At 29.0% G+C, this 288358-nt stretch overlaps 9 protein-coding genes across 15 annotated transcripts; 7 read left to right on the forward strand and 2 right to left on the reverse strand.

Annotated features, from left to right (window-relative positions):
* The first annotated feature begins 504 nt into the window (after positions 1 to 504).
* LOC113557437 (protein singed) lies at positions 505 to 11359 on the forward strand. The gene is made up of 7 exons (XM_026962961.2): positions 505 to 831; positions 3461 to 3960; positions 4072 to 4489; positions 10391 to 10547; positions 10666 to 10827; positions 10921 to 11057; positions 11113 to 11359. The coding sequence occupies exons 2-7, from the start codon at positions 3475 to 3477 to the stop codon at positions 11313 to 11315; spliced, it is 1563 nt and encodes a 520-aa protein (XP_026818762.1). The 5' UTR covers positions 505 to 831; positions 3461 to 3474; the 3' UTR covers positions 11316 to 11359.
* Positions 11360 to 14321: 2962 nt separating this feature from the next.
* On the reverse strand, positions 14322 to 21240 carry LOC113555742 (alpha-mannosidase 2). The gene is made up of 20 exons (XM_026960264.2): positions 21033 to 21240; positions 20819 to 20956; positions 20615 to 20680; positions 19531 to 19850; positions 19319 to 19459; positions 19052 to 19212; positions 18798 to 18993; positions 18539 to 18719; positions 18278 to 18462; positions 17887 to 18075; positions 17750 to 17822; positions 16988 to 17185; positions 16545 to 16714; positions 16252 to 16455; positions 16005 to 16189; positions 15494 to 15621; positions 15274 to 15426; positions 15065 to 15187; positions 14728 to 15001; positions 14322 to 14663 (listed from the first exon to the last, which is right to left on the reverse strand). Exons 1-20 carry the CDS (start codon positions 21129 to 21131, stop codon positions 14653 to 14655), a joined length of 3195 nt encoding a protein of 1064 aa, XP_026816065.1. The 5' UTR covers positions 21132 to 21240; the 3' UTR covers positions 14322 to 14652.
* A 2149-nt stretch (positions 21241 to 23389) lies between these two features.
* Positions 23390 to 27656, reverse strand: LOC113559007 (RNA-binding protein 42-like). Of its 2 annotated transcripts, XM_026964596.1 has the most exons (6): positions 27510 to 27640; positions 26242 to 26307; positions 25390 to 25566; positions 25079 to 25257; positions 24103 to 24300; positions 23390 to 23519 (listed from the first exon to the last, which is right to left on the reverse strand). In XM_026964596.1, exons 2-6 carry the CDS (start codon positions 26289 to 26291, stop codon positions 23446 to 23448), a joined length of 678 nt encoding a protein of 225 aa, XP_026820397.1. In that variant the 5' UTR covers positions 26292 to 26307; positions 27510 to 27640; the 3' UTR covers positions 23390 to 23445. The 2 variants fall into 2 exon arrangements, with proteins under 2 accessions (XP_026820397.1, XP_026820396.1); XM_026964595.1 differs by lacking the exon at positions 26242 to 26307 and having other exon boundaries at positions 27510 to 27656.
* A 1059-nt stretch (positions 27657 to 28715) lies between these two features.
* On the forward strand, positions 28716 to 32512 carry LOC113558408. Its single transcript, XM_026963856.2, has 3 exons — positions 28716 to 28910; positions 29924 to 30734; positions 31967 to 32512. Exons 1-3 carry the CDS (start codon positions 28893 to 28895, stop codon positions 32233 to 32235), a joined length of 1098 nt encoding a protein of 365 aa, XP_026819657.1. The 5' UTR covers positions 28716 to 28892; the 3' UTR covers positions 32236 to 32512.
* Positions 32513 to 36322: 3810 nt separating this feature from the next.
* On the forward strand, positions 36323 to 41177 carry LOC113556282 (dopamine N-acetyltransferase-like). Of its 3 annotated transcripts, none has more exons than XM_026961135.1 (4): positions 36323 to 36457; positions 38625 to 38832; positions 39635 to 39917; positions 40440 to 41177. In XM_026961135.1, exons 2-4 carry the CDS (start codon positions 38640 to 38642, stop codon positions 40636 to 40638), a joined length of 675 nt encoding a protein of 224 aa, XP_026816936.1. In that variant the 5' UTR covers positions 36323 to 36457; positions 38625 to 38639; the 3' UTR covers positions 40639 to 41177. The 3 variants fall into 3 exon arrangements, with proteins under 3 accessions (XP_026816936.1, XP_026816937.1, XP_026816934.1); XM_026961136.1 differs by lacking the exon at positions 36323 to 36457 and adding an exon at positions 38425 to 38539; XM_026961133.1 differs by lacking the exon at positions 36323 to 36457 and having other exon boundaries at positions 38459 to 38832.
* Positions 41178 to 45002: 3825 nt separating this feature from the next.
* LOC113556834 (dopamine N-acetyltransferase-like) lies at positions 45003 to 48332 on the forward strand. 2 transcript variants are annotated; one of them, XM_026962005.1, is made up of 5 exons: positions 45003 to 45136; positions 46348 to 46561; positions 47234 to 47308; positions 47384 to 47516; positions 48040 to 48332. In XM_026962005.1, exons 2-5 carry the CDS (start codon positions 46363 to 46365, stop codon positions 48236 to 48238), a joined length of 606 nt encoding a protein of 201 aa, XP_026817806.1. In that variant the 5' UTR covers positions 45003 to 45136; positions 46348 to 46362; the 3' UTR covers positions 48239 to 48332. The 2 variants fall into 2 exon arrangements, with proteins under 2 accessions (XP_026817806.1, XP_026817805.1); XM_026962004.1 differs by having other exon boundaries at positions 47234 to 47516.
* A 2429-nt stretch (positions 48333 to 50761) lies between these two features.
* LOC113555518 (40S ribosomal protein S18) lies at positions 50762 to 54196 on the forward strand. The gene is made up of 5 exons (XM_026959879.1): positions 50762 to 50852; positions 51043 to 51228; positions 53094 to 53195; positions 53297 to 53388; positions 54091 to 54196. Exons 1-5 carry the CDS (start codon positions 50850 to 50852, stop codon positions 54164 to 54166), a joined length of 459 nt encoding a protein of 152 aa, XP_026815680.1. The 5' UTR covers positions 50762 to 50849; the 3' UTR covers positions 54167 to 54196.
* Positions 54197 to 68344: 14148 nt separating this feature from the next.
* Positions 68345 to 69427, forward strand: LOC113559256. The gene is made up of 4 exons (XM_026964911.1): positions 68345 to 68385; positions 68446 to 68594; positions 68677 to 68786; positions 69257 to 69427. Exons 1-4 carry the CDS (start codon positions 68345 to 68347, stop codon positions 69425 to 69427), a joined length of 471 nt encoding a protein of 156 aa, XP_026820712.1.
* Positions 69428 to 78588: 9161 nt separating this feature from the next.
* On the forward strand, positions 78589 to 224319 carry LOC113556714. Of its 3 annotated transcripts, none has more exons than XM_026961827.2 (10): positions 78589 to 79213; positions 147944 to 148097; positions 182247 to 182404; positions 205418 to 205490; positions 205579 to 205743; positions 210501 to 210699; positions 215312 to 215520; positions 216379 to 216487; positions 220046 to 220294; positions 223166 to 224319. In XM_026961827.2, exons 1-10 carry the CDS (start codon positions 79149 to 79151, stop codon positions 223279 to 223281), a joined length of 1497 nt encoding a protein of 498 aa, XP_026817628.1. In that variant the 5' UTR covers positions 78589 to 79148; the 3' UTR covers positions 223282 to 224319. The 3 variants fall into 3 exon arrangements, with proteins under 3 accessions (XP_026817628.1, XP_026817630.1, XP_026817631.1); XM_026961829.2 differs by having other exon boundaries at positions 215321 to 215520; XM_026961830.2 differs by lacking the exon at positions 78589 to 79213 and adding an exon at positions 135103 to 135471.
* Positions 224320 to 288358: the final 64039 nt, after the last annotated feature.

A 288358-nucleotide genomic window follows, 5' to 3' on the forward strand; every position in this document is an offset into this window, starting at 1 on the left:
GTAGGCAATGCGCTGTGAATTGTGATCTGCTGGTATAGATTCCTAATATATGTAATCTGATATGTATAGATATTTATAATATACAAATAGTATGAGACAGGTACGTGTTGTCCAGCGAGCAAAATCATATTACGCTCGGCGAATAGCAATACCAAATAATATTAATATATAAAAGGATGGATAATGAACTGAAGGAGCAAAACGGAGATGACGAAAAAAAATCGCCAGTTAGAACGGAAGAAGAGTCCGAACTGCCGACTTGTGACGGTCAACGTTGTTCAAGTGTCGAGTTCAAGGTAGGGCGTCACACGCGTGCGCATTGGGACCACGGTATGCAGTGGTAATAGTGGTAGCGGACATGGTATCTCGCGGCAGCGTCAGCGGCGGTGGTACTGTGGTGGTAGTTTACTCACTGCTCACTGCTGCAGTCGGAGCGTCTTCGATATATGCCGTCCGCAACGCGCACCACCATTGCACTACGATTGCTTCGCCTGTACATCATTATATAGTGGTAATAGTAGTACGGCACATCTGTCGCTCCAATCCGATAGGTGTCGCGGGGCAATACGTTCCTCGCCGGCTCACCGCTGCTCGACCGGCAACCCCTTCCCTTTCTCTGCCATCGATGTTATAAACAAATAACAACATTACATCGTACGGAATCGTAGTAATCGTAGTCGACCGGCAGTCCCGTTGTTGCACTCTGCGTGTGTGCTTGTGTTAAGCGTACCTCTTTCGTTGTTTGCCGTTTTACGCGCACACCATCGTCTCCACGTCCCCTGAAAAGGCTCGTCGTCGTCGTATAAAATAAACAGTACCCAGACGCAATCGGTATGTATACACAAGCGACATCAATTATTAAAATAATAACACGGGTACCTATTTTACACACGTCGTGATATATTATTATCATGCCATGATGTCCGATTAAAAAAAACTAATAAAGGATTGACTCGATTTTAATATGATCGCTGTGGCGATTATATTGTCAGGTAATTTGAAATTTTAATAAATGAAGGCGCGTTCATCGTCCGAGTGACTATTATGGCGTACAGTTTTTCCTGATGTTGGACCGCTCGGCGGCGTTTTTGTCGCGTCGAAAATCGATTTTCCGCCTCGCGGATATCATTTTGTGTACACGATCGTATTAAATTTTTAGGAAGCTCATGATACATCACCACCGTCGTCTCTACCAGCCACTGTACAGTTGTTTACTTTTGAATAATTATTTCAGTGCACGTACAAACGCTATATATTTAATATTATTATGAAAATATACTACGACCCTCTCCGTCACCACCCCAATAAAGGGCTCTCGTCTTGGTGGTAGGTATGAATTGTACTATAAAATCGTGTGTGGTGTGTTCGCGGGGGTGGCCGCCCTCTCACTGACTGTGACCAACCCCAAACCATTACTGGGTGCGCGCCTAGTCCTCGCTGGTCGTCTACTGACGTCTCCTCGATACATTTCGATAGACTTGTATTTAAACATGTTTTAGTATAAGAGATTCATATCATAATAATAATTGTATATTACTATTATATTACATAAATAGAACGTATGATATAGTGAGCGGTACAATTATAATCTATTTAGCTGAGGGAGTATTCTGTAATTGTTAGACAGTTAATTTCGCGGAATTTTCACGCATCCGCGCACAGATAATTTAAAAGTTTATAGTCTACAAAAGTACAAACTGGATTTCTATACTAGTGCGCGAGACGTCAATGCTTGACGTACTCGTCTGTGCGTTGACGGTCGTGTAGTAGCATTAATTACTGCCGTAACTGTAATTAATCATTGGTAGTAGGTATTCAAAGAATATAAATTTAAAAATGTTGCGGTTATATTGCGCGAGAATCCTAATAGGTAATCTTATTTTTGTCACAATATTATGATGAACTTTTAAGCATTGATTTTTTTGGTTTTGGTATGTTTAATTACTATTGTAGAACGCATTACGGTACTTCACCGACTGAATGTTTATATATAATATATATTTATACTCGTGATTTTCCAGAACAAAATGCCACGAGGTTTATATTTAAAACTTTAAAGGTCAATAATTTGTTTTTATGTATGTTCAGCAGAATAACATCAAAATTGAAATTGGTCCATTATTATCGGTATTCAGTTCTAATGGTTCAATATAATTCCTACTTTATAAGTTAAAACCTCCATATTAACTATTATTATTATTTCTATTGATTAATCCAACGTATACAACGTTTGTCGTTGCAGACATTCCATATTATATAAAAATGTTCTAATTTTATAAATTTATAGTATTACATTATTCCGTTTACGTATTGTTTAATCGTTTATTCGTTTACATTGAAATTGAATATTAGTATACAAATATTGTACAATTGTTCCTATTTTTTACAATGAAACATTTCAATACTCTCAAAGAACTTTTATCACCTAAATATTAAAATGTTCAATATTTCTAATTAACTAAAAATGTCTTGTTTTTAATTTTAAACGAGTACTTACTGTGCAACTATTTATATTACAATAATATGTGTAGGACGTAGGTATATCATATTTTGGAATTTACTTACATAAGCATATTTTAAAACATATCAAACAACAATAATATCGTTAACAACCTAAAGTTTATATGAATTAGTCATATTAGGTTAATTTATAAATTATAAATTATTACCAATACTTTGTACGTTTTATTATATTAGATTGAAGTTGAAATTTTAGGTTATCGAAAAATAATTAAGTTATTCATTATGCGTATCTATAAACATAGGATTCACATTGTGCGTTATGTATGTATATGTTAATATATTAAAGTCCCATAGGTATAAGGTACTTATTGATAATTATTAATTTAAATTATAAAATGTTTATTCTACTTATTTTATGTACTTTTATCTAATGCGCGTATTATACTATAAAAAATTTAGTACTAAATTATTTTTTAATGGTACATGGTTATGGTGTACTCGTTATCCATAATAAAATTAGAATAATTACATAAACATATATTGAATAGATTATAGACTGCATGAAGGCTTCATTATGTGGCAGAAAGTAATGAAATTGATGTGCTTATTAAGAGTGATACGGTTAGTGTGGTATTGTTGAATACAAGCGAGAATACAAGGTTGAACACAATCAATTTGATTTTTAGATTTGGTACCTATCCACTGTAAAAGAAAAAAAAGTGTGTTAAGACATAAATAGTTTGGAAAAAATAATTGTATTTAATTAAAGTAATATTTAATGAAATATGCCTATAAATAGTAATAAACTAATAAAGCAATAAGCTATTAATATTATTACAATAGTTTTATATATTTTGCATTAAATACATGTATAAAAAATCTATTTAATGATAATATTAATTTATGTGTTTGTTTGTTATTTTTATGAAACATTAAACTTGGTACAATTAAATCTATTATGACTTTCATAAACTTAGATAATTTTTATTATTTTTAGATTAATATTCAGTCATGAACGGATTCAATAATCATGAAATCAACGAAGGAGGTCATAAGCATTCAGTTGCACCATGTAGTTGCTGGACAATTGGTTTGGTCAATGTTGATTCTAAACGTTATTTAACAGCTGAAACATTTGGGTTCAAAATCAATGCTAATGGTGCATCGTTAAAAAAAAAACAATTATGGACTTTGGAACCAAGCACTAATAATTCATTATTAAGTGATGGTCCTACTACCACAATTCGACTGCGATCACATTTAGATAAATATTTAGCAGTAGATACTTTTGGAAATGTGACTTGTGATGGTGATGATCCTACTGATCCTGGAACTGTATTTCAAGTTTCTGTAACTGATGGGAACTCTGGTAGCTGGGCATTGAAAAATGTTGTACGAGGTTACTACTTAGGTGCTTCCTCAGATAATCTCAAATGCACAGCGAAAGCAGCAGGATCCAGTGAACTATGGCTAGTTCATTTAGCTGCAAGGCCGCAAGTAAGTAGATTTGTTATAATTAATTTATATATATATATATTAATATAGTATATATTTATGTAATTTATATTAAAAGTTAAAACACTATTTAATCTAAATATATTATTTAAGGTGAACCTGAGATCAGTTGGACGAAAACGTTTTGCTCACTTGTCTGAAAACTTAGATGAAATTCATGTTGATGCAAATATACCTTGGGGTGAAGATACACTTTTTACCCTCGAACTGCGACCTGATGATGACTTCAAATATGCCATACACACGTGTAACAATAAATATTTATCTAGAGATGGAAAATTAGTTGACACATGTACATCCAATTGTTTGTTTTCACTTGAGTACCACTCGGCTGGTTCTTTAGCTTTGAGAGACAAAGTTGGTGGTTATTTATCTCCAATTGGTTCTAAAGCACTACTTAAAACACGATCACAGACAGTTACCAAAGATGAATTGTTTACTCTTGAAGATTCTTTACCACAAGCAAGTTTTATTGCTGCTCTCAATTCAAAATATGTGTCAGTTAAACAAGGTTAGTAGCTTATTAAAATTATATTAAGTAATATATGGATTGGAAAATAAACAATTTAGTGTCCAATTTCTCTGTGTACTTGCAATAGTCTGCTAAGCTGATAGTAAGGGTTGACTTCACAGGTTTCACATATTGATAGATCTTATCATCAGAAAACTATGCATTATAATGGTGTTTTTGAGTCTTAATTTATTCATAATTTCTTTTTTCTTTTTTAATTTAGGAAGAAACTTATTATTTTTCTCAAAAATTCCATTATTTCCATTTGTTGTAAATTTATTTTAACACCATATTATTTTCAATCTTAACTGTAAACTATAATTTTTTGTTTTATTTTTTATTCTTAGAATTAATGTAAAATGTTCAGTGTTGAGTGGATTATTTTTATAGTGATTAAGTTACTTAACTCGTTTCTTATTATATACTAAATTAATGAAGTTACTTTACTTATTACTTACTCAAATAAAATAATCATGAAATTACTTTATTTTTCAATCAGAAAGTTAATTGTGTTATTTTAGAGTTACGTGTTAAAAAAAAAAATTCATTGGTATTTATTTAATTTTTTAACATTCAATAAACAAAAAAAGTAGTAAATACTTTATAAATGTAAACATTTTTTTTTTTTTTTAATGAACTATTAAAAATGTTTTGTAATTAGCAATACTTGAAATTGTAACAGTGATAACACATTATATTATTGATATTACTTATCAAAATTAATTTCAATTATATTTTCGTTACTTAGAGACAATTTAAAAAAAAATATTCAATGTGTTAAAAGTTAAAATAAAGTTGGTAATGTCATTAAAATAATGTAATACTTCAGTTACGTTACTGCTAAGCACTTCATATAAATAGAATAAATTATAATTTAAATTAATCAAAGTAATTTTCAGTTCAATGTATATTATTTTAACTTATACCCTGGAAGTAAAATATTATATTTTAAATTATACTATACATCTATACATAATATACAATTATTTCATTACGATTTTATTACGAATTATATATAATTATTATACATTTATACCCAACGTGGCAACGTCCTACCTACAAATGTATTATTAAAAACATTTAATACAATCCAACTAAAAATTTGTAAACAAATAACTTACAATACTCGGAAAATTTTAAAAATAGTTTTAAATAAGTACATGTGTTTTACATTTCTGTGTGTGATGAACATTTTGTGAATAATGTTTGTGTCCTAAATTACAGCACCTAGTAATTTGTGTGGAATTCAACTCTACATCACTAAAACCTGTTTGCTTTCCTGTAACATTTTCTTACGCAAATAATATAATTGACCCCTTTTATTCAAAATATATTTTATTGAAATGAAGTTTTAAAATATAATTTGTCATGTTAATTAATACAATTATACATGGATTAGAGGTAATATTGCATATAATGATTTTATTTACTCATTAATTTTAATTACCTATACACTTTTTATTTTATAATTATAATAACATTGAATTTTGGAATTATATGTAATAGCTTTTTTATTTTTTTATTTTTAACGATTTATACTTAACTCTACATATAAAGTTTTATTAATTAATATAAAATAATAAGTATGACCATTCATTGTGTATTAAAAGACTATGACTATACGTATAGGTGCTTAATTTTGAAAATTCATTGAGTAGAAATTCGATATGGCTCTTTAGTAACTAACTATAGTCTATTTTATGTTATGTTTTTGTATAGTAGCAATTATATCCACTAAAATACTTAAGAAGGTATATTTATTTACGAGTTTTTTTTCGTACATCCTAAAATCATACTTTCTTCTAACTATGTTGTTACAACTGTTTTAAAAATAATAATATTGTGGTACTCAAAGGAAGTTAACATTGGATTATTACATGAATAGAATAATAAAACACAATGGATGCTATGAATCAATAATGCGTCATTCGTGTTAGTTTAGTTTTGTTTTAATAAATTCGTTAAACAATATTTTTTACAAAATGTCTTTAGCTAAGAATATTATTTATAAAAGTCAAATATAATATTATGTAAAAAATAATATGCAAATTACAAGCATAAGTTGCGAAAAATCACTATAAGAACTCCACTATATAGGTTGGTACATTTTAGTGATTTATATTATTATATAATATGCTCTAGTTAATAATTTTTTTCATTATATTTTAACGTCGACAACTCGTCTTGACGTCTTGTTAAACACCACAGTACGAGGATTAAACCAATTATAACACAGGTGAATAAACCTCGTTTTTCTTCTTTATAATTGTTGTTTTAATTTGACACGGTCTGACGAAGACGCATTTTCATAACTCTTAAAAATACATGATTGTTGTATCTTTAATTTTACTTAGGTATCGTGCGTATCTTCGGATATTCTGTTCGCATACAAATAATGTATATAACGACGTCATTACGTCAGTCATTTTTGTTTGCATTTCAATTTGATTATTAAAATTATTCTTCTTTTATAATATAGTATTGTCATTATTTTTTTGAATTTATTATTACACAGATACGTCTTTGTTATTTAATCTGAACTTAAACAACACTATTTGCATATTATACGACATAGGCGTTACACGTATCAACACATAATATGTATTAAAAATAATTACCATTTCAGAATTCTTTTCAGCCATTAAAAATAAATTATTGACAAGAGCTCTTGGTGGTGTGTTCTTACCTCTTTGTTAAAATTATCTATAAATAACTTGTACACGTATTGGCCGTAATATTGTATCTCGATTTTTATTTTTTCAAATGTAGGGTAAGCATCGCCCGTAAGCCGTAAGGATACATGTGATAACTACATTGTACACATGGTCATGTCTCATGGATTGTCTTAGAGCTATAATAGGGTAGATAGTGAGACACACCCTTATTTTATCTTAAAGCTGTACCCAAATAGTATAATGTTTTAACAGCTGCGTGCAGTAGTTATAACCAAAAGTATAATTTTTAAAGTAAATGAGTAATGCTTTTTTTACTATGTATATTGTTTGACGAGGAAATGTATTCGTTTGTTTTTAACTATATTAAACGATAAAGAGGAAACATCATAATCAATATTATTATCAAGCTTAAGGATAATTACATTTTTTAATTTATTTTAGCCGTAAATCGTTTTGATTATCCATGTATAGCTCGTTCTTATTTAATTTATACATTTTTAGATTTGTATGTACTTGATTTTCATTTATATCACACACATTGTTGTTGCAATTACTTACTAATTTACTTAAAATTTATAATTTTCATTTTTATTTTATAGCCTTTCCCGTAAGTGGGCATTGATAATTATTAATTATAATATACATTATTGGCATATTGCGAATTGAGTTCGATAACTAAATTTGATAATAACACATTAACTATATTACGATACCCTTCGTTTAATATATTGTTTTTGTTAAAATTATTAATCATCATCAGTTGTAGATAATGATTAATGAATACTGGCTAATAAAAAATAATGAATAATGATATGTGTATTTTAATTAACTGCGTTATCAAAATGATTATTTTTAGATTGAGTCGAGTCCTTAAATATAACATAGAAATGTATATAAGGCATAATTTAAAATAATACTATATTAATTTAATTAAGTGTTTGATGTTAAAAGTAATTTTTTTAAATTTAATATTTATTGATATAATAGCTTTATCTAAAATAGTATAATATACTACTATAATACAATAGATATGTGCATAGAACTAATAAATCGTGTTGTTGTAACTAGTAAACAATATTTAGAGATATTGAAGTTTGATCAAAGTACTTTTAAATTATGTACCTACTAATATATTTATTTATTTTAAATGTTAGTTATTATAAAAATTAATAAATTTTAACTATTTATTAAATATTATGAATTTGTAATAAGTAATGTATTAAATAATATATATTATACAAGGTTATAATTTTTAAGTAGATATACGTAAACTCAATACTCATTCAAAATAATTTTTATTAATTGTATATACATTAGAATGTTTGGATAGCTATTAATTAACTATCATATTTTCTCCTAACGTTTTTTTAAAGGATTAAACGAGTAAAAATTATATAGGTTAAATGGTTGTCGTAAATATTACACAAATGTAAACAGTTTTAATTTATATTTTATAGAATATGAATTTATTGTCATATATTTATAATACCTATTGATATTATTTTTCGTTTATGAAATGAAACACTGACAAAACTCATTATAAAAATATCATATTTTAAATTGTAATGTAAAATAATTATTGCATTATAGCAGATTTTAAATTATATAAAATATAGGTGTTATGTATATCCTAAAGTAACTTTCCAGAATATTTTATTCGTGAATAACATGCACATGTTTATGGAATTCAAACTAGGTATTTATTAGAACGGTTGAAATGTTTAGATGGTTAACTGTGCTAGAACTTACTAAATTCTTTCTCTATTGTTAATGAAGCTAATTATAGTTAAATCACAGTCTACTGAACACATTGAAATAGTAACATGTTGTTTTAAGAATTGGAAATTTTGTATTACCCACGTTTCTTATGCATGTAACAATTATCATAACAGCAGGGAATATTTATGGATATTCTTTATAGGTATACATTTAAAATAAATGGTCTGCTTGAAACAATTAATTTAATTGTGTTTGTAATCAGTCTGATCCTGATGGTAAGATATAAATTAACGTGTACCTAGCCACCTAGATGTGTGATATACTGATGTATCTACTAGAATTAGTCATAAAACATTAACTTTATATTTAATTTGATTTCAAATAAATTAAATGAAACATCAGGTATATTTTACCGTTCTCGGCTTCTCACTTCGCTTAAAACTAAATTATTTTATATTAGGTTATTATAAAAAAATTCTGTTTACAAGTTCTTTTCTTGTCTTTAAAATCACACTTTAAAATATACGTGATATTTTGGTGTCTGTTACTATTATTTATACTATGCGAGTGATTAGTATATTTACGTTTATCTTCGTTGGTTTTAATATTAGATACAGTGAATTGATCTATTAGTTATTATCTACTGAGTACTGACTATAAAATTGAGAGGTATCAATATTAATTGTACTTAGTTGGTGGGATTTTTTCTGTATCTGAAATTTGAAACGAGTTTAAGAATTTTTAAAATGTATTATTTTTTACTCACCCATCTTTTTTTTTAAATTATAAATTATAATAATAAATAAAGTAAACTAAACACAGCAAAAACTCTTAATAAAACAGACAATATCGTTAGGTAACAATTAACAAATATGGGTAATTTTGTGCTCTGTTAAGTCTTAAATCTGTTTAAAAAAGTATTCCAGTGTTATAATAGCATGGATGACGAATCTATAGAACACTTGCCAAAAATTTAACGATATTCGAATATATTATTATTTTATTATCTTAATATTTAATGAATAAAAAAATATAAAAAATTGAAACTCGGCTTCCAAATATAATGTTTTTTATTTATACAAAGTGGCTCTTTTCAAATAACTTTAATATTCTTGTCTACTTACCTAAATACGTGAAAGTTTATTTTTCACATTGAATTATTTCAAATAAAAACAAAGTAATAATACATTGTTGAATAAAGTTCACGCTGTAGTTTTTGTTTTATTAAAATATTCAAGTAATAAGGGCAAAAGTCTAACAGAATACACAACTGATACTAAAAAATTACATTGGAATTTTTTATAACCTCGATTAGGTACTCTAAGAATAAATTGTATATACAATAACATATATTGTACATATGATTTATATATGTACATATATTGTACTTATTCTCGCTTTTTTTGTTATTAAAATCAATGAAATATCCTGTAATTTAGTATAGGCATCAATTTTAATGGCTTCTTATAGAATAACATTTTTTTTTATTAATATAATCCGATTGTAGGGGTGGACGTAACAGCTAACCAAGACGAAATATCCGATCACGAGACTTTCCAACTGGAATTCGATCCTTCCACTAAAAGATGGTACATACGCACAATGCAGGACAGGTATTGGACTCTCGAAACTGGAGGTGGAATACAAGCTGTTGCTGATAAGAAGTATGAAAATTGTTTGTCTTTTATTTTTTATAGATTCAAAATTTAAACAACTTAATATAATATTCATTAATATTTGATTATTGAATAATGATACTATTGTTAAAAAAAAAATAAATAGATCATCGAATGCTCTATTTGAGTTGGCATGGCAAGGGGATGGGTCAGTTTGCTTCCGTGCGAACAATGGTAAATATGTCTCTACAAAGCGGTCTGGTCATCTGTATGCAAATGTTGATGCAATTGATGACGCTTGCAAATATTTCTTTTACCTCATAAACAGGTATATACTTGCATAAAATATTTGATACGTTTTTGATTTACAAATTGAAAATACCAAATTATATTAAATATTTGTATCGATTTATTTTTTTAGGCCAATATTGGTATTAAAATGCGACCAAGGATTTGTTGGATATAAATCATCATCAAGCTTACGCCTTGAATGTAACAAAGCATCGTATGAAACTATACAAGTTGAACGGTCAGATAAAGGAATTGTATTCTTTAAAGGTATTATTAGGTTTTGATTAAAGTATTTATTTATTTATTTCTTCTTTTTGTTTAGGACAAACTAACAAATATTGGCATGCAAATGATGAAGGCGTTTCTGTGGAATCTGATGTACCGGAAGGATTTTTTATTGAATTAAGAGAACCAACAAGGATATGCATTAAAAGTGTTACGGGTTATTATCTTTCTGCTGGTAAAAATGGAATGTTTAAACTTGGTGATGGAGATTATAACAATGCTACAAAGTGGGAATATTAATGTGGGAATTTAATATTCTTTGAACACGTGTCCATTACTAAATGGAAAAAATAAAAATTATTAGCTCTGCTTATAAATATGGGATTTTTTAAATATAAATATATAAATACATATATTTAACAATAAACTATAATATGTTTTATGATACATAGGTACTTAAGTTTATTTTATTTATAAATAATTATAAATTTCAGACAAATCTTAATTCAACTTATAAACATAACTATTATACAAAATATACATAAATATAATTTGAATAAATTGAAATATTAAAATAACAATTAATTACATATAGGTAATTGTTTAAATTTAAGTTGAAGTATCATACCTTGTATTTTAATTTTTTCACATTAAGTGTCAAATTTTTGTTGGTAAAGTTTGATTTACTTTCCATCCACTTTTGTCAATTTTCAAACATATTTACTGGTTTATAGTTAGTATAATATAAATTGAATTAAACTAATACTGAGTTTTGTCATCATTGTGGACAAATAATGGTCCAGCAAATATCCAATGACAAATTCTTTTTTAGTAAAACCATTCAATATCGATTCTATTTTATTTTATATTTGAATTATTTTCTTTGTTATTGAAATATGTTTAAATTACAAATTAAACTTTAACTTAATTTGTAGTTAACATGGTTTTAATAATAACTTTATGTATCATTTACAGATATACAAAAATATATAATATGATCATTAGTTCATAGTTTATGGTTGTTATACATATATGAATAAAAAACAAGCATTTGTATTCAAAACACTTAAGCTAAACAATAATAAAATATTTTTATGGCCTGGCTTTAATTTACTTAAAAATATATATATTAATATAACAAATCAATAATATATATCTAAAATTGTATTGTTATACAAATAAAAGTTACTCAGATGTATACAAATAAAATTGGGTTTTTTAAACAGATTTATATTGCTCAATATTGGTATAATCTTGTTTAAAACAACTATATTTATAAACATACAACATTTTTTACTATACATTTTACACTTTTTATACAAAATAATATTATCATTAGACTTAAGTCATATTACATAATATTATGTATTAGTCACATAATAATTGAATTTATAATATGCTCTCAATATTTTAATTAAAAATAAAAAAACAAAACACAACCTCAATATTTTCCTATTGTGTTTAGTTTAATGTGATTTAATGAAAAAAATATAATATAGAATTATTTTTGTGTAAATAATGAAGATATTTACAATTTTTAAAATAAATAATAAATACTAATACTTTTTTTTAATTAAAAATATTAAAAATGAAATGTGCAATACCGGAAATGTAAAAAAAAAAAATCAAGTCATAAAATAACGGGTTATAAAAATAACTTGTTTTATGTTGCTTACATTATATTATTAATTTATAATAATATATATGTAGCTCAACTGCTTAAGTACATTTAGTAGATGAATATTGAATGAGAGGTATGAGTAATGATCCTAAAATTCAGTTTATAATTTATTTTCATTGGTTACTAGTCTTCCAAAGAAATAGAATACTCATTTAACCTAATATTTATTAACTTTTATACATTTTTTACTCATTTATGGAGACTGTTTGGTATTTATTATAATATGTTTTATGAAACTATTTTTGTGTTAAAATTACATTTGCAATTTTATACTTGTAATTTTATTTTATATTTATTTTATATATATATTTTAATTTTTTTTTTGTTAAAAATATGTATACTTTATATTTATAATTATAATTTGACTATACTCCGTAAATGTTTATTTATATAAATATTAGCGCTTGACATTTTTTTTATATTGAACAATTTTTACTTACAATATAATATATATTATGATAAAAAAACAAAATTATTTTTTGTAATGAACTACAATTTTTAATTCCATTTTGCTGAATGATATAAATGTTACGGTCCATTCTTATCAATTCTAATAATAGTTAATTTATAAATGTTCCAGAAAAAGAAAATAGTCATTACAGGCACATAATTTTTAATGCCTATCTATTTATTGTCCATTTAAATAACAAAAAAAAAAAAAAAATGATTTTTTTATTAATTTTATATCTATGAATATTGATTTATAAATTTTAATTATGATTTAATACGTTGACTTAACTTTAATTTTGTAACACAATCAAATTGTATAACTTAGTCAGAGAAATTTAAAATAAGTCTTCATTTTTGAATTGTAAAATTTATGATTGAAATTAAGCAATTCCTGCAGGGAATCTGAATTATATGTTAAGTATAATTTAAATTATAGTTAATTTTTCATGTTCTCTAATAAATAATACGATTATATCTTAAAGTATTTAAATTTACATGTTCAATCATTTTATTTATCTTCATGTAGTTAATTTTGTAGAAATGTGTGCTGCATTGTTTTATTTTGTATTTATAGTTATAGTCACTTCAAATAGAAATATTTTATGTATAATATTCCATAAACAATAATGGTATAAATATTTAGTATTATTGTTTCACTATATTTTTTTTTCAAGTGGGTATAATAATACTAAACAATTTTTTTTATTTATACATATTTATAAAAACTATTATAAATTGGTAAAATAGAGGTACATTATCAACAAATATCAATTTATTATATTGTGTCAGTCATACGTCAGTCCTACATACGTCTGCACCTACCATATTGTATATCATCATATATAATAATCTTGTAACTTTTAACAATACAACAATGTGCAATACTCTGTTTAATAAAAAGCCATTTGTAATTTACTAGTAAAATCGCAATAAAAGAAGAATTCAAAAATATTATAAATGAACAAAAATGCAATCTTGGAGTTTATGTTTTCCTTAAAATAATTTGATGCTTATAAATAAAAAGTACAGTATTTCCATGTTACAAAGCTGAAAATGCAAAAGATGTTTTAAATAAAATAAATTTGGTTCTAATTTGATTATGGTTCTCAAAAATATGTTGTTAGAAGGAAGTTTGTTATGTGGAAATTTTACTTTATATTAAAATAATAATAATATTGATAATATTCACAAAATATATTTTGACAAATAACAATAAACACTAAATATCACATTATTATTAATTAATTTGGATAATATTAACTTAAGAGATTTATGCATTAAATTTCACATAGCCTTCTAGTTATAATAGCTGTAGAGAACCATTGCCTTCAGATAAAATTGTATGAGATTGCTTGAAATGGTTTTTACTTCTTTATCACATATCCTTTTAGTTCCATTGGTTCCATTAATTGTGGTTTTAGGACATTTACTTTTGGTCCAATGTGCACAAAAGAGAGTGAAGATTCATAAATAGTTATGTTTTCAATCGTCGAAGATGCAAGTGCTTTAAGGTCGATCTACAAGTTACCAATGATATTATACAATATTTTTAAAATAAAATAAATAAAAACAATTACTTACTGCATTTGGACCGTCCATTCGGATTAGCTTCCTTAAAACCATAACATTGAGTTGTCTGGGTTCTATGAAAAACCAAACCAACAGCCGGTTCTGCATGCTGAATAATCATCGAAGCAGTAACTAAGTGAACGTCTTTTGGTAATAATGTCAACTTGTTATTAACATATGTATCTTCGAGGTGATCAAATCTCGATGTATCAATTAACTGCACGAGAGGATACAACATTGTCGACATTGATGTCATACCGAGTGCTGTCAGTTGTGGTACATCCATCTAGATTGTATATATAAATAGTATAATTGAACACCTTTGACATTTATAAGAAATTATATTTACTTGACAGTTGCCAATGTTTTCTTCAACGATTAATCTGAACAATGTCAAAGTGGGCACATTATCCAAAACTCCTTGGCCCAATCCACGATTGTCGTCTTGTCGCAATCTACGATCCTGTATGACCTATCAAACGTATTACAATTAAATACAATTTTTTTTTTTTTTAATTTAATTAAAATCTATTTAAAATATGATATTAGTGATATTACCTCCATTATACCATTATATAATGAAGATGCACCCAAAGGTTGGACTGATAATAATGATACTCTAGTAGTGTCATCTTCTATATACATTGCACTAGACATTGGATAAAAGTTTCCTTGAATTGGTAGTTTGCTATAATGTTTTCTCCTGGTCATCTAATAATGAAAACATTATAATAAATCAACAGTAAAAGTAAATTTATCTTAAATCTATTGTTATTACTTGGAATCCGTTTAAGTCTGTGTAAAATACATTATCATTATTTACCCCTGTGGTAACTCTCATTGAAAGTTCATAATTCATTTGTTGTCTAATATCAACTAAATTTCGTATTTCAACATCATAAGCATCTAATATAAAAATTATTAGTTAAAATATATTATTCTTCAACAATATATACTATATTATGGTAGTGATCTGGTCATATTTATTTATATTATTTTAAAATATGCAATAGCCATGCAAATATTGTATTCTATAAAAGCCAAATTAAATTCTTATGGCCATTGCGAGTTCAGCAGATTCCTTTCCATGGATAGTGAACGTGAATCATTTGAAGTAATCAATAATCCATGGCATAGTCTCAAACACAATTTATTTCTATGAGTTATTCAGTTTGAAATATATAGTGTTGAATTTATGATTACCTATCTCATATAAGTTAAAGATATTGACTTTTATTTTGTTATTACTTTGGTAGTAAAAAAATCAAGAATATACAATGAGAAATTACCTTTTGTATGACGAAGAATTATCGAGTGTTTTACATTACTAAACTGAATTACCACTTGTGACAAAATATGTCCTTTAATCACATAAATTGTAGGTTCATTCTCTGTGACATGGGCATCAACAGCATCCCCTGATGGCATGAATAAATAAGCACCACTCATGTCTTGACCATAAGCTGCATTGTATCTGAAAACAATGATGTGGCATTTCAAACAAATTCAATGACATGTCAATGTAAATGTACTTACTGCACAAATTTTAATGAAACTGGATATTGTTTTCCAGAAGACTTAAGGGTAATATTTTGTAACATACCATTTTGACCAAATGATGCAACAATATTTTGATTTTCAATTGAAAATTCTTCAATATTACTAGTTTTAATATATATCCTAGGATCCAAAACGTCATTGATTTTTGGGTTGTAAACACTGATCAGTGACATATACTTTCTATTGAAAATTTATAAAAAAATATAATATCAATATTCAATACCTCAAACAAAAAAATTCTTAAAATGAAGAGTTGATATCTAATTTACTTGGTACTAATGTCTGTGGGCAGGTTGATGATAGTATATTTTTTGATTTCCAAAGGACCAAATTCAGCAATAAAATGTAATTGAAAACATGGTGTCATTAACTGTGTATCTAGAAGATTACAGGTAGAATCAACTTGAAATGGAATATCCACACCTTCTGAATTAACTACCTGTATTGTTGTAAAATATAAAATCAAATTAAATTACCATACAATATTTGAATGATATATCCCTCTAATGCTTGATAAGTAATTAAATTCAAATTATTTCTTTCACATACATGCATATTATTATACTGTCAAGTTGTTTATATATATAATCAACAGCTTGCTGAGACCATATCAAATGATGCAAGTTGTAATGAAACAATATTAAATTATGAACATTTATGTTTATTTTGAACATTTGTCATTGCAAAAATAGACTTATTTCCCAAGACTAACCTTTAAATTTTCACTTGCCACAACTAAAGTGATAATTTCATTTCTGATGACTGATGTCAAAGGGTTGAACACAATAACACTCTGTGAATCTTGATTATTAGCAAACTGTACAACACGATATTGTGCAATACTGTTTGTATAGACTCTTGAACGATCTATATCAAAGTATTTAATATTTGTATCAAATACATATTGTTCCTAAAGCAAAATAAATATTTTATGTTTTTAAAAAAAATAACAACTAACAAACTCATCAGTGTACATAATATGCGTCAGAACCGGACATAGGTAAGAATCATGAGAGCAGTAAGCTTCAAATATTAAGTTGATTGCTGAACCTCAACATTTTCAAATATAAAACGTTTTTAATTGAACCTATCTATAAATGTATTTAAAAAAATAACTAGGATTGACATAATCAAAGTAAAATCATAAGTAAAATAAATACTTATTTATTATTTATCTGAATAATACAATTTTGTAAATGGTTACTCTGACATTTATTGAGAATAATTATACACTAATAAGATTCTCTATAATTGTAATGGAATTTTCATCATAAACTTATTAAACTTATTACCTAATTGAATAAAATAAATTTTGATACTAGCTATTTTATCAAAGATTTTCTTGATATTAAATTAAGCCAAGTAAAATTATTTTAGTTTTAGAAGGATCTCTTCATATACTTGTTTAGAACATTGAAGAAGTTTAAATCCGGTCCTGATAAGTATGTTTGTTTATATACATAAAAAGAAAAACCTTTTCTTGATTTAACAGAAAATATATACAGTGTTGAATGATATGATTTAGATTAGTTAATGAATCCAACATCCTGAAATCATGATAATTGTGTTTTATATTTATGTGTATGGTATAAACAAATAATATTAGTTTACTTTCGTGCATAGTCATTTACTACAGCATCTTTTGCTGTTCCCGTGATTCCATCGTGATGCTGAAACAAACTATGAGCGTTTCTGGCAGCTTGTAAATAATTATACAACTCAGAATCTGGTTTCCATAACCAGGAAGTCAAATTTGAAGGTGCACTAAGCCATACTAAAGAATATAGAATTTCCGTTGCTCTAAAAAAATAAACATAAATATTAGACAAAATTAATGACACTTAAGTTCTATTTTCATGGCACTATTTTAGATCTATAGATTAATGATACATATTATTATACTATGTGTATTACAATGATCTAACATATTCAAATATAATTTTAATGTAAGATTGTCATATCTCTATGATACATTGTGCATTTTTATATATTATAAACATACCTTAATCTAGCAACAAGTTCTCGATCCATACATTTGTAAAAAGGTCTGGAAGTGAAATACCCACTCCAGTAATCTTTATCTTTATCCGCATAAGTAAAAAAATCACCAGTCAATGTTGGAAAATTCTTATAATTAGATGAATCTTGTACAGCTTTGAAATAATCGCTTAATGTACCAAATGATGCCTAATAATTAAAAAAAAAATTAACTAATAGAATAAAAAAAAAAAAATACTAAACTGTATTTATTTATAATAGTAACCTCTGCATATAATGAGTCACTATTGCTATTGATATAATCAAATAGTTTTTGATAATTGTTCATTTGAAAATCCCATTCTCTGGCTGATGTATATCTAAAGTCATCCCCCAAAGGAACAAGTAATACATTTGTTTTATACAACTCTGCTTTTTTTTTATATTGGTCCAATAACATTAACGCTCTATTAATAAATAATTGTATATTATCTTAATTAAAAAAAATGTTAAAGCAAATTTTTATTTAAAATTTAATGTTTAACCTTTTGTTGACATTTGATGAAGTAATTGGCACTGGAAATACTTTCCAAGGACACGTTAATCCAAAAATTGAAAATCTTTTAAAATCAAATTGACAACAAACACTTGGATCTGGACCACAGGTATGAGGAATGTCATAATTGTAAAATGGCATCATGTGGGTAAACAGCTCATTTTTGTCACTATTACATTCTGTGTCTAAATTAAAATAAGAACAAATCATTATGCTATCTATAGATAATGTAAGTCTATTCACCCCAATGTTGTCTCCATCGAAATTCCAATTGTTTTTGTTTAGCTAAATATTTTTTAATAGAATAATGAGTTCGCTGAATGACCAAACTTGAAAATTTCATTCTATTCAAAATATAAGGCATAGTCGGAGAAACACCAAAGGGATCAATACACCAGCTATAACTGTAGAAATAATAATAATCACTTAAAATAATCTTTTTATCAATATTTTAGAGCAATTTAAAATGTTATTAAATTATTAATAGCTTCTGAAAATATTAAATCTTACTTGGCAGTAATATTTAAATTTTTCAATAACCACTGGTGTCCATTTGTAAGTTGAGTGATCATTGATGAATAATGGGAGTTTGCTTCATCTGTCATTACCCAACCACCAGTGACTATTTCCAATTGCCCATTTTCAATCAATCTATACATATATAGCACATATTTTATAAAGAAAAGTATTTAAAATATTTAGTTAAAAATGTTAATTTATACTTCTTCACTTTAGTTTTTGTACTTTCATCAATATCATTCCACCACAATGACAAATATGACATCTCTGCCCATATGAACTTGCGTCTACGGTCTTCTGATAATTTAGTCACCATATTGTCTAATATATTCTTTGTATCAATACGATAGTACTCTTCAAAGGTTCGTTTCCATCCAGGATCATTATGCGAATGAGGCACAACAAATACCCTTAACTTATTATTTGCATTCCATCGTCCTTCAGATATCTGGACATCCCAACCTTGTTTCCATGCACCACCATCTATATTATCGAATTGTAGTTTGTCATACAAATCCCACATCTAAAAATCAAATTTCATAATTAGTTTAAATTTTTAATTTAACACTCAAAATTTAAACTTCTTAAATTCATATAGGAAAATTAATTATAATTTATACTAAAAAAATATAAAAGTAAACATTTATTTTAAAATAATTTCATGCTTATTTTAACTAAGTAAAACACTCCTCAACTATTATTAGTGATATAGTATAATGCTATTACTGTTTGTAACTATAATCAACAGCGATGATGTATTTAAATTTTGATTATAAATATGTTATTAAATATCAAATAAAAGATTGTAATGATAAAAAGTCCTAAATGCATTAAAATATTTATTGCATTACAAATTTACAAAAGGGCTTCTTTAAGTATTTTAAATAATAATATTTTAAATAGCTTGAATAATGTATCCTTTAGTATCCTTTAGTTCTTTATGTATCTAGTATTTACCTTAAATAATTGAATGATGTTAAAACTGCATAAATTAAAAAATATATTAAATATTTTACATTAATTCTTTAAATTAGTGTTCAAGAGAAACTTGACTTTACAATCATGTCAATATTTTAAATCAAAAAATCACTAATTTTACAAATTTAACCCTAAGGTTACACAGCTTACTTTAATAAGTATATTGTTTGTGAATGGTAACTAAGTTTTGAGAACCAATACATTTTGTATTGCTATTTCATGGCCTAAATATTATTTACAAAATCTAATTTGTAACATATTGAATTTATCATGTACTAAGTAAGCCTAAAATTAATAAAAATAACTTACATTAATATTTGGATCACATACTCCACTTGATAAATATGTGTCTTCAAAGTTATTTTGTAATGTTGACTGAAAACATAAAATTAAATGTTAAGATATTATTGGAAAATATAATTAAAGCAATAGTGTAATATCTAAAATGGTATGCTACAATATTTAATAGATGCTTTAATATAATTTTATAGGTCTGTAATAATTAAACTTTACTATGGCTAAACTAGGTGTTTCTGCAGGCTCATCATTTTTATCGATGTTTTCCAAATTATTTGTATTTTGTCTATTGAATTTATTTGATTGCAATTGTAATTTTTCTACATAAGAAACAGGTGTATTTACTGTTTCAAACTGCTAAAATATAACATATAAAAATTAAATTTAACAAATATACAATAAAACAATTTATCAACTATTTGAAACTTACTGAGTAAATGTTTTGATTCTCCAGAAAAGAATACAAAATGAAGCATATAATTAAGACTATAAATAGAAGTAACAAAATAAACCTTTTTTTAAAGTTCATTTTTATTTTTAAGCGTTCTTTAAATCATGGTATGTAACTACTTTTCAACAATATTTTAAATAAACATTTTAATAGGTGGTGCTACAATGTAAAATAAAACCTATGTAAATAATAAAAAAAAACTAGTTTCAGAAAACAATTGTTACAGTAATAAATAACAATTCATGAAATTTATACGTTTTTTATATTACATTATATAATGTGGCTAATTATTTGTTAAATGAAAATCAAAAACGAATTTATACTTTTCAATCGCTATTCACAAATTCACCGCTTATGTCTTATCATATTATTTACTTGTTATATCACTTTTCTTATCATATTCAATATCGTGACGTGAATTTTGATGAAAACGTTGAATAATAAATAATAATCCATATTTTTATTTTATTAATTTTATTCATTTATTATTTATAGTTAGGTAGTATAAGTTAGTCGATCATTTAATATTTTGATAGGTATACTATGTTACTATCGCTGAGTAATATTAATTATTATTTATTATTGCAGAGTATCACTGACATTGAGAGTTATTGTATTTTGATTATTATATTGTTAATTGTTATTGTTGTTATGATTTATGAAATGTTAGTATTTTACTTTTACTATGGATATTCAATTAAGATCTATAAAGTTCTACCTGTATAAATGTTGTATATTGTATTTTATTTTTTATGTACGTATTTTACAAAGTCACAAATATTTACTGTAGACACCCTTGTATACTTAGTTTTTTTTTCTACACCACGTACGGCTTAATCCACCTAGGTACCTACTTGATAACTTGAAATTAAATAGGTAGATACTTATAAAAAGCTAAACAGATAATTGAAACAGGATTAAACACACTATTTATTAGTCATTGGCCATCAATATCGTCACGAACATTTTATTCATAGGGACAATTAATATTGAAGCTACCCACCTACCCAAACATAAAATTAAAGCCTGCCGATGTATATATGTATCTTTTTTTAATTATAATATAGTTCCCCTTTTATATATATAATAACAATGCAGTATTAGTGTATTACAGAATACTACGTTTTGTTAGTTTGTTACCCATGTGCTGATAGGCGACAGCTAACTCCTAGAATAAAATTTAATATCTATTAGCATGATAAACTATAACATTATACTCCAACTATTGTCTATTGGCATGCCTATTGCCTATTATATGATACATTCACGCTAATTTATCACACTGGTTTAAATTCAACATGTTATTTATTCAATAATGATAGTTAAATATGAAGATATTTACACAACCTAACAACTTATTTCCTAGCTAGGGAGAATTGCCCCCAAAAAATAAGGTCGTGACGCCACTGTTGACGGTTATAGTACCTAACTATATTATAGTAGGTACATATTTTTCATTTATATTTATAATTTTATGTCTAATTATCTTCGATCCTAAATCCTAATTATAATAATGTTTTTCAAATTTTATAGCATTACTTAATAATTACTTTAATATGAGTATTTTTATAGATTTATAATTTGCTTTATAAAAAGACTAGGTGTTAACAAAGATATTAATAGCACAAGATTAAAAAATATCTAGTACAGTGTAATTTTTATTTTTAAATAACCGTCAGGAGTTAATATATATATATACCTATATAATATAATCAATAAATAAATATACTGTTCTTCTATCTACTTATCTCTATAATCTCTGTAGTAAATATTCTGCGCATTGGTATTATTTGTCCTGGACCTGAAGTGTTAACAACGTGACGATTTTCCCACCCACGTCTCTTGAGTCCTTCCTTTATCAATATCACATTTACTTATTGTACATACTTCATAAATACATAATGTATTTATTTAATATAAATTGTAAGATTAATGTATTTTATATAAATTAAAAAGAAAGGTACTGATTAAGTATTTTTACTTTTTAGGAAGGGTTTAACTTTTATATAAATATAGATATATTAAACTTTTAATTAGACGTAACCAGGGACGTACGCAGAAAAAAGTTTTTTTTTTTTTTTTTGGGGGGGGGGTCCCTGGACGTAACCGTATAACATAGTACTTATACCTAATACTATAGGTAGCAACTAGCAGAGTATACCTATGCAGTATGATGTATTGTGCTAATATATGACTATTCGAGTAGTTATACAATAAAATTAAATGATTGATAATGCAGTACATTAATAATTTTATATATTAAATGTATACTGTATACACTATACATAGACACATAGTGAAAATTGATACATTAATATAATAATACATAAATGACAGTTTTTGTAGATATTGAAATCATGAAAAAAACTAATACTTTTGTAGCTATTTTAAGTTATTCAATGTCAGTATTTCTTTTTTTCCAATTACTTTTTTCGATTTTCATTGGGCGACTTCCGACATATTTTCCTGAAATTTTAACCGTTTTTTTAATTATCTATATTTTTTACGTAACTTCTCTTATTCTTAACAATGACTTAAATTTAATATAATTATTAACTGTATATTTATATAATTGATTTAGACGTTTGTAATAATTAGTATTTAGTAGGTAGGTATACCTAATAATATACAGAAAAAAAGTCAGTGGCGTAAAAAGACTCACTATAGCGTACCTGACAAAAGATCCTTTTACCAATAAAAAATTGATATGTTGATATTATTTTAACCTTTAATCAATATTTTTACTAATTTTTTTTGAGTATACAATTTGTATTTACTATTTATTGTTACAGTATAAATTTTAAACTTTGAAAATTAGCTTTTCTTGCTTTAAAGGTGGCAAATTTATCGATAGTATTTCGTTTTGAAAGTAGAATAAATATAGAATTAATACCACTTTTGAAGCAAAATTTTCACCCCTTTTCAGTTTGCGCACCTGGCGTATAGGCACAGTTCACAAAACTCTTGTTTACACCACTGAATAGTTTATAATTATAATATTATATCATAGATATTATAGTTATTTTATTTTTCTATTTTTATACATTACCATGTAATTCTTTGATAGCTCGTAAATAATCCACAGAATTTGCAAACGATACGAATCCATAGCAACCACGCGACATGCTTGTCTCTCGATTTTTCACTACATAAGCTTTAATGAATGAAGGATATTGCATAAATGGCATACTCAACATACGATCATTAACTTCTCTTCCCAAATTTCCCACAAATAGACGAAAATCATCTGTGTGATAACTTTATATTATATCCTACTTAGCAGTTATTATCGTAAGCGTAAACAAATATTTTACTAGTATTTACTACCTAATAATAAGGTATATAGTGATTTATTTATTATTTTCGATTATATAAATACAAGTGGGCAGGATGGGCCGATCTAGGATTTTTTTTATGGTGGGTGCTATTTTTTTAATAATAATAGTCCTAAAGTACTTATTATGTACAATTAAGCAATATAAAAATTATAAACATTTAACATATAATACTTTTTTTAAATTGGTGATTTATTAGTGATTTTTAATATAAATACGCGGAACGAAGAGTGCTTCAGCTCCCAAGCATCCCCCTAAATCCGTCACAGCAAGTGGGTACAAACATAAACATAATATTTGCTTATGTATTTGATGATGACCAATGTCCAATGAGTCATGGATAATGGATATATAGCCTTAAAATAATAGTAATGAACTAAAGAATATCAAATGAAAGTTTAAGTTTTAAGTAAGTATTTGTATATTCATAAAAAGTGTGATTCTCATAAATATATTAACTATTTAGAATTTGAGAATTGAAACTAGTTTTGTTTTGAGCCCAATAAAAAATAGTGACCAGAAATTTTTACATTTATTACCTAATTATAATTTTATTATTTAATATTAATTATTATACATAATGCACGTAAGTATTTTCTTAACGCACCTATAGTAGCTATCAGTTAAATAATAATGATTGTTATTAATTTAATATTTTAATATACGAATAGTAATACTAGCTGTTCTTACCATTTGACCACTGTGCCAAAGTTGGATCGTACCAAACCTTTCCAGCGGCTTTACGATAGAATTTTTTTTGTTTTTTACTGTATACTTTAGAGGACGATGATGCACATCCAGCAGCTGCAATTGCTATGTGCGCTTTGCTATTTAATTCACTTTTACTTATTGAAGACTTATTTTTTGTCCTAAACAGAATTATAATCTATTTAGTAAAAATGTACTTACAAAAATTGACAACCAATTATGAATGTTTACTGTTTACATTCGCTTAAAAATTTAACATATATTATAGGAAATAAGTAATTATATTGTCTTACTTAGAACTTAAAGTAGACACGCATTGATTTTGTAACAGTGAATTGATTTCTTTATACAAAGCAACATCCAAGGGAAATTGTTGAGAATTGTGACAATGAATTTTTTTTTTTTTTAAACAATTTTTAGTTTTATTATTATCATCGACATTATTGCTTATACCAATTTCTTTCTCAAATCTAGATAAACATTTAAAATATAATATAGATAAATATGTATAGGTATACTTAGTACGTACTACGTAGTAATTAATGTGATTGTTAATTACGTTACGTGCATACAGGGAGAGGATTATAGAGGAAGCCCCTTGTAGTAGGTATTTCCAGGTGAATTAACATTTTTAAACTGCCCCTCTCCTTGATTGAGCTTTAGATACATCATTGATTTAAGACATACAATTTTATAAAAAATATGTTTTCATGATCATCTCATAAATAAAACTTAATTAAAATCTAAATAAGTACTTATAAGTAGAAACTAGAAAGTGTTAATTACATACATAGTTATTGTTTATTATAAATTATAATTAGTATTACTGGATCAAAATGAATAAAGTGTAAAAAAGTGTTTTGATAATTAATATCCAAGTATATGTATATGTGTATTCCTATTTAAATTATAATATATTTTATACAAATATCTATCTACAATACGAGTAAGTAAATCATTGCCGTTTATATAGTTATTAGTTAATTGCTTATTAATTATTATACTCGTATATATTTCATACTCTGTATTGCTGCAAATTTTGTTTTTAAAAATAACCCAATCACTCTCTAAAACTCTATAAGCAAGTTTGAAAAATAAAAATATTTAACCATATGTCCGTATACATATCTAAGAATGGAAATTACTTGTTCATTTCTTCTTCTATTAGTTTCATTTTCTTAAAATGATTAGCCATGATTTGCTATGTTTGTCTAAAAAAAATAAAACCACAAATTGTATGTGAATAAGTAGTAAACAAATTTTTAGACAATTAAAATGTCTCTAGAAATTCACCATTCAGTGAAAACGTAACACGATGATATTATTAATAACTGTTTTACATAGATGCAGTTAAATTGTATAATTGTTATTATATCCATGGCCCTAATTAGGTACCTACCTATTTACTAGTTACCACAACGGAAAATAACCATAACCATGGTAATCAAGACATTCATTTTGATTTTATTAATCTGTATCACGATTTAAGATATACTATTATATCTTAAGCCGTGATCTGTAAAGAATATTATGTCCTAATGTCCCATTAAGTTATTATTTCGACTGTTTATGAAAACGGATAACAATGATAACACTAGTTGTAGCATTGAACATATTTAAATAGAACATATTATTCTATAGTTGTAGGTATCTAACAATAAAGGAAATAGGCGAATGAAACACAATGGCGAATACAGTGGTCCTAAACGGGGGAGGGGGGGCAATTCGATAGTTATTAACTAAAAAAAAGGTCATAATCTATTAAAAAAAAAAAAAAACTGTTGAAATGTATGATACTTTTTTTATGAACGGGGGGGGCAATTTCCCCCATTGCCTCCCACTTGTATCTGCCCTTGATGAAACAGACACTTGTGCAACTCGGTATAAGAAGTAGACATGTAGACATGGGTATTATAAGTATATAATAAATATTAGGTATACTTTTATCATGGTATAGTATTTTATCTCATTTTTCCAAAAAAGTTTATTTTTCAATCGCAAAGTTATTAATTTAGATAGTAAAATATTGGTAACTTACACACATGTCACACGGTCACAGCTATAATATCAATTATAATTTTAGCATAACATAAATGTTGATTACTATGTTTAGGTAGTTACTATAAAGAACTAGTTATGTCTAATAAAAAACAAATTATGCACAAACTAAAAACTTTCATATTATATAATTTAATAAAATTAAGAATAAAATGAAATTGTTAGAAAATAGTTGAAGTCATCCTCTCATCGTGGTGTCTTCTGGATAATGTTAAAATAATATAATAATAATTTTAAACAACCTGGCAGGACCCTTCAGTTTATATGTTTATCTAAAAATCCCATATATATATATATATATATATATATATTTATATAAACTAAAAATTTGAGATCTATTTGATATGAAACTTACTTTAGGTACCTTAAAAAATAGCTTTCTGATTTGTAACAGTAAAAAAGTAAATGATTGTCCATCGTTTCGTCGGCAGACTATCCGTTAAGATTTTGCAAGGATCCACAGCATAGTTTCCGGATAAGCCGACACTCAAAAACGCTTGGACACGCCGTTACAAATGTTCATGACGTTCATCTATAGCAAACAACGTAAAAACGTTACATAACGTGTGTTGTTAGGTGACGACTGACGATTCGACGTGAAAATATATATGCACATGCAATGGTCGAGTGGTGGAATCAGAGATTGATTTCTATAGTTAATAGAAATCAAAGGTTACCACTAGTTAAGAGGTAATAGCAAAAAATGCACCAATAAAGTCACTAATATTTAAATTTTACAGAACTTAATTGTACATTGTGTGACGACAGAGTCGGGTAATTAATTATTCAGTTGTGGAAGACGTTTGCGGCATAATCCTTTTTGCACGAGACGCACATAATATTTTTTCTTACGCCACTAATTACGTAAAGCTCAAAGGTAAGAACATTATCTAACTTTCTTTGTGGATTTTTTACGACTTTATATTTTTTCAGCAAGTTTTGATTGAGTAAAATATTATAGTTTAAACAGTTTCATAATTCACTTAAAAATTAAAATTTTGTGAAAACTCCTTGAGGAAACACAGATAATGATCTAAATACTGATCTAATTGCTGAAGGTTAGTGTAATACTGCGTCGAAACTGCTGAATACAAATTTGCTACCTATCTATATTATATGTTTATAAGTCACGGACACAGTATCTGCAGATGCTATTAAAAATTTAAAATACAATATATTTTCTAATTTGTTAGAGAAACTAATAGAGGTGTCTAAGTCGTTATTGTTTCCGGTTTTATGCTGAACACGTGCGATATAAGATATTAAAATTGAAGATACGAGTACGAATTCGCTAATTTGCTCATTATAGACGAACCGAAGTAAATAATCGAATTAATAATATATATTATCGGTTACCATTCTCAGAGATAACGTAGTTTATCGGCAACAAACGGTTTTAGATATTTTGTCGACCGTTTGGTAATACCCTATACAGCGTGGATACGTCGTACGCGTCTGTAATTCGATGTAGACCTGTAGTGGGATCGATGAATCGATTACTGGCAATAATATTACTATGGCATTGTATAATATAAATCTTATCACGTGTCGTCACTACGGCGGTGCTGGGTACAGTCACGGTGGAACGCGAAATTTAATTACATGAGTCTAATCATAACCTACAGTACACACTACATCGCGAAACATCAGGATATCGATCAATCGAGCGAATTATTGTAATATATCAAATCGTCCGTGAAGCATAGGTTTATTATTATTCAATTGGTTTTGGTAAAGCATGGATCGAGTGTTCGATGTAAGTACAAAATTAAAAATATTTGGTTTAAGCTAGTAGATAGTCGATAGGTATATAAATTACCAACAGGCAATATTGTGCATAACACGATGTATACCTACTACACGCTGTTAAATAATTAATTAAAAAGTAGCGTGTAAAACGATTTGATTAAATTTTTATTCACAGAAAATTGTTTTCATCTACGCTAATAATTTAAAGTTTACATATATACATCATGCCTCTTCAAAATAACGAGTAATTTTTGGTTTTTTTTTTTAAGAATTATGATTTTATACTATACCTATCTAGCAATCTAGCTATTATTTTAGCTCGAATCGATGATATCAACAAATATTATTAATGGGGTGGATGGTTTTCGGTAACATTTTTTTAGCTAAAACCCGGTGTCACTATCAATATTTTATCTATAGTATTGATAACTAAAATTTAAAATCTATTACTTTTAATTAAGTACATAATGGTTTATGGTATGATTTATTTATCGGGGGAAATGGATATACATAATAAATTTATTATATTTATTCATAATATGCATACAAAGCTATAGGAACTATTAACAGTATTCGTACAAATATCTTTAGACTTGAAAAACCTGAGAATAATAAAAAATAAGTTAAAATGCTGTTTCATGTATAATTTTTATTCAAGATTATATAGATAAGTATACTCGAGTCTCAAAATGATATAAACAGAAATTAAATAAATTCCATGACAAATACGATGTATCTACCAGTTTGTAATACATTTATTTTATAATTAAGTTTTAAAGTGTAATAAAATCGGTTAAGTTAGGTGTTTTTGTAATTGTAAGTATTCGTCTGAATCCAATGTGATGTCATTCAACGTTATAGAACTCGAATAAAAATAATAATTTTGATAAGTTAATTTTTTTTGTGTTGAGGAAAGGGTTGATTTAAAAATTTCTAAGTTACTTATTACACCCTATTATAAATTAAATATAAATAATAATATTGTTTATTTACGATGGTCGACGTTGTTTGTGTTCAAAGCATTTGCGGTACGTTCGGTGTCCGACGTGTTCCCGCGTTTTTTGTTGCACCAAACACCGGGTGCAGCATGAGAGGCGCGTGCATGTCGCGGTTCCTGGGGGGCCGGTGATCAGACGCCGCTTCCGGTCGCAGGTGCTGCAGCAACCGGGAAAACAGAAGACGGTTCATCTTGGCGGCCACTCTCCCACCAATAGTCGGAAGAGGTTGCACGTGGACATCGCCCAGACCGCGACGCAGTCCATCAGCAGCGGCTTGCGAATTATGGAACTGCGCCATCACCGCCGCGTCGAAGAGTTGCGCCGGACTGAAGAGATGCGCAGTACCGAAGAACGGCGCCGGACTGAGGAACAGCGCTGGACCATGGAACAGCGTGCGATGATGATAGAGGCGTGCGCCCGGAACACACTCAAGGCCCGTCGATCCAGCCTCACGACCATCAGACACCTGCGGCCGGTGGCCGAAAGCAGTCCCGCGGTCCCAGTGCCGCCGCCGTGCACGCCGCACACCACGACCACGGGCGCAACCGAGTCTGCGGTCACGCCTGCCGAGTGGTCGGTAGTCGTCTCGTCGGTGGGTAGCCCGCCGAGCTTTTATCAGACGCCGATGCAGACGCCGACGCAAAAGTTTCCCGACACACCGTCGCTACAAAAGCTCCCAGACACGCCGTTACAAACGCTTTCGGACACGCCGTTACAAACGGTCCCGGACACGCCGTTGCAAACGCTTTCGGACACGCCTGTTAACGGCAAAACACCGTGCAATGGCGGAAGTGTTAAGCGCGTGTCGTTAGACGACGGTTCAACGCAAAAAGGTATGTATATATCATTATCCGTTTTATGATGTCATTTTTTCTAAAGTTACAAAAACAAAATTAAATCGTTTGTGTTTTCTATCGTATTATTTCATAATCCGTATAGTTAATATTGATATTCACCAACCTTTTTATGATTTAAAAATAAACAATGGTTCATCCATTCCTATAGTCAATGAAATCATGATATTTTTTTTAATATAACCGAAACAGTTACTGTATGCTAGGATGAACTGAATGGGTTAACTTTTTTTGCGTTAGTCAATTTAAAGTTACAAAAACGTGAATTTGTGATTTCCGATAATTTACTTGAAATGAAAGATATTAAATTATTATATTGGCGTTTGATAGTTAAAAATTAAAATCCATAACGTTTAAAACTTGCCACAGGATTTTTCTGGTCGAACGTGGCTCGTCGTTTCCGGCTAGCGCTGCGGCCGGCAAACCCAATTAATCCGTTACCAAGAGAACAAACAAAACAATATTTAAATACCTATAAAATTAGCTCAATCACTTGTGGCCTGTACTGGCGTGGTCGATATGTGTTGACTAAATAAGCTCACCGAAAGCTAAGCCCTCTGAAGCCAACTGTAGTAAGAGGGGCAAGTGCCGCTGGAGAGTTAAATTAGAAATACATATCTCTTTTTCACATATAAATATCTTCAGAACGTTTCTTAGAAATATAATGATTATTTAATACATTTTTTGTCAACTTAATCGATTTTAATCAACAAGTAATTAAACGTTCATGGTTCGATCCCCGTAAGATAAAAAATATTTTTTTTTATTTTTTTACGGTCGTTATTGCTAAATTAACATTATTTTTCAATAATATTATTGATGTATTATTAAAGTCTTTTATTGGGAAGCTTCTTAATTTAGTGTTACATGTAATTTCCTTTTCTTTATTTTATCACATTCGTTTGTTGTTTTAGTAATTTGAACTTAATGTATAATACAAAATATTTATACCAAATTACTACGACGAGGACATCTATTTTAGAAGTATCCAATAATTGTCCTGCGGAGTAATAAAATTACGAGCAATTGTTAACCAATGTATTTATCCGATTAATCGCATTTTTTTCATTTTTCGAATGCAAAGATTTATCATCAATATAGAATATAATATCACATCACTATTTCTCGACTAAACGGAAAAGATATTATATAATCCACCCCAGTAGACATAGTTGAAAATTAAAATCCATAACGTTTAAAACTTGCCACAGGATTTTTCTGGTCGAACATGGCTCGTCGTTTCCGGCTAGCGCTGCGGCCGGCTAAACCCAAAATCGTCGAGAACAACAACTGTCCATCGCCGTCTGCATCACCGAACGTGGATTGCGTGGTCAATCCGTACGGCAACATCCAACCAAGAAGGCCAATCTGTAACAACGACACGTTGATGACACCCGTCCATCCCAGACCGTCGCTCGAGGCCATCCGGAAGGCCCACGAAGAAGCAAGCAAAGCCTTTAACAGATTTATGACTGATTAAAATATGTTTTCTGGTAAGCGCAACAGACACACTTCATTTGGTGACAGGTAATTTTTTTATATACATTAATATTATTATGTTATTTATCTACTGATTTTTTATATATTTTATTTTTAGCTTTAGACTTGGGGAGGGGGGTTAATTGAATATTTTATTTATAAATCGATCATGTTACAATTTGTGGACTTATTGTGTTTTTTCTCGCTTCTGTATTTTTTATCTATAATGTACTAAGTATAATAATAATTTTGTTTATTTATTATAAAAACAAGTTTTAAAAATTTGAAAATTGTCTATACGCGTTTCTCGTTAATTATATCGTATTATTGAGCGTTCTCAGTGTGATTTTTAAATAAAGATGAATAAATATAATATTGTACATTTTATTCTGTTGATTTAATTTCTGTTTCTACTCTTGAATACACGTTATGAGTTATGGCAAATAATATTTGTATTATTAATAAATAATAAGGTATATATTTAAAAATATTTGTTATAGTGTTTGAATTTTAAACAAATATCATAAAAAATGTATTAATTTAAAAATAAAATTTGATTACTTCAGTTTCTCTCCTTTTATTATACAATAAAAAATAAGCATAAGTCATATAAGGTTTACCATACAAACAATTATTACTATTATTAGAAATTTGAAATTTACACCAAAAATATTATAGACTGTTAATAATATATTATACTTTTATAGTCTATGTAATATTATGATAAAAATATTAAAAAATGTTGACCACTATAGAAATGTATAAAAAAATTACTTTGCTTTGAAATGTAAAATAATAATTTAACTGCATTATATCCACTTTTATATTTGTTTTTTCCAAAGAAATTATAACCCTCGGGTTGTATGGTTATTAGAAATAGTTAAATAGGTGTACATACCTACCTAGTATTATTTTACATGTAATCATGTACACATTTTCGGACAAAGAACTTTTAGTTATAAATTGTATTCTATTTAATACTTTTAAAATGTAAACTTTTTGATATTCCAATAAATTGAATTACATTTTAAAGAGAATATAACATTGTAAAATAGGTATTTATTATGTACTAACGCTTATTTACTACAGTTATGGAAATGTTTACTGTTGCGATGTTCAAGGTCACTGTCACCCGACCCAATCAAACCGCAGTGTCGTAGACTTCTAAAACAGCATTGTTAGTAACTACTATAGCTATTTACCTTGTTCTTTACAAAGGAGAAACTTAAAACTTTTTGTAAAGAGAAACACCTATTAAGTATTAACGTATTTACGTAAATTTACCAGGTAAGTTCTGTTAATGGACGGGGTTTTTGGACTTACGCAAGTCATAAAACATTATTATTTTAATAATGAAAATGACCTTAAAATCTCTAAAAACGAGTATAAATATGTACGAAAAATATCAAAGTAAGTATGTCCTTATAACAATGAAATAGGACGTGAAATGCATTAAAAATTGTACTATTTAATATTTATTCAAAATACACTATACTTGATAGTTGACTGATTGATTATTAATAGGAACTAAACGTTTCATATTCGTACGTTTGCGTGGGTTGTGACACTTTGTGACACTATATATTATATGTACTTATATAAAAGTAAATATTTACGGGGGTATGTCTGTAAAACCATGTATGACACTTTTGTGTTGTGGTAACTATTGGTTTTATCGATTTATAAGAACGTTTAATTCTGCAATATTTCTGAAGTATAATGTATGATCGAAAAACTAAAACTAATAAACACTTTTCAAATACTTAAAATATTAATATAAACATAGTAGATATTCATTTTTTTTTATAACTCTCTTCGTGAAAAAATTCTTCGGCTGGTGTTGCGTACGTGATAAATTTAATGTTAATGTATTTATTTTTATTTATGATAAAAAAAAATACATTTGATTTAAATTGCATTTTAATGTAAAAAGAAAAAAAAATAATAAATAATAAATATTTAAACATAATTTCTTTCGTTACTAACTAATATTTAAGAAAAATATTGTCTACACCGTACACAATTTTTAAAAGATTATTTATAATAAATAAAATTATCATAAAAATATTAAAAAACAAATTAATGGATTTAATACAACTAGTAATTTAATATAGATAACTGCAGATTCTATAACATACCGAATGGTTCTGCTATATGTTGGTCTGCTATATGCGCCCGACTAAATTATGTAGATGCTCGTGTAGAAGACAATAGTTATAAATATTCTTACACTATTAATATTGTAATAGAGTATACAATATTTACACATTGTCGTTTATTATAAATAGGTATTAGTAATTATATACAAAATACGTAACATAATAATATTATGCAAAGACGTTAATGTACCTTCAGTAGCCTACTTAACGCCGCACGATCCTAGTTTAACAATTTAATTAAGAGGGCACACACCTGCATCTGTTGCTCCGTCTTACAAGTGTGCAACATACAAACCTAGCAAATTTACACTCAGCAGATTACGTTTAGCTCCGTTAGTTTAAAAATAAGAGTGAATCAACTTTAGTTTTTTAACTAACGGAGCTAAACGTGATCTACTGAGCGTACATTTATTATCATTGGGTAAGATTATTATTACTATATTACAATATAGTAATTTGAATCCGATAATGTGTTTACATTTTACAAAATGATAATATAGTATTGTATGTACTACTCGTTCGTATTACTGACGTTCTGTTATCATTAATCAGTAATCACACATCGCGTCGTGTTAAATTCGAAAGTTGCATTGAAGGTTATGACGAAAGTCAAGAATTACCAACTAAATGCACTTTACGTTTCGGACATTTTGGCGTTCATTTTGCAAATTACAAAGGTTGCCCGACATAATAAAAATAATCTAAAAAACTTCTAAAGAAGGATAACCTTAAAGTTATTATACAAAATAATGTTACCTCAAAAATGTCTGAAGATATTCAATGACTCCTAAACCTTCATTCGGTCGTATAGATACTATCGCAATTCGAGAAAAATAATCAAACGTAGGAGGAAAAAAACAAATAGGTACTTAAATTTGTCTCTGTGTATTTATAATCTTTACTATAGTTATTTTCATACTTGAATTCTATCATTAGTCTGCTAATTTACTTCCTACGAACGTCTCAAGTATGTGTCTAGACTTTTTTTAAAAACTCTTCTTCATTCATAATAGTGTTCTCAAAGTATCGATATAATTTTTATGTTGATGTTTTAATCTCGGTAAATAGTTCAGTGATCGACAGACTGCATAAACTGTTCGGTCATTACCCATGTAGTCATGTGCAAAAATTAACTTTTTTTTTTGTCTTAACTGCTTTGCTGAATAAATACAAATTTTTATTGTTCTATATATTATATAGATATACTGATTTATTGCATACGACGTAATTGCTTGGGCATAGTAAAAATTAATATCTAGGCCTACTGAGAAATTATTACACATTGATATATTATAGTAGAATTGTAGGTAGTCTGGTACTCTGGTGATACCCATAGTATTACTAATATGGAATATTTCATAACAATAACTATGTCTAAATTAAAAAATCAAGAAACTAGTAGTAAGTTATAATAATATTGTTTGTTAAATTCATTCACGAACTTGATTGATTTTTTCAGCTTTTTAATACGAATGTTATGTTTATGTTCGCTTATAAACGTTAATAAAATACACACTGTTACTAAGCAGTTAACTGGTGTCAAAATATAGTGCGCGGTCATTTCTTATTCTATTGAAAACTTTTTTTCGCGAAGGTTAGTATAAAATATAATATTGTTTTATATGGAGTATTATCAGTACAGAATTACCTGTATTATTAGACTGATGTGGTCGTGTGGGTGGTAGAAAAGTAGCACGATTTTTTTTTTCATATGTGTGATTATATTTGTTTTTACGATTTAAAAATTTCTTCGAGAGATTGTAACCAGGTAATTAAATATTTTAAAAATAGACAAATTATCAGACGATAAATGTAGTCCGGAAATGCATATTAAATAATAACTCCAAAATTAAGATTGGCTCGTGCTATTATTATACTATCCGTGTTGATAAAAATTATAAATACCTCAAAAATCGCATATATGATTTATTTTTATCTGTTTTTCTTATTCCGTGTTTCTAGATCACAGTTTTTAACATAATTCATTTATTATATTAAATATCATTTAACAATTGCTCGTTGAATCGATACATTGGTTATGTTGATGCGAACTTATATGTGAAAGTAAGTATTATTTTATATTACAACGATTATTGGCTAAACAAATGTTTAATTTTTCTATAAAATGTATATGTTACATATACATATTGATTTATCAACAATTTTTAATAATAATTTTTTTTTAAACAAGTATGATTATTGATTACTATCTGAATAGGTCATATTATATACTTATTTATTTAATTCGTATGGTTGACTAAAAATATGAAATTTAGGAACGATATAGAGGTATTTATAGTTTATGTTTTACATAAATTTAAATTTAAATCAAAATTCAGTTACTTAGAATATAGTTTTATTTAGTGTTTGAAAATTTCATGAAATATTTCAGTACTTTAACAAAATTTGTTTTATTAAATACATTTTTTTTACAAAAAGCTCATGAGGAATTATGTATGATTAAAGCTACAACTATATAAATTAATATATAATTATCATCAATATTTGTATTAAAAAAACTAAATGTTTCACTTTTTTGTGAAATATTTCACCCTATAGTGAAATATTTAATTTAACATTATATATATTATATTATTATTATATATTTCTCATGAATTATTTTAGACTTCAAACATAAGTTTTATTATTTTTATATTTTTTAGTTGTAAAAGTATTTCATAAATCATAATGCAATTTATTTGTTTAAAAATATTGACAATATTTTATTTTAACATTCAGAAAATTGAATAAGATATTTAACATATTGTCAATAATACTACCAATATTATGATTCTTTATTGTCACCTAAGAATTTATTTTTTTAAATTTAAATTTATTAACATTTTTGATTAATATTGATATTAATTGTTTTTTGATTAATGTGATTTTTTAAAAAATAGTTTTATTTATTACTGTATTGGAAATTTTGATTTGTGGATTAATGATGGACTTGAGGTAGTTTATTAAAGATTACATCTAAGTAGAAATATTATCGGAATGACGTTAAACAGGTATTCAATATTAATTTATAGATAAATTATTTTTTTGTGTAATTAAAGTGTGATGGATTAGTGGTTTTTATTTATTTATAAAATTGAATCATGGCTTGTTACTTATTTGAGTATTTTGGCTTAGTTTTATTCTGTAAAAAAAATTGATTTTTTCATAGTTGAATATTTTTTAAAACTGAGAAACAAAAATATTTTGTATTTCCTGGGTGGTTTCCAAGGTAGAGGATGTATTTTGCTAGTTGTTTGCGAGATTTTGTACAGGAAACTGAAATCCGTAGATTGCTATACAATCTATGCAGCTTATGAATATCACGAGAGGAAATAAATTACTTGTATATAGGTATAGCAAAGTGAATTTACTTTAAAGATTTTACTGTTATTTCGAATTAAACCAAACGGCAGTTGACAAAAAATAGAGATACCAGGATTTATTTAGTTAGGTACGGCAATGTTTCTAGTAAAAAATTATTTGGCCTAGTTCTTCTTTTTTGAACTTAATTGGTGTTGAACATTATATATAACGAATGACGATGCCATAAAGTTTCATCGCTTTCAAGTTTTAGGTATTTTTCTACTTTAGAAATTTTATAACATACAAAAATAAATTTGATTTAAGCAGTTTTAATTTTACGAAATTCTTATTTTCATAAGACAATTTGGTTTTCAGCTTCATTTTACTCTTAATATTTTCATAAAAAATAAAATAGTTTTTAATTTTTGATTTGGCAAAAATAGACAGTATTTTTTTTCTTCAATAATACCAGTAAGTATATTTTGCTTTCATGTTACATAATTTAACATAATATTAAGAATTATTACTATACATCGTAGGTATATACAAAAGTGTATTGAAATGCTCGGCAATCGTTACCATTATGGAGTGTCAAGGCCTAAGGGCCATGTTTTGATTGATATTTATTATCGTGTTAGTTGAATTTCTACTATAAATTAGAAGGACATATTCATTGAGCAATACAAATTCATAGATGAATTTTTTTTAAATAGCATAAAGCGTTTTACAGAGGGGCCACCCTCGTTAGTTAAAATCGTTTTAGATTTAAAATGAACAGCATTTGAAGCCTTTCCGTGATGGAAGAAGAGTTATCTAGAAAGTGACGTTGGAATTGCTTTTAAAGTGTGATTTATTAATGTGTAGAGAAATATTTTAGTTTTAAGAGTGGCCGGGAGTTATAGTGTAAACACAGTATTATTATTTTCAGACATTAAGAAATAATATGGAGACAATCAAAAATACCAAAGTTTCTTTTAAAATAGTGCCCATAACTGACAATGATAAGGAAGTTGTAATTAATTTCATAAAACAGAATTTTTTCCGCGATGAACCTTTATGTGCAAGCCTAGGGTTAATAGAAGAAAAAGAATCAGTAATTCAACTTGAAAAATTTTGCGTTGATGCATTACAAAACGGTGAGTTAATAGCAAACGATACATATTTAACTGGTATACGTAGTTATTATCAAATATAGTACAAAATATAAGATACTATAATATTATGTTATATTTAATATGGGAAATTATTGTATGTAGTTAGATACCTGTCTGGCTGTCTACAATAATATTATATTTTATTATAATGTGTTTATGTGTTTCACATTGAGCGATAAAAAGGTTAAAATACTTTATCTAATTAATGTAATTTTAACATTTTTAGCTTAAATTATCCGTCGCTAGAAAATTTATAGTATCTTATCGGACCTGGTTTTTTTTTTTACAACGATTTTTGTTGTTACAATTTTTTATCGAAGTTATAAAAAAATTGATAGTGTTATAAATCCATAAAATCTTGAGTGGGGGCTCTTTCATATCAATGATATATATTTAAATTGTTAAAAATATAAAATTTAAAAATATAATAAGGCACGTGATGTTTATTAAGTTAAGAAGATTATATTTTATGTACAATATTATAAAAAACTGATTACAGAAAAATGTAGGTAGTAGGTACCTATTATTATGACATCGAACATGTCTTATAATATATCACTTGTGTTAAATTTTTAATCAGTAACATATTTAACTTAATCATTGACAATCGTTTAAAATATAAAAGAACTAAGTAGGTTAAAAGTTAAGTTAAAAAAAAAAATTGGGACAAAAGTGACAAAGTAATAAAATATTTAGAAAAGAAAATGTTCTTTAGGAATTGTATGTATATATTGTAAACGCAACATGTATTAATATAAAAAATAACAAGATTTTTATTATTCAGGAATATCATTTATGGCTGTATCTACAGAAACAGGTGAAATGATAGGTGTATCGTTGGATAACACAATGTGTAGGGGTAACGAAATTAATGAAATCGTTGAAGAAAACAATGATAAAAGTTCAAAATTTAATGATATCATGGTTCTCTTAGACAAAGCTAAACGAGATACTGATATATTTGGAAAATATCCAAATATTGATCGTATAATGGATTTAAAGATTATTACAGTAAATGAAGCATATAGAGGACAAGGGGTTTGCAAAGCCCTCATCGACAAGTCTAAGTATATTAAACATAATTTTTTTATAATCATAACATTAATTGCTAGAAAATTGCTACTTGATACTAAAAATACCAAAGATACCTAAAATTGTTGACTGGCTATTCATTTTTTATCTATAGATACTCTTCTTGTAATCTATATTTCTAGTCAATATGAGTAAAGCCAGACAAATAATTCTAATAGTGTCAGTTTCCAACACCTTATTAGTGCAGTTATATAATTTTTTTAAATCCTTCAAATCGTGATTCAAAAACGTTTTCCACTCATACATTTAAGTATTGAAATTTATTCCGATTTGTTATTAAAATTAGTTATGAATGACAATAACCCCTCCACTATAAAAAAGTATTTTTATGTCACCATAGTCCACAATGAACTAAAATTCCAAAAACCAACTTAAAAATAAAAATCAGTTTCTTCATTTAAAAAAAAAATACTATTTTTCATAAACTATACATGATAATATATTATACTATTGGTAATACTTTATTAAAATTAATTAAATAATATCTTAATTTCTAGAGAGTTGGCATTGGAGTTAAGATATCAAATGATTTACGTGGAGTGTACCAGTCATTTTACTGCAATGGCTGTTGAAAGATTTGGATTTCAATGTATATATTCGTTATCTTATACAGATTACGTGAACAAGCAAAACGAAGTAGTTTTCAAGACACAACCTCCTCATAAATACTTCAAAGTCTATGTATTACTTCTCTAAAATATTTTATATTTATTTAGATACCCAATTATACCGGCAACCTATTCAACCCAAAAAAGTAGTATGTTAAGATTATATAGTTTTAAATGTTACAATAATTGTACTCCCATAGAAGTAAAATTATATATTTAAAAATAAATAATTTTAGGTTTTGGTTTAAAAGATCAAAATTTGATAGATTTACCGTCAAACATAAATGTGTATAATAAAGACAATATATAAAATAATATAATATAGTTTTAATCTTCAAAGACAATAATTTGAGCCATACATTTTGATTCTGATTTATGATTTATGAATAAAGTGTGAGTAGTCATGTATATAATAAAAGACACATTTATAAATTAAAGTTTCTAAAATTTACCTATACAAAATATTATATTATAAGTAGTCAATAATAAATTAGTAAAATAATTTACCTATACTCTATAGTCTATAGTAATAGTAAGTACTGTTTCGATAGCAGTCGTAATAATGTACAATGGTGGTAACACATATCGACATTTATACTGGTTTACAGTTTTACATACATCAAATAATAATTTTTTTATTGTTTTTCATTTAGACATTTTATAGTTTTATGATTTTCACTATTAAACTAAATATAGGATAAGTATCTAAATAGTATATTCAAACATTAAAAACTAGTTTTTATATAATATACTAGTAGTGAATCTATATTATTAAATGTTTAATTTTATCAGATTTCTGCACAGTTAACCTAATTATGAAATGAGAATATTACTTAACTATAGGTTAGGTTGTTAGGATACGGACATAAGTGCAGTAAACAAACATTACAAAATAATTTAATAACTAAAATGGCATAAAAATAAACTAAAGAAAAAAAGAAATATAATAATAACAATAATAATAATAATAATAATAATCACAATATGTAAAAGAATATACTCAGTCAATACTAATAGAATAACCATCATTTAATAAAATAGTACCCATAGGTATTTAGCTAGAATAGCACATGTAGGCCTACATGAGATATGAGGATTATAAAATAAACAGGATCTCTATTATTATGACAATTCATTTTTAAGTTAATAAAATAAATGTGAATCATTTATTCCACATTTTATTTTATTTTCTAAAAATAAATATAATATCTTCTCGGGATATAAAACAAATATTTTAAAAACATAAATGTTATTATTTGTAACAAAATATATGTATTAAATGTTTAAATGTATAAATTATATATTATCATCATAATATTATCAACTATTACATTTCCAATACTTAAAAAATAACTGTATTTATAGACAATAGTTTCATAAGTCAATCTATTACATTACATACCTAGCCTATAATTAATTAATCCCAAAGACTAACATATTAATAAACAATAAATACTTGTACTCCTGAAACTTAATATTATATAAAACGGCACACCACTATTAATAATTATAATTATACTTATATATATATTTATTAATTATATCTGTATCAAATAACATGTTTTTATGACACAAAAATATACAATAATAACTTATAATGGAACAACAAGTCAAAAGGTTAATACTATAAGTAGAGCCTCCATTTTGACTCTCAGGTGAGTCTGCTTCCATCCAACAGCCAGTTCATTGCAACAGATACATCGCGCGTCTTGCTGGGATCGGACATTTCAGCGCGGACGTTTTGGAATGAGGATAATTCAGCGTGATCGTTTCGGTACGGGGATATCTTGGTTATTAATATACAATTTTTAGAATTATACAATTTTAAAAATACAAAATAAATAATATTATATTAATATCCTATTATTATTAAAGTATACAACAATAAAGTTTTATAAATATGTTTAATAATACATAACTACATGGTTAATTATTATTAAAAAAAAAAAAATACAATAAGTAAAATGTAGGTATTAGGTAAAATTAATTTTAAAAAAATGAATGAATACTATTTAAATAAAATGTTAATAAATAATATAAAATTTAAATTTATTTTAAAGAAATATTATGTACGACTAGATGTTGTATCTAGGTTAATATATTATTATAAGGTAAAATTTCATCAATATATACGGCCAAGCTTATTCTTGATTCATTACAATATATATATAATTGTAATACTAATTATATAATATATTATTATAATGACTAACATGAGTCTCATTTTTTTTAACAATTTATTGGTAAAATTTTATAAAAATATCAGATATATTAAAGATTAAAAAAAAGAAAAAATTAGGTATTCTATAATCATTAAAAAAAATAATAAATAAATATATAATAAATAATAAAAACATAAATAAAATATTGATAATAGTTATTTATAAAATTAAACAAAAAAAAAAAAAATACTTTATTTCCGATTGGACGGTTACACGGGTAAAGGAGAATAATAAATGTATCAATTTAATAATTTTACTATTATTGTGATTTTTTGTAAAATAATTTGTTTTACGTATATTTTATTTTTAAGAAAAATCCATACTCGTAGGTATCTGTTGCCTCCATTATACAAGCATACAAACTGTAAGAATGTTATGTTTTCAGCATTACGAGAGTGAAATTCAAAAAATTTATATAAATATCAAATTAAAATATCAGAATTGTAGTAATTAATAATGATAACCTCCAATACTTGTATTGATATTTTTATATTAGAGTGACTTATAACTATGTAAATTATTATAATTTTAAAATGGCCATAACTAACTTTAATACTTATTTACCAATAAAAATCTAAACAATTGTATACATAATATTTTTATTTTATTATTAGGTGCTAGCCATTAGGTCAATTGATTCTAATATTTAAGCTAAAAACTGGAACTTTTTAAATGAACGATCAAAAAGACTGATTGCTGATGGCTAAGTTGTGTATGATAAATAATTTACGTTACTGTCAATTGATAACCATTAACAGTTGCACGATCAATTTGATATTTGATGCAATGAATTGACAGTACACCACACTATACATAACTTACATACTACAGCATTAACTTATTGTGTAACCATCAATAATATTATTATAATATTGCAGTAATAAGTAAAAACAGATCTTATGTATCAATATTGCATACACTATACGCCGCGTTACATTCAAAATGAGTGTCAAACATAATAATAGGTATGCTAAATAATGATTTTATCAACTTTATTAATCACAAGATTATATAATAATATATAGTATAGTATTTTTTTTATTGAATGAATTATTATTATAATTTTATTAATCAAAGGCGACTGTTAAAGCGATGAGATATTGTCTTGATGCATTTAAAATAAATGTCCAACACTATTAGCTGAGACTAGTTTAGCGTACAACATTTTATAGTTTAATATTATACAAGCTCACGTCTATTTATTTTTTTTTTAACCATAGGTTTATGTATAAATTGTATACTTCAAAACGTCTTAAAGTTACGTTTTTGATCTGAGTAAAGTTATATATATTTATTTTACAATGACATATGTTTTATTATTTCTTTTTTGTGCATGCGTCCAAAATTTTCAACTATGAGACGAGTTTCAGAAAAAAGATTAGATAAAGTTGGTGTTTGCGATATTAAAAGATAGTGCAATAACACTATAGACTGCAGTTGATGATAATAAAATGAAATTTATAGTATAAATAAATGAATATACTAATAATTACCACATCCAGGTATGGCTTAAAAATGCAATAAAAAATCTTTAAATTCATAAAAATATAAAGATCAAGATAAATAACACACTTCTTAATAAGTTTTATTTATTGTTTATTTATTTAATTTTAATTTCATATAATGAAATACTGGGCCCCACTGAAAATACTCTTTTAAGTTATATAAATTAAAGTTTACATTAAATATTAGAAATTTAAAATATAATACAATGAATAGTAAAATATCGTTTTTATGGAAAAGTTATTAATTATATATTTTAATATAAAAATATGAATATAAAATAAAATTATAATTTTATTGCAAAATTTATAAAATTTATATAGGTAAAACCTAAAAATTATAGCTACAAATTTATTTATACAGGATGCATAATACTATGTAGTATGTATTTTAAAATGTAATTAATTATTATTTGATTGAATAAACGATTACTATTTTTATTTTATTAACGTCGAAGAAGATTACATTAGTATATAGATAATAGCATAGACCGAAAAGTACTAAATAGTTATTTTACTGTTCTCTTCAGACGATTACCATAAACAACGAATGTTAAATATTTTGAGAGAGGTTGACCAGCTCTATATAATTATGTTTGTGATTCAACTACATATGTCATAGTAAATACTAATCACTTTGGAGTACATAAGTATATACGATAACGATAACGAGATATCCGCCACTGGCTCATATCGGCTGCCGGAGTTCGATAACTAAAAAGTAAGTACTTTAAGTACCTACCTTAATTTTTAGTAACTATTTACTATTGTATGAAATATAAGTGAACAATTGTTCGATGAAATTATACACCAGTCACGCATTAATGCGAAATATCATTAACTGAATGGAAATAGTGTTGAAGTAAGTATTATTTTTATACATGTATGCAAACAATTTAATTGGCTAAAAAATGTTTAATTTTATTTAAAAGCTTATATAGAATAGCTACATATAATATACATATTTATTTATTGATATTTTTTCAATAATTAGTATTTTTAATTTAATTAATACAGGTATGTTTCAATGTTTGGTCATAAGTTAATTATAAGAATTTATTAGGTATACATAAAAAATATTTAAAAACTATAAATAGGTTTCAATTTATTATGTTTTTATAAATACGATATATATATATAGGTGTACTCGAAATATAAATCAAAATTCTTTTGCTTAGTAAATAATTTTGTTATTTTCATATATTTCTATTTCAATTTGGTTTGGCAATTTAATCAGCAGTCATTTAAATTATTATATGAACAGTTAATGGATTTAGTGGTTTACGACCTTAAGAGAATGTTACAGATGAGATGAAGTCTATTTAAATATGAGAGGATGCGATTTTCGATATTTAATAGAGTAGAAATAGTAGTAAAATAAAATGCACAATCACGTAGTAGGAACCGAAAATGACGTTACACACACTGGTAATTCGAATTTTTGCAAACATATTCATATTAATCACTTAATATCTAGGATTTAAATTGAATTCCACTTCTAGAGATACATAAACTATATAATAATTATGTTGTTTTTGAAATAATATGTACAATATACCTATATAAATTACATTTTATCAATTAAAATTGAATAATCCCTAAAATTAACATGGTATTAAAAATTATTATTATCCATCATCATATAAACAGGTGTATTGAAATATTTAAAAGTTATATTATGGCCCACTATTGAGGAAAATCAAGGTACAGTAAGCGCCTCGTTTCGATGGCTATACTATAGTTGATTATTAATCAGTAATATATATATGGTAGAAATTAAAATGATATATATTCAAGAAGGAATACTAATTCAGAATTCATAGATACATTTTTTTAAATAGCACAAAATGTTTTACAAATATAATATTATAAGGCTTAAATGGTTGAAAAACGTTGTTGAGTGGGCAACATTAGAGCCTCTCCGTGAAAGAAAAAACAAATATCTGTGAAGTGATATTGTAAGTGCTTTTATTGTATGAATTATTAATTTTATGAGATATATTTTAATGTTTTAGTAGTTATAATTTTTAAAGTGGTTGGGAATTTTAGTATAAACATATTACTTTTTTTCAGACATTGAGAAACAATATGGATGCAACTGAAATAAAAAACAACAAAGTTTCTTTTAACGTAGTGCCCATCACAGATAATGATAAAGAAACTTTGAAGAATTTCTTAAGACAGTATTTTTTTCGTGACGAACCTTTATCCGCGAGCTTAAACTTGATAGAAGAAGAAGAATCAGTAATACAATTTGAAAACTTTTGCATTGATTTATTACAATTTGGTGAGTTGATATGATTATTGTTTACATTTATACATACATATGTACTGAGTGTGATAAGATTACTTTAGTATATAGGTGTAGATAGAATTTCAATCAGTGGGGGGGGAGTAATGGCGTAGCCAATTTTAAATAATTAAAACTCAATTTATGAGGTGTAAGAAATTAAATTTAGTTTGAAGTGCAAGGGGAGAGCACTTGCCCCCCCCCTGCCCCACCATCGCTACGCCCATGCTTTAGTATAAGAAATAGGATATTATAGAGTCTAATTAAACAATTCTATCAGTTATACCTTATACCAACAGTATAATGTGTTAATGTGTTTGGAAATGGAAAAAGGTTAAAATAATTTATCTAATAACTATCATTTTGGTTGCATATAAGTTATTTCTCCGATACAAAATTGTGTATTTGTGTCCAGTAGATATTTTAGTATTTAGTACTTGTGACATCGAACATGTTTATGAATTTGATTTATATAATTTGAATAACACTGATGTAGTGTAATATATTTTTATTTAGTATATTATAATTTATTTATTATTGCCATTTGTTTAAAATATTAATTAACTAAGTTAGGTAAATAAAAGGTTAAAGGTAAATTGTCTTTAAGGAATTTTAAAATTAAGTACCGTGCACTGAAATAAGAAATAATACTATTTATTTTTATTTTAGGAGTATCGTTTATGGCAGTATCTGCAGAAACAGGTGATATAATAGGTGCCGTGTTGAATAGTACAGTGTGCAGAGGTGACAAAATAAAACATTACAGTGACAAGAATAATGATAAAAGTTTAAAATATAATGAAATCATGATTATCTTAGAAAAGGCTGAACGAGATATTGATTTTTTTGGCCAGTATCCAAATATAGAACGTTTAATGAAGTTAGAGATTATTACAGTAAATGAAGCATACAGAGGACAAGGGATTTGCAAAGCCCTCGTTAAAAAATCTAAGTATATTAAATACAATTTATTTATAAACTTATCAATAATTGAAATTTGCAAAACTATTGATACTATATGATTATAGATATTCATAATTGTCGACTAAGTCTCTATTTCTCATCCGTAGATAGTTACTCTCCTTATTATAAATGGTTTTATTCTTGTTAGTTATAGAAATATACAATTCTAAATTCTTTATTTATATTTTCCAGGTTTTTAACCTATAAAAGTTAAAACCATAATTTTTATTGGCATTTAAAAAAAAATAATCTATAATTCCATACATCTTTAGGTATTGCAAATTCTATTTCGTAATTTAAATTACTTGTGTATTATAAATATCACTCACTCCTCTATTAAAAAAATGTCATGTCTTGTTTATGTAATCACAGTGAATAAAACAAATTTAAAATGCCAAAAAAAAAAACAAAAATCTGTTTCTTTATTTAAAAAAAAATTTTTTACGCATATATTATATATATACTACCTATTTGTAATACTTAATTAACATTAATAATATTTTAATTTCTAGAGAGTTGGCATTGAAGTTAGGATATCAAATGATTAGTGTGGAGTGCAGCAGTAAATTCACTAAAATGGCTGTTGAAAGATTTGGATTTCAATGTATATATTCGATATCTTATTCAGATTACGTGAACAAGCAAGGCGAGGTGGTGTTCAAGACACAGCCTCCTCATAAATACTTTAAAGTCCATGCATTACTTCTTTAAAATATTTTTAATACCTTATTATACACCGGTTAAACCCGAAAAGTAGTGTATCCATAACAATATACAGATTATAGATTAAACGTTAAAATAATTATATTGTATACAATATTATTTTAACCTATTGGTACTATAAAAGTGAAAATTTTAGCAATATAGCCATGTAGGTAGAACTTCGCTATCAGGCTGTTATAATATAAGATTATAACTTATTATAACATATTGTTATGATAGTAATCACTAATTATTAATTTATAATTTTATACTTATAATATAATATTATAAAGAGATAAAGCTTGTAAGTTTGTGCAAATACTGCAAATATTTATACATATTTGCCTAATACATACTATCAGCCAACAAAAATTAAATAAATCATAAGCATTCAGTTTTAAGAACCACACAAAATAATTTCATCACAAGTAAAAATGTTTGACGCCCTGCGAAGCGGGCACGGGTCGGCTAGCTGTCGCTGCGTACTTCGTTAACAGAACAAAATGCATTTGTGTTAAATTCGATTGCCTAATGCTAAAATTTAACTTAACAAGCGTGGGTAAATCATATTTTTGATTTTCTAATTTGGTGTTTATTTAAATTAAAAAAATATTTTTTGATTGGTTAGATGGTGGTGTTGGACTAAATATTTTTTTTTGTATAATATATTAAATGGTGATATTTATTGTCTTGAATTATTACAACAATACAGCAAATCGGTTTTAAGGTACCTCCATTCAATTTCAGTTAGCTAGATTTCATACATATTTTGTTATAACATAAGTAACTAATTCAAAAAATAATATATTTACTAATAGTCCAGTGTGTTTCATGTCGATAATGCCGATAATTTAATTAATAAACGAAAGAGAGGTTTTTATGGAAATAGTTTTTAATATTAGTTTTTATTATCTTATAGCCAATTCCTTGTTTGTGCTTCTTGTACAGACTAAGGTGGTCGGTAACCTGTTAGAGTAGTAATATTCAGTAATAGCATAAGTTAAAAATTAAAAATATTAAAAATATACATATACTAGTATATTTAATGTATGGTAATAGTAAACAACTAACAACAAACAATAATCAGTGATTTAAAATGTTATTTATACAATAATAGAACTTGGAGTTAGGAGTCAGGAGTTAGGACATCAAGGTGGATTCGTCTTGGTAGTTACGATAACTTCCAGATGATAAACACGTCGTTGCGGAGGCAATGCGAAAGAAATTCCCGCGGCGTTATTGGTCATAAACCACAGCTATATAAGTAATAATTATTATAGTATCTACTATATATAGCCATGGTTGTAAACTGAAAAAAATAAAGATGGCAAACATATAAATAAATAAATCACGGACTTAGATATCTAATATAAATATATTAGCGAATGTAAGTTCCTACACAAGAGTAGCAGGTACAAAAAAATACATACATTAGTTCTTACACGATAGAAAAAGGTACATATTATGTTTACTCGAATTTTCAGAAATAAATATATGATGATTAAAAAATATAATAAAAATCGCATAGCGCATATTTGAATGTATATTAGTTAGCTTAGCTATACCTACCAACGTATGAAGTTTCAATAACAAATTGAAATTATTATATATTTATTTATTATATTGATAGCGCCTATTGGTGCTGTGGCACTTCAATGTATTTTAGTACAGAATGTCTCAATAAGTTCGAATTACGGTTTTTTCTTATTATTATATTATATTTATTTGTGTTATTACGCTATGCGATTTTTATTATATTTTTTAATCATTATTTATTTATTTTCGAAAATTTGTTTATACATATTTAATTTTTTCCGCTGTGTAGGAACTAACATACGTACCTGGTTTTTACCGTGTAGGAACTTACTATTCCCTATATTTATCGAGTATGATATGTTCTCAATGCATTCCGATTCCGAAACTACTCAACCGATTTTGATGAAATTATAACCAATGTGTGTAATTTTATCTCCGTCATAAGATAGGATAGTTTATATTCCGGTTAATGAACTCAATATATTACCTTTTTATTAATATGCTTAGGGCTGTGCGATTATTTGATCGATTATTCGAATAATAGATTATTTTTAACGAACGATTCATAATCGGTTAATCGATTGAAAAAATGCAAATCTAGGCGGGAATTCGCGGGATAATTATGTAAAATTGATATGTCAGAGATAATAACATCTATACACCAAATCAGAAAACCAGAAAAAGTTTTTATTCTTATGCTAAATGTTTAATGTTAGTGTTGTTAGCGTTGTTAGCGTTGTTAGCGTTGTTAGCATTATGGGCAACCGAACTTAACACGGGTGCATTTGGTACTGGCGACGAAGTGCACGTGGACAGCTATTATATATACGTATATCTTGTAGTCTGTGAAATAAATAATAGTTATTATGGCGGGCTATGAAAATGTGATAGTTTTTATCTCGTATAAAATTCGTTGGCAACACTGTAAACTCTAACAGTGGTATAATTTGTTTGGTCGCCGGGACTGAATGATCCGATAACCCCCTCCTTAAACTCGGTACGTTTTGTTGCGTTACATGTTCTTGACTGAAGACTGTGGTTATAATCTTTTTCGCCCGTGCTTGTTGACGACAACGTTACCAAAATGGTGAGTACCGTATTTTATTTTCGATTTTTTATCCGTTCTGATCGTAACGGGATCCGAATGGAACGTCAAACTGTTGGATGCGATCTGCGCGAAACGCGTCCGTCCACGGGAATCTGGCGGCACCTTTTCCGTTGAAGTACCTTTTACAATTTGTTTCTCTAGTCGTTGATTGTTGATTGGTGTTTTTCAGTCTTTGGTCATCCCAGAAAAGTTCCAGCACATCTTGCGTATCCTCAGTACCAACATCGATGGCAAACGTAAAGTTATGTTCGCCATGACCGCCATCAAAGGTATTGGTAGACGGTTTTCCAACATTGTGTTGAAAAAGGCCGATGTCGACCTGAACAAAAGGGCTGGAGAATGTACCGATGAAGAGGTTTGTATGATTTGCTATTCGATTACCTTTGTCAGAACAAATTGCCTGTGTGTTAAATAGTGTGTTTTCCGTTCAACATAATTGCAAACGTCTTTGAGAATATTGCGTCAATTATTTCACGTAGTACTATTATATGTTTGCTATAGCAAATGCCTTGCAATTACCAAGGGCTTTTGGTGGACCTTTACTAAATGGCCCATGCATGTGAAGGAATAAATTCAATATTTCACTGATGAATATGATTTTTGATAGTTGTATAAAATGTTAAAATAGTCGAGTCTTCTTACATATTTTATTGGAATTCATTTGTTGTAATATTTATTCTTCACGCTGTTCTTGATATCTATATTGTTGGCAAATGATTCTCATTAAAGAACTATTGTTGCACAAATTGAGAAATTTTGCTTGCTAATATTTGTAATGCTAAATGGTTGAATTGTGCAAAATTAAATAGCACTGTTTGTTTTAGAGTTATTTATTCATATTTAATTCTTACATTTGTGTTTACAATGTTTTTATATTTTTAGGTATTAAATAAAAACATTAGATAGGTAGGAAAGTAATATATAATTTTATTTTTGGGAATTAATAGCACAGTTAATTATAAACAATGCATTTATTTAATTTTTAAGTAAATGTTGCAGATTTTGTGCTATAAAAATGATCTTCATTAGGATAATATAAATGCAATTTATTCATTTGATATTCTATCGGTGAAGAGACATAAAATTATTATAATATTTTACCAGGAATGTAAATACTTCGTACAATGTGTCACAAATAAGCATAATCAACGGTTCATTATATTTATATATAATGAAATTGGTAAATTATGCAAAATTAACCATTTATATATAAATCTATTTAGTAAATTCTATTTGATTGAAATTTATTAAGATTTATTTTAAGTACATAACTATAAATTATCAGTTGAATATTATGTTCAACAGCATAATGATTTGGTACCATTTTCTCTTCTATGTACTTAAAAAAAAAATTGTTTATACATTTGAATTAATACATAGTATATAATCAGAAATGTTATTATAATTGTTTTAATTTTTCATGCACCGTTTTTAAATAATTGTACATTTATTTTTTATTAAATGTCAGAAATCTGTGCTAAAACAATAATCTACATTAGGATAATATAAATGTAACATATTCATTTGATATTCTATCGGTGGAGAGACAATAAAAAGTCATTATATATATATGTTTTATAAGTATTTATAATTAAAATAAAAACAAATAGGTAATTTAGTCGATAAAAATATGGAAAAATATTCAGTAAAAATAATGTCTATAAAACAACACTTGCTAAAAATGATGAGATTTATTTTAAATTGTATAAAACAATTGGAGTGTTTGTATTAATGAATATGCATTTTCAACGGTTCATTATATTTGTATATAATGAAATTGGTAAATTATGCAAAACTAATGCTTATGTATAGATCTATTTAGTAACTTATTAATTATTACATTTTGCTGAGATTTATTTTAAATACAGTATTTACAATTATAGTTTTAAATATAAACTTATTATGTCATGTTAAGCTTATATTGTATTTAAAAAGTGCAAAGCATAATCAACGGTACATAATGTTTATACATTATGGAATTGGTAAATTATGCTAAATTGATTATTATGTGTAGAGCTTTATTGACTAATATCTTATGGTTTTTGTCTAGTTTCTGTTTAATTACATTTTTTTTTTATGAAAAATAAAATATTTAATCCTTTTGTAATTTAATTGAGTCATTTATATTTATTATCTATTTTATTAATTTGTTTATGTTTTTGTACTTATAATTGATGATTATGAATGGATTTTGAATAATTTTTTCTATATTTTATTTAGGTTGAAAAAATTATCACAATTATGCAAAATCCTCGTCAATACAAAATTCCAGACTGGTTTTTGAACAGACAAAAGGACGTTGTTGATGGAAAATTCTCTCAAGTATGTAAATTTGAATTAATTTGTAGTGTGTTTAAAATCTAATATATTTATACATATATATCATTATTGGCAAAATTAACTTATATTTTTTTAATTTATAGCTTACCTCTAGTACCCTTGACAGCAAATTGCGTGAAGATTTGGAAAGGTTGAAGAAAATTAAGGCTCACCGTGGTCTACGTCATTATTGGGGGTTTGTATATTTTATTATATCAACTAAGAATAATAAGTTATGATTAATTAATTGAAGATACTACCAATATTTTTAAAATAGTTTAGGCTAGAAGTTAAATTTAAATCTGTTCAGCCCTTAGGCTAGTATGCCCATATCAAATATAATTTTTATTTAATGTTATGCATTTTATGCATTATACAATAGTTGTATTTAAAAGTTAAACTTAATGTAGAAATTTATTTAAAAAATAGAATTCTAACTACATTTGCAAATATATAAATTAGCGAACCAAATAATTGGTTTGAAATTTCATATTTTTTTATTAAAAAAATGCATATTTATGATTTACTTGTCTTTTGTATTAACTGTTTGGTTCCTTGATACATTTTTGTAGTTTGGTTAAAAGTTGTTAAATTATAATTACTTAGTATACTAAATTCAAAGTAAATCTCAATAACTGAAATATTAGTACTTCACTTGTATCTCATTTTTATGTCTATTTTGATATTTTTTTTCCATAGTGCATTAAAATATAACATTTATGTTTTATTAATATTATGCTATAATGACGGTTTACTTTTGTTATCAGAATTTTCGTTGAAATCTAAAGTTCAATAAGAAATAAAGAATAACTTATTAGTTCAAAACTATTTTTTTGTTTTCTTATATCTAATTCTGTATAATTTATTGTAAATTATAAACGAGTATTTTATTTTTTAGTTTGAGAGTACGTGGTCAACATACCAAAACTACTGGACGTAGAGGAAGAACTGTTGGTGTATCTAAGAAGAAATAAGTTAATAAAAGCGATTATTTTTATTCAAATTTTTCATTGTTTTTTTTTTTACCTATTATAACTTTAATTTTCCATTCTATCCTTTTAAATTTAAATGGATCAATAGTGGATGAATATATCGGTTTTACATATGATATAATATGTGTTTATTTTATTATATCTGAAATCATCTTTTGAAACAGTAAAAATGTTTTTAATAGCAAATTAATCTAGTTGATACTGAAGTATGAGGTTGAGGGGGTTCAAAAGAACCTGCTTATAAATATTATTAAGAAAATCTGACAAAAAAGTAAATATTTTTGTCATACTAGTCTTTGACATTTTATTTTTTTTTTCTAATATATAATTCTAAATTAATATTAGATGACTTATTTCAACACAATACAACAATATTTTGACTCATAGTTGATAGACATTGGACATTTCAAGTTTTTTTCAATTCTTACTGATAATATTTTTGTTTCCAAACATGAACATTTAATTCAAGGTTTGCTCATGAGTTGCGTATTTAGACTAGATTATTTTAATTTTTTTATCTAAAGCTTGAAATTGTAATACAAATTTCCTTCTATTTATTATATTGTTATATTTATATTATTTTTAATTGTAATAGTTAATCATACATTTATGACTGTTGGTAAAATTATATAAATTGATTGAAAGTGGATCACTGCTCTGCAGTATGTGTATTGCACATCTCTAATGATGGCTAAGTCACTGTAATATATGTTGAATTTTAATTCAACAATACATCATAATATGAGCAAAGAATGTATGTGTATGGTATTAAAGATTTAATTTAGTTATTAGTAATACAGGTAGGTCCTATTAATTTGTACTGTGTTTGTCAAAATGTGTATAATATTATATATATATTTAAAATACTCGCGACTAAAGTTAATATGAAATGTTTAAAAACTGTATTACATCAAAATAAGAAAATCTGTTAGTGTTGATGGATATTTTTATTTCTATCGAAGTTTTAAATTCAGACACATAAAAAATATTTGTAGAAATATGCTTAACTTAATTTTTTAATTCCATTGTTAAGTAATTGCACGTTATGAGGAATATTGTTGTTTCAAATTTTTAAGTCTTAGATATTATGGATCTTTAACTAATTAAGGATTACAATGAATTTTGTCAATTTTAGAAAATGTTAATGTATAAATATTTGGTGGACATTTTCTATCATCCATGGTTATTTGGTTTTGAGTTACAAGTTATATGCTGGAAACTATCAATTTTATCAAAAACTAGTGATATATAAAAATTTACCATTTACCAATTATCCAACTCGAAGGTAAGAATATTATTATCTTGGGCATCTTTTTGGCTTATATTAATATTTTAATTTGTACCTACCTATGTGAGCTATGCCTATGAAATATATTATAATATATGTAAAACATTTAAACTTTAAAATACAAATATTAATAAAATATTTTGTTGATGCCCTAGATAATATTTTTACGTGTAAGTTTGAGAATATTTTACATTATACATTAATATTAAAACTAACACTAACAGTATACAATGGATTCGGTTGAATACAAATTTGCTATATGATGTACAATACTACATTAGTAAAACTGAGCCATAAAATATACGCGGGTATGGCGTCCTCTTAATTGTACTTCTTATTTCGTTAATACTATACTACAGATAGATTCAAACAAAAAAAGAATAATAATATCATTATAAAATCAATACTTATATTCATTGCTCTGCTTAAAATATCGTTTTTTTTTTTAGTTTTTTTATTATTAAATTCAGATTTAACGTACTGATAAAAGTTGTGGTAATATTGTATTAATGTATAATATTATGTATTATATAATTGATACCTATCTTTATAATGTATTACTATTAACACTATGATTCGATGATGCAAACCTGACTCATCCGCCCATATTATTACAGTATGTTAAATAATATTAGGTATTTTAAGGCCACCGAAACCGAAGTGAGTTTAAAATGCTGATGCACTATATATTATTATTATTGAACTGCATATGATTATAGTATTACGATTACGTACGTGGCACGTACACTCATTGCAGTAATATTGTAGGTCGGTATACACCAATAGCCAATAATATAGGTATCTATATGAGTACATGACTATATAAGGTTTAAGATGTAAGAATCAAATAATGTATAACGACCACGTGTGTATAGATAATATGTACCTATTTACTTAATTATTAAAGGTACGTCACGAGTGTATATTATAAAATATAAATCCGTAAAAACAAAGAAACAAATAAAACGACTGTTATTTCCACAAAATGCTTGTTAGGATTAGTTAATGATTCGTTCTCTTTAGACATGGGCCATTCATCAAGTATGAAATCTATGAGATAGGTATTTTTTCCATATTCGATGTGTGCCACCAGTGTCTGTTCTAATTTTTTTGTCCAGATTCTCCTATTTATATTTTATGTTAAGTACCTATTATATACCGGTTTCGTAGATGAATCCTCTCTCCCCCCCCCCGAAATATATAGAAAATGTAAAAATTATTTTAATTTTTAATCTATGAAAATTGCAACAAAAATCTTAAATTGTATTCTACAAAAATTGATATTTACTGTTTATGATAATTGCCGTAAATTGTAATTTTTTAATAACATTTTTCAATCTACCTACTCTACATTAAAGGAATTAGCCAAGTCCAAGAAGTATCTATGGGTGGCGAACTGGCGAATCTCCACCCATTATTTGTGCCATAAAAACTGCCAACATAATTGAATCAATTGTTTTATTTTTTAGATATTCAAATAATTAATTAGATTTACCACATATCCAGACTAGGATCATCCTTAGATACTCTCCATTTTGTTTGTTTTTAATACATATCACTCCCTTCAAGCCACCTTAATCTGGTGTTTTCAAGATTTTTTATTGGCGGATGATGGGGGGGGGGTATATAAATTAATTGCAAAGCGGGTCCTATTACAAAAAAAAAAAATAATATAATAATAGGTAAGTCAAATATTAGGTACTATTGTTATATGGCACTAAAAAAAGTCAATGAGGGGGCTCTATCCCGCTCATATCAGTCATATCCCTCCGCGCGAGAACGCTCACAGAGCTACCACTGTAGTGGTTTGATGCTAAATATTACTTAATATATATCTGACAAGTATATTATTATATTATTATAATTAGCCATCCATGATCTATCATATAATATCTTAAATATCTTAAGAAACAGCCATTTTTAGACATATAGTAATAGGACAATACCGTTAACGTAGTTATTAATTATTACTGAGGTATAAATATAATAGCTGGTATACTTTAAACCTAGCAATAGTATTCTACTATTTTATTATATAAATTGTTTACTTCTGGAACTTATTATAATCAGATTAGATTAGCTATGATTATAATCTTAGTTCAACAACTTATAATTATAGTGTTTTTTTAATTAAAAAGTAGTGAAATCTGAATTTAAGAAAATATGTTTAAATTTACTATAATTTTGAGTTTTATTAGTTTTTTTTTCAAGGCATTTATATACATAAATATACAGTGTCCCGTGAAGATTTACCCATTACAATATCTCCTGAAATAATAGAGATATAAGAAATCTGTTTTTTTTTTTTTAATAAAATTCACAGAGACAAGAATTACGAATATTTCATGTTTTAATTTATTTTAAGGTTTTGGTAAAAAAGTTAATAAATATATTTTTTTAATTAATTATTTTCAAAAAAATTGAAGAGCCATTTTTTAGAGTTAATTTTTCTGAAAATATTAATGTTTCAACATTTTAATTTCATTAATCTCCTGATTTTTAATATTTTTTCTAGTTTCGAGAAAAACACTGAAAGCTTTTGCTTGCCATATGAGCACGCGGGCCACATGTTTGATATAATGATAACACTATTGAATTAATAATGATTCGCAGTTTTTTTACGAAACTAGAAAAAATATTAAAAATCAGGAGATTAATGAAATTAAAATGTTGAAACATCAATATTTTCAGAAAAATTAACTCTAAAGAATGGCTTTCCAATTTTTTTGAAAATAATTAATTAAAAAAATATATTTATTAACTTTTTTACCAAAACCTTAAAATAAATTAAAACATGAAATATTTGTAGTTCTTGTCTCTGAAAATTGTATTAAAAAACCAGATTTATGATATATTATCCATTATTTCAGGAGATATTGCAATGGGTAAATCCTCATGGGGCACTTTGTATATTAGTATTTTATACAGGGTGCAAAGGTGCAAGAGCTATTTTGACATGAGATGGTGGAGAAAAATGTCATTGTATGATTAATAATGATGCGAAATATGATTATATAACGTTAATTATATAATACTAATAAATTACAATTTTTTGTTGTTGTTATTTTTTTTTGTTATAATTGTAATTATTAATTACATAAATCGTTTACATATTTTTTTTATCCAAAATCGTTCTCATTTCAGTTTATTCTCAACTTATAAAGGTAATAATATATTTTTCATTAATATTTCGGTATAATATGGGCAAATATTCCAGTTTTTTAATTATCTTTAGTAGATTAAGTTACTTTTCTATCTATATATAAAAAAAATACTATCACGATTTTTACGGTTGATATCCTATACATTCATAATCATATTTTTTCTGATTTTATATTAAGAATGTAGATACCTATTTAGACGTATTTACCGTGTAAATCTTAACATTAAATAGTTACCTATTTTCAATTTAATGTTTTAAATATTGAAATAATTTTAAATAGTATATTGAAAAGCATGAAGTATTATGTATTGTAGTTATTCGAAACCTCATATATTACAATGAAAATAATCTTTCCAATACCTTCCTACATTTTTTTTATATAGTTAATAATACCCGAAGTTAATTCCATACTGTAATTTTGTGGATTTAGTTACGTGTACATGTAGTCGTGATGTTAAGTAACGTAAAACGATTTTTACGGAAATTTATATTTTTCTATTACGAATAGTGGGACTTATAATAATAAATGTTCAAATAATTTTCATTGTCAGAAACACTTTTATTTATTAACATGATTCTGCAAGTATCAAAAACATTATTACCTAATATGTCGTTAACAGATTATTATAAGGAAGTGGCCATTTCAGAGTCCAACCAGTATCTATTTTTGCGTTATATGCTGTGAGTGGTACAAAATGTGGAGAACAGCTATTTTGATTGACCCCCTCCCCCTATTAAAGGTTTATTATAAAATGTCGTCACTGTAACATGTAAATATGCACAACAATATTTTGTATTTAGAATTTCACCTAAAATGTTTTGAATCAAATTTGAGGGTATTTATCTATTCAAGACAAAATCCATCGATGCTTATTCAAAATTATTAATTTTAGAGACTTCACAGTTTATTAGAGCTTACTATAGAGCGCAGATACAGCATCTACCATAACGTATTTTGTATTTAGTAAAATTGATTCACTGTTGTGCATCTAAATTGTTATATAAATATTTTTTATTATTATTATTATTATACGTACATTAAATAGTAACTGTGAAATAATTTTGAACAAAACATTTTGAAAAGTGTCTACTGTAAAACGCGATGTATTATTGCGTGTTGTTTATTGTTATAGTTTTAATGCTTTCGAATGTGTTTATAAGTATTTATATTATTATTTTGCGTGGCACTCTTGTTTTAAAATTAAAATGGTCGTATATTTTACTAATTTAAATCATTATAATTTATCTTAACAATTTGCTGTTACGGACTTGATACATTTCCATTTTTATATTGCATAATACATACACTTTCACGAAATTATATATCAATCCGTTTTATAAGCATGTAAAATTGCTGTTTTAACTATAATAAGGAAGAGTCGAAGAGGTGTTACTATATACACATTATATATCTATAAATATAACTACTTTCTTGTAATGTATGATATTTTGATGTAATGACATTTTTAGGTAGGTAAAAATTGGATTTTCTATTTAATCTAAAACATTATAATATTATACGTAAGTACAAATTGTTAATAATTAAAAAATGGAAAAGATTACTTTTTTATTGAGTAAAAATTATAATATATAAAATATATATTTTATTAGACGGTTGCTTAGTTCACAAGCAAAGACAAACTATTTTTATTGGTAGGTATAAAACTACATCTTCTTCTTGTTTTTTTTTTTTTTATTTCAAACAAATAAAAAAATACAATTAATAATAAATGATTATCTAAAAATAATTTGAACGAAAAATGTTTTTTTAAGTTTTATCACTGATTTTCTAATGTCATTTAAGTCAGTTTTTTATGTATATAAAATTTTATAAGAATTCAATTTTTGATTAGCGTTCAATTAAATGATACGTGATTAAGACTATTAAATTAAAATTATATATGTTTTTATATTTTATTTGGTATACATAGTCGAATACAGAAGTATAATTACTTGTTAGATATTGTGGTAACAAAATATAAATCTGTTTTGTAGTAAACCAGGGATTATATTATATAGGCACATGCCTACCTTTTACTATCTATTCGTTTATATTTTTATAATTTATAGATAATTAAACATTTTCAAGACATTGATATTTTAATATTTAATATCATTAATTTATTTTAGTTTGGTTTTTCTATACAATTAATATGATATTCCGTTACAATTAAATTAATTGGGTAAACGAATATCCTCTTTTAAAAGGTTGTTGTTAAATATTATATAGATTATAGCTCAAGACATTTGAAATTCTGAAAAAGTTGTGTATTTTACATTTTATAAATGTATTTAATTACTCGATCTGTTTCTATGTATTATCTATTTATATTATGTTGGTTAGGATTTTATTTAAAAAAAATCTTTTTGTTCACGATATTATTAGGAAGTTGCTATTATATTTCATAAACTTGCATAATGCTTAAGGACGGTCATCGCCGTGTTACGTAATTTCCAGTGAGTCTTTGCACGATCACGAGGATTAAAAAAATACCGTTTATATGGTGGTCACTGTGACAGTGAATCATTTGAAGGTCCTTGCGTATGTTGTATATAGGTTTATGTAGTTATGTGTATGCAGTCCCGTAATTTTGTGGAGAAATCTGATGAATAGTTTCCTCTTAACCCTGCATTCATCATCGCGCAGGGAATGTGAGTTTCACGGAGGAAACATAATATTATTGGAGTATATTACAATATACCTATTACATTTTAATATGTGACACGTGCAGTATACACATAGATCGATCGATATATCAATCGGAGGAAATGTAAGAAAAAAAAATTAAAATTAAAAGACCATTACTCTTACATATGATACAGGAAATGAAAATATGAATATTTATTTCGTACATGTATATTCTTTATCATTCGAATAAGAATATAAAACGACAGAATGGAGTGAAAATATTCATAATCTACATAGCTATTGAAAACTACGAGAAAATTGTAAAGATTATAAAATAAAAACGTTTTAATGCTATAATATTGTTATGATAATATGAACATCACGATTTTGTTATTCAAAATGTTGTTACATTAAAATGAAAAATCAAGTGAATAAAATACCTATTCAACAATATTGTTTTAAAAAAAATATAATAAAGTACCTATTTGCCTATATAATGTCAATTTTATAAAATGTTGAAGATTCCTATATGATTTGTAGTTGATATTACTATATCAACTACAAATCATACTATATCTTTACTATATTAAAATTTCTATTAGTCCATTAAATTTCAATTATCAAATTAATTGAATAAATATAAAATATTGAAGCACAATATTCTCTGACTCAGTTGCACTACTAAAAAGGTTTAATACCAATTGGTATTAAGCGTATTATACCAAATTGGCCAAATCATCGAAAAACGTAGTATTAACAACTTTTAGCATTTATATCGATCTAATAAGTGATAATATGGTATTGATCATTTTATTTTAATTCATCGAGGTCGTAGTTTGTCATTATTTTGATGAATTTAAATACTTGATTCTTGAAAAAACTATTAATTCAAATGTTAACCCTTCACGCGCTAATTTCTATAATATAGGTAATAGATCATCATCATTTTAACTTCATAGTAGTTGGAACATTCTACTCTGACTAGTTACATAATAGTTATCAACGATTATGTTGATGGTGCATGCATACATATATTATAATATACGGTTATATATGATAAATAGATACGGTAATTTTAACATAAAATATATAAATAATCTAATTGTGTACCTATACAAAATACTTTCGCTCATGAATAAGATTTATTTTTGTTGTTATTATAGTTATAAAAGTCACGCTGGTAACTAAAGTTGCATAAAAAAACAAATCAATTATTTGTCTAATATGCAAAATTAATTTTAAAGTCGTGAAATTTTTAACGTAATCTATACAGCATATTAGTATATATATACACCTCTTATTAAAAATTAGAAATTGTTCAATGGCTGATATTGCAATCTCTATTGTTTTATTAATCATTGAATTTTAATCTTAAAATTATATCAACAATTGATTAAATATTTAAATACCTAGTTATCAATGTGTCGTGTCTAGTTGAGGTAAATTTTATAGAACTACGAGTATCAGGTAGGTACGTGAAACAATCGATCCTAATATAATATAATATTAATTACTATTAATTATTAAAATAAATAATCTTTATATCTTAATGTATCATATTTTATAAATGGCGTTACACCTTTAGGTATACAGTATGTCGACTTAATGGTGTAGGTTGTAATATCCATTCTTAATAGAAATATAATAATAAAATGTTTATTTTTCAGTGTAAGTAATACTTACCACATAAGTATTATTATAGTTGTTATATGTTGATATTTAATAAATAAATGATGATCAAACAATGCTAGTCGATGGTTTAGTTAATTAAAAATAATTATATAAAAAGTAAATGTGCATTATCTACTGGCTATATATATATTATATACGTATACAAATTAATATAAAATAATGTGTTTAATAAATCTACAAAAAATTGAACATAATATCCTATGTGTATTTATATACATCTTCAAGACGTCTGTCATATTTATTTCGTTATTCTAATAATTCCAAATGAAATTTAATACAAAAAAAATCAAATCCAATAGTGTAAATAATTGTTATTTCAACACCCGCGCGTTTGTAAAGTACCCACTACACGGCGGCGTATATGTGTAGTAGTCACTAGTAGATCGGATAAGACACGAGTCTTCTGATTTATATTACCACAGGGCACGTTATCGTGAGGATATTTCCTAGAAAAGCATACGATTGTCACAACAGACTCAGAAACTTGTCCACGTGAGTTGATCTTTTCAAAGCGAAGCCGATTATCGCAAATCGCTTTGCCGATTGTTGTAACCGCGCTCATATAGTTAGTTAGTTTTCTATGCTTTTAATCTTGATGTATTGCACATCTAAATACCTATTTATATTTGTGACGTGGATCGTGTGTGGTGTGATAATTTTCGAGTTCTAATTAAGCTTGTATGCTCTCGAGTATCATCCTTGAAGTTGGCACGCCGCCTTTATCTGATCGATTCGAAAATTATGCCAATATTTTGAAAATAATTGTAAATTGAGTTTTATAATATTTTGTTAATAAGTTATTAAAATATTACCAGATAAAAATTATTATGTTTAAAAATATATTAATATTTTGAAAATTAATTTTTAGAATTTGCAAATCAAAATTTTTTTTTTTGCAAATTTTATGTTTTTTCCAGCCCTCTAATACTTTGTTCAATAAATTTAAAAGAATATTTATTTACAAAGCAACTTCTAAAAACTAACTTTAAATTATTTTCAATAATTAACTTGCAAATATTAGCATATTTTTTGAATTGATCGGAAAAAGTATTGTGTTCCTAGTTTCAAAGATCAAAGCTAATTTGTTTTTAAATATTTTCCGACAAAACGATTAAAACGTATTTCTGTTTTAACTTTCAATCTATATTATTAACACTGATTAATTACACACTTTAATGGAATTGTGTCATTTATAATAATAGTGTAACTAATACCTGAATGTTTACTATCACATTGCATTCATGTTATACACATTGTACTTACATAATATTATCTGTTTGTACTAATTGACTGTTAAATTGGACACTTAATCGGGTTTTAATTATTATGGTTAAGGCGAATGATCTCACATCTTTAATAGTTAGCGTTATTAAATATTATTATTTTGATTATTATAGGTATACCTACCTATAAATTTGATAAGTGTTTGTTATAACTTGTAATTATTGTCAAGTCTATACCGATTACCAAAAAATATGACCATCTATGTGTGTTAAATTAATATTGTCAGTGTTATTTATAAAAATAAAGATTAATATTAAATCAAAATTTACGATTTTAAGAGCTTAAGGTAACACATTGAAGGTTTTTTCATGAATATAAAATACTTAACTTGTATGTTATTATACCTACCCATTATTATTCAATTTTTTTTTGTAAATAAAACATAATTGTAATATACTAATTATTATCAACCGAAGTTGAATTATTATAACTCTATTTAAATCGTCAGTCAAAAATATTTTCAAGTAAGTACTTAACAAGTTGTTCACAACTATTGGAAAAACTGGAATGATAATATAATATGTATATAAAATGTTTTAAACGTTTGAATAATTTTGGACATGTAGGTTCGTAGAATACATAGAAACTATTGTCTATTTGTCTATTATTATATTGTGTTACCTATTGTAAAGTTTTAATAGGTAGGTTTTAAACAATTTCAAAAAGTATAATAGTTGTAGTTAAAAATAATTATATCAATACTATTTTTTTAAATTTAAATGTAAATTTGTTTTTTTATCCTGATTATTTCGAATGGTGGCTGATTTGTAGGTATTGTAACAAACCAATATGTAAATTGTTTTAAATTTATTATTTACATAAATACACTTTACTATTTATTTTATACTTGGCTGTCAAGTTTTATTTTAAATTAATTTTAATATACAAACTTGATATCATGTAAACTTTTATGTTAACCATGTTTATGTTAATTAAGTGATCACATACAAAGTTTAAAATGTCAACACATATTATTATATACATTATACATGCAGTAGAATCTCCGCTCTACTTAGAATTTAAAGCTTTTATTTTATTTATCGCAAAGACTTAACATATCTATCTACATTCTATACATATCATGTAGGTACTAGTACCTAGTAGCTATAGTCACTAAAACGCATATCTGTCTTTGTTTTAATTATATGGTACATTTTTTTTAGTACAAATTTAAATTTAACATTTTATTAACTTTGATTATAAATCTATGTTTATTCATATATAGTTATCCAATGTATTATCGTGACGTGAAATATTATATTCCATTTGCATAATACTTGAGCCCATCAATAAAAAAAGAACTAAAGGAATTGGAATGTAAAAATGGCAATTGTATGCACTCGTAAAATAATTCATTACCATTATTTGCATGTTGCTGATAAACAGTGGGTGTCTCAAGTCCCGAGGCATAACATATATTATGTTAAATGTTCATCTATATACATATTATGTATAGACGTATATATATATATATAATACATTTAATTTCGTTCAAATATTCAATCTACATGTTATCAGTATTATAATACTTCAGTATACCATGACATAGGTATTCCATAAATTTTATTTTTCCAAAATGTTTGCTTAGTATCTAATCTTACAGCTGTATACTTAATAAAAACTAACAAATATGTAATTAAACAGAGATATAATTATGTATAGCCGTATAGGAGAAAATATATTTTTAAAATAAAACATCTCATTTAAAAACGTAAAAATCTAAAAAAGCTTAAAAGTACGGTGCTGATGATAATGTTTTGTTTAACGAGTGGCAGACCAGTGTGGTTGCTTTCGAATTAAGTAGATACTATAGCAAATCCTATTAAACAAATATTAATTATACTTCATAGAGACTCATAGTTTTTGTACATTTGTTAAACCCTAGCGGTTCTTACGTTTTAGAATAATTCTGTTGTATAAATATTAATGATTTCAAATAAATTGATATTTGATAATTCTGATTTAAAATATATTATACGTCATATAATGTATATATTATGTAGATATTCTTTTAAATTAATTTTACAATAATTAATTTCCATATCATAATATTCGTATTCAATTTAATGTTAATGTAATGTTCAATAACTCGGGAACACTTCTGTAATTAATGTTCGTAAATAGCAATCCGATTTATTTCTTAATCATTTTGTTGCTCAAGTGGTATACGCCCTTTATTTATTAAAAATTCTTGCATTTAAGGGGCGGACATCACATTCGTGATAACTTTTTAAAATTAAAATTTTAAAAATATAATCCAATGTAATTTTGTATTCATATCAATTTTTAAATTAATATTAACAATTTAAAATTTAATAATATTATGGTCTAAAGTTATGGTTGTTTTGAACTATTTTTTTTTTTGTATGTTTTAGTCAGAAAGCTGGGTATTTAGTTTATTATATGTATAAGTTAATATTAAAATATAACTGAATTGTAATTAACAGTTGAATTGTACCAAAAAGTTTCATGTTGGTGTAATATCAATGTAATTACTTTTGTCAGCATTCGGGAGACATGTACATTAACGTATTATGACAGCAATTACATAACGAATGATTAAAAATCAACATGTTTTTCTCATTGTGTAGGCGAAACTTAAATTGATAGTGGCTTCATTTTTGGTACTTACCTATGCATTAAAGAGTAAAAGTAAAACATTATAAAATATTGTATAATGTCAAAATTATTGTGTTTTATGATATTCTGTTACATTCGGGCCAGTGATAAAACAACCAAAACAATTTTGATTGATATTATTTTTATCATTTTTTAATGCTTTCAGATTTGTACATATCGATTATTTATTTTAAATCATGTCACTCTTACTGCCAAACATATTTATAATATGTACAATTCAGTATCATCGCATTACTAGTGGCGTAATTTCAAAATTTGTGCAACATTTTCAACATCCCCTCTATCTAAGTAAATATCCTAGGGATCTAAATTTTTAAAATATTATTATATGTCTTATTAAATACATTGTCTTGTAATGATTGACCGCTGACGAGTAGACAGTAATACCTATATATCAATATACTATATAGTATCTTAATTGAAACCATCTCAGAACTCACGAGTGGCATCATTGACACATTATTTAATGCTTTCAAGATTTTACTAAAAAAATTTGATTTTTCAGTAATCATAGAAAAATCAACAGTTAAAAATAATAATATATATATTATATATCACGAATATGAATAACATATTATAATATTTACACTCGTACAGACTACAACACAATAAGTTCAAAACTTCAAAATTAAATTCAAGTATGTTTTAAATTATTAAAAACAATTTAAGTAGGTAATAATATATAGTATAATATTATTAAAAGAATCGTTGTGCATTTCGGGCCGCCTAGTGTTTGGGCCTAACTTAACCGCATTTTCTGATCGCTCTTATAGTTCCACCACTGATAATTTACTTATGTAATATGTATGTATTATACTATAATAGTAGATATATATATTGTATACGATGTGTATAGTTCTAGAATTAGTTTTACGTAATAAAATATTTTTTTACAATTGTCAAATTGTATTTGAAAAAACAATTCCCCAGATTTGTTATTATTATTTTTTACCATGCGAATAATTATTTTTAATAATGTTAAGTATATATTTATTTTTATGGTTTTGTATTCATATTATCTTTCTATACTTAGTACCTATACTTAAAAAAAATAATAATTCAAGTTTGTTATATTATTGAAGATTTATCATTTATTAAAGTTGATTAATTAATTGTATAGTTAATGCAACTTTTTTGGATCACATTTTATAATCAAATAATGATATTAAGTAAGACAAGTATACTTTTATTAATTATAATTTATAATATTTAATATAATTTCTTAGTTTTTTCCTATACATTATTTTAATATTATGGGTTTATTTAATAAATAAATAAATAATTAATTTATAAATTAAAAACAGATTTTATTGATAAAAATATTCACGAGATATTTTCGTTAGCAACGCGTTTGTGCTTTATAATTTTTGATAAAATATCAGAAAACTTATCAATATTTAATACAATTTTTTAAACAAACTTGCGCTTCATAAAAAAAATATTATACCTAATACCTATACATAAATGGTAAACAAAACCAAAATCCCTCAACCATACATCGATTAGTAAGCACGTGTAATTTTAAATAAATCTTGTTTTGTTTAAAAAATGTTATCGTTTTTAAGTATACAGAGCGAGTTGGAGATAGCTTGTGTGGAAATCTATGACGGACATGTTTGGAAGGATTTAAATATATCATCTAGAATCCTTAAAACGTGTTCAATTTGTGGTGTACGGAACGTATGGCCATGGATAACTACAATCAAGTGTAAGGGTGAGTCCATGACCATATTCTTTGCATACTTTATGTCTATATTTAAATATCTACGTTGTAATTCATTATTGTTTGTTAATAGAATGTAAGATGGTTTGTCATCGGCAATGTTTGGCCGAAATCGATGAGAAAATATGTCCTTTAATCGTTAACCATTACGGTGAAAATGTATCGACGATCTCAAAGTCAAATGTCTGTTGAGTTTAGAAAATACTAATTATAATTATATAGTCGTATAGAATACAAAATATGTATGTCCATGAAGTAGCCAAATTTTAATCGCTATTAATAAGTAATTAATGTGTAAGCTATAACGCGGGGGAATTATAAAATAATTTTACCACTTATGGAATTTTTTATATTCACCATCATAGCTCACATATTATGCATTTTATACTTACCACTTCAGTTACAGTATAGTACTGTACTCTGCTGTATTCATGATTTTTTTTATATCTATGAACTTTGAGTAAAATAAAATATATTCAGATAATATAGTGATTTATGTACAAGATTTTTATTCGATTGTAATTTTAAGCATATGAGTATTCATGACTATTTATTCCAACAGCAAAATCAGAATTTGGTAGATTTCATAGACATATTTAATATATGGGTGTATATTTATAACACACTTCTATGCATGTACAATGTAATATCAGAACGAACCGTCTTCCACTGTCCTGATCACGGGAGAGATCAACGACGACGTCCAAATGGCTATGTACGACTACGAAAACGGCGTTTGTCATGCTAAAAAATCGGCGTCGACCTCAAACGAAGCGTTCTGTCCGCTCGTCGAAAGCAAGAGATCGTCTTCCGAACCTAGCTAAACACGAATCTCTATTTCTTTTAAAAGTATATATTTATGTATAAAATTACCTACATGCCAGGGGTGATTGTTTTAGTTATGAACTGTGATAAACTGTAATCATTAATCATTTTAATTTTCGAAAAGTATTGATAGTTTATATTTTTTTTTTTGAAAATTTTAATCACGTATAGTTCCACTATTTTCTACTGCTTTTATATTTCAAATATTTGTTCTGGTGAAACTTTACTGCAGAAGTTTTTTTTTTTAAGCAAACATATGTGCTATAAAAATGGTATAATTTCAACTGTTTAAAGTGATCTTTAATACTGATAATACTATCAGTATAGTTAGGGTGTCCCATAAAGTGCGCAACTTTAAAAAATTAATAACATAGTTATGTATCAATCAAAATGTATTTATTTTCATATATTTACATTCAATATTTAAATTAAATCGGAGTAATAGTAGATACTAGAAACGATAAAAACAGGGCTGCAGACAAAATATTTAAAAAATGGCGGCAGATTCAAAAGTTGCGTACTTTATGGGACACCCTATGTATATATATATATATACGTAGATTATTGTTTGTAGATTATTATTTATTTTTAATAAATAGGTTTTTAGAATATAGTTTATGTAATTAGAATGATATTTGTGTTCCTAGTTTAGATAAAATAAAGATTTGAATTGAGCTGTAGAAATAAAAATAAACGAGTTTGTGTGTACTTTAGGAAATGGGGTTCATCATACTCGTATATTTTTAAATATAATCTTAAATTTATTACTTTATCATTCCGTTACACTCTTTCACTTTTATTATCATTTGAATGTTTTGATACTTTCTTTGTGAAATATTTATTTATTTTTCTTTGTTTAAACAATTACTTTAATAAGCAGCTAGATATACACTTATAATATATAGGTACATGTTTTTTCTTTATACCAACAGTGTTATTTTTTAAAATCATTTTTCATACATGAGATTGCACATTAATTTCCTAATATTTAAAATGTATACTCATGCAGCGTGCTATAATATATTTAACTACATAACGCATAATACAAACATATAATCATAATCCAATTAATTAACATGTACCTACTAGTCAACAGCGCTACTAGTCAAAATTAAATTAATCAAACTTCTAAATTAATTACTAAGAAAATATAAGTATACCACCTATACATATATCTAGCAAAATTTACCATGTTTTACATAATATAATTGATAACAGCATACACAACACACATAAAAAGTGAAAAGTGTAATGTACACTTACATATAGACTATGCAAATTAATGAAATATATTTGATCACTGTAACTATAAATTAGGCTTTTTTAAACATAGTAATCCCATTTATAATCTGTAAAATATATTTACTCATTTTATTTTTAATTTTATATTTTATCATCTAATAACGGCAATAAAAAATACGATAAATTCTTCCATATTGTATAAGCATATGATATGTTTACATTAAATATTGGAGAATTAGCAAATACTACATAATGTGTCTTTTGCAGGATGAAGGTTGATAATGCATCTACATTATTGCTTTTGAATAATTCATATCATGTACTTAAAGAAATATGACGTTATTTATTGCAATTATTGAGTATATTTAAAATCTAAATAGCAAGATAAACTGGTCAACAGGATTGATGTAAAACAAAATTATGTCAAGTTCAATTATTACATAAATAAATGCTCTGTAATAATATACCTTCTCCTTCGAACTAATTTATTAAAATTAATCTAATACAAATTTATTATGTGTCTTATGAGGTTAATTATCTTGTATTGACTGTAGCTAAATTTGTTATGAGATTGTTGTGTTTCAAAATAGGAAACTCACGTTGTAAGCAGTGTAAGCAATAGAGCCTAAATATTAATTTTAAATATTTTTAATGATATTATACAGGTAAATATAGTATACTAGAATATGATATAGTATAATATTATATACCTACGTATAGTGTGATAATATTTTTCAATTACATACTACATACGATTATTTTCGTTTCCCTTCAATTTTGATGCTTATTTATTATTTATTTATACTCAATTAGCTAAACTCTTGTATAAAATTATGTACCTACTAGTGGAAACATATTTTATAGCTTAATACAAATTAAATATATTACAGACATTTTAATTTTGGTATATAATAATATGGTTATATGGTATTTTTAGTATTTCAGGGGACTATAATTTTAATTTTATACAGACGTATAAGAAAAATGATCAACAATATTTATTTGTTTAGGTAAAAAAAGTAATATATACTATGAGAAAATATCTTCCAGAAAATTTTTTTATTATGATTTTGATTTGTGTCGAGGTTAAATCAACTAAACTGTAAATATCTATCAATTACAGCCCACTTGAATAAGTATAAAATTATTTGGTATTTTGTAATATTATGTATAAATCGTTTACTTAACGATAAAATATTTATGCATGTGAGAAAACAGGTTTTCTAGGTCATGTTTAAGGTTTAATTGAAAATAGAAAGTTTGCGACCAAGTTCGTCCCATTATGATGATTACAAATCTAGTATAATCCCTAATTATTATATCTATTTTTCTTAAATAACATTAGTCTGCAACTATAAAGAATTAAGTAAACAAATTTAACATCTTTGTTAATGTGTAATTTTTGTTTACATTTTAACAATTTAAAATTTTCAACAGAAAGGAATTGGTATAATATTTTGATCATTTTTCTTACATATGTATATGTTTTTGAGTTTGACCTTATTGCATTTAACTTGAATTTTAAAATCATTAAGCGTGTAATATTTATAATATATTTTTCATTATTTTATATTTATATATATTATCTAATATTTTATCATGAAATAATACCGCCTATCATAGGTTCTGTAGAGCATGTCTTATAAAAAAATTGCTTTTGTTTCGTTAATATTAATATAAAAACTATAACGCCATTGTTTAAAAAAAAAAAATACATACATATATTAATATTTTAATATTTGATGATATTATAGACTATACCTAATAGAATATAATAAATTAATAATTGTTTAATTGTTGTAGACATTTATTATGTATACACTATACAGATTTTTATATGAGAATTCATTTAAATAATTTATATTGATGCATGTATAATGTGTATACAACGACAATATTAATAAATATATTATATTATAACATTAATAACATAATGGTTTTTATACAAATGATAAATATTTAATTTTGTTTAAATGGGATGATAATAATATAGCGTGTTAATTGAAAAAACTTTCCTAATAAAACTTTTTTATATATTCTTATGGATATTTATCTCTTTATAGTTAAATAAAAGCTTTAAAAATTTATTAATCAATCAATTAGATTGTAAATTACTACAAAAACAGGTTTATTATCATAAGTCTGTATTTCCTTAAACATTTTTTTACTGATTTAATATTATTGTATAAATCATTTAAGTACTATAAGTGTTTAACGTATATGGATTTTTAAAATTACATATAAATAATTTCACTTTATATGCAACTTTATTTAAACATTAACCTTATTGAAACATGATTTTATATAATTTTTTTATGTCAATACATTATACTCTTACATACTTTTAGTCTTTATTAATTTAGTACTTTAATGCAATTCTGGTTTCAACGAATACTAAACATTGTGTAAAGATTTTATTGAGAAATCAAAATGTACAGGTATTTTAGCGTTTTCAAAATACATAATAATTATTATACAACTACCTGTATAGCCTGACTTCTAAATGAATTTATACAAAACACGGCAGTACGGAACTATGTTGGTGTATCTTAAAATTAGTGTATCTCAGTTAACGGTTAAATCGGTGACAGCGTATCTCACATAGTAAACTAATTCGACCGGGATGGGAAACTGTTTGTCGTTGATTGGAATATTGGCATAATATAATACCTATATTTATATAGCACTTGGTATGTTTTCGAATAGTCTAACGTGGTTCAAATTACAATATATAAACTCGCAAAGTCTCAAGGAATATGATATATATATATATATATAGCCATATAATGTATATTATGTGTAAAATTTGGTGCCAATTGGTTCAGTTATGCCTAAATGTATAAACCCTATTAATTAAAATTTTTATATAAGTATTTATATAGATATATAGATAGATAGAAAGATATAAAAAATTAAGGATTAAAAAATCTTAAACAATAATATCCAGTTTATATTTGTTTGAATTTGAAAGTTATTTCAGATTTTATAGTTAGAACTCGCATTATTATTGTATTTCAATTTTACGCTTATATACATTATACAAAACTAGAGCGGATTTTAATTTAGCACAAAATCAAAAATATTTAAATATGTATTTGTTTATTACTTCATAAATATTTATTTATAATACTGAAATATTTAAATTTAAAATAAGAGAATTGACTATAATTTATAAATAATACATAAGACAAATAAAAATATTTATTCTGAATCATCCAAATAGTCTTCTTGGGGGAAACAATTAGAAACGACATATAATTTGAGATTTTCAAGTTTAAAATTACGGCGATTCGATCTTAGTATTGCTTTATAACAGCTGAATGACCTCTCCATATCAACAGAAGTAATGTTATTGTGATGCATATTTTAAACACGTTAATTCTTTTGAATTGTATTCTATTTCTAAATTTTTTTTTAACTTATGATTAATAACAGAGTATATCCCTTATCGACATTAAGGCGTTAAATCCTGCGTTTTATTTCAATATGTTTTATAATTTAGAATTGGTTAAAATTCTAATTTCTCCAGGAAATTCTAAAATAATATAGATTACGTATATTTATTTGTAAAATATTTAATTATTATTTATTTATTTGTAAAATATTTGAAAATATTTAAAATAAAATTAGCATCAGCTTATTCAAAATTAAATGAAATGTACACATAATATGTCAAAAAGTTTTCTATATTAAAACCATATAAAAATATTTATTTAAATTGAAATCCGTTCCTTATACATAACATTATAATTTATAATATAATATAGGAACTATATTTTTAATTTGTAATCATTAAATTAATAAAAGTTTGTAGGTATATTGTAATTTGTTATGATATAAAATATAAAATTTATATCATATTAATATAAAATTGTGTTTATATACAATTTAATTGATTTTTTTTTCGTGTTTATTGTTGATATCATTTTATATGTTTGTGTCAAAAAATTATAATAAAAATATAATATTTGACAGGATAATATTATTTATGAAATTATACAGAAAGTATTGTAGATACAAACTACAATTTAAACACTAAACTGAAATAATTTATATAACATTTTTATTATGCAATAACTATTTAAATATTGGAATAGTGCCCAAACATTTTTTATTATACTTATATGTTTATTGCCAGTATTTAGTAATCTAATAGATATATGAATTTTAAATGAAGGCTTAACTTTCGATGTTTTGATAAAAATTCAAAAACTTTCTCAGTATACAAATCTAAGTATAATATTAGGTATATACATATATATTTGTATGTTATACAGGTACTGGTTGATCTATTTAACTTAATAGCATTTAGAATAAAACTTGGGAATAGTTTTAACTGTGATATTTATTTTAATATTAATCTTTGGCTTAAGTAGGAGCAATGTTGGCTTTCGAGTATGAGAATTATTGTTTGTATTTGGGTATTTCTATGTTGCTAAACAAATACTAGCACCTATATTAAATACATTTATTTTGAAAAACAGAAACGAAAAAATAGCTTAATTTTTATTAATTACTTAGATATTTCATAAACTAACAAATGTTATCTTATAAAAGAATTGGGACTCTAAATAAATATATTTTTAAACTAATGTTAATATTGGTGTGAATACGTTTTATTAACTGTTAATGTATTTTATTACTTAAATAAGTTTGAATATATCTTCTGTAAAATGGTAATTTCTTTACTACCATTTAATATCAATAGATTATCCATTAAAATGCTATAATACTTGTTATTGATATTACCATAATTTACCATTACACATTAATGTAATCATAATGCTCTTATGATTAGGTACTAAATAACGCGTAAACAATAAACATATAATTATTTACAAAAAATTAGTGGTTTTATACTTTATAACTAGATTTTTTCACAAATTTGTAAGTTTGTTGTATTTCAAAATAAGTAATAAATTATTATAGAATTTTCACTAACTGTTATACCATTTTATTATTTTCGTTGTTATATACGTAAATGGTAGTATTGTCAAATTTTTACTGTTAATTGAAATATGAAATTTTTGATTTTTTTTCTATGTATACAAAAATATGCATGGTCAAAAAGCTTGAAAGTGTAAAGCAAGATTTCTCATAAGTTTCAAATATTGGAATAAAAATACATTTAATCAAAAGCCTATAATAATTTTTTATATAAGTTTTAAGTTAACATTTTTACCTAATTCCGTCAAATCACTCAAATCACAAAAATTTGCAAATTATTTTGAAGCTAAAATCTTTTAAAAGATTTAATTATTATTGATTAAAAATGTAATACAATTTCTTATAAGTTTATATATACTGAATTACTGAAACCAAAAAATTTAAATCCCGTATTTTGTGTTATTATTATAATATTACTTATCTACTTATATTATTTTTCGTCATCATTGTCAATAATGATAATGTTAGGATTAGGATGTGTAAATGTTTTTGCTGTTTGTGGTATAATTCATTTAATCTATTATATTATTAATAATATTTTGTGTATAATAATATACAATACCCTAGAATGATGAATCGTCTGCAGATCGTCTTCGATCAGAATCGTTTTTCGTATATAAAATGATATATCATTAAATTCAAATATAACACATCGATTACAGTGACCCACTTAAAACCTATTATACTATAGCACTGTTCGTCAGAGGTGATACCCATCACTCGCCCGAACGACTTTTTAATAATAATTTTTATGTGACGATAAAAGATTATATTCGTTATATAAACATCTTGATGGTTGGGGGGGGGGGTAATTCCTCAAATTACTCCTAATATGCCCAATAGTTAATATAATATTATTTACCTATTTCGTTGAAATCCTAATATAGTGATGTAATGATAACTTAAGGTGATTTCGAGTTTTGGCGCAAATTCATGGATGCGCGGGTGCGACGAGTATGTCAGCGACTACCAATGAATACTTCGTAATCGCGGTCCATTTTGTAAACCACGGTACTCGGTGAACGGATAACCGCGATATTTTCTTTTCCATTGGTTAGTTTTATAAAAAAGTTCGTCGACCGTCGTGGCTCTAACTTTACTCTTTAGCGTTTGTCGGTCGAACCGTTTTCTTGTCACTGTCCTATTCTCGACAAAGCTGTAGTTTTCGTCGTGCCGACCGAATATTAACATTTTTCGATCAAATCGTTTATTTGCGTTGTCATCCGCGAGTGGGTGTGTGCGATAATTTAATGGTGTATAGTGCGACGAAATCCCGGCAAACGAATCTTATTAGTCATCAGTCTTCATCACCTATATATCCGGACCGACGAAACTGTTTCCCGAGGTTTATTATGTGACGGGCACTATGTCAAGGTAAGACGCTCATAATAAGTCACCTATATTATTCACAGTTTCCTAGTAGGGATAGACAATATTTCTTGCGGCTGTTATTAAGAATGTATATTATTTTATAGATTTCTAAAATTCAGGTAAACCTTTGGTAAGATATAGTCACGTAACGCGATTGCACCGAATGATGATTTTTAGTGTAATATATAATAGCGTTATAATTGCAGTTTAGCTACCACGCGAACTAACTACTTACATATATTTATAAGATTTATAGTATTGTATGATGTGTTATTTTTGCTGTGTACAATTAATTAATTAATTTGCTCATTTTTTTTTTGAAAATTCTAATGCATCTAAATAAAAATTTGAAGGAATGGTTTCGGAGTTATTAAACTTTATGCACTTAACTATTAAAAACAACAAGCATGAATAATATAGTTTTATATCAAGTATAACTACAATAGATAAAATATTTAGTCTACTATGTACATTATTATACATAATCCTTGAATACTCGAATAATTTTTACAACATAGAATTCTATTCTATTAATATTTAATATTATAATTTTTAAATCATTATTTAGCTAAATATGGCCATATCTTTGAACCTATTATTATGAACTTGGACTTTTTATTTACAATCTACATTAAGTTATACAATAAGTAAATTTGACCAGAAAAAAGTATCTGATTAAATATATATATATATATATATATACAGTTAAAAATCCCAAAAATTAGATTTTGAGTGAATGTGTTATTGATGGAAAAATGCAAGTAAGTATACTTGTTAAATTAATTAAATTTAAACTATAAAAACATACCCATCAGATCACTTTTACTATAGGTACCTTTTTATGGTTTGTACCATGATAAACTATGGTGATCATATGCGTTACGTTTCAAACAATTATGCCTATTTATTTATTAATATAATAATTTTTCTTAATTATGGGAATGTAGGAAGACATTTTCTCCCCTTAAGTCCTAACCTAACCATTTATCGTGGCATCGTGCTCTCAAAGTTTTTGGCACTGGTTACTATATTCTATCCCTATATAATCGCACTTTAAATGATACGCCTAATATCTACCGGATCTCAATAAACCTAAAACAAACATTCTATTATATAAGAATATAAAATATTCGGGAATGAGTGTAAACGTAGTTAAAAATCTTGAAGTCTTGTTTCTCCAATAAAATTCGGCAATACAATAAAAAATAGAATAAAATAGAATTAACGATTGTAAAATGATACTTTATTATTCTCATCTAGCTAATAAGGAAATTGCTGAAAAAAAATATTTACATCGATAACAAATAGTTAAAATATAAAAATTAAAAAATATACGCTGACTACCGCACTGGGCCACCATAACCTCGCGAGAATTGACACATATTACAGTAATAATCATAAAAAAATAACACCTAATAAACATATCGTAATAGATACCACCGGTTACAAATCATGACGATGACGACCATTGGGGAGGTGGTCGGCGAGGACGACGACATCCTCTCGCAGACGGCGGTGGATAAGACGATCGCGTGTCGGCGGAGAGGGGCGGAGCGGGTGCGAGCACGCGAAAGAGAAAACGCGATCGTGTCGCGCGACTAGTATACTAGTGGTGATAATTAACGTCGGACCGTCCGCCGCTGACGACGACGACGACGACGACGACGACAACGACATTCGATACCACCCGCGCAATCGATCTTTCAAAACAATCATTACGTATCATTCATCAGCGTATACGAGCACGTGCATCTTTTCAACCGTTTAGTTATTCGTCGGATTACGTCGAACACTGAGTGTCCTATATATTATACCATTTACGTCCAATACGGTCGTCGCGATTATTCTTTAAAGTGTGTAATAAATATTCACGTGTTTACGTGGTGCGCGTGTGCGGTATTGGTATTACTTGTTACCGTAGTTAAGCATCATATTATAGCCGCCTAAATAATATAGTATATAGCTAATAGGTACGCCCATATCGTGCGAAAGGGAAAGGACTCGGCAGCAACAACAGTCTGCTTGACGGACGGATCGTGGAATCTTTTGCTTCTCGATTATCATTATTATCGTTTTCGCCACCGGTCGGTATAACGCGTACATTATTGTTATTATACTCACCCGCAACGCTGTAAAGTGCGACGCCCGGGCCGTGACAACATGATGTCACTGTACAGGACCATCAGGGGCACGAACGGCACCCAAAAACGCGTTAGGGACAGGAGGTGAGTCGTTTTGAATTTTTTTTTAATACCATCATGCCTCTAACTGTTAATTATATGGTGATTTTAATAACTATTATTCCGCAAGTTATAATAATATAATATATATATATATATATATATATACGTGTTTACAGCACGATAATATTAAATATACGAATAGATTATGATATACAGTATATACGCATGTATTGAACTTCAGGTCTTCAATGTAAATGCTGGTATAGGACATTTATGTCGTTATACATTTTTCTTATAGATGCTTCAAACTTATACTCGGGTGTCCGTATACGTATTTCACGATTTTTTCGATAACATTTGTTATTATCAAATGCATGTTTTTGAAGTTTTGGAAACTATATTTTTATAATAAATTATGGTAGGAATATCTAATATTTTGAAACACAATTTTTTTTTATCGACTTATATATCCAACTTCATAACAACATTAGAATTATACAATCAACATTCAAAATTAATTTTAAAATTATAATTTCTGTATTATCTACCAGATGAAAATATATATAACGTTCAGGTATAACCTAAGATAGTTGTTGTTTCATTTTGAAAAAAAAAAAATTGAACATGACATATTTTTTTATTGCATTCAGAATCTCGTAGTAGTCAGTAAGCAATATTATTGTGCAGTTGGGCAATTTATTTTCCTTGCGTATGAATGTGAGATCTATAAACATTTATTCCATACATAGATAGGAATTCTGCAAATTCTGGGTAACTTTTTTTGTACATATAAACAACCACGTACAGTTAATTTTTTATTCTTATAAAGTTATAAGAGTCATTTATATGAACTCCATTCGTTACAGAGTTTGTGTTATAATATCGTGTGCGTGTTGCTGCTATCCACTTTTAGTATAAGTGAGATTTATTGAGGTCGACACGCTTTTCGTATAAAATACTTGAAGGAAAATTCGAAAATCGCTACAAAAGACTGAAACACCGATATCTGATTTTCATAAAAATTAATAGTATTGATACAATGTTTAAGGTTTAAGAAATGTCTTATGGCAGGATTTCGAAAAAAAGAATATATGCATATGTTTATATCGGTTAAATGTATTAAAACGGAAAATCATCGAGTATTGACGAAAGACTAATATATTTTATGGTGATCCTATAAAATATTGTCCTATCTATAACCCATATTTTGTTTTAGAACAGCAACAAATCGTGTACGTGAAATATTATATAATTACCAAGTTCGCGTTTCACATTATACTGTTGCATTTAAGTCATGTGTTTTCAATCAAAAGTATCATTTATATTATGTACAAGAGTTAGAAATTAAAATATTTATTAATTATCGATTAATAAATTTATGTTGAACTGCCAAAATATTTATATTATACTTACTGTAGGGTGATTAAACATAATATAGTCACTAAAATTGAACGCGATACAGGTATACTTATAACCATATCAATAAAAAAAAAAAATAAAAAAAAAAAATCCTAGACGTTTAACCAAATATCTATAATGTGTAGAACATGTTTATAGATTTTTTTTTACGACTGTAATATTATGGTATAGTTTAGTGTACAAAAACAAAGCACATTGAATGTTTTCTCATTCAATTGTTGTTCGAATGTAAGCAACAAAATATATACCTATTATAGATGAATTTGATTTTTTTTTCTGTGTCAAACAAACCGACGACGATAAAAAAAAAGTATTAAATAGGTACATCGAATGTTCAATGCGCCACGACAATGTACGCGTCAATGTTTATATAGTTTCGGACGTTTCGAGTTTTTCTAAATATAATAATATCATCATTACTGTCCGACGTTTCGTGCAATGTTTTTGGGAAGTGGGCGCCTGCTGCTGCACGTGTACACCAACACCACAGATGTTCCGGTCCGCGGGAGTGTAAAGAGACTAGAAATGGTTTTTTTCTTTAATTACCCCGAATTACGCACACTACGCAAACACGCGTAGGCGGACTTATTGTTATCATTATCATCATCGTTACCACGATAATTAAAAACCGTTTGCTTTCTATTCGTGGCAACAGCAGAAATATAATAATATGCAAGATTTTCACTACGTTTTTAATTACTATATATACAACGAACACGTCAAAAGAAAAAAAAAAACGTTTAGCCGAGCATTTTTTCTGTTTCTTTATTTCATGTTTTACTATATTATTATATTTTTTCCGACAAGGAAACACAATATATTATTACTATTATTTATAAGTGTAACGTTTCTTTCCGCGACTATACGGTCCAGATTAAAGGCGCGTGACGAGTGACTTGCACAATGTTACGCCGGACAAAAATAAATCTAGCAAATAGAACAAGTCGTAATATTATATTATATATTATATGATATTTATTTAATTTTTTTTTTAAAAAATACATTTTTGTAAGGCTCGTGTAAGACTAATCGATAACATTTTTGACACTCAGTCGGAATTAGTATATAATATAAACTGTTTAAAAATCGATTAATCAGCAGCAAACTATATGGTGTAGCTGCCAATGGCTATCACGTACGGCGTGACATTTTCACTGTTATTGTTATAGACATTTTCTTCTGCACCATGTTTTGCAAGGAATGTGTGTGATTATTGCACAGATCTTATTTTTTTCGTTGGTAGTGTATTGATTATAAAGATCCTACCTAGTGCATTAAATATAGTCGAATATAAAAAAAAAAAACATTTAAGAATAACATGCAATTATAATTTTATAAATGACATTAACTATCTTCCCTTTGAACTTGTACTCTCAGATGACTGATTCATTTGTCAAATTGTGTTCGCTTTTAATACTTTGAAAACTTTTTTGTATCGTATTTTCAACAGAACCTGGACATGTATATTGTAATTTGTGCTACGCTAATTATGTATACCATTATTGAGATTAGTGTTCACTGTCCACTAGTTTAATAACCAAAAAAGTACTTGTAGTCTACAAGTTGTGGGTATATATAATATATAAATTAAATTATTTAATTTAATTTTATGACTATTATACATTAGTACATTATTTCTATATAATTTAATATGATATTCATTAGAATTAATTTTAGAACAGTATATAATATATTATATTTGATTTCAGAGTGCTTTAAAAATAAGCAGTACTCAAAATATATAAAATTTAAATGACTTAAAGTTTAAATTTCTAACAATATAGACTATAGTAGTAATTAGTAGAAATAGTTATAGTTTATAATTTTGGTACAATACATGTATACAGTAGAATGACTGTAATATACACAATCCTTTTAATCTAAAAAATGATTAGTTATAATAATTTTGTATATTTTTGTTTCATTTCAATATTGGATTATTGTAATCCAACCAATAAGCAAAAACCATACTGTATTTTCGAAAAATTATATTCGCGTGTTCGTTACACGAATTACAATCAGATACAATATTAATTGTAGGAATTCAATTTAAATATTTCGGATCGTCTTTAGCCATTAGCAGCTAATCTTCATTGCTCAATTGAATCTCGACGGTCACGATAATAAATTATGGAAACCAACAATAGGTATGCTTTATACTACCGACGTTTTTTGTTTGTGCCATCGCATTTTGAATGCGATTCAATCATCTATTGTCGTTGAAAAACTACCATCGGCCATCGCGACGTTTTTGGTAGGTCGTAATATAGTTTAATTTTCTTTTTATTCTTTCTCTCTACCCTATAATATATCTAATATTTTTCCACTTTACACGGCTCAGTAGAATTTAACGCATCGTTAGTTTCCTAATAAAATTTTTTTTAAATAATTTATATTTATTTCTTCGTTTTTATTAACCGTCGACCAATTAGTGTACATAAGCTTTTCCATGTGAATAATTATTTTTGCAATCAAGCGTCTGTTTTCTTTAAAAGATTATTTTTTTTTTATTTATTAATTTATTTTTTAAGTAAATATGTAACATGAATATGGAGTACACTAGGGATTTGGTTTGTCATTACTTATGGCAAGATTAGATATAAATGTAATAATGTACGTGAATTTTTCGAAAAATGTATGTAATGTAGGAGTGACTAAAGTATGTGCTGTATCGAGATTTGATATATTTTTTAGATTCAATTTAAAAATATATATATAATATAATCCATTTTTGAATTATCAGAGGAATGAATTTTTTTTAAAATAAATATCGTAAAATTATTCTTACTAAGACTATATTTTTGACTTGTGTATTTGTAAAACATAACATTTTATAAAGATATCTAGTTAAAATTAAGAACTTATAATTGTATTGCGCTAACAGTGATCTTGCTGTTGATAAGACAGTTTAATTAGTTTTCCGGCTATTGTATCTCGTATGTGTAATGTGTACATAAGAAATGCGTCTTTTATATTGCTCTACGATATCGAAAAAATTTCCCAATAATGTAAACATCATAATAAGCGAGGAAACAGTTATCAGGAAACTGGTGGTACACATTTAGTGCATTCTTATATAAAATGAATGTACAATATAAAATATAATATTATATATTATACAGTGGCCAATGTCGTTTGTATAGGAAATAACGTTATAAGTTATAAGTTATAACAGCACTTTTTTCATCATTATTTTACCTATAAAATATATTATACTGGGATTGCGAAACCCGTTTCGACTAGTGTTTCGGGATTTCCATCCATCTGCTATGGTATAACAATAATATTAGTCACCGGATCGTGTAGGTCACGCGTACTGGACCTGACGTCGCGTCGGTCAAACTTTCCTCAGAAATCGCAATGATATTTGATAATAATATAGTCTATAAAATTGTCACAACATTTTGCAACAGAAATGTTTCTTTTTAATCAATACATATTTCTCGGCTTGTCCGCAAAGTATGCAGTAGACTAGAATATATTTGATAATAAAACAATATTATCTTAAAATATTATGTTATAAGATAATAAATAATCCTACACTATATTAAGTATATAATGTACGCAAACACATACATACACATATATAATAATATATGATATGATACTAGATGTATAAATTCGAAATAATATTAAATTATTTTTATATTATGTTGAAATAATTTAAGGAAAATATCTAAGAAAAACCAAATTATAATTATCATATCAAGGTAAGTTTTGTTCATACTATTAGAAATGATAATTATTATATTTAAATATAATACATTATATTATAATATCATTTTAAATCGATCTATAGTACACGGATTTCATTATATTTATAACAAACATGTTACTAAATATTTTTTATTAAATATACCAACTTTCGATTAAATATTGGCAAAATATCATTCTTAATTGAATTATAAAATCAAAATTGATATTTGAAGAAAATGTGGAATATTTTATTAAAATTATTATAAAATTCCAATGATGAAATAAAATATTATGAATACTAGGGGTAATAATATAGACAATTTAAATACAACACGGTTTTTTTAGTGTGCGTATTTTAAATATTATATATTAATTTAATTATAAAATAATATAATCTTGACTAAAACAATTTCATTGAAATTCGCCATTATAATAGTGAATAAAAAAATATAAACGAATGCTTTATATTTTTAATTCATGGTAATTTATAATTTGTATTTTATTCTTTCGGATTTATATATTATGCATTTATGCCTATCATGGTAAAATTGTAAATAAAGTTGTTATTATTGTACATAGAAAATACATGTAAGCGTTATGATTCTTTTTTATTGTTGTTCGTTAAAGAGTAATATATTCAATATTTTACGTGTGCCAATAATGTATTCTCATTTCAATCTAAATCACGTAAGCCAAACATCGAATGGTTAACCGTTGAGAATTATTCAACAGTATTTTCATGGACATTGGAATCCAATTAAGAAGTAACAAAAAGAGGCATGGCCGATGGGTAAGCGGAGATCGTAATAATAATTCTTTAGCCAGTAACGTTCATTATAGTTTTGACTATAAATTGCTCAAATAGTGGAAAATATCTGTCGTGAATTAATGTATTTCGAATCGACACGGTATAATATAACGAAAATATCTAGTCAACAGATCTGAAAAATAAATATAATTTAATACCTAACGCAATTACACTGCCGAAGTAATATAGTACATTAATGAGTAATTATCCTATATAATAGCGTGTTGTTAGTAAAAATGTTTTAAGTATCTTCTATTGCGATTTCGTCCGATTACAAAATATAAACTGAAATACTGCCCCGCGTCTATATAATAATATATCATATATTATAAAATACCGCGGCGCGATATAATGACATTATTAGAAACCGGTGAATCGTCACAACGACCTTGGGTTACTCGTTGCAGGTTTTCGGGTTTCTTTTTTTTTTCCCATATAGTCCGGTTATTGGGCGAACCTCCTGTCCGGTATCTTTAGCTGTATACAATATATTACGCGACGAGCAGGAGATTTTTTTTTACATTATTATGACATCCGCGTACTCTACGCGCGACGGGTCGCGCACCGACGATGCGTTCCTCCTCGGACCGGTCTCCGCCTGTTGCCTGCAATGTGACCCTTGGAGTGCGGCCAACGGACAGCGCGCATGTGTACGTATATGATTGTACGAGTGTGCGTGTGCGGCGTGTGCGCGTAATATTAAGAACGATTCACGGACCGTACGTGAGATAACCGTTGACATTATGCAACTCCTTTCGGGATATTCGCCATAATATATAAATCATCCGCCAGGCCTAAGTCCTTATCAATGTGTCGCGTTACTTTACGAACGAGGGTCGAGTCCAACCGGCAAAACGATATGTGTGTCGTCGACGAAATATGGAAGGAATATATAAATATAATATATATTATTATGTATATTTTTTCACCGATTCCCGTTGTCAGATAAGACGTTCTGCGCGAGACGTGCAGCGTTGAATATACATATTATTATACTTAATACTTATATATAATATCCAATAGGACTTAGTAGTAAGTACAACGACGGGTATTATAAACGAGACGGCGCAGTTACTCTCATAGTATGCGTGTATCGTGCATAGTTAACTAACTGCTTCCCAGTCGCGTCATTGCGCATTTTTTTCGACGTCAACCGACCCGAAATGAACGGTTTTCTCGTTTTCCTCATCCACGTCATGTTTTAGTGAAATGTATCAGAAGTCCCGAACTATTGAAAGGTCATTCGCCGCCGAGATGGTCAACGATGACTAATATTTTAATTTCAGTAAAACTAGTTCAAAAATCTCATTTGATCAATCAAGCCACTACAACTAGATACGACGATGTCTTCAACCTCACCATCAAATGTGTAGGTTATTCATGGTTTACCGATGTCATTTAATTTTCTCAGTGTATATACAGTAGGTAGGTACTGACTAATACGTTGAATATTATAAGAATTTTCGGTTTTAATCTCCGTTATTATTTTTAAATAATTTTATCATCAAAAAGAAAAACCGTGTAATCGTTGTTTTTAGTCGGTATAAAATACTATATGCTCTAAATCTGTACATCCTTAGTAGTATTTGTAATTTAATTAAAACATCACTTGAAATATTAGTATGATAATATACTGTATATGCGTATGTCAGTAAATACTACTATATATATTATACATATAAACTTCTAAGTTATTACTTATTTATATGTTAATGAATAGTCATATTTATTTTACATTTTGTTTTGAATATAAAGATTTAAATAAAATATATTGTTATATTAATATACTACAGTGGAAAATTTCTAAATGATTTTAATGATTCTATTTAATATTGAATGGTAAATTGTACATAATATATACAAGTGCGTTCATCTATAGAAATTTAGGAGGTTGACCAATCTGCAGCACTTTATAAGAAACATCGCAAAATATATCCATGGGTATAATATAACACCGTAGGTATGTATATTGTAAAATATGCATATATGTATATTATATACATATTATACATATATAATATATAGAAAATAGACGACAGAAGCGCTATTTTTGTATATATATTTTTTAATAATCATTGTTGAGTGTCTGTGAATTTACATAATAATTGAACGTTTTCCAATAGGAATTAACGATTTTTATATTATTTCTCCATCATAAGTCCATAAAAAAAATCGTATTTTACACTTTTTGGATATTATTCATTGTATTTGTAATATAATTGGTATGTATACATCCCACACAGATTGAATACTTTAATGTATAAACAACGATATATATAATAATTGAATTTAGGAAAAATTAGGATTTCTTGACGCTCTACCCTATAATATGTACAGATGAACGACGCCAGAACAACGTATACTATTAAACACATTATAATAATATATAATATTGATTGCACTTATGACAGATTTGACATATTTTGTCGGGTATATAGTATATATAAAAATATATATAGGTATTAGATACACTTTCGACATTTGGTTTTTTTCGGCTTCTATATTTTTTTTGTTACAAGAAAAATAATTTTTTTCTTTCCCTTCTCATATTTCTTTATTTTCTCCGCGTTTGTCCTTGCACTGTATATTGAATATATATAGGTATACTTCTGTGCTTAGTGCACCAACTACATATAACATAATTTTAAAAATTATTCACGGTGAGATAATAATATCAATATATAATAATGTTTATTTCATTAAAATCGGTTTGTAGATACACTGCAGGTATATATATATATATGTCATTCAGTCATTGGCGCAATGATGTAAGCGATATGCTTTAATTTGTTATATAACTGCAATAGTATCAATAATAGTGTTTACAATTATTAATATTATTTGTGTAGAATACGGTCATCCAGGGATGTGCAGTGCCAGTAGTTACATTGTCTTTAACAGTTTTTTTGCGAATATTCTATTAGGTATCTACTGCAAATAAACAAAACTTTTACCTTGTGAAATCGATAGTTTCCGAAACAATATTTCATTTTTAGGTACCGATTATTAATAGTGTGTCTAAAAATTGACATATTTTTTTGCGTGTTAGGGTAATAATTATTAACTGAGCATTATTGATAAAAAAATAATAATGATTTTTCAATAAGAAGTACTATAAACTCACATAAAACATTCTTGTTATTTTCTTAGAAGTTATAAGCTCGCTAATATGACATATGTCATGCAAATGGAAGAAGATAATATTATGTTATAGCTTATCGCCTGTTTCAATGACGTTTCATTGTTATATTAAGGCGTGAAATAAACGTATATGTATTAACTGTATATTAGTAGGTATATTACATTACAATTTATAATATAGATTTTTTTGGTGAAGACAAGAAGCAATTATATCATGTTAATGGAATTTTCATCCAATTTTGATTCGAAAATTATATTATTTATAGGAGTGGTTTCAAATACAAATTGAGTATATTAAGTGAGATTGCTTCAAAGATGGGTAGGACGTGCTTCTCGTCATGACGGTCGATGCCTTAATAATATAGACAAACCCAATGTTTACGTATATATATTGTATATACATTAAATTTTCAAATAGAAAATAATATTCTAACTGTAAATAAGCGTGCATTATAATGATATATATGTATATAAGCGTATACGAAAAACATGAATTTTGAAAGCTTATTCAGTTGTATTATACTGTACCAACTCTATTATTCGGGGTATATATGTATAGACTATATATTTAAATTATTGTGTTAAATTTAAATGTTTTAAAATATCATATTTAATATAATATTTGAAAAGAATATGTTATTTACACGTCAAAGTTATAACCTTTTATGTTCCGCGAAACTATAATATTATATATAATTATAGACCACAATATTTTTTTTTATAAATTATTTATTGCATTATTGTATTCGAAAAATTGATATGTATTTCAGTAAAATATACTCGTAATATATGATGTAATGTAAAGAAAAGCAGGATAACTCGAAATTAAACGAAATAAAACCTGCAGTTGTTCGTATAGGGTATTATAGATGACTAGTAGTATAGATAATAGCGCTAGACCAGTAGGTATGTTGTTAGTAGGGTAGCTGAAATAATGCGGTAACCACACGATAGTATGCAATATATTCTTTTATGGATACGAGGAGTCAAACTACGGAGACTATTCGTAGCTAATCGAGAACTGCAATAATCGTAAGTGCATTTCAATAACAATATGTCTGTGCCATCATTATATTGGCATATGTATGAATTTTCTCCCTTAAAAATTCAAATATATTTCTATACACATAAATGTTATATGGATTTAAACGGTTGCCAATTAATACACTCATATGTAATATAGGTACCTATACCATGTTTTGATGTGACCTTCGTAGATCACCAATAGCCAGCCCCTCCGTTAGTCGCGGATATCAATCGGAATTTTAATTAATTTTTTTTGTCGCTCTCGTTGATTAATTTTCCACACACATACACCTCTGCCACGGACCACGGTATATGTACATACGACTCCATAACGTATTACGCAGAAAACAAAATAAATGAGAAAATCACTGTGGTTATAAGGACACATGTGGGCAACGACAGTAACACAATTTATACAACCGTGCACACGAGACCCTCGTCGATTCGTTTTACGTCTGGTCCTCGGTTTGGAGTTACAGCGTGTAGCACATATTATTTTAATATTGTAATTATATGGGGTTTGTGCTGTTAGTAGCTTTGTAGTTTTTGCGTAGATATTGTACCTAACAGGTATTATACCCGTTACCCATATTTATCAGACAAAACAACGCGCCTAAACATAATAGGTTCGCAGCACATTAAACACATACCGTTACGCTGCCGTAATAATAACACAGTAACGTTATGTCGCAATATACCTACACCCGAACGTCTAGCTGGCGACCTATGGTACAATAGTAGGTATAATAGTTTAACAGGTATAATAGTTTAACAGGTATATACAGTTGAAATAGCATAACAGTAATAAGTAATAAGTAATAATAATGATAGTATTAGTAGTAGTAATATTCGATGTACCTATGTATAATAATAATATAACCCTCTCTCACGCTCTTTCTGCTCTTCTCTTTGCGTCTAATCACAAATACGCATGCAATTATTATTATTATATCATATAGAAACATACACATTAATACACCGTTCGAGACGATGACAAAGGCGACTACTATGAGGTCCTTCTTCTGTTTATATATTATAGTACATAGATATAATATGATACATCCTATATCATGATGTATCTATTGTACGTACCCGCTTTATGATAATACTCTATTATACACACGTGTACACATATATATATACATATTATTGTCTATTTCGGTTTCTACATTTAAATAACAAACGCCGCTACACCCGTTTTTTATTCAGGAAATTACTTCAAGCGCCCATATAGGTGGATACGATATACCTAGGTACACCATACAACCGCCTAGTACAGCAATTTCTTCTTTGACAAACGTTGTGGCGGTGTAGATGTCAACGGCGCACACGGCTTACGGTTAAACATGCAGTCTGACGTGCGTTGGGTCCGATAAGAGACGACGATGACCGCGATGAAGTAAAAACGGAAATTGTTTTGATCGTCTCTCATTGTTACTTAACTCGCGCGAGTATATAACTTACAAAGTATATAAACGGACGATGGACATAAATAAACCAGAACGTAAATCGTGTACGAGCAGTAAGTTATCCGTGGCGGTCTCGGCGAAAGCCGAAAAAGAGTTCTTTATTTTGTATTGAATTTTACATGTACAAAATTCGACTGATATTTCGTTACACGTGAATTGTATTATGTCATAAAAAAATACCAAGTGGTGTCTGAAAACTATCAAACGTACCTACTTGTTGATATTGTAATTCACAATATATATTTTGATTATTACTCGCCATTTTCCACGACTTAACCTAATCTATAATACGTACAATACATATACATATGCATATACAATATATAATATATATAAATAGTTATTAGTTTCTCTATTTATAGACAAAATATTTAATTTTCTTATCCCATGCTAGTAAAAATTGATTAATTTGACAGTAGATATTCCTGTATTTTTGCATTTGTACTAGTTTCATTGTAAGTAATATGTATCTGCGGTATCTAATAAATACTAAATAGTAATAATAGCGATAATACTAATTATATGTACTCAAGATTACACAATCACTATAATTATACTATTTAGTATTTTGGTCCAAGGCTGTATAGATTACGTTAAAAATTAGACTTATCGATAAATATTTATCAATAAGACATGTCATTATTTTTTTGTTGAGTGTTTTTTAAAGTTACAAACTTTCTTAGTGGGCATTCTCAATAATCTTTATAGAAAAGTATAAGGTATTTAGATATTATAATGTTAATTAAAATAATATTTTTTGGGATTATTTCGTTCAACGTGTTAATAAAAAAAAAACAATTAATATTTTTGTTAACATCATATATGTGTTATAATAAAAAGTATAACCGTGATTAACCGGCTTATAGTATAGCTTTTAATTATCAACATTATAGTTTGTATGTACTAGCTGTTTAAGACATGTCATATAATACTAAAATATACTATAAAAACTTTGTCGTGGACCCGAAAATCTGGCATATTAAATACTTCGAATTGGACGAAATGTTTGAATGTAACTTATGTGTATAATGTATAAAGTAATTGTTGGTACTATGTTTCATTGTTTATATTCGACTGTACCGCAAGTCTCACGCGATAATGGTGACAATGTGGATAATGACTACCTTCTAATCATGATGACAATAAAAATAATAGTTCACACGCGATGTATACCTACTGTAGTACTGTCTCAAAACATTTTAGAGTCGTGCACGCAACTGTTATATTTTTTTAACTTTTTCCCCGTTTCGCCACCGATCAGGCAATATAGGCATGTTACACTGCTGTCGACCACGCACGTCGTTTCCCACGATCTGACAACTTTTCATGAAATTATTTCGTCGAAATTCCACACGTGTATAAGTATATACGCACAGTTACCCTCATATTAATATTTCCAATCGTGGTTGTTCTTTTTGTCGTGTTTTCCTGACTCTGTTGTAAATATTGCTGTAGTTGATGCTTGTCCTTGGTGGTGTTGTTGCAGCCCATTATATTGCCATCTTGTATTATTATTGATATATTATATACATCGTATAGTACTATAGTATATAGATCTAAGTATATGTTTTCATTGATTCCGGATTTCTATACGAGATGACGTTTATATTATTATATACGGGTTGCTATGGCCTGGAGGCGGTTGAGAAGCAGACGACCGAGAGATTGTCGTCGATGTCGTCGTTCTCATTATATAGTATAGTATAGTTTAGGTACTCACGTCGCCTTTCAAACACGGTGTAATAACATAAGAATCGAATATTCGTTACTATAGCAGAGATTATGATTTATTTACACTCTCAGTGATTCAATAGGTAAACAAGAATAAAAAATTTAGGTGTTACATAAAATATTTGCTAGACTCTAATAGTGATTCCCAAACATTTTTGGTTCACGCATCCCTAAAAATAAATAATCACGCCTCCCATGAATCAATAAATTACAATTCCAGATTATTTAAATATTCAAATATTTTTAATTTTATGACAAAAATCCAGATATACGTAACAGAAATTAAGTATAACAAAAATTATTAAAAAAAAAAATGTTGATGTATAATGGAAAATTTAATGTGAACGATGGGCTTGTTTCCCATTTATTAAGTCTTCAAAATTAGGCATCAACGTTGTTACTGTCACTCGCATTTCGTTTTCAATATTAAGTTTGGATTGATACTTAGATTTTAATACCGCAACTGCCGAAAATCGTTGATCTAAAAATTTCAATATTTACCTTACGCCTCCCAATGAAGACACGCCTCAAAGTTTGGAAACCGCTATGCTAGAGAGATGATCAAGATATGATCACAAACCAACATATTTGTTGATAAAATTCGCTTTATTTGATTGTTAGTTTTATTTTTCCGCAGAAACAATCTGCTCACGTGTTTTTTGTATATATATATTGCGAGGTATATTGTATACTATTATATAAATATATAATGCATTGTGAATATAAGTATATTATAATAGTTGCGATGGATACAAAATATTATATTGTCATCAAGTGTGTTTTAATTTCGATTACTCAGTCGTATCATGTTCTCGTGTTTCTAAAATCCTATTTCTCAAAATATAATATGATATAATATTAAATCATTACCTATTAATAGGACCGTAAACTCGTAACAGTTCTGATTAACCAATATTACACAAACACAATAGACACGAAGTAGATACAGAATATGTAGGTATTAAAATGTATGCTGAGAAAAAAAGTTATAAAATAAAACGCTCAAAACGATATGTTTTTTTCGTTTCTTTAGTTTGATAAATTATATCACAGAAATGACAGAATGACACTTATGGCAAAAAATAGATTTTGTAATAGAGAAAATTACTGTGAGCAATAAAATGTATGTTAGTATGTTACTATAATAAGTAAAACACTAAAAAGTCCTCAGACTAGAAGACACTCTCATACACTTCTTAAAATATTGTAAGTTTTATTAAAACCTTAAATATATTAGATACATAATGCTTATAACTACGTAATTATTAATGCCTACAATAATAATAAGACAATTCATCCTATATAAGAAAGGTTCAAAATAAAATCAGCAAGTTTTAGAAATAATAATAATAATTATTTTCATAATTTCGTTTCATTATTTGCCGATGCTTTAGTTACTGACGTGCTGCTATTAGTGTCCCTAAGCTCCAACATGAGACTGTGCTTTCTCCTATGACTATGATATACTCGAATATAAGTGGTTCAACAACGGTGTTTTTATGTATACATATATTTAAAATCAGTTTTGGAAACTATATCAATTATAGATAGGCACATACGATACATAAGATATATTAATTAATAAAAAAAAATCCTAAAGTAGCATACTGACTACTGTAAACACTTTTACTTCGATTAGAGAATAATTATATGAGTACACTTATATAATATACTAATTTAATTGAGTACTGTGTAAACATTTCATTGTGGATATTAATTAGGAATAAAAACGCATGTCGAATCAATTACCTAATTTTTTTATATCTTTAGATAATAATTATGTGATTCGTTATTTCTATGACTAACCATATAAATCCTGCATTAGTGCCAGACGAGACCATCCGTCAAAATTTAGAGTGGTTGCTCTAAAAAAAAACACAACATTTTCTTATAATTCTAGAAATATATTTCAGTTAGTCATATATTATGATTAAGTAACGTGTTTTTGGATTCTAAAATTTGACTAAGATTACTTAATAAAAGTACCCTGTTAGTTGTTAATCCGACATTGAAAATTTTGATGACGTGAGCTTAGGATATAGGTAATATGCTATACATAATATAATATGTTGTTCGACTTATAGATCTATTTTAGTAGTATTAGTCTATGCATCCGCATCTACTAAACCGCAGAGGTAGATAGCATGTAAATTAACGCGTGATTTTACCCACGATAATAATAATATAATCAACAGGAATCGGGCAAATTTAACTTTGGATCTCGGCACGTACAAGAAGAAGATCGAACATGCATAAACATTTAACGTTGTTACGAAAAAAACCGATACGATGTGATGAACGGTCGAATCGATAATTATTATTTCTTATTATTTTCGGTATTTTTTCCAACGTAACTTGAATATGTTCACTATTGAAGCTGATAAAACCTTAACACAATTTATTGTTACCCGATGACGACAAAAATAGTTATACAGGGAGTGTATACCAACCTATATAAAGGTACGAATATCAATCTCGTCGGCTAAATTGTACCGAAAATGGTATACGATAATGAATAGACCTAGTGTTGATATATAGTTCAAGGGTAAATATAGATAATGTTAGGTACGGTTGTAGTACGAGTTATTCGGTCTATATATGATGTACTGTTTTATTAACAATTTTAGACAATTTCTCCGACTGAATTTTCTGTTTACAAAACTATTATATAAGGTCACAATTATTATTATTATCATTATTTTATTCACAATATGTAAAACGATCGCCTTCTACACTATATAATCCATAATAAAAAATGATATATCATAAATCATAATTCAAATAATATTTAATGGCACTGTATTAGTGTATTATTTTAAATGATGATAAATATATTTTAGCTTGTGCTTTAAATAAAAAAATATTTTACTATTTATATGAAATATAACAAAATTATGATCGAAGGCTACGGAACACCAAAGTTAATTGCACTTTTATTAATACACTCCAAAAAAAGCAACATTAAAAAAGTAACTAAAATACAGGTATTATTATACCGTCAAGGATAATTGATTTAAATGTATATTTTTTTTAATATTTTTGCTTCCAAAACCGGATTAAACTCTTCTTAGCATTAGATAATAATATGTAGTATACGTAATAAATATGTAATGTTAAATAGAAATACTGCACAACGTATACAAAAATAAAGTCTTATAGATTTTGAATCACTTCAATACTTAAAAACTAACTGGTATGGAACTGTATTAGCATATGTCTATATAATTTGATTTAGGTGTTCTGTCTAATATGGTATTCTATAGAATACAAGTATACCAATAAACATAACAAAAGGTACTATAGGTATTCAATAACGTTCACGAGGGAATTGGAGTGTTGAAATTTCTTAAATTAATATAAGTTTACTTAAACTTTCCCCGACACACACTTTTAGGTTATCTATATATTTTAGAGGTGTATATGATCACGTGTCGTGGTGTGCCATAAAAATGAAAACAAAAGCAGCAATATTTGACAATGGACGTTTGGACCCTAAAAAAACATTTTTTAATGATCGAAACACTAATTAATACAAGTAAAGCAGTAAGTATATAAATTAGGAGCACAGAGGTTAAATTTAAAATTGGACTTAGCGAATTTTATGAAATTTACAAAAATATCATCATGAAATCAGCAAATAGAATGCATAGGTGTATTTATTAATAATATAATTTATAAGGGCTTGGTAGAAAAAAAGAAAAACGATAAGAATAGTATATACTATATTTAATAAATCAATAACTTTTTATATATTTCAATTTAATTCTGCAGTTTAACACTTAATTAATTAATATAATTTATAAATTTTACTATTGCTCTGTACATTTTGTTAAATAATTATACTTACTTCGTTAAATATAACATTTATTTTCTGAACGTTAGGACCCACGGGGACGATTTTTTTCTTGAACATTACAAGACAATTATAACTATCATAATATAGGTACACGTACAATGTATTGTGAACCACTTAACTATTTACATTGGCACGTACGCATATACACGTGTTTCAAAATTGTTTTTTAATTTATAGCATTGTAAATAAATTTATTATACGGTACCTTCAATATATATTTACCTAAACTGTACGTGTTACAAGCAATATAATGTCGTGTAGGTTAATCGTATACTTGCGTTATTTTTGTTAGATTAACAAGCGTTCTTGGGAGTTAATGGTGTGGTGCAAATGTACGCAATACTATATGCTTAAATACATAATAAATATGTATATATTATAGTAGTCGTTGATTCTGTGGGCTCTTACGAATTTCGTATTTAATTTACGTTTAAAAACTATTCGTTGCGTTTTGCGCCTCTATATAATATAGTATTATTGTATTAACGACATTATAATTGATCAAAAATGAAGTACCAACCCGAGGTACATGTTATTTGTACTTACTTCGTGTATTGAAATCAACAGTTTTCAAGAGCGTTGCTTCAAATATACCTCTATATGCCACGATTATACGATGTTATAAACTATAAATCATCGTAATAATAATAAAGAATAAACCCATTGTCGTCATGTGTTATTATGGAGTGAAAAATGATATTGTACTCAGCGTGTTTCCGCTAAAACTCGCTCATAGAGTTAATTCATTAAACTTCAAAGAAGAAAAAATATAAGAAAAGAGTATAATATAATATGTTTACATTTGAAATCAATTAACTATATGTATCTATTACAATTCAGACGATTGGTAACTGTACTTTGTTGATCAAAACTAAAGTTTAAACTAATAATAAATATATTTTGTTTAAACTGCTATCAGTACGGAATTTATATTATAAATATTACACACTTGAATCTATACAAAAAAATAATAAATTCGCTAAAACAGTGAAAAATATTATTATTATTATTATTTATAAATTCTTTGCTTGTATATGTAAAAACGCAGCTAAATATTTATAGTATATCAAATAATATTTGTTATATTTCATTCTAAGTTCTAATGTACTAATTGACCAAAATAACAATGGTTTTTTACGTTAAATAAAACTGATCACACCTTGAAAATTAACACACTTGTGTGTGTCTTAACCGATTAGATGTATAGGAGAAGAAGAAGACTCCGCACGAGCGTATATTATGCATGAATGTATATTTATTTCGCAACAATGCGGCTGCGGTGTCGTCGACGAAATAATATATAATAACATGGTATTTTCAATACAGCGTGTATACAACAACCGTAAGCGCACATTTAGGTACCATAATAATATAACGACGTATTCTCGAAAACACAGCGTTTTAGTCATAATAATACGTGCTACAATCGGAGAGTGAATTTTTATTTTTATTTTTCGTTTGACGTGATATACCCACACACGTATATAATATAATGTATTAAATAATAATATTATGCGCGCGTGTGCAGTGCTCTTGGTCTTCGCAGTCAATCTCCTCTCTCGAGATTGATAGCCGAAGTGGGCCAAGTTCATATAGAAACAAGTTTTAAACTATCGCTTTTATACAATAAATACATATAGAAAACGTCCGGTGGAGGCATAGATATTGGTATAATATACGCGTATATATATCTTGCATCGCGTCACACTTGCACAACGTCGTTTTATTGGGGTAATTTATCTCAGCCAGTTCTCGGACGTCTAAATTAAATGCGTAATAAATTATACTGTACATACAAATATGTTATTATTATTATTTGTATACCTATCTATATTTCTAGTGTGAACATATATAGACATAGGTATAATAATACTAATTGTGCGTGATATATAAAATTGGTTTTTACTTTATAATTTCTCGCCTTGTTAATCCTGTTGTCGTCATCGTTTCAGCGAGGGCAGTTGCCTCCAGAAAACTCCTTAAGAATTTTAGTTAGGTAGCGTTCTTGTATAAAAAAACAAAATATATATTTATATACTGGACTGTATTATATTATTTTGATATTAGCCATTACAAGCGTGCGTAGACGATAATCTCATGGTATGTGGCTTATAAAATGTGCTCTCTATAGCCATAAATATAAATGACCCTAAAAAAATATGTTTATACTATTATCTAAAAAATATTTATGAAAACCATTTTTACTATTCACTGATTAATTTTATTACCGAGAACATAATAAGTTTTTTAACCTTTTTTTTTATGTTGAAAAATAAAAACATATTTTCATAAATACTTGTTAATTGAAAATGATGTAATTTTATAACTCTTGTCACATAATTAGGCAGTGAACATAGATCCTACATTTTTTTTTTAAGTACCTATTAGATCCGGGGATTGTTCATATTATGGTCTATAATAAGAAGAGTCCGCCCCTAACTTACAGGGTATGTAAGAGCTATACCTTGTATACGTACACATGCCTATATGTTAGTCATAATCGACATATTACCGTTATTTATACGTCTAAAACTTTTTTTCCATTTTCCATTATAGCTTCTCTAACACATGCAACAATAATATGTCATGTTCGAGTGTCATAATTTTTGACACTGGTATACATGCAGATATTATTATAATATATAAAATATTAATAATTTACGATCGACGTGATTACATTCCCCAAGGAAAAGTCGAACGACTGTCACACGCCTACATATCTATGGATGGTCTAGACATAAATCGGACGCGCGCCAATGATATATATTCCTGATTTTCGTTTATGACGCGATCGCTGCAGCGTCGACTATGACAAATCACCGTAAAACGATCGCTTGATTTTTACGCTCGTAAAACCGAGACATTCGTGGTCGCCGTTGTCATCTCGAATTCGTTATTATTATTATTATTATTATTATATTTTAATGTATAATATACAAAAATATATTTATGTTGAACATCAATCATTCTATTGAATTATACACCCGCGTATAACCAATACAATCATAATAGTTATTATTTTTATTATAAACCTGTAAAAGTCGCCGGACAGTGATTTGGTAATAATAATATATTATATTAAAGTGTACGTTGCGAACGCATGTCACCACTCAACCCAAGAAATTTGAACAATTTTTTTTATGACCGTCGCTTTTGTTCAATTTCTAAACGATCGAATTGTCCGTCGATTATAATATATAACAAACAATCTCTTGTGCCCGTCCAAGTTATAAACGCTGTTAAATCGACTATTTCACGGTCGATCAATATTATGGTATAAATTTGTGTCCGGTATTTATGTTACAATATATTATTATGATACCGTAGCTATTTATTATAAACACTGTTTCGGTGACTTAGAGAATTATTAAAACACGTATAATATAATATAATGTTTACTGTTTTGAATATGTGCCAAGAACGCAAATTTTTTTAATCATACGTTTGTCGATCGAGTCGACCAACGTTATAATTATTTAAATATCTATACATTCTACATCTATAAAACTGTATTTGATCAAATTTACAAATATTATTAATCAATAATCATAATTCATAAATGAAAATTAAATATTTTTGGAATGAAAATAACATCTAGCTATGATTTATTAACTATTATTTACATTATAATATACATACACGGATATGTAATAATGTGTTATTGCGAGGTTATTTATATTACTTACTGGTTTTCTTATCTATCGCCACAGCTATTTACTTCCATAGACTGTTCAGTGTTCACTCCTGCAGTCCTACATGTTAAAAACACAAGTTTGATTTTTTATTTTCTTATGTCAACATGTTCAAATCTTGTCTATTGCTGTCTATAAGTGGATACACATATAATACAGTCTTTTTTTTTAACTTTTTATAGTTTCTCAGAATGATCTTTTTTTATTAAGCTATGCTGCTTTTGTCTTTCTAATGATTTATCATTCATTATAGTCATTTGATACAAAACAAAGAGGCATATTCTAGGAGCATCTCAAATAGAAATTTGATAGATAAATTTAAAAAAAAAGAATAAAAAAGAATTTGGAAGAATGTACTCAAGATAGAAAATTGTTGTACTTCTCGTATCAAACAATGCCTCTTAGCCATATAACAAAGAATAAAAAGAGAAACAATTATAGCACTCATTAGATTATCAGAAATTTGCATATTGCAGGAAATAATGTACTGAATTCATATGTTTTATTGTAATCTATATATATATATATACATATATAGATGTAGACCGTAGTTTTGATCGATTTTCAACATAACAAGATGGTAATAGTTTCACAAATGGTTGTAACATCAGCTGATAGGTGTATGGTAGGTTGTATATAGAAAAGTCACGTCACATCGTTGTAACTTAAACTCGTATTATATAATTATAATATAAATTGTAGTTTTGTTAGTTAAATTTAAATTTAAAAATTTAATCGGCTAGAGTGATTTTTATCCATTTTAGAGCTGAAGTTCATTAGTTGTATGCCGATATTGATCTTTTTTACGAAAATGATGATTGCTTTTTATTTATTAATATTGTGTAAGTTCAAAAAGGATTATGAAATCAATTTATTGATATTATTTTAACAACATAAAATACTATTTTGTATATTATAACCACTGTGGATAATTTTAAGATTTAACTAAATTAAATGTATACAACTATAATACAAGTACATATATAATACACATATTGTTACAATAGAGTTATATAGTGCCTCTAGCAATAACATAGATTAAATCTTAACTTTATGATATAAATTATAAAATATATTATAATACCAGCAAAGAAGATAATAATAAACAATTATTACTTAAACTATTTTCTAAATGCGCCATTAAATTATAATTCGTGATCGTTTACAATTATATAAATCACGCCGAAACGAAAACCGTGCCAATTAACGCACGTGCGCAAAGGAAGATTTTATATTAAGTAGTAAACAACGACCTTGCAGAGTGAAAATTCTAAATTATTCTATATTTATTTGTTTTGCATGTACTGACTTATATTTTTACCTAGGTATATATATATTTTTAGATGTTATATGTATATTAGATACTTTTTTGTTTTTATTCTTGCCCCTCCTACCATAGTTGCTAGAAGATCGTTTCTTCCCTTGGTTGCTAAACAACTTTTCCTTAAGAGCCTTTTTGCTACTACATTACGACCACACCTTCTTGTTGCTGAGCAAAAATCGTAATATAACTCTATTTATACTGTAATATCTTTTATAATCACAAAAGGAAAATAAAAACAGGTTTTTTCAATTGTTGACTTGGCCAGTTGACCAACAATTAGAAAAACGACAAAATCGCCAAATTTATTGGAGTTCATAATTTATTTAAAAATCATTTTTAAAAATTCTCAGAGCTAGTTTTATTTAGATCCGATTAAAATCCTTTGGTGCGTTGGAGATCGTGGCTGCGCTGGTCTTCGTGTGTCCGTCCTTGAACCCTAAATAAAAAATAAAAATAAAAGTGGTACGCGGTGGAGGCGGCTGAATTGTGTACTCATTTTATACGGGGCTATATATCATAATTGGTTTCCGTCGATCTACGACAATGGTACATTATATTATTGTTATTAAGATTTACATAAAAGTATGAAAAAATCTTTATGAAATATATTCCCAAAAAAATTATTTTTTCAATACAGATTATTTATTACTTTAATTAAGGACACCGTGACAAATATTAGAATAACAAAATAAATTACGAAAGTAATTTTTATTTATTTATTTATTTTAAAATTTTAAATTGTAAAAATTACTCTAAAATGTAATTCAGTTGAGTTGAGCTTTAAAAAAAAACTGTAAAGTATATTTTAAAAATATACATATACAAGTTTATTAATTTTTTTACATAATATAAAAACTTAATCCTCAACCTATTTCTGCAGAAAGAATTTATATATTCTAAATTAAGAAAATTAAAACTAAATTTCAAAATAAATGTTTAATAATGATAAATAAAACTAAGATAGTAAAGCTTAATATTATTATAGTTTTAGGTTTTTTACAAGGAGGTAAAGTTTTGTGATTTTTCCGCATAATATACTTTAAACTGTATTGTATTAATATCAGCTATAATTTTTTGATCTTTCAATCTCATTTTTCTATATTACAAAAATGTAATTTTATTTTTCTCTTTATTATTATAATTTAAAAAAAGTATATTCAATATCGTGTGTTCATTCAAATTTGTATCTGATATATTTTATTTTTTGTTTTTTGTCATTTTTCAAACGAACAAAAATATTTTTTATTTTGAGATATTGTTTATTCACGAATTTATTAATTTTCAGTATTTTTTTAAATGTTCCATGATAATATCATTTCAGTTATTAGTCGTTAACCGATTGATTTTTGTGCACATTTTGTTATTTTTATTTCAAATGTATACGTCTAAAATCCTTTCCCGCAGATTGTTACTATATTACCAAATATAATTATTGCTGTTACATTGTATTTTTTAAAGAATACTATTATAACACAACCTACATTAATGACTAACGAGTAAAAGTAAAATATTGTTCGAAAGTAAACTCAAGACTCAAGACAATAATCATATTATTACAGTAATAGTTGTTTTGTGGATTGTGGAGCACAAGCGCTATCTCTTTGAACAGATATGAATTTAATGGTTTTTACAAGAACGGATAGAATGCGTATGCGCACTTGTGTTCTAAGTCTACAACAGCATATTTATTTATAATATATTAATATCTATATATAAAAAAAATAAGTCACATTTAATTTAGGTACCAATTATCGAGGTTTCCAATTTCCCACATATACACATATATGTTGCTGCTGCTGTGTTCAAATACAAATTTTTATTTCAATATTCGTTATCTAAATCTATGGGTTGTATATTTAAAAATAAGATTCACTAGACACACATTTTGTTGCTGATACTTGCCCTACACTATTTTCTACTAATAATTGTTTCGAGTATAAAGTGTATATAATTTTTGAAAAATCAACATGAGGCTATCTTACGGCGATAGCTCGATTAAGAATATTGTTTTTCAATCTATATGATTTATTATTTGTCACAGTCCACAGAACACTTACACTATCTGGCATGGCGCAAAGCAAATCGAGTTGACTGCCCATAACTACACCAGTATTTTTTTTTTTATTATTGTTTTTCTACGCTTGTTAACCTCCTATTGAACAAAAAAAATTTACTCATTTATTGCCGACAAACAAAACGCCACTCTACTGCTCGAGTAAATTTATATATTACGAGTTTATAGGTATAGTTCATCTGTGAACTTATGCGTACATAAAAAATAATTATCACGAAACAGACGTACTTGATGTCTCGGATACTGGTTCGATAGTATAGCAATATATTCAATTAATGCGATCAAATAGCACATAAATCATATACACGCACTTATTGATCGATGTCGTTTTTGAATGTGTGGTATGTGTAATTGGCATTGCGATTAATTTGTCTTTTGCCGTGTATAATTCACCAATATATATCGGATTATAAAACTTGTTCGGTCTCATTCTCGATCATTTTTTATTTATTCTTATATTAGCTAGGTACTTTTCTATAATATTACATTTCGTACATCATTTTATTCTTCTTTTCTTACGCCATATATCGATCATCATCATAATACATTATGTATTTTATCATTAAGTACTTGAATAATGCCTGATTTTTGTAATTCCATACAATACTATAATACATCATTTACATTGCAGTAATTATTCGCGTTTAACAGTTGTAATTAATATCTGTAAAGAGCTGTTAAAAATGAGTAAAAAAAATAACAAAAACAGACAGCGTACAAATCGTCGTATAATATGCTCGATAAAGACTTAATAAATAACGTAAAAAAAAATGAATAAATACATCATTACATCTTTGTGATGTACATATATTTTGTATATTTTGTTTATATTATTAGGTTTTATATACTTGCACTGCAAAATATAAAAAAAAACACACAAGTTTTGTATATGCTTGCACGCGTATATTATACAGTGCCGGATCGTGACGTGACCGCCCCAGTCTGTTGTCAATCGGCGGCGACGACGGTGCGACCGATGACCTGCCAAGGACGCGCGGCTACCGGCGGCTGCTGCGCGTAGTATATTATAGTAACATCTAGTGGTTATTTTTTTTAATCTTCTTCTGCGTATTTACCTCATCGCTTTAAACTTTTATTTTTACGCGCTTTTTTGTGGTGGAAAACCCGATCGGAAATTCTGGTAGCGGTGACGCATTGGCTGGCGAGTGACCACCGACCAGTTCGCTACACGTATACATTATATATATATAATATATATGTACAATATGCATTGATAGTATTATTTTTTTTTTATTTATTCCCAACAATGATTTTTTTTTCTGATTAGTATTGAATAAAATGAAAATTATTTAATGAAGAAATTGAGTTATTGATTTCTATATATTATAAGGAGGTAGAATTATTCAAATAGTTGTGTAAGTTTATACATTATACTATTAATTTAATCAACAACAATAAAATTGTAATACATTTTATTATAAAAACTGACTATGAAACTGCATAGGGTAAACAAAAATAGACAGCTAAAATTTCGCTCTGATTCATATTTGCACTGTTTAAAAAGCTCGTTTTCCATTTTCCATGAGTAGTATCACGGTTGAATTATCATGAAGGGGAGAGGTGGGTTGATCGCACACACCCTTCTGTGTTACAAAACGTTATACGATCTTTTTATAATTAATTTTTTTAAAGTAAGTTATTACCCCTATCGCGTAATCAATGTATAACACGTTTCGCTTTATCGCCGTATTTATACATAATATTACGTCGACGATTTCGCATATTTTTTTTTTGTTTTCTTAACGGTCTTGGCTAAATATAATATAATTATAACACCAATATAGAACCTACAAAATACGGCACGAACGTTCAACGAGCATTTAAATACGGTGACGTTTATATTATGTTATAGCTTATATATATAGGTACGCTATGTTGGCTTATAACTGTAGTTTCTAACCGTTTAGAAGATCAACGAACCACAATGAAAACAAATCGATTCGAAATAGTACAAGCACGCGATTATTATTATTATTATTATTCAAATCATATAAGCGCCCTGTGCATATAATATCAACAACAAGCGTATCGTTTTTTGAATACTAAAACGTCTAAAACCATACAAAAAGTGGGTCGATCAAATTTGCGCACTCGCATAATATATTATGTTATTCGATTATTTATTTATTTATTGCATATTTTATTACTTAAAGTCTAAAACAATAGATGACAATATAATATGACGTAGTACTATTTAAAAAAATGTTAACTGTTTCTATATTATGTGAATTTTTTAAATATTTTCTGCGTAAATTATTTTTGTTGACGCAGAGGTAAAATATTGCTATTCCGAATAGGAACTGGTTTTAAAAAAATATATTTTTGTAATCTATAATAGATTATTAGATTAGTTATTATATTGGATAGTCACTTGTACATATATAATATTAATAACTATTTAATATTTATATTGTAAAATAACGATGAAAAATGACTTTTTGTTATTAATATAATATATATATATATTGAAAATTCAAAAACCTAAAAAATCGTTTCGATTATCCATACAATTATTCATTTGTAATTAAAATAACTCTCACAGTAAAAGCAAAAAGATACATACTACGTATTAATGTATTATAGTTGAAAACTATATCTAATACATTTATTTTAATTCACCAAAAATATTAACTTAGGCTAAATCTTTATACCTATCTATACAATGTTAAAAATATATTAGAGTATGCTAATACTTTATTTCGTTATACAATAACGTCTTAATGTCATAAATGTCTCGGTTGATCTTGGTTTGACAGATATGCATATTATTGTGTATAGTTTTATATAATCTACACCTCTCCACTGTCTTCGACAACCCCGGTGCATAGGATATTACGATTGAAAACGACCAGTTCCTAACCGGATGTCGATAATCCAAGCGGTGGACCAGAACCGCGTGTTTTGTGATTTGGCCACTATCTAAATAATCATATATACTGCTGCTGAGAGACTTGCATGGGAACCCTTTGGAAACGCTATTGCCACCGTATCAGAGACAATAGAGAAAATCGCCATCAAGGACGCAGCGTCGGCGGGGTTTGCTCACGTTGGTCCCCGCCCCGCCACTGTCGGTAGTACATAGGTTCTTCCTATACCTATACCTATGTACAATAATAATTATCCACCCCGTTTGACGTTCTATTTTTTTCAATTCTTATTGTTTTTCATCATTTGGACGCGTATAATACTGCAGTAAGTACATACTTGTCAACCGTGTACGAGACAAAGTCGAAAAAAAGATCGAGAAGAAAAATACTCACCTGTCTCGTTAGAGTACTATATTATTATAACTACGCGCGCGCACACATACACACTCTCACACAGCGTGTATAGCGATGGTGAATCGGAAAAACGAGTTTGGCGTTTTGTGTGACGCAAGGTCGTCCGACAAGTCCGGTACACACAAAAGTAGCTTCTCGAGCACTCGCACATATGGTTACCTACCTATAATACACTATACATATTATTATATGATTATAAGATATTACATGTACTTATGCTATAGCTGTTTAGTTCTAGATACATGTATAGTAGGGCGTCGTCGTCGTCGTCGTTGAAGTTTACCTATGATATAACGTTGTTGTATGCGCAGGTGAATTTTGTTTTTCTTATTCATTAGGCGTGTATCTATATAATGTTAAAAAACCAATATTGCAAACTCAAGGTCGTTTAACGCTTGGTTTGCGACTGTCCGTCGAAATACCGTCGCAGCCGCTGCTACACATATAAATCACGATAAATCTGATCACGGTTTCCACGTGTCTCTTGTCAACTGCAGGGTTGATGTGTGAAGAGCTTTAATCTCGTAGACTTCGGTCTTTTTCTCAGTAAGAGATTTATTGACTATACATTTTTAATATTCTTAAACATTTAAAATAAATTGGTTATTGTTGCTACAACTATTTTATTTTTGAATAGATAACCGATGTGTGGATACGTTATACTTCACTATAGTACTTTACATATGACGATAAGAGAGAGAGGGCTACTTATGTATAATTTGATGAGAATAATAATATTATAATGTATAGAAACCATTCGTTATGCATATACTATATTTACTCTATTTACATAATAATTTAACTTATTTTATCAAAAAATCATTTAACATCTTGGCTAAATATGATAATTCGATGACTATTTTGGCTATTTTTGTTATCAATTTTCAAAGAAATAATAAATATCCTAATATCAACAAAATTATTGGTCATATTAATTATTTTCTCATTTGAGTATTAGATTTAGTATGTGATTATTCTTTTGTATAGATAAATATAATACTTTAGTTTGAAACAGTACTGGATATGTATCTATGTAGAACTATATTAAAATATTAATTAGTATTATTTTATTATTAATATTAGTTTCATTTCAAATTTTTGTTATGTCGTATTAATAAATATGAACTAATCTATACACATAAATTTGTAACTCTACAGTGCACATATTATAGTCTATATCACCATCACAATTATTTCTTAAAGGTGGTAGATAATATTATTGTTTAATTGAATCACTTCAAGTTACTACAATTTTAATTTATTTTATTGTTTTTCATTTAAAATTTTTAATTTATGAATAATATTAATAATACAAGGAGTAGATAAGTGCGCGTAGATTGCGAGTCACCAACTTTGGGTACCTGCTTACGCCGCATACAAAGTTTTCGTTACAGTAGACAATAACTTAATTTATAAGATAGGCAATCGTAAAAAATATATTTTATTCTTGGCAGTTGTCGTGGAATAATAACAATAGTTCAAATAATGTTTTCGTGTGAAAATGACCGATTTTTCCGCTGCCGTTGTTGAGTAAAAGCATTGATTCTCCACATAAATAACACTCAAGGACGATTTTTAACGAGATTGTTTGTATCTATAAAAAGTATCGATGATTAACCGTCTTGCTGCTGTCTATGGATGCAGTTATGTTTTATTAAAAAAAATTAAATGGTACTCAAACTATTATAGGTATCTAAACGACGTGCTATACATTTTCTCATACTATTATTGTAATATATTAGCACTAGTTACTCAAGAATTAAGTACGATTTTTATTTAAATTATTGTACTGTAAATATCTAAATAATTTTTTGATTTTTAGAAATTTCCATTAAAATTGGTAATACATAGAAAATGTATCGTCGGTGTTTAAAATACAAACTATTATAGTATATTAATATGTTCGTTTATTCTTATGGACTTAACTGTACACCTATATGCTATATAAATAATATCATTTTAATTGAGTTGTATAATAACTATTATTCATAGTAATATATATTTTATTATATATATAACATAATGAGCATGTTTAAAATGTTTAAATAGTTTTGTATTGTTAAGATCATTGTCAATGAGTCCACCTATTTTAATTGTTAGATGGTCTGTTTTTATTTAAATTAGTATACAACAGTATTAATAAATCCATGCAAAATGTAAACGGTTCGAGTACAATATAATATTATATGATTATAAACTTTGACCGAGTTTGACCGAACGCCGTATTTTCTGTCGGTAGGTACACTGTTCGGCACAATCGACTCTATCTCAATAAATATATAAACAGCATCTCGTACTAATTTAGCTACGTTAATATATTTTTAATACTTAATATTTTGGAAAATTTTAGGTTTTTGACATTCTAATAACTGGAATATGTTATAGTTGGCGGGTGGATATACTAAGCTAAATCTAATCTGACAGTGTATATTGTACAAAATTGTAATATATATAATTAATACATCGCATTCATATTGTAGGTATAATATTATATTAGGTTGATTAACACAACTTTAACCCGCAAGACCTGCAGCAGTTTTTTTAAGCTGGCAAACACGGGTTACGTAATTATTATTATTTATATTGTACATAAAGTATATTATATATTATTAATACAATAGATTTATAGTATATACATATTATTATTATTGACTTTCGAGACCAATAAATGTATTTCATATTTCAAAACTCAATAATCGATAGAATAATAATTATTTATACTATGTATAGTTCAACCCCCGACATTCATACCGCTGTATGCATATATTGTATTGTTTCTATCAATACATTGCGATACGTATTGTAGGGATCAGTTATACGCTTATACAATATTATACATACATGATTAAACGTTGAACGATCCACATAGTAACATAATATATTTATACTGATGTATTATAATATAGGCACTTGCTGTTAAATCTCAATGACTGCATGTGCATTTATAAAAAGCCGCGACCGTGTATTGTATGATATGTTTTAATAGCATTATTAAAGCATGTACTCATTATTCTGTTGATTACATATTATTATATTGTTATTAGTTTATCGTTTATATATTATATAATATGCCGTGATGAGTGACAGCCCCCCGTATCCGATAGCTGTGTGCTGTCTGGTTGAAACTACATCGGAGAGTACTCTACACACGATACATGGCTCACAATATAATATGTAACATTTTTAATTTCCATAACCATTTTAAAAAGAATGTGCACCTATAACGCGTAAAACAATGGTTTCTATTTTGACATCTGTCCATACACATCGTGAGTATTGTAGATTGGTACCTACACATCCACACACATACTATTTTATGGAGGGTCTATATAATAGTGTTTTTGTAATTTTTTACATATTTATTCTCCTTATTCATCCACGAAACTCATTAAGATGTAAGCTATATCCTATAGTGTACATTATCTAATAAATGTGTTTGTTTAAATATATTCATGGAATCAATTATATAGTTCTATATATGTAATATTATAATATAGTGTACCTCGTGTATTATTATAAGCCAACGACTAATCGTATTACGATCTTCCAATCTTCCGTGCAGTGAAGTTATTAGCATTGTTTATAAATTATAATATTATAATATGTTTATGTTTTGAATATGAATAAAAACGAGATTTTTGCATCTTGTTTTAAATGTATAGTATACAAGGAAGTGGAATAATACATTTTATACTGGATTAATGGAGTTATTATAGATTTAATATCGTTAAACTATTATAATTGATAATATATATGAGGTAATATGTATAGCAAAGGAGCTGAAAAGATTGACGGAAATATGTACCACAAATGACGTTCTTTAGCTGGGCAAAACATCCTATAGTAGTATATATTATACATGTATAATATTATAACAATATGTCAATATGACGAATTTAAGTAGGTAGGTACGCGGATATGAGAATAACAAAGACAACGACGTAAATGTATGTATAATATTATATCATATGGATGATTGCGAGTGTCAATGGTACATATGGGTATCGAAAAACAAAGATTTGGGGAGTACTCTTTGCAGAAAACGTTTCTGAGATGTGACGTTGAGCAGTTTAATGAGATCAATGAGAAGTATTTATTTAAGACTTCACAGATCATTACAACTGTAACAAGTAGAACGTGATGTGTAATATTTAGTTTTTTTCGTTGTTTTTACTGTAATATTAGGTTAGATACTTATATCCATTATCCTTGTATACTAAATATTTTTTAATTATTTTAAACACATTAAAATATTATTATGTGGATTATGTCACTTTACACCTACGTATACGGACTAGAACACCTTTATTTAAAAATTTTATCCTCGTGGAAGAAGCATTACCGTCAGTTGAGTCATATACTCATATATTTATCATTACCTATATCATATATATATATTTATATACTAAAGAAGTTATATAGTACCGTATATGCACGTTAACTATATGTTTATACTTAGTATATTATATACATATTATCTGGACGGCTGGACTCAATGATATATATTATTCGACTGGTGTTCGGTTTTCTTCCAAATCGACTTCCATGTATCAGTATTCTCTAACCGCATGCGCGACTATATTATCATGGGGGATTCGAGTGGCATATAATAATATAGTTATATAACATATAACTCACGTCATTCTATAATATACGATTTCGGTCGTCAAGTGTAAAGAATAATATATATGCATAAAATGTGTATATATAATATAATAAAATTTATGTAGGCAGATATGTAAGCAATACAATATAGTCGGGAGCTTGTGACGACATCGTGACGTCATTTTTTCCCTCCCTTTTATCTTAAAAGCACCGTGCATACTCCTACGACGGTCAATAATAAATTATAAATACATATATTTTATAAAATGCTCACGAAATGTACCGCAGTCTGTAGGTACTCGTTCGTGTCATCACCGTCTAAGAAGCATCCACTGTGTATACATTATTCGTACGCATAAGTGCATGACGTTATGCTGTCGGTGTTTTAGTGTAACGTTGTCATTCTGTGGTGTAGACGTTATGTCAGTACTTCAGTAGGTACATGTTTCAAGTGCGTGTTGGAATACTGTAGAATCGAGATAAATCTTCGGATGCTGTAGTATAAATTTGACGAGAATATAAAATAATTATTATTGTTTATGTATAAAACTTTACCCTTGTTTCTTGTTCGTAATTTTGACCTAACTTATTCGTCCGATCCCTAATATATTTTATGTTTACAGTCACATTATAAGTAAAGGTAACGCGTGACATTAGCCACAAACACATATAATAGTTGTTTATGTTGTGTAGGATGTAGGTGGTTTGGATTTGTATAGATTTAGCGGGTGTCGGCGTATAATATTATAATTGACGCATTGGTTAAGAAATATATATTGAATATTCCTACTTAATAGTCTGCCATAGTTAGGTGTATGTAACAATATATTTTGATCGCATTATAGTACGTCGCCGTCGTAACGCAATTTATATAGGTATACATGTAGGTATATTGTCTGGGCCGCACACACGAAGCTTATAATACATTATAAATAGTTATAAATCTATTTAAACGGATATAGCACGACGCTTCGATGTAATTTTATCATTAAAAACGGGTTTTGAATAGAGGTACGCGTATTTTGTTTAGTTTTTTTTTTAAGTCACCTACGTCTCGCGTTCGATAATTTACAATGGTTGTACACATCATTTACACCAAATCCGCTTTGCTGGGATCTATAGACAATCGAACTCCTACGCGACGCGAAGGCTTAAGCGCGTGAGGGAAACATTTTTTTAATAATATATACCCATGATACGGAGAGAGAAAGAGAGAGAAAGAGACGCTGATTAAGCTCATTATTGTTTTTAAACGCTCAAAATAAATAATTATGCGCGTTGAATGGCATTTGGCGAACAAGCGATTTATTTGCGTGTATGTATTTTTATGCATATAATGTGTATGAATGTGTGTAAAAAAAAAAAAAGAAAAAATTCTCTCACAACATTGTATTGTATCTACAGGGTGATTCTACTAACATAATTATACTTTAATACTAACCCGGTAATGTGCTCTTCTCTAGTACTTTTTATATAATTTAAAAAATGAGAAAAATATTTTTTATTTGTATATTTAGAAATGCCCATAAAACAGTTATAAATATGAGATATTATTTTACATTATGGTTTAATATATTTTTTTTAATTTTTAAACTATAATTTTTTTCTTTTATTATTATTAAATGAAAAATCTACAATTTATTAAGCATGATGTAAATGAGATGGTGGTAATCCCAACAGACTGGGATGGTAATGTACTTTTAAATTCTGTAGTGTATCGTATATATAGAAATAATAAAATTATAAAAAAGTGCATTGTTTAGTACATTGAGCTCTGTACAATATACAACATGTGTGATGATACAGCATCAGTATTGCAATCAGGTACCTCCACAATATAAAGATATATAGTATAATATACTATTATATTATGTTCATAGCGATAACATTATGTATAATACATAATTATAGTGAAACACACACATTCCTTGAGCGGCAAATCGCAATAATAATGTGGCTTGAAGAAAACTTTGAATTTTTTCTTCTCTCATTGCTTTTAATTGTAGTTCTGGCTGTCAGCTTAGAACAGCCACAGTGTGATTTAAGTATAGTGTTCGGTGTCAAAACGATAAATAACAGCCGTATAGGACGAAAAAGAAAAGTGGAAAAAAGGAAAATAAAAAGAGTAGACGTGTGTTGGACGTTCGCCAAAATTCTTGATATGACATTCGATCGGTGCACCGTCGTCGCGAACGGGAATCCCTCGACCGGGTGACTAGTGTAACGCTATACGCAACCCCCCTTCTCCTGGTGGAATCACCCAACTTGACGCTGTTTATATGGGCGTGTAGAACATCCTTAAACGTTCACAAAATTCCATCGTCACGTGTATAATGTTGAATATTTTGTCTTATTACATCTTATGTATTATTACAATATAAAAATATGCACACTGTTAATGTTATAGAATAGAACAGTGGAAGTGTAGAGAGTACACATTATACTGAAATTTGAATGTCGATAAATTAAAAACTTCATAAACTTTGAAAACTTGACTAATATGAATGTAATTCTTGCTAAAATAGTGAAATGTCTTGAAAATAAATTAGTCTCGATTACTCAAAATATCCATTTTATAGACATTTTTGGTTCAAATTTGGACGAAATTATATATTTTAACTATGATTAACAAGATTTATTGTTTTGTTATAGTTCAAATCATTATTCATGGAAATATATAACTTTTACGTACTTATATTATTATATATTTTATTTATACTTTAATATAATACATGCGATATTTCGGCAAAGATAAATTCAATGTACTATATAAGATATAACTAATAGTAAAATAAATTACATTGTCTAATGTTCTAATAGTAATATCAAAAAACATAACATTAAATATAATTAGTTATATAGGCTGATAGACTGTCTCCGCTCAGAACGATAAGCTCTAAGCAATAATTTGATATATTAATTTTTATCTCCGAGATTCTTTTCACGTTGCAGATTACAGTTGACTTGAAATTTAAAATTTTTTAAATGATTTTTAGTTGCAGTTTCCAGGGAAGTTTTATTTTTTCTATTCACAAATAATTTATTACGTAGAAGTTTGAATAATTAATTATTAGTCCACATTATAAGTTTCCTTATTCTTAACTTTTAAATGAATAAACTAAATTATATATATTTTTTTAATTCAAACATATTTATACTCAATAAAATTACGATTAAATTGTATGATAATGTCTATAGAAAAGCATTGAGGATTTTTTTTTTGACGGACTTAAAAGCAGAGAGCTTATATTTTATTCAATACCTAGCAATAAAAATGAGCAATTTATTATAAACTTAAGAAATATAAAAAGTTCTACACATAAATTCGAAACTACATAGAAGGAGATATATAATATATATTATAGATTTATATATATAGTTTATACACGATTCAGTCACGTATGTAAGTACCCAAAATATTATATAATAATACATCCATTTTTGGATGCATACACACAATATTATACCTTAATATCTATATACGTTTTACGATGATTTCCTATTACGCAATAGCGAGATATTTTGTTTGATACATCTTTTCGAGTTTTAAATCGTCATTATACACGGTCATGGATAATTGTGTGTGTATGTGTGTGTCCACAAGTATTCATGGGGCAGTCAGTCGGACGGTGTAATGAAATATATATTATATTATTCAACCTTCGTCTTCCCGACACTGCTGCAGAGTCATCCATTGCAAGAATCAAATGCGTGTCCTGACTCTTGAGCGATGTTTTAAAAATTATATAGGTATCCCTCCATAATAAATAGAACATTGGAACATCTAATGAAAATTCCAACTATTAGAAAACAATTACGAATTTTTGCCGGCTTTTCAATGTAGCAGTTTTAGTTGATTCTAAATAATATTATACATTCATGATTCATTGTATATTCGTATACATATATATCGATTTTGTGTTGCATGCAGCCAGTTCACCGGACGGTAAAATAAAAATTTTTAAATGACAAATCATAAATCGATGTTAGAGCGCGATAAAACGCATCGACCGCCGTGCACCTATATGTAGGTATTATATACATAATAATAAATATTATTAATAAACAGTCACTTATTGTCTTCGTTCAACTATTAATTAATACGTGCAATATTAATTATTATATTGCTTCTACGTATTATAAATTATAGGCGCGCGAGTACATTAACACTAAATTATAATATGTATAGTGATATACACACTCTTGGGGTCATCCGTCTACGATTCGTTTGGATATTTCCCACATGTAGGCGGAGGCGGCGTTGTTGATATATTTCATTACTATTACTATTATTTTGGTTTATTGTTTAATATCGACACATTACGTATTATCCGCTGCTGTGCGCTCTCACACTATATTATGCATAATGCATTGTGTTCCTAAATATTAAATTTAAAATAAGGTGTCTTTACATTATACCATAGTGTTCTATACATTTGACAAGTCGTGTTAAAATCCCAATGTTTAAATGGATAAAAGTCGTTATAGTCATATTTTTTAAATATCGATAAAAATATTTCGTTCGGTTATTTAGAATAATATGATTTTTAGTACAGTTGATAATGTAGAGTAAACTTTACTCTACTTTCATATTCTACTCTAACTAATCATATTCGAGCGGACCTCTGGTTAGCCACTAGCCAGGTTTTAAATATGTCTGCCAAAAAATGTTTTTATCATATAAATATATTGAACTATAAAGTATAAAGTATTAAAATGAATAAACAATACAAAACATTATAGTTAACAGAGAATAGAATGAAGGGAAGAGGCACCTTAATATAAGATTTTGAAAATTTCATCTCACAAAACCGTAGAGACAAAAATACGTGTGTTTAACTTATGCTATGTAAACACATAGTTTGAACAATTTTTACATAAAAGCAATTGCTGCGATGTTTAGTTTAAACCACTGCGTATTATAATATATTTTATACCATATTGGTATGTATGACGCCTTGAACGATAACGCACGCAAGTATGAGATATATTGTACGTGTGAATATTTTTATGCAAGGAATCCGGCGCGAGGTTATATATTACATGGCGTTTATATATCGATATAATAATATATGTGTAATGCGTGTATATTATATGTAGGTATGTGATTGGATATCGACGGTTTAATCGAATCTATCGTAATCTTCCGCCAGCTGTAGTAGAAATAATATATTAATATATATCATGTTTCCGTTACCCGCTAAATCTGTTCTCTATTTTAAATTATTATATACCTACATGATTATATGGACATGATTTGAACTTGAGTGCAAAAACATATTAGTGGTTGGTTTGAGAATTGGTACAAAAATATAAAATACCGACAAATATTACAGCATTATATTCGTACTATAGCATATATATTGACTACATTAGGTAAAATGAGTAACGTGAGATGGTTTTTCAAGAGGTAGGTACATTTGCGTACGTATGAGGCATTGCACTTTGCGCGTAATAATATTATTTTATGAAAAATAAACCGCGAAAAGAAATGTTTTCTCAAATTGTAAAAAAATTCCACACTCTATAATAATCAAATTTTTAAATTTTTATTTTTAATATACAAAATTATGCACAATAATCATCGTTATGTTATAAAGCGAGAGGAAAACATAAATATGAGAGTTCCGTAATTAAGAAAACACCACCAATAAGTGACAATTTAAGATTAATAAGGTTATAAAAAAAATTAAACCAAAAGAACACGGTATAATATACTTTCTTTTGATTATTTTTAGAAGTTGAACTTTAAGAACTCCAACTAAATAAAAACCTAATTAGAAGACTTTTTAATGTCGATTATTATTATTTGTCAATTATTTGAATATTAATTATATTAATATAAATTCACGGATCGCCTCCACTCAAATATACGCCACTGTCTGTGAATTGAATATGTAATGGATATTTTATACAGTTGTAAAAGAAATCGTGCGTCTTTAGTCTGTCTGAATGATAGGTTTATCGCAGTGGTGGATTTTTCTGAAATTGATTGCAGTGCGCCTGTATAATATATACCGATTATACTATTATTATATGTATCGTTTTCGACCGCAGCGAGATTTGGCTTTTCGCACGATTTGATTCTTCCCGCAAAATTGCACATCGCGCTCCCTAACAAAAATAAAATTGCACGCCCGACGCGCGACGGGTCGGCGCGGACGACGTGAAAAATATTCATTCCACGAATATCGCAATATTGTTATTGCGATCGTTTGGTTCATTCATTTAATTTTTTTTTTGTTGCCTAGATCACTGGTTTATATTGCACGCGTAGTTGTGCTCGCGTATATACTAGTACATATAATAACAAATTCAGGTGATGGCGCGCTCCGGGCGTCCGAACGAATAAGGACGTCGCGTGGTTGTTATATGCGCGAGAATCGAAGCTCTCTATACAGTCGACTAAATTTGACCGTGATCCATTTATATAAAAACGTTAATATGTTATATTACATTATATATATATATATAATTAAAATAAATTAAAAATTGTATGTTCTTAAGTATAGTTCTCCTGAAATTACTTGTGTATTTTGTGATTGTGATCCTGTTGCTGTACTGCGGGGCTTATCTTCTTTGGTCGATACAGTCTTCTCGATGAGAAAAGTATAATCTATTTATTCTTCTATCGTAATTATTATACTTAAAGATAAGTCAACGCGCATATTATACTTTTCGCTACATTTTGAATTCACCACATGCCACAACAAATTATTTAGTCAATAAGTCGAAGCTTTGATGTCAAGTGATCATGTAAAATGTCTATATACTGATCCTTCTTTCTCCAATTAACTTTAACGTATATTGACATTTTTGTTTGTAATCTTTTTTGCACCTGTTAAAAATTTTGCTTTTCTATGTTCTTTAAGCTTTTTATAACTACTTTAAAATTTGTTACAATCATTATCCATATTGTACTTTATTTACAAAGGGATTCGCTGGTTTATATTAATTATTAATAAAATTAAAAAAAAATTAAGCCCATAGATTCGTGTAGTGTTAAATTCCAAAATCTAAACCCAAGACTAGATTTTTGATCATATAATGCAAATCTGATAAGAAATAACCTAATTTATTCGCACAGTACAAATATAAATAATGTATTTATTATTTAATCAAATTATATATACGGATTTGTTGAGTGTCATACATTATAATAATCTAATAATATAATAGTTGGTATATTACACCTTCAATATTTAACTCGGTTAGGTTAGGTTACATTTAACTTGGTTTCCTCCACAATCTCATAAAAAAAAATTATTAAAAACCATCGTTCAACATTGTATATCTAAGTATTGGTAGTGGTATATAATATTATTTATAATAGTTATTCGAATAACTGATGATATTATTATGCACGAGGGCCGTTAAAAGTATTTTACCTTGTTTAATTGTACATAATGGTACATATATAGGTGTATGATATTCAGTCTCTGATAGTCTGATCTATTTATATTATTGATCGCCGATGGCGAAAACGGACTTAACGAATGCGCGCTGGCTCCCGGACACTCCAAGGTTCTTATACACATAATAACGTAAGAACACGTAGCAGCATCAGTGCTACTATTATACGGGTCGCAAACAGTCATTATTATTATTATTATTATTGTTACCATTATTTTTATTATGCAATGTGTGTCGTTTAATTCTATCGGGGTCGTGCTATAAGTTTCGTGACGATCTTTATTCCGAAGGGCCAAGGGGTATATAACATGTATCGAGTGCAAAAATCCAATTTTATGTAATGATATATATGATAATATTATGTTAGTGTAATGTTGCTGCCGTCGACAGAGCAATGCCAGTGTTGTGTTAATTGTGAAAAAATAAGAACACAAACTAAACGACAGCTATATTTATATTTAATGTAACAACAATAATTGGACCGGCCGCACGGTATAGCATATACCTACATATTTTTTAATATATATATTTGGATGCCTTTCGTAACGGTGAACCGATTGGACATTTATTTTTTCTTAAATCATTCTATCTCAAACATTTTACTTAGTCGACTAATGCGAGTATAGTTCAAGGTAAATTATGATCAATTCAAGTAAATGATATGACGCTGTGTACAACTGCAATATAATATAGGTATACTATATATAATATAATATAATATACTTGTCTGGACAATGCGTCGATGTAAGTTTTCGGTGCTAATATGAAATACCTTTTTGGCTAAACATTGAATACAATATTTATGTGTATCAATTATTTATTTTCTCACATCTGTCGATTGTGAAAACTGTGCTATATTTATATATAGAGAGAGTGCTCAGTCCTGCACAAAACCTATCACAGAGAAAAATATTACCTATATGATTTATACGTACTTTTTATATTATTTATTTATGTGCTATTATTGTTGTTGATTTTAATATTACTGTTAATTTATTTATGAAATTTAAAGATAAAAATATTATCTGTGTTCTCTTCTTTTCTTTTAACATTTAATTTTTAAATCGACATTTTTAAATTTTTAATATTTTACATATTATATTGTTAAAATGAATTGCTATAATATTAAAATATAACAAGAAAACTCGACGAGAGAACACAAAATATATGTTTGTCAACTTACTGTCATAAAAAAACTTACATTTCAAAATGGATTTGACTTACACAATGCGCTGTTGTACATTTTTAAGATTGAAACAATATATGTGTGTTTTCTTAACTTCTTACTTATGAAAGTTATAATTTACTGACTAATTTATTATTATATCATTAATATAAAATAAAATAAATTAAGACGTAAAAATAATGATGTTTTGGGGCTTGGAGGGGTCGAATTAATCCCATTCACCCCGGATCTAACATCAGTATCGAGTATCAATAAACTTGTATGATTAATTTTATATTATAAATTCCGATTAGGAATTTCTGAACTCTCTCTCACTCACTCGTCATAGAGTTCAAATAATTCTACATGAGCCATTATAGGGTTTAAAACTGATATGAAACATATGTATAATATGTGTAGTTAGGTACTAAAAGAATACAATAACTACCTCGGGAAAAATGATGATCTTATTTTTCACTGTGAGATTGTTTTATATTTTAAACTTTTTTACTTTCCTTCGCATGATTAATAAATTTGTTTTGCAATAAATATGTTGTTGGTGTGGCAGTATTACGGACAAGTGATTAATGAGTTAAAATTTTTAATAATACCCATAGGTACTACAGGTGTGTTATATACAGTATACAATTATAATGTTCAAAATTACATTAGAATTACAGTTGATTACGTGTATACAGGACTTGCAAATCTTGGCTACCGTCATGTTTTTTGAAAAGGGGATCACACGGAAATTGCGTATAGGAATTTTATTTACCCCGGGGCTACTGTTTAAGGACGAGGTCACGATAGTCGTTTTTTTCATTTAATAAAATTTTCATGACGTGCATAAAATAAGTGCATTAAATATACTATTAAATATACAGTTGAAGAAATATTTATACAAAAAAAGATAATAAAATAATTACATAATTAATGCAGTATAGTATCTACAAATTATAAAATAAATGAATATATTAATTATAATTAATTCAAAATAGGTATATAACACAATATATTAATATATTAGAAATATTGTATAATATTTTATAGGTTTCTGATATTGGTACATATCTACAGCGTTGTGGTAATGTTATAAGTCCAACGTTTATTTTTCAAAATAAAACTTTGAATGTTTTAAAATTCGAATTTTATAAAATCCTAATAAGTAATGATGACTGTACCGATGATTTTGAACTGCAGCTAATTGTATATTATTATTGTTATTATTTTCTTTTAACTCGAGTCGGTGAAATGAATAAATTCGGGAAAGCGTTGTTAAATATCCAGGAAACATTGGTCACCCATCCGAGAATTTTAATAACTATATATAACAACATTATTTGACACCAATCAAAATAAAAATTAATTTGGCTTGTGTCAAATGCCGAAACATCGCGTAAAATGACAATTGACATTGCGCAATTTCATTTTTTTTTCATGAAAAGAATGCCACGCTTAGCTTTTTATGAGTATTATATTATCGTAATAAATTTATATAAATACATTACATGATACTTAAACAGCTTTTGTCAATTAACTACATTTACTATACCTGTACATATGAACAATGTTTATACATATTTTTCTGAACAATTTTGTTGTGTGCAAGTTATTGACGTGGCAGCAGCTCTGACACCGCAATAGAGCGAAAAACATATTCACGAGGTCTTCGACAGCCATCATAAAAAAACGATCGCATCGCGTTTTATTTCGATAAACCTTTTGATAGACGTTATAAAATATTGTACACTTGAGCTCAGATCTACTCGACTATAATATTAATATTATGTATAATGTATATATGTTAAAGGTGTACGACATCGGCACATTGCTGTAATCCGATACATATATTCGCGTCGCAACAATGACAATAATAATATAATTGATATCAGTGGAAAAGGCGATGGCATGATATAGTGATGTGTATGAGAATTTGTCCACAACTAAGGAAGCATTTCCTTGTGATTAATCGTCAGGGTTAAAGTCCTAGCTGGATGCGAATGATGCGATTAAGTTTGGATCGTTCTATTTATCTGAGTGCAATTTTTAAGTATTTTTGGTTCTTTTAACATTTAAGCAGATATGCGCATCAACTAGAGTGCAAGGAACCCATAATTACTTCTCAATTTATTGAAAAATGTGTATACAGTGTTTTATCTATCCACCAACGCAATAATATCTTTTGTTTTTCGTCAAACTTAACAGTAAAATTACTATCATACTCCTCTCTCCGAGCCAACGAAGATTATATCGTATACTATGTGACGCACCGAATGTTTTTTTGATTTTCCTATAGTATAATATAAAAACGCGACGGCGCATTCCTGACAAGGACGGCGGCGTGAGACGACCGCGAGAGTAACCGGTTTACGCAAGAAAAGCGAAAAAGGAGGAACAAAAAAAAAAAAACTGACATTAGTGCAGAAGAAGAGACAAAGTCCGGTTTATCGTTTCGTACATTTATATTTAGTTTCCTCCTAACCGACGCTAAAAATATCACATCCTACGCGAGATCTTGTAGTAATAATGATAATATTAACAAGAAAAATAATAATAATGACGACGTCCGAGACTCGTGCGCGCGTATTATGCACACTCAACTTCCTCCTATAACTACGATGACCGGAGCTGTCGTCGCTCACACACACACACACACACATGCATAAATATATACACACACACATGCATAAATATACACACTCACGGGCGCGCGTGCAGGTATGCGTGTATAAATGCGACTGCATACCGGGTATACGTGGTATTAACCGCTGGCGCACGGGTCATCATCGAAAACCGCGAAGAGGCAGCTTGCACTACGTTGTTAAGCCAGTCTTTAGTATCTCAACACGCCAATGCGTTTGTACTATATTATCATTATATAATTTCAAAATGATGCACGCTGACGGCCATTACATAAATATTGTAAATATTATTGCACTTTATTATAATATAGTATATATATATTATATATACATTATATAGCTAGTAGCACCAATAAGAGGAAGCGAAAGGTAATGATCGCTACCCCACCTTTTTGCATAATGGAATGTTTTTTCTATTTGTATCTTGGGATATATATTTTATTTTTTTTTGATCGAATTAAACCCAGTTTGTCTACGGCACCTCTGTATACAGTGCTTATTTTAATGTGTGGTATACGAAAATGGAAATGCGTATATCTGTAATTTCAGCGTTTAGATTTAATACTCTATTACCCAAAAACGACACAATTATAGAATATCGAAAAATACAGAGAACGATTTTTGTAAAAATATAAAGTATATTTTTTGTATTATAATATAATAATATAGTGACAATAAATAGTTATTTAAATACTCCTATATAACATTATAACGCTCGAAACTGGACAAGTCTTAACTTTATTAGTTAGAAAATATATTTGTTTCGAAGTATCCAATAGATTATTATTGTCGAGAATAACATATTGTAAATTTTATTGATTATTTTTATCTAATATAATACTATAAACACTAAACCAATACCTATATAATTAATGGGTACTCTCATGAACCATGGTTAATATGAATAAGTATGTTATGCATATTACATTAAAAATTAACATCTATAGTCTATAATATATTATAATACAATTAGATTATATATTTTACAATACTATTATAATAAACTACTTATATATTTTATTGACGTTTAAAATATAAATAAAAATGTCTGAGTAGGTACTTACAACATTATACTTCTTAACTCGAATGATAGATATGTAGTAATGTAACTTATTTAATTATAAGCATACGAGTTATGTCTATGTACTTATAATGCTATATTATAGTACTATATACTCTTTAATGTATTAAATTATTCACCAATGTAATGTATATGACATAAAAATGACAATAGATTTCCTTCATCGTATCTCCCTGATGAGCTCTCCGATTTCGAGCTTATAGTGGTACATAAAAATAATTTATTAGATATATTTAATAATCTTTTCATGATCAACATTGATATGTACAGTCTCGCGTTCAAATAATGAAATAATTCATTATATATAATTCCGTATGGAATAACTATAAACTGTCGAAGCTCTTAGGATGATTTTGTTTTCGTCGAAACATGTTTTTAGGATTTTGGTTTAACGATTTCGCTGACACAATTAATGTTTTTCTGATAGTTATTTTTAACAACCACTCCGCGTTTAGATGACTGGCATAGATACTAAAATCACCCATAAGAACTATTATTTGGTTTTTTTATATTGTCTCATTGTCCTAAAAATTGATCACCTAATATCATAATCTTTTTCGAGGACATCAACACTGAATTTCGTAAGTTTTCTAGTTGTCGTCAAAGTTGAAGTTTCTCAATTGGAGTGATGTTATAACTCTGAAATTCGGTATTCGAAAACCATATAATAATGATTTCATGACGTAATTTGATGGAAATTATTCGGACCATAAAGTATCAAGTACAAGTATTCATGGGAATATGTACAAATTGTGCGCAAAAAACTGTGTCTAACCCAACTCAACCGTAAGTACCTATGCATAAAAGTTATAATATGATATAAAATATTATTATTATATATTATGTAGTTGAGGGAGAAAATAGCAAAGGCGAGTTTAATATAAAAAAAAAAAATCAAAAAATATATAGTAATACACACACGATATAATATAATATGATATAAAATAATTAAACAAATTTATTAATAACCCTGTACCTTTCTTTAAATAATTACTATCTGCCGCGATGGCGTAAGCCATATAATAATAATAATAATAATAATAATAACAAAAAATTTTCGGTTATTCGTTTTATACTTTTAAATATTATATTATATAACGTTATTTTAATTTAATAATTACTATGCGTTGAGCAATAGAGTTTTTGGGTATGTAGAACAATATATTGAAATTAATGCGCGCCCCAGTGAACTTTATGCACTATGACATTCAAAAAATGTTTTAATGATAACGGTCATCCGTGATTGCCGTAGGTATTAGGTATTTACCTCCAGTATATTGTATATATATATAATAAATGTAATATTACTTATTTATATGTGTCATTCGATTTAATATTTAATTGTTGCATAAATCTAGATCATATGTTTGTATAACAATATAATAAGTATATAAATACAGGGTGATTCACCAAGCATGCTCACAATATTAGGTGCAAAAATCTGAGACCATTCTTTCAAATTATTGAGATTTTTCATACTACTTAAGAAGCGTTCTGAAAAGATATAAACTTCAGTTATTCAAATTAATGAGCGCGCTTTTTTACTGTAAATTATAAATTATATAACGGATAATTTATCTTCAAATGTTGACATATCAAATCAAAATTTAAATGACTATTTTTTTAGTTATTTAATTTTGTGTATATGAGGCTATAGCCATTTTGTGTTAGTACCTAATTAATATGAAACTATAAAAATTTATAGTTTGTGAAAATGTTTTGAGTATCTATAGTATAATTACTATAACCAATATATTGCATCTATTTTTTTTTATTATGTTAGACAATTTTTATAAAATTAACCAAGAAATTACCCACTTAAATTTTGAATTATGTATATCAATATTTTCAAAATATTATCTATTAAATAGTTTCTAGTAAAAAGAAGCGTTCTCGTTTAGAAAAATAGAAGTTTATTTTATATTGTCAGGATAAACTTCTCAAGTAATAGGTATACAAATAATATAAAAAATCAGAATTTAAATAAATTCAATATTAAAGAAAAAACAGAGGTGAGAATACTTGGTGAATCACCTTGTTTATATATTATAGTTTAGACATTTTATCATTCTGAATCAGATTATATGTATATATATATTTTATTTTATTTTATTATCAATATATATTATGTTTATAATGACTCTTCACGTCCTCTGTAGCAATTGACGATTAACTATTTACCCGTACCCATAATACCGATATAACATACCTACGTGGTTCATTTGTAAATCAATCGTTTTCGAGTTTTAGTAAATCAGAAGATACAAATTGTGTATACAACGAGGTAGTATAACGGCGACACGCGCCGAGTCTGTATATATACTGTGTATAGAAATAGGGCACACGGGCGTGCACTGCAAATATATTATGCATATATAGAATCGCCAGTGTCTCATTATTGCGCGCGTGTTCCAACCATAATACGTCGTCCTATTGTTTCCGATTGCACACATTCCTCGCACGCGGTTCTTTATAGGTCTATACGATTTGACACTAATCTCTGTGCAGTGTATACGGCTCAAAGTATTACAGTATATAATATATATATAGTTACCTACGTTGCTATGGCGGTGGTCGGAGAAAATGCAAACCATCCCATTCGGATTTCAATGGTTATCGATGATATCGCCGCGCGTATGGATAGCACACTCACGCATACATCTACTCTGGGTTGAAAGATTGACGACGTTCATTCTTACTAAAAAACGGCATATACACACCTGCAGTATATATTATATACTATATATATATATATATATATATGTATATGCGGCTATGAGGAGCGTACCGATATATAAATACACACACACACACACACAAAAAGTGTTCAAAGTGTAAAAGTCACAAATAAAATACGCGTGTCAGTGAAGAACTCCAGCTCAATAGACCCATTGTGCTGTAGCGATGGTGTCGTGGTGTGAATAAATATATATAAACTACAGCAATCGGTGACAAAACATATTATAATAGAACCAGCATTGACCATCGTATATATACCCTTATATTATTTATTTTGCTAGGGTTTATGAATAGAAACATATTATACCTACCCGTGTATTATACGACGCGTGCTGTAGAGCCAGCAGATTCATAAGCGTAACTTTAAGGGGCTCTTGCTCTTGAGATATTTCGAGTAAATAACTAATCTATACATTAAAAGTATTATGTTTAATACATTAAGCTAACATAAAAAATATTTATTAGTGTGTGTTATAATATTGTACGTGAGGATATAATTATATGTATCTGTCCTCTTTCTTCTACTTTATTTTACTATCAATATCCTTTTATTTTATAGAAATTTTTCCCCCCTTAACTTAAAAGGCTTAGTTACACTTATGCCTAAGTATATTATTATTATGTAAAAGCAGGATTTTTATAAAGCGCATGATAATTTACACTCCTATTATATTGTACACTCGCATTAAAGTCTCCAAAAAAAAAAAATTTTGTAAGCCTGTCAGCTGTGATTTATGATATTTACTATAAGAATATCATACATTATACAGTGATCAAAGATGTTATTTTAATAGGCACTACATAATAATAAAGTAAGTACCTACTACCTAGTATATAATATGTTTATAGTTACCACCTTTGATATCGACAATAATAGATATATTGGCTTATCTATTATATTGTTATAAAACACGGAAATTATTAACACGATATAATATGACAAATGTCACTGTATATTTTATATGTTTATATGAATATAATATATATATATATAGTGCAACATCAGTAAAATGTTTTGACACGAACACTATACTTATAAATAATACACTATATAACGGCTATTGTGTAATCACCTTTATAGCGAATACAATGGTCTATCAAATGAATAAGAATGTCCGAGACGTCGTGTTACTGTCTCTCCGATAGTACCAATATAATAATATATTACGTATAACTATATATATAATACATATTGAGCTCGATTGAGTGATTTTAGTAAGAACGTGTATATTACTATGTATATAATATATGAACTATAACATTTTTAATTTATTTTTTTATTTTTCATCCAGAGTAAAACCCATAACAAAAGCTACGATATCTATAGTTATGTATAGACACATGTATTACTGAGGTATAATGCGTGTTTTTAATTTACTTATTAAAAAAATAAATTATATATCAAGCCCATCGCATTATTTATTTGGCATTCAATATATATATATCCAATATAACATACCTATATTGAAATACGTACGTGATACAATTGTCATTATATTTATTTCGATACGGCGATTTTCCGTAAATTAATTCCATTTCTTACTCGTATTCTATAGTTCTCTACCCTCGATTCATATAATGAAAACAGTTTTTAATACAATAATAATTAATTATAATATTTTAAGCATTTAAGCCAAACAATATATATTTTTCATGTGCATTTGTATAATGTATTGGTAAGTAAATTAATTTAATTAAATGTTGTTCAATGAATGATTTTCTCAGTGACTACAATTAGCAACATAACGATAAATATATTTCAGCAAATTTACAAAGTAAATTAAAAGTGTGATCATTAGCTGCAACACATTGCACATTTATAATAGATGTATAATATACTTATACGTATTATAAATTTATTAAGTTATTTACAAACTTAATCGTACATTTTAACCTACTAAACTTTTCGCTCTATTGTACAAGTAATATGTGAATGTTGATTTAACGGATTCAGTATATTTATGTGTATTATCCTCACGTACAAAGGTGGCAACCGTAAATAGTAAATATATTCAGAACGAATAATAAACATAATATGTATATTATTATAATATATCACTATATATTACAAATCCGTGGGAATCGAATTATTTGTAAATAAACAATAATAACAACAACCTTAATATACATTAGATAAATATGACGTTTAGACCGGTAGTAAGTATATTTAGGTAGTAGCCAGTAAGTATGTAACAAGTCATCATTATTGTTGAACACGAGAAATCCATCAAAAACAACGATACGGACCGGACGTAGGCACTGTCAAAATCCGGTTTACCGGGTTCGATTTTCCTAACGTCGAAACGCCGTGTGACCTTCACGGTCGTTATTATGCGTTACCTATATTACACACAAACACACACACACACACAAGAATATTATATGTTATGTCTATGCGTTTGCAGTGGTATTACAATATATTATTATAACGTTCTCGTCGTCGTGTACTCCATGCGCGCACGCAAATTACACAACCGCGATAAACACTTTCCAACTACTTCGTGATCATATTTCCCCAGAATCGCACGTCCACCCGACTCTGTAACCAGCATTATTTATTTTTATAGTTATTCATTTTTTGGTACCGTTGTTATCGATATAATATTATTATTATTTTTTCAATCTCCCGGTACATACGTTTCACAGTTATCTGTTTATATATGGATATGTGTGTATAGGTACCTAAATGTAAAATGACTGCAGTGTACTTAACAGTGTACCTATATGGATACATGTGTATGTTTTGTTTGTGCATTTTGCGGTTTTTCTTCTCGGCGTATATATAGACATATAGTATATAGGTACATAATATAGTATATAATACAATATAAATGTATTCGTATGTGATATATGAATTCAATTTTTTTACTCGTATATAATATAACGGTTTCGGTCAGACTTGTCGTCATTACAATATCAATACATCATACACGTATATATAGGCATATAAATTGTGTACTAACAGATCGTATTTGTATCTACCCACTTATACCAGCCTATCCGTAACCTGTAACCACCTACCTATACACGGTAAAAAATGTAAAATTTTACCTACATATTTAATGTACGATAATGCGACGATGCGTGTTTGTCCCCATCAGTATAACGTTTTTTTCCACTCAACATATTTTTTAATTTTTAAAATAATTTATATTAAGGTGAAAAAATAAAAATAAATTTTGATATGGTTTTTTTTAAACCAAGAGACTGACAATTAGTGTGCGGGTTTTTCAGTAATAAAAAAGTCAAAAAACGTAAATATTTATATTCTTATTTTGTCAAAATATGTATTAAAAAATATGAAATATTTAACAAAAAATCGGTATTTTACATTCATTGTCAGTGACTATAATCCCCCCCCCCGAAATTTTTGGATTTTAATTTATTATGAAAAAACTAAAATTTCTAGTACCTATAATCCCTTAACCCCCCCCCCCCACACACACACAAAAAATTCAGATCTAAGTACGCCACTATTATGATAACTATAGTCTGTAGATACTTAGAAGTGTTAAAATTTTGGCAGGAAATGGCTAGAGGAGTATAATATTATATAATTTAATATAACATGTTTAATACTATATGTATGAATATATTATATACGGATATATTATGTGAAAGAACAGAACTTTAAAATGCCTTATTATTGTATCTCGTAGAATAAACAGATTCGTACTGTTTAGTGTAATATATTTTGGCAGATTAAATTTTGTATAAGATAAAATAAGTATACATAATATGTCATGTTTCCGCAGCAGCTACTGCTTACTGTATATATAATGTTTTGAAATTTAAATCTATAAATATGTAATAATATTATATTTTAATATATACGTACTATATACGTAGGTCTACGCGGGTCTATCAAAACCATTTGATGACGGGAATAATTTTATAAATCATATTGTGAGTTTGAAATTTTATGTATAATATATTTTGCACTACTCAAACTTAGATGATGGTGCATGTTTCCTCATACATGTGCATATTTTAGACTGTATAAAATTCTACCAAGCAGTGCTTTTTTTGTTTTTGTTGACTGCTGTAGTAATAATGTAGTAGTTATAGTTCGTAACTATATGCTGTATTATCTTAAGTGCCAGTTATTATAGCTACGTCTTATTCGTATTAATAAATAAAAAATATTCGTTAACACGATACATCATTCGATATTACCCAAGCAATCTTGTTTAAAAGTCAAAATCCTCCAGCATTCAACTCAAATTAAAGATGTCAGTAAAAATTTAAAAAAATAATATTATAAGATGATAAACATACATGGTATTTTTATTTTATTTCATATGGTATTTTATACACACGAGGTGACTGCAGTAGGTATGTAATAATATATATTGTATACTGGCTATGTGACTGCGGCATTTATTATTAGTGTAATATATCGTTCATTTGCACGTCGTATACGTATATTACGCGCGCTTGTGTGTTTGTGTACCAATACGTATAATATGTGTAGCACTGTAGCGTCGTTTTAAATACACCATATATTATTACATACACTCGCGGGGTTCGGTAAAGCGTATGTTTATTCCTTAAGTATTGTATACGTATTCGCACAAAAAAAAAAAATGTCCGATGAATCGAAGATTTATGCGACTATTGATCGTTTATATTTTCTTCTCATTATGCCTGCCGCTACAGTATAATACGAGTATATTATTATTATACATAGGTGCGAGTCGTGCGTGTGTCATTTGCGTCATAAATCTGTTACTGAAGAGCAAATCGAGTTTTCGAAAATCAAATTACGGTATCATTATGATAATAATAATACGTATTATCTATATAGTATACTATATAATCCATATATGCGTGACCTACAGTGCAGAAACAGACAAACGACAAGCTAACGTGAAGGTCGTAAACAGCATTTTAGACGAGTCTTGGTTAATAAAGTATTTTTAATAATTACCGTTATTCAAATAGAAGAAGAATGAAAATACTAAGTATTAATTGAAAATTAAAAACCACGGGGTGCAATGAATATAGGTACCGTTAATTTGCAGGAAATGAAAACAACACAAAATAATATAGGTAACCTATATTGAAAAAATAATATTACCTATATACATATCTCTCAATAAATGTCAGGGGGGGGGAAATTGACAATAAAAAAATATCTCTACGAAGACGATGGAAGAAAAACAAACATACTGCAATTATAAATCATGATATATTTTTGTTTGATAACTGACTAGTGATTACTTAGAAATATTTATGTATTTAATTAATTTGATTGAAAAGTATTATTTATTAAATAAATCAAAACTTTTGCATACACTGTATTTTTGTAATATACTTCAATAGAAGTAGACCGGCAATAACTATAAACTAATATTATTTTTATTTGTCCACGATTTGCTATTTATTGTTTTGTAAGTTGTATACCTATAGCTAATAGTTATCCACATAATGTTTGGTATATTGAAGTCATATTGATATATACATATATATATATATATTTATTATAAACACTACATAATATGATACATGGTGTATAATCTAAATATTATTAATTATTATTACAACAAAAGACTTAAACGCTGAGACTGATCCTCGTTATTCTTACATTGTTTCGTCGTAATGTTATTATTGTTGTATTAAATACAACAAATTTTGTTTTCATAGTAAGCGATAATACTGCAGTGCACACAGAGACCTATTATACAATTATTATTATTCAAACTTGTTTTTTTTTTTAACAATATACCAAGCAAGAATACATTTATAAATGTATAATAATATAATATATACATCATACATCATATATTATATTATATAGTTAAATTGTATATTATTTCATATGATTTTAGATTCTTAACGGAACGATGAATGTATTGATTTTATAAACCGGATTTTTTTATTCTTTGTCGTTCTACACATTTCACTATAAGAGTTAGTATAAATTGCTCATATGTGACATTATAATATGCGATAGTCGTGCATTTGATCATACATATGTGAGCTGACTGAAAACAAATGGAGTTATGCAAGTTCAAAGAGTATATAATATTATCGTTTTTATATGTGTTGCGATTACATCTTATATATATAAAATAGTGTACCAAGTATAGAAAACGTTTGTACAAATACCATCGTCTGAGATTTGATATTCTGACGTGTACAAAAATTCTAGTTTGTTTTATTTTTAAACTCTGTAATATCATATGAAAATATTCATTCCCAACCATACGATATTATTATTATAGTTATTATTATCGTTCATACTTCATAACGTGTTAACATGGCGTAATGCATTCGTATTATCTGCAAATGATCGGGCTAATTAAGAGGACCAGATAATATGTGTTATTAAATAAACCATTATGAAGTATAGGTGTCTGACTGATCTGACACACCTCATCACTAGTGTGCTTGGTTTTTATTGAACAGAGTTGTTAGCAAAACTTCATTAACATTGGCCGATTCCGTAGTAAGACTTGATTGACTGTCTAAACGTAAAGGACGTGATAATATTACTATAATATTTTAATGACGATTTTGAAACCATGGAATATGTTTAATATAATATAAATATTGTATTTTTTTTTTATTGGATTTTGACTTGCGTACCGTTTAGTCGAAGGCTGGCGGTTTACGGGAAAAAATCGAATATTTTTGCTCTCTTGTAAAATATATCATCGTGCAGTCTGCTAATTTATATAATATATTAGTATAATTATACAGCGCGTGGTTTGTTTTTTTTTGTTTTGAATTGTCGTTTGGACGTATCGTTAAAAGTGTGTGGTTTATGGGTTTGTTGACAAAATCGTTGTTTTATGCTTTTTAGGATGTGGATTCTTTACAATTAAATTCTAAACATAATTTACGACTAGGTGATTAACAATAATGTTCACAACAGCTTTCTGTAAATACACGTATACACATACTCACACACGCGTGCGTATGTATATAATATGCACAGTACCTATATAGGTACATATAAGCACTAAACAAATCACAATTTAATGCATATATTTATCGACTGTGCCGAATTCTTTAGTCTTAACTCTTGAGTGTATGGTGTGCCGCCTATTTACTGTACCTATATTTTATATTTATTCAAACTGTTGCATAATATGTAATCAATAATGTTCAACATAGACAACGTATCATAATACATAATAGTTACTAATAATATATTCAGGAATGTTCAGCGCTTATTTATTTATTTACTTTTTTAATCAATGTGTTTATTTCATGTAATTATTTTGAGTATCATAAATCTGACGTATGTACAAAGTGCATATCTAAAATGGATATTTAAATATTGTACTGGTATTTTTTGTTCGGTGAAATTACTTCTCTATAAAGGAATATTGTAATAATCACAACGAAAATAGTGAATTTTTATATAATTTGAATAATGTCATTACTAACTTCGCCGTTTAACCGAAGAACAATTAAAAAAAAAAACACCCAAATAAGACAATGCTACGTGTTATTACGCCCTAGCTACTATCTTAAAAGTATAGCTGGTTTATTCCTCTTATGGTATTTTAACTTGCCTTTATTTCTTGACTCGAGTATAAAGAAAAACACATATCTTCATAATTAATTATACTTTATATAGTTATAATGGTTAATTTTTCCAAGTGAAATAATGAATATTAATATCTAATGATAATGTGCGTAAATTTGACGTAAATTTATAATATTTGCATGACGTATGTATAATGTTAATATTGATAATTTTTTAACAGTTTATTTGTGACTAAAAAGAGAATATTTCTTTGATAGTAATATGATTGGATTGTTGTGAAACCAATATCGTACAAATTTCTTTTGGTTACTTGTTGTTGCCAAAATTCCACGCTATGCGCATAATAATTGTTTTATAACTCGTTCAAACTAGTATTGGATGGAAAAAAAGCAATTTATTGTTAAATTTCGACCGTGAGAACGCAATAATAATAATAATGATCATAATAGTATATATAAATATATACTATACACTGCGCAAAAGATAGGGAAATTGGTAATGCTTGTGAAATACTAGCAAACAGTTGGAATTTATATTTTTTTTAAATAACGGTAACTCTACAATCATTTCCGCTTTTAATATGCATTACCATCGAATATTATAAAAATAAAAATGTTATATTTCAATTCATCAACTGTAATATTATAGGTTTATTTAACATTTATTGATTATAGATGAAAATTGATTTATGATTATATATTAACACTGCCATCACGATAAACTTTCTTGTTTTTTTTTATTAAAAATAAATAAAATTTATAAATTTTTGTGAGTGATGGGTTATGAAAAAAATTTATCAGCACTAAGTACTTTCGATTTATCGACTAATCTTAAGCACCCGCAATGTATCATTCTAATATAGTCTCAGTATATAAAAATGAATTGTATCGTTTTAATTTTTTTCACTCGCAAAAAGTCCGGCGTTTAGAGTAGATAACCAAATATACGCTTGTGTGACAATAAATGCGAAAAAAATTACCAACCACGCATAGATAGCTAAAGAATAATAATAATATTATTATTACTATTATTGTAATACGCGAACGTAGCTATTTATTTTAGAGATTGTCGTCTATATTGACGGGGGGTGGGGTGGCAGTGGCGATGAAACCAGTCAGTGGCAATGGTGGTGGTGGGCACGTCGCCGCCGCCGCAGCAGCAGCTGATGGCGCTACGTAGGAAAGTTGTGTAAGAGTGTATTACACTGGCCGCCGCCGCCGATCAGAATTCAGAAGTGGTGGTCGTGCCATCCCGTTCAGTCGCGTTCGCAACTCTCTCCGGTCGTCGTCGCCGCCGCCGAACGCCGCCGTAGCCGTCGTATCCGCCGCCTGCGTTGTTTTACCCACGTGTGTTTTGTTTTTCGTATAATAATATTATAATTATTGTAATCGAGTAAAAATATTATTTTCGTCATTTGTTTTAAATAATATTGTTATAATACTGCGTCTTGTTTCGCCGCGCGTTTTAATTTTTTTTTAAGTTCGTTTTAATAGTAAAATTTTTTGAGGCGAAAAATCGTTCTAAAGGGCTTTCTACAGAAAACTTCATACTTGGAATTCGGCTATATATACCTAGCACACAGTCCAACGGATTTCATAACACTTACAATCCAATCGGTGAGTCTGTCCAGAAAATAACTATAATCGTATTACAATCATACATATCATTATTTTTAGTTGTAGGCATGATAGGGATGAAGGGATAATGTGCCCCTCTTGATGAGGCTTTTGATTGTACGATTAAAAAATGATGTACTTCTATATATTTATATAATTATATGTCAGTGTTTTTGTCTTATAATCATGTAGCTCTTTGCACTGCTTTTTGACGCGACCTTTTCCACCTAAGAAAAAAACAAATTTTTTCAACAATATTCCATTTAAAAACTTGAAATACTATACTCTATACATGGGTATAATTTTAAATTATGTTTAATTAACTCCTATCTAAAAAGTTAGGGATTTAGCAATAACTTTAATGTCGCATTATTACAAGGGCTGCAAATTATTAATTTTTTTGTGTGGGAACCAAAATTTTTTAACGGATTTCTAATTTTTCATCATTATAAGATTATGTGATAACGAGTTTTTATTTTTATTAAAATAACATTGTAGACGCGATTACAAAGTTTTTGAATATAATATATATAAATCTTCACACGATGAATGGGCTGTGATTTCCTGGGTTCCACATAATATAAAGATAAAAAATAACAATAAAATCTTTTCTAGTAATAATATTACATAAAACTAGATTAAATATTATTTAATAACTTCATATTTTTTTTTTAAATAAAATAAAAAAATATATGATAGTAATGCATTAAATAAATCAATATTTGTTATCGGATTAGGTACATTTGGTGAGATTAACTGTTTAAATGTTTTCAACGTAAAATAATATTTATGATGCAATTAATACGGCACAGTGTAATTTATGGGTTAACGTTTTATACTTTTATGTTATTACTTATAGGAAACCGGTGGTTTTATTTTTTCGATTACCCGCGTATAGTGAACGTAACTGCAGTGTTACTGTACAGTTGTTGAGTATAACTTAATCAACGCCTCAAGGCTCGTATTTTTACTTTTATTGAACATACAGTGTATATAAACCTATATGTATATATATAATATAAAAATAATACGACGGTCGCACCACAGTTAGTTTTATACAACTATATAGTTATGCGCAGCTTTCCAAAAACACAAAAACAAACAAATAAATAAATAAACAAATGCGGTCTCGCCAAGTACGAAATATTTTCATTTTGAACATTTTTTCGTTAGATTTTATTATTTCCCGAACAACGCCGCGTACCTTGTATTGAACTCAAACCCGTATCTTTATGTTGCCGGGGATTTATTATAATATTAAAGCCTAGGCACAATGATCTCCCGTTGTGCATGTCTCGGCGTGCGTTTTGTCTCTGGATCAAAACATTTCGCATACTATTAAACATTTAATTCGATTATAACAAAACAACGTTTAAAATGCAATTAAGGCGTACCTAATCGTTTTTTCACACACAATCATCAAAATATTATTTCGTGACACCCGTCCGACGATCCAAGTTCAATTGTATTCTAGGCCAAATGCAGACACTTGTAGTGTACCGTTCAAATATTATGTACAGTCTATTTCGTCTGCCGAACTGCCTACGTTTATTTGTTGAAAATATAAATTATAACGACAATAATTTGTCTGAATATTGTTTGTACACACCCGTTGTTAATCGTATCGAATCGAAGTGTTTTTTACAAGTGGCATAAAACCACTATATTATAAGGGGCAAGTGAAACATGTTCTTGAATGCCGTAATAAATTATATGTATATAAACATTTTTATGAACACTAATTCTCATTATCACGAAATAATTTTGTATTAAACCACACAATATACATGCTTAATTATTTGTATACTTGAGTTCCAATAATATTATAGTATGAATTAATTTTGACAACAGTATAGTTTTATTTAAGAAACACGATCAAGAATCAATAATTCTCAATTTAATACGTGCACAGAGCTTTTATTAATGATTAAAGTTTACAATGCACTGTGGCATTTATGACACCGCCTATTTGCTTAAATGAATTATTCAATTAACTATGTAACTCGTTTCAAGGTAACCGAAAACATTGAGATGGACACATTGGTTACGGCTAGCCAATTATTGAGCTAATTTCAAGTACAACATCAAGTGATCGACATTGATTTAACTATTATTAGTATTATTACTCCCGAGATTGGTTGTGTATAGTTCAATGGTGCGTACATATACATAAAGTAATTGGCTAAACATAATTACATAGAAAATAATGGCAATGAGGTTGGTTGGATTGAAATTGTTTTTATAGTTTTTGACGTATAAAAAAAAGTCACTAAATAATCGTCTATAATGTCATGCCCCCTTCACCGTATTAAAAGTGCCATCGTTTTCGATAATAATATCGGACGACGATATTTGTGTGCAGTCAGTTAAGTGACTAGACGTCCTTCGGTCTTCACATTTCGTATCCGCTCGTCAAACGTAGAGGTATATAGCCTATTAGTACTCATAATATTTAATAGTGATAGGTATATACTATAAATGCATTCCGATCGATTTTGTCGATCTGGAAGGCGATGCATTGGTGGAAGAAACACACAATTATTATTTTGGCGTCAATGGTTACCATGACGTGCAGTATAATATTATAATTATGTAAAGAACAGAAGTCATTCGAATCGTTTACGGACGCGTTCGTTTATAGAAAGCAGCTATACACCACTGTATAGTCATGGAGTATATCGCACATAAACCATATATACCTAACCTATACACGTTATAATATACGTTTTGATTTTAAAATTCTCAGACCGTCTACCATAGTGAGGTATACACACGTCATATTAAAATATTATTCTTAACTTATAGCGAAGAGTGACTTCTAACGCAGCAGTATCATGATGGGCATTATATTACGGTAAACTTTCCGGTTCGATATTATTCCGATCACAGTCGCTTCTCGGGTCCCAAATCACGTACTCATACGTATATCTATTTCTAGGCGTACCCATATAGCATAGGTATGTTAAACCGTACACATGACGTTGCTCGGCCACATTACGTGCGTCGTGAACGCGATATGTCCTACGTTCCCACACTTGTACACAAAACCCCGAAAACAATCGCCGCATATAATATATGATATATAATATAATATACATTTATAAACGTACATATTAAATATAATATGTCTACGTAAAGTAATATTGTATAGCGTACCGTATTGCGCACGAATACGATTAATTATTATTCAGAGCAGTGGATGATAAAACGTCGTCTGGTGCAGTGTATGGTGTATTATTATTATATGTACCTACTTATATATTATATTCTTTTCTGGCACTACGCAACATCCGATGATATATCTTTGGAAATACTGCTTATATGCAAAGTTAGTAAAGTTAAAAAATACAGCTATAGCTTTGGCGGTGGTGGAGGCGTTTTTCACGATGACGACCATATATATATAAGTATTTAATTTTTTTGCTGTTTAAAATACTATGTAGTAGGTACATGTCATAATAATATTATAACGATATAGGTGTATGATAAAACGACTGTATAGGTTTTTATACAACCTATATTGATTGTTCACGTGCTAAAAGAAGATATGGTTTTTGACATCATTGTCACGTGTGGTCATCGTACCCCGGAACGAAGCGTAGACCGCGCGCAACGTGCGCGTATAACAATGTGGGTTTCCGTCGTCTCATTATCGGGTCTGTCGTTTTCGCCAACCCGTATGGACTCTCGTAACGTTTTAAAAGCGATACGCGACGGAAGGAATGAAAAAAAAACCGATAGTGTGAGCGTGTAGAAAGAAAGACTATATCCTATTATTTTATGTATAAAATACGTATAGAGAAAAAAAGAGTAACCAATGGTCTTGTTAAGAACGCAAACAAGACAAGAATGGGGAAAAAAACCGTGTGCTAATCGAGTCAAGGTTGCCATAGGTATAAAAAACGTGGTTTACGCACGTCCCGCGAACACGACACATGTGTTGTAGTTGCGGTGTGTTTGGATAAGGGAAGAGGTCGGAAAACCGAATTACACGCGTGGAATCTGTCGTGAATAATAATCAGTTATGTGTGTGTGTACGCGTGTAGAGTCGGGAAATTCGTCTGATCAAACTGCGAGTCATCTAGTTCGTATAATATTATAATAACGAAATGTTTTTATTATTATCATAATTTTTTTTTCCGCGGAGCATTCAACAAAATATTAATTGTATTTTTTTCCCGACGATTATTGCCCTCTATCACAAAAACGAGCGCGTTCGTATTTAAACCGTATACCTATTATATAAGTACTACTGCAGGGTGATTCGTCAAGCATATGCTCGCTTCCGTTTTGTCTTTTAATGATAATGCGCATTTATTCAAATTATGATTTTACTATTTTAAAGTACATAATATATTTTTAAATACCGTATTTTCAAGCATTTAGATTTCTTGTACTATTTAAGGAGTGTTGTACTGTAGTGACACGTGACACGAACTTATTTTTTTCAAATGAATACTTCCCTTTTATATTGTAAATTGATACTATTCATTTCATAATAGGTGTATAGGCATATTATAGTACCTACATATTATATAAAGTATATTACCTTAAAAACTATTCTCGTTGGATTAAAATGTATAAAAAATAGAATTTTGTACCACCATCGGTCATCAGTTTACATTTATAAATATGATATTTTAGTAAATCAGTTTCAGAATTCAGAGCAAGCATGATTATTGTCTTTTATAGGTATATAGATATAGAAATGTATCGTAGCGTTCAACATATATTAATTATAATATTATTATTATTTAAACACACCCGTAGCTATACACACACACACACACACACATATACACACATTATATATTTATAGTTTATATAGAATATGAGTGCGTATCGTCGAATACATATATATATATACCTATATATATATATTATAGCTTTCGACTTTCTCTTCCGCTCGGAATTTGACGAACGAGTGCTGTTGGTGAAAACTGTTGCAACGATATTTTGTCGTTTATCGCCGCAGATCCGCACTGCAAAATTATTTTATTAAATTTAATCGAAACCGCATCATATTTGCTGTACTACAGTGGATGTATCGTATTTGTTTTACCAACTTTACAACGTAAACCCCATCTCCCTACACGGAGCTTTTAGAGATATCATTCATTACGTTATGTTACTAGAACGTCGTGTTGTTTGTTTTTTAATCGAACGTATATGATGCAAATATAAAAATAATAATATGCAACATTAGTATATTACTTTTACGTTCCACGTGTTTTTTTTTAGTAACCTGACTAAAACTTATTGTACTTTCTCCGTTCAAAATTATTCTAGTACAATAATCGTGTAATATTTCAAATCTGTAGATTATTTTAATCATAAAATACTCTAAATATTTATATTTGTGTATACTTCAATGGGATGTTTTTACTTTAGAAATTTCTTACATGCATGGTAAATAGATCTAAGCGTATTATAACGCCGGCATAGGTAGTTATCGATATTATGTAAAACAACTGTCGCGAGTCACGCCGCAAACCAGTTTTTATTTTTTTAGAAATTGTTCCCCGGATTAAACCAAACCTGGTACTTCGTATTCTACATGACCCATGTATATAATATATATATATATCATGGAAGTTGATCAATCACACGTGGTCCCAATGAAATTTAGGATTATATTAGTGCCTATAAGAAGATCGTAAATTCTGGATTTGCATGATAAAACCGAAATATTTTTAATGGTGTCGTTTCACAATAACTATAGACCAAAAAAATAGCTGCCGTATAATATATAAATGTAATGTATAATACATATTTATATATGGTTTTAAACTCCGAATGATATTGTCTTAATAATTGCGTTAATTATGATTAAAATCCTAAAGTCAAATTATTACGATTATTTTATGAAAATAAACAGTTGTTTCGAGCGCCATTATCGTCACTTTTTATGGAATGGACACTTCACCTTCGGCCAACACCCACTATACGCACCCACAATAAAATGCTCACTCGGGACCATATTAATTATATCATCTAATGGTCGTTTCACGTTTGATTGATCGTGTCACGTTTCTCTCACTGCAGCAATACTATCATATTTTGAGATTGAATCTTTTATAATTGATATCGTTGTATGGGGAGAGAGGGTCATCGCTTAATCTCTAACGTGATGGGTTAAATTTTCATCCTATTATTCTGTCTTACTATTTTAAGTGTATTACGTGCAACTACATGTGTTTGTCAACTTATATAAACAAGAATTATTTTGTCTTTATTTGTATTTAATATTATTGTATATTATTGTTAAACCAACAAATAATTAATTAATTAGTTATCACTTTACTGCAATTATAATAAATATTAATATAATCATGACTTTATTTAATATATATTATTATTTTCTAATAAACTGAAAAAAAAAAGAGATATTATAATTGAAACTTAGTTGAATTAAAAAGTTAAAATAAAAATAAACTTGTTAATTTAGATTTATCTTTTTAAGTGGTTAATAGTCACATTTACTGTATGCAATATTGTTTAAAAAAAAAAAAATAATTTATTGTTTATATCATTGTTATATTCTGTGTTTACACCTTACGCGTAAGAAACGAAATGTTAATCGTAAGGCGTATGGGCAAAAGATGTAATTTCAGGAAAAAATTACTTGTAAGAGATTTGTCGATTAATTTGCACGCTTGCGTGTACGAAGTTGCCGCAGACTGAGGAGGGTTTTAACGACCATTTATTATATGGGTGTAATATTATAATAATATACGACGGAGCGTATGGTTACAACAACCCACGACGACTGAGCACACTCTAAAAATATTTATTACGGCATTTTGTCATTATTCTATTCTGTCCGGGAAGTTGCAAAATCTCGTATAACACACCGGTTTCCCGACATTGACATATTATTTTGGAGCTACCCACGCGCGAGATTTTCGAATTCAAGGTACTATAAATGTGCGGTTTTCTGCACAGCGGAGACTCAAAACATCGCATAGGGCGCTAATATAAAGAGTGTGATGCGTTTCCGTTTATTTAAAACCCCGACCATTTTCTATTATGGCATGTATCATAACTGTGGGTAGTCATTGTTGGGGTTGCAGTTTAAATTAATGTCTATAGGTACTAATCCGTAAAGGAGTCCGAAGTCTGACACCCGCAAAGCCGTACCGGGATTATTATTTTTGTTTTTTGAAGTGATGTGTATGTTTTGGCATCTGGAGTGCGTTCACCCGGCTGCGGAAAATCGCGTAGGATCAAATATGATGAGGACGCGCGTTAATATACCATAATATAATAATACTAATCCAACGACGGACGTTAATACTGGTGGGCGACAACGACGGGTCATCCGAGTCCGATTCCATACGAAACGCGCCTATATTATATTATAATAACGGCATATTCGGATATTATAATACATTAACTCGGTGAACACCAAACATGCTTGGCGCCAACAGAGACCTGATGTGTGGTTACACAATATACAGAAAACGCGGCACATTAATAATAATATTAATAATGTGCAAATCGTAATCTCTTAGGATACAATTATAAAGTTATCTCGCCGACGAAACTATTGTCGTCCAAACGGCAATATAGTATTATAATATAGATGCACTCGTATATACCAGGTGTATTCGGTATGCGCGCACTACGTTATAATATTCTTTAAAATATTATCGTCGTGACAACGATTTTTACGACTCTGAAGAATCGTCCGGTGATGGTCGTGTTCGATTCGAAAAATATCCGACAACAATCGAACAATGCCCGGTGCAGCGCAGGATATAATAATATAATATCGTGTCTTTGTCGCCGGTTTTCCGAAAAAGCGACCGCGTAAAAATGCATTATGCATTCGAGAAATGTCCGACGCCCGACCGCCGTACGATTCCACCGTCGTCCGGCCCACTTGCGGCGTATACATAATTTTATATTATACGATATACGTGTATATTATACGCGATGTGCTGTAATTCGTCCCACGCCGATCATCGTCGTCGTTGTCGTCCTACACTTGCGCGTTCTATAAATGGTAACCCTCGTATTCTACTCTCCTCCTCCCAACATATCTCTCTCCGCCTTTCCGCCACTGCGGAGTACGAACAAAATTTTTCCGAACCGTTAATTCGCCATTCGACAGTGGCGCACGTGTAATGTCTCAGAAATAAATATTTAAAAAATAAACGTCGCACACATTCGCGACGTTTAACATGGCATATAATATAATAGACGCTTACCTGTAAATCTCATATTATGTTTTTTTCCGATTAAAATGAAAACACGTATAATATTTAAAGCTATTGGTCACGGACGCGCGAGTGTCGTCGTCGGTGCAGTGATTAGCGAAGCTATTATGTATTTATTCTATTATACACTTCTTTTTTTTCCTTAACGCGGCATTCAGGAACCATACATCATCTGTATCATCGACATAATGGTAGTCGGCTAGTATACTTGACCAAGGATTTCCCGACGAATCTCACTACAATAGTAATATATATATATAATGACTCAATCTAGGAACACACTATTTACGCGCGGTATATGATACGATATATCGTATATAGTTTTGAAAAACTAGAACAATAATCTTTCGGCTAGATATTGGCAGGCAAAAAGCATCGTTCGTTCGTTCATTTGTTTTTACGACCATACGGTAAAAAAATGTGGATTTGTTCGCCACCGTGTATAATATCATAAAATATACACGACGGCCACGACTAGCATGTTAATTGTAATGGAGTACCGTGCCAATCATCTTCTACATATCTATACTGCCTGACCGTCTATAGCTTATATGTATATACTCGTATAAACACGTAATATATTATATTTTATACAGTATGCTTACATGCGTATATACGAACAACGCGATATTATTATAAAATACAATTATTGTTATATCTATGTATTTACGACAAGTTGGCGACAGATCTATGGGAAACTTTCGTTGTGAAACACGAACACGCGCGACGGGTGTGGCGGGAAAGCGAAATATATGCACTTGCAATATCATACCCACTATACCCATACATACATGTACATACAATGTACATAAACATGTATAGAGGGCTTATATTATATACAAATACACACATACACGTACTTGTCAATGGAATACGTCAAAAACGAACACACACAGGCACGTTATACATAGACTCGCACTTATATTTATTATATGTAACGGCCATTGTTCCAATGTGAACCGCGGGGCGATTTTGTCCCGTGTCGCGACTGTCACACGCGCGTGCGTAGTACATTATATTATACAGGATGATTCACCAAATTCGAACGAGTTGTTTCAGAGTTATTAAAATGCGTATTATAAATTATGTATAGACATGTAGTCGTTGTTATTGTTTTTCGTTGTATATTATTATACTTATGAGCTGATTGCGTGCATCCCGTGGGAGAAATATTCTGCAGCTCTATATACCATACGCGGTTCATGCGATTATTATTGCTACAGTCGTAGTATTGTGTTTATGCATCTTGTGGCTAGATGGAAAAAGATATGAGAACGGGTCCCCTTTTTTTGAGTATCAAGACGAATTCGATGTAATTTTTTCGATTGAAAAAATTATACGTCGTTTCGAAAGTCAGTCGGCGGGGACGGTCGTGATGGTGTAGGACGAACCGAAATTTGAGAAGACTATGATGAATATTATACTCTTCTTCCTATAATATAATCCTATATATATATAGTCACAGAAAAACAATATATTATACTACAATGGCTACACGTTATTACAGGACGTGTAATATATACTTGTATATATATAAAGAGCTTACAGTTAATGTGATAGTATAACTTATAATAATATGCAAATTTTGACTTAAAAGAAAAAAAATATTGAAAAATTAAACAAATATATATATTTGTGAGTGTAAGAGGGCGATCTTTCAAATATGCCAAAATACGATAAAATGATTTTTTAATTAGGTATTTGCGTGCTGAGCTACAGTAAAAAATAAGTTACCTTGCAGCTACTACTAAATCAATAATATAATTATTAATTATTATTTGTTTTTAAAAGTATAAGTCTTTGGACTTTGGAATTAATAATCAGCGAGATGAGAGAAGGAAATTTTTATAGAATGTATTAATTTATATCATAGAGTAATATGACATGAAATGGGAACGATGATTATAGTCATCCAAAAAATGAAAAAAATAAGTTTACTAAGCACTGGGTCACTGATATAATGCTTTGCTTTTACTGTCACTAAAATAATATTTTAAATATTCAGTGACTCGTTTGAGTTATTGGGGTACATCTTGTTTACCCTAATATTATTATCAATAATTATTCCTTGTTAATATATTTTTTTGGGTACACAAATAACATGTAACCTATATCACTGTCTAACCTTCTGCAGTGCACTACGCTATAGGTGCGTTGCTGTGAAGAGACCTTCGTGGATAGCGAAGCAATAGAACGAGAAAATACATAACCGTCACTATATATACTATATAATACAGGAATATATAATAATAATATAATTATTTTAGCGTTCAGCAATTCGGAGTGAGGCCGCATGTTTTCTTCACACGAACCGAATAATAATCACGAACTCGGGCGCACGCGGCTGGGAAAAAATTAAGGAAAAAAATTGTGAACGAAATAATATGTTTTTATTAGCCATATTGCGTAATGCGGCCATGCAACTGAATATACTTTATATATTCGTACACCAATTCTGAAAATTCAAATCGAATCTATGGTAGAGGAAGCTAGTGGTAGTAAAAACTATAACTATAAATTATGAAATGTATGCACATATAACTGTGTTTGTGCATTGATCACTCAGTCAATTAATTGAGCGCTTTTTGTTGCCTTACAATGCATAATGTTAGTAATTTAAGGAAGGTGGCTATGACTTTAAGGCTAGCCTAACCTACGCTACTACTACGGCGACCTTTGACCGAAACAATAGGTATTATTGTTACACCATTGTGAGATTTCATCAATTCCGCGTTACATGACCCATATTATGATTGTCCATTTAATTCCACCAGTTGGGAAAATTACAAAAAATACAATTGTTATTTAAAATAATTATTTTCAATTGGCATACATGATAAATCATATTAATAATATTATATAATACACAGTTTTATTATATTAATTATACAGCTAATGTTTGTTTCTTCAAATCGATTCAAAAGATAACTGAGTGTGATTAATCAGAAGTCCTTCAAATATTATAAACCAGGGAGTAGTTTCCGTAGTGGTCTCCGTTTCGACCTCGGCCGAGCTTTCGTAGGAATATGTGATATTGTTATCGTGTATGTATAATATAATATCATGGCGCTATATATTATATATATTATTATGGTTGTTTCATATTAGTATATCGTCAGGTCCTATTTTTTTTTTTTAGTATACGGGACGGAAATAATTGTTGGGGAAACTTTAGTGAAATATATACTTAAAACCGTAATGATACTGACTACGCACAGACGAGTGAACGATTTCTTGTACGGTGATCAACGACTCGTAACGACAATAATTATAAACTCGCGTATATTCGTTTTCACACTTTCGCTGTCTGTTTCAGTAACACATACACACACACACGCGCGCGCGCGCGCGTGTGCGAGCGAGTGATCCCGAGAACGTAAGATTATTGTTATTTTATTGTTGAATAAAAATTTTATATCGTCCTTTACGCGACAAAAACGTGACCTTTTCCTCGGATGTGCTCGTGCCGCATTACTATATATTACATATTATACACTCGTCGCGACACTATAATACGTCTTAAACACACACGCGGCGGTGGAAAGTGCGGTCTTCGAGAATAATAATTGCCATGCTCGTGTAAATGACGCGAGTACCTATATAGGTACTACTTATAGAAACGTTCTGCAGTGTTCTCGCGTAATTATTATATATACACGATTCGACGAGGATCTATATAGATCTCTATATATATATATTATTATCTATAGCACATATTATAATGGGCCTTGGACTCGTTAATATCGTGTATACTTGGTCGATATATTGTTGTATACAATCGACGCGATTGTCGACCGATCGGTGTGTATAGTAATATAATAGCGAATAATATCGTTCTGCATTGTAGGTATACTTCGTGTAAAGGAAAATCAAACACACGACGTTTCTCGGAGATTATTATAATATATATCGTACGTGAGATCCGATCGAACTATACGCGGTTTATGTTGAGATCGCTTTTACGCATGTCCCCCGCCCCGTACAAGGTGCGCATTAATTATATAATATTATACATAGATATAGACGCGCGTTTGTCGAAAAATAAACGCCCAAGCGATATTATATTATTATTACGATGCCATTGTTAATCCCACACACAGCCACATGTATTTACGCAATATATATACCTAACCGTTTGTCGATCGAGAAAGTACATATTATTATAATATTAGTATTGTTATTGTTGTTGTTGTTGTTAAATTGTATATTATTTACGATCACTAACCGGTACGGTTCGTTTTGTGTTACAGTTGTCCGTCGTTAGCAGTGCCCAACGACATGATATCTAGGCGCCGAATATTGTCCAGGTCCAGGGACGACCTGAACTTGGACTCTGGAGTAGGATTTCCCGTTCAAGTTGAAGAAGAAGAAGACGTGTGGTACAACAAAGATAAGCTGTACAAGGTGTGTTTATCATATATTGTTTTCGTTTAGGTTACCTGCATGTGTATATAAACGATTTTAGACAGCACAAGTAGTCATAATCGGACGTTATAATAATAATAATAATGATAATAATAATATAGCAGACAATGTATCCCCGCCGACCTTGCGACAACTGACTTTGCCATCGATGCCGCTTGGTTAGAAATATGCTTCGCTTTTTAAAATGTAATCATCGTTTTTATTATCAGTATTAGGTATATTAATGTTTTCACGCCGCCCTCCTTTCACTTTTTGCGTCCATCTCGGACAGATTCGACGTCGTGTATAATGTAATATAAATATGATGCATGCACATCGTTTACATGTGAGCGACAACGCAATAGCGGGATATAATAATACTATATGTGTAATATAATATATAAATATTATATATAGGTTCCACGAGATTCGTTCCGCGAGCGCCTCTCGCGTGTGGGAGGACGTGTCTACAACGACCTTGTCCGGTCGATTCCGTCGAAAACGACCGTTTTATTCAAATTTCCTGACCTGGAAACATTGAAGTTTCTCGATGGTGTTTTATAGTGCATATTTGTATATTTAGTAATGAAATTATAATGTATTGCGTATTGCGTATATATAGTAATTCTTTGTGAACGTTATTGATTCTCCATTTTAAATTTATCCGTATATAATACTTATGACGGATTCAAAACGAAGTGCACATCAGCCCCCTGGTAGGTATCTTTTCGTCACATTCTTCGTCATTACGCTTTTATTTGTTCGCAAGCTTTACATCATGAACTTTTTAATATACCTACTTTTGTTATATTAAAAATAATATTTTCAAACTTATATGATAAGGTTAAGTTATGGTATTTAAAAGACTCCGAGACATTGAGAAACGATTAAAAACTTTTTTTTTAACACGCCAATTTTTGGGATAGATCAATATTGCCCCTGCATAACTTCAAGCATAGCTCGATACTTTTCATGGGGAAGTCCGGGTTTTAGGGGTGTATTAGTACATTTTATACATATCCCACGCATATACCTCGTGGTGTTTTCCGCGTACACGTCATACCGACTAGGCAATACGTCAACTGTAATCAACAGTTTCGTTTTGAAACGCCCATTAACAAGTCACCACTCGCGTGCACCTGCCACTGTAGTTCTCTCAATGTCCTTGTGGGGCGACGACGAATGTGGTCGACCAAGATTTCAAAATAAAATAGGAACTCATTTTTCAAACCGACCGTTGTGGAACGAAGAGGTCGCCACACCCGCATATTATTTTGCTGTCTCCGTCTTACGAATAAACAACATGGCAAATATGAGTTTAGAAAAATCAATTTTGTGTGGTTAACTTTAATATTAGAATAATTTAGCTAATTATCAAACATTAAGTTAAGGGCATTAACTAAAGTTTTTATTAGTATTTTAATATTAAAGTAAGTAGTATAAGATATAATAAAAAATATTTCTATTTTAAAACGTTAACAAAGCTTTGAAATTTAAATATGATTAATAAAATTATATTATGTTAGATCAATTCACTCTAACATTAAAGATAACAGAAAATTAGTTTTGGTGAACTCAAATTTGCTAACTTGTATGAATTTGTAAGACGGATACAGCACAAGTGCGGGTGAGGTATTCCCTAAATATAATAATAAAAATTTTGTTCTCTACTACTCTTCTTCAGACACATTTTAACCTAACTGAACCTATATTAAATTACGTGTTTATTTCATTAATATATTGTAATAATATATCATATCATTTCACAATAATAATTTGTTTTCTTATATACATTCCGCTATTTTGTATTATACAGCAGTTATTTATACGGAGTTAACGAGCGTTCTGGAGTTTTATTACAACTTTCGAGTTCAACGGTCATCACCATCATTGAATTATTCTCGTGACACTTAAAAAAATATCAACATTCTTCATATAATTAAATAATTATAACTGCGCGCGTTCACTCTTTATTTCGTTGCTGATAAACAACAAATACAACACGTCGGATTTCTCTTATATTATTATTATTTTAATATATACGAACGAACGCGTTCGTTAGGTTTTCAATCGAAACGACGTCGTTGTCCCGAATAATTACGTTTTCATAACATCACAAATTTCCTATACGTATACGTGCATGCTACCAACTAGTGGGTAATAAACTCACGTAAACTGTTGCTGGAGATGAGTTCTTAAGACTGCAGTATTTTTTTGGCAAACGCGTTCGTTAAATAATATAACAACAACAACGGATACAATGCAGTCACGGTTTGTCGAACTACGTTAATCGCGTTGTTTGTACATCGTATCGATCGCGGTTGTCAAAAAAAAAAAAAAAAAAATATAAACGGACAAAAAATTAGATTTTTGTTGTTTCGGTCGATCTGTTCGTATACTTAGGTAGTAACTAGTAAGTAAGTACATATTATTCATCATACGTAGGAATCTATATTTTGAAACACTTTATTGTGTCTAGTGTACCTACCATTTATTTTATTCTTCGTAATAGTTCAGTGTTTTAATAAGGGGTACTGACATTAGACTACGGGCTGGTATTATTATTATATCAAGCAACAGGTGTTAAAATTGAGATGTTCTTATTGGAGTCTTAACCATATATTATTATTATATAAGAATAATTTTAAACATCTTATAATAGGCTTCCTCTATACATGGACGTTTCGAGTATAAAAAAAACAAGTCTTCTTCTTGTAACTATATACTAACACCCCGTCGATCTTCTCCATGACCACCAAACGCTGCACTTGCCTACTGCCTATCGACAGCTGTCCTGATACAATATATATAATAACTATTATAACTTGTTGTTGATATTATAGAATAGGTATACAGGTAAGTTTAATAATAATAATAACTCATCGAACTGCTGCTACAGTATAATATGATAATCGCCGTCGTAACGTTTATTGAAAAATGTATATTACACGGCGAGCGCGTATCTATTTAATATAGTCATCGTGTAAACGGTTTATACATAATATTATTATAGTAGTTCAAGTATGATGTATAATATCATATTATAATTTCTATTATATAACGCGAAGTCGGTTTATGAATTTTTTTCGCTTACTGTCCCTGCCTGCTGTAGGTACTGTGTATTATGTGCGTACAGTTTTTTATTTCATAAAACCGTTTAGAATAATAATGAAAAGAAGAAAAAACACCGTACGCTGCCGCCGATGTTCGTCAATAATATATACGCGTATACCATTGTTCTCGGTACAACAATAAATATATTATTGTCTCTGCGACGATCGCGGTGAACTCGACGACGTATATGGAGCTTTAGTGTATTATTATTATGCGTGTAGTAATTTTATATTAATGTATACCGACGGCGTTTCGACATGAAAAACTCGTACTACGTGTATATGGGTACGAGCCGCGCGTGCGGGAGAGCGAATTTTATTTCCGACGTCTATTCTGTCTCCGCTTGTTGCCGTTGTTCCGGTCCGGAAGGACGCGCGCGCGCGCGCCGCGAACTAACGGACGTCATCGCGTGACTGACGGGAGGAGAGTTCGGTGTGATCCACAGGGAGGTGGGTAGGGAATCTCGCCCGAGCGGCAGCAGCCGGACCACCGACCTTGGCGCGGCTGAGGCCGAGGAAACACGCTCGGCGGGTGAAAGTACTTTCACCACCGCGATGTTACGCCGATCCGCACAATTAACCGCCGCGCCATGCTCTCTAGAACGTTCTAACGAGAGTGTATATGGCTCACACATCACACACGTACCCCCGCCAAAGACTAACATTCGAGATCGATTTGCAGAGCAGTACTTTTCGCAGATACTGCGCAGGACTTCATCTCGTAAGTCATTTTCAGCACTTTTTTTTTTATCCATATGATACGCTCTTGTTTCGCGGGGTGTGTAGTTTTTCGAGAAATTTGATTTCAATTCCACCGCCACATTGATTGCACCACCATCGCCACCGCCGCGCGCCGCCGCGGGGGTTGGCTGATTTGCTCCCGAAATCCGCCCACGAGTTATCATGACACGGCGCGTAAGTGTAGATTATAATATGGAGCGAGGTCTCGTCCGGCACGAAATTCCGCGCGATTGTTTCCATTTCTTTATGTACAAGCGAGAGTACCCATTATAATGTCGACATAAATCCTTCGACATTTTTCTCGCCCGCACGTTTAACCCGCGGGTACTTTAATGTTTTCCGCCCGACGTCGGTGCATTTTTTTAACAACTTATTCCTGCTTTTAATAGTTTTTATTTTTACGATTTTTTGGGTGTGAAATTGATGTCCGTCTACACTGCAGTTATACAACTGTCCGAGTCCAATGGGCGTGCTATAATAATGACAACAATAACAAAAAAAAAAATAAAAATAAAAATAAAAACATAACACGCTATACGTTATGCCATGACGCATATAAGAACAAAAAAATAAATTCCACGTGGAAGACGCGACGCGTTACGGTTTTGATTATCAAACACGTTGCGAAACCCCGACAATGTCAGGGGTGTCGAAAAACATATCATGTATACGCGCGAGACCGCGATGTTGAATAGCCAGTACGTATTATGATGTTATTGTTTTATTATATATATTATAATATATATAATATTATGTATCCTTTGCGCGAACGACGGCCTTGAGAAGAGGAGGTGCAACGGAGGCGGCAATAATAAAAATAATCTCTTAAGGACGCCGACGCTATGTACCGTAATAATATTGTGATTATCATTGTTATCTCGCGCATAAAACACAATTATATTATAAGACCCGTGTTTATAGATAATGCTATACAGGCAGTATCGTGGAAACCGATATACGCGCACACACATCATACATTATACGCTGTTTTCGTTCGAATAAAATGACAAAAAAAATGTAAAAATGTAAAAACAATAACAAAAACTCCGCAAACAACGCGTACTACATATATGTACGCCTATATTATAATATATTAATATCATGACGCGTACATGACGTACATTGTACATATAGGACAGAATTATAAAGTAGGTATTATACACATTATAAACGGACCAATCTTTTCACTTGGCGATTTTTAGTCCAAGGCGACCACCGTCGGTAGTGAGTGCAGTAACTTTTTATATGTTGTTGTTATATAATATATTATGAAGCTGGTATTAATATTATAATATATGCGTGTATCTCTATAACATCATATAATATAATATGCACGTACCTATATCGCACTGGGTGTTTATTTGGTGGGTTAACGATTAAATTGCATTTAAGTATGTCACATCTTTCGGGTACACTCTGAATATAATCAGACTCCCTCGATATTATATTATATTCATGGTGGGAGCCAAATATCTTGTTCTATAGTAGAAGCTCGATGATATATTTTAATGGTCCATTTTTTTACATTTATAACATCTATTTTCAATTATCTCAATTTGATATAAATATTCGACTTGAACCAAATTTAAAAAATAAAACAATACAAGTATTTATTCATCACTTTTAAAAAATATGTACATATAAACTATAATACTTAAAAAAAAAATTGTTACAATTCCATTCGACAATTTTGTCTATGATAGTGTCGTACGTTTGTGTACGATTGTACTTAATAGCAGTCAATACGCCACCATAAGTAAAGTAAAATAATGAAATAATAAAATGCTTGTGGTGATATGATCGAGCTATCGAGGGGTGCCATGGCAGAGTCTGCGCCTTTGTATGCGAGTTCGATGAGCTGATGATCTTTGGTTTAATTTAAACGTTTTGTGATCGACGACGATCACGGTTGGATCGACGATATTTCGCAATTCAGCACATAGGTATTATATATATATATATATATACGTACGACGTCATAACCCAATCGTATTATTATTATTATTGCACTTTACATATACACGTGAAAATAAAATTAAACAAACTGGTTTCGCGAGCATCTTTATTCTTTGCCCTTTTCGTACGTTACGTATATATACGTTTATTTTTGTCTGCCATTTTTCGAATACATAATATTATAATGTTACTTGTATACATTTATTTATACACCATGCATATACAAGCTTGGAATGCGCTAAATTATGCAATCTCAAAATATCCAAGTATAATATTGAAGATATAATACGAAACTCGTTTTGTCTCCTAATAATGATAATCGTTGATTTCGTCGTCGAATTTTATGCGCGGAATTTTATCAGATTTAGACTGAATCGTATACATTTTTGGCTCGAGGAGTTGAATATAATATATATTATACTACCTAGATATTATTATAATAATCATCGTTTCTCTAATTTTTCGCAAACTCTTTGTCGTCTCCGTACGTTCTATGTTTTTTTTCTGACCGCGATTTGATCGGTTCTGCGTGTCGGCAACAGTAACGGTCCAGCTTGGCAATGGGCAGTATACTTTCCGCGAGAAACGCTCTATCTTCTTTCCGGAAACGAAAAAATATAACATTAAACAGGCGTTTCGAATTGACGAATGATAAAAATATCATAACGCGATGCAATTTCAATGACATCTTAGTGAAATTCCTCTCACTGCACATTACCATACCGAAAACGAGAATGAAAGCAATAATGCGCGTATATGTAAATGCGAAATTTGTCTGCAACAATGATGGACGTTTATAAAATATACTTTTTAACAATGATTTATAGCAATGAGCAATGTATATTATATATAATTATAGTGTGTATAGTAAGTGATACAGCTATCAAAACTGCGTCAAATTCGAGGTATATGGTTATGATGATGTACTATATATAATTATAATATATTATAATACACGAAACGCGCGCGTGTTCCCTTTCGGTTTTTGATTGTTATTCGTTTGTTATAATTTTCATTGCGTTGCATACCTGCCGCAAAGACGCTTAATATTATAACTGACACGATGTAGCTTAATAAACGCGTTGCACCGACTAACTTAATTACGAAACACTATTTTACCGCCCACCGAACGTCTCGATGATGAGTGAAGTGGCCGACTTTGAACGTAAAAAAAAATTATGTCCATTATATTTTATACAAAAATAAAAACCAACCAAAATCGTGTTTGCACAACAGAACGCAAAGATTTTACGAAGAAGATTAAGGAAACGAGATTATCCAACCGAGAAAGAAGAAGGTCATCATCCCATCTTCTATATATAATACAGATTGTTATATACACATAACTACGATATACATATCGTAGTTATTATAATTATTTCTACGAACGCGACGTGATTTTATATTTTACTAGATATATAATGTTACCTACGATCCAAACGCAAACTGTATTTTTTCTTCGGAAAACCATCATCCAGAAGTTGTCACGTGAATTAGCTGCAATTCGATCCATTTGCCATTACCCACATGCATAACATTCGTGCACATTATAATATGCGTATTACATTTTATATAAATTATGTGTTTTGTCTTATAAAATCAATGCAGTTTTTTCGATTCTACGTCAGCGATGGCTGTGCTACAGTTTGTCATCTTACTCAGCGTTTGAATGTATTATAGAACACAAATAATATTATATCATATTTGAACAATTTAATAAAAAAAAAAATATATCACCGATGCATTGTAGCATATAATATGCAGTCAACGTAATTATCTATCTACTACCTGTTTTGTAGGTACGGACGTATATATTATTAGTACTACGATGAATTGTGACTGTCATCGTAGAACTGCGGCGAACGCGTATAATATAATATGTATAGTATGTAACTTGTTTCGATTCTCGGTAAGAGAAATGAGAAAAGTTAGTCGGATATCAAAATTATTGGTTGGATTTAAAATGTTCATATCTACGTCATATTCTTATACGTATATATATAATACCTGTATAATAAAATTGTTTTATTCGAAAGACGTTTTTAGCTCACGCATATGCTTTTCTATACAATAACAATATTGCATTCAATATCGGAAATTTATGACTTTTTCAATTAATTATTGTTTTCAAAAACTTTCACAGGATTTGTTGTTGTTATCATAGTTGAAGCAGTGCGAGCGTGCGATTGTTATTCCCCGGTCATTCATCTATCTTCGCGTTAACTAGGAAATTATAATATTAAATTATATAGGTACGACCTAATAAACTGCATTCGACAATAATACGATATTATCGTCATGCACAATAATGCTGCAGCGAAAAAAGTACAATGTTTGTTTATCTTAACCCTGGACCCATATAATGGTGGTGGTGGTGGTCGGTTTTTTTGAAATAATTACCTATATATCCTGGCCGTTAATATTAGTGGTTATTATATAATATTATCGTCACGAAGGGCCTTAAGCCAAACGCGCGCGCGTAATACGTTATACAAACATAATAATACATGGCATATTATATAGGTGCGTGAATGTGGTCATTTTCCTATTTACACAATATTAATATTATACTACTATATAGGGCGTGTGGGCGTCGAAATTAGATCGTGTTCGACATCGCTCTGTATACTCGTGTTACACACATACTACCAATCATCGCTCGATTACCGTGAACTTGTGAACTTATGTCTAACGTGGGTATCTAAGGGTATAACGTACTATACTACATGGTTCAGAGGTTAATCACAAAAGTCACAAAGTGGTCCGCAGACCAATTTTATCTAGCCTGCAGACAAGAAATTTATTTTTTAAATCATTATTATTCATTTATAATGAATTAAGTAAAGTTTTCTTTATATATAGCTTTTATTTCACCCTCAAGTTTTTAATTTTCCATAGGGAAAATTGGGGAAGGGGGATAATTTCACAGACGTCAATTCCATGTATTATACATTACAATATTCTATTCTAACACCGTGCACGCATACCTATCCATAGTATCTACGTGCACGTGTACGCTCAAGTGCGCGTGAACCAGTGAGTGCCATTATGGGCGTTTACGACCTCTGTTACCGAAATGCAAATATCCGACGCCAACGACGCCCGCGCAACGACACCGCTGCGCAGCACATTATAATAATAATTTAATATACAAGTGCTTGTTATTTTTTTTCTATTATCATCGTAGCCGATCGTGTAGCCGGATTTACTGTCGCAGGGTGATAATACTATTATTATAAAATAATAAAAAAATAGCGCGCAGGTAGGTACGCTGCATCAGTCTGAGTAATATATAACTATATATACATTGTACACTTATATGTGTATTATAATAATATGTTTTATTATATTATAATATATAGGTACTTGACCGCATCACACACACATGCAAAGTATTCTTTGCATTATTATCTCACCGAGAAATACATAATAAAATATATTACTACGACCGTTCGTATTGTTTAAGTATCTACTATACACATTTAAGACTGATTGTGACCCACACACACAAATAACAGAATGAATTTCACCGCCATGCGATATTTATTTATTAAACGAATTCGCGTTATATTATTGTACGGTCGTATGCACTTTTTTTTTTGGAGTCTCATGCGAGCTGTGGCACCTTCATACAATAAATATACATTATATTACTATTATTTCATTTTATTTATTTATTTTCGTATTATTCTTTTCTCGCTTTTTTTCTTCCGTTTTATATCTGCTTTTTGCATTGCGTGTGTCTCGCGTGGGCGGAATGTCACCATCACCACCACCGGTTATGTACCTTTATATATGCATAACACATATATACACACGTACGGACTTACAATGTATAGTAGTGCACCGCTGGCGGCGATGTTGAACTTTAACTTCTACTTTTTTTTTTACTTTTTCTTCTTTTTATTTCGTTGCCCCCCGTTGTTTATATATATATATATATATATATATATATAAATATATACATGTGTGTGTGTTATTTGTCTTCGCACCGCTGCAGCTATGAGATTTAGCCCGAGACGGACTGACCTTCGGGTTCAACGCACCCCGTGCCGCATATAAGAGATTAAATGTCGCGTCGTCGGCTACGGTACAATAATAACGATGTGCATATAAAGTAAAAAATAAAAAAACAAAATAAAGTCGTACGATAATAATGTAAATCCGTGCGCCATTAAAATAATACGATCGTCGGAGTGGTCGTCGTCGTTTGGGTTTTGCGTTCCGAATATTGTCAAACTGGTTCACGAAAGTGCCATCGACAATCCTAAACGCGTTGCATTAACAAGCATACCTATATTATTACGTGTATTATTATTGTGATGGTACCCTACGACATTATTGTTCCCTTTGGTCGAAAAACCGTTTTTGGTCCGTTATTTAATAACGCGATGTTGTCCAAGGCGGACCGAGCACGAAATTTGTTTGATAGTCGTTTGTTTTTATTTTAGTCCCATGGGGACGATTACAATGAACTAACAAATACGCTAAGGTGACAGTTCACACAACGCCGACAATTGTGTTTTTGTCGTGTATAGTTAGGTGTATGTACCACACTACCACCTACCAACAACAAAACGTTTATATAGATACAATGTGGTGCGATGATTATAATTTTTTTTTGCGCGAAACCACGATCTCTATAAGTACACATAATAGGTATACGCATAATGTATTTAGTTAGACGCATTCGATAGCAATAACGTGGTGGTTCTAATTAAATCTGAATCATAAATCGTAAGGAATTGATGGATAATAAATGTAATTATATCTTTACAAGCGCATATCATATTATACGATAAATATCAAAGCGCAGTGGCCAGCGAACAAAAAATTCAAAAACGTCAACATTATAATATTATATGCGTATGTCAAAGTTACATAATTTTTTATTAACATTTTTTAGCCCCCCCCCCCCCTCACCAAAATTGTTTTGTAATTACTGCAATAGCTGTAATATTATGTGGGGAGGTATATAATAATATGCATTTTAATGCGTAATAGGCGATAGCATACATTATTGTTTTCGTAGAATTTTGAAACCCTCTCTCAAGATTTTCACGCTAATTGCTCGATTTCTTTCTTCTTCCCCGGAACTCGGGAGTTGGAAACTCGCAGACAATGATAATGATGATTTCATAACTGCGAGTATAGAGCAGGTCGTGACATGACGAAAAACCGCAAGTTGCGGGCATTACGCGACGGACAATCGGCACGCAGAGTGCTTCTGTGGCCTATAATACGCACGTACGAAAGAGTGTGCTAAACGTATACGAAAATGATGGTGATAATAATAAAAATATATAAACAAATAAATATAAAACCACCGACTGGATTGCCTTGGACGGCGAAAGTGTCGATATATACGCCCTTCGCGGGCCGTCGACGTAGAGCTCAGCGTGTGGAAGACTGTTAACAGTGTTAACCCAGTTTTGTTGTACCTATATAATATTATTAAAACGTCATAATATTACTATGTGAATGCAAGGTGCCCATTTCGTTTTCTTAATTTCTTCTCTCGTATACAATTTTATTAGATAAATGTTTTATTATTGAAGAGAGGATGCGCCCAACGACTCTTACGTACATTCGCAGTACTATCATTACAATGTACGAAACAATTTAACAACAAAAATAACAATAATTATTTCTCCCAACCCCGATATGACTTGCCCCCTAGGTCTTAGGAGTATATAATAATTTATAATATTTTTATGATGGACCACACGATCTACTGTCGTCGCTGATCGGTGGTATTTCTTACCAAAATTTAACGATACACGAAGATCCCACAGACCCACCACGTCTCAGTGTTAAATTCGTTTTTAATCATCATCGCGCATACGATACAATTCGTTTTTTGTCCACCGCCTTGAGTGTTGTAGTCGTACATATACTATGCGTGTGTATGATTTTTATTGGTTTTAGTACGATAAAATTATAATATTTTTTATGGAATATCGATGGGAACATATTATGATGTTATAATATATCGTGCCTTTGTGTGTTATTATATAGACTACAGAGGAAGTTACTATGAATAGTTAATAAACTTATCCCTTGCCTTTTTCTAATCAGTGAAAGCCAATCATGGTCACTGCTCATATTATATATATTGCATAGTATAATTATTATTGAAATCGATAGTATAAGTACCCATGTGCATTCTGTAAGCCACGAATCACTGTCTCGGAGGTTGGAATTTCGATATAATGTTATAATTATTAATTATTAATATTATTATTGTTATGATTATCGTAACGCAGTCTATATTTTATCGAAACTATAATAACGAACCACATAATAATATTATAATATGGTAATGCGCACGCGAGGTTGCTGAAAAATAATATAAGAATACCTTGAAGTCGATATAGTATCAATGTTGTCATTTCTAACTAACTTCTTTATTATTATTTTACTTCTTTGCCGTCGCCTGACTAATATACACGCATTATAGAGGTACCTACGCGATTTACCCGCACAACCTTCGTCCACTCATTTAAAATCAAACCATACGCTTTTCACATTATAATAATATAACATTGTACTTTGTGTATGCGTGTATTTGTGTGTGTTATTATATTGCGCAAGTCTAATGTATTGTTGGAGCTCTGCTCGAAACGAACCAGTTGTTCTCACGTAAATAAAAAATAATTTTTGTGTCCGTGCTTAAGTCTCGTTTACACAGACGCATTGATTATAAAGAGGCCGAGAACTTAAAATATAAATTAATATCGTATACGCACATTATTATTAAATTTTATCATTTTAAAACTAAATCAAGGCTGTGCGGTCCAAACGTTGGTATAATCCATAGACGCTCTATAGGACCTAAATAATATTGAATATGATATAATTACACTTTATACGGTGTCATGAGTCGTGCAATTACATTGCTGGTGGTTTTAGGGAAATTCGAAAATAAAATATTTAGATAGTGTTTGTAAGTTATAAAAATATATTATGTATTTAGTTACTGATCAAGGTACTAAAAATTGTGCTAAAAAACTAAATTTTATAATTTTTATAACTTAACATGTAAGTTAATTAATATACCTAGTATTTACCAAGTAGAATATATTTTTTTTGTTATAAAATAGACTTGTAATAAGTGTAAAATTATTTCTATTTTTTTTTATTCAAAATTTTTGTATACATATATATATTAAAAATTATTCGTTTCTCGTAAACTATCTGTAATAATTCAACTATAGTTAAAAAAAAATATGAATATAAATAGGAAGTAACTTAAGTTTAGGTACAAATACTACAGTGTTTATAAAGGATACATCACGTAAATAAATAAATAATAATAACCTATTTTAAAAATCGTCCGAGACAAAATACATGCACATATCAACGTATTTGTAGATCGTACAATTATTATTGTATCGAATTCGTGTCCAAATACGAAAATTTCTGTCAGTGCCAGAGTAGCTTTTAGGCAAACCGATAGAACGACAATTGAAAAAAAAAACACGAGTTAAAGCTGTTGTAGATTATTGCCAGTTAGATAATAGCATATTATTGTTATCATTATTTTATTATCATTATCATTATTATTATTATGTACCGGGACGTTACGATGTATTTTGTAATAAGACGACAATCATTTTATAACAATGTATATAGAAAAATCAATAATGTCTAATTGTTCGACGGAAACAATATATATTTTTATATGAATGAACGTTGGTGTTGCGCAAATAAAATAATAATATTACATATTATTATACACCGTGAATGTTTGTGAAAAAAGAGAAAAGAAAACGATTAAATATTTTTCAAACTACTTGTAGTGCACGACAGTAAACGAATTACGTATGGACACAATTGTAGTTTTTGTGAATTATACGCGATTCGACCGGATCAAACTGTGACGACTGGAAAATGTTTATTTATGAAACAATGATATAAAAAATTACATTTCGATCCTGACCAGAAAATTGACGGTCGTTATAATTTGTTCTGAATACGTCATTACAGTAGTATACGAAGAGCGGTGGCAAATCGTCGACGGTCATCGGTACGACGTCGCAGCATATAATAATATTTATTATAATACGTATCTATTGGCTATTATTGTTTTAGCGAGACGGGCGTTAAAATCTGTAATCTAGCAGATATCCTAAATTTGATATATTCTCTAATTAATACTTTTAAAAGGATTAATATATTAATTTAGTAATAATTTGTAACTAAAAAATCAAAAATTGTAATCTAAGTCTTACCCCCGGAATTAATGTTTTTATTACTTGGAGTCCTGAGCCAACGTTCTAATGGCCCACCGACTTCAACGTTTTCAATTTATCAGTATTCAGGACCCCAAATGTTAAAAAAATGAATTTCTGAAGTAAGACTTAACTTGAGAATATCGAATTTTGGCTACAAATTATTACTATACTACCTACCTATTAGTTGTGTACCAATTTTCTTAAGTAGTTTGAGTCTAGTCTAGAGTCTAGTCTAGAGTAGGCTGATGGACCTACATGCGTGAACTTTCGAAGGCTCACGATAACATGACGAATGGCCACACACTGGTATGAAAGTAATAATATTGACGTTATAGTGTTATACATAATATTAATCCTACGAAAATCGTGTGTGTCCCGCAGTGCGCAAATCTATGTAGCAATAATATAAAATGGCGTATTGATATTGCGTCAAAAATAACATCATAACTTTCGGGTCGGAATAACGATTAAAGCAGCGGCTGCGAGATAAATATAGAGACGAAACGGTTTTTGTTTTTTAAAGACGTTTAATATTATATTATTGTAAATACCATGCCAAACCTGAACAGCACGTACACGTATTTATATATCCCGTATTGTACAATAATAACGACGACGACGACGATGGTGATTATTCAATTTGGCGTGGTCCGGCAGCAGCATTAGTATCGTTGTCGTCATACGTAGTCGTATATAATTTAGTGTCCGTTGTAGTCGTTGTGCACCAACACCGGAATAATATGATAATATTATGCAAAGAATGTCGGCGTTGAGCCCGGATCCACCGACCGAGGTGTCCCCTCCGTCGACATATCATTATCGTACGGTTAGCATGTGTACATGCGACAATAATAATAATAATAATATACGGACCCGGCGTTGACATCATCCCGGGCGTGTAAATACCGACAGTGCGACTTACGTCGTTTTGGCATACCGAGCGTAATGGACACACGTGGAAACCCGAAAAATCATCTAAATCACGTACGCGACGACGACCTCACGCGGTGTGATTATGTGTATATTTTTATTTTTGTTCGAGATACAATAACTGTGTACATAGATTTTATTCGGATAAGATTAAACGCAGTAGTAAATAAATAAAATCCTCAGAGAAAGTTAAATATACTTTGAAATCAGTGTGGAAGAAAGAGAAGACACACGAAAAAAAGCTTTCGGGGTGGCGTAGCTTCATCGAGGTCATATATCTTAAGTATATTATATACGTCTGCATGAATCCTCGACATTTACTAAATCGGTATCGCGAATATTAATGACACAATAATGTATGAAATTAAATGTGATACGTGGTTTCGTTTCGCCCTAGGACTTCCTATGTACATAAAAGTATTCCACTAAATAACGAAGATGACTTTTAACATCGTTCATCATATAATTATAATTTTATACTACGCTCGATGCATGGTGATATTACACTATTATATTGTGTATATTTTGATCGTAGTTTGGTCATATTATTCTATATTGAAATCTTGCACTGTACATTATACCTATATCATAATTAATCGACAAGGTCGAAAACGTTGGATGAACAAGAAATTGTAGGTACAATTAAAGCATTAAAGCTAATATAAACTTATTTTCTATACAAAAGAGCCGGAAGGTACATCATGTACATTTATATTATATGTAAATAATAATATTTTTATGAATGATGGTTAAATATGTTTTAAGGAAAGTGGACATAGTAAGTCAGCGGATAGATCTCCTATCAAGTTAGTATAAAAGTATACTAGCAAGTATTTAGTATTTTTTTTAGTGCTTTAAAATTATATTTTTTTCTAAACGTAATATTTACACATAAAACATATTTATTTTTATAATAACAATATTATGTGTGTAAAATAATATTTTTACACAGAGCATATTTTTTCGTCTTTCGTCGGCATAATGACATAATTACGAGAGCGAAGGGGAAAAAATTCACGCATTCTAGATGGCGTAAACCCGACTTACAAAATACTTACTCTGGACATTATATTCGGATTCTCATACACGTGTGCCGAACATGGTATAATAATAATAATCGTAATAATGTAATGTAATGTAATAAACGACGGCTGGTGGGCTCGGCACGCGCGCCGCCGCTACGATAGGAACACGCTTTCTACGGTATAATAATATTAATAACGAAATTAGTACTTGCAAACGACGCGAGTGAAATATAAAGTAAGGTAAAGTCGGGCCAGCCACACTTGTCAAGCCCCTCAGTCCAAAATGAAAACAAAATCAGATCTTATAATAATAATTATGACATATATTATAGTATTATATTATTATTATGTTATAACAACGAACGCTTTCGTTGTATCTCCTAGAGATTTTCGAGAGATTATAAAAAAAAATAATAATTATCATTATATATATATATATATATATATATATATATATATAGAAACAAATGTGTATAGCCATGATGTAGCCATCACGATATAATATATTGTACGCTTTTTGGGCACTTTCGTATTGTGTTATATATTATTATTATTACATAGTAGGTACTCGTAGTTCTGTAGCTATAACGCGTGTAATATATAGTATATACAGAGTGTTTCTCCATATTCGTCGCTGTCAACAACTATTTTCTTTTCGTTTTTCTTTTGTTATCGGATTACTTAAACAAAATTTTTTGTAAAATTCAAACTTTTCTATCCAATATTTTTGCCTTATTTCTAAAACCCTTTGCTTTCTATACTATCAGAATTATAAGCAGTCAAATACTGTGATAATAGAACTATAAGGAGTACAATATCATCATAATGTTCATAGTGCGTTAATATATGGAGAGCCCACAATTGTCTTTTGCCAAAGGTACAATGAAGGCTATAGATTCCATCTGCCGATGAGTGAGCATCGTATAACAACGTTATGAAAATTGATATCTGATGACATTGCTGCAGTGCAGACAGTGCAGTGCATCAAATGCATATATATATATATATACATTGTGAAGCAGCAACGAATCTTATGAATCGCGTACAGTCGTGTATACATTCGCACTGGCGGCTACCTATATGTATTATATTATTATATATTACGCGCGGAAAGAACAAAAAAATCGTACCCGTATCTCATATACATATATTATTATGCGCATTTGACAACCGGTCGTGTGCATTTTTTCCACCGCTCGGTCAACACAGAAAATCCGCCAGCCGTTGACAATAGAAACATTCATCATATATATAACAATTTTCCGATCGATACATTCATATATTTTTGCGTGGAGAATAAAAAATATCCGATGGTATTGTCCGCGTTTTTCTGCAATTTTTCCACCCCTCATGCTCCTCGGAGACCGCCGCCCCGTCCGTCACATTGTATTTATACATGCCTAAAGGTAATACTATCATCGTTTTATAATATATATATATGCGCAGACGAGACGCTCTTTACCACAGTCCTCTATGTCTACCTCTGCTGAAGAAATCTGCCGTCGTAGTGTATAATAATATTATTATTATTATATACACGTCATGATGTATCTGCAACGATCTGCATGATATAGGTACACGGCGGCGGCCGACATCATGCTAAAAATATAATATATTATAATAAACGTATAAACGCGTATGACCACCGCCGCACAAACAATAATATATCATATTATCATAGTATATGACATACACGGTGGAGATCGCGATACGATTTTTTTTTTTATAAACATTATTATAACATTATACCATTGCAATATGTCACAATATATATTTTATTATATTAACGTGTTCAAATTCGAAGCGATCGTTTCGATTTTTTCGAATTTCTTAATTATTATTTTTAAGATCCATTTAGAACTCAGAAATATCACATTATAATGACTATACTACTATAGGTTTATGCTTAAAATGAACAATTGAGGTCATTAGAGTCACTTATCACAGTTAAAGTAGATTAATGTAAATAATTAATTTTAAATTTGATTAAAATTTAATTTTCCAATATTTCAGTTTTTCCATTTAGCGAATTATTGCTTCAAGCTTACGAATCATTATATACATATAGACATTAGATCGGATAACTATAAAGTTGGCGTGTCAAGGTATCGTATCCTTTAAATCTCAATGAAAATAATCAGCTTTGAACGATATAGTAACAATAATAATATAATATAATAATTAGGTTAGTCGTAGGTATCCATTATTGTTATTGTATCTCGTTATAACAATAATGTAGGTACCTAGTAAAATGTATCGACCGTTTGTTAGTTTCTCCGTACAATGTCCCCGAAGAGTTTTTTTACGATATATTGTTAAATATTAATAGTATTACATTAAAAGTGTACAGTTGGCTTGTCCGATGTTATTATAGTATACGTATGCGTTGTACCGTCAAAGACTGAAGTTGAAGCTACCCTTCTAATGTGCAAAGCGTCTCATAGTTCATGGTTAATAATTATATAATATACCTAATATAAAATATAAACTGCACTGTGAAATTACTGGGGTAATTGATCATGCCTTAATAGACAATAATATAATAATGATTTTGCGTCAATAATAATTCAAACAATGATAAAAACAAAACCGAGCACCAATTGATAATGGTGACCATTATGTATATTTATACTTTTTGGGAGTTTGGAATCTCCAATTCGACAAGGTTTCTTATATTATATAGTCGAACTACTGGGTAGTAAATGAAATTGATACAGACGTTGAGGACGAATAATGATCAATAATTACCAGTTTATAAGTACGAGAATGTATGCGATAATACGAATGACGTGAAGAATTAATACATATATACACTACAAACTAATACATGCTTGTCGCCTAATAATAAATTATTGGTAAGACACATTGTCGGAAAAATTGACTGTTAACAAATTTCACGTTTGAATAATATAAATCGACGAGCACTATGACAATATATTAAATGGGTAATTTGTTCGTTCACGGTCGATATTTATTAATAATATGATAATTTATGACGTGACGAGAGAAGTTATTAAAACTCGACGTGTATATTGTAATTCCGTTTAATTTGAAAAAAATATGCATCACTCCGATAAGTTTTAATATTATAAATACATGTACGATGTAACTTTTTATAAAACTATTTCGTAACTCTACAGTGAAATCATAGCCGAGCAGCTTCTCTGCCCTCCACATGTGTATAATATACGAGTTCAAGTAGGTGGTATATGTCATTATATTTTCCCCGGCGCTGCGGAATGACTGAAACAATTTTATCATGTGTTATAATAGCTTACTTTAGTCGTGGTACTATTGCTATTCGCCACGGAGATAAGATATTTTTGGCGACAAACTTTTAGTTCAAAATTTAAATTCAGATTTTTTTTAAAAAAACTTTACATTTTTCTAATTACATGCAACAATAAAAAACAATATATTATCATACATATTATATCGTACCTATATGCATAACCTTCTATTAGATAATATGTATTTTCAAAATTGGCAAATTATTATAAGTCCTTTAAGTAGATATATTTAAATATTAAATTTTCATTTTAAAAATATTAAATTTCTGAAATTTAACAAACTTTATTTAGGTATATGTGTATAGTTTTAACATAACGTAATAATTTGTGCTCATTCCATACAAACCACACTTAATCCGAAATGTCTATTATTATTATTATTGTTATAATGTTTATACAACCTATTATAATCTTATTATACGATAATAATGATGTATTATATTTAAATATTATTTCCTTTTTTTATATTATAAAATCGTCAACGGTAGGTCATCACGTCTTTCTGTGGCGGCGTCAGTGGCAAATCGCATCGAAAAGCCGACAATTTTTAATATAATGACACCGCATGCTGCAGTTTAGTCGTTTGTATATAAATTAAAATATACACGCGCACGCGTGTTTTTTATTATTATTAGTTTTTAATGATTACGTGTCTTTTTTACACACGTGGAATCCCGCAGTTTCCAGGAACGAGATTATTATTATTTCTACTCCATACGTCGGTCGGTCGGACGACGATGACGATGACGACGATAGTAACAATAATAATAATAATAATAATATTATTATTATTATTATTATAACGGGCCAACGACATGTGTTTGGGGAATGTTAACGCCGTCACCACAGCCGGAACACGCGATTATGTATAATATTATTATTTAATATAATATAATATAATAAATAATATACTTGAAGGCGCCTCTGCCTCCCCACCTCAAATACCAACACGTCGTAGGTCTACTTGATCTCCTGAAGCTGGATGCTCCTCGCGAATGCTGTTTTTGGCCGTCGCGCGACATGTAACGAGATTAGACTAAAAGGTCACGGCGGCGTCATCGTGGTCGGCTGTGCGGGTTCCGTGGCGGCGAATATTATTATAATATATGTAGAAAATAAAATAAAATAAGAATATACGGAAATCTCACGCGCTTACGATATTATTATTTTTTATATATTTTAAAAATAATCTAATAGCAGTTGTAAATTAGTATAATATGCGCGATAAAGTATAATTTCGTTGACGCCAATAACCCGACAAACCAGACCCGAAAATCATTTCGCCGCTGCCGCTACACAATTCCTAATGAACGACTATGACGTTTATGATAATAATAATAATAATATAATATAATAATTCTGTACAATATTATTAAAATAATAATATACTTGATTCATTAATAATATTTCGCATTCAGCTGCGGCGGCATAGGCGAAAAAATATTTATATATGTGGTTTTCAAGTCACCCGTTTCGATATTGTGTCAATGTTATTATATCATCGTTATTGCGTTTCATATATAGTTACTTCATTCTTTCCATATTAATTAAACATAATACCCTTCAAATGTTGCGAGGCCGCCTGATTGCATTTTAAATAATTTATTTGGTGTCTCGTGATATATTATAATATACATGTGAATAGAATCCAAGTGACTGCCGTGGCAGTGTATTTAGATAATAACATTATATACACGATAGCGCATGCACGATAACGCTTTTATTTCCAAGTTACAGATATCGCTTAACCGAAACGATTATTATTAAAAAGTAAAAACGCATCGTGACCGGATTCGGGTCCTGTTCGCGCTGCAGGAGTGCAATATAGTGATAGAGGCACGCCGCAAAAGTGGGCGGTGTGGTTATATAGAGGTATAATATGTTGTTAATTATCAATACAGAGTTGAAAACTCGTATTATTATATTAAGAACTATTAAAATATGCACTTAGTATTAAAAATTTGTTTTCGATAAAAGAAAGACGCATAGGTATATATGATATACAGGGGATTCATAATCACACCTAATAAGTCAACTCCGATTTTTTCGTTTTAAGAGGGCCTGTAGCAATACTGATTTATTTTTTCAAACGAGAATGAACATTTTTCTCGTAAATTATTAGGTAGATGATTATTTTTATCCTATAACTGAAATAAAAGTAATTTTTCAGTTACCTATTTAATTTCGAGTACAAAGAATAAAAGGATTTAAGATTATTTTATGTTTACTGAATATTAAATTTAATTAATTAATTATTTTTTGTTATATTTAATTAAATTTATTTTTGACCTATACATTTTAAGAGATTTTTCAATTTAGAAACTAATCGATCGAATCTTGATTTAAATATATTAACATTTCCAATAAAATTAACATATCTAAATAATTTAATAATTTAAAGTAAAAAAGATTGATTATGATTTGAAAAAATAATGTATTCCTAAATCCCGTCGGACACTTTAAATGACTTATAAAATCCAAGTTGGTTTTTTTTTTAAATATGATCTTTAAAAATATATTACTCCAAATTCATAACTGTAAGTACAATATGACTATTAAATATTATATTCATAGGTGGTCTTCAATCGGGTTCCGACAATTTTTTTTATACTTTATGTGGTTATTATATTTGTACAATAGTTCGGCTAAAACTCGGTTATTATTGCTTTGCCAAGTCCACCAAGCGAGAGGTCAGCGGCGAATTAAAAAATCGGTTGCGGGGGCCATCTGGTGGGTACGCCTTGACCCGTAGTTTCTGGAATGTCGCGATGTACAATGCAAAATAAGCGCGCGCCATTGACAACAGACAACGCATGCAAGTATAATAATAATATATTGAAGGCGCTTTCCAGGAGAAACATTGCTCTCCAATAAAAATGGGTGAGCAAAATCAGTAACATCCAACTATATATATATATATTATTTGCAATATAACCAGGCTTAATTAATGGAAAATGCTTCAACGAAAAACTGGTTAATTTAAATAGAATGTGTACCCTCCCCGAGAAATAAAATGAAAAGGGGGACACCTAGGGAAACTTGGAGAAAACGTATTTACTCACGTGATTAAAATCACCATAAAATTATGAAAAAAAGTATAATATTATTTTAAAAACATAGTTTCAATTTAAACATTAGAGGTGGGTCACGCTAAATGTGGAGTGATAAGTTTGATAATTAATGTAGTATCATATGACGACGAAAATATATGACGCTGTCAAATGGTCAAAATCACAAACAGAAGTCACTTTTGATTATTTTCACATATTTCTGTAGTATTTGGATTCTTGTATTATTATTGTCAATTGTCATGTAATAATTATATAAGTATATATGTGTATAGCAACACTCACAAATATAATATAATTAGTATAGTATAGTGGGTATACGACTAGAAAAAAATTTCACTTTTCGGTTTCAATCAACAGCTAAATAATTATGCTATAATACATTCGTTTTAGAATGACATATATATATATATAACGCGTATATATATATATATTAACAATAATAATATTATTGTGTCGACAAAAGTTCTCAATACTACTGTACAATGTGTTATGAGAAATCAATTTGACATTGGGCAAGTCATATTAATTATTTAATATTGCGTAACGTTGCCTACATTATTCCGCAGTCCGTTTTTTTTTCTGGTCATTTTTAATATTATTTTCGCGTATTATTACTATCATTTGATAGTTAGATACCTAGGTAGGTAGGTTGTTATATCGCTGTGCGATTCATTAACAGCGGTATTGACCTCGATCGCCCTCGTTACCGGCTTCCGACTAATAAAATCGACCCAATAAAATATTATTTTGCGTTTTATATTATAATATATAACACAACTACACATTATAAAATTGTGATTATTACAATTTATTGTATCGTTCGTATCTTGTGTTGGCGTATTTCAGTAGCTATATAGATTAAATGATTTCGTATACTTATGCAGGTCTGTCACTAACAGTAACCTTGAAGTTAAAATATATATTATTATTTAACATAACACTGTTTAGACAATAATCAATAATAAACCAACAACCAAATTGAATTTAGCATATTTTATAACATAAAAATTGTTGTTTAAATCTTACCCTCTCTGCCCCTCAAATTATAATTGCCTATGGTGGTAAATATTTCTTTCGAAATTCATTATTTTATTAATATACATATATATTCCCTAAAATTTGGCAGAACAGAAATTCACTATATAGTTATTGTAAAATAGAGTTGTTTATGGACAATGGAAAAACATAATGATATCATGCTAAATTGTCGCTCTATGTGTTAAATAATATTTCGTGAGGACATTGATTATTAACTTATAAATAATTGTTTCAGGTATATACGACATACGCTATATTTGTTATATTATGCATAAATATTCAATATAGTTCAGCTTAGGTTTTTTTTTAACCCAAAACGTTTTTCGTAAAAACCCACATTTTTCTATAGCTATATTGTAGTACATATATACCTGTAGATAAACGGCCTCGATAAATGCAATTTGGGAGTAAAATCATTAAAGTAAGGCTTAAGCGTTTCACACGTGCTAATGATTTTCACGCGTTAATGTGTTCATTCATTTTCGATCTTAACGGTCATTATAAAACATTTTTTTAATCTTTTTTAACAGTAATTCATTGTAATAAAACATTAGGAAGTGTACACTTACTGAGCGAAAGGTTTTATCTATTTTTATTGATAAAAATATTATATTAATAAAAACATAAAAATATTTTGTATGATATTGTAATTTGAGAGATCAATGTATAAGATTAGATTAGGCGTATATATTATTTTAATGCGTACAATAAATAATAATATTCATATAGGACACAAGACGAGAAATCAAAGGGAAAAATCTCCGTATATAACAATGCAGCGCAAGTATTTCGTCATGATATCTCATACAATATATAATTATTATTATAAGAGACCTAGCTATGCGATAATATGTTTTATAGTAAATATGATTTCATGACCGGCCGTGTATATAGGTATAGAATGATAGCTAAATTATAGCTTAATTTAAAACAAACTCAGCTATTACAATATCTATAAGGTACGTGTGTATAATATACATGTATAAATGTACAGAAACATCGACCATACGTTTATTATTATACGATCGTTATCATTATTTTCACTAGGTTTTCCGATTTGGTCGGATAGATAGTGATACTCGTTTGTGTGGGAGAAAAACCTCCCTCTCGTTCTCATACATACCTCGAAGAACATCATAGAAGTGTTCTATATATTATATAGGTTTGTTATATATATTTATATAAAATCCGCCAATAATGAGAACATATTAGAAATCGGAATTGTGTCGGAATGTTTTTCCTTTTCGCATTATCATTCCTAATAGCTGGTAAAACGGTATGAATTTGACAAAATAATAAACCGCAAAACCGTTTGTGTCTCGCAATGATATATATTATATATATACCTTTCACCGGAACGTCACACATTATTGCTATTATCATTTTTTTCTCTGCGCACGCGTTTCGATACGAAAACGTCACGTAGGTCGTTTTATATACTGCACATGTTATACACACACACAAATAGTACGTATAAATTGTGTATACAACATCAACAACAACAACAATAATAATAATAATATTGTTGTTTACGATACAATATGATATATAAGTAAATAAGAATTGTATATATATATATATAATATTTATTGTTATAAGCGCGAAATGACCGTATCGCTTTCTGACGTTATAATATATTATTATATTCGGCTAGATAAATATATATATATATAAGAAATAGGTATAGGTGTGTCTATAATAGTTGGCAGTCATGTTGATTCCACTTTACAAGTTATATGTAACTATTTTTGTTTATTTTACTTTGAATATTTTATATATTAAAAATTACTAGACTTAATATTTTATTATAAATATGCGTGCAGACATTTATAGAATATAGAACTATATTAAATGCTTAATAATAAGTAATTTTATCGTTTATAATTTATGGTTGTCATAGAAATAATAATATACTGATAAAAGCCAAAAGAATATAAAACTAAATAAAAACTATAATAATAATAATAATAATAACATTATAATATAAAATAATTAATGTTCATTCAGATGGGATTAACGAATGGCGCTCACACAGAAGCGACTTAAATCGCAAAATTAGCAGTATATTATAGCTGTGTGGAGAATGCGTATACAGCAGCGTGTGCAGTCACCATGATTTTCAATAACTTTCTTAAAAATTTTAATTTTTGAAATATTTTGATTTGTTTATAATTATTGATACTGTGGTATCTATATAATATTATACTAAAATATAATAGAAATAATTGATAGTTTTATTGGTTATTAATTCTATTATGTATAATGTTTTTATTAATGTCTAATTATTTACATCAATAATTTCTATTAGTTGTTGAAATAGTCTCAAAGTATGAGCAAGAGGTAGTTATAAACTTATAAATATGTCTAGGTACATATATATAATATATTAATATATACCTAGTATATACAATCAATACAATCATAATATATAGGAGTATGATTGGTACACCCTGTATGTTATATATAGTATTATAATATGAAATCGCCGCCGTGAAATCGTTATTACCACGTATCTATATGTATAACACCAATGATAATAATATGATATTCACGTTCGCGCGTAGGTATAAGTATACATATTATATATATTATACGATGCGCGCGCAGATACGCGCACCCAGTGAAAGTATTGAATTATAATATATAATATGATAATAACAGACAAAAGTAATAAGTAGTAGTAATAGTAGCTATATAGTAAACTGAGATTTAACGCGGACAACAGTGCAAGACAGCCGGTGCATATATATATATCCGAATGCGCGCGCAAACCAACACATGCAAACATTGAACGTACATGATACATTGTAAATACGAGTTGGCAAATAGTAATAATAATAATAATAATCGGGGGAGAAACGTTTGGCTCGAGGGTTACAATAAGTAAAAGCGATATTCTCGCTCGCGCGACCGACTGAATCCATCATCATACGTTATTAAATTACTACGACGTTTTATATATTATTAGTATACATATATACTATATAGGTATATATTATATTATATCGCGTCGTTTTTTTTAATGGACTCCCCGGGGGGAGATCTATCTATTGGCGCGCGTATAAATCAAGTAGGTATATGACCGTGGTTTTTAATTTTTTGTCAGACGATCGACTCTTCGCAAACGATTCCGTACATCATATAAAATATTACATAATATTATAATAACGTTATTTTTCCGAGTCTTCAACGCGTTTTATTATTTATTAGCAAAACTTGACGACTCGTATATTCGTCATAGATATATCGCTGTGGCATATTATAGCACAATCTATCCCCCCCTCCCGCACCCAATCGGTCATCATTGCAAGTTGCGATATTGACAGTCGTGAAATAGTGGAATATAGGACACGCGTCGCTGCATAAAATATAATATTATTTACTTATAATATAGGTATGGAATATGTATATTCATCAGTTCACACAGCATTTTAATAGCTTAAAAATCCGAATTTTTAACACTAGTTTCATATTGTATAGTATATAGTAAATACTATATGTATATGCGTCTAGGAATTATTAGTATATACTCGTTAATATATTTTCAGTACATATTATTGGTAGATTACTCCATGAAAAATAGAATATCGTAGTTTTTCTGTACCCGAGTTTGCTGTGGTTTACAACTAGGTAATTAAATTTCTGCTTTACATAGACTATTAGTATAATATAATATTATATACGTTGAATGTTTTTTTGTTATTGTCACTAAGATTTTCGAGTGGCATACTTTGAACTGCCACCAAAATATGTATAATAATATAATATGATCATTAAATAGAGCAGAATGAACAAATGCCGCCGTTCCGTGGTGAAAACCGATTATTTATTATTATTATTTTTTTTTTACGCCAAAACGGTTCGTGTCGTAGACAGAACAATGCGTTCTAAATACATATTATGGATAGTATATGGACGGATCTATGCAATTGCCAATTTGTGTTTACGATTGTCGTCTGCACATTTATATACATACAAATATACAATATACATATGTATATGAACATTGTATATACCTAATCGCTGCACATATACAGTACATAATAATATAAAATATTAATATGAATATCGACTACAGACTACGGTCACCATTTTACCGAACATATTCGGTTTTCTATAATATTGTTTATCGTGAAAACTGAATCACGTATACATCGATGAGAGGCCGAGTTTCCTCTATAAACCTACTACGATTTCTCAAGTCTATACGTCACGGCGGCGCTTTCGCATACTATTGTCTGTGATGATATTGAGTGTATCGCAATCATCTCTTCAATAATTGTTCACGCTATGTATATTATGTATTAAATATTTCGATTATTAAACGTTTGCGGTCATCCCAAATCGCTATACAATGTTGTTATTATTATTATTACGTCACTCGCACATGACGTGGATCCATAGGTTTCGCCATCAGTACATATAATATTGATATATACGTGTGTAAATATCTTTACATAAAATAATATATGCCAATATACATATGCTAATATACATACCTATGAGCGGTTTACATCGCGCGGCCGAATACAACTTTCATTTCGGTCTTCATCCTATTGGAGATAAAAACTGTCGTTTTCTTTAATATAGGTTGGTATAATGATAATATTATGATCAGAGTATATATATATATATATATATATATATTAGTGAGTACCTACAGATTTAAAAATATTAAACGTGTGTAAGTTAGTATATGATAAATTAACTTGAATTAGTTATAACTTATAAATTGAATCAACGTTAAAAACGTAGTTAACAAACAAAAGTATATTTAACCCTAGAAGTTTGAAGTTAAAATAGGTAGAAAAATATTATTTTATTCTGTTAAAAATAAGTTAATTATTATTATTTTTTGATTACCACCTATGTCACGCTGATTAACTACTTTAAATTCTATTCTTAAATAATAACTAAATATTTTGTTAATGATGCATCTCATACCGTGAAACATCCTGTGTACCTTACAGTAGTCACCCTTGTCGCTATAACGACCGTTTTATTGTTGCGGTACACCAAAATGCATGTGGTTATAACGCATCATCATTATATCTTAGCTGATACATCTATTATATTATAATATAGCCCCAGCCAGCATACCCTGTAATTTAATAACACATATAATATTATTAAATATACATTTAGTAAGTTATGCTCTGTCGCTCCGACACGTTGTGAAACATATATGTGGCCTAAGTAGGTAAACGCTGTATACGTAAGCGTGATAGATTAACTAATAATATGGATATTGTATATTATTATTATTATTATTATATCTGAAAAATGTTTTTTGAAAGATCGCGTGTGCATCATCATTTCAGATCTGTATCCTTCAACTTTGTCCAAAGAACGTCGTCGTGACAATAATAATATAATATAATATGTAATATTTTCTTGTTGATCAGATTTATATTCTCACGCACGACAGTATGCATAATATATATATTATATAGTCTCTATATAATATTTATACCAGTACCTACAGGTAGTACTTACATCAATTACCTTTGTGTATATAATATTGTGTAATATTAGAATTTTAGTATATATTATCTTCAATTTAAACAATTCAACACTCATACTAATAAGAGTTATTATTAGAGATTTTTTTCGAATATTGCTATTGTAATTATTTTATATACCATTCGATGTAATTTATATTCATATATTTTTTATAATGATAAAACGCTATCCGGCTAGTTAAATTATCTCTTTTAATCCCGATCTGAAGGACAGTGACATCCAATAATTGCAGATAATTAGACATACCTGTTTAAATAAAAATTAACATATTATTTGCCATCGTTTTCGTAATATTCTTGTGGGGTTATTGGGATAGTCATAATATTATCATGATTATTTATAATAATTTTGTTGGCTCGTTGCTATGACCTGTGTACGAAAATTATAATATTTAAACACATCTTATTTATAATATTATATATTATATATAGCCATAGCCCACAGGTAATATAATACGTCATAATATACTACTATCAATCATCTCCTTTACCTGTGATATCATACGATGTTAATGGTGTGTATGAAGGGTTTAGTAAGTTTTGTTTTGGAGAATATTATGATAGTATTTTTAATTTTGTGTGATTGTATATTCATACAGTATATATGTATATTGTATATATACATACATATCACATATTATATTAATATTTTTACGCACGACAATTTATTATAAATTATTATTTAATAAGCGATCGTACCTCGGGGTCAATCCTATCATATTGCTGAATAAAATAGGTGCATATGGGCAGTATAATACGGTATCGGCTTTTTCGGATTTTCTAACGGTGTTTAATTAAATAAAATTCACTTATAACCGGTATGAAAAATCAATTTCGGCACGTTAACATTTAAAATAATGATATTAATTTATTTAAAATATTATAGGAGAAACCCGACAACTGTAATAATCATAATAATGTGTATTATCCCCGTTCGTACATAAATCAAGTTATCTTGGCGGTGAGCTTTAGCGTTTACGCACAATCGACAACGGAATTTTACATTTCGTTATACGCGGGAAGGCTATGGATAGTATACATAGGTGCGATATGCGCATTCTCTGGCTATAAACAGCTATTAACGGGATTCTCTGCTCAAACGATGATGATAATATTGTATAATATTATGTCGCATAATGAGATTGAAGTAGGAATTTCTAATTTACACCGTTAGGTTATTAATCGGACATGCGGGCGTATGTGTGAGGTGTGGCCTATGCCTAAAACATTTTAAAAAGATTGCACATGAACGCCACCGACGCGAATAATACTTAATAATAATATCATGTATTATTCGACTAGTGGACACCTGACGAATGGGAAACAAATTCGATTGTCGCTGTTGTCGTTGCCTCAAGTCCAATGACCGCCGTAGATTAACATACTAGCACATTTTCTAATATGATTTTCACTCGTAAGCCATACGCATACGTGAGCGCCGTACTGTAGTGCGTTACGGGTTTTTTACCGGCGCACATCGATGGTCGGCGATTGGCATATTATTATATCCATAATATCACGGTTGTTTTTTTATTTTAACGGTGCATCATGATAGTAGTACATATGATAATATACATATTAATATATTATTATTATTATTTGTATTTTAAGCGATGAAACGGTAGGCGACAGCGATATGAAATATTAAGTACCTCGGCATTCTGTCGTATTCGTGTCAACGACAACAACCTTTGTTGAGATCGTTAAAAGACCGGAAGTTTAATATTGAAAATTAGTGGATGTGTTTACAACCTTAAAAACTCTAAAAAATGCATGTTAATATGTTCCTATAAAACAATCATATACGAACGTATACAATTTGTTAAAAATCGTATAATAGGTATATTCAAATTTTTCTATATTTTTTAATAAATTATTAATAGAACATGTTTCATAATAGCGAATTCCATAACATCTACTTAGGGAAGTATGTCAGAAATAGCATAATTTGTACGGTACGCTTGTGTAATGTGTACGAGCCTCTGCAGTTATGCACTTTATTTAAATTCAAAATTTAGAACGGAAGCTTACCGTAGACGAAAACACGCTAAAGACCTGCAACCAGGAGACACTAACTATTTAGAATCGAAGAGGCGGTACATGAAAAATATTTTTAGATGTCATTGAAATTAAATTGATCGCCTATAATTTGGGGATGATTTGCATTTTAAAGGTTGAGAACCACCGGTCTATGTGACTAGGCGGAAATCGGATCGTGCTGCAGTCGGCCCGGATTTTAAATATCACGAACTCGATAATAATAAATTTGTATTACGCATGCGCGTATTGTATATCGTATAGGCCGCGGAGGCGGCGACCCGAAGCGGTGCCTTATATTATTATACATTACATTAAATACGTTATTGCGATGGCAGTACAACGAAGACATAATATAATTGTAGTATAATCGTGAATTAGCTGTGGTTTATACGATCGGACTTTTATAGGAACACGGTGCATGTAATCGTCGTCTATATTATGCGGTACACGCGTAACACGCCTGCAAATGCACCCACGACTACGATCTGCCGCGGCCGACTTCATTTTTTTTACCTATTATAAAATTATATTGCGTATTATTTACCTTCGAGTTATTTCTTTCGCGCCGTTTCATCGAATAAAAAAAAAACGTTATTAGTTATAAAATCAAACTGCTCAGAGTATAGGTCTATACATATATTATATATATATATATAACCTACTGTAGTCGCGGCGTCAGCGTAGGCGTATTTTAATGAAATATATTTCGCTTCTACGAGACAACGACTAAAACATAATTTAATAAACTTTATCGTAAAATGGATCCCGTTATACGTACACCGTCTGCGTATATATTATCATATAAATAAATAATAATAATAATAACTAATACCATATAATTTTATGCTAGATACGTTTTATTATTCGTATAGGAGTAGTATATCAAAATATGCGTCTGTATATTATATCATATGGTATGTGATTTAATTTTTTTTACTACAACAATTTCGTTATTTGGGATCCCTTCTGGCATCTCTCGCTTATCGAAGTTTTCTATAAGTTATCAAGATGGTTTCTTTTTTTTTTTGTCATTAAAGTTCATTTATGAATAATAAAATAATTAAATTATATTAATGCGGCTTTATTAGTTATTTGTTCACGTCTTTATTGTTACATTATTTTCTGTGTTTGTTTATTTAAATTTCTTATTTGCTTGTAATTTGTTATCAGAACATTAATAAAGGTGCAGAGAAACAAAATATCTCGGTTATTCAAGTATCTATTTAAAATTTTCTGTGGAGTGCAAAGTGTAATCCGGATGATAACATTCGTATTCGAGACTCAGAATTCGTTCGGACTATCGAAGTTCTATATAATACGATATTAACGTAGAAAAAAAAATCAAATCCGCCCATTATTCTTACGTGTTGTGTGTAAAGTGTACACGCCGACCATACACGGATCTTGATTTTGATAATTCGTTTTACACGGCGCGTTGGATCGTCGTAATAATTCGATTATGATCGCATATACCTACAATAATAATAATATGAATCGCGCGATCACTATACCATAGGTATACACGATAAATATTAATAAGAATCTTCGAGTATTATAATATTAACCACATTTTATGTACAAACATAATAGTATAAAGCGTACGTATTATTATTATATCGTCGTATTAATAATACTAATACCGTGAAACGAAAATTGTCTTCACGGCCGGGCGTTTTGCTCTCGCTTAAAATGCTAATTTTAATCTCACGCCGCGAATTGTATAACATAATATACACATACAAGCACACACATGACGTGACGGGAGCAGAGTGCGAAAAATTATAAAAAAAAACAAAATTCACAATATAATAATAATAACAACCCATCGGCCAAATTGTAGTGCATTAATATCATATTATTATGCTATAGTAATAATAATAATTTAAATCAGATCGGCGATCGGCGGGGCAAGGTCGTCAGCGGCTGCGGTACCACGCCCGAACGGATCTCGCGAAACAGACCCCCGGGGGTTAGCCCGCCTGCCTCGACTGTATTTATATAATATTAATATATATATTATATTACTTGTGCGGTTTCGCTTTTTCTCTCTTGCTCTCTTTCGCTTGCACACTCCTCGCACGGTTCCCGATATAGCCGCGACCGTCAAGGTCGTCGAGGAAAAATCGTGTTTTTTTTCGTTGTACATTTTATGTAACACGCGCGCGTGGATTTGATTTAGGGCGTTGCCACCGCCAAGTTAATATTATTGCACTTACGGAGTTGTTACGGCATGTGTGCGGAAATCTCCGGCCGCATAGCACACATTACGATTTATATTATAATAATATATTATACGATATTATAACCATCGTATACCATGTGTATTATTACATATTGTTATTATCGCGATCAATTGTTTGTACGTGATATTATTTAGCTCCCGTTGGACGGCACGCGCGTGTACGATTAAATACGATTTTTTTCCGTGGGTGTTATAAGATAATAAAGCGCAGTGGGTATTTTTGTGCTTGCTACCCGGTGGGTAGAGATGGCAAAATTAAGAACCTTTAGTTATAAGTTAATGTTAAAATAGTAAGCTATAACAATATAACATTTAACCGGGTTCAAAAGAAGTAGTGATTTTTAATTGCTTTAATTATTACGTAGCAGGTTATGCATTATCATGTGCAACTTTCATTTCTTAAAATATTTCGTTAAAAAATACATTATATTATTACTTATATACTTGCAAGCTATCTGCATAGTAGCAGGCATATTAACCCACATTTTTGCAATATGGATACTTTAAAATTTCATATTTACCGACTAGTTAAGTTAAAAAGCATAAAAAGATATTTATGTTGACAACCTTTGTGCATTATACGAACTATCGGGTGCGTTAGCGGTAGTATACACTATACATATAATATATATTATATATACTTCATGATTTTAGTGTTATGCGTGTTTAGTAACGGCCGAGTGGTTTTGCGCGTTTAAAACCACATGTACGACATATTATATATTTATATACGTATAATCCAATAGTATTAATAGTATTATAATATTATACGCGTCTCAAAACAATAATTTGTGCAACTAACCCTTCTGTGCGTTAGTACATACAGTATATTGCTATTTACGGTATATAGTATTCTCCCGTATTGTAGGTGAATACATTTTTATTATCGTGATATATTATGTTTTGACTGTTTATTTATTTTTGGTTTTATTTTTTATTCTCAGGATCACATTCAGGAAGTGTTAGATAAATGGACACAAATCGACGACGAGATTTGGGCCAAAGTGATAGTGCTCGAAAGAAACCGTCGAGTGGCCAAAGCTTACGCTCGGGCACCGATACTCACGGTGAACGGGTCCGACGAAGGATTCGATGGATACAGGTAATAATAATTGTTTTACTTGTGCACTTAACACGAATTGTTATAAGTTGTTGATAGTTTAGGCATTATAATGTACCGATATCATATATATATATATATAAACACAGCTAAAAAAAATATTCAAACGAGATTGTGAAAAGTTTCATAATAACAAGAGTTTTACACCATACACATACATTTATCGACCTAATCACGCGGGAATGAATACTACACCTAGAAGAATACTCCAGAAAATTACAGACATAATACGTTCTACTATTGAGACATGAAACTTTCACATAAGATTGATAACAAAAAAAAAATTGTTTCGTGTGAAAATCTGGTGGCATAATAGTACATAATAATATAATATATAATATTATGGTCCGTTTGTTCTGCCGCAGTAGCGTTTTTATTCCCTTAAAAATCTAATATTTCTATAGACGATTAATTATGTAATTCATGTGACAGCCAATAATAGTACAGACGTGGGACCACTGCTAATATTAGCATTTATATAATTCTAATATAAAACATTTATTATTGAAATAATTAGCATTTGATTATAAGTATCGCGAGTGCGCGACAGCATAATAATAATGTGTTACCATTTACCATTAAACTAAAGCAGTGACCTTACAAAATAGAATTAACACGAATAGTGTAGCGTACTACAATGTTATTAAGTGTTGGGAACTTGAGTACCACCTACTACTTAGATATATTGTTTAAAGTGTGCTTTTCCGGAAAAATATACGCGCGAATTGAAATTAAGAATAAATTTATGTACATGCCATGTAATGCGCAACGCTTTTCGCCGGTATACCTAATAATGGTCATAGTATAGATGCAAATTAATTTCGATAGCAAATATTACTATATATATGTATTTTGTATTTGTATTATCATAATTACATTATTATTGTGTCTCGTAAAAGGTTCATCATTAATCGATTGAACCTACGCGACATTACGATAATAATTACAGCATATTATAGTGTATTATATTATGTATATTTAGCATTATACTACTAATGTGTTTTGATTCATCATTTTTCGGAAACACCTACATCACGTATTATGATAATAATAATAATGATATTAAATTTACAGTAACTTATATAGTATATTAATTTGTTCAATTCCGACTGCTGGAGGAAGGCGATAAATTGAAATAATTATACATAAATGTAGGTTTTTAATAACATTATTCATTTATAACTTTATTTCCATGTAAATTCAATCTTAGCAATAAGGAACACGTAAGTTAATACATACAATTATATTTTACACACACGCGTACTAAAAAGTCTACATTGCTATTTTTTCCGCGCATAATATCATTATATTATAAGCCCGCGAGGTTTCGGCTTGAGTGTATTATAAACTGTGTTATATGTATAAACTATATAGATATAGTACATATATTTATACACAAACATATATGTATTATAATATGGAAATTATCAAAACGTGTGTTATTTTTATCCGACAAGAACTGTTCTAATAATGAATATAGCACTTTTTATCCGAGAACTCAATTATAATAGTATAATAATTACACCGAATTTTTATTTAAACAAAACTTAATTTTTCAAAAGAAAAACACTTTTATTGTATATAAGTTTTAGGCAATGTAACGAAAATTAAAATATATATAATTACATAAAATCCGAATTCAATAATATTTGGAGAAATACTTTATAATACCTATCCGAATATATTATCGATACAAAGTCGGGCGCCCAATTATTGCAGTCGAATTAGCATTTGTATATTATATATACCTATCTACTCATATATATTATGTATATATATTTTCTAAGAAACGTTTCTGGTTTTGGAATTCTCTTCCCGCAAGTCAGTGAACTCTCTCGGCCATATGTACACAATTTGTTTTTCCTCCTCCTCCACCACCACCACCATCCCGCCATCACCATCGCCGCCACCACTACCTCCACATCGCCCTTCTCGTGTTCTTCTGTTTCCTTATACGCTTACTACACACATACACACACGCGCGAACGCGCGCTTTCCAATTCAACTCAATTATTATTACCGCGCCGATAACGAAACCACAGTCGTTGTTTGAATCGCGACAATTTATACCAGGACTCTTTTCTACACGTATAAGACACACGCGTTTGTAAGTACGCGTATACGTAGATGGCGTGAACCGGGTACACACACACGCGCATATAGTATTATGTATGAGTGCGTAAATCGTAAATCTCTTTATAATCTATATGCTTACAATAGAGTGCAGGCCAATAGCTGAATATTTATTGTCGTCTGTGGCGGGGGGCGCGCGACCTATGAGAACTTTTTGAGATGCGAAAAATAGATTTTGAAACCAGTCGCACGCTATAATATGTATATTATATATTAATATAAGTATAATAATATGTACAACTATATTATCTAAAGACTTCGAGAGATTTATAGCGTCGGCTGTGTGATGTAATAATTTCAAAACAAAACAATATAATATATAATATAAAAATAATGCACATTATCGTTGTAGCCATAATATGTGTAATTTTATATGAGTAAATGTATACAAATTAATGTACGTTTATATAAGTGGGGCCTATAGGCTTTTAAATTTATGTGCCAATTGGTACTAATACATTTTACACACATATTCCTTGAGATCCCTATACATAGGATACCATAATGGGGTGGTTCACACATATAATTATTAGACTTGGCTTACGAAAATTGAATATTTCCGTGTTTCTACTCAAGGTTTTTATTGGTCACAGAATCAAAAGATACATGTATATATGATTTACATATGAAAATACTTATTCAAAGTCATGTATATATATATATATATATATGTATAGAAATGAATGTATTTTTTTTATAAATTTTAATCAGAATTTCAAATTATTGTTAGAGATAACAAAACAGTAGCGAATAGTTTGAACCTCGTGTTTGAAAATATACAAAGTACTATATCCAATAGGTACACTACAAGAGGTACACTGACCCCGAATTTCCCGTGAGCTAATATGGGAACTTTAAATTCAAGATACAGTTCGCGACGTATTTATTTTTATTCATTTTTTATTTGGAGACAAAGTGGGGTTATAGATCTATTAATCTAGAATATATATTTTTATAACTCATATTATTTTATAATAATAACATATATTCTTATCATAATGTGTGTAAAGCCACTGCCGCGGCCGTTTATACGAGATAAAAATGTAATATATAATATATTATTTACTATAGTAGACATTCTAATATGTTGAGTCGTAATCGTCGTCACGCCGAATACGCTTTATGGTATTGTGGGGCGTACTTGAATCGAAAATCATTTGCTTGAGTCCTTAAAAACGTATAAAAATTCTTAGGCGCCCGTTCCGACTGCATAATAGTTGAATGTCAAGGACGCTAAACGCGCCCATAGCTGCTAGCGTTTAAGTCTCCGCGGCGACTTTAATCGTAATATAATAATAATAGATACTATTATCATTGTTACATTGTCGTCATCGGAACATTTTGTGTTAGAATATTTTATTAGTGTAATAAATACGTATAAGGTAATTTACCAGACATACTCAACTTCATTTTTTCAATTATTAAGATTGCATTTTTTAAAGATTATATATTATATCCTAGCCTATTATTAGTACATAAAGTTTAATTTAAACTATATAATACCATACCTATATTTAAGAAATCATTTGTTTTGATTTAAATGCGTCAACATTTAAAAAAAATTATTTGTTTAATAATTTATATACAATTTGTATGTTCTCCCAAAAAAAAGAAAATTACCACAGCAAAATATAGCTTTTTAAGTACAAAATACATACCTATTAAAAAATTACAAAAATCAGAATTTTACTAAAATATTCATTATTAAAGTATACTAGTATGATGGAATTTAGCATGTAGGATGAATTAACCTGCAGTATGCAGTTGTATAGAATGTAAACAAGAATCACTTTTTAATTTTGAACGATATTACTCGCAGTTGTTTAACAAATATTAATAATTATTATTATTTTAAATTTCGATGAACAAATAGGTATTTTTGTACAGCATGCAGTTTTTAAAATAAATTATATTTTGGCGAATTTCTAAAATTATCATTTAGCATTTTATCTTAATGGGACTTTATTAATGATTACGATTTAATCGGTTAATACGTATCAAGTGTTATGAATAAAAACGATTTAACTAATTCATCGTTTAATATTTATCTTTCTATAACAACATTTTTAACCTGTCATTTTCGGTTCACTGGACAATGGCGATAGGTCAAACGAATAGGTACGAATAATATGTAATATTACATAACACACGTTTATAATATAATGCCACGTATAAAAATTTTATAGTTCTATGGTCATAACAATGAATTGCTGTCGCAGGTACTATAATATTTTTAAATAGTTTTTCATGGGATGGTATATTCCGCAGTTGAAGCTCAATGTCATAATATTATATGCGCGTAGTTTTGATTTGTTGAACGTGGGTTATAATATTAATATGTAGGTACCTGCGTTGGGGGTGCCCACGATTAGATTACGGATACTATGAAGTACAAGACATACCGGTATAATCGTAATACATCTACAAATTATTATCCAAACCTCCGCAAAAATTTAATTTTTTTATTTTGTTTTTCGATAAAAACACGCCAGACCACTATTACTTTGTGCAACAGTTGTTATATTTTATTCTTCCCGTCTGGCATTAGAAATAAACATTTTATTAATCTGCAAACTAAATGCATTCGCATTTATGTTATGACATATGATTTATTATACATCCAATTATTATACAATATAATATATATTGTACCCAGTACCTACCCACAGATATTGTTTTTGTGCGGCTGCAGGGACATCGAGAATAATAATAATTTCGAATCAAATTGTCGCGCGTTTCACTAATCGTTAAGATTTTGACATTGTTTGTAAATAATAAATTGCAAATTTTTTGATCATACATAGTACGGAACACGATTATATTATATTTTACATATAAATCGTCGTTATTCGTTGTTTTGCTTTTTATTCGCTTTATTAGGCAGGTCAACCGACTAAATCGTCGTTGTATCGTTGGGTGGTATAATATAATAGGTAGATACCACATTTTTTTCCGCAGTTCTTTGCGATTTCTTAATTAGAACGAGAATTCGTGTACGCGATTGTTATTATATATTATTTTAGTCTGGGCACGACTGCACGACACTTGTACATAAATTTGCCGGCGCGCCGTTACACAATAATATCGGATTGTTGCACTTACGTGCGGTGCAGATGTCAAAATGTCAGTTTGTTATATAAACCTATTCCAAAGGATGTTATGATATTATGCTATTATTATTAGATATTACTCTGTATCTAAAAACGCAGAAAATCGATTCTCTATTGGAATTATTAGTAGTATTGTGTCTCCAAAAATACGCTCATATAGGTACACGAATAAAATATGACCAATCATCTCATCTTGTATATATATAACAGCGGATGTTGCAATGTAATGTAATATATTATATTTGAAAATATTGTTATGAACTATTAACAGTGTGTATAACTACCGTGTCTCTTGTATTAACTACCGTTTTATGTGATCCGTTATGATATTATTATTATTATACAAAAATAAAGACCATAGTTATAAACATAAATTATACGTATAACAATGATTTCATAATTATTATAATGTATGTATATGGCTATTGGATTGATGTATACATACATGTATAACTATGCTAAAGTCGATTGCCTCGCTACCGTGTTTATGCCCATCAGTAACTATAATGGCAGGTACTAATAGTTAGGGACAACGATTAGATGACAAGGCGATTAATAGTAAATATTGATTTTATTGATAAGTTTTTTTTGTATGCGTTTATACAAATATTATTTATTTTTTCGACTATTTGCAGTCATTACTAAACAAAGTTATTTAAAGAAGATTTGTTTTTATAATTTCATATCGTTATTATTATTATTTGATTTTATTACTTTTTTCAATGGCAGCGTACATAATTATTTAAAATTTATTTGAACTAACTAAATTAGACCAAGATTTTGCGTGGTATTCGTGTGCGATTAGGTACATTCCATTCATCAAAACTTTTTAATTTACATTTTATGTAGGCAGATATTAAAATATGAAATATGAAATACAAAATGTGTACGTCATAGTCATTCAAAAAATAAAAATTAAAAAAATTTTAATGATAAAAAATAATAGTATAATTTTTATAATTTGTTAATATATTTTAGTTTTTGAGAAAACGGACAAGTGTTTACCTTTAAGACAATCACCTTGTATTATATTATAGAACCATAATATTACTGTAGTACATATTATTATGAGATTATTTTTTTGTTTATACGAACTCAACAAAATGTATGTACTTAAATTAAATATTTCTTAAAGTTCTTAATAAATGTATTTAATATAGGTAATTTTAGTTAATATTTCAAAATTAAAATTTTACTTATGATTACCATTTTGTATTCAAATCGTTTGGCATGTACGATAATACGTTGAGATACGCTATTAATATAATATGTATAATTTACTATAAATATATTTTTTAAGTAAATGTATTGTTTATTATACTTGCATGTATTATAATGTATATATAATAAATCTATTGTTTCGTACTGCGACCACATAATATCGTTTTAAATTATAGTGTTAATGTCTCCTTTGAGCACCACGTGCAGGTTACCAGCTGGTTCGTGTGCAACGTATGCTTGTGTGTAGATTCCGTCTTGCAAAAAAAACATAATAATAATGCAATTCATATTATTATTGCGGATTACGAGAGCGAAATGCGACAACAAAAACCATTTAACTACCTATACTATTTGGATTTTTTTATTATTATGTGTTTATTTTTATGAAAAATAACAGAACGACTACGGTTGTTGTACACGATATAGGCATGTTATGATTTCGTGATTTATGTAACAAAAACTACATTATATTATTATTATTATTATTGTATTCTCGGTTGACATTTCCTCGGTGTTATTTTCGGTCAAAACGACGGGCGAATTATCGAAGCATAAACTACACCATTCGGATTGCGCGTGTGGTTTCGACATCCAAGTTGAACGCTATTTACTACTTATAATATTTATATATTATATATGACGATCGGTGATCAGTGAACACACAATTCACGCGTCTGTCATTATTGTTGTTATTATTATTATTATTATTTTTTTTAAGAGTTTGTCGTTGGTTTAATGAGATTGTTTAGTTCATTGGTCTTGCATGAGACATGTACAATAATATGAACATTAATAATAAATGTATTATGTAAATATATAAGTGATACAACGATGGTTAAGCGCATTATAAATGTGATAAACACAATTTTAATTCAACGTGTTTCTTTAATAAGAAGTGTAAACTGTTTCTTCTAAATTATTTAAAGAATATTTTTTTTGAAAATTTGTTTGAATCAAAATCAAAATTTGAACAATTAGTTTTTGTGTTCTATTATTTCATCTTATTATAATCTGCTGTACGAATTGGATTTTTCCGATGATAAAATGAAATTATATTATGTAAAAGCAAATCACAATTTTATTTTGAGGTCATTATTTTTTTGATAAGCTATTATAATATGTTTTTATGTATCAACATCTACGCAGATAATATATTGTATTATATTTTTAAAACCCGAGCACGAAACCGGTTTAGCTAAAAAAACGAAAATTCTCGTCTTGAACTGTCGAATTACACTTTAATTAAATATTTTGAACTTAATAATAATAGATATAGCAGTCGATACAATAATAATAATAATAATACTAATGATATTATGTACAAAAATGTTTTCGATTCGTGAACAAATGATATAAATTTGTTTTCGTGTTTCTCGACTATAATAACTTAAACGTAGTCATTAAATTTTCGATGGTATAACGCATATTATATTATACGATCGATATCAACTAAAATAATCATAAATCAATGAATAACGTTACAACGCAGAAGTGGATTTTAATGTTTTTAAATTCAAATAAATTTAAGCTTGTAAAAAATGCTTTTAGGTATCAATTATTTCCAATCATATAAAATATTGTATATTGCATTATTGCTATTGAATTCAAACTAAAAATGCAATAAGGAATAGCGATTTTACAAATATTTACTATTTTACTAAATGGCAATAATATATACAGTTATATAATATTATGGTGTTATATAATAGGAATCAATAATTAATATCAACATCAATATTTAATACACCTATATGAATTTCTTTAAATAAAGTAAAGAAAAATACAAATTAAGTAATGAAAACATCATTAAATTTAACCATTGAAAATTTCATTATTTTTTGTATGGGCCGGATAAAGTTCGTCCACTGCTCACCGTTTGATGACCCTAGTAGCTAGTATAACTTAATATAAATCATAATCAAATTTGTTTAACTTTTAACTAAAATAATATAAATTAATTTAATCATCTCGATTCTAAGTACTATATTAGGTGTATAAACGTACGTATATAACAAAAATGTATAATATTATTTCATGATATAATCATAGATTGTGCGCGGCGGAGTCGAATGATGGCGAGGGAGAGAGAGAAGGTAGAAAAAAGACCCAATGTCACCTTCTTTCGAATCCGGTCAGTCCGGTCGGATCGGGTCCGGTCAGGTCCGCGATAATAATTTAATAATAATATTATCATATATTATTATTATTCGCATCATCGTGATGAAATCGAACGCGAAACGAGCTTGCGGCATCTCCGTATATAATATTATACACCTTGTGCATGTGTTTTTAATATACTTAATATATTATATTATAATAATATTATCGCAATGTCAAACATATGCTACACAGCAGTGGATGGTTAAGATGTAAAAACAGATATTGGTACCTATCTGCCGGGTGTCCGCGGAAAATGGCATTGAGGCTTGAGGCGCAACAGTGCTCGGAGGCAGACGCTTTATCTTGCATATTTATGATATTTTAATATAAATGATATTCACATTTTTCTATGCAAACGTGTAAGACATAAATACACGCGTTGTATACTCTCAGAAGGTATATAATCCGATATATTGTATACTACACGCAGGACTTGCGAGTGTTGGATTATTGAAATTTATATAAATAGTACAATTATTTGATTTGTGTATACTAGAAAATGTAATAATTTGTCTATTTTTTAAAAATAATTAGTATATTAATGTATCTTCCGCGTAATGTAATAGCATAAAAAAATTAATAATTAGTTTTTTTTATCTAAATACTTACAGTTTTAAATTATTTAAAAACGTATTGTAAATATTATAAGTCACAGACTTACAGATATTAAATATCAAGATGTAAAGAAGAGCGATTCAGCCAATTCTCGAGTTGTGGAGGCTAAGCCTCCAGTGGGCCAGTGAGACTACGGCATGGTCTGATAGGACGTTAGTGAGCTAAGTAAAAGAGGCGGAGTTTTCTACTTCATAAAACAAATATTTCGTAAAAGAATATCAAAAACTCACATTTTTTTCTTTATTGAGATTTTATAATTTATATAATTTTCGGTTCTTGTTTATACATATATAGGTCAGAGTGAGGGTTATTTTATACATCACTGGTCGGTGGTTGAGACATTATATACACATTATTTTTGTAGATAAGTACTTGAATTTCTGTATCTGTATTTAATTCATGTGGATGATGTCCGAGAAAATTATCTAAAACTAGAGACTGTACAATGGTGTACCACGACCCGAGGGTTGTCATTAAAAACTCCTTATTGGGGTTTTTGATGAACGATGATGCGTTGCGTAATCGAGAGCGGTAAATCGTCCAATGATGCGATGACAATTGTACATAGAATAATTCTCATTACAAAATAGTACACACTATCAATATTTTTATTTGTATACTAAGTTTATAAACTAAACTTAAAATGTTTATATACCTACCTTTTTATAATGGTGGATTTTCCAAAGTCTAATTATATTTTAAACATTTCTCATAACTTAAATAAGAATATTATTTTGATGTAAAATTTTATTAGAATTTAAATTAAATTAGATATGATTTAAGTGTGGTAAAAAGTAGTTGCATTTGATCGATATTCGTTTTTTTATCACTTCACAGTTTTTAGAAAAGTATTTTGGGTTCCTATATGGAATTACAATCTTTGATTTTGAATAAAAAAAAAATATGAAATATCACTGTTCAAAAAAATCGTTATAAAATTAGATTTTTTCAAAAATGTAATGTAGAAATACTTTAAGCTATTAAATAATTTTGAAAAAACAAAACTTGAACTATTTTATGAATGTTGGCTATTAATTGTTAATTTTAAATAGTATAATCACTCTGTGTGTAGGTACTTGTTTCAGTTTTGTGTGTCACAAATTATCCGAAGAAAAACGTTACGGAGGTTAAAACATTTATATTTATTATTATTATTATTATTACATATTATATCTAGACATTTTATAGTGTATTGGATATCGTAGACGTGTAATATACACGTATTCGTACACGGGCCACTCGAAGAATGCATTTTGAAAAAAACGAAACAGCCCGGCGGGGCTTTTATATATTATAATACGCTTACCAGCAGTATAACTGATGCAGCATCGGATCCTGCGAACAAACGCGTATTCTCCGATAAAAATCTCAGCAAGATGCAATATATTATGTATAATAAATAAATTAATGACTATATTAAAAAAAAAACATCCGGCCCAAAACCACGTGTAAAAAACTGCGTGACTGAATAAAAGTAATAATACGTCAGCCACTTGACTTCGGCTATTTAATAATTTAATATTGGCTTTAGACTACGAACGCTAGGCTTATCGGACGTTAATTTGCATAATATATTATGATAATACATACTATTAACGATTGCATTTCCCTTACTTCGGGTGTGCGGTAAATTAACAAATTTTTGGACTAGCAGCGTTTAAATACAATGACATAAAGAGAAAGCATTACACATTATAAAAATATATACTCTTCGAAATATTTATCTCTAATTTATGCATTTTGAGGACGATTACTGCAATTTATTAAGGTGTGTGTGTTTCAGACTCATAGTATTACACAAAATGTACGATCCTTTAATAATACCTATACAATTTTTTAAATCCTGATTTTTTCATCGAAAACACTATAATAGTTATCACCTATATATGTTATATTACATCATACGCATACACGTGTATTATTATGATTTATTCGATTTCCATTGTTCGGGATCGAGAGAAAATATGTCTTTTGGTCGCTTTTACGTATATAACATTTACAGGAATGGCCTCCGCGTACATGCTCTATAGTACGTTCAACTGTTATTGCGATTTTGTGCTTTTATAACAATAGTAGTTCAGTAGTAATTATATTCTTATGAAATGTGATAATAACAATTGTTATTATACTTTCTTTTCGACAATCGTCCCACGCATTAATGGTAGCAGAAATCATAGCTCCCTATTCGTATCTATATTATAAATATCTATTATATATAAATAAATAATTTAGATCGATTATGAAACAGAACAATATCGTCCACCGAAACAAAACACTTCGAATTACGTCGCATGCGAGATTATGTATTCCTTGTGACAGAATTGTATATTATTGATGAGAAGAAAAAAACATTACCCATGACTTTGTAAAAGAAAAAATGCAGTCAAATTAAATATACCACGATTATATATATAATATGACGGCGTAATATATTGGCGGTAGTCGGCTATACATTTTTAATCGCCATCAATCTCTGCCGCAGAGCACGCGTCCATTGTGCGTATTGCGGTGTAACAATAATGATATGATACGGCGTGTAGGTACCCATTAAATTTTATGTACGTCATACGGCGGTGACGGCGGCGTGAAAGAACTCGATCTCGACCTGTCAGTCCGTGTTTGGTGTTAATTAAAACAATACCTATAGGTACGATCGGTGCCGCCAGCAGGCGATTTCGTGTTTTCGCAATCTTCGAATCTGAAAAACGACGAACTGAACGGAAATATTTACAATATAATAATGATAGGTATAATATGATACACAAACGTGCCGAGGCGATAAACCCATAACCGTGAAACGAGTGTGTGAAGTTGGCCCCCTACCACGGCTAAATAGCCCTCTAGTAAATTGTAAGTTATATCACTTTAATTGTAAGTGATTGTAAGTCTGTTTTTATAATTTATAACTATACCCCCAGGGGAGCTATAAAGCTTAGGTAAATCCCTCCCACTACTTTTACAAATTAGTTCAAATAAATTATAAGTTATTGTTTTTCAATTTAAAATTATAATTCCAATCCCGAAAATTATCCATTTAGGGGGGGGGGGGGTAGAAAGAAAACTTCACCCGTGTGAATCTATAATATAATACATACAATTTCCGCCACTGCACGACTTATTTCTTTCGATTATCGTTTAACGGCGTTCCGTTCTAATCTTTTTCGATCGCGTGTCTTGCATATTATAATATATAATGTAAATTATATAAGTTCACAAGAGATACGTTAATAAAATCTGTAACTAATTATAATTATTTAATTTGTAAATTATGATTGATTTTTCAAATAAAAAAAAATATGTTATGTATTAACAGTAGGTGTTGGGCGTTTAGGCTGTCGTCGATGTCACGTTGCGCCGCACCAGCTTTTACATTATTATATATCATAAGAAGATATACCTATGAATATGTTTTATTTGTCTTATAGACACGAATAATATTATATTATAATAAAATTGGATTCGGTAGAATCAATTTTGTATTGTTAAATTTAATATCAAGAATGGTACCTATTATGAAGTATAAAGATAAATGATATTATTTAATAAAAAAATAAAATAAATTCATAATTTGCTTTAAAATCAAAAAAAAAAACTATAAAAACCTGCGAGGTGTCCTGTGTATACAATATTGTTACCTTTAAACTTAGTTTACACTAAAGCTAATTACAAGATATAATTGGTACCGCTAAATGTAGAAGAGCCGAGTGTCAACACATGTGAGAGTGTGCGGCGTACACTTAAAATCCACAACGTGTTTATATCGTAATATTCGTGTGACGCTATTGGTATAATAATTGTGGAATTATCATCTATATTAAACGTTAGTGCTGCGGGTTGTATATGCGTATTATAATATTATGTACTATACATTGTAAAACAGGTTCGATCATTTCACCCGTTGCAGAACGCTGCGATAAATCAACTACGTCTTAACCTCCCTTGTGCTGATTTATTTCGTTTAGATCTTTTTATAATGTTTCGCGAGTGTATATAATATAATATGTGTGACCGGAGGCTCCCGCGCACCAGCTTGTTCAGTTACATCAACGATGATATGGGATGGAACGATATAATATAATTATTTAATATTATAAATGTTGACGTTTTCTTCAGATAAATCTAGTAGAGAGTTGGAGTGATAGGTGGATGTCGACGGTCTAATGTATCGTTTCTCAACCAGGGGTACGCGAGAAGTTATGAAATAGTAATAAAATTATAAAAAAGTATAATCAAAAAATGAAATTTGATGTACTTGAAATAGTTTTTCATAAAAAAATTTTTTTTATATAAGTGCATAATGTTCAAAACTTTTGAGCGCATCATATCCGATTCGGTGTATGGTGAACACACATACACACACATTTTTTTACGTGTTCCATCGTGCATTGATCACAAATGAAAACCCAAATTTCTATGTATGTCTAACTATACATTCAAGTTATAATTTCATAATAAGTATAATACATCATAGACGGCGAGTACCATCTAACCTATGGATAAAATAGAGCAGTGGTGAGAGGTCAAGGAGTACGTGAATGAAAAAAGGTTGAGAAGCGCTAATCTAGTGCATCGACACGTTTATAACATTATATCTTCATTCATTACGATTAATATAATATTATATGTATATGCATCGTTGTAACACGACATTTGAAACGATTGTTTGGAATTCGTCTCTATTGCGTATCAGAAATCAAATGTGTGCAAGTTAACAATTTATAGCTCGTGATATTATTGAGTTACTTTTACAATAATTTGAACCATGTGCTAATGATGATAAACATAAACTGCCGATAATTAATTAAATGAATCCAGGATATTTTAAAATTCTCGAATATAAATTCTTAGACGTTATAAAAATAATATGTAATATTTTAAATTAACTTCTGTATTACTTAACACGCTTAGAATAGGTACCTATATGCTATATATATTTTTTTAAAGAAGTAACTTATAAGGTTGAAAAATAAGATTAGAAATAAATTATAAGTTATCGTAAAGTTTTAACTTAATATGTAATGTTAACTTGTTAATATCCGACCTCGATTAATACTCATATAATTATAACAAAAACGCACATCTTTTAAACTAAACAATATTAAATTTTGCGTAAACGCGAATGTTTTTGATTGGTTCTCGCGCTAGCTGCTATTTGAGGACGCTAGGGAATGCTACAATATGATTTCTAAGACGACCAGGACTGTCAATTAGACATAGAGCCGCTGGCGAAGCGGTTGGCGTGTAAAACAATAATAATAACCTTTAAAAAAGTAAAGGAAAAGAAAACTTTCATTGTAATATATATATATTTATGTATAATGTACACTTAACCGCGATGTAGTTCAAAAACCATTCCAATGAGTTACGTAAATGTGTAATAATAATGTAATAAAAATTTGTATCTGTTGCATATACCTAGCTACTACAGTACTATACCTACCTATATATAATAAACGCTCGTCAGTTAGGTATATTATATTATTATTATGTCTTCGGACGGTGTAAAATTTTTTCATTCGTATTTTCCATTCATAATGCATGTCCCGGTGCACCATAATGACGATGTCGCGGGCTCTCACTGCAGGTGGTCACTACATTTAGAAAATCGAGACCCGTGAGTATCTATAATATTATTGTTATATAAGTACCTCTGATATACCTACTTTCTGTCGATCCGTAAATATTAAAATAATAATATTACGACGAACGTCTGTACTGTAAATTCTATTCCCGCGGAGGTGATGGAAATATACTATTACATAATAATAATAGGTATGCAGTTATGCGTTGTCATTGTTTAGGTACTCACTTTGGTTTTGTCGCCGACAGTTAGATAAAACTACTTTATGACGAGACGAAAAAAAAATCAAAGTATATATTCTATAAGAATAACGTAGTAACTACAACCGGTAATAATAAATAACGAACAAACACAAGTTTATATATATAAAAAAAAAATAATAATAATAACAACAATAATGTAATGCATAATATATATATTTAAATTATTATTTTTAAAATCCAGTTTATACTGGAAATAATATCATATTGTGACAGTTAAATTTTTAAATATTTTTTTTTTAAATTATACAATAGTACATGATAATATTGGCCGTTTTAATAGGCGACAATATGATTGACTATATTATACATAGCATGCATTTATGTCCGACGCGGACTTTTCGATAACAGCAGCAACCGTGGTCGTATATTATAATAAAAAAACAACCACTATATACCATCTATAACCATATAATATTATAGAAACGAATGTACGATATAATAATGAATTTATAATTTGAAATGCACCGCAAATCGCTACTTTCCAGCGTTAAAAAGGAAAACACCAACTCCGCGTATATTTGAAACGTAATGTACTCGAAACGTGATAATTATAATTACATAAATTATGCATCGTTGTGTTTATATGTCTATTATTATTATCATCGTCTTGTTATTATGTAGTGCATCGGTGCGCACTGTAAATATACATCGTACACCTAGATATTTAGATATTAGAAATTAACAATTTTTACTATACATAATGTATATGGTATTGTCCATTATAACATATTATTATGATGCTGATAACTAGAAATATTTAAACATTCGAAAGTGCTAAAGACTTAGTATGTACTATTAATTTATTTATTTACAGTATGTTATTTTATAATTAAATCCGTTTAGAAAACAAAAAATTGAAACAAATTGTTTTAAAAATAAGAGAATCTAAAACAGCTCGCTTATTAAATTTAAGGTTTGTGACGAACAGCTCATAAGATCTTAGCAACTGTATTATATACTGTGTACTTATTTTACTTCAATTTATCTCTCAGCTTTTTTCTTCTAAAATCGTTCAAATATCATCATACCTATTCAAAAAGTATCTATAAGTTAAAGGTTAAACTAAAATCTTATACACAGCCTTGTCAGATAATTAATTTTCTTTTATGAATTCGTAAAAAACCGTATATAACTATAACGTATTGTTTGTGCATGCGCAAATTACGTAAAAGATACAAATAATAATAACCATCAGCCGGTACATAATACATTATACTCAGATAATATTATTGAACTCGAAGGTGTTACACTAATATAGATAATAATATAATTAATACAAGGAGTTCTATATATATATTTTTCTCGATTAACTTTTTCATTTCGATTTCTGCAACGGTCCGTGCGATTTGGGTCAACGTCAATACTGTCTATTATATTATTTAGAACGACGAAGGGGGGAGGGGGAATAATAATATTATCATTTCGTTCGTTGGCTAGATAATTTGTGGCGCATATTATAAGAAATATGTATTTCGTGTACCTAATTGGATAGACACAAAAAATGAAATCTGCTCGCGCCTGGTCGTTAAGGATTTATCATTTTTATATACATTCTGTTCGTGTTAACTACATAATAATTCAACACGGGTACATGCACTCGTTAACACCAATATTATAATATATATGATATTATGACGTCGTTGTAATAATTTACGCTCTCGTTTTTTTCGGCTCTATAAATTCTATTGCGCTCGTATAATATGAATATAAATCAATATTGAACAATATTATTAAGTATAAAACTAATGCCATTGTTACTTGATAGGTAGGTATTAGTTTTACGGTCATTTGAGCTTTTTTCGTGATCCTACGATGAGCCTTTGTACTTCCTTCCACATTTATTTGTGCAGCCGATAATTTCCAAAACGTAGTATAGAGTCGATATAATTATATATGATAATCAAGTCCGGATTAAAAAACTTAGCAACATATTATTAGAAAATATCAATTTATTATAAAAAATGATTATTCAATAATTTTGGAAATTTCTATTGAATGTTTGCTTCTCTTCTTTAAATTTGGTAATAAATAATAATTAATTATAGTATCTCTAGATAAATAGACTAATAACCCCATAATTGTTTAAATTAATTTATTTATACCATTCAGATTTCAAGCGGTCGTCAATAGGAGATTTAAAAAAAAAGTAAAACGTCAAAAGAAAAATCCAATCGAACGTGATTTCCGTGATATCTATCTACGAGAAACTGCGTGTCGTATAGAAACCTAACTTATATATTATATTATATATAATATATATAATAATATAATGGTCCAATAAGTAAGCAAAACGCAATAAATAAACAACAAATAACAAAATCAAGCGTCAAACTGTATAAACATAATATATATATAACAGTAATAATTGTATAATGGATGATTATATAGTTTACAAAGCAGTAATTTTATCGATAAATGTATTTATTGTTGAAAACATTTTTTCATGGTTTTACTATTGTACTACACTTGAATTTTTTTTTACTTTTTAAATGATGAAATACTTTATTTTCATTTCTATATTTTAAAACAAAACATTCTTCCCAATAATTTTGATACCACGAAAAAATAGAATACGTGAACAACAAGTACCTATAGTTATATTATAGTTTATATAAGCGCTGCAGATGAGTATAAAAACGGCTAACAAAGGTGGGGATATCCCTACAAAATGTCTATATGCACTTCACCCATATAAACTTAAAATTAAGTAGCGACGTTTTAAAATTAATAAAAGCATGCATCTTTATGAAAATATAAAAATACATACAAGTATATTTACAGAAAAAATAACTAATAAAAAAAATCACGATAAAAGAGAATTACCCTATTAGTACTATATTTTTATACGTAGACGTTTAAATGAAAAATGAATATATATTATAATATACAATATAACTACACCAATACAGAAAAAACTGCATTTTTGTAACGAGGCGTTAAATCTATAGTAAGTGGCATGTACAGTCGGGTTTTAATCGTCAATTCTGTTATTAACGATTTCTACAAAGCAAAATTGTCAATTATCATCGGTAGTCATTGAATCGTGTAAACGATGAGATATTTTAACAAAAAAAAAAAAAAAAATAATTGATAAATCATTATTGTAGGTACATTTACAACGACAACGACCGTATCGTACTTGAACTAAAATTTTAAATTTGTATAATATATGTTATGTGAAAATTTCTAGAAACGAATGTTGAGCGATTACTCACGTGTCAGTTAGGTTAGGTATTTAGTATTTAAAAAAAATCTACTTACTTTACTATTTTTCTGAGGCTAATGCCGTAACATAGTCCATGCCCCTTGATACTATTAAATGCACTATATATTCAAATTTATAGTTATTTAAAAGTAGGCAGAATTGATCAGAAATTAATTCCCTTAGTTATGAAAAAACCCAAAAGCGAAAATTTTACAAGTTTCTGCGGAAAAAGTTACTTTAAATATACATCTTAATTTTAGGCGATGCGATCTGTTGAAACGCCATGTTGACCAGTAACTATACGTTTTGTTCTGATAAAAAATACTTAATTGTATTTAATATAGTATACGGGGGGGATAAAAATATTTTTGAAGGCACACAAGTTTGGCACGTAATTGAAGTTTACGGAACTTAAGTATATTTTAAGCATTTACGGTGATTTGAAATTGAACACTTTTTTGTTTTGAGTTAGACTAAATTAAAATATATTATTAGTACTAGGGATTTAAGTGTATATCATGAATATGTTATATTATGTTCAGACTATATGTACTACGACACGAACGGATTATTACGCGCAGTTTTCGATTTATCATTTTCGATTTGTCATTATTATGATCATTTCATTTCCTTTATTCAATCTGTTATGTGTTTTTAAACGTGTGTGGGTGTAATAATAATGGTATTATTGTTATACATTTTTATAGTACAGTTGGGAGCAGCGAACGATTCGTAACAATATAATGCTATACGAATCGCTATTAAATTATTACGTGGTTCAGGACTGTATTATATACGGTATATACCTACAGAGCTGCTGTTACAATTATTTTCATTTTCGCTTTTCTTTTTCTAAACGATTTTTACACCATAAAGCTTTTACTGTTTTCGCTCTCAGTGCAATATATATGCTTGCGTGTGTGTCTACTATAAAGTGTGGCCGCTTTCCCCCATTACAGCCCGTTATTAATCTCTAACCTGGCAATGATTTTTTTCGACTCGGCTGCAATCGCACGAACATAATATACAAGAATAATATAATACGTATATAATAATTGTGCAACTACTGCAGTTTCTCGTACTAAACAAGTCAACCGAAATTATTGCGCACGCAGTATGCGTTTTGCTATTAAACTATTTATTATCACTGTCACTACTGAATAGTGTCGGTATAATTGCAGGTTTTAAGGATTTGTACGGTATTTTTAAAAACCTCTCTATGTATCATTATAATATTATATAATTTTGTCAGATGGTTAAGTGGAGTTCATTTTGATAGTCTATATATTATTTTACACCACAACCGTAGTGATTTTTTTTTCGGAAATCGATTGCGTTGCTGCTAGGAGTATAGGGTATAATTTATAATAGTGATCAGATAGTCTGCCTCCGTTTCTAATCAAACATTTTCTCAAATTTTCGAGTATGTGACGCGAAAAATTTAATTGCAGAAAAAAATGTCAAATACATCAATCGGAAAAACAGCATATATGTCACGATAAATGGAATGAAAAAAAGGGTGGTTTACCTGATTTGTATGCAATAAAAGTATTATGAACGTATATTAGATTAGAGTCTCGCTTAAGACTGATGTTTTCGCATAATCAGTTTCAGTTCAATTGTAAAAAAAATCTGCAAAAGCGACATGCACTCACGTGCGATTAACGTCGCGCTAAGTTAATGCGCGTGTCGAATCGGTTAATTGAGAAAAAGATAAATTAACAATTGCGATCGTATAATAATAGACACGCGCGAGCGCGCGTGTTTATCGATGAATGGGTTAGATATTATTTCGATAAATCGATCGTTTATAATAAGCATCGGCGGCGTCAGCGAATTCGTTACAACCGCTCGTTCGTCTGCATTAATATATTATAACGATCGCGTGCGGTTACCACAGTTTAAAAGCTCTTTACTCGAGCACCCATAGAAATAAAAACAATATGTGATTTTATTTTTTGCTATTTTTATCAAGAATGTCTATTACTTATAAATTATATTTTCATATCGTTTAAAATAAGAACACCCAACACATTAACAAAAACGATTAAAACATTTAAGGCTGAATGGCGTTGATTGTGAATAAATAAGCGATTATACTTCCCTTGGCGTACGCGACCTCCCCCGCCGTCTTTATCGCATAATTATTGAGGTGCATTCGATCATCCGCGAATAGTGTTCATTTTGGCCGTATATAATATTATCGTACAATATTCATCCATATTTTTGAATTCGCGTATCATATTATATAGATCGTCATCACCGTCATTATAAAACCGACCGAGTGTATAATATAATAATAATAATATGTGGTGCGGTGGCGGAACAATGGGCCTCTGGGTGGGGTGCCGGGGGGAGGTGTGTATATATAATAATATGAGCTCGGTGAAAGTGCCCGCCCGGACTGGGTCAGTGTTGCATAATAATAACGCTGCGCTCGCGTCCTTGTTGTTCTAGATCCACGCGCGCTCTACAAATATATACAATCATGTAAAAATATAATACACACACACACACACATATTTAAACTCGCATAGTTTTTTCTACCGGTCTGGGTGTGCGGTGCAGTGGAGTGGCGCGACGGACGTGCAAACCGAGATACCGACGCAGTTGCAATATTATTGTATTATTTTATATATATATACATGTATGCCTACACTATTTTAATATATTGTGGTATTCGGGTGCACGCCAAACGTAGTCTCGAGTCCGCAATAACAGACTTGCGGTAGAGGTGGTGGCGTTTACGTATCACCCGACTGTTGCTCAACGCTATAATAGTAATTATTATTATTGCAGCGAACGTACTGCGCTGATGGTAAAAAGTAAAAACGATCCGCGGTCGACGCCGACGCGAGAAATGCTACCGCGACACCGCCACCGTTCCAGGCAGTTGAGAAATCTCGACGTAAAACCGACTCGGCTGGCCACAATTTATCATTGTCTTACTTGTCATAGTAGCACTCCTCGTCATACATTGCAAGCCATTATATAGTATTAATAATAGTTGTTATACATTACTATATATGATTATAATAAAACGATCGGTTCAATACTTCGACTGTTCAAAAATTTCGATCGACTTCGTCTACTTTTTTTTTCCGAAAAGAGCATCCTCCTTGTTCCCCGCGCGGCACCAATCAATAAAAAATAAAACCCAAAACAAACCGTACGAAGAGCGATGGAAAATAGAACGCGAGCTAGTTTTTCGGTGCTTTTAGCGATCGGCACACTTATTATAATCTCATTATCAAAGTAATTGTAAAAAATTAATATACTATAGGTATTGTAGATCGCGGCGAAATAAAACCAATAACCGAAAGAGGTCCTTCGATACGACAATAATGTACCTCCTATAATAATAATAATATTACCGGTAATGATTTGGCGTTTTTGTGCTCGGACACGCGTGTGGGCCGATGACGATAAATAATAACAAGAGATCATAATACATAATATTACATATTGTTATAATATATAACAGTATTGTCGGTCGGCGTACAAAAATTAATTTCCAGATTTTTTCTATTATTATTATTTTCACACTATTTCGGACTGAAATTCAGAGCAACACTATATTATATTATTATAGAAGTCGTGATGTATAAACTACGGATAATACAAAACAACAGTCTCTCTGCATATATAATAATAATATTATAAATTTGCTAAAGCAGCCGCGTCTGATAAGTAAAACCAATTAAAATCTCCTGGATACGTCAGATCGTTCGCGCTTCCTGAAACGATATTAATATTATGGTATTATTATTATTATTATTATAATTATTTTATAGAGCCATTGTAAATAATACATTAAGTATGTTGACACGATTAATCAAATACATAAAAAAAAATTAATATTATTATGTTATTATGTATTATGATGCGATTTTAACGTAATAATTTAACCTCGTCCAAATTCAATATAATATTATTATGGACACTCGTCACCTTCGTTATCGGTATGCGATGACTAGCATTAAATCGTGGCGGTGTTAGGGACGTATTTATATTCATTTCGATAATTTTCAAACGCAGTTCAGGTCATCAAGTCCAGAAGATTTGCTACATTGTCTACATTAATATTAGAGATCGCATTACGATTCATCATACATATTATATTAATAATATAATATGATAAATTGTATACGTAATTTCATGCGATAGAAATCGTCGTCGTCGTGTATCATAATAATTATAATATACACTATAAAAGCGTCCACCGCCAACTCATTGCCGACGACATTACGAAATAAGAATAGTCGTTGCCTCCCGAGGTCTTATGGTTAATATTATTTATGAGCCGCGTATTAAAGACAACTGAGAAACGCGACAAACATTATACCCGACCAAATTATTACAACTAATTTTATAATATTTGGATACACATTATGAATAAATCAATAACGAAACTTTTAGAAAATTAAATAATTTTTAACTGCACACAGTGCCAAACAAAAATTATTGCAAATCGAGTAATTACTATTCGTCTCTTAAAATAAGTATCTATTTTGGTTGCGTGCCATAAGAATTATATTATAAATAATATTTTTAATTACCTTGATTTTGCTTACTTAGTAAAATTAAACTAAAAAAAATCATAAGATGAATCAAATAGATTATCGATTTGGATGCTAAATTTTTCTAAAAACGGTCACACACATTATATGTTACATAATATTAATAATAACATAACTTGTGTTTTAGGATTGGCGTAAACGGTTTCGACAATCCGATGCGGGATCCAAAGACCGAAGAAGTGAAAAAACTAGTGGGCCTCGTAAGTGAAAAAAAGAACACAACAATATTTTAATTTTTATATTAATGTATGAATAACCTTATTAACTATCGTCACGTGTTTTACGTAGGGTGTCAAAGTGAAAATGGACGATCAGGGAAACATTCTCGTGAAAAGGCTGTCCGGAAAGAACGTGTACGTAAAGAGCATATCGAACGCCGGCGAAGAGACTAGCATCGGGGCAGACGTGCTCAAATTACCCAACTACTGTCTGGAGAACGATAAACCGGTTAAGGTTAGTGTATTACAATATATAGTATAATAGTATTTAATATATTTATCGCGTATATGATGTGTAATGCGATAATATTTTGTTATTTTGCTATATCACGCTATATCCGGCCACAGCGCGCGTCGTTCGATCCCTGTGAATCACTGTATATATAATATAAAAATGTTTTGTTTATTTTATCTTTTGATATGATATACTATTGCACGGAAATCAAATATATATATATATATTTCTCGCAGTGGTATATTATATTCGTTAAAATTGACACCTCGAATAATGAGTTCATGCATAATAATTACTACAGTTTATTTATGTACAGAGTATACCTCAAATCATTATTCGATAAATAGTCTTAATATTCGGATAGCCCTTGTGGCCCGACCGTATGACAGTAGTCTCGTAGGAATATAGTATTTATATCGGGCCTCGAAAAATATAATATTATCACATCATGTAGTTATCAACAATATTTACATACGGACGGCGGCCAGACATTGTTCAATCGACACAGTATAAAAAAAAAAAATCACTGCATTTGTAGTGTCTGCTGCAGTGGCAGTGGCCGATATACTTACGCCGTACTTCGCTTTGCCATTTACCGCATTATTATTATTATTATTGCTGTTATTATTATTTACGGTCGGTCAGCGTGTGTATATTACATACATATATAACATATACAAGTAGCTCGTGTGATGTTGCTGCAGAAGCGGTGACACAAAGTCAGTTACGACTGTTGCGGTGAAGTGTAGTGGGGCGGTGAGAGGCAACATAAAAAGACGACTACCGCACCGGCTAACCAGACTAAACGAAACAAGGTGCGTGTCCCCCTCCCTCTCTCCTCACCAACAACCCTTTATGATTAGATAACACTTCGACTTTTATGTTTCCATCGCTTGTATATATACAAGCATATATATATGCTTGTATACGTATACACGGTTATATAGCTGCAACCGTCGTCGTGTATGCAACCTATAAAGGCACAGTAGCTAGTGCTCAGTTAGGTTAAGTTAGGTCAGTGCATTATAATAATGATATAATAAATTCGCGCTCAAGCAGGTTGCAGCTATGTACGATTAAAATTCGTAAGAACCATATCTTTGTACGCGGCGTTATAATTTTTTTTTAAATTACTTGACGATAAATAATATTTTATGTGTAAATATAATTATTTATTATTGTTGTTATAATTGGTTAGAAGATAGGTAGTAGTACTGCTTTTATGTATGTACGTTCGACTTCGATGACAAGAATATTATTATTATCCACATATAGGTTTGCTTGTAGCGACGAAAGAGGATTCTAGGTATATACCAGGGGTTCTCTAATAGTGAATATTTACTTCCCTTCAGCAGATAATCACTCTTCATATAACGGGCACTTTTATCTTCCCTTATAAAATTAAATTTAAATATTATTGTAGTCATAAATCATTAAATGTACCTAATATAATAAAAATACCTGTAACAAATTACTACATAATACGTGTGTTTCGTTCTATTTGTTATGTATACAGTTAGTAGTAACGATTTAAATAATTATCAATTGTTCATAATGATTTGGTCTCAATAGATTTTACGACAAATCGACAATTGAATCAAATAATTTTTGATTTCGACTCACGAAAAGTATTTACCTAATTTCAAAAATATTTGCCAAGATATTAAAGTACGATTATATGGTTTTAAACTTAAAAATTTTCCATAAAAACCTTAAAATATGCGAAATTATAATATGTACTACAAATTTTGGTTATTCCATCAACAATGTTGTAAATTGTATTTTATATTTATTACTTACGTATAATATATACAATAATAAGATAAACCAGGAAAAATAAATCGTAAATTCGTGGATAAGGGTTTAAAATACATAAGGATACTAAAGGGTTTCCAGCACTTTAAGATTTTATAACGTCAATGATTATCTGTCGTATTCGTAACATTTTTCGATATCAAACTGAAAATGACGTCTCAAACAATCATCAATATAGACTACACAAAAACAAATTTTAATGGTTTTATAACCACATTGATTTAGTCAATTATACGTTCTTTGAAATAAACTTATATTAAGTTGCGAAAATAATCCGTTTTCTGATTTTTTAGTGTCATAAATATAACAAGCGTAGGCATAATAAAGTATAATATATACATACTATTATTGTTATTAAATTCTTCTCAAGATTATATCATCGATCAAAGTCATTCTACGTGCATTGCAGTGTATGTATATATATATATAACGAATAAAACAATAAGACGTGGTTGTGTTTGTAATATTGCAGAAACGCATTCGGATGTGGACTTTAAACAAAATAATATGTAAATGATTTCATCAGACGGAAACCATTATTACCGCTGTGGTTCCGATATCGAATTGTACAATAGAACATTGTATGCGTGTATTACAAGGCCTCTTCTATCAATGTGAATATTATAATAATACATCATCATCATATTATTATTGTAATATACCAATATATTATATTACATCCGTTGTGCCCATACAAAAAACGATGCATTCTAACACTGTGACACAATATTCAAATTAGCTTTTTCGATAACATTTTGTTTCATCAATGACTTTCCGCGGAGGTATAAGCCTACCTGTGTCGATGACGAATATTTAAATAACATTATTTATGCGTCTTTAGAGTTTATTTTAAGTGTTTTCGAAAAATAAAATCACCGTGCCGAATGCATTAGAATAAACTGTGAGCTAGAAGATTTAATATTGGTTGAGTAGGTTTATACATGCAACATGCTTCACCAATTGTTTCTGTTTTGTTGGTCAAACCAATAATATATAGATTTATCAAGCATACTTACCTCCGTTTTTTAATTTAATAACGGATTTATTAAAATTTTGGTTTTGAAAGTTAAATAATACTTAGTTTTTGATATATTTAACTTTGTGCATTAAGAATTATGGTCCATAATAATGTATTTAGAAGATAATATATGAGGGTAAGAGAAATTTTATCATTTTAGTAATTAATTTCAATCTATCAATATTTCAATTGGTCTATATGTGAAAATAACCCAAGTTTAAAAACTATAGATCCAATGTAACATAATATGATATTTTTTATTTTTATATTTTTATAAAACCATTTGTCAGGACTATTATCCTTAGTATAAACACTTAAATAACTGAGAAACTACTCGTTAAAATTTTGAATTCAGTGCATCAATATTTTCAAAATGATTTTTCGCTAAATAATTTATTATTTATTGAACTGCATTATTAAAGATAAAAAAGGGGTGGGCACTGAGCATACTTTGACCATGTATACATAATATTATATTATTAATTCGGTAAATATGGTTTTTTTGTTTTTCGTGAGTTAGACATCACCAGGTTTGCAAACAATAACGCCGTCTTACCACTTTACATCGGCGTACTCCATACAAATTATCCATTTATTTATAATAAAAATATACCAATACGCATCATTATGTTTATAGGAAAACGATCGTCTTTTTATACATTTATAACTATATAGATACCTACATAAAATAATAGCAGCCGTATATAATATTCTGTTGCGCACGTATAGTCTTTCGATAAAAAATAAATATATATATATATATATATAAATAAATCTTAAAAGCAACGAAGATATCTTAGATTTATATATATAATGCGTAGGTGGTCGTCATAATAGTCATTCGTCGTCGTCATTCTCGGGGCAGTTTTTTTCTTTCAACTCCGACCGTGCGCCACAGAATATTATAATATTATCAACGCGTTTATATACAAAATGTTTATATATACACGTATTATATATATGTACCTATAAATATATATATATATATATAATATACTTTATACCTACGAACAAAACGCGTAATTATAGAGATAGCCGAGATTGGTATCGTTATGGTTTGACGCGGATAGGTTTTTTTCTCTCATTTCGTTTTCCAACCGTCGAGATAAGCCTTTCCGCGCGAAGGTCAAAAAATACGGTCATACTAAGAAGAGGGTTGGGATGTGTTTAGTATAGAAAAGACAGAACAATGGCCGTTCAATTTTTTTTTTTAATTTCCCTTCTACACGTCTTTTCTTCATTTTTTTCTTTTTTTTCGATATATGTTTGTACCTACCTGCAAATATATATATATATATATATATAATATTATGTATCATGTACCGCAGCTACCTCTATAGGTATATATTACACTGACGCTGCAACCCGTCTCGAGGAGAGCGGTTCATTGAATGGTAATTCCCGATGCCCCGGTAATTAGTTCGACCACCTCTAGCGTACTTATGACAATTGTTTTCGCCGTAAACGCATTCCACAGCGGGGCCGCCACGCGCGCACACGTCGCCGCCGCAGATAAGGTGTCCATTGAAATGCGTGCGCCGGCGGCGCATTTATCTTACGCCCGGACAATATCGTACTTATAGTATATTATAATATACACTGTGGATCGTAGGGGGGACATGGTAGTCGATCGCAAAACGCAGCTATTGGGCGGCACGTTTGTGAGACTTAAAAATATATAATGTATCGTTCTTGAAAATAATACTTATAATATATTATAATACGGCTATAATATATCACTATATATTATAGTTAAATACTACCAGTAGTAATGGCCATTTTGACGGTATACTTGTTTGAAATGGCGAATACGTATTATTGTTACATATTATGATAATAGTAGATTACAAAAATCAGCGAAAAAATACATAATATTTTAATTTTCGAGTGTTTAGTAATAATAATACATTTTTTATTTTTTCAGTTATTCGATATGAAAAAATTTCAACAGAACGTATCCAGAGAATTGCGCAGAGCGTACCCTGACCGCAGGCGTCTAGAATGTCAATGTTTGAGTGCTATCAGCTTCGTTAAAAACGAACCAGACATGTTGGACAGCCCTATATGGGTGTTGATCATAAACGTCGTAGCCATGGATATGCTCAAATCGAAATTGCCACCAAGTAAGTTGTTTTTCGTAGAACTATGTTTTTTTCCACTTGCTCTTCTATCGCTGGGTGACAACTTATATAACATTGTTGTCTTTTTTTGTTCTCTTTCATTTTCTCACTCATAAATATAACAATATGTTTATGTACGCTGTGGAATGAGTTGTACAAAGGGGGTAGTCTTATAATTATTCAAATATATTATTTTTATTTTTATTTTTATTATTATTATATTAAACATTTTGACTTTGAAAGTATCATTATATTATCATTTTATGACATTGAAAAGAAATTATTTTATTGAATTGAGTTGTCTGCAACCTAAACACGCATATTATTATTACTATTGATATAAATGAATTATTATATACCCATTAAATTTAAACAAACCATACTTGATAATAATATTGAAGTTTATATATATAATTTAATATATAATATTATATTTGTAAGAATATTTTGTTTTTCTCTATTTGTTGACGTCCATTAGTCTCCGAAAAATTTCATGATAATTCAATCAATAAAGAGTGCGATAATAAATATACAAATTTCAAGTAAAAATATTTTTATATAATATATAGGAGTTACATAATATTAGGAGTTTATAAATTTATATATATGTAATGGTCAATGATGTTATTGCGGGGTATGACAACATTATAGCTTATAGGTAATATCTATTCATTCTTTTGAAAATAAGAACTATTAAATCGTATAGGTACATTGCCCGGACATTGATGTTAAATAGATTTATCAAAGCCTAATCACCAAAATTTATTGTTATCTAGAGAAAAGGAAAAATTATAAATTATGAGTATTATGTAATATGGTCCTCATAAAAATGTACAAATTAGAATTAAAAATGTTTTATTAGCGCCAAAAAATAAAAATGTAATAATAATCTACAACCTATTAAATACCTATTCAATAACTGCAGTTGAATGGTAATGACTGATGAGATAGTCCGAAGTTATGATAGTTGTTTAATCTATAATACATTATAGGTAATACTAACTGCAAGAAAGACAGGCTCCTTTTTGCTTAAGCCTCTTTAGCACCACCTAGTTTTTTCATTTAAATCATGGTTTGAGTTAGCAATTTTTTTACTACCCTTAACACCAATCTTAGAAAGTAATTAGCATAATATTTTTAGTTTTTTACAAAATACATTCTTTTAGCAAAATTGCCCTACTTTATAAGCTAAAACACAATTTCCCGATTAATGACGTTATTACTTCCCAGCAATCGTCGTTTACCGAATCATATACATATATTTATTTAATAATTATATGCACACACACTTATTGCCATTGACCTGGCAAAAAAAAAAATAAATAAAAAAGGCTACAGATACAAATACAGTATAGATAACACCTATATAGTAGCACAAGGCGTGAAATGAATGTGCGCGCCCGCATACATGCAATAATAGTCGCAAACAATGGACACACGGTCCTAATTTCTTTTGATTGGTCACAGGACCGCGATTTGATTAGTCGTATTTCAGCCCCGGAGGCTCGGGTTCCCACCGCGGTTTGATTCGTTCAACGGTCCTCCGGTGTATTATCATTATATTATATATTGATTCATATATTTGCAGCGATTCGGGTCACTGAACCGCAATGATTTTGATTCGTGGAAATCGTACCAAAGTTCATCATCGTTTGTCTCGAACACAAGCGCGAATATTACATATTATTTTCAATCTATAGCCATGTGGCAATATATCGCTGGATTCGTCATGATCGTTGTACAATTTAATATTTCATATTTTATAAACACTTAAAAAGGAACATCTGCAGACCACTTTTTCGCGATCAGATCTTCGGGCACAGTCATCTTAATCTGGAAATAACAGAATGATTAAATTGTATGTTAGTTGTACTCATCGTTTCCATAGAAAATTGTAAAGGTGACTTAATAATGGACCGCATATTATAATGTTTCGAGTGTTCTTATGATGTTGTATTACATCACCTATAGGAATATATAAAATGTATGCACTACAACAATATGTGGTTAAAGGGGCAAAACGTACTCTAGGGCCCCGAAGGCGCTACACATTTTAGGGATGTGAATAGTTAAAAGAGTGAAAAAAAATTGTTTGTTTTGAGATTTAAAGGAAAATACTTATATAAAATTTTAACTCCTTCTTTGATCGTATATAAACTTTTGCCCATTTTGAATAAGATTATCAAATGTATGTATATATAATATTATGATATTATTATTATAAAATTATATCCTTGTACGTGTGAGGTGCCTTCTCGCTGTCTCACTACATCGATTTGTTATACAATCCCAGGAAATTCGTGACTGCATGCATTACACGTGGTAATAAATCGCATCGTATAATATTATGTTATTTATTGTCTCAGGGGTTTTCTAGATTATTGTAATATTTTTGAGTATCTGTGTGTTGCCTTGACCAATTAAATGTAACATTTATGATATATATATCTTAAGTTTCACGAGTTCACAGGTCGATGGCAAAACTTTAATTATTATTTACGTTGTTGAGTTCCTTCTATATATAAATCAAACGAAAATGTCATCACGATCGACATACCACTGTCTATGCGTTATAAATTGGACCACGCAGATGTGATCTTTCGAGGTTAGGACATATTAAATTATTATAACCAAAGAAAATAAAACTTTAACGTCAAATTTCGTGCGCTGCGTTTCGGATCACATTATTATTCTCGTATATATACATATAATATGCTCCATTATTATATCGTTTATTCGATAATAAAATAATATAGAGTTCAATCGTTGTGTTATATAACGTATACGCTAGTTTAACGATCGAACGGGAATGTAGTTTTGCGGTCGGTCATCGGCATATTATATATTATTATTATAATGTTACGTGCTGCTACAACAGGTCTCCCGCGGATGATGTGTTTTACTCTCGTCGTACATTTATAAGTATATTTATATAAATGCACTTTGCAGCGTTACATTATTGTATACAATTGAACTTTTTTGATGCTAAAACATCGATCAATTTTTTTCCGGTTTTCGGGATTATTACTTGTTTGAATAGTAGTATTTGTATTTTTTTTTTCAAATCAGGATTTCTATCCCGTTGCCATTATTTTATACGTAAGGTTATATTATCATTTCCCTTCGTCACACATCGTAATGAGTTTATGCTTTTAATGATAAAAAAGGAATTCTTAATGAACAATCTATTTTCAAACAGGAACTACACTCTTCTAATAAATACATTAATGTGACGATAGAATTAAAAACGTTTGTTCGAAACCATTACGCTGAACATAATGCAGAAAAAGTCAAAATTTCGTTATAATCTGCAGAAGTGATCGGATAAATTTTCGCGTGCATAAGTGGAGGGATATTTTCACACGACTTTACGCGGTACTATCCGATCAACCGCTGCAGAGGGGAAAACATATGTCGTCCTATATTCGTATAGATCATGTCCCCGCGCTGCGTGGGTGGTCGGCCGAGTGCGCGCGCGTCGTTCGTGTAATATATTATTACGTCGTTGTCGTCGTCGTCGTGTCCGCGCTTGCGATATCTCGTCAAGTGCAGTTTTTGCCGTTTTTTTACGCGGCGGCAGTGACCTTTTAATTGGCGCACAGTCCGTCCGTCGCGGCGATTAATCCGTTTCGGTGCAGTGTCCCGTTGTCGATGGCGCACTTAGAAGTATAATGTATATTTTATATATATATATATTCTCACATGTATATTAAACACAACCGTTAACCAGTGCAGATGATGAGTATCGCGGTCATGACTTATTTTATTATTATTCTCCTCGGTCGAGAGACACACGCGGAGACTAAGATGAGGACAAAGAGACAAACTGAGATAGAAAAGGAAAGAGACACGCAACGAAATTATATATATATATAATGCATTAATATGTGTGTATTGTGGTTATTGCGTTGGTGGGAGGGGAAAATCGGGCTGTCGACGGGAATGCGGACCCGGGGTTAAAACACTCTTAAAAAGGGATACGCGTTCGTTTGTTATGTGCATATATCTATATCTCGGTGCCAATTTCCATCGGTTTATGGTTTAAAACGGTCGCGTCAAACCGGACACTGCGTAATAATAATAGTAATACGTACTCGGGCTGCCGACGGTGTCGGCGATGTATTATTATATTATAGAGTAATCGGTCGTACCGCGTTTTTACGGAATAAAACAATATATTATTACATAATCGTATTTGGTGTTTGGATCAACGCATCATAGGCTTGGTTAATATTTTAACATTTTTACATATACCTAATATGAAGCACCCCATTGCTAGTTAGTCTCATTTCTGTACAACGCGAATGGTTAATTTATAGTTCACAGTATAGAGAATAGAGGGGACGTTTCTCAGTTGTACATAATACACCTGAAATCCTCTGCATATTACTGTACCTCTCAATATCATCATAATATTCAAATAAATTATGATAAGAGGACATTTCCCATCCACGTGTTTATGAGTGATGAAAATGGCCTATAGTAGTACCCACTGCAGATTCATATGAATGTTATTATTAGGGACTCTACTTATAGCCTATAATATCAACTATATCAACACATCATTGTACTTTCTTTCGACTGTCTTTAATCGTCGTTGTCATACGCATTGTTGTTTACGCAGTGAAACGGGCTACAGTGGACATTAAGAACCGGCCCAGGATCCCGATACCGGATGAGGACCCATACAGCATAGCTGGAGCAAACATGGTGGCCGCCACACGGGAACAGTTGATGATGCAGACGGCAGCGCGCAGGGGTGACAAACCACCAAAGCTGCCGCCCAGGGACCCGTCGAACCCTTACCCACATGAAATACCCAAGGTAATAATATATTTTATTAATAACCAATAATTTTTATAGTATAATATGCAAGTAGATGGAATGAACAAATGCGTTAAGTGACGTTTTACACATTTTGAAACAAATATACACACTTTCATCCGTGTTACGTAGTGTAATAATAACATTGCATTATTATCTTAGTGTGGGATTTGCAATAATATTTAGTGTGATGTGTGTTGTGTGTGTGTGTTTTATATATATCAAATATAATTCTATAATAAATAATAATATATGCAATCACAGAGTTTTAGCGGAGGGTTGGGCGATGGGAAGCAGTCAGGTTATATCCCGTGAATAAAAAATCTGAATAGGTCTGCGAATAACTCTAAAATTAACACGCTGGTATAATTAAGCGTATAAAGGCTAAACACCCGAGATTGGACAAATATTTAAAAGTGTATAAATGCCATAATACGTGTTATTGCGTATCAAGGTCTTGCGTCTTGTTAATTTCTTTTCCACTCTAACCTCTAACACACACATGAATAGCATAATATTATCAGACTGTAATTAGGAAAATAATACCAATACTAAAGAATTATATTATGAAAAATAACCATTTTTTTAATAACTAAAACCTGGAGAAGTAATTGACTCGAAGAAAATTGGGGCATTATATTATGTATAATTATATATTTCATAATAGACGAGGTAAAACGATAAATATTTTATGATATTATGTACCTATACGGTTTTTTGTTTTCCGAACGTACCTATTGAAGTGTTCAAATATACTCTGACAGTTTTACTTTACGTCTTGTTAAACTTCGCATGCACATGTAATTTTGTCGGAAGTGTTTCTCTAAACTACATGCATTTTTTTTCTCGTAATTGCAGCCTGACTACGACGACATCGAAGAAGAAGAAAACAGATTGGTAGGCTCCATGAAGCAGTTCACCTCGTCGAGGGGAAAGGACAAAGTCAAGGACAACAATAAAAAATACGGTAAATACTTACATATGCTTATTTCGCCATACGTATTATTTAATACTACGATGTCCCTTCTCGCGTAGATATAATAATATAAAATATTATAATCTGCCATTAAATAAAACGTATAATAGCGGTGTGCGTGGCGGCACAGATTCTTAAATGGATTCTCCCGCCCATCACGGGTATGATCAGTAAAGCTACAGCGCACACGTATATTGTTTTTATATTATATATATATATATATGTATATAGGTATAATAATAAGCGCAGTTCTGTGTCCCCCGAAGCCGATTTCACCACAGTGTAATCGTCCGGGGTTAGGAGGTGTCTGCGGTGCACACACATTTATGCATACTATACCTTTATTGTATATTAATATATTAAAACGTTTACAAAATTGTGTCAACGTCTGCAACACATTAAAGCAATTATATATATATTTTTTATTTTATTAACCAATAATAAAATCTTAACAATTTTGGTCATGAGATTGTGGTACTTCGCAGCATTCGTATATATTTAGTGCGCTTACTTTTGTAAAATAAATTAACTTATAATATCTAAACGCGTGGTGCAAAACTATTTTTTTTTAATTTCATGTCGTATATAGAACAGCTATTACAGTACTTATATTAATTATATGGCTTTTCTTTATGTACGACCATGTTTTAAATGCAAATTATATGAATTATAGACATACATAGTCGTATACCTTAAAAATAAGTGACGAGTGGCTGAAATTGTATCGACTTAAATGATATAAATTATAAATAACTCATAAAAATGTATATTACAGAAAAATATTGGATTCTTTTAGTACAGAAAATAGTCTCTTTATTCGTTTTCATAAATTTGGTCATTGAAATAAATATAAATATTATAAATTATAATAAATGATCAATTTGTAATTCGGTTGTATAAATATAAAAACAAGATTTGACCTCGTTTCGTTATCGGTATCTTAATTATGTAATGTGTGATCTATTTGCGACCAAAACAGATTCCGTATAAATAGTAGCGAACATAAAACATATGCTAGTGCGCCGAACAAAAAAATGGTTATGTACGCTGTAAACGTAGTGAAAATAAGTCGTGAATATTTCTCTTCCTGCGAGGCCAGTTGATATTATTAAATTTATAATTGTATTACACGATTATCGCTATAAATTTCATTTATACATAATATATATATATATATAAATATCATGTTATATTATGATATCAATAGTATTATAAAACACTTGTAGTATAAGTATTACAATCTTTCTCAGCAGATTCTCCCCAGTGCGGCACGGCGTTTCAGATGATTTCAAAAGACAAAACCTATATATTATTTTTACCATCATAACGCGTCTGCATAATAATAATTATAATTTCTTTGCATCCGGTGACGACCTTGCCCGGTTTTCGTATTCTTTTTAATCCGTTTCGTCTAGCTTACCTAATTCAACATAAAAAATACAACGAGGCAGTTAGTATACATACTATGCTTATACGTCACGTCATTGTGGTGGGCATCGTCATTATATTATTATAATATAAGTACCTACATTTAATTTATACTATGTGATATCAGCAGCTGTCGCATATCCGTCTGCTACACCAGACGCCTGGTCGCTCCTCTCACAAACTACCTATGTACATGGTGATTCGCCAAGTATGCTTCACCCCAATTTTGTCTTTTATTCAAATTTTATTTTTTAGACTATTTATTTATTCTTAAAAACCATATTTTAAACAATCTTCTCTTTTCATCAACCAGAGAATCTTAATCTTAAAATCAGAATCTTATCAAATGATAAAATGGGTTTAACATGCTTGGTAAATTACATTGTACGTCTGTATGATATATAATATTATATATTTATATGACTAGCCGATTTAGGATAAGTACTACATAATAAAAACCGTAGATCCGTGATATGATTTACACTGTAGACGGGTTTTAGGTATACAGTACAATTGCTGTCTCCGTGGTACTGGTGCGGGCAGGGCAAGACTAACACCGTTTTATTGTATCGCTAATGTTAATACGATTTCGGATTTTTTATGGCATTGGATATTAAGCATACCACAATTGTCTCTATAAAAACATACCAATCATATTTTACTGAGTGAAGCTTAAATAAAAACCGATTTGAATTTATTTATCACGATCCTCGACCTATAAACTTTGATATCACTAGATCGACTTTTCAATTTCTTTCAATGTAATCCTTAAGTATTTTTTACTATTTTTTTAGTATCTAAAATTAAATTTGAAACGAAAATTGCAATGAAATACATGCCGTATTCCAACACGATTTTAATAAAGGTATGGTTAAAGTTAAATTTATAATAGAAAAACACTAACTTTCCAATTGATTTAATTACGTAGAAAATGCGCAACCTATAAAATTATATCTCAAACCATACTTTACATTAAGATCTCAGAATTTAAATCGTGTTAGAAACAGCAGAACCGGAAAAATACAAATTCTTTCGCTTCCGAATTAAACCAAAGTAATTACATTTCTCCCTAACACTATTATATCTGAAAACCCTCTATAGAATCCGGTTAAAGAGAAAAAGGTGTACAGAGACCTTTTTATAATTATGTTAACTTGAAAAAAAATCATAATAAAAATGTTACACCTAGGTGCACCTGGGCGATTTCTTGACTAATTGTTCATGTTATGTACTGTATTTTATTATTCGTACAGGTGTTTACTGAAAATTATCTTACAGATTATATAATTTCAAATAAAATATGTTAAAAATAGTTTAATATATTATAATTCTATATTATATTATGCACAAGTGCGAAACGGGAAATTGGTACTCGCGTAATCCATTTGGATTACCGGTTACACGTTGTTATTATAGCTATTCTAAATGTTTGTGAATAAAAACTGCAGCAGCTAGGTGAAAGGCCGACTCGGTGCGCGCAGAACCGGCTGACGCACATACACTTTCACTAAACGAAACGGCATCTGCGTACCTTGACATTTAGTATCAATTTATTATTATTATATTTTAAGTACTCTGAGCTTGTTGTAATTATAAATTTTCGCTTGAATCGCGACACGAGAGAACGAGGCGATAAGACAGACTGCACGTACGACGATCGTGCAGGTGCGGTGTATACCTGATATTTTAGGTGGTATTTAATATTTTGTTACGATATTACAATCAAAAGTTTCCATTTGGCCATTTTAACATCTAGTAGAAGACCTAACCTAACCTTACCTTGAGGGACAAATACGCGATAAATCTAAAAAAGAAACGCTCGTGCCAAAAAAAAAAGCCTATAATTCAATATTTTAGTGTCCTTTTAAATGTTTGACAGCGCTCGGATACAGAGTCGGATTGCCGAAACTCTTAGTACTGTATACGCATTTTACGGGACTGATTTAATAGAATTACTATTGTGTATTTAATAACGTCAGGTTGATGCTCGTCCGCTGCGCGTTTTTAATCGAAAAATGGCATTCAATTATTTATATATACTAAATAGATTAAGCGAATGTTATAATAGCCATAGCACTGCGTACAATTTTGTTTTTATAAAAACAAACTTTCTGTTTTCAGACGACCCGTACTATTGCGGACTGAGAGCGAGAGTGCCGAACTTTGTCAAGACTTCCAACGGAAAAACCAAGGAGTTTGTCAAAGACGTACCCGCAGGCCCGAAGATGAGCACCGCCGTCCCGCCATCACGGTACCAACAGAATCCGATGGCCCTGTCCAACGGTCACCTGGCCACTGCCGCCGCCGTACACTATCATCATCACACGCAGCCCGCCATGTGGCACACGCGCAGCTTCGACAGCGGAATGGGTGAGCGATCGTTCGATTTTAAATTTCGTTGATTATTATTATTTAGTGAATTCGATAAACGTTTCGGATATAATATATAATCGATTGGTATATGCATGTACAGTATGGTGGTCAAGAGTTACTCGCTTTACCGGTAATCAATTGACTATTTATTAAGCCCAACGATTATACGCATCTCCACGGCGAAATTTTCAATTTACTATTTCGATTTTATGCGGTCGATACTCAATGTTAACGGGGCTGAACGTTATCCATTTCCCGTTTTTTTTTTTTCGTTTCATTCAGCTGTACTACTACTGCATCGTTTTTTAACAGACTATTCAGGTATAATATTATAATACAATTCTATACAAAATATGACGACAGTAGTCCATATAATCGTCGTTATTGCAGTAAATATAAATGCGTTTGTTTATTACTCTATATTAAAGCAACATTATTACAGAACTTCTCTTGCACGCGACTAGAAATGATTAGTATTCATTTTTAAACATTTTCATTCAAGTTATACCTATACTGTTAAAAAAAATTTGAAACAATGTTTTATGTTTATTTCTAATAAGTATATAATTATTATAAGTACCTATATTTTTCGGTCAGATAAAATTACTTTCGAAACATTCAACATAGGTTTACTATCACGTTATGTGTTTCAATTACAACACAGTATATAAACGCTGTCTTATAACATAATATTCAAAACAGCTTACTGACTACCGTCCTAATGTCTCATTTCATTCAATTTCGTTATGAGAAAAAAATTCTAGGCTGCACGATTTTAGTCACAAATACCAATAAATAATTTAATATACATTTTTAGTATAATATTAAGTATACACTATACATCTCACCGTCAATATTTATTTAACGTATTTAATCCTACTTCCATTTGTCAGTTGTAAAAAAAAAATATATATTTTTTACTGCGAAACCACTATCGTCAACTGTATTATATAAATGCAATCTGCAATTTAAATTATACAATATTACCTCATAGAGTCTGTTGTAAGCTGGTAAAATTATCATAATATGTTATACATTATAATTTATAATATAAGTATTATATTATAGGTACATGGTTGTTCGCAAAATATTCTCAAACCCCTTTATCATTTAATATATATTTTGTTACTTATTCTTATAATTTTTAAAGTAAAATATAATACCTACCGTTATTTTTTATAAGTATTTTCAATGTTAAAATTTGAATTTGAATTTTTAATTTAATATATTATGCCTAATTTAAGCGCATATTAAACATTATCGGTGAATTACTAAAGTATTCGTCTCTTTTAAAGTCAAACGGTTTTATTTCGAATTTAAACAGCGTATAGCGAATGCGTATTAAATCTTGGTTGTAAAGGTTCTTTACGAAGCTTCCGGTACACATATTTTTACATGCCTATATATATATTATAAAAATTAAACGTCACATTGATTGTTTTTGTGGATTTTTCTTCACGGCTGTCGGCACGAAACGGACCCCGTTATTCGAATACAATTGTGCCGGAAACGCCTATTATTATTGGGTACAATCGATTATCGAACTCGACCGTCGTCAAGTCCACTACGATGAAAACCGTGACCTGTGTATGGCGTATTGCTGCAGACGCGTACAACGATTCTCGTTTTCTTCGGTATTGCGAACGATAGATTAAATCGAATTTAAAATGTACGGACCACAGGTACCTATGTACACAATATACAGTTTGATAAACGATTGCACTACACGGAGGTTTCATAACGGCTCTTCGTTCGGTTAAGATCGGCATTGTTTTTACCTTCTTTGGAGTTACCACATGTAACCGCGTTAGATTGATCTGAAACTACTGCAGAACAGAAAAAGATAAAAGGCTGTTTGCCAGGAAAAATATAAATTTAATAATAATAACATGACCGCCCTAAAAATGTAATATCAGTGGAATTCCTCCGGTACGTTGGACTTTCGGTATAAGTAGACTATTATATTATCGTTTATTACGTATAATATTATGTTATTTGTGACTGGAGCGGTGGACTCTAGATGTAACAGTGTAACGGCTTGGCAAAAATATACAACCCCGCGTATTGCGCAATTTTATTATTTATGACTATTACTATTATTGTTGTAAACTATTATATTATTTTTTAAAAACCGGTTTCATATAATCGTGTCCAAATAAGACGAAGACGACGACGCCTAAATGGTGTTCGCAAAATGACCAATTAGCAATAATTAGTCCACCGACTTCTCTGATCTCGCTGATGCGGTGAAACGAATGCGTAACAAATTTAATAATATTAAAATAGAATATTATAGACAATACATCAAAGTTCAATTGTATAGAAATCTATTATATTTCAATATTTTTTTATTATTTTTTTATCAATTTCTGGCAAAAAAAAAAAATACGTAAAAGAATTAGGAAGTTTGTCCTGTTTGCTAATCATAATATTACATACTACTATATTAATTAAAAATAATGTGTAGAGAAAAATTTACAACATACATACACGCGTGATCGTTTTGTATAGTTTAATTGCTCTAAATTACAAAAATATTATAGGTATTAGGTATGTATTAGTGCACTTAAATTAGTCTACGTTCTTAAGTTATAGCTAAAAAATGTGTTTTTACTTTTAATTTTTTAAGTTGATATAACATTAAAACAAATTAAGTTTTTATCCCAAGTTTTTAATTTTTGGATGTATAGAGATTCGAGTTATAGTATACTCGTAAATTATGGAATGTAAAATTTACGACTTATAATAACAGTCTTCTAGCCAAATATACGTAAAACAAATTTTATGTAATATTAACTATTATGTGTTATGTAAACGCGCATTAATGATTTTGTACTAAATGTAAATGTTTTTTTTTACGTTTTTCAGACGCCGAAGTTTTCGATTCACCGTACAACCACATATACGGACGGTTGCCCATACCCACCAGAGGTTACATACCGACGGGACACAGGACTCCGATGTACGTTGGCGAATGGGACTAATGATTTCACTTGGACGAAGTGACTATGGTCGATTCGCGCTTCTCATCAACGAAAATTGAAATGATACAATTTTAAAAGAAAAGAAAAATTTAAAAAAAAAAAAAATCATTATATTATATAGATCCCTTTTCGTTTTTTTTCTCTCGACTGATGGATTTATATTATACACATACACATATATATATATATATATAAATTACGTACATCTATATTATATATTATAACATAATGTATCGGAAAACGATTTCATGAGCTTTTTTTATAACTATTCTCTCTTTTTTTATATATACATATACATATTATATAAAATATTTAGTAGGTATATATTTTTGTGATTTTTTTTGTTTTCGATTTTATTTAATTGTTCGTCGCTGGTACGAAACGCGATGAAAATCCGTACTACTGCAGTGTACATTCGTTTTATAATAATCGTATTATTATAATTATGTGAATATTATGCATATAAGTTTTACAATAGTATGAAATAACTCGCGCGGGCCCTTTTATTATGGATATATGTATAGCAGCAGCATCAGTGACATGCTACAATAATCATTACATATAAAATAAATTATGTCTCTTAAATTATAGTCTCGTACACGTTATCGCATCATCGTTTTGGAAAAATTCGAAATCTTGCATCGACGACGTGTGTGACCATTTATCATCCCACGGTCGTCGACCATGCACACATACACACATCACAAGTATCGTATTGTTATAATTCTCGTGTACACCTTGTTGTCTGACTGCCGAAAAACCACGTCATCGCGGTGATAATAATAATATTATGTATAGGATAATTGTTTGTAGAAAGCGAAAAACAGAAAAGCGAAATTCAGTCGTACAGAGCTAGCATTCGACGACGACGTCGGTGTCGACGATGTGTATAGGTATAGAGAGGTACGCATGTTTAAGGATACGATTTTTTTTTTTATTTTACGAAACTTACCGTGTGAAAATAAATAGATCAAATTGAGAATAGAGTAAAAACAGCAAAAAAAAAAAAAAAAAAATACAAACCGGTGTGGGGAGACGTAAAATCGATCGGATTCTTCGTATATAGTATACCTGTAATGCGTTAAAAGAAATAAACAATTTTTAATTCGTAACAAAGAGATTAAGTTAAATTTTTATGAAAACAAATAAATTCGTATTGTATAAAAGTAATTTATATATTATCTTTGTTGTTTATTATTATTATGATTTTTTTTTTATATTTTAAGCTCGCGCAGTATTCGTATATATAATATTATAATATATATAGGTACGTTACGATTAGACTTTTTAGGTTTAACGCATATTATAATTATTAGTATTATAGACATTATTATAATACATTATACATTGTACGCCTATTTTATATGCCCTTTTTTCCCTCTCAATTTTTTTTTATTATATAGTGAAAAATAACACGTAAGTTTGACGCTCGCTCGCGACGCACTGAATTTTATAACATAATAATTATTACAATATAATATTATGGTCATAATAATATACGCGTATTATTAAACTAATATAATTTTCTTATAAGGTTCACGTGCGTCAACTGCGTTGTTCACACTTGTTGTCGTATATATGAATAGTATATATATATATATACAATCGACGATTATGTGAACAATATCATAATATTATGCGCATACATACCAGTTAATCATAATATTATCATTATTGTTAAGTTTATATTTAAGTTTATTTTAAGTCTATATTATCGTAATCCAAATTTTTATTTTATGACAGTATATAATTATTATTATTATGTTTTTCGTCAATATTATATATAAATTGTCTTGTATTTCTATATAATTATATGTGTTTTAACGATAGTAATGATAACAATATACAATAATATAAAAAAAAAATTAAAATGTTTTTATTTTGATAGTATCTGAATGGTATAAATCTGATTTAAAAATTCCTTGATATAGGTAGAATAAGTATATCCATAGTTTCATCACTTTCAAAGTTGGATATATCGAGTAGAATATGAGCTTAAACCAGGACAAACACATAAAATAAGTTTGGTGTCAAAATTCAGATGAATACGAGTTGGTTACCAGGTTGTTTATAGGTAGCATTCGAATTGATTCCAGGGCTGTCTGCAGGTTACATACGAATTGGTGAGTTGCAATTATGACAATACAACTATGTTAAATTAACTTTTAAAATTAAAGAAAAAAAAATAAAATGGAATGAATTTTAAGTTAAAAATGAAGCCGTTATTTAATTTTCTAACGTTTTTACTGATAAATTTATCCTTTTCATTAACTTAAGTGAAAAAATGTGAGTAAAAACAAATTGTGAATTCAGATGTCCATGATGGTTTGTTGTTCGTCTTAGTATGGCTAAAAATGTATGATGAAAAATCATTGTCACTTCAATATAATCATAATCAAAAAATGCACCGATTTTTTCTTTTACTGGTTTTATAGCCATCAACTCAACATAGACTTTTGTATTATATAATCATATGACAATAATTACAATTAAAAACAGTATTTTAATATTTGTTCAATCTCTGAACCTTTATATTAAAAGTCATTGGAGAGTTTTAGGGTTTGAATTCCCCCTCGCCGCCTATCCTAAGTTGAATCTATATCTTTTTAATTTAGATAGTGGCCAAACTTCAGATACTGTCGGGTGAGTAATTTTTTCAAAATCTACATAAATATTTTAAAATCTCAAATGATTTTCTACAAATTGAAATACTAATGTGTAGTACTGTTCTTATCGGGCGATTGGTAAGCACTTTTAAACTATAACCAATCTCTACACTTTATTTGAATCGGGAACTAATTTCGTATTAACATAAAGTTAATATCAAACTATTAATTGGTTTGGCCACGACGGAAATCGTACGATTTTGATCGAAAATAGTCTCATCGCCCCACATTATATATACAGTAGTTCTAAATTAGTTCTTACAGTCTCATCCAAACCCACATCCGAGAGATCTTTGCAATCCCGAGAAGAACCCACGATGTGGAACCAGCCCCGGGAAATCTTTTTCCTATCCGGACGCAACGAGCGCGCGCGTAGGTACCTGCGTATTCGTATTTCGTGTCACGTAAAATCGTTATTGTTATTTTTTTAATAAAAAGAGACAAGTCCAGTTTCCGAAAAGAGTATGAACACTTGTTGGGCCGACTGCGAAGCTTGAGGACGTTAATAATAACGATAATAATATGACATTGTACACATCGTGTACGCGACGATATGCACGTCCACAGAAAAAAATCATATCGTCGTTTTCCGACGTCCTGCAAGACCCACCGTCATCGTCCCGTATGGGGTTATGTCGCGATGAAAAAAATCGTCGCGCAAGTACGCTGTTGTGTACGCTGCAGCTCTGAATTTATTATTATTATTACAAATTCCTCGTCGTCCGTCGTCGTACGAGTGCAGCGTAATAACAATAATATGTAACGCGATACGCCCTAACAGACTCGACTAATCTCTGCGCGAGGACCTTGAGTCGGGACAATTACAGATTATCGTTGCTATCGATCCCAGTCGGAGCATATATCAGCGTGTTGAATATATAATAATGTACTGACAATCTACGGGTAGGCACTCAGCGCCCGCAGTATAAATATCACAATAATAATTATTTACATAATATGATATTATGCTACCTACATAATATATAATATAGCCGTCCGTTGCCGAGTCAAAGGCGAGCACGCGTGCGACGCGGGTGAAGTGTATTAAAATACTAAGAGGAAAAAAATCATCGACATGATTATTATCGATTTTCGCGAGCGTACATACATATAACTATACACATATACGCTTGACCATATAATGTAATGTGTCTTGTTTTTTGTTTGTTTTTAATATACGCGCACGTACGACGCGTAATGTATTATAATGTTATCCCGTGACAATAATTACCGGCGGCCCGGAACTGTTTTATCACTACGACAACAATAATATATTATACCTATAATTATATGTAAATATATTTTCGTACCATCGTGGAGGTGTATAATTTAATACACCGTGTGTAGTTGTGATAGATCAGATCGGCCCGTCATCTTTTGTCCGCGGTATGTATATTTATGAGTAAAAAAAAAAAAAAAAAATGTGCTTGTAGTAGGAAATGAAAGAAAAAATAAAGGTTGACCTTAACCGAGCGGATTTTCTGCGGACGAGCATCTCAAATTTCGTGGAACTTATATTTTTTTTTTATATATCTTTTTTTCACGGCCCACAGCGATCCGCTGTTGTGACGGGCGGCGCTTGGGCGTAGATTGGTTCGTAGACTCGTGGGGGCTTTAATAATATTTCTAGAATGATTTATGTATTCAAAATATTATCGTTATCGCATAAAAAGACTTGTACGTAATACCTACACTCATTCTTAGAACGATGTAAAATCAAATCATTACGATCAAAAAAACTGAAAATATAAAAAAATAAATCATTCAAAATACGTTTTTCAAAACGCAGTTTAAAAAATACTTTTTAATCAAAATACGACAGTTTTTGCAGAGATTCCCCGTATACCTCCCAAATAAAACTTCTAAGACTATATAATGACATATTTCTACAGTATAATATGATCTAAATATGCACTCGGAGTAAGTATTATATACAGGGTGATTCATCAGACATGCTTGACTGGATACAGCAGATACCAGAAAGCAGTTGCTAGACGCACATAGTATAGTAGGAACTTGGAAGTACTTCGGGCTTCCGGTAAATAATTAAATCACATTATTATTTTAAATTACATAATTATACGCGTGAGTAAATCGTTTTTTTTTTTTGGTTCTATGATTGTTGTCATTATTGGACGTCGTGAAAACGGACCTATCAGTGATCGTCAAAGACGTGTGAAACAATTAAAAACGTATCAATCAATCGTAATAGTTGTTTTGAGTATATAATTAATTTCAGCAGAAATTAATCAAATAATACAACAAACAAGTCGATAAATTTGTGCTTTTTAGAACGATTGTAATGTTCTGATTTCTGATCATAGTATCTCTACAGTCTCTGATGTTACGAACACGTTGTAGGTAAATAGAAAATTTAGTTCATATTAAAAATAAATAATGATAAAAAAAGTACAGAATAAATAAAATATCTACACATAAAAAGGGGATAGGTAAATGTTGGGTACCGACTATAAACCATTGGCGCAACTAGGTCTAAAATATTAAAAACTTAAAACTTAAATTTTAAATATTTATACAATTTACTTTTAAATAATTCTGTTTCTTTGGACGAACTATTTACAAGTACAGTCTAAGACACATATTTAATTACAAAGTACAATACAAAAAAATAAAATTACACTCCGAAAAAAAAAACACTTAAGGGAAGAAACGACAAAATATATTAACAATAGGTATAATAACCCGATAAGAATTTGTTCAATGTTTATCATTTAAGTTTTTACTTAAAACATGATATTTATGCGTATTAACATTTTTTTTCCAGGACTCAATTTTTAATTATTTATACCATATATTGTTTATTTAGAACATGATAATATTATAAACACCATATTATATTTTAATTTATATATTTATTTTCTGGTGCTCAAGTTAACTACTACTTTTTTAGAGCGTCACATATCGAAAAGTATTGGTATTATTGATTTTTTTTTCTTAATTTGAAATATTTATAATATTTTAGAATTTAAATTATGTATAGTTAAAAATAAAATTATAAAAATGTTTCAAAAAACATTAATATTTCTATAGGAAATTAGTGGTTTTTTTTTCTAAAAGAATCACTAAGTTAAAGATGTGATTTTACATTTTTTTTTTTCACGAAATTATTTGGAAAGCAACAATAACAGTTCTCATAATGAATTCGCAATATATTTCGGAGGCCGTATAAAACACAAGTGCGATCGGATTAAAAAAAAAAAAAATAATGTCAATGACCGTGACGCGTTTTCATCACACACACAAATACACATATACATAATTGTATATACTGTAACTACAAAGATGTATGTATTGTATAGTAATGATCAAATTTAAATTTGATCGAAAAACTGTATGTATATAGATCGAATATTAGCGTAATTTTATCTAGTGATACACGAAGCGTGCTCATTTTCCACCTCCATTCATGTGTTTATAATAATGAACTATTCAAAATAAATTGTACCTTAATCAAAATTAACATGAGTATAGGTTTTGAAATATTGAAATGTATAAACTAAGGATTAAAGTCCTTATAAACATTTTTAGCAAAATACAAAATAGATATGTCATTGGATCAATAGTACCTATTTATTATACTTTGATAATTTTTACAAATTATAAAAAATATCGATCGACCAATTGACTGTTACATTTCATCTATGATCTGTTATTGAAGTTGATTTAAGGACCACTCTGTATTTATAAATTTGTAAATAGGTTGCACAATACACATGGTACTATATATTTAAGATCAAATAAAAAATGGGTTTCCTTGAATAGAGAGAGAAATAACAGTGTTTCTACATGTAACCGTAAACAACATCATTTCCGACGGTAAGACAATAATATATATGGTACTTTTCGTATCTTTTTAAAACGTTTTAATCACAAAACTAACACTATAATAATAATTAATAAAGGAAAAACATTTATTCTTAAAACCTTAAAATACAATTTTAAAATTTACAAAAAAAAAAAAAATATTTTTATTTAAATTGTATATTCAAGAAGGATATTTTTTTAATAGTTTTTAATTCATGAATCTCAAACATATCCAACGAATATACTTTATCATTAATTAAAATTTATACGTAATTACGCAATTAAGTTTTGATGAGTGGTGTAAATAGAGAGGAGGGAGTAATATACTCGCAAATTGTATGTATGTGCAATATAATATGTTCTTACACGATGATTTCAGCTATAATTTCTTACATTAATTTAAAATATTTCAAGTTATGTAAAAACTTTATTTTTTCAAGATCTCAAAGATCGGAGTATGTGTATGACTTTAAAAATAAACCTCAATATATTTTTAATAATATATTTTTTTTTAAACTTCAAGAAAAATAATTTGTTCACAGCTGTTCATATAAAAATATAGATTTTTTTTTTCGACAAATGAAAAAAATCGTTCGAAAAAACAAACATTTCACGCTGAAAAAAATCCGTAACATTATCGTAATACCTATGCCCAAACATTATCGTTATTATTTTAGTATAATATAAGCGCACGTGTATGTTTTATTGTCACGAGGGGGTCGACGTACGCTAATCATATATGATATATACATATTATAATACGTGTGTAGGTACAATGAAAATAGTAAATACAACGATATTATTCTTATATTATATTATACGACCACAGCCGCAGTCACCTCCGACGCAGAAATAGAATATAATTATTATTTAAATATTTCGCACGATAATTTTATCGCTTCTAGAGTATACTTATGTAGTTGTGTAATATATGTATAATATTACACGTCTTACGCGCGGACTATTGTCTCGTGACATCGCATAAAAAAATTATTTGTTTACGATATATATATATATATATATTACAATATCACAGCTATAATATCGAACGCATTCAGTGATTCTGTTATGTATCCGTTTAAATAATAATGTAAAATTGTCTACGAAACGAGTAGGTAGGCACTTCGCGGAGCCTCCGAGAGTTGTAGCTATCGCATAGCATACCGCGTGTTTCAATCTAAGGTCATCGATTTGAGATATGTCGTTGCACATGATGCATAAAAGACGGGACACTTTATATTAGACTTATGCGGGTATAAGCCATTCACCTTGCGGACTGCGGTGCGTGTAGGAGCTCGACGGAAACAAAATATAAATAAAATAATAAAAAGATTGCGACCCAACATCAAGGACCTGTCGTTTTTCGACCGCAATAATCATGCACGAGTCTATACGCGAAATATACATAATATACTATTATAGTGTGGTCACCAACCGGTTACCGCAACTATGGTATATAATCATAAAGCACGTATATGATATAAATGCCCTCCTACGTTCATACGTCTCGTCGTGGAAACCCAATATATGTATCAATTATTATTGTAGCTATATAAGTATAATACGAATGTCGTATATCGGAAAATAACATGCTTCAGCAATGGGATATGATGAGTCTTGTGCCAGAATCGCGTCGTTAAAATTTCATCGTGAATGGGATCAAGACTTATCAAACTAGTCTCTCCCTAGATATTTTGTACACAATATCTTACAAATTATTTTATTTTTAAGTGGTATAAAATTATATTTTATAACCGTCAAAAAATTTAGTAATTAAATTGTATTTAAGAGTGAAGAAACACACTTAAGTTTAAAAATTGAGAGGGGTTAGTGAGCCCTAAAACTCTAAAAGTCGTGTATTTTGGGACCAAATGAATGAATAATTCGAGTTTTTAGTTATTATTTTTTTTATATTTTTGTTGCAAACGCACTTTATATAATAATATAATTAATTATTAAAAATCAAACGCACACAAAGCACATTAAAATTGATTAATGTATATGGTTTAACTTAAAGTGAACGATGTAAACGTAACTTTACAGAAATGACTCAACAACATACTTGACTTATGCAATACTCACTGATGGTTAGTAGATGTTGAATTGCATACAATTTCATAATGAATAATTTAAAATTAAAACCTTAAAATATTGATGTGAATATATTTTTGATACAGAAATTAAAATAATTTCGTACTTTTGAAAATGAGCATAGAATTAGAATTGTTTTGTTAGCAAGATTTTTTGAAATTTATGCAACAATGTTAAAATAGACTTGTTTGAAACTTATTTGAATTTGTTAGAGGTTTTTTTATTATTCTAAACTGTAAACTTTATTTATTAAAACCGTTCAATAATTTTTTTATATACATATATATATATATATATATATATAATTATTGAGGTTGACATCGAAATTTTTATTGAATCTGAAGTATTTTTTCAATTTATTGGGTTGGCGTCCAGTGGCTGACTGTTCAAAAGAAGGGTCATCACCCTCAACCATTAGGTACTTATTGTCAATGAGAACTCACATATTACGCTTTCCAATATTTAATCGATTTTAAGATGCTATTGGTTATGAGTAAAACATTAATAACACATTAAATATATTTAACATATCCAATGTTAAATTCTTTGTATAGAGTCCTGATTTGGATTTACTCAAATTTAAAATACATTTCTAATTAAAATGAAATAGGTAGGTAAATCAGATTTTTGTTCAGTCATCGCTTACATTTCTTTTTTACATAATATGGCGTATCGTCGTAGTATAGAAAGGTTTAAAAACAGTGTTTGAACCAATGCATTCTCATCATTTCGTGATGCGTAGTACCTATACGGGTATGTATGTCAGTTCGAAAAAGTGAATTTAAAAAAATATTGAGGTAGGATAATCGTTATTCGCAAAACCATACCGTTATTCGTTAATTTATAATAATATAATATATGTTTAATGTTTATATAGTATAGAAGATTATTATAAATACACATCACGCGTGTCCGTTCACACTGAAAATTGCCGTTGCTGTAATGCCGTGTATACGAGCTACGATTCGCCCGTGAAACGCAATTATTATACGCTCGATAGTCGATACTTAATCGAACAAAGTATCTGCGAAAAATTGGGTAAAACCAAGCAGTCAAGTTCAAGGTGTTTACATTATATTCATTTTACTATAATATCGTACAGAGAAATATAGAAAGTAGTCTCGTATAATAATTGTTACTATTATCGCCGTCTCTACACCAACACCGTATATACTTAAGTATTTATGTTTATAGTGACTTCACGCTGATAATAATTAATAATACAATATTTTTAATAAAATATATAGGCTTTGGAAAGTTACGTAGAAAATGTTAATTGGGAAACAAATAATTATTTAAAGAAAAACTCAGAAATGCGGTGACGGCTTTCTTCTTCGTCTAAAAACATGAAAATAAATAATCTATTTATAAATAATATTATTGTTATAGCGACAAATTTGTTTCATAAACGACCTAAGTGGTGATACACGTGGACCAGATAATTTACTATAAAAGTTATTATCATGAAAATACCATACTTTTATGACTTACATTTAAAATAAAAATATTGTAATTTCGCGTTAAAAAAAAATAAAAATAGATACAAAATAATCTATCAGGTATTTTCCGATTACTTTGTAATCGCTCGGATAAAATTAAAACATTATTTTAATCGTCGTCGTACGAAAAATATTGTACGAACGTAAAAAAAAAAAGCACATACCTATACATAGACGAATTCTAGACCTGTAGACCTCGCGCAGACGAGTAAGCGTTTTTACCTGCAAATTGTATGAATGCATTTAAAAATACCTATTTGAAATACATATATCGTCAAGAGTGTTTTTAACAATAGTTGTGATGGTTACAACTATTACTATTACGAACGGTGTAACATTTCAATGCGGCACATATCATATATATAGGTACACACTATACCTATATATTTACAAAAATAAGATTTTCACGTTCGCTTATTAAGGATTTGTATAGTTTGTTGTACATATCATGTGTACGTCCGTGTTCATTGATATATATATATATATGTATATATGTATCGGTATTTGAGTGAAGGTCTTCTTTACGTCTGGCGTAATTGCCAATAAATTACAAGTGCATTATCATCGCATAATCATAGACATTTATTGTAAATACGGTTAAATGCCATTAAAATAACACGGTGTACCTACACAAGTATAATAATGTACTCAAATAATCGTCCCGTTAAAAACTATAATTTTAATGGCATATATGCCTTACGGTAATATTTTTCTACAATAATATAAATCTATTTTTATTTTTTATCAACGTATTTTTTTCATTGTTACGTGCATAATAATAATGGCTCTCCGTGTAATATGTCTGTTGTTATTTAGTATTCACCGCCTTTTATCCTCATCGAATACTGCATGCATTTGTTCAAATAATGATTTTTAATTTTATTTGAAATTCAATTACCATTTCAATTGAATGTGTTTTTATACAATTTCGCGAATGACGTGTAGCGATGCAAACTTTAATTAAAAACACGTTTCGAAAAATTGTGTTGATGACGTATCTAAATCGAACTTAAATCGAGAAGTGGCTGTGCTATTAAAAAGTATTGATATAATAGTCCCTAATAACAGTTTTACAATGTTTAGTCTTTTACTTAGTATTAAACTCTAACTATAAAATATGAATGGCAGTAAACAGGTTAGAGGCTTAACATAAGAATTTGAATGTCTCATGCATTGTCAAAGGATAAATAATAGTGAGCACGATTGGCGGAGACCCCGTGCAGTATACGACGATATAAAACACTGTTCGCGGTTTTACGTTACGCGCGAGCATAATATACGTCGTAAAATTCCTTAAATATATCATTTATATTATGTAGGTATGATCATATTGTAGCATAATCGCTCTTTGATCTTCTTCGCTTTGCAGCTTTGCAGTCACCTGTCTAGGACCGAGTGTCCTTCAGAGATTAGTCTCCAGCTTCCCGTAGACTTTGCACTCGCAGCTATATCGTCAATAATATATGATGTGCATCGTCGACGAAATCCCCTTTCACCACTCAGACCATTCCGATTGCGCCATTACTACGCGGCGTTCGTGCAGAGCCCTAGCGTGCGCGTTATATTATTGTATAACTATATATTGCGGTAAATTCACGTGTATTATAACAATAACCGAAACTAAAACCGTAAATTTACAGCAGTTGCAATAACCACCCGAAAACCGGCGGCGGCCGAGCGGACGGCGTCGCGCGCAACAACAACAAAAAAAATCGGGACATTATTTGCAGTGTGCTGCGCGCGGCGGCAGCTGCAGCGGACAAGATGACACAACGAAAACGCGTGTACCTACAAAACACGCGCTCGTAAGTCAACGATTTCGAAAACGAAAACAGCCAATATACATGTACTACAATAGTACTATATATTGTAATGTACGTATATATATATATACATACACAAACGGACCGTAAGCGGAAATAATGTATATTGCAGTGTGTAAACAGCGCGTAAAATACGAAATATACCTATGTATACACTAAGAAAAAAATAATATTGAATGTATACGTTAGATATACGACTGCGGGAAAACGTCGGAGTCACGTTTAACGGCATTATTTCAAGCTCCAAAAACTGCTGAGACGCGTTCGAATCGCGATACAGATGTGTGTGTGTGTGTGTGTGTGTGTGTTGTAGAGTTGACGAGCAGACGAAAATCGATCAAAAAGTAATAATAAACAATTGTTTTCTACGATTTCCATAATACGTTATAAATCATGATGTGATATTATAGGTATAGGATTTCTATGCATTTGCATGTTTTTCCTTAAGTCCAAATTGATTGATTCTCAGATATGTCCACGATTTGGATTATTCTTGATTAAATAGTACAATTCATTTTTGCATATTTTCGCATATTTTGAACATAATGCATATAATTGCATATATGTTTATAAATTCTTGAGAACTTTGTTAATTTTAAATGGTATTTATTTAATAAACGTCTATTTATCGAATTATCGTAAATATACTACCTATTTAAACTAAAATTAACCTAATACTAAAGAAGAATAAGGGATTCAGAACATTTCAAAAAATGGTTTAACATTATAAACGGTGATTCTAAAACGGAAGAAAAATATGTAAATTTTACTTTAAATCCAGGACAAATCACGTAATTTAAATATGCTCCAAAAACATCGTGTGATGTGGAAAAATAGTTTCAGCTAATATAAATCTTCGATTTAATCGCCGGTCGTTCAAATTTTAAAATTAAAAAAACATGATTTAATAATAGCATGTAATAATATTAACTGTTATTAAAAAAAAAAAAAATTGTTTTTGCATATTTTGGTAAATAAAATGCATATTTTACAATTTTTTACTGCGTAGAAATCCTAGCCCTACGAGTGATATATCATTCATCTGTAGCTGCGCATCGCTGTTTTCCTAGCAGTATAATTTTTATAGTACCCAATAGGAATGCAGACGCTATATACGCGCGAGTACATGTATAGCATGATATCGATTTATTAATAAAATTTTACCTCGACTGTTATTTTTATTATCGTTGAGCTCGTATTTTAAACTAAAACACGTTATTTTCAAACTAATATTGCAATTATATTTTTTAAATAACCATTCTGTCGGTAAGTACACTACGTAGATGTCTATTGTTAATATTTTTCTACGTTCTTTCGAAAAAACGTTTAATCATTCGAATTGATTGAATTCGAACAAACGCGAATAGTATTTAAGTCACATCAATTGACGTGTATGGAAGTTAAAAATATTAATCTTGTGATTACGCTGCGTCGACATGTATAATTGTTTTTATTTTTTTTACTTACCGTAATAAACTGTGGTAAACAATTTACAAAACGTACTTAATAAAGTTGAGTATAATTGACATATACCTAAGGAATAATAAAATTATAAAGCTTTTTATATTAACATATTTAGTATCTACTATTCACAAATAGTTTAATATTAATCATATGATTTATGGTAAAACATTTTTAAAATTCTCAGTGAAGCTTTAATATGTATTAATTTCATAATATTTATGTATTTTAATTTTAATTTTATTTTTGGGTATATTATCATCAACTTCTATCATTTGAAAATTTTGAAATATTTTTAAAAAAATGTTTGTAATGTATTTTCATAAATCTGAATTTTATACACATTCGTTAATGTTATGTATGTATTTATATATATATATATTCTCTTACAATGGTTTATACAAAAGTTCTAAGTATGTTAAGTAATTTTCTTACATTATATTATTTAATTCTTTATTCAGCAGAAAGTCATATAAATCAAATGCACTGGACGGCCAAGTTAAGTCTTCCTGTGGTGATATAACTGTCTTTCATATTTATATACATATAACTTGTTTGTCACAGTGCGTATATGGCGATAGAAAGAAACATGAATAAATTCAATGTTTTAATTGATTGATGTGATAATGTGCCATGATATAAAAACCAGACAATCTCAAAAATTGAACCTTACCTTTCCTAAAATGTTCAAGTAATGGTAAACAAGGAGTATGGAATATCATATTCGCATGATCTCTCCTTTCCATTATACTGTAATAAGCATTTATATAAAGCGATGAGCCTCTGTCTTTGCAATCCTACATGATCCCCAACAGTTGACCTTTACGCCACAACCAGATTCCACGTTACCACATTAATCATATCCTAATATTGGTCAATAATTTTTCAATCCTACAAATTTGCTTTATTTAATCATTCGTATTTTGTTATTATATACAGGGTGATTCTTTCATAAAATAACACTCATTATTTCAAAAAGTATTAATGTTTTTGAAAATATTTTTGTACACAGTTTCAAATTGTTAAAAAAACAACGTTTTTATTAAAAAATTATATTTCTTATCCTTATAATTTTTAAGTTTTTTACTTTTTTGAATGACAACATAAATTTTTAATTTCATATTCCAAGGCAGAATAATTTGTTGAGTATTTTGATACATAAAAATCGAATTTAGGGCGAGTAGTTTATGAGTTATACGTATTTAAAGTTTAGTTGCGCTGAGTGGAATGGTACGGGGTTACCCCACAAAATGTTTGTCCACTACTCCGCTTGTTTAAACTTTAAATAAGTATAACTCATAAACTACTGACCCTAAATTCGAATTGTATGTATCAAAATACTCAGAAAATTATTCTGCTTTAGAATATGAAATTAAAACACTACGTTGTCATTCAAAAAAGTAAAAAACTTAAAAAATTATAAGGATAAAAAATATTCATAATTATAAATGTTTAATAAAAACGTTTTTTAACAACTTAAAACTATGAAAAAAAAATATTTTCAAAAATATTGATACTTTTTGAAATAATATGTGTTGTTTGATAAAAGAATCATCCTGTATATTATATTATATTAATATTCATAATTAATGATATAAAAAAAAAAGTATTTATTATGATATATATTTTATATTTTTTTGAATAATTTTAAACAAAATTACCCATTTGGTGAAAATAAAAAATGTACAACGTCGAATAACTGACCACCGGAAATTGTTCAAATTTAGAGGTCTAGATCCAAGAACTCTTACTCTTGAAGACCCTGCGACGTTTATATGGGTCTGTCTATTATATAGGAACAATTACCTATTACGGTTTTAATGTCGCAGTGGTTGCACTATGGCGTTATGTTGTCTTCTAAACCACTTGTCCGCAAGATAATATACTGCAGCGGTTTATAGTTTGTGATTTAAATGATAATATAGTGATTAACGGCGATAGCGACACAGCGCGTTTTTTTTTTTTCATCTCCCTTAACGATCTACACAATAATATAAGTAGGTGATATATAACCTATACAGCACATTACGTGTTTATTGTATATTTTATCACGTGATAAAATTAACGACGATATCAACGCTTATTGGTTTTGAAGTTTTTATACGTACGGTCTTATAATGTACACGTATACGTGTATATACGTATATGTAAATATAATATACACTATTATATAGCTATAGGTGTTAAACGCTGTTGTTGATCACCATAACTGTGTCGGACGAACGCGCTGAATGATGTATATTGCTAATATATCGTATAGTAATATTGTTATCATAGGTGGGCATCTACCATATAGTTACATTTTTAAGCTATAAGTTTAATGTCTTAGTTAGTTGATTTTCTAATTAACTTAAGAATTTAACGAGGCAGTTTAATTGACTATTGTAATAGCTTAGGTCACTTTTAAGTCAGGTTTAAAAGAATCCATCAAATTAAAATCAAAATGTTTTGGCTTTAATGGTTTTATACATTAATTTATAACTGTATAGGTTCATACCGTAAACACGATTTTAGATAAAAAAAAAAAAAATAATAATAATAATCAAATACTTGAATAAAAATAGAAATAGAAATAGTAATACAAGATGGGCACAAAATACTCTGTATGTGATCCGTGTACTAATTTAACATTGTAGATTGACTTTTATGAGTTAAATTAATATTTTTTTTCGCATAAGCTTTTAAATAGAGAGTGTGTTCAATTTATTATTTGTCAACTACCTATCAACTTCTAGCATAACGATCTTGTCTTCATTTAACTAAATTTAACTTGAGTTAGTAAATTATATTTTCATCAATGATTTGCCCAATTTTGTTATGATTATATCAATATGCATAAGTGCTTGTGTTTGTACGTGTGCGATGACCGTGATTCGAATGGGCTGATTTCATTGTTTCAATAACATTCAGTTGCGCAAGGACCTCGATAAAAATATACCTATAGTTTACTCGTTATATACCTGTATAAGCGAATAGGATGGTATTTTTTAAGACCCGCAAACGTTCTTACTCCATCGGTGTGTGATACGGGTGTACATTAAATTGTGTACCACAATATTGTTTTGTCGGCGGCGATACTGATAGTCATCGTCGAACCGAGGGCGTTCATCACTTATTACTATAACTGAATATAATATATGAGAGTGTTGTAAATACATTTTAAAAATAAAATATACACAGTTATATTTAAACAACTATTATATACATACCTATTTCGAAATCGGTAGAATTATTCTTTAAATTATACACAAAAAAATACTATATAATATTAATAAAATTTAAAAAAAAAAATAGAAAAGTGAAAAAAGTTTACCAACTACTTTCCCTCAGTATTATATTATTATTATTATTATTTATTATTCATTTAAAAATGTAAGGTATACATACATGTAAATTTGTACAAATTTTAATACTTAATATACTTATTATAATGACATTATATATAAAATGATTGTACTTTGTAAGCTAGGCTTGTTGTGGAGACAAGGGTTCTTAAATATATCTTGTACATTTATTAAAAATAATTAAATTATATTTTAATTAACACATAGGTCGATCGTGGTTGATATGGTGATTATAAGCTTATCAAAACTATATATTTTTAAATATTTTAGAATTACATAATAAATATAACAATCTGACTGGAATACAGTTAACAGAATTATCTATACTAGTAATTTATTTTTTTCATATACTATTCTCTTATATAATGTAAAGATTTTAAACAAACCAACGTCTATATTTAATTCCATTGCCATCTTAATTCCAAAATGAATGGGGTTTCTTTTTCCAAATTCCGTTCTACACATAGGAATTAAATACATATTAGTTTGTTTCGTTCTTGTACAATGGTTATGTTTAAATTTAAATTTTTGAATATCAAGGAAAAACATATTCAATAATATATGTCGTGCATATAATTGAGTTAAATTTTATAGATTACATTCTCTACATAACAATACAGTGTTTATCCTGTAAGATTCTTTAAAATATATTTTAATAAGAGAATTTATAGTGGTTTCAAGTGAATTAAGATGTGTATTGTAGGCACCGCCCCAACTCCCAACACCATATGAATAAATTGACTGAGCCAATAGCTACGAAAAACATTTTCATTGTGGCGGGTGATAATATTATGTTACTAAGAGTTTTAAATTTATAGAATAATAATGTGATTTTTCTAGTTGTATTAATAATATGAGTTTGACATTTAAGGTTAGCATCTATAGTAATACCTCGGTATTTTACTTTTTGTACTGAATTAATAGAAGTGCAATTACATTTACTGCCATTGCTAATAGCAGACACTGTATTTATATTAAATTTTTGAGATGTGCCTCAAGATAATTATTTCCAGTAAGTAACAATTTATTTATACTAAAGTTTATAAAGCAAGTTTTTGTCAAATTAAGTTGCAGGAGGTTATTATCAAACCATGTTTTGACGATACCTAATACATGATTAGATTTATTATGAATATGATTTTTATTCATTTCATCTATAATGATTGATGTGTCATCAGCAAAACTGAAAATTGATTTGTTACATTTAATACTCAATAAGTCATTAATATAAACAATAAAAAGAAGAGGACCCAATACAGTACCTTGTGATATTCCACGATTTGAAATCAAATAATCGCTTAAACTATCATTTACTCTAACTTGTTGAATACGATTTTCTAGAAAATTATATGTAAGGTTACTTGTATTTCCCCTGATACCGTATTTTTCTAATTTGGCTAGCAATATTGAGTGGTCAACAGAATCGAAAACTTTTTTAACATCTAGAAAAAGTCCTATTACTGCTCTATTCTTGTCTAAGTTTTTATAAATATGATTAATTACAGCCATTAAAACTTTATCGGTACCTTGGTTTTTCCTAAAATCAAATTTGTTATTAGAAAATATTGAACACGTTTCTAAGAAGTTATAAAGCCTATCCTCGATGCACTTTTCTAAGACTTAAGATAGTGTAATTGTAAGAGCTATTGGTCGATAATTTGTACAATCATTTTTATTACACCGTTTATGTAACGGGATAATGATAATATTTTTAAATGTGGAAAAACATTAGTAGTAAGGTCTAGGTTAAAAATATATTATAATGGTGTAAGAATATTAAGAATAATAGCTTTTAATATCGTATTTGTTAGTTCCCACCTATTGAATGAACATATTGGTTTAATATTTAATATATACTTTATAATTTCATCAGTTGTAATACGATTTAGGAATATACTTTTATCATTTACTGGAATATTATTTAAAAACGTACATTTTCTTATGCTAAGAGAAGATTTCAGTTTATTCGATAGATGTTTTCGAAAATTAAAAATTGGCCAATTACTCTCAAACAAATGTACTAATTTTACACACATATTATATGTATACGATTGCAATATTAACCCGTAAAATGGAGGAAGTAAATATTATGTTAATAAGTGAAAATAAATAAAACTGCTAAATGAATAAATGTAATATTTTTAATGGCATACAATGCAATTTGTCAAAAAAAAAAAAAAAATAGCATTAAATTATAATAGAAATTAGATATTTCTAATTATATAATAATTATATGTATTATGTCATGCATGTAATAACGACTCTAATATGTTAACCAAATCTATTCTGCTAATGTTTTTGTTTTTATATTTATTTACTAAATCTTCCATTTGGTTATTTTTTTTGTTTATAAGTATGCGTGATTAGTGATTTTATTTTTTTTTCGTGCATACTACTTAATATGGCAATACTTGTTTTAAGTGTTTGAACTTCTTTAAGAATATTTATAATAATTAAAATTATTTATCGTACACAGAATAAAGTTAACCACTCTGATAAAATTTTCTTTTTTATATCAGGTGAGTTATTTAATAATTATATTTTGAATAATTACATATGTATGCCACATATTATCATAGGTATAAACGAAATATTTATTCTTTTATCACAAGCATTTTTTTAAATTTTTAGTTATTTAAATATTTACCTACTCCGTTTAACATGTTGGTGTATTATAATCGTATATAATATGTCAGAGCAATTGGTACACGCCTGGGCATGGAAAGTAATTTTTGGGAATTTTGAATCAATTTTAAAGCAGTTTTTTAGTGCACATATTATATTTATTTTGTATTTGAAATATTGCAACAATTATTATTTGTAAGTATCAATCTATTCCATAAATATAAGTATAACGGAAACTTAAGAAATTGAAATACCTGCCTAAGATATTAATGCAAATTGAATTGTCTATACACATTTTATAGTCCATAAGTAAGAGTGGTTAATTCGATTTGATAAACCTAATTAAATATTTAATGCGCATTAAGGCCACGAATAAATAAAGTGTAGCTATATAATGATTAATAAAGTTGGTGGTGCAATTCGGAGTCAGTTTTTTTTTTAACTAAATAATATAGTTATTATATATATATATATATATTACATGTCATGTTTGTAATTAATTTTATTTTCTTGTAGTATTTCTATAAGCATTCGACACTTTGATGGTCAAACATTTGATACAGCATTGTATTTACAATGCATCATATTATAACTATATATTTTATAATTTGTAGCTACTAAAATAGGTATATAGTATACTTCAAAATCTTAAGTGTTTATAATGGGGAAAAATTAACTTAACGGTACTTTAAAATGAATTGATCGATTAATTAAATTGGAAATCTCGTTAAAAAAAAATAAATAAAATAACTCGTTAGGTAACTTGAGTAGATATGATGACTGTGTTATTTTATCGAACGAACTATATTAATTTCACTACCTAACCTAAAACATTTAAGTAAGTAATTAATTATGCATAGATCTCGTAACTATCTATCTGTGTATATTTTTTTATACCTATCTAAACTAGATATAGGTACCTACCTACATTATGCAAATCACGATTATATGATGCACCAGAACTTTTCCCAAGGATGCAAATCGGCCTCTCGCTTGGGCAGGTTAACTGGACCGCCAGATGCACGCTATAGTCTTAACAATTAACAATAAGACCATTTTTTTTTTCATTACGGGTACTCGCCGAGTTCGTTTTATAACAGGTATTGTGATTATTATGTAAATACCGATCGAAGACAAATAAGAAATGTCCACAAATTACATAATAACGATGGAATAAAAAAAATAATTCACAACACTTAATGATCTAAATATACTATTTATTTAATAATTCCCGCTTGCACCATAAGCGTCTATAAACAATTTTACGTAATATCGAAAAATTTGTTTTTGATTTTCTCTTTACACTTATAATATTAAATATTTGTAAATGATAATTACAAAATAATTAATTCATTTAATTAACATATTACATCGAAAGTTAAATTAAACCATGATAATATTAATTGTGCATGGTATAATAATTATTCTAACATATTATTTATAAATATTATATATTTTCTCATTCTTATTAAAATGTTGTGAAACTATAAAACTGCAATAATAATAATAATAATAATAATAACCTATACTACAATAATATTATTATAGAATTAAAATTAAAAAAAACAAGAATAGCTAATAAAATATTAGTTGTTTTCTATCATCGCACGTGCATTTTAAACTTTACCGTGTATTTTATTTTGTACTGTAAAGAATCTTATAATATAATATAATATTATTATGTAATAGGTATACACGGGAAAAAATTATTTTTACACATGAATCAGGTTTATCGACCTTTATATTTTATAATATTAATCTTTATTAATTTCCCATAAACACATCGTGTATCTTATTAAAATAATGAAATTTATAAATACTCGAAACAAGAAATGTGTATGGTATTTTGGATGCAAGCCTTCCGGAGGCGAAGAGAAAAAATGGTAAACGAATTTTTTTTATGTTATAGATTAATAATTTTTAATGAGTGATATACTGATATTAAATTATTTTACATAGGTAGTTAATTGATAATATTCAAATACAAGCTTATTACATCGATTAATATATATTAAATATACCTAAATTACGATTATGTAAATTAGTAACAATTGATATTATATCAGTTACCTTTACTTATTTCTAGTATTTTTGGTAAAAGTTACAATCCTATTTTTTCCCAAATCTTAAAGATAATTAACTTAGTGACAAAAAAAAAATTAAAATTATAACGTTTATTCGTTTGCATAATATTTATCAAAACTAATTTTATAAATTATTTGAAAATAAAATAGTTTATTTGGAATTCTTCCCTACTGTGCTCTGTAATGTGAATATGAATTTATTTTTATTTCTCATTTTTGAGCATGTTCTACCAAGTGCATGTTGCGCGATAGGTACATTCGTATTGTATTATAATTATTGTTCCTATGTCTGCGAATATCGGAAATCGTCATTCGTAAATACGTAAGATAATATTCGATGATCGCATTAATCGTTGAAATTTAAAACCGTTTTTTAATATTATCGCCAAATTTTATAGTTGCGGTTTATGTAAGCCCAACTCGTTGTTTAATCGCTTCAATTTTAACGGCTGAACGGTTTTATCGAATAACGATAAATCAGAACGCCGTAATCGTCAAATCGTAAGCACATGCCCATAAGTTATCATCACGATATCAACCGAGTGATCGATATGAGAGCCGTTGTAGGTATACCAATACTCGAAATCGCCGTGTTTACCTAAATGAAATATAGCGCACGACGATTTCGTTTTCGGTCGTGCTCGGCCGACGAACGGCGCTCTAAACTCCAAAGATCCGTACCGTGGACGCAGCTGTCGAGTCTACACAGCATATACCTATAATATCTTATTGAAATAAAATTTCGTAATAATATTATTACCATCGTCGCATTACGACTGTAATACATATTTTATACATATATCTATATATTATTATAATGTGTACTATTGTAATAAATTAAGTTACGACGACGACAGTCGTTCGATAGATCGTTCTCTCCTATACATATATATATGTATATACGTACGACCAGGAAGTGGTCGGTAAACTATAATACTATAAAAGCATAGATATCACGAAAAGTATTTCGACACAGACAACGCAGCGTGGACCAGTGTCGTCGTCGTCGTGGACAGAGAGAATTACCGGACCAGAACTACACTCGCGATGGACGCGGTCGTGGTTATCAAACAACGGAAACGCTCTTTTATTTTTTCCATTTAGTTTTTATAATATTTATATTTATAATGCTCTTACGTAATATATTTAATATGGATATCGTATAGCCGTGTGTTGCTCAACAAGACATTTCGTGTAACACAATAATATTTTATTATTATTAGAAATCGTCGGAACGTTATTCGGAAATCTATACCGCTCCGGAGTTGTGTATATAACTTGCTATTATAGTGTGGTATTTGGTTTCGTCTATTATATGGTATTACAATTATATGCGTATATTAAACGGGATAATTCGCAAACTATACACTCTCCGCCCCCCTTTTCGTCATTAAATAAGCACTTTATTCAAATACGGTTTTGGGAATCTTTAATAACATTTAAATACCATAACATTTTAAAATCCTTCATAAACTCATAGTATAAATTTCTTTTTTTAAACGACAACTAGTCATTTGTACTGTAAATCCAAATTCCAATGATTTTTTTATGAACATTTTCACATATCGAAAACATTTGTACGAGTAGTTTCCGAGTATTTAACTTCGAATACTAGCTATAATGGTATTAACTATAAGGTATAAATTATATTATATGTAATATATGATCCGCTATCTAGCAATTAATTATTATGGTCGAAAAATGTTTACAAATAGTTGGGGCGGATTACATAATATCTTCTCCGTTCGGACGAGATACAGTGATGTGATATTAAATTTTATATTAATGATAAATCTTTGCATTCGAAAAATGAAAAAAATGCGATTAATCGGACACTAGTAAATAAATACGTTGGTTAACAATTGCTCGGAATTTTATTATTCCGCAGGACAATTATTGAATACTTCTAAAATATATGTCCTTGTCGTAGTAATTAGGTATAAATATTTTTTATTATACAATCTGTTCAAATTACTAAAGCAACAAGCGAATGTGATAAAAGAAAGAAAATAAAATTAAACGTAACACTAAATACAAAAGCTTCCCAGTGAAGGACTTAAATAATACATCAATAATATTATGGCGGTTTAGTTATTATTGAAAAATAATATTAATTTAGCAATAAAGACCGTAAAAAAATAAAAAAAATATTTGTTATCTTACGGGGATCGAACCACGAACGTTTAATTACTTGTTGATTAAAACCAATTAAGTTGACAAAAAATGTATTAAATAATCATTATATTTCTACGAAACGTTCTGAAGATATTTATATGTGAAAAAGAGATACGTGTTTCTAATTTTACTCTCCAGCGGCACTTGCCCCTCCTACTGCAGTTGGCTTCAGAGGGTTTAGCTTTTGCAGAGCTCAATTAGTCAACACATATCGACCACGCCAGTACGGCCACAAGTGATTGAGCTAATTTTATATGTATTTAAATATTATTTTGTTTGTTCTCTTGGTAACGGATTACTATCTATAATATTATTATAATATACATATAATCAAAAACATGGTATACGTTATATAATATACGACATACTCTGTCACATCGATGATACATATATAATAATTTTTAAATTTTCGTTAAAGTGGGGGCTGAACAAACGGTCACATTGACCCAAAAGCCAACTCGTTTGGGTACAAATAGACACAATATTCGGGTACGTAAAATAAAAGGTATTTTCGTTTTTACTTGGTAAACCAGAGAACGTTTGGGTAAACTTTATAAACATGTGATCTACAATAGTGAGTATAATACTTATAGTCATATTACTTCATCTCCAAACCAATTAATATCAATTACTTATATTATTTTGATTATTCTATGATTATTATCGTGGTATACGCGACTACGAATTTATACGTAAGGTAAAACACGGTGTACTTGTTATCGACTATAATCTTTATTCGCCTGCTTCAACATAATATTATATAGATCTTTGCAAATTTATTTATTCACTCAGTGTGACTGTGTCTCAGATGTGTCTTCAATTTCATACTGAACGGTCATGGATAATCGTATTACTGAAGTGTTTGAAACCCGTCGTGGTAAAAAGTGTGTGATTACTGATCGTTTTAAATTCAGCGAATTTAGAGTAAATAAGGACATTATCATTTTTCATTGTACTCGTACTAAATCTAAGGTAAAAAATATTTTTTTGTGTCCAAACGTGTTACGATCATACATAAGATTACTGTAAAGTCAATATTTAATATAAGTCATATTTGTTAATCAATACTAATTAAAAAAAATCCTTACTAAATAAATTTGTTTTAAATGGTAAGCTATGTAGAGCATCATAAGGACTCCACATAATTTTATATTTCATAAAATGATTTCAAGTTCAGCTATCAATAAAATTTAACTCAAAATAAGGTAACACGAATCTTGAAAAGTGGTCTGAAGTCATGAAATTCGTTGATAACTATGAGATACCATATAGCAATTAACGATATATTTTAGAAGACGATTATCCAATTTTCATAAATGAACTACTAGGAATTATATAGAAACAATAAACATGTAGAATAACATTTTTTCCATCATGCATTTTCCATATATATATATATTGTATATCACCTGCACTTGTTGATTGTTGACTTGCCTTTTCAGTAGTTAAAAATGTTTAGGATTAATCCTGAAACAAAAAAAAAAACCACGAACAACAATTACGTTGGTTGAAATTGTAACAAATCTGCACTGCGTTTTCCTTTTATCATAATGTGCTATATTATATTATATTTGGTCATATCCTAATCGGGATATTACATCTTCAATACCCGCTGTGCCAATCCTGGTTATTTTGTGCACCATAGACCGTAGTCCTTAATACAAACGTAGGTTTGCCCCGTAGCAACGACTAGCAAGTTTCGTTCGACAATGTAATTTGTTTATTTTTTTATCGTGGAATGTACCCACGAGTATATGTTACTCGTTAAATGTACGTTACATCGTGGTAAAAACATAACCTATACTACCTATATAGTTAAAATAACTATGATTTATGACGGACAAAGTGTCTACCTTCACATTATTATTGTGTATCAAACTCGTTATTGATTCCCGACTACGAGTTAACTAGGTAGTACGTTAATATTTTCTCCGAAAATATGTGTGGTATGAGTAAAAATATTGTTTTCAAAAATACCAACCAGACAAGTGTGGAGAGCATTTCAATTAAATATGCTTTTATTATACATTTTTATTTGAAATAAATTGTTATTAAAGTATTTTCAATTTGAAAATACAAAAATGGAGGGCAAGTGAGTAGTGACAAATGGCTATTCAAATAATTAATTTTACTATTAGTATTACGGTAAGCTGATTTAATTTTCGCCGAAAACTATGTATTAATTATATTATTAATGTTCAACTAACTATTATAAAATAATATATTTGTATCATATTATATTATAGTTATTAACCTTTGGAGTCAATACATCTTGCCGTAAAATAGTGAAAATGGTTCATGGTTTGATACTACCTTAAAATTAATTTACGTATTTTGAAAATGTCACTGCATAGATATCGTAAAATTCTAATGTAGATACGTTACATTTTTAAGTCCCTACGAATGAAGCTATTAAATTACAAAAAAAAAAAAACACTACATATTATACGTAATATCAATTAGATCTTTTACATATTATTGCAGCTTCACTCAGAATCTAACATAACCGACACTAATAATAAAATGTTCTCTTTTGAATTTTGTCAAAGTAAATCGATAATGATAGAAACTATATGTTTTATTTCCAAAATTCATAAATCTGTTCATGGCATGCATTTTTTTTTGAGAAATAGGAGAGTAATAAGAGAAAAATAAGACGAAGAACTAATTTACCTAGGTTCTAAAACTCATAATAATTGTTGGTAAGATTTTCCTGACTGAAAAATTCGTCCTTGTAAAATTGTACTGGGTATTAGTTATTTCATTTATTTATAAAATTAGAACTGGCTTAATAACTAAGTAATTAAATGTAAGTACTTAAAAAAATTGTTAAACTGTTAGATTTCTCTCAAAATATTAATGACTAAAATGATACTTCTATGATGTTTCTATTTAAACATCATATCGATTACAAACGATACTATAATAACAATACCACCGTAATAATCTTATATTATAATATAAAAATAAAATATTGAGTATTAAATATTAAAAATAACAAAATCTGTGGCAAAGATATTTAAATCCAAAAATTATCCTAGAAAATCGAAAATATTAAATGAAAAAAAAAATCACACAATTTTTAACTATTGATTTCTCAGACACGGTTAGCACCAAAATAATATACTGAACAGCGTCTTATTGTCTCCCCGAGGTGCACTTAATATCACGACGCATTTATGTTGTTGATTTTAGTTTAAATTAACAGCGCATTCGTATTGGGTGGTAGTTTTTTGTCACTACGCGTAAGTACCAAATTATGTAGCTTATTAAAAATCTAATGGTTTCCATAATGGAAATAATGAGTAAATATTTGTCTCTTATAAACGTATTTTACAATATCAACTGTTTGTTCAACTTGTTAACTTCCCGGAGAAATCTGTGTATTTTTATTTTATTTACTTAGACTGTCACAGCAATACAACAGTAGGTAATTGAGTTATCCGTCTCTTCCCCACCGTCTCGCTGTACATATTATTTACTTTTAATACATAATAAAAATAACTACAATAAATACGAGAGTGACCTCCTGCGGGAGTGTGACAAATCGGCGTGTCCCAGAGGTGCCATTTTGAGGTTCGATAAGTATCCGATTGCGTGTTAATAATATTATTATTATAATACGTACATAATAATATAATAATTTATAATAATATCGTAATTTCGATACTAATTAATAACGATTTTAAACGCGTTTGTTAATTCGTCAAGTTTGGCCATTGTTAGCCATCGGGTAGAGGTCAGACGAATGACCACATAGTTTTTTTTTTCCAATAAAATCCAACGCGCGATTTTTATACCGTCGAACACAATGCACCGGAATCATTACCACAACGGACGCTCATAAATCGTGACACCATAATATTATAAGCATACAATAAAATAATATAATAGTGCACCTCAATAATATGCATTATATTTTGTTTTAACTTAGTTTTCGCCAATACATATTTACGATCTTGATGAACGTATTATACATTTATACAACATCATATTATATTTTATTGCATCTAATCATGTCCTAATAAATTATATAGAATTTTTTACACGACTTCGTGATCTGGCCAATCATTTTAAATACATCATAGCAGTTTAACAGTGGTTTGTATCACTCTAAAACCATGTACATAGTAAATCGCAAGAAATAATGTTTGATAATGTGAATAGTGAATACAAAATATTATAATATACTCATAGTATCTATACTATTTTTAAACTCAAATGTGGACAAGTTGTATGAAAAAAATGAACTTAATTTGGTTAAATTATGTCAAAATTAAGAACGATAAGACTTTTTATAGTTAACAAACTTTACATTATTTAAAACCTTAAAGTTAAAATGGTGAAAAATATTAACTATTAACTCGGTTAAAAGTGGTTACAGTTAGATAAGTGGTATTAAATGTTTAGATGAGCGAAGTATAGTGGCACATAGGTAAATACATAGGTACACTACTCCGCTCATAAATACGTTTTATAACTACATATATTTAATTAGATTTCAACCGAAATTCGATTTCTATGTATCGAAGTACTCCAAAACAATATTTTCTTTTAAAACTTAAAACAGAAATTGTAATTTAAAATAGTAAACGATAAATAAAAATATAACAAGTGGTTTTGCATAAACATCAAAATATATTATTATATAAATAATATTTTCTAAAAAACTAAAACTGAATTTTTCAATGGATTCTTGAAGTGTTCGAGAAAAATGTTGAAATCATATTAAGCTTATTAATCTTTCAACTATCTCATTCTTGGACTTATATTATGTACCTATAGTTTTGTGAAGTTTTCTCAACAACAACGGAGAACCGAATTTATTAACACATACCTATAAATATATTTTTTTTTTTTATCGTAAACACTTAAAGTAACGACGTCAGAGATGTCTTTTTTAATAACGACGATTCGTACTATTCGACAAAAGTAGTTTACAAATTTTGTTGTACATAATATTATATTTGCCGTTATTCCTCTTCACGATTTTATAAATAAACGGACGTAAACTTAATCGTTATGTTAAACGTTTCGTCTACCGTGGCCGCGTAATTGTGACGAAGAATTGTCGCGACATACCTATTTATATTTCGTTTGAAAGTAATGTAATACGAAATATGTTGTTCGATCGCAATCTCCGAGATTTAGAGCACTCGTTAGAATATTTCGGCGCAGCTGGTTTTATATAATAATGCATATTTGACTCACATGCGACATTCTCCGAGACGACCGAGCCAACCGCTGAATTGATTGTCGTCGTTACGTTTAACTGCGATAATGTTTATCATATATATATATAAGATATAAATGTGTACATACTACAACACTACCCACCCATACATGGTAGACATCTTTTATTCTATTAACATTTACACGGCGTTTCGATTATGTCATTATTGTTTGAACGAAAAAAAAATAAGAAATTTGAATAATCGTAAATGTCAGATTAAACTGTTTAAAGAGTTATAAGCAATAAAAACTTCAGTCGTATCGTCGAGAATCTAAATATAGTGTTTTTTTTTTTTTTTTTTTAATCGACTGTTCGAGTGGGATCGGCTGTTACAATATACAATAATATGTTAAAAACGTGAACATGACGTGAACGAGACGACCGAGAAACATAGTTACAACAATAATATGTAATTCAGGCAAATCGCTTAAATTTCTGTTCGCTTATTCGTTTAGCATAATATTATTATTTTTTTTTTTAAACGTTCGAGATTAGAAAATAATTTCCATGATATTGACGTGTTACAATGAAAATAATTTAAAAATCAATATCGAGACTTTAAACCGAGTCTTCGTAAAATCTCGAATAGAGTCCCAATTTTGTTTTAGTTACATACTAATTGAATCCGCGTAAAATTTAAGACGGTATACTAATTGACTCAACGATGGTTTAATATTTACTGTATTAAAAATTGAAAAAAAAATTCATTCCAATTTTTTTACAATTAAGGTTGTAAGAAAAAATGGACAGGTACATTTAAAAATGATTTTATTTTATATGTTAATACTTGAAAAAATAAAATAATGTATGATTGATATAGTATGTTAAGCTGTATAAAATAATAAGTAAACGTGATGTCTTATATCGGTGAAAAGTTAAACGATATTTTTTTTGCATTTTTAAATGTTGAAATGTGTTTTTCTGTGACGTCTGAGTTTTTCTCTACTTTCATTTTGTTTCGTTACGATATCATTTTTTTTGTTTCCTTTGATTAGATTCGGCCACTGCAGTATGCATTCATTGTCTAGTAGTGTGGATACTAGAACTATAGAAATCCATGTGCAAATTTAAAAAAATCTTTGGGATTTAAATGATATTTCTTGACCAGACCTATTGATTTCCATAATACAAGTATACAACACAATATACACAATAGTAAAAAAAATCTGTGGGACTAAAATGATACATTTAACTTTCTCCAGTGTGGACTTCGATTGGTATATATTTTTTTTATACATACATCGGAAATCTATAAGTATATCAACATTTTTTCCATTCAGGTATAAAACTCAAATAATATGCGCCTTACACAAACCATGTGCGTTCCGGCGGACGATATTGTAATATGATTTCGATTGTTTCAGCACCGCGGCTAAAGGAAATGGAGGTAAGACAATGATAATAAATCATTATATTCTTTGAATCGTATTTCGTGTTAAGAGACTTAGCGGATTTTAGCACGCGTCACACTGTAACTACCATAGACCCACGAAGGCACCTTGACACACGGAGCGATCACGATTCGTCGTACATTCTTATAATACTTCGTTCGTGCACGCGTGTAATCGGCAATGTGTGTCAACAACTAAAAGTTATAATAACTCTACCAAAGCCGCCGCCGACATCGATCGTTTAATGTTATAATATTAATCGATGTGTTTTGAGTTCGCGAAGAAAATCATCATTGGTCGATTCAGTTCAAATATACGTGGTAGTTGTTTTTTCATCTTTCTAGAACGTTATTACTTAGTTATATCGTATAATCTAACTCTAACCATAACACAATGTATTAAGGGAGGAAGAGACTTGAATGGATGCCCAAACATTTTTAGCATAGGGCTTGGACGATAATTATTCACAATTCTATCCACATATCAGTGGACTTAGTTTTTATTTATTTAACGGACTTAATTACTAATCGTATTAAAACGATAACAATATATTGTATAATAATACATATATAATAAAAAATACGACAATCGTAGTTTAAATTTCTTAATAATGATTTGAATAAAAATTGTGTATACATATTATGTTATTACAGTAAAATCTCTATTAATGGACACCTCTCAATAGTAGACCCTCCCCAATAGTGGACATTTTTAAATTCCCCGGCAAAAATGTATGTAAATAATAGGAGTTATAACCGCTTAATAGTGGACACTCCTAATAATGGAAGTGGACACTAAAAACTGGTACCAAAATTAAAAATTATCTCTCATAAATGAACACAATACATGTCAAAATTAATGTTTAAGTAATACAAATTTAAAATACTATATTTATCTATTATATATTTCATACGTTCATATTTTATCTTATCTTAATGGTTTTCTTATTCGAAAAATGACGAATGATAGCCAATTTGCAAATTTACTCTGAAGAGCAAAAAAAATTTACCCCAAAAAAGATTACAGAGTTTTCTAATTGTACATAAACATTAAACATTTTTATACACTTTTAAATACATACTTATTATATAATAAATAATAAATTAATATTTCAACGTATATGTAATATGTATATACCTATATGTATAATCAATTTTCTACAGCATCTATCTATAGTGGACATTAAGTAATTTCTCACAAATGTCTTCTATGTAGAGGTTTTCTCAATAGTGGAAATTTTATAATTCCCCATGGCTGTCCACTATATAGAGGTTTTACTGTTTTATGTTATCTAAATAAAATATATGTGATTGTTGCAAAATGTATTATAAATAAGTGTATTATATTAATATAGGGGTTACGCTTAGTACATTATGAGGATTCTGATAAATGGTAAAGTTTTTGCTTCATATGTTGTAAAGATATATTCTGAAAAAAATTAGACTAAGAAGAAAATAATTGTCAATCTCGTGTGTTAATAACTTTTCTAGACCATGTGGTATAAGTATTGTTTCTCCTAACTTTTTAAATTTTGTGTTAGAATAATACTTTTATAACCGAAGTGTGGTCCTCTAGTAATGTTTATTTCTAGGATATATAGCGAAAAAATAATATTTTGTATAGATTTAATTTGATTGTTTTAATATTTATACTTGTGCTTTAAATTTCTAAACAAGACAATCATATTTAAGATGTGATCTAATAAGATTAAAATAGAATTATTTAAATGATTGAATGAGATAAAATCGTTAAATTTAAAGGAATTATGTTTAATTATATTAAATACTAAGAGAACTTTTTAGAATTTATAATAGGTATAATATGTAAGTTAAATTACAGTTTTAGAACCGAAATAAACTGCTTGATATTTTAATTGAAGGACACGAGTTACTAACTATGCGTTTAGGAAAATTGTAGTTGAATGATATTTAATTGAGGTTTTTAAAAAAATATATGCAGTTTTGCATTTATTATTTTTAGGGTCATTCCATTGAAGTTACACCAATCATGAATATTATTTAAATCTTTTTGTAAAAGTTACATATTTTCAATGTTATTAATTAATTTAAACACATTTGCATCGTCAACTAAAAGCAAAATATTTGAATAATTCAGAGCTTCAGGGCTTATACAATATCATCAATAAATAATTTTTTCTTGATTTTTTAAATTATTTAGCAGACGAATTTTTCAAATGAATGTTGATGTATCTAAATTGGTAGGTACTCAAACAGGAAATTGTTGAGTTATTAAGCTTTATATATCAAGGATATTTTTAAAATATGAGTGCTATAATGACTTGAAAATTATAGTAATTATTAAAATTGTGTTATTTATATATACGTATTGTACATCTATGTATCTATGTATAATTAGTGCTAGTAACAACTACGCTATTCGTATATATATAGTATACAAGGTGTAACAAATAGACTTGACAAAAAAAATAATTATGCAATTTAAGCGTATGACAAATTTTTTTAATATTATATGATGAGTAAATAATTTAAGAATTATAATCGTGTCTGTAAATTCTCAAAAATCATATTTTTTAAAATGTTATTACATTCCACATTAATCTAATCAAAAAATATTGATATTTTTAAAAAATTCTAAAGAATAAACTTCTTGACTTAGATAAAACTGTTTACCATCAAAATTGTTCTAATAATCAGATTCACAAATTGGCTATTTTAAATTTATCCAAAAATATTTTAATCAAATTTTAATTTTTTATTTTCTGTACTAAAAAAAAAAACATAAAAAAAAATCAAATTATGCATGTAGCGCTGGGGTCTTTTAATGATGAATAAAAAAAAATTTTAATTATTAATTAGAATAAAAGTTATTCCAAAAGTCAGTTCTATCTGTTACACCTTGTACATCACACCTGTTTTATATTTTATTTTTAACTATTATAAAGGATTATTATATTATTTATTTGTGGCGCATAAATTGATATTAATCCAGGATCTACGTTTAAGTAGTTTGACGTTGGTGCATTAAAATCTTAAAACAATCACTTACAGTTCACAACAAAAAGAATGGTTATCATTTCAACAATTAAAGTTTGCACATTATTACAGAATCTCATTAAATAGTATAAAATAAACTGTAAGTAGTTATAAATATGATAATTATTATATTTAAAAATTTAAATTATATGTATTAATAAATTAAAACGTTAAGGGTATGAATGTTTGGTGAATTAGTTTGTACATCATGAATATTACAAATATAGCATTACCGGGAATGTAGTAGTATAAAATATCAGTAATATAGGCAATGAATCTTTGGACAGTATATTGTGTATATCAAATGGCTTTGGTTTCAATGCATGATAAATAGGCAATGATCCTTCTAAAAGATCATTAAAAAAATATTACGAAATTTCTGTCAGATACGATGCCGCTATACCGATGTATGTATCCGATACTTGATAGCTATTGACTATTGTACTATCAGTTCACAGGATCAAAACTATATTGTTATAATAATATAATATCATGAATTGTGATTTACTTTCAGGATACTGGTATAATGATGATAGTGCATACTTATTTACGAGTGCGTAGTATTATGACGGTATAGTAGCGAAACCGTGTTCTATGATTTTTCACCGTCGATCGTAAAATATCTTATATTTTCCGTAATAATGCCGACATCGACGATCAATAAGCTGTGGCGTACATGTGATATAATATAATATACTCGTATTATTATTATTATTATTATGCAATACGGATGTAATGATTATTATCAATGGATATAATTTTGCGGAAAATCACTTTTCCTCTTCTCTGACGCATAACAAACCAAGACCTAATCGATTTATTTATATTCTGACTGTTTCGCTATCGACTCATATGTTCATCAATGTATAATATAATATGCTTAACATCAAGTTTATAGTAAAAAAAAAAATATTATATTTTCAATTTAACTACGTAAATTTCAAATTTCTTTTAATAGCTTTATTTGTTGATACCCAATTGGCAATTAGTTGTGGAATTGGTGTACTGCAGTACGCTTTAGCGTTATTTTTTATTATAGCTTACGATATTTTCATCTTTAAATCCATACACGCGTATATCAAATCCTCACGTTGCATACGTACTATGATACACCACTTAAATGATAACCAATGATACCAATGACTTATGTGTATATCATCGAATCAATTTTTCATTGAAATTATAATATTATTTGAATTACACTCATACGTATAAGCAGTTAAAAAAAATTATATCGGGAAGGCGTGAAATTTATGTACCTAAATTGCCTATACAAAACGCCGTGTTATCGTCATTTTAAAATTTACGTGCCAAAAAAATATCATAACAATTCGATTCTATAAAACGATTGTAAATTATCCAGAAATACCTAACACAAAGCTTAGAGATTTTTCAAGACCTACGTCACGCGATAAAAAAAATAATAATCTACCTAACGTTTCACGTCGTATAGTACAGGAGGTCACATATATTTGTCATTAGAATAAATTGCATATTATGTTTTGCTTACAATATTATTTTAAGTATTAAATTCACAGTATGTATAAAATAAAGTTAAAAATAAAGAATGATTCCGAAAATTAATCTGGAAAAATAAACTATATTTTTTTTGATAAAAGGAGAATAATATATTTTGAAAATGATTACCATATAATATAGGCGTATTACGAATATTTTAGATTTGTAAGATATACATGCGATTTTTTTATGTATTAATTAATTTATACAACATTATCGTACCATGTAAAATGTAATAGTTTATATTGCAATAACACAATATATAAAATAAATTTCATTCATTTCGCGTGTCAGTGGCTACACCTTCCTCTATTTAAACCGATATTCTGGTTTGATATTCTAATGAAATTTATTTTTATACTCAATCGTTCATGAATTAATTTTCTATTCAATAAAGTGATCAAAATTATTTTTAGAACACACGTCAATGTTACGCAAACATATTTTGTTTTTATTATTTTTATTGTTATTATTTTTCTATAAAAACAATATGCATATTATGGATTCTACATCGATTGCTATTGTGCAACGGCGTAGTCGTATAATATAGAAAAATGCATTTTCTGTTTGCACTATGATACAGAACAGTCTTTCGATGTTTATCGTTCGTGCACGACGTACCCATCATCTTATGTATTTCCACCGCGCGTACACAATACGCACGGGTATGCGCGCAATATCATATAATAATATCTTTCTGTTTAATTTTTTATTCACGTCAAACGGAAACGGCGACAGTATAATAATACGACCCACTCTCGTCGCTCTATACTTTATTATCATGTGCTCCGCAGCCGATGTTACTCTGAACATTTCAGTCACGTCGGAACAGAAACAAAACGAACCGAAACAAATACGATGATTTATGAATACGCGCCGTATGCTTATTATATCATAGTATTATACTATAGCGACGAATATATATAATATATCCACCACGAGATGCGTTCGAGACGGAATTAATTAATATAACAATTATCGTTATATCGTGGGTGCTGTACGCTCTCAGGGATCGGCTGATCCGAGTGCAGACGGAAGAACGTCCTCGGCTCTGTCGTCATAACGATTCCGTTAAATGTACAACCGAATTTATTTAATAACGTGTTGTGGTATCGTTTTCGCGTCAAATATATATATATTTTAGAATTCTATTATTCGATCGATCGAGCAGTACAACATTATCGTCGATAGTTACTTACGCTGGATCGTGTGTGGTTAGGTTTCGTGGATCAAAACATTGGCTCGACATAAAAAAGTGTTAGATTCGAGGTACCCTCAAAACGGATCTAGAGAATAACACTACGGGAGCTAAAAGTCTGATGATACTGACCGAGACATAATCCAATTGAAAATACAGATAAGCAGCTTTCATTAAAATATATACAAATTTAGGAAAACACATTCTTCTCGTTAAAATAATCTTCAGCGGTCGTCAATACTTTATCGAGATAATAATACGAGTGTTGATAAAACTATGACAGATTATATAATATACTGTGAAAACAACCACTCTCTGTACTTACGTCTATGCACAGCTAATATTAAGTTTCCTCGAATCGTAACCGCAGTGTATGATGTAATAATATATCGTTTACACGACGTACAGGAACATTATTTAATTTAAATATTTCATAAGTATAAAGTGCGAGCATATTCGCATTATAGTGTGCACGGCAGCTGTGTATTAATATCAAAATGTAAATCTTGTTTATAAAACACACGACGTGATTTGTCTTGTTCGAATGCCTCTATAAATATATATATATATACACACACAGACTACTGTACTCTGTTATTTTTTTAATCATCTATTATGCTCAATACTACGTATTATATAGAAACACATAGTATATGTTATATATATATATGGAACACTATTCGATTATTATTTATAATCGACCGAGAAAAAGTGGGCTTATCTGTGCGTGTGTGTGCAATGTGCATGTTTGTATAAGCAAACTAATTAATAATAACGAGACCAAAACGAATTGGCGGCACCAATTTCTACATTAATTATCAGTATACCTATAGGTACCTATTTATTCTCGATAGCACAATATTTACATTGTCGTCGTACCTCTTTTTATGTCTACGCTATTAACTGTCGTATACAAACATTGAAACATACATTATGTCAAAATACAAGAATGATATGTTTTGTATAACGTATTTAATAACTTCAATAATAATTTCAAATACCTATCATCATAATATTATCCAGAGGCGGATAGGTTTGGTCAATAATGTATAATAATTAATTAGGGCTAGAACTTTATGCACTTAGTAATGTATTTGCGTCTTTTTTATTGAGGGGGTGGGCACAACAATTCTATTAAAATTATTAATTATTAAACATGAAAAATATTAACGTAATTTATTACTCAAGTCCTGCGCTTGATTACAATTGCATGACGTACTGACACTGTCTTACTAACGTTAAACATCGTGGGTAATTTTTGTTTAGCAAAACCTATTTACGGTTGTTCGATTTAATATTACAGTGGATTAACCAATATTATCAAACTTAGGTAAGCAGTTATATAAAACATTATCTGAGTTTGTTTAATGCAATTTTTTTTTATACGATATTTCGATACATATTTATGAGAGTTATGGATATTATGTAAATTATTACAGTATAAAAATACGAATAGCTCACATTAAAACGAAAATATTGTAAAAAACCAACGTACACGTGCAGATAGTTTTTTACCTATGAGTTTGTGAATGGGCGAATTCGCAATAATGTTTATGTTAACAACGCAAAATCTATTCGGCTCATCGTAAATTCAGCGTTTTATGTATGTTTTGTAAGACGGTAACATCACACGCACGATGGTTGCGGCATCCACTTAATCGTTTTTAAATCACTCCTACACAGATTCGATTACCTATTAATAATAAATTGTGTTTAATATATTAGAATGTGAACAGTATCTGTGCGGTAAAAGGATTTACATAATAATTTATTATAATACGTAGCTCCCGCGGGCCGATTTTGGTCGCTTATTAGTTATTACGTATTCGATTGTAAGATGACTGATTAAAATTAATATCGTATAAGTTCGGTACTTTTTGTTATTCTAATTTTGATATAATATTTTCGTCACACGTACACTTCGCTACTGGAGAACAGTTGATAATTATTACTTATTAGTTATTAGTTATTACCATAATTGACCCCGACGACGTTTAAGAAAATATTAAGCCGTTCAATATGTTTACGATGCAATTCAATTAAAGTAGCAATTATTATTATTATTATAAATTGGTACATACTTTATTTCACGGCACATATTACTCTGATGTTTAAAATGTTTTACAATCACCTTTTAACCACAGGTAATCAATATACATGCATTAAATATTGCCTATTAGTTATAGGTACCCACTGGCTACTGGCTTTAGAATAGCTTTTTCAATTTCAAATTTTATTTGAAACAGTATTAAATAGCATTCATAATATACTATTTTACAGGAAGTTCCGGAAACGTATAATTATTTAACCATAATAAAATTGTTCTGTCCATGGGAACATTTTTATGGCTATAAAATGATCCAATACGACTTTCACGCAACATGTAGTACGTATTAATTATAAGTAGTTGTTAGTGCTAGTAAAAGTCGATTTTTTTTTATACCTCTTGTCTGCTCAAATTATATTATATTTATTTATAAGGAAATCTTTAGATTACTTCAAAAAATGATTTGGAAAATATTTAGTAGATGATTGGATTTCAGTATCCTTTAACTAATAATATTGACTGATTTTAATGAAAAATAGGATAAATTAATATTTTAAAACTTATATTAATTATATTTAATTTTAATTTTTTTTTATTTTGAAAACTAAGGTCATTAGCTTACAACAAAAAATATATTAACGATACATAATGTGAATGAATTCAACAGTTTATCTATATCAAGTTGTACGCATATCAATGTGTTTGAGAAATAAAATGATTTTATTACAGTCTTCAAATGTACTCAAAGTTTCGAAGAGGTTGTCTGGAGTTTCTGAGCTATTTTAGTTTTCACGTGTCGTGGACAGGAAACAAGAGAGGTGCTTGACTGTTAGAAGTTGCCCACGGTTTTAGCATAATGATGATTTTTCTCTTCACATAAAATGAGCATGTGACATCTTAGAGGGACCTACGACGTATACTTGTATGTTTGATTTTTATACTTAGCTTTTATCATTATTAAAACCACACATTTTGAAAATAATCAACTACTGTTAATTATTATGTACTGGCCGCACGGAGTAGATTCCACACAAAACATCTTTCTACGGTCTTGGTCTTCAAACGCTTAGATAACAGGCACTGATTTTGGTCATTGGTTTTTTTATAAGTATGTGTTATTTAAGTTCTGAACTAGAACCACTCCTGGTTAGGACATTATCGACTTCCGTACTACTAACAATAATATATACTTTTTGCAGCTGTCCAACAACATTCAACATATTGTTCTCTTACTTATCTACAGAATTAGTTTTAAAACATTACTGGTAGGTATACCTAATCATGTGCAAAACCCGGCTAAAATGTATGAGAACGCCAGAATAGTACACGCTTTGTTGAAACATGACGTATTGATGTCTCATTTCCCTGTTTGTTTTAACAACAACAATATTAATTTTAAACATATATATATATATATTTAATAACTCAAAATACATCATATAGTAAGTATACCAATACTCATATTTATCTATATATATATATGTATACTAATTATATTGCAATATCCCATTCAATATTATATAATATACTCGTGGAATCTAAATGTTTAAACCCCGAGGTTTTTTATTTTAAGAAGAGTATTATTTTATTTTTATATTTATTTATAAATTGAGAAGCGCCCTTGGAGGTAATGAGACACATAAAGATATAAGCGTAGAACAATAATAATTACTACATGCATGCAATTTAAATGAACAATATATATATATATGTATAATTATAGGTACACAAGAAGATATTTATACAATGTAGTAAAGATAAATAAAAATGTAGTAATAGGTCAAACGAATAAAGATATAATATGGTATAATAAAATATAAAATGCAAACTATTAACTAACAAGTATATAACTTTGATCATAACATATAGTATAAAGTTATAGTAACATATGGTATGTTATATAGTATATAACATTGTCATGAAAAAACTCAAAATAAGAGATCTTATTATTGAAAATTAGTATGCGGTTAAGTGGGCTGTATTTAACGAAATTATTTTTGACCAAATCAATAAAAAATAATTGAGACCGGCGGAAATTATAAGCTGGTACTTTAATATAAATTAGTTCTAGTGGATTTGGATAGTCTATTTTATTATTTAATAGTTTATGGATAAACAGTATATCTGTATTTAGCCTTCTAGATTCTAAGGTACGAATTTAGCATATTATGGTAATATTATATTTTACTGGTTTATTAACCAAACAGATTTTATGAGCAATCACGCGAAAGATACAAAACAATAAATACAGTCTTTCGATTTTCTCAAGTTTATTATTAAGGCCAACTTGAGTTGAGTTCCAAACGACCGAGCCAAATTCAAGAACAGATCTTACAAGAGATAAGTAAACAATAATACAATTATAAGCAGTAATGATTATTAAATTCAGAACAATTTCTTTTCAAAAATTCTAAGTTACGAATAGCTTATTATAATATATTTGTATAATCTTGTCTCGAGAATAAATAAATAATTTTCCATTTGTATTATGTTTAAAAACATAACATCGTCAAAAGGCGCTTAAAAATCATAATAATAAGCATTTAGTTATCCGTTCACTTGTACTGTTAAAACACGGGATGTATAGGTCTATTCCAAGATTCAAAATAATTTTTGTTGTCGGTGTTATTATTGTTATTATTATTATCATAGTGATCATTAGACCATTTGTTTTTTTATTTCGATAATCTTCGATTTATATTGTCATTGTTCGATTCGACGTAGGTATTGAGACTGCGTTTCTCGAGGTGGGGGGAGGAGGGAGAATAAAAACAAGTCGATAAGTGCATGTTTATAGGCGCCCGCAGCAGACTACCTACTACGGTATATGTTTTATAATAGATAATAATAATAATATACATACGAGTATATCAATATTGTATGTATAAAAACTAACTCCGATGCGATTGTACGTGAATTATTATATTATTTAGGCGTGACAGGGCATTTATAATAGATACGATTTTTATATCACATAAAATACATTATGCGCGTAGGTCGTTAACACGTGGACATATTATAATTACCGATTTCGTTACATATAGATGTATAGGTACACGTGTACTCGTTTGTTTATGTTATATATTATAATAAAAACGAGCATAGAAACACGGTGTCCGCGATAATCGATTTGACATGTTAAATAATAATATGCAAACAAACCGGAATGAATTTGACACTAAATATTTAGGTTTGGTATCGGAGCTCTTACTATACAGTACAATACATGCCTCATACACTATGTTACTACGATGTACACGATGTCCGGCGTGTGTGTGTACATATTATGTACAGTACCTATCGCACAGTGTTTAGTAGTTAATGACCGTGGACGGAGACGAAATTTAATGACAGCCGCCGTGTATTATTATTTATTACATGACGTATTTATAATATTATTATTATTATATAAATATAATATATGACAGTATATTGAGTACATTGTGTAAGTACTCGCGAACATGATGTTAACATGTATATTTGGAGAAAAAAAAATTGAACGATCATGCTGCATATTAATATTGTACAATTTATAGAAACAGGATTGACGGCCGACGTTCGGTGTGTGCAGAATGGTGAGTTGAGATTAAAAAAAAAAAATAATAATTTACTATGAGTCATAATTTATGACCAATGACCCGAAAAAAAATACTAATTCTATATGATATTGTGTTTATAAAAACTCTTTTGAAAATAGACAATAATCGTTATTGATTTATAAAATCCTTCTGAGAAATGACTAGAGTACTATAATTATTACTATTGACTACTAAAAAACGATGTCATCAAAATACATATTGTCTTTATTTTTTCATACACATATTTTTGAAAGTTTAATTCACTATATACGCGCGTTTTATCATAATACGTATTATTACCGCCGACTTCCTGTTTGGATTCCATTAATATTCTTTAATATATTATATAGATAGTTAATCATTAAAATAATATATTAACATGTCATTTTTTTCGTGTACACTCAAATGTCCGTATTAATGTAAAATATTGTAAACTATTTATATTTAAATACTCATTCAAATATCAATACATATTTCAATCATAATCTTTTAAAAATCATTTCATTTTATGAAATTTTATTAAAATAAATATTGTAATTAATATTTTCAAAACTTTTCATTTCATTTTACAGTAAGTAATAAATAAACGATAACTTTAATCATAATTTTCACATAATATATTATTGCCGAAAAAATGAACAATTATAAAATATAGCCTAATATATTGTTATTGTTATAGTAGGTACCAATAATAGTTTACAATAATATGATGGTATACATCAACAAAAATAAAGTCTGTTTAGCGTCACTATCAGGCATGATTTAAAGTACTCTCTAAAAGTCCTGCTCGATATATTTATGAACAATCTATATAAATCTTTCAAAATAATCTTTCCAGTATTTTTTAAGCCTTGTAAACTATAATTTTAACCTTAACCGTTATTATTCGTGATAATGATATAAATAAATAATAATTCTTTATTTATTTAACATTTATATTGGTTTTTGTGGTGTAAAGATCAGGTTGCTCAATAGTTGAAAGAATAAATAAACGTACCTATAATAGCATGCCAGCCCGTAGTGTTAGAGGCGTATAACACCAACCCTTTACTTTTTACTTTAATATTTAAAACTGAATTCAAAACCAAAAGCTAATTCATTATTCGCCATAGTAGCATGAAAGGCAGCTTACCAATAAATTGCAATCTAAACATTTTAGGATTGAAACTTTGATAGACGTGCTCTAAACATTTTACAATACCTAAAGAAAATGTATTACTTATTTATAATTGAAATTGAATACAAGTACGGTATAGTCAATAGTCATGTAGGTATGTATTATAACTAAGGAGTAGGTATCCCCGGACATCGTTTCTTGGCATAACTCAGTTACCTTTACCTAACCTTAACTGCCCTAACTGCTCTTAACTGGCTACTTTAACGACCCTTACACAATATATTCCTACGTATGTAAGAGATAAAAAATATTATATATGTATGAATATGTATCACCGATGTGAGTATATCGTATATATTACGTATACTATGTTTTTGATTATATATTATTATAATAATTTAGATAGTAATTTATATTTTAATCCGTTACCAAGAGAACAATAAAAACAATATTTAAATACCTATAAAATTAGCTCAATCACTTGTGGCCGTACTGGCGTGGTCGATATGTGTTGACAAATTGAGCGCTGCAAAAGCTAAACCCTCTGAAGCCAACTGCAGTAGGAGGGGCAAGTGCCGCTGGAGAGTAAAATTAGAAACACATATCTCTTTTTCACGTATAAATATCTTCAGAACGTTTCGTAGAAATATAATGATTATTTAATACATTTTTTGTCAACTTAATCGGTTTTAATCAACAAGTAATTAAACGTTCGTGGTTCGATCCCCGTAAGATAAAAAATATTTTTTTATTTTTTCACGGCCGTTATTTGCTAAATTAACATTACTTTTCAATAATAATTAAACCGCCATAATATTATTGATTTATTATCAAAGTCGTTCACTGGGAAGCTTCTTTATTTAGTGCTACACGTAATTTGTTATTATTAGTAGGTACCTATAATATTTTACAATAATAATATGATGGTGTATCATCAACAAAAATAAAGTCTGTTTAGCATCACTATCAGGCATGATTTAAACTACCCTCTGAAAGTCCTTCTCGATATATTTATGAACAATCTATATTAAACTTTCAAAATAATCGGTCAATTATTTTTTAAACTATAAACTATGATTTTCACTCAAATTTTCTTGTATATATTATATAATATTATATGCCTACCTAAATGCTAATTTAATATAGACATCATATAGTCGAATATTATATTTTTTTACAATAAGCGACGTTTAAAATTGCTTAACTTCATTTAAATAATATCCTAAAAACAAACTGTTACAGCATGTCCAAGAACACATATCTTCATTAAAAAAAAATTAATTTTATTTGGATTCCATCCCAAGTAGACAAAAAGGCTAACGTGCATGTCACATTCGCAGCGACTATAGTCCTTAAATAAAATACCTTCTAAAGACACAATACATTAAATAGAAAAATTAATAATAAAAAGAGGAAAGCCCGCTGAAACTTAATACCTGCAACACCAATAAGCATAAAAAAAGACAATTATCAAAATGGACATATCCAAATGACTTGACTAAGAAAGAATAAATGCCAAATGGTCATAAATAGATTCAAAACAAGATACTCGCATAATAATATTACCCACTCGCGCGTGATAAAAAAAAGTGTCACACGTGCAAAACATTAATAGAAAAAAAAACTGTCAACCAATACCTCAACAAAAATAAATTATAGTTTTTTTTTAAATACATAGACCTACATAAAAAATTGTAGTTTAAATCTGTTTAATTATATGTATTAAATCAAACATTATTGGGTAATAATCTGTCATTGAAACCTGTAGATACCTCTAGTACAAAACTGTGTGTACATAAAAATACTAAGTGTGAAACAGAAGTATTATACACAAACAAAAACATTTATCATCAGAGAGTAATTACTTTTCATTGACATAAAAAGTAGGTATAGGTGTAGTAAAATGTAGGTAACTACTATATCTTTTATATTAACTTAACGAAGTCGAATTGTTTGTAACTTACTTTCGGGATACATATTATAGTACACTACAGTGCATATACTTAAAATGAAAAATGGACCAATGTCAGTGTTCAATGTATTTAGACTCATTACGGTGGCGTATACGGTCCCGCGTATTTTACCCTAGTCATTAACACGACAATTAAAAAATATACGTATATATATATATATGTAATATACGGACGAGCAGTACGTAAAAATGTGCCAGAAACGTAAGTATACTACAGTTGAACGTAATTATTATATATTATAGTAATGAGCGCATCGTCGTCGCGGGACAAACTAGTTAGACGCGTTATTGTAAAATACAACGATTTTCGACAACACGGCTGTATTGCTGCGCACAAAATACGATTAGATGAGAGGAATATTATTTAATACCTTTACCATATTATTTTCGATGCCAAAATATGATGTGTTATATGTATTTTATAATTTTTACAAATAAGAACATCGTTCTCGAGACTGTATACGACACGTCTGCGATATCATTCTAAAATGTGATTTCAAGTGGAAACTCGAATGTGTACTATCGTGATATCGTATCTACTTATATATTATTATTATTATTATGTGTTTAACATATCTATTTGATGACCCTCGAACGGCTATAATATGTAGGCACCGCACTCACGGCAAAGACTCCTGCAGTGTATACATTGTATAAATATATAATATTATTATTATTATTGTAATATATGACGGGCAGTTCTGGCACACCTACGCTCAATCAAGTCCGGGACGAGGTTGTAAACTCGCGTTTTAATGCGCTTTTTGGATTTGGGATTTTATAATTCATTAATGTGTCGCGGTAATGCGGTTATTCCGATGCTAAATTATATTATTATATACGAGTGCGATGCCTGCGGTATATAGCCAGTATAGGAAATGGCCAAACTAAATCGACTTCAGAACTAAAATTGACCATACCTGTACGGCGCGTGTTTTACTGTATCGAATAACGATACAGTCATAACGACATATAATATAAATAATTTATACATTATATATACTATACGGTTTTTAGCGGTCGACCTCGGGAGGACGTTAAAATATTGTGTTTTTGTTTTATTCGCATGGAAATGTACCTACATATCGCGCACGCGTTACGAAACACGTCGTAAATAACGAGTCAATTAATACCAGAACAACCGTTTTTGTTATTATTTTTGTTTCGCCGATGAGATACCGCGATTGTGGAAAAAATGGCAAATGCGTATCAAGGCCCGCGGACAATTATATTTATAATGCGTTATACAATTTTCAGACATTTTCCTTACCGAGCGTGTACAAGTACAAGAAAAACGTGTTCGATCTAATCACGAAATGCCGCACGTGAGCACTTTCATGCACAAATTAGTCAACGACCATAACGTTGCGTATGTATACGTATTAAATGTAGGTAATAGTTATTACGCAGATTCCTTCCCATAGGTATAGGTTTGCACCGGTGTTATGAAAACAATATTCGCATAACTAACATACGTGTGTATGCGATCACCATACCGGTGATTTCCAAAACATTTAATTACATCGTATAAACAATTTAGTTTTAATTAAACATTTTTGACAAACAGAATTGTTATATTATACTAACGGCGGACAACCGATAAAATATATTTAAAAGTACATAATATATTATTATATATTGGCATTTCAGAGTTAATATATTTTTATTACCACACGTGAACGTAATAATATAGGTAGTTAGTTATACTGTATAATTTTCCATATACCTGAACGTGTTAATTACGTAAGGTATATCTCAATATTCTTAATCGAATTAAATATTTTTTTAAATTATTGTTTAGAAAATATTGTTTCTTACTATGTTATCTTCAGCTCAGAACTTCAACTATTCATATACATTTTTCGTTATTTGATTATTAATTTTACTGATAAGTGATAAGAAAATGTCAAATTTTGACTTTGAATTAAGTCATGATAAACATTTGTATAAATCAATATTTAACTTTCCTAAGTAACGATAAACTTAAATTATAGGTTGTATGGATTTGCAACATACAAAATCGATCGCTTTATACTAGCTACATGATAATCAATACATTGAAATACAATTTTAATAATTTAATTAATTACACTCTTTATCGTACAACGTCTTATGTTTGAATTATGCATAATCATATTGTATTAATAATAAAAGAGAGAAAGATAATTTAAGTAGTCAAATAGTGAATCCTACAAATCATTACATAATAATAAATGATAGACAATATTTTATTTTATTATTTTAACAAATAGAATAGAACTTAATAATAATATTATATTATATCCTATTCAGTTAAACAAAAATAAAGCTTAAAAAAATCTTGGAGGGGGGTCTAAAAAATGTTGTCAGACAATCACTGAAAGTCGCGTTTTACGCGTGATGTCATAAAATCACACCATCCGGCGTGCTGTATCTAAAATATGCACGTGGTAAGTACTTCAAACGATTGAAATAATTTTAGAAAAATAAGATTATAATGTAGGTGTACGTTATTAAAGTATATTTCCAAAACGGTTACATATTTTTCAGATGTATGTGTAATTTCCATATCGTATTAAAAAATTTTCAAAATAGTTTATAGGAACAAAACAATAACAATATTAAAAATAGCAAAAATAAATCAGTAGTTTTTAAAATTCTAAAATATGTTCTATAAAAAATAATCAATGGAATAATTAAATTATTTTATACCTGAGGCATGTCATGTACAGATACTGAAAATGTTTTCCTTATACCAACTATACTGTGTCTACATGTCCCGATCTGGTGTGTGCAAAAAATACGGACCTAGTAATAAACTGCTATAATAGAGGCAAAACACGAGTGACTCGGCAAGTGAAAATAATTGTTTGTTTTACGATTAAATACCTGGCTATATTTCATCGTGAGTATAGTCTTATGACTCGTAAAGCACAACAATCGACGAATATTTTCTGCGAGTTTACGGATCGTGTGGAACCGCCTTAAGATCAAACACTAATCATTACAACAATAACGAAGATGATAAAAAAAAAAAAACTAGTCTAAATTAAATACGTAGGTCGTTCTACACCGTTATATAAATTGTTAACCCTTAGAATCGAATTGAATGTTTCAAAGTATTTTTATTCTTAGTAACGTAAAAACAATCGATATGTGGACTGAAAATGTACTATAATACAAAATACTGGACACGACGTGTGTATCGTAACTGAACAGTAAATCGGAAGACGCGGATACAATATTCAAGTGTATCTAATAGATACTTACGCCGAGGAGGCTGCCTAACATCTACACGAGTGTAATATAGACATACGATTTGTGTTATTTGCATTTTAATAGTTAATTCACCTTTTTTTTTTTTTTTACCAATAAATTTAAAAACCAATTTCGTTTGTGTGTATCACATAAAATCGTTACCCGAATGACCATGACACATCAGCTATATCGTCGTTATAAAGTGTTGACTTTGGTAAGTCGTAGAGGTATCCGGCTATGATAACAATTAAGACTACATAGCACGACCGCGACAGTCCTATAGACTTTTATGGTAAATCTTTATTATAATAATAATTACGTTTCGATTTTCGACTGTCAATATAATAATATTTTTATGGTGTGATTAAACGAGTTATTCCCTTTTATAACCGTAACGTTTTTTTTTTTTTTTTTTTATCCCGTACCTCACCGCTACCAAAAAAAAAAACCCGCACATCATCGTACAACCGATATAATTTATAATGTGTGCACATAAAATGAGCAGCTCTCTCGGTCCGATCCGAATCCAAAAACATACGTTGTACAAAGAAACACGAATAATAGGAAACGAAATTGCGTTGCTCCGAGTCCGTATCATAATTTACGACTGACCAGAAGTACTCGTGTCGGCCATTGCATAGATACATAATGTATATAATATACAACATATACAATGCAATACGAATACGAACAAAGTCACTTAGGCCGCACAACAAGAGCCGCGCGCGCGTTACATATTACACGTGTATATATATATATATATACGTATACGCGCATCCGAATCTAGTCTAACAGCTTTACTAATTTCGTCGTACACATACCTATAGCTATACAAAATCTATATACATAAACTCGTTTAATTTATTGCTCTTCCTATTCGACGCTTTATTACGGGCATACTTACGCCGTACGAGTGTAAATGCTTACGATATACGCGTATATGTGATGTGCGTTTTGAGTGCGTTTATTATTCGTTTTGTTTTGGAATGCACCGGGTTGGCCGTCTCTCGCGACGGCATGACAATATTATTATTCGGACCACCGCACTATGTTTGGAACGAGACACACACACACACACTGTCCTCGATGTAATAACGATTAAAGGTCGACGGCGTAAACCACCCGAGCTATCCGCTGCAGGAAATGCGACGTCTTTTGAGCTGCACGACGATGTCATTATGTATGTGTATCATAATATCACAATCCATAATATGACATAATAACTATTCTACCAGCTGCGGCGATCGCGTGCCAGACGCTATTCGAGTATATATATTTCGTGAGACGCGTACGGTATTGGTCATCGGGTAGGAACTAGGAAATATAGTCCATGTTAAGACAGAATACTATTATTAAATACGTATTATATACTTATACTATACTCGCGTGGATTGCACGTAATGACTTAATATTTAACGATTGATTATCGACCGTATCGTAGACCATAAAAAACAAATACATATTTATTTTTTTTGTATATTTAACTATATATGAATATATTATCGGCTACCTTTATAACAGTGCTCAGAGAAGTAAATTAGTGTTGCCGTACTTGCATGCACTCCGTGTCCAGCTTTTGCAACCAAAATATTTATTCGACCGTCATTCAGGTTTCGTAATTATGTAACTTTAAATAACACTTATAATTTATAAGCATTATCATTCGTCATTATGATATAATAAATAATAACGCTATTTATTTAATATTTATATTAGTTTTTGTGGTGTAAAGATCAGGTTGCACAACATTTGAAAGAATAAATAAAGGTAACTACAATACTAGCCCGTAATGTTATAGAGACGTGTCAGCCCGACCCTTTACTCGCTTTTAATATTTCGAATTTAATACAGGTTCAAAAGTTAATTATTCACCAATTCGCCATAGATGCATAAAAAGCAGTTTTTCCAATAAATTGCAATCTAAACATATTAGGGTTGACAGACCAATTTTGCACAAAATATTTTACAATAAGCTTATTAGTTAGTTATAATTGAAATTGAATACAGGTACGGTATAGTCAATAGTAATGCAGGTATGTATTATAATTAAGGAGTAGGTATCCCCGGACATCGTTTCTTGGGACAACTCAGTTACCTTTACCTAACCTTAACTGCCCTAACTGCTCTTAACTGGCTACTTTAACGACCCTTACACAATATATTCCTACGTATGTAAGAGATAAAAAATATTATATATGTATGAATATGTATCACCGATGTGAGTATATCGTATATATTACGTATACTATGTTTTTGATTATATATTATTATAATAATATAGATAGTAATTTATATTTTAATCCGTTACCAAGAGAACAAACAAAACAATATTTAAATACCTATAAAATTAGCTCAATCACTTGTGGCCTGTACTGGCGTGGTCGATATGTGTTGACTAATTGAGCTCTGCAAAAGCTAAACCCTCAGAAGCCAATTGCAGTAGGAGGGGCAAGTGCCGCTGGAGAGTAAAATTAGAAACACGTATCTCTTTTTCACATATAAATATCTGCAGAACGTTTCGTAGAAATATAATGATTATTTAATACATTTTTTGTCAACTTAATCGGTTTTAATCAACAAGTAATTAAACGTTCGTGGTTCGATCCCCGTAAGATAAAAAATATTTTTTTTATTTTTTCACGGCCGTTATTTGCTTAATTAACATTACTTTTCAATAATAATTAAACCACCATAATATTATTGATTTATTATCAAAGTCGTTCACTGGGAAGTTTCTTTATTTAGTGCTACATGTAATTTTCCTTTCTTTCTTTTATCACATTCGTTTGTTGTAATAAATTAAAAAAATATTTTTACTTAATTACTACGACGAGGGCATCTATCTTAAAAGTATCCAATAATTGTCCTGCGGAATAATAAAATTACGAACAATTGTCAACCAACGTATTTATTTACTAGTGTCCGATTAATCGCATTTTTTTCATTTTTCGAACGCAAAGATTTATCATTGATACACAACAGAATATCACATCACTATATCTCGACCGAACGGAGAAGATATTGTGTAATCCGGTCCAGCAGACATTTGAATACCGATTCGCATATTATTTGTCACGCCCGCTATAAGACATAATATAAAGTCCCATAAAAATAGTATTATTATTGTACATTAATTCAGCTCAACTCACTCGACGAGACGCTAAGTTATTTACGAACGATCGGTCCAGCATTCGGCTTTAGACGAGTCGCGCGTGCATATAATAACACACACGTGTGTTATATGCATAATGCGCTGTATATTATATTATATACAAATGCAGTGTACATACGAATCGCTAAATCTACCGAATGACCGCGGCGGGTAGAAAATATAATAATAAATTTCGATAAAAGTTCCGTGAGAACAAACGCCGCAACTATACAATATTATCGGTACGGGCGTATAATATAATAGTATTCGTACGTCGATAAAGTACACACGCGCATAATATATTTATATATATATATATATATCTATATAAATGTATATATTTACATATCATAGCGTGAGGGGTGTGTGTAGGTACCTCTATACGTGTAAAAAAATAAAATCAGATATAGACTGAAAATTTATTTCGCACCGTCTTACATATTATATCGTCAACGGACGGCCACGACAAATACTTATACGTATATTATATTATAGTGTTATTGTTTATTACTATAATCTATTAGCGTGTGCGGCGTGGTGTATTCGTATATATTATTACACACACACACACACACACACACACACACGAGACAAATAACTACATAACTCGAGATTGCTTTTATACGGGATAACTGTATATATAGCTAGCCAGCTAGGTATTATAAGTGCGGTATACCACGCGTACACGACGCGCGATACAATATAATAATTTGTCGTGATGATTTTTTTTTTTGTTAATTCAAATATTATGTATTAGGTAATTTCATCACTGCGTCTTTAGGATTAGAATACATTTTATATTATACAACCGTCATCCGTGTCGATAGTTATTATTATTATTATTTATTTTTTTTTTTTTTTAATTAGAATTTGTACTATTACAATTGTCACAGTTTGAATTTCATGTCCAGTAAAATACGGCAGAGACGTTTTCCAAAAACGTTTTCGTTTTGTGTACGAATCTACAGTCATTGCCTTTTAGAACAGTGAAAACATAATTAATAGAGTATAATTTCGTTATTAGTACTTTTTGGGGAGGAGGGGGTCAAAATTTAAAAATTGCAAGTACTATTATTAATTGTCAAGAAAAAATAATCAAAAATAGAGTTTAAAAGTTTAGTAAAGAAATTTGCTTGTAATTCAAAATTGAATAACTATAGGATGCTTGAATGTTTTCTATATATTTATAATTACATTACTTGTATAATATTATAGAATAATAATTAATAATCAAAATATTTTGACTCTTTTAAAGCTATTTATACGTGTTTAAAATATGAAAAATGTTCGGTTATTGTTTTCGAACATTCTCACTCGTTCAAAATGGTTAAGCAATTAATACAAGATTCTTCATAAATTGTTATTATTGAAATTGAAAAAATAAGTTGATCGTGATTTCATATATATTTTTTATTATTGCCTAAAAATAAATTATTTAAGAAATTCATTATTCACACGTTTTTACATCAAAGGATTTCTTAATTTGTGGTAATTCAAAAATGAATAAATACAGATTGTAGATCTTGAAATTTTCAACAAATATTTTATATGACTTTTAATTTACTATACATGATATGATTTTTAAAATATTTTACCTTTTTTGTACTATTTATAGACATTTGACAATTTGACAAAATAACAAAAATTTACAAATTATTTTATAATATAATAATATTATATATTACAAATAGTATATAGACACTATTATAATAATTAATTATAATTAATGCAATTTATACGGAAAATATTAACTTAACTTACTGTATTATTAATAGTAAAATAAATTACTATAAGCAATATAAATACTAAAATATATCATAAACATATAAAATATACTTAGTAATAATAATATATAGCTGACATAGCTACTGTCTTCGTTCAGAATCGTTTTTGTAATGATTTAATATTGAATAAAAATTTAACACATACATTACAATGACTTACTCAATGACGAGGTATACTACCTACTGTACAATATAGCGGTTACTAACTTTCCCCCTTTTTATTTACGAGCGCATAAGAGTGGAAAATACGGAGAAGGACTGACATAAGGAACTACCACATTATTAACTAACTTTATAATACATTTTATTCTATACTCACTTTTATACATTTTAGTAGTTAGATCAAATTGTTGAAAAAAATGTATTTCGTAGTGGTTAATTCGTAATATTATTATCAGTTTTTTCCATTAGATTCTGATGATTCTGTACAGAACATCACACTTTCGCGGTTGGTAGTTATCCTTGTTTCTTACCACTATTCGTCTATCCATAAATATTCGGTATTTATAAACGAACATTCTATGTTAGGTATTATCGGCAGTTAAGAATATGAAATTGGAATTTCAACCTTAAAAACCCGAACAAATCACTAAACAATGAAAAAAATATATATATTAAAACATTATTTGATTTTATCCAATAACGTATTGTCATACATAAAATAATAATATTAAAATATTACGACAATTAAACGGATTGATCGTGTAAATAGCGATGCAGGTTCGCAATAACTTGATATTATTTATTCTAAAATCAAATGCGATGGTCCGGTCAGTCACTCTATCATCGTTTCCCGTGATTAATTTGTTTTCGCAGATCTATAAAGTTTCGATCGTAAACCGCGACGACGCCGTTCTTTAGATTTCAATAATGCAATACTACATTAAACGAGTCGAACACGCGTTAATGTATTTTTTTTTTTTTTGTTTTGTTTTACTCGGCGACAGAACATTTCAATTAGCAATGTGATACTTAAAACAATATAACAACCATCGTCATCGAGTCTATATTATATATTATTATACGTACCGGTTGTATACTTGTATAGTACTTATTATATTATATTAATTATTTATTATTTTATACGACTATATACATACAACCATTATACAATTGATTTGTTTAAGCCATGATAATATATCTAGATGATTGCGTGCACGCTAAGTGCACTGTTTTAAATGTGATGTTTTTAAAAGCGAAATGCAATATACACATTATAATGTAGGTACGTACGTTTTGCACAAATGAAATTATTTGAATTTAAATCGATTTTTTTCTCCTTCATCAAAAGTATATATCCTGCGCTTCACATTAAAACTGTGCAACATTTTTTAATAGTTCTGTGGGTAGTGATATTATCCAATTGTAAAGTAGGTAATATAATGTATATATGTATACCTATATACTATATAGTTTAAACGAATCGTATTAAAGCCATTGCACTCACATACTTTAATTCTGTTGCTATAATATCATGCCGGTTTAAACAAAATTACCAACATTATAATATTATGTAATAAAAACTAGAATTTTTTTCATTTTATTTTTTTTTAAACGTCAAAAGTCTTTGGCTTATTGATCACAGCTATTTTATGACGAAAACCAAAATGACCAATGAATGTGTTTGAATTTGATTAAAAAGGTAAAAATCGGTAGGAGGTAACCGTGAAAGAAATGATTAACGACTAAAATATCACTGATTTAAATAATTCTTTTGCAGGTAATCGAACCGGTGAAATGAAATGATATTGCAATGAAAAAAATGTATATTGTAATAGGTATTCACTGAAAAATATCTAATAATAATTTATATCAAATTTAAATTCGCTTGACCTTGCAACGAAAAATTCCATTTTAATGTACTTGCAGACTACCAAACATTTGTACATATTTTAATATTGTACTTAAAAGTTGATAGAAAATGTTTGTAAGTATAAAAAATATCGGTATAATTTTCATTCAGTCATAATTTTAAATTGTATTATTATTATTAATGAATAACATATAACTAGTATTAATTTTATTAATTATGCACGATACGTTAATTATATTCCATTCGTATTTTTATATATTTGACCCTTTTTTTCATTTTTACGATTTGTGTATGTACCATACTATAATGACTTAAATAATGTAATAGATAGCGTATAATATGAAAGAAAATAACTAAATCATCCGTTTTATGATTTATAATTATTGTAAATGTTACTTTGTACTTCATTTTCAATATCATTGTTGTTACTAAATAAATAATTAAAACAGTTAGTATAATATATTCATAATAATTATTATTTTTATGTACACAATAAATTTCCTTGTAGAATTTCCAAAATGTGCGCAAATAATTGATATCCGTGTAGGTAAGTTCTATAATATGGTAGATCGGTATAAACCAGACACGTTTAGGGCATTGGTAGTAGGAAGTATAATAAATACATTATTATTATTACGTTACGGTCGTCAGTACCATACACAGTTTTGTATAGCTTACGAAATCGAGCATGAGTGTGTAATATACGTAAATGAGATATGTAAACTATACATAAAATATTATTATGATTTTAATCGGAACCTATTAAACAGCGTAGTCTTGTACGGGTATTAACATTCGGATTCCCCGCCGTTCTTGCATCGGCAACGATTTACGGTCCGTACTCCGAGTCGGCTGTCGAATAACGATAATAATATGGCCGGCAAGCACGCGTGTAACGTAGAAATGAAAAAATAAACTATAATATGCTAAAAAACGCACACCGGTAACATAATACTCGATATTCTTTTATATTTAATCAATTTCGTATTTATTCTATGGACAACCGAGATGTACGTACATTATTATTGGAAACATTTCAAGTTTATTTGATTTTTAGTATATTTTTGTAATAGTTAGCATAAATTATAATATTGTTAAAACCGTTTAGCTACTCAAGTAATAATGATAAAAAGAATATATCACCTTCATAAAGCTTAGACGTTTTCCAAATTTAAAATATTTTTAAATTTTGCCGTACACAGAATATTATAAAATGTATCATATTATTATTTACGACTTTACGGGCTCTAGTTTTTTTTTTTTTTAACATAGATATACAATATGGAAATCAAAGTGACCTTAATCCGTTATCACCGTTCAATTTCGAATTAGGTACATGGATTCTCCGCCATTTCATACCCCCTCTGAAGTATAGATCAAACGATGACATATAACATCATACATACGTGAAATTCCGGACACCTGTTTGAAAACGGAAATGTTGGTTTTCGGTTTACGCGACGATAAAATATAATATTGTACAACGTGTACCCTTGACTATATATGTACAAATAACGTTATGTAATCGACGTTTGTACTTTACGACCAGAAGTCTTAAATACGATATAAAATACACGATGATGACTATTGTACCGCTCTGTACGCGTAACATATAATATACAATATACATATCGTATATAATATACAGGCCGATTCCACGAGCATGGTCACCTCCATTTTTAATTTATTCAAGTTCTGATTCCTGGAATTTTTAAGTATATTCAAGGACCATATTTTCAAATACATCCTTAGATTTTTTAAACCAATTTACGTACCTATTCCATAGCAATACAAACTTAGTTGTTTTTTAGTTGTTTAACTTTGTATAATGGATCTATGACGATAATTGTTTGGAAGATCCTGGGCCATATCGTGCAAATTAAATTGTATATCAATTAAAAATTATAATAACTATTAATTAGTAAAAATCTATTAAGATTTTATACTTCATAAACATATTCTTAGTAATAAAAAATATTAAATTAAAAAGGTAGGCATATTACATCTAATGTGTAATTCTATAAAACTATTTTTAAGAATTATTATCGTTAGTTCATATTTTACTAGGTATACACAAACTAATAATTCGAATTTTGATTTAAAGACAAAAGCATTTTAAAAACAATCATTTGATTCCTGATTTATAGTTATAAAGGTTGGTTTTCATTTAAAAAAAAAAAATTATATCGCAATAGGACACTCCTTAAATAATGTAAAAATATAATTATTTTAAAATATGGTCCGATCATATTAAATAAATACCTAAAAATTATAAAAATCAGAATTTAGATGAATTCGTGAACTTCGTGCTTGGTGAATCATCCTGCATAACAATCATACTACGAATCTGTTGTCCAAGCATTATATCTATATTATGCATTATGGATTAGTATTGCTATTAAATATCACGCACGGCTGATCGAGGTTTGAGGAAATATCAGAAAATCACATGTAGTACCGGTATATATATATATATATGTATTACATGTATCGTCGCCGTAACGCGTGGAATTTCCGATGAAGATCTTTGACAACGAACGGTTATTATTATTTCGTATACCATTATTACAACAACTATTAATGTTGCCGCGGCGGACAGTCGACGGATTTATCGGTATGACGAGGAAAATTTTTTTTTTTTTTGGACGACAATATAATAATAAACTCGCGATATCACGACAGCCTCAGCGGCGGTGGACGGTTATTATCGTCGTGCGTACGTAATGAAGAATAGAAGGAAAATTATAATAATATACGTATATGTCGTGTATAGATATATGCATGTACAAAGATAATGCTCGAGAGTCCGCCGCACACGTGTGTCCGTCGCGAAGATGCACGTGGATGCAATTGCAGCCTCCGCCTCCAAAGTCGTTTGTACGGGTCTTCGTCCGCCGCCCGCCGCTAATCATTAAGACGAGTATATAATATACGTTGTATGTATGTATGTATGTATGTAGGTACAAGGAAAAAAAAAACGTAAAATAAAAAGATAAAAAATGGAAACGAAAAGTCACGTCACACGAATCGTATATATAGTGTGTGTATAATAGTATACATGCGCGAGTCCAGCAGTGCGTTTTACTTACCGACCGACATGTATCTATGTGTAATATATATAGGGTGATTCACAGCAGGAACGATGAATATAATATATTCTTATATTCAGCATCGTACAAAAATATCACAAAAATCATCTAGATAAAATAATGAACACTTAAATAATTTTTTTAGATTTAATAGATAAATAATTATGATACTTGTCCAGATTATAAGAACAAATAATTTAAAACAAGCGTGTTCATATAAAGTATAGCGTTTCTGTTGTATGTTGTACATTTATATATTATAATATAATAAACTGTATGAAATGTTCCAATATAATATATAGTATTATATTAATATATCACGTGCTTGCAATTTAAAGCGTTATTGGTGAGTTTGACGGTTTATAGGACCTAAACACGTTTTCCCACTTGAGAATCCACGAGAAGTTTTTCTGTGAGTACCTAATATCGAGTATTGTATTGAAATAAGTATGTGTTAAAATAACTAAGCATGTATATACGCATACTGCAAACACGCATACCGCATAATTTATTATACAGACCGATAGATTTAGATGCAATTACCGAGAGTGTGGACGCGCGTATATTATAATATACAAATATTATACCAATATTACCAGCTATGTCAGTACCCACCACGCGGATATTATGACGTTAGATTATAATACAATTCCAATTAACTAAATTTTTTCAAAAAAAAAAGTCACTTAGTTATATATTTTTTTGTAATATTAATTGTTGAGTAGGTAGTGTGTATAGTGTACTAAACTGTATAATATATTAGAATGTGTACAGTATACAGTGCGACTATGATGTCTATCGTATTTATGTAGGTACATCCTTAGTATTTTACTATAAATATTATAATACTTATAATTTAAAAATAGTTTTTCCACTTGTGATGAATTATTTAATTAGACATTGTAAACTAGCTATTCATCACTTAGTAATTTCGTAGGTTAAGTTAGGTTAACTAAAATAAAATAAAATAATTAATTAGTTATATTACTCTTAGTAATTAACTAAAACTTTTTCCTGATTAAATAAAAAAATATAAAATTTACCCAACTCATTACTTATAGGTGCCAACTATATTTGTGGATAGGTAATAGCTATATATTTTACAATAAAAACAATATTCAGAACTCTATCCTATAGTCATGTCAATCCATATGATAAAAAATTTCTCAAATCATCCTCTACGCAGTCCATCTCACTAGTAGATCGCATCTCACTAAATTAAAAAAAATAGTGTAACGAATTATCTTATAATCGAAAAAAAATATTCGTAAAAAAACGTCTCCTCAATTAACTGGTTTTTTTTCCATTTCTTTATTTTTTTTTTCGATTTTTGTATAATAATATCTATTATGCCAAATATTTTTCTAGAAACGTTAACGCACAATCACTACAATATTATTATGAAGTCCGATCGAAAGAATACACTAATATAAACTTAATCAAAACCGAAAAATAATAAATAAATAACCATTATAAAATATATACAGATTAATAATTTATAATCGATAATACTCACAGCGATATTGGAAGTTTTACCTATAGGGACGCGTAGTTGATTAGTACATTTTTATTTGGTAAATCGGTAATATTTTTACAAATTGTCTATAATTTACGACAGAGTTCGATTGATCTCGCCTCTCAAATTCTCTAATAAATGAATACTATACGTTATTAAATTACGTACCTAACTTAATCTGCATGTGTATAGTCCGTGATAACTCGTATCTTGTGATTTTAATTAGTAATAGAACAACCTAGAAATCCATTCTCTACAAAAACGATAGTCTAAAATATAAAAAAAAGTACATAAAATATCTTAATTTTAATATATTTTCATGCATATTGCAAAAATTTGTGTTTTTATTTTAATACCCATGTATTATAAATATTAAATTATTTATTGTCACCACTGTCGACTTAATCTTTTAACAAAAATCACACCATGTCTATTTTATAACCTTTACCGAGGTAATTAATTAAATAATTATCTATATAAATTTCGTAAATGCCTCGATCGTTTATCGTTAACCGCAATCGCAAGTATATTCTTATTAAGTCGTTGTGGTACGCGAGTTGAATTCTGTTCTAGACGATGCACCGCGGGTGATGGATATACAGAAAGCATTCGTGTTTCGTATAATTGTATGCAATTTTTTTGTACATATATTATAATATATATTGTCGATTTTCACTCCCATAAGGCCATAACTTCCAAGCCCCATTACGCATTATACAGTGACTATAAACAGAAGTCGTTACGAAGCCAATAAAAATATCATTGCAACCGAAGAGTACGCCGATTTTGCGAACAACGACGGAAAAAATGAATATCCGATAAAATAAACGCCCACGTTGGCTCGGTCGAGCTCACCGGCACCGAATCTCTATAACAACACGTCTGTCCGATCTCTCGACTGCTGCAGTTGCAACGCGCTCGCGTGACCGCAAAAAACACGCACCCTGTACATCGTGCGGTGCGTCTACACATGCAGACGTGCGGCGTAATATTATGCACGCGAGATGATTGATGCGGCCGCCGCGCCGGTGCCATCTCGGCGTCCGACCACGCCGCCACTGCACTCCTCACGTGTTATCCCGACGCATAAGTCACGCACGCGCCACTCGACTGCCGCAGCAGTTGCAGCGGTTCGGCAAGACGAAAAGTTCAACAACTGAACACAATATTATGATAATTGTTGCAGTGCCCGTTGCTCGTACGCGTCATATAGTTCCTTGCAGTACAGTTCCTATATACGAGTTGTTATTATCGTCGTCGAAGGTATAATATTATAATGTTATATACAGAGCGATCCACTAAGCGTGTTTTTTCCCTTCGGTAATGCGTTTGCTATTCGAATATTTTGATTGTTGACATTTTCAAGTATATATGTTACGGTAAACGATTTTTAAACGGAAATTAACGTTTCTTGCCGCGGTTATTAATCACGTTGCTGGCCAAACATACATAGCTAATTATCGTTATAAACTGGATAATCACGTCAATGACCCAATACGAGGGCAATAATTATAGTTTATGACCAGATATGCAAGTGAAACTCAAATTCTATAATTTGAAAAATGATGTAGCAGTTATTTTGAAAAATAGAAACATTGTATTATTATTATTAAATCTACTGCCGTGACATTTACTGTTACACAAATTTTCAGCTCCGCAACGAGCACAACCTTTACTGTTTCAACCAGTCTTGGAATGGCAGTGTTGGTACCCTTAAGGGTCTGCAACAGAACTATTACTGATTTCTAGCTTTTTAAATAAGATCGCTATAAACGTTAATAGACAAAACAGATTTATTATCATCTTGTTTGATCATAAGGATATTTTTAATTTATCGTAACATATACGTATATATATATAAATTTAAGGAAATATATATTGAACTATATTAATTTTTATATCATAATATTCATAACTCATAAGTATCCTGTGGTGATACAAATTTCTATTTTTAAACGAAAATTTTTTTTTTTTTAAATATAAATTGTTAAATTTAAAATGCTCATGTATCTATTTCAAAATTCGAAAGAATAATTTATGAATTATTAAAATGTTTATAGGAACTATAAAGATAACAGTCTTTAAAAACGGTAAATAAAAACATAAAATATAATGTATAATATTATATACATATAATAATAATAAAATATATAGTACTTATAGTTCTCGACAATTTTTAGAAATTAAAATATATAATATTTTTAGTACTTTTAAATCATTTTTACAATTTTCATGTACCTTTTACCTCATTAGTATCATTAATACATAATGTTTAATAACTTGGAAATTACTTGTTCAAATTTTAATTTAGATATATCAAAAAATCTAAATAATTTAAAGTGTCATAGATATTTTATTAAATTTTTAAAAATTCTTAATACCAGAATTTGAATAAATGTTTTGTTAAAGTAAGTGAAAAAATAGGAGTGTGAGTATGTTTTATGAATCGCCCTATATATTACACGACAAAAACGACGACGATAATATTATTACGAGCGCGTACACGGGTCGGTGCATAATGCACATGCGGAATTCGACGGTCGTGCACTCGTATAGTCGTATAATAATAATAATAATAATATAATACCTACAGTGTTCAATAGGCCTACAAATTGCGGTGACGGGTTGCGTATATTATTGTTATACAACCGGTTTGAATGATAATAATAATATTATTGTCTATGTATGGAAATGCCAATCATCGTTTATTATTGCAGATCGCCGACGATGAATCTTCGTGGTCGCTTGGTTATTGTCCCATCTCATTTGCGTGTTTCTTTTTGCTCGCGGAACCTCCCGAAAAGGCTACGCTTAATAATTATTACAGGTAAATAGTTTCCACGATACCTACCGTGATTGTACGATTGTAAGCTACCACTCGAGTCCAGAATCAACAAAAGTGGCTAATAATTTATTGCGTTTGAACCTGGCCGTGTTTAACGAATGGTATTTCTAATAAATTATTTACATACTATGTAGGTAAGGTGCGTCGTCAACATTTTTTTTTTTTTTTTTTATCTAAAATATGAATAATTACCGTAAGGCTGAGCATTAAACAGCTATTAAGTTTCAGTAAAATTTATTGTAATTAATTAAAATTAAAATAACGCACTAAAATGTTTTTGTAAATAATAATCATATAGTCACATATCTATACAAACAAAACTTAAAAATAAAATGAACCAACGAATCGAATTTAAAATTGTACATACCATAATACAAATGACGTTTACTATATAATATCATGATGTTAATAAATAAATAATGTTAATGTACTGTTAATTAAACAATTTATTTTTTTTTAATTTCACAAAATGGCCTTGCATCGATCTAATTGTTTCGATATATTATATTATCTTTTACAAAATGATAACACATATATTTACCTTATTGTTTTTCTTATCTATTATTCTATATTTTTCATTGTTATTTTTATATATTTTTATACAAAAATTATAAGCATTATTACTGTTCGTTTAAAATTGTAAATATGAAATTATAACTAGATGTCTAAATACAATTTGTAAAATTAAAAAAAATAATTAAATATATTATTATATGGGTGTCATTAAAACCTTTCCGAAAAAATAACGAAAAATAATGAATAATATTACATATATAGCGTATTATTAAGTAATAAAATATATATTATTCAATAATAAAACATCGATATTTAATAATAAGCAGTAAATCAGTAAAGTATAATAAAAAATTATAGCATAAAAAAATTAAAATACAATATACGTTCACATGCATTCTTAATACGCTGCCGTAAATTTTGTACTTCGGATGACGTCAGTGGACATGGAATGGTACAGGCCGCGGGGTGACTATTTAGGGGACTATGAGGCAACCTGTATAATCTATGAACCTTGACTGGAAACCACAGATACATAAAATATATAATATAATAATAATATATATCTGTGCTGAGTGTGCTGGAAACATAAAGTGATATTACTTTATTGGCGGAACCCACGGTTTAAGATATACAGGACTGGACTCAAAAAATCGAAAACAAAATCAACTATTAATGTAAATCACGGGGTACCGTGATGTAAATGAATTGAATATAAATATAATATTAGAGCCGAAACTCGTTAAAACTGAAATAAAAAGAATGTACAACAGAAACATCTCAGTACTCAGATTGTTCTTGCTGAAAAACCCAATATTGGTAATATTTTTGATTTAAGTGATATTGAAAGTGAACCAAAACAACTAATATAAACAGTCAGATGTGACTTGCTTATGGAAAAATATTAATTTGAATGTATTCTATTTTAAACATTTTTTCTTTTAATTATAAGGCATATCTTAGAACACTCATTTGAATTCAAAAAAGAGAATTTTCTAGTAGTGTTGCTTTAAAGATTATGCATGGCTTGTATATAATATATAGTTTTTATCATGATGCTGCTTTTTGTTATTGCTAATAGTTGTTTTAAAAAGATACATAGGTAGTCACTGGGTTTCGTAATTGGAAAAAGGTTAGGTAACCATGTAAAATATACTTACTACTAAAGTAATCAATTAAAAAAAAGTTAATAATAAAGATCTTTATTTTTAGTTTACAGATAAAAGTAAAAGTCGTTTATAAAAACAATTTATTTAACTTGTATGAGTAGAATGAATGCTTACAAATCTTCAAACAAACCCGGTTCAGTTGTGTGTCAAATTTCTATTATCCAAAATACGAGTAATCAAAAACAAAAATATGAGAAATTTATTAAAACAGCTAATTGATATAACTTTATTTTTAGCAAAGCAAAAAATTGTATTTCGAGGCCACTTAGAGAATAAAGAATGCATTAATCAAGGTATGATTTTTTTTTTTGTAATAGATAAAACCATATTTATTTTTTTGATTAATTATTTGTCTACTTTTATTTAGGTAATTTAAAAAAAGCATGTAAGCTTGTAGCCAAGTGTATTTCAAATTTTGGTTCATTATACATCAAAAAAATATCACACACTAACTGAATGATACAAAATAAATAAATAAATATTTGCGCAAAACATATCAAAACAACCATTAACAATGAAGCATAAAGTTTACAGGGATTGTGGAAATAATGATTGATGAAGCTAGGTAATTTAATAGCAATATAAATACCTAAATAAAATGTTATTTTTCATTAAATATTTTATATTTAGGTCATATAAAGATAAACAGTTATCAATATACATAAGATATATGAACGGTTTATATGTCTGTGAACGTTTCTTGTCCTTTATTGAGGGTTTTTGAAGCCAAAAGGCAATTGGTATTGTTGCGGATATACTAATATTTTTAGAATTAAATATACTAAGGTAATAACTTAATCGTATGTCAGGGATAGTGTTATGTCCAGTCATTCAGTGATTACTTATGATTCAATCTATTTTGTATTGCAAGTAACGTTTAGCGATAAAACCGATAATGGTTTGTTAAAAATAAAAAAAAAGTAAGAAAGTCCCTGTGCTTCATGATGCGTGTACTTAAAGCTTGTTTATAATTATTATAAAAATCAGTTAGTACATCATACGAATAATATAGGTATACAATTGATTTTAATACATAGGTGTACTAATATGTTTCATATTTAAACAAATTTATTTGAAATTGCTAAACACTTTTAGTGAAAGAGTGTAGTGAATTTATTATATAAATGCTCTAAAGATAGCTGGTTTCTTGATTAAGTAAAAAAAAAAATATAGTTATCTATTCATTATAAAATAATGTGTTTCAATTGTAATCGCTTTACTTCTGGCCAACAGTTAAATTAATATGAATATAATATAACCAGGATATACATTTCAGTTTTGTTTATTTAACTATTTAAT

The sequence above is a fragment of the Rhopalosiphum maidis genome, chromosome 1, assembly GCF_003676215.2.
Source record: "Rhopalosiphum maidis isolate BTI-1 chromosome 1, ASM367621v3, whole genome shotgun sequence".
In the NCBI taxonomy this organism is placed as follows: Eukaryota; Metazoa; Arthropoda; class Insecta; order Hemiptera; family Aphididae; genus Rhopalosiphum; species Rhopalosiphum maidis.

What these genes read in the sequence shown, in the direction of transcription:
- LOC113557437 (XM_026962961.2), top strand. Translation starts at nt 3,475, where the DNA reads ATGAACGGATTCAATAATCATGAAATCAACGAAGGAGGTCATAAGCAT. An exon ending in ATATGTGTCAGTTAAACAAG is followed by an intron (nt 4,490 to 10,390) that starts GTTAGTAGCTTA and finishes ATCCGATTGTAG; the next exon opens with GGGTGGACGTAACAGCTAAC. An exon ending in TTCTTTTACCTCATAAACAG is followed by an intron (nt 10,828 to 10,920) that starts GTATATACTTGC and finishes TTATTTTTTTAG; the next exon opens with GCCAATATTGGTATTAAAAT.
- LOC113555742 (XM_026960264.2), bottom strand. Translation starts at nt 21,131, where the DNA reads ATGAACTTTAAAAAAAGGTTTATTTTGTTACTTCTATTTATAGTCTTA. An exon ending in TCATCAAATGTCAACAAAAG is followed by an intron (nt 18,720 to 18,797) that starts GTTAAACATTAA and finishes ATTTATTAATAG; the next exon opens with AGCGTTAATGTTATTGGACC. An exon ending in GTAAATGACTATGCACGAAA is followed by an intron (nt 17,823 to 17,886) that starts GTAAACTAATAT and finishes TCATGATTTCAG; the next exon opens with GATGTTGGATTCATTAACTA.
- LOC113559007 (XM_026964595.1), bottom strand. Translation starts at nt 27,571, where the DNA reads ATGGACAATCATTTACTTTTTTACTGTTACAAATCAGAAAGCTATTTT. An exon ending in TATTTTTTAAGGTACCTAAA is followed by an intron (nt 25,567 to 27,509) that starts GTAAGTTTCATA and finishes ATGTTTATCTAG; the next exon opens with ATTTGAGAAAGAAATTGGTA. An exon ending in GTGTCTACTTTAAGTTCTAA is followed by an intron (nt 25,258 to 25,389) that starts GTAAGACAATAT and finishes AATTCTGTTTAG; the next exon opens with GACAAAAAATAAGTCTTCAA.
- LOC113558408 (XM_026963856.2), top strand. An exon ending in CGACGGTTCAACGCAAAAAG is followed by an intron (nt 30,735 to 31,966) that starts GTATGTATATAT and finishes AACTTGCCACAG; the next exon opens with GATTTTTCTGGTCGAACATG.
- LOC113556282 (XM_026961135.1), top strand. Translation starts at nt 38,640, where the DNA reads ATGGAGACAATCAAAAATACCAAAGTTTCTTTTAAAATAGTGCCCATA. An exon ending in CGTTGATGCATTACAAAACG is followed by an intron (nt 38,833 to 39,634) that starts GTGAGTTAATAG and finishes TTTATTATTCAG; the next exon opens with GAATATCATTTATGGCTGTA. An exon ending in GCCCTCATCGACAAGTCTAA is followed by an intron (nt 39,918 to 40,439) that starts GTATATTAAACA and finishes CTTAATTTCTAG; the next exon opens with AGAGTTGGCATTGGAGTTAA.
- LOC113556834 (XM_026962004.1), top strand. Translation starts at nt 46,363, where the DNA reads ATGGATGCAACTGAAATAAAAAACAACAAAGTTTCTTTTAACGTAGTG. An exon ending in CATTGATTTATTACAATTTG is followed by an intron (nt 46,562 to 47,233) that starts GTGAGTTGATAT and finishes TTTTTATTTTAG; the next exon opens with GAGTATCGTTTATGGCAGTA. An exon ending in GCCCTCGTTAAAAAATCTAA is followed by an intron (nt 47,517 to 48,039) that starts GTATATTAAATA and finishes TTTAATTTCTAG; the next exon opens with AGAGTTGGCATTGAAGTTAG.
- LOC113555518 (XM_026959879.1), top strand. An exon ending in GAGAATGTACCGATGAAGAG is followed by an intron (nt 51,229 to 53,093) that starts GTTTGTATGATT and finishes TATTTTATTTAG; the next exon opens with GTTGAAAAAATTATCACAAT. An exon ending in GGTCTACGTCATTATTGGGG is followed by an intron (nt 53,389 to 54,090) that starts GTTTGTATATTT and finishes TTTATTTTTTAG; the next exon opens with TTTGAGAGTACGTGGTCAAC.
- LOC113559256 (XM_026964911.1), top strand. Translation starts at nt 68,345, where the DNA reads ATGGTAAACAAAACCAAAATCCCTCAACCATACATCGATTA. An exon ending in AACTACAATCAAGTGTAAGG is followed by an intron (nt 68,595 to 68,676) that starts GTGAGTCCATGA and finishes GTTTGTTAATAG; the next exon opens with AATGTAAGATGGTTTGTCAT. An exon ending in CGACGATCTCAAAGTCAAAT is followed by an intron (nt 68,787 to 69,256) that starts GTCTGTTGAGTT and finishes ATGTAATATCAG; the next exon opens with AACGAACCGTCTTCCACTGT.
- LOC113556714 (XM_026961827.2), top strand. Translation starts at nt 79,149, where the DNA reads ATGATGTCACTGTACAGGACCATCAGGGGCACGAACGGCACCCAAAAA. An exon ending in ACCCACATGAAATACCCAAG is followed by an intron (nt 215,521 to 216,378) that starts GTAATAATATAT and finishes TCGTAATTGCAG; the next exon opens with CCTGACTACGACGACATCGA. An exon ending in GGACAACAATAAAAAATACG is followed by an intron (nt 216,488 to 220,045) that starts GTAAATACTTAC and finishes TTCTGTTTTCAG; the next exon opens with ACGACCCGTACTATTGCGGA.